At 36.5% G+C, this 233,808-nt stretch overlaps 6 protein-coding genes and 2 long non-coding RNA genes across 26 annotated transcripts; 6 read left to right on the forward strand and 2 right to left on the reverse strand.

Annotated features, from left to right (window-relative positions):
* Positions 1-13,759: 13,759 nt before the first annotated feature.
* On the forward strand, positions 13,760-55,201 carry LOC139138191 (AP-3 complex subunit delta-1-like). 6 transcript variants are annotated; one of them, XM_070706454.1, is made up of 30 exons: positions 13,760-14,031; positions 15,244-15,339; positions 17,029-17,190; positions 19,566-19,673; positions 20,785-20,850; positions 21,525-21,588; positions 22,032-22,171; positions 22,777-22,850; positions 24,673-24,722; positions 27,189-27,238; positions 28,762-28,810; positions 30,121-30,266; positions 30,802-30,950; positions 31,427-31,553; positions 31,942-32,280; positions 32,772-32,917; positions 34,015-34,113; positions 34,467-34,669; positions 38,661-38,815; positions 39,467-39,549; positions 40,012-40,228; positions 40,968-41,168; positions 41,770-41,838; positions 42,496-42,654; positions 42,928-42,975; positions 43,575-43,712; positions 45,217-45,357; positions 46,618-46,703; positions 51,489-51,696; positions 53,006-55,201. In XM_070706454.1, the coding sequence occupies exons 1-30, from the start codon at positions 13,936-13,938 to the stop codon at positions 53,099-53,101; spliced, it is 3,765 nt and encodes a 1,254-aa protein (XP_070562555.1). In that variant the 5' UTR covers positions 13,760-13,935; the 3' UTR covers positions 53,102-55,201. The 6 variants fall into 6 exon arrangements, with proteins under 6 accessions (XP_070562555.1, XP_070562550.1, XP_070562553.1 ...); XM_070706449.1 differs by having other exon boundaries at positions 13,769-14,031; positions 41,725-41,838; XM_070706452.1 differs by having other exon boundaries at positions 13,769-14,031; positions 27,210-27,238; positions 41,725-41,838.
* An 8,841-nt stretch (positions 55,202-64,042) lies between these two features.
* On the forward strand, positions 64,043-100,246 carry LOC139138192 (spermatogenesis-associated protein 1-like). Of its 8 annotated transcripts, XR_011553550.1 has the most exons (16): positions 64,043-64,304; positions 69,515-69,621; positions 76,146-76,263; positions 82,309-82,362; positions 82,717-82,894; positions 86,827-87,124; positions 87,506-87,763; positions 90,112-90,483; positions 91,049-91,093; positions 92,318-92,747; positions 93,116-93,212; positions 93,709-93,834; positions 95,012-95,184; positions 95,504-95,602; positions 96,093-96,145; positions 97,319-100,246. XR_011553550.1 is itself a non-coding variant. In XM_070706456.1 (15 exons), exons 1-15 carry the CDS (start codon positions 64,257-64,259, stop codon positions 97,508-97,510), a joined length of 2,595 nt encoding a protein of 864 aa, XP_070562557.1. In that variant the 5' UTR covers positions 64,045-64,256; the 3' UTR covers positions 97,511-100,246. The 8 variants fall into 8 exon arrangements, 7 of the variants coding, with proteins under 7 accessions (XP_070562557.1, XP_070562559.1, XP_070562558.1 ...); XM_070706456.1 differs by lacking the exon at positions 96,093-96,145 and having other exon boundaries at positions 64,045-64,304; XM_070706458.1 differs by lacking the exon at positions 96,093-96,145 and having other exon boundaries at positions 64,045-64,304; positions 82,717-82,747.
* A 1,541-nt stretch (positions 100,247-101,787) lies between these two features.
* LOC139138193 (peroxisomal leader peptide-processing protease-like) lies at positions 101,788-112,374 on the forward strand. The gene is made up of 9 exons (XM_070706464.1): positions 101,788-102,643; positions 104,849-105,082; positions 105,803-105,990; positions 107,173-107,328; positions 108,329-108,487; positions 110,149-110,270; positions 110,589-110,680; positions 111,290-111,384; positions 111,781-112,374. Exons 1-9 carry the CDS (start codon positions 101,958-101,960, stop codon positions 111,891-111,893), a joined length of 1,845 nt encoding a protein of 614 aa, XP_070562565.1. The 5' UTR covers positions 101,788-101,957; the 3' UTR covers positions 111,894-112,374.
* Positions 112,375-112,411: 37 nt separating this feature from the next.
* LOC139138194 (uncharacterized) lies at positions 112,412-123,063 on the reverse strand. The gene is made up of 4 exons (XR_011553551.1): positions 122,897-123,063; positions 122,315-122,463; positions 116,900-117,011; positions 112,412-114,021 (listed from the first exon to the last, which is right to left on the reverse strand). It is a non-coding gene; the product is annotated as an uncharacterized lncRNA (long non-coding RNA).
* Positions 123,064-129,372: 6,309 nt separating this feature from the next.
* On the forward strand, positions 129,373-142,388 carry LOC139138195 (succinyl-CoA:3-ketoacid coenzyme A transferase 1, mitochondrial-like). The gene is given in 13 exon segments (XM_070706465.1): positions 129,373-129,510; positions 131,468-131,579; positions 133,375-133,465; positions 133,633-133,768; positions 134,118-134,267; positions 135,542-135,709; positions 136,111-136,218; positions 136,512-136,626; positions 137,539-137,633; positions 138,314-138,435; positions 139,335-139,504; positions 139,507-139,577; positions 140,833-142,388. Coding segments are annotated over 13 exon segments (1,566 nt in total). The 5' UTR covers positions 129,373-129,426; the 3' UTR covers positions 140,977-142,388.
* Positions 142,389-144,633: 2,245 nt separating this feature from the next.
* Positions 144,634-147,732, reverse strand: LOC139138196 (uncharacterized). Its single transcript, XR_011553552.1, has 2 exons — positions 146,586-147,732; positions 144,634-146,178 (listed from the first exon to the last, which is right to left on the reverse strand). It is a non-coding gene; the product is annotated as an uncharacterized lncRNA (long non-coding RNA).
* Positions 147,733-151,986: 4,254 nt separating this feature from the next.
* Positions 151,987-189,387, forward strand: LOC139138197 (uncharacterized). 4 transcript variants are annotated; one of them, XM_070706466.1, is made up of 27 exons: positions 152,254-152,730; positions 156,990-157,187; positions 157,766-157,909; positions 160,337-160,457; positions 161,003-161,156; positions 162,394-162,459; positions 163,502-163,644; positions 164,087-164,197; positions 164,656-164,881; positions 168,374-168,577; positions 169,504-169,714; positions 170,662-170,772; positions 171,853-172,049; positions 174,725-174,941; positions 175,708-175,836; positions 176,731-176,902; positions 178,754-178,839; positions 179,736-179,867; positions 180,759-180,913; positions 181,435-181,555; positions 182,185-182,399; positions 182,833-183,139; positions 183,993-184,166; positions 185,073-185,276; positions 186,149-186,292; positions 186,722-186,943; positions 187,919-189,387. In XM_070706466.1, the coding sequence occupies exons 1-27, from the start codon at positions 152,581-152,583 to the stop codon at positions 187,964-187,966; spliced, it is 4,362 nt and encodes a 1,453-aa protein (XP_070562567.1). In that variant the 5' UTR covers positions 152,254-152,580; the 3' UTR covers positions 187,967-189,387. The 4 variants fall into 4 exon arrangements, with proteins under 4 accessions (XP_070562569.1, XP_070562570.1, XP_070562567.1 ...); XM_070706467.1 differs by having other exon boundaries at positions 164,656-164,782; XM_070706468.1 differs by lacking the exons at positions 156,990-157,187; positions 157,766-157,909 and having other exon boundaries at positions 151,987-152,730.
* A 1,215-nt stretch (positions 189,388-190,602) lies between these two features.
* On the forward strand, positions 190,603-216,373 carry LOC139138199 (spermatogenesis-associated protein 6-like). Of its 4 annotated transcripts, none has more exons than XM_070706470.1 (11): positions 190,603-190,799; positions 193,058-193,195; positions 193,574-193,795; positions 194,511-194,665; positions 195,548-195,677; positions 197,308-197,425; positions 201,057-201,178; positions 202,652-202,715; positions 210,526-210,785; positions 213,325-213,440; positions 214,818-216,373. In XM_070706470.1, exons 1-11 carry the CDS (start codon positions 190,752-190,754, stop codon positions 214,957-214,959), a joined length of 1,515 nt encoding a protein of 504 aa, XP_070562571.1. In that variant the 5' UTR covers positions 190,603-190,751; the 3' UTR covers positions 214,960-216,373. The 4 variants fall into 4 exon arrangements, with proteins under 4 accessions (XP_070562571.1, XP_070562573.1, XP_070562575.1 ...); XM_070706471.1 differs by lacking the exon at positions 201,057-201,178 and adding an exon at positions 201,595-201,656 and having other exon boundaries at positions 190,624-190,799; XM_070706472.1 differs by lacking the exon at positions 213,325-213,440.
* Positions 216,374-233,808: the final 17,435 nt, after the last annotated feature.

Raw genomic sequence — 233,808 nt, forward strand, 5'->3', positions numbered from 1 at the left:
TGCTTTTATCACACAATGGACGATCGATATGGAAAGTTGTGTATATTATATATACATCTTCTCCAGAGACTTCAAAGTGAGTCCATAAAAGTGACAAAATAGTAGAACCTACCTATTGTCAAAATTCGGGAGCGTTCTGCCTATGTCCCCAGGGTATATATGCTCTAAAGGAACAAACGCCAATCCCTTGGGCTCGCATTCATTCTAGCTGACATTGAGGATTTACATGACATTGATACATTGTTTTCCATTGAAATTTATATCGAATCGAATAATTTCTGCGATATTCCAGCTAGACCAAGGGTATTGTAAATGTTTGAGAGTTTAATATATGTCCCCAAGGCGCATTATTGATCTCTGTTGCTTATTAAGAAGTTTATTCTTTGCCAGATGGGATAACGTTAACTTGAAAAGTACATGACTATGGTCAGGTGCAGCCAACAAACAGTGCACTTTTAAAGGGGTCCTTTTCATGAGAAGTATATTGTGCAGGGCAAGTAATGTAAACTAATTATTTTAAGTCTAGAGGGCAATTAATTTGCTGTTAATATTTTGCCATCCAACTGAACACTTTTTGACTTACCCTCCCGCACTCAAACTTCATTTATACCCACTCAGCACATATTTTGGCTGTTCCTCTCCCCATTGTGAATTTTTGAAACTCTGCTGCCCTGTGGCGCAAAAAGTCGATTTCCCCCCACCCTGGAAAAATGTGCCTTTAATATTTTATCATTCCCCTGCAGACATGAAGCTCCCCTGCCTAGTGATAAAAAAAACCTGTCGATTCCCCCCTGTCCTGTGAAAAAGCAAGTTACTCCCCCCTCCTCCTCTTTTTTCCCAAATCTCGGTTCCCAGGCCAACCAACCGATATCTGCCCTGCCCTACCAAAAAAAACCTAAAATCTGCTCCCTGCCAGCTAAAAATATATCCCCTGCTCAACAAAATTAAAATTTGCCCTGCCTTCGAAAATTTACATCCGGAATAGCTTTTTCGATGAATAGATCCGTTGGCTGCACCTGTAACTGGCTGGCTGTCACATGTCCTAACGATCTACGTAACAGCTAGCTGTGGGTACATAGCTGTGCTGTTTTCGGACGGGATTTCTGCCTTTTACAGGCTGGTTTTGACATTTACGTTTTTGACCCCGCCACACTGCAGTGTCGGGGTTAAAAACGTAAAAGTCAAAACAAGCCCGTGAAAGGCAGAAACACCTCAGCTATGGACTCACAGCTACGTAACAACCTACCTCCATTGAGCTCCATGCTACCACTAGTGCAGCAAGTCTACTGAAGATTGTTCCTTCAATTTGCTGTTTTGATTTTTATATGTCCATTGACTTGAAGCAAGTCTTGACTTAGATGTGCCAACTCACACACCCGACTCACACAGTCGCATTGTCTAAAGAATTTTGGTCTGATAATAGGTAATAAGTCATTCTAGTATCGATATTACTGTCCAAAAAATCGCCGATAAATATCGGCTTGTTGAGACGCGAGGCAAGTCATTCTGGTATCTTCTAGTATCGATTATGAGAGTCCAAAATGATTGCTGACCGTGGTATCAGCCTTAGTTAAATATTCTAGCATGCCGCGACACAATACAAGTCATTTTAGTATCGTCTAGTGTCGATATTAGACCCGATATATAGATAATTATGTATGACAAAATTATGTTGGACGACAAATTTCGATACTAGAAAGTAAATGTCCGATATGTAAACATTGTGCAAAGTCAAGCCTTCATAGTGATTTGACATGATGGATTTGCCTTGGTCATCTGTAAAGATCAAAGATTTCATGGCCGTAGCCTGACCAAATTGCAATGGGAGGCAGAACCTAGTTTAGCTAGACTTTAGATAATTTACATAAATTTACATATTTTGCATATTATTTGACGTTTACGCATCTGTTCGATATACGTCCTGGTCACTGCGTAAACTAAGCTATAACAATGAAATAGTTTATGTGCGTGATATAAAATAAAAACCTTATACAAAATGGCCAAAGTTTATAAAAATCACACTTCAATGACTTTGATCTGGCATCTTTCCTCTATGGCTATCATAATTATAAGCATGTTCATTATGATTTTTATTTCTCACTTTTCAATTCTGATTAGGATTTAGTGATAAGTCAATTTCAAATTTCTCTCCCAAAATACACTCTTTAGCAACGAGTATCGGTAGAAAGTGTACGTTTTGAGAGAGTTGCATTTGGTCAAATAATTATAGCGTCCATGTAGATTTTCTTAGCACATCTACATTATGTTTGAAACAACTACACAATAGCTATGTTCGTTGAATTTTATTGCTCAACATCAATGTGACTAATATCAACATAAACAACAAAACAAACGAGGACGACAATAACAACAACAAAAACAACAATAACGACCAGATTTCTCGGTTCCCTATAGGAACACCAAATTTCTGAGTGAGATTCATGATCAGCTATTTCGTCTCCAGTTGAACACCGAGTTTGAGGACTTATTTGAAGATGTTTCGGTGGTACTGTTGCTGCATTAGTAGAAGCCTACTTCGAAAATGCAGCAACGTTTCATTTTTCCCGTACCGAACTGGAACACTTAGAAGAGGCTCCAAGCTCTTATTCTCAGTAATCATATTGATCGCTCACAAACCAAACGGCCCTTTTCAGGGCCATCAAATATTCCAAAAGGGATCTGCCTGCCATTAATTTAAAGGACCTGGTAGAACACGCCTTGGGGACAGACATTCGGATTCTCGAATTTCTACAATTCTTTTCTGATCTACCACTTGTGGGGACTCATTTTGAAGCTCTTGGAGAAAGAACAACATCCCTTAAACATTCCTTATATCCTTTTGATAACAAAATCCCTGGTTCGTGTACATATTTCGACTGATTTTCCAAGGAGTACAGGCTTTCCTTTTGGTTTAATCGACCTCCGTCTGATTCTGAGATATTGTAGGTAACAAAAAGGATACAAAGTTGCCCTGAACAAAAAAAATAAACTTCATCAAGGAAATATTGATGCATTGTACCGATTTTGAACGTTGACCTCGATTTATGACCCCTTCTGCAAGCTCGCTTTAGCCATCATTCAGTAGAAAATATTGACAAAAGTACGGCGCGCCAAATGTTTCAAAAATATTTATCGTCATGGAGTAAAAATAAACTCTCAAATTTTCTTTCTAAAAACAAGTCTTAAACGTGTATGAATAATAAAGAAAAAAGTTCTTTCGTCCATATCATTGCATTTTATTAATGTACCTTTTCATAAAAATAGCATTCATTTGAAAATACGTGTCATTAAATATTTGAATGTGCCTGTACAGATAAGGATGACGTGCAACCGTCTTTCTTGATTGAAATAAAAATTCGATGGAATTACGGAAGAAAATAAACGAGAAAAGTATTATTGCAAAAAAAGGGCAGAATGATATGTAATGCTTAATAGTAAAATATTCTTTAAACCGTAATGAGAAGATAAACTTTTCAAAAATTTGGAAATACCCCACTCCCATACTTATTGACGTACACATACACGTATATTTGATATAAAGGTGCAATGAATGCTGATTATAAGGGAAAAAGAAAAAAAATCAAGCACACACAAAAAATTGAAATGATTAAAAACCAAACCACAAATAGTACTTGCACTACTACAATAAACAAAACATACCACCATCAGGTCTGACTAAAAAAAGAAAGAGAATCACAATTGAAAAGTCGACCGAGATCGCGCCGGCGTTGAGGCTGTAAAGAAACCAAAACGAGGTCAGCTTGGAAAAAAAACCAAAGCGAGGTTACAAAAAAAAAAAAGGTTACCAAAAAAAAAAATAAAACTCAGTAGAAAAAAAAGAGGCCCGTTCGAGAAAAGAAAACAGAGTGGGACACCCCGCAGAAAAAGCCCAACATGAAAATTGAATAATTGTCAACGTCATGATTGTTACAGTTTAATACCAGAGGGTTTGGGATCATCACACTCGGATGTTGGACATGATATTTGGGGTATTTCAGCGATAACTCTCAGCTTCTAGTCTTCAATATCATCTCATGGACGTCCACGTTACCGACACGTCCCATTCTATATTAAACAGTTACCAGTTTTGGTTAAAAGTGGACAAAACACTCGTGGTGGTTCGTCGGCTGCCAGCGGTCCCCTCGCTCCAATGTACACTCGAGGTGGTAAGCCAGCGGCCGGCGGTCCCGTCGCTAGTACAGTAGGCCTACACGCCGGCAACCAGCGATCCCCTCGCTGTAAAGTGTAGGGCCGCCTCTCCAAAACCATAGACAGTCTGTGCCCAAACCCCAACAAAACGATGGCTTGCCGCTAGCCCACGGTTACGTGTGGTTCGATACACAGCGGCCGCCGTGTGGGTATGCATAGTAAAATTGCATACCACGCAGCACGCTGCGGCCTAGTTCTGCATGGCAGGGCTGTGTGTTACCGGCGTGACACGGCCTCCCGTATAACGCCGGTAACACGTACACAGCCCTGCTATGCAAAGCTAGCAGCGGCCGCTATGTATTGAACCACACACGTATCCCGTAGGTTTAGCCTCTAAACGGAGTGTGGCAAAGGCAAAAATACTCGGGCTATCAAAACACTCCGTTTAAATTCGAGGCAACGTTTTCACTAGTACCTGTAGAACGCGAACGCGCCCGACTTGACAAACACTGATCAAGCAGCCGCTATTTCTCTGTATACTGTAGCTCAACACAACCAGCAAAGGGAGTGGTAGGGCTACGGAACCACAGCAAGGCTGGGCTGTGAGTTACCAGATACGGCCAGGCCGTATAACACCGGCGTTATACGGCCAGGCCGTATAACGCCGGTAACTCACAGCCCTGCCCTGCCACCCAGAGCTATGTATAGGCTACAGCACAAATGTCGTAGCCCCATATATTGGACTGTGTGGATATAAAGATTTCTGCAATGGGGATCGACATGTCGTGTATGTGCCTGTCTAGCCCTGCGAGTATAGTGAGAGTGTCTGGCGTTGCGAAGGCCGGACACTCTCGCCATACTCGTAGTCGTAAGGTAAGGCTTGTACAGTTGCGTCGCTTGTCTTGTCGAACACGGAAAGCGATGGACGTTCTCTCAACACGCGGCAGATTTCTTCAAAAGTATTCATTTTATCATGATTTGGGTGATCTTTGAGGATAGACGAGGAATTAGCAAACAACGAGGTGGTTTATTATCATGGTATTTGAACCCGATGTATCGAACCATACGTATAAAACTATGTAGAAATCATGTAGGCCAAACGGCGATGACAGTGCGGCTCGGTGGAAGGCCTGCAGTGGGCTCCCTGCCATACCGCGCCTAAGGCATCGATATGTTCGCAGTGTTGCTACGAAGGGTCATGGGTTGTACGTCTCGCTCGTGATCTGACCTGTGGACTGCCTGAAATCGGCTCAGTTAACTTGACTCTCTGGAACTATTTACTGTTAACTTGGACGCTCTTAAGGTGATATTGCCCACTTCATTTCATCAAGTATGGTTTCAAGTAGAGCAGGGCCCAGCCAAACAGAGCTAGGTTTCAAGATGTCACGTTATCACTGAAATGCTCGATTAATATTTCGTCAAACATTGGAGTATGTGGTGATCGGATTCCCCGCTGTTGGGGATTCATCGATCGAAGGAAACGTGAACCATGAGTTTTTTGAATAAAATAATTGTAATTTCGGGCTTGTTTTTTTTTCTGTGGCGAGTGCTTGTTTTTTTCTTGTTTTTTTTCTTTTTTTCTTTTTCTTTTTTTGCTGTGGCGAGTCTTCATTTATTTTTTTCTTTCCACAGGCCTACGCGTTTTTTTTGTATCTCTGTTCATGGCATTTTTTTATTTTTTTCGTTTTTATTTTATTTTATTTTATTTTTTTGTAGATGAGATCCACTTTTGTCTAGAGCCATCACTGCCGAATTTTTTTTCTGATTTTCTCTCTTTACTGTCAAAGCGGCTGGTGATTCATATTATATTTTTGATTATCTATAATACGTTTATTATGAGACGTAGTGCCTTTTAATTTTCTGAAGTACATAAATAATTTTATGTGTGCATGGCTTTTTTTGTCTGATTCTTTTACAATTATTTTCTGTATGTGGTTCACGTTTTTATTTTTGTACTATTTTTTCCGAGTGGTAGTAGTGATTTTTAGTGATTTTCTTGTGAATTTTTTGGACGTATCACTGTATAACATGTTTTTCTTTTTTCTTTTTGTAAAATCAGCACTCATTGCACCTTTTTCGCGAACTATTATTTTTTAATTATACTTTTCTTACTTATTTCCTTCCTAATGAGACCGAATTTTTATTTCAATTGAGAAAAACAGTTTATTTAATTTTTGCACTGAATCGATAAATATTTTTGAAACATTTGGCGCGCCGTACAAAAGGTTATGACCAGAAATGTAGATTTTTGCATCTCCCTGCAAAGTTAAAGAAAAAAATGTAGAGTTCGTGTTTGTAAATATTATTTGATTGCATTAGGGTGGTTACAAATGGATATGTGTACAAGAGTTTTGATTTTGGAATTTCACCAAAAATGCTGATTCACTATAAATTTTAGTCTATGAGGAAACTGTGAATAACTTTTTTCTCATCAAAAACTAGGTAAATCTGTGTATTTACATACTCTTAATTATTCATCTTGATGCACTTAATTAGACTAGGGTGGTTAAAATGGATTTGTGTACAAGAAATTTGATTTATGAATTTCACTAAAATGTTGATTCATAATACACGGTAGTCTATTAGCTGTGATTTTGCAGCCGTGCAAGTGGCGTCTCTGTATCGAACGCGCGATCGGGCCAAGGGTCACCGCCACAGCTGGGCGACTGTGTGCAATTTTTTCATAGAGTAGTAAAAAGAAGATATTTCGAATGAAAGGTATACACTTTAAGGAGAAACGTGATCTGGACAAGCACAAACAGGTGTTTTGGAATATAAGCATAGGTTTTGCAATATAAACAAAGGTTTTGTAACAAGAAAATAGGTTTGTCACAAAGAAAATAGGCTTGTACAAAAAGAAAATGTGCTGTAAAAAAAGAAAAGAGGTTATACAACAAGAAATTTTTTGTAAAAAAAGAAAAAATGTCGTTACAAAACGTTTTTTTTTTACAAAAAGAAAATAGGTTTTAACACAAAGAAAATGCGTTTTTACGCAAAAATAGGTTTGTACACTATGAAAACGGGTTTTCACAAAAAGAAAATGAATTTTACACAAAGGAAACTTTTAAGCTTTAAAATGTAATATAGAAATGAAAATGTGTTTAGCTGAATTTGTATTGTGGTATTCGCTGAAGTACAATTAAATATGATGCACAAAATATTAAGTCAAAACACAGACATTGCTCGTTGGTACAATACTTTTGTTCAAATAAATACCAGAATTTTGAAAGTTTTGTGTAAATTATTAAAATCCTAACATAAGCTTTCAGGCACGATATTAACGGAAAACTGGTCAAATTGTAATCAATCAACACACATTGCAGATTTGTTTTGTTTGCCGAAAATGACCCAGTTTCTTACTGCACTTTTTCCTGTCGGCTGTTAGACCGACTCAAGTGTTTTACTTAATTAGAAGACCAAAAAAACAGTACATAATAAAGTATATGAACTCTCCAAATTTCTGTGTTACATTTTTTGGTTCTTGAACGTGTGGACATCTGTGATTTTATTGTCAATTTTGACCTTTTTATCTCGTACTGTTCATGCTAACTCCTGCACTTATTTTCAAATATTCTTGGATTATTGTGTAACTCTTACAGTTGGACTTAATTAACTTTGGAGACATGATCCAATTTTCGAAGGAATCGTCCATTTGGTGTATAATAAATTTTCTGAAAGGGAGAGGTACACAGTGGATCTTATATTTTGTTTTCAATAGACAGCTTTGTTCTTAGACAAAAATTAAAATAAAATTGTGTGCCCAGATATAAATGTCCGCACGGCTTGACTCAACTTTAAGCATTAATTTACCATTAGGGACTGGACAGAAATTACAGGGGGGTTGTCATTTGTCGCACAAGCAGTTTTGAAGGATCATGAAATTTTGTGCAAGCCTATGGGGGTGGGGTGGGTCACCTTTTCTCATGCATCAAAGCTGACCATGCATGCGCGCGTATTGAAGAATATGGAATGCTGAAAAAAAGGAAAAAATATTCATAAATTAGAATAATAAATGGGAACTACGTTTAGTCATAGAAGAGCACATCCGCTGTACCCTGTTGCCATTTTTCCAGTATTTTGAAGCTGTGTATATGCTTCAGTTTCTTGTCAAAATTGCCAGTGGTTTGCATGTCTTGCTGCCTGTTGGAGTATTCGGACGACAAAGTAATTCTTGTCTGGAATGAAATGCAACTTTCAACAATAACAATGCTGACTGTGCACACATATTTTAAGGGAGCCGTCAGAAATTACGGGATGGGCCGGGAGAATTGGTGGGAGGGTCACTTTTTAGAAAACTGTTCAAGGGGGAGGGTCATATTTTATAAACCTATCTTGAGGGAGGGTCACTTTTGACAGACGCTGATTTTATGGCAAAAACTTTGATTGTTTGTGTGATATTTCCTGAATAGGAAATCACCAACACAATACACCGATTCTTTAAAATACATATACATTATCCACAATTTTCACAATTAAGCAAAGAAGATGCAGTGGTATCCTACATTAAACACCTTGAACAGTTAAATTTTTTTTAAAAATTAATTAATTTATTTATCTATAAAGTTTCAATATCAACATTTTTTTATAAAAATTGTCTTTACAGAAATAGTTTCTTCCAAAATATTAAGAACTCAGAATTATTATTCGTCTTGTGTATTTGATACATGAAATGCAAATATCTATTGAACATGTCAAAACTCACTATGCTGACTTTGGACTGTTAAAATCATGTCTCAAGTGAACCCAATAAGAAAACACACAATATTTTGCAACTGCAACGATAAAAGTTCACAAACGTATAAAGAGGATATGTCGACAAGATTTTGTAGCCACGAATAATTCTTTGTAAATTAACTTCGTGTTGTAAATCAAGTTTGTTAAGTAAAACAGAAAAAATTATGCCAGAAATTCCCCAAATGTTGACATTTTAAAAACAAATGATCATAGCAATCAGGTACATTTCACAGACAGCATTTTGTTATCTTCAGTCATTTTCCATTTCAATAAGTTTATACCAGATAGCAAAATATTATTAATGATTTTAAAATTAAATTCAGTTAATTTCCTATCATAGGATAAGGAAATAGTTTGATTAATTCAGATGCTTCTCCGATGATGTGGAGTATACAATGACAGTGGACGGTTCAAAATATTTTCACAATATGGACGTATAAAACGCCTTTGTACAAAAATGTTGTAGAAAAAATTTGAAGTAAGACGACACAGATCCTTGGGCAAAAAATACGCTTTCCCGTTAACATAAAAGAAATTCCCTTGTATACACATTTGATGTAAAGAAGTATTTTTAAGAATAAATTTCCATTCACTGGGAAAAGAACTCAGTAATTTTGACCATTCCGCTATCCAATTGAACTTATTGTAAAGCCTTTGCAACAACAATGGTGGAGACAAATATTTGAATGAATCCAATTAGGGAAGAAAATTTCACTGCATGAAAACCAAATAATACTTACTGTATTTGCATGGATTATTGCCTGTATTATAGCTGAAGAGTGCACATACAGATGAATACAGTCAAGAATACATTGCTTGTATTCAGCAAGCCTATATTCACGTAGATTCATGTGGATTCATGTGTATTATTCTATAATACAGTCAACTCATTAGTGTGAATATATTTGTATTATTGCGTTTTGACGCAGTGAAAGTGTTTTCCCTTTATCTACAATATCAATATTCCCCCAGATAATTTGATTACATGCATCTAGATGACAAGACTTAAAGAAATTGATACGACCACCACCCGCCCTATATCAGGCAGAGATGATCAGTTTATAAAAACATGGAATTTTGTCAAGAAAAGGGAAGCAAGACACATTATCAAAATTAAAATGACAAATCAGGAAATCAGGACCACAATAGCTAATCCAGTGAAGTGGCATGGCTTTCCATCTAGCAGACGAAATATCACATAATCTACGCACCCATGACGCGCAGAAAGAATCATGGAATATATATATTAGGCATTTTGAGCCCCCCACACTCAGTTAAAAGGTTAAAACTGATGAAAGACAAGAGACAAAAACATATGCAACAGGTGGAAAAGTGTATATCACTTATCAAATTAGGTGATACTGTTTCAGTTATTCCTGGGGAGAATACTGCAGTGGTCGGGTGGAGGGTCATCTTTTAGAATGCCGGACCTTTTGATGACCCACATAGATTTACCCTACTCTGTCACAGATAGCTGCGTTTCCACAGCTATAGTCTATGTCTTGCTATCACCATCCCTGGCCAGACAACTGCAGTGACTGGTTTCACCAAATGTCGAAATTATTACGGGTTTTTGAAGTGGATTTGATTAGGGCCGTAGGTCTTCCATTTCTATTTGGGTACAAACCGAGATATGAGATATGAAAAGTTCAATATCTTGACGATATTATACGTAAAATTAAACAAATTTAACAAATAGGAACCATGCAATAAACGGAGGAAATTTTAAGTAATTCCCGTGATAATGTTTGAATGTAAAACTTCCATAAACGCAAGTAAAGTATTCTTACATTTCCAAGGATTTTTTTCCCTAAAAGATGCATCTTTGAAGTTAAGGTTAGAGGTGATATTGAATTTCTTCTTTTATGGCAAAAACAAAAACAAAACAAAAAACCAAAAACTTTGAGCGTGTTTCAAGTCCTCGCATACTCCCCTACATTTTATTTTTAGTAATACTGTTTGCAGTCAGTGCTTATTTGGTTTAATAATTGCCAATCTCATACTCTACAAGACAGGATACAAAATATATTCGTACAGCTATGTGTATTGCGATGCTCAAATCGGAACATCCAGTGTACAGAACGTTTTTATTTGCCCGATTAACAGAGCAAAAATTTGTAAAACTTGCGACTTGAAGAAACGGCGACTGCATGTTCGGCCGTGTGGATTTGACAAAAACGGATTGTTTTCGAGATTATATATCGCGCTCTACGAAAAATAACATAATGCAATCGAAAGGGAAAACAACGAAAGAAACAAAACATGAGTCCTATGAGGAACTATCAACGAATCAACATATAAAATATAATGTGCTATACCTATGGTAAAATATCTGTTTTGAACGAATATTTCCATTTCAGATGCAACTCCAACTGTCCGTAAAATAAAATAAAAGATTAAGAGTAGGTCCTATTGCTTTCTGATTTTTTCATAATTCTCATCTGGATCAGAAGGGTGTCCCTATGATACAAATATGTTGAGATGACGTGGTTTCTACTGACGTGGCTTACAATACAACCAAATGCAAGTAAACATGACACAATTATCGCTTTGTCAAGGTCAGACTCCCATTATTTTACGAAAGAGTAGCTCATAAAATGTAGATCACCAGGAATGAATCAAATCTTTATTCTGGTGTAAACTGGCACGATTTTTCGTCTATTGTATCACAAAAATCATGAATTGGAGAACACCAACCCGCGGCAAGTATTTAAGTCCGTCGTCTACAGTAACATGTAAAACTTTTTTAAATGCTTATTTATTACACTGTAAATAGGATCTTGCAGCGTATAATAGAAGGAACTTGGACACTTAAGTGCATGGTATTATACGAAGAGAATATGCAGAACTCGATCATCAAAGGCTGATAGGTTGCTGTGATTTCGCTTTAAACTGATGACACGTCAAACCAATTGGAAAACAAAAGTAAGAGGAAACGAAGAACGCGTTATCAAACATTTCTAAGTTAAAATACAATCGTTTTCGACAGTCAGTCGATTGATGGGGTGTCGAAATTGTAAGGATGCGTTGAATCTTCACAGATTGTGCCTCGGAGTGACTGTGATTGAGTCAAAACATGGCGTCGATTCTTGCCGGCCTTCAACACTCCAAAACCTGTTCGACACCCAGATACAATTGGATCTTTAAACGATTGAACAATCACTAATTGACTTTGGAGAATGGTGGTGTGACTATGACATTACGGACAATATAGACACTTTATTATAGTGTGTTGAATATTCAAGTGCGCACTTCAGTCGTAAAGCTCTACTTTTGACAAGCTGATGATGGATCCCCTCTCCGGTGGTGGTTTGGCAGTCATTAAAAATATTTGGCAAATGATTAAAGAAAATCTAAAAATCACGCAAAAGTGTGGTTTTGCTCATCATCTCGGTCCGTGCAAATGAGAGAAGGGGACACATTTTCAAAAAATCTTCCCAGTTGAAGGATTCGAATACCCTTCGGATAAGAAAAACTGTGTTGTTTGTTTGTTTTGTACTTTGTTTCCGAAAGTTTCCAACTGTAATGGAGGCAAGGTTCCAAAGACAACGATAACAACCTACAATGATGTGTAAATATTAAAAACAATGTTATTGTTCTCCTTAACGTTGATGTGGTAATTCCTGAATTTTGAAATTGTCTCCTCTCCTAGATTTTGTAAAGGGGGGGTGGGGCGTTTTGCGTCTCGTTTTCTCCGATACTTCTCAAAAAACAGGTATCTGTTTATTGTAAGGCAACTTCTCATATCAGCTCTTCCGTCGTTCGTGATACTATATAGAGAGAGGATCATTATGGTTGCTTGATTTTGTGATATAGATATGGCGAGACACCAATGAATCGTATAGTACTTTGACCTCGGCCATATGACTTCAATCATCTGTAATAGTTCGTGTGTTTTGTTCGTCTTAACGTGCGTTTCGAAACCTTTCGCCCTTCTTCGTTTTTTACCCTTTTCTGTCTGTTCGATGGCCATCTGGCCTTGAGGAGAACTCAGAATCATTCTTGTTCAGTGAATATGCTTCCTCTACCTCTATGCCGTGTATAGAATTTAAAAAAAAAATCGGTGGGTTTGTTCCTAATGCTTTAAACGTAATACCTAGAAGAAACTCAATCGTTATTAACGATTGTTAGCGCTTTTACAGATTGAGTTCACAATACGGCTTCTTTTGTCCTCCATCAGTTATCTTGCTGTAGGACAGGTCTTTCCCTCTTTCTGACGCAGATACATAACCTACTGTTCGATGTCAACTTTGTTCTGCTGCAGGTTCTACATTTCTTTCCAAAATCGTTTTTGTTATGTCTTGTAAAGAAAATCATCATAACAAACTAACATGGAATTTTGACAGTAAGGCGCTAACGGAAAAAATAATCTTCTGGGGAAGGTAAAAAACAAGTTACAAGATTAAGAATTGACCAAGTTCAAAAAAATAATTCAAAGTGAAGCAGGGAGAACTAATAATGATCCCTGTACCCCCGCAATATCAAATGGTCTACCCTTATCAAAACCGAGAGCCCGAGGCTACAGCGCATTCATAGCATAAGCTTACTAGTCAGCATTCGACAAGACTACCAAACTGATGTACGGGTTCGCCCTCGGATGGCCAGGTGTGTTGGCTTTCCCCATGACGTCATATTACCGTGTTGAACCCTCTGATTTCTCGATTTTTAGCGTCACTATTCTCCGTGTCACAAATTTGTGTTTGCCTTTCGAACAACCAAGAAGTTTCTTCGTTTTTTTGTCTTTGTTCGTGAGTTTTTATGCATGAAAGTGAATCTATTTATGCAATATCGATAAGGTAAAAAGATCGCATGAACACAAAATCGGATCCATGGCCCACCTCAGCCAATGTATGGATTTAAACAACGAAGTTAGAGGGCCCTCGACATTATCATGTGACCATACTTGACGCCATATTGGATATGGGGCTCCAGTTCCCAGGAAAATAATTCACTTGAATTAAAAAAGAAATTCGGGGATGTGCGTTGAAATTTCACCTTTTTGATGAATTAGAGCCCGCCTTTTAGTTGAAGAGTACAGATACTTTGGTGATTATGGCACTCAAGAAAGTCAAAGGTAGCTTGGAGCGTGTGTTGGACAAAGATTTACAAGATCTTGTACGTGGCATACGGAAGAACAAGGATAATGAGGTAACATTTTGGTCATTCGTACAACCAATAATATTTGTCTATTTTCAAAGTGTAGAACTTAAAACTAGGAGCAGGTGATTGTCCCGGAAAGGCATTATGACATAGGTGATTCCATCAGTCCAACCATACTCCGGCAATTTCTCAGAAAGTGTTCGTCCCTCGACTTTGACATATCAACGCCCCTCCGACTAAGAGAGGCCTCTCATTTGCTCGTCAGTATGCTCTCTCTTCAGTAGTCAGGTGCACTCAACAGTCTCAACAACAATGAAAGAAGATGAAAGCAATAATAACATGTATGAAGATATTAAACCAACACTTTGACTATAAAACAATGCTAAGTTCATTTCATTTTGTTAACAAAATACTTATTTGTGAATACAGTGTACTACCCGAGGTGCTGGTAGTAGCTAATGGACCAGCGTCCTACTGCATTGTGTGACTGCAATGGATCTAATTATGTTCTGAAATGTTTTATAGAGTTCCATTGTGTTTGAGTGAGAATCGTCCCTATTACGGTACATGGTTGATTAGAGAGGTTGTTGAAACTTTTTTGTCTGCGTTTGCAGAACTCGTGAAACATTTATTAGGTCATCATGAATGTGCAGTTAGTACAGCAGTTCTACACACACGGCGGCGGCAGAAGATTGTAGTGTCACATGACTATAGTTTCAGTTCTATAGATAATGATGGATTGCTGAAATGGCGCTTGCAGTTTATGGTTGTAACAGGAAGATAACCATATGTCAATGGTAGATAGCTTGTATAATGCCATGAGAGGCAAACAACTAGCTTCTTCCAGCTTAACTGCAATAAATGACAGGGAGGGGGCGCGTGATGGATGTTGCTCTTGTTGCATTTGCCCTCAGAGACTGGTGCAACAAGAAAAACAACAACTACAATGACCATCACACAGTCCCCTGGCTACATTATTGCAGCTACTTCCAGCTCTGACGTCACAACATATCAGCTCATCTCTTACTTTTTTAAATGGCAGTGTGAGAGGGACTGGCAGTTGTCTTACAGAATGTACCATTGTTTTAAAAATGTGTCCGTGATAAGTTTACCAGCAGACCCATCACCTTAGCTGCTTTTCTCCAGGAAAAATGAAGTGCATGGCTTGTAATATGTAGTTTTAGCGCATCTTTTGTTTGTCTAGCTATAATATTTGTCATATGTATTCATTCTGAAATTCATTTCCACATTTCTTTCCAGGCTAAGTACATTGCGCAGTGCATTGATGAGATCAAACAGGAACTGAAACAAGATAATATCTCTGTGAAAGCCAATGCTGTTGCCAAGCTAACATACGTAAGTGAAAAATCATTGTCCAAGAACTCAAACTTCTCAAAATTCCTCTTTTACCCCAACATACATGTACATGTAATATGATGTAGGCTGTAACATGACACATATTGTACTGAGGCGGACTGAGATTTTTAAGACTGCTTCAGCTTGATCAGTCGTTATCTTCTATTGCAGTGTATAACTATCTGTCAGATTCTGAGCTCATCTCATCCTTTTAACCCTTTTCCTGCTAGACAGTATCACTTACATCTGCCAAGTCGGTAAAAAGCAGTATTTAGGTCAAAACCATGTGTATTTTCATCCACATGACTTGATATATTTAAGCAGCTTTTAATTGTTGGTGAAAATCATGTTTACAGTATCTATGCTTTCAGGGGCTTTCAAATGTTCAATTTTATGTTAAAATGTACCATATGAGACACATTGTGCTTCACTGGTTTTAACAAATTTGACCTGATGGTGAAATACATGTATGAACTTGATAGGATAAGGGTTAAAGATTTGTTGGAGTAAATGGTAATGACCATAATTCAATTTCGTGATGGTTTCATTGATTGTGTCTAAAACCGGGGTTGAATATATGCATGGTCACCCATTCATTCAGTATCTTTCAACTTGTCAAACAATATAAGTAATATCTTGTATCAAACAAAATTCATGAAAAATGGCCGACTTTGTCCCTTTAACTTTGTTGAAATCTGTTTTCTACCTTATCATGGAGAAGAGCATACAGCTGATTGGGTTTGGAGGAAAAGGGTTATTCAAAGTCAGTAATCATTCTGAGTACTACAGACAGTGAAGTACTGATGTCGTGATGTTTCTACATCAGAGAACAAAACTGTACTATCCTTACTTTCAAGGTCTGATATTTTTGGTGACACCTTTCTCTTTCATTGGCACTCTGGTACATGTAATTAGCAGTGTACTTCCCAGTTACTACTGGAGTTTTCTAATTCTAGGCCCAGAGCATTTATTCAAAAAATGAGTAAATTGTCAGGTGCTCATCTAGAGCCCAATAAATGCTCATAGTGTTAATTCTGTTGGGTAATCAACACACATAACTACTTACAACAGTGTCTTTTTGAGTTGCAGCTCATAGAGACAGTGATAAATGAAGAGCACTATGTTGCAAAACTCCTTTGCTTGAACGTTCTTTCTTTTCAATCATTTCTTCTACAAATTCTGACAAAGCCACCTTCACCTTAAAATGACCTTGACAAGGCACAGACGTAGACTTACAAGTTCAACTGTACCAATGATGCAACAGAATATGCACACATGTGGCGGTAATTTTATCCACCTTTCACCTATATTCTACATTCATGGACTAATGCCAATAAACACCTACATACATGTAGTGGTAGTGATTATGATGGCAATGCATGCATGTCAGACAAATGCATTTGTCAGAGACCAAGCTGTTTCTAATTTTGATTTTATCTTCTGAGAAGTCTTTGTTTTTTTTAGTGGCATTAGTTGAGGGGATAGAGAAAATATGTGAAAGGTGGATAAAATTACTGCCAGTAAGTTCCGACTGTAAGCAAGGTTAAAACTACCAACTACATAATGCTTAGGTGTTTAGAAATAAAAATTCATTCGGCAGTCAATCAGATTTCAGTCTGTAACTCCTAATTTTTCACGTGGTTAGAGAATTTCTACATCCCTGATTACCATTTTATTCTGCTTTTTTAGCTTCAAATGCTGGGATATGACATCAGCTGGGCTGCCTTCAACGTTATTGAGGTGATGAGCTCACCAAAGTTCACACACAAGAGGATTGGTTACCTGGCTGCATCCCAGAGTTTTCATGAAGAGACTGACGTTCTTATGCTGACAACTAACATGATCAGAAAGGTAAGTCATTGCAAAAAAATATAAAACAATGTTTACATTATATTTTGTGAAGTGTGTATATAGTTCACACTTCATTTGTGCTGAAGTCAATTTTTGCTGCCGTTATTAAATGTAAACCAGATAATTTTTTTCAAATTTTTCCAAAATTTCCAGAAGCGATAGCCAATGAAAAATGTCCATTTGGTCCTAAATTGTCAAAAAATTACAAAAACTTATGAAAATTTTTAAAATTTTGCACTAAAATTTTAGCGGGAAAATTTACAGCACTCAAAGGGTTAAACCTCAGTGACACATTTCAGAAGTTTGAGAAAGATTTGTATTACAGCAAACTGTTACACTGCCCTCTATACAAAGAAAGTCGACATAGTTGGATTGCTTTATTTATCTTATGGTACAGCCAGAAGAATGTAATGAGACACTTGTCAAATTTATGACCACATTAGATCACAGCTATCAATGCCGTCTTGATCAAACAAAAATACAATCAGAGACAGATAATAGGATTTTAATCAATGTCAATGTGAAGGCTACTGTCAACCATTTGATCAAACATTTTAGCAACGTTTATTCGTAATTGCAAAGCATCCACTGAACTCTGATTACTACATGCATGATAAACAGTGAATATGGACAACAACCTACAAGTGTGTACAAGAGATTTTTGCAAATTATGATGATATACAACTTTGTCAGTTGGTATTGGTATTTCTTGTCAATTTCTGACCTTTTCTGAGCGCTTGACAGACACTAATTTTGATGTACAGAGTTAGTTATGAAGTCACTGTTATATGTTCATGTTTGAAAACTTTCAATAATTTTTTTTTCTTCAAAGATGACAGATGGGATGCATTTTAGTACCAGTCAACCTTCAATATTTCTGACCTCTGTAAAATATACACATGTATATCTAGAATGTTTTTATGAAATGTTTCTTATGACAAGAGCTGATTTTTCAGTCATATACACTTTGTCAAAATAATGCCTCTTCCTGTTTGGAATCCTTTTTCACTTGCATCATACAGAATAGATCAATGATTATGTACCGTGTATGTGCAGTCATATATTTGACATATATGTAGCATTGACCTTTTATTATAATATTGTGAGTTCATCCCTTGCCACTCAAATATGAAAAGTAAACATAACAGTGGCACTATTTATTGAGACCATACCAAGTTCAATGTTCTAAAGGAGTTATGAGAGAAAAAAATTATATATCCCTAAATTTTCTTGACAAGGTACAGTAGGCGAGGAAAAAAATCTTTTTGACTGTGAGATTTTCACAATAATTTTGTGACCTTAAGTGTTGGTGACTTCAAATTCATAATTGATTAGTGATGAACACAATATCATTTTCAACAGAATCAATTTGTATCTACGCTTGAATTTAATGGACAAGGATACAGATACTGATAAATTACAGAAAAAAGTTCAGTGCAGATGTATTTTAGCAGAGTTTTTATGAAAAAGTTACCTTTCTTTGGACCAGTTCTAAATGCTGATGTGTCTCAGGTAGTATCAAATTTAGAATTATCATGAAAAAACGCAAGAAGAACATATATGATTGTTATCATGAAAAAGAATTATGAAAAAAATGACATACTATAGCAGTAGAAGCAATCAATTTGATAGTAGAACCTTTGTTAACGGTGATGGGTTCCTTTTCTTTCTTTTTCCTTTTCTGTTTGACACACTGACCATGTTTGCATGTACACAGGATTTGAGTAGTCAGACACAGTATGAAGTCGGGGTAGCCCTGAATGGCCTATCCTGCTTCCTGACTACTGATTTAGCACGTGATCTGGCCAATGATATTGTAGGTCTGGTAAGTCACCCAATGTGTGTTCTGTAGATCATGTACCCATTCCCTCTACACAGACACACAGAGGAGTAAATACCCGCCTTTTGATCCTGGGAAGTTGTAATTCCAGTTTTTGGCTATTCTTTACGTGCATAATATGCGTGACACATACTGCTAAAGTGATATTGATTTGTTTCGTCATTTCAAATTTAACTTAATTTACACAATTTGCATAAGACATAATATGGTAGATAATTAATATCAAGATAAGGGGTCTCACAATGATGAAATCAATGACTATTATTTTATCTTGGAAAACAGACTAGCAGATGTGTAAACTTGTTTCATACATGTTTGGTGTTAGTATGGGTAGATTTTTATACATTTCTTGAAAAAAGGCAAACAGAAATATACTTCCCTCTCAAATCAAAAGTGGATTTTTACTCCATTTCAAATAAAGCAGGCCTTGCCCCATACCTGTCCTCTCCTTGTTAACCATGGTGGTAGATTATGTTTTTAGTGATTTTTTTGGTTGTATGTTTTATGTGTGTGTTTACCTGTCCCATCTCTCCAGGACATCAATAGTGCTACACAGTATGACGCTGGTGTTGCTATGAATGGTTTAGCCAATTTTATGTCGGCTGATTTAGGTAGAGATCTTGCCAATGATGTCATGACTTTGGTAGGTTGCCATGGCAATATCTTATTTTTTTTTTAATCAAGTGATATTTATTTCTGCATAAATTACATGTTCTGTGCATGATCTTTAATGGGTATATTTTTTGTTCTGAGCAAAATTTGTAGCGCATTGCTGTTTACTATGGATTACAATCCTATTTTTGTTTGCAATACAATATACCTACCTTAACAAACACATGTACCTGTTGTTTTGATATTTGAACACTTCAGACATGTGTCTTGTTATTGATTCAAATTGGAAAGATATTCAAAGTTGGTTCAACACTTTGCCTAACAGTGTGTTTAAAATCTCCGATATTGCAGAGAATGTGCAGATTACCGATTGGCGATGGCGCCATTGTTTTCAAAATCCTATCCCAATTTATCATGATTGCTCAGATCTTGTGTTGTCATAGGTTGATGTTATAGCTGCTTTGTGACATTTTAAAGACTATGTGCTAGTTCAGATGAAGTGAATGTCAGGGCTGACTAGCAAGGCTAAAATCCTTCAACTAATTAATATTCATGTTCTTTACAGTGTGATTGAAGTCAGATGTAGAGACTGCAACTTTTCCACATTTGATTGTTCTTTGCTATTTTCATTACCTGCTAGCCGCTGTCACTGTACCCCTGCCGTAGGAGATCACATTCAAATCTTGCATCAGCCAAAAGAGCCAACCAATCAGAAAGAGGCTATTAACTGTCACTAGATATGGATTGCAGCATCGTAAACACAATCAGATTGGCTCCGGCAAAGCATGTAATGTGAATTTGATCTCCTAAAACGGTGGTTCAGATGTAGTAAGGTGACAAGATCAGCAAAAACAAGGAAACATGGAGACATCGCCATCTCTATATCTGATTTTAATCAGATTGTTCTCCTGTGAAATGTTTCTAACACAACGAATCCTTGTATCCAACCATAACAAACCCTTAAAATCCAAATTGTTAGATAAAATCATTATATATGTGGGTGAAGCATTTCATACCAGAAGAAATCTGTTGATTATAAAAAGTGTCAAAATAGCATGTTGAGATCCAATTTGTTTGAATTTTACGTTATACAACAGAAAAGGCTTGTGTCTGATTTGTTCATGTTGTCTTTCATAAACTAGATGGCATCAACAAGACCCTACGTGCGAAAGAAGGCTGTACTTATTATGTATAAGATATTCCTAAAAGTAAGTGGATCTCAATATTCTTGTTGATTGAAATGACCTTTGACTGTAAAATAATACCTTATCATAACTGAGATGACAGGGTTTTTACACAACCATGTGATTTGTTCTGAAATTGATGTTTGACAGAAAAGCATTAATGTACACATTGGATGTGTACATACACCAAAGTATTGGAGGTGGTGTAGATGTCATTTGAAGCGTTTGGATTTACATGTTAAACTGTAGTCAAGATTGTGTATCATTCCCTGGTATCACAGGTTAAATTTGTATGTTTTTCAAATTGTCCTAGTATGCGCCTTGAAAGTGAAAGACTTAAACTTTTGTTCAGGAATTCCCAAATGAAAGTTTCAACTATTCTTGTATGGTCACCGTGCAAAGCTTGGTACTGTAGAAACAGATTACCCAAAATTTTGCGATGTTTCAAATTCAAAATGGCCAACATCCCTGTGTTAGCTCCGTGGGGAAAAATTAAATTTTGATTGTCGAAAAACTGCATTGGTGAAAAATTTTCTTTCACCGAGAACTATAAAATGAACCCCCACAAGTGGTAGATCAGAAAAGAGTTGAAGAAATTATAGAGTGTGAATATCTGTCTGTGAGGCGTGTTCTACCTTAATGGAAGTGACTCATAATCATTGACAGAAAGAATTCAACATGAAAACCTAATGTTTCAGTTTCCTGAGGCTTTAAGACCGGCATTTCCCAGACTCAAAGAGAAACTTGAAGACCCAGATCCAGGTAGGGTACTGGCTTGTCACTTTGACTTGCTTTACTTTCACACTAGAACCACTGGTAGAAAGTCTATCAACATCATTATGTTTGCTCATCAAATGCACAGATGTGATTTCGACGAGAATTTGTGGAGTCAAAGTCCTGCCTAAGTTCATAACTAGTACTGTGCATGTAGTAAATGATATGTTTTCTTATCTGCCAGAAAGTATCACTAGCATTAAACTCTTGCTACAGTTATGGATTGAAGAAGCTTTATGACAACAGTGGATGGCAAAGCTTGTTGAAATCTACCTTGATAATTACATTTCACCTCATACTGTAACAGAAAATTAATTTTATCGTCAGCTTGTCACTGTACAGTATGTGCTATTTATGGCCAGCTGTTGAATCCAGTTTTATACCGCATCCACACAATTCATGTCACCTCTGTGTACTGTCTGTATGTACAGGTGTGCAATCAGCGGCAGTTAATGTCATCTGTGAATTGGCCAGGAAGAATCCAAAGAATTATCTCTCCCTGGCTCCTCTCTTCTTCAAACTTATGACAAGTTCAACCAACAACTGGGTACTCATTAAAATCATCAAATTGGTATGTACCGGTGACATCGACATTACAATTACTGGTTATCAGATACGTGCTGTTCATGGCAGGTTTCTATTAAACAAGGTTGATATCGATAAATTGAACCATTGCATACATGCACTAATAGTTTTATTTGCATTACAATCAAATATTACAGCCAGGCTACCATCTTTGCTTACTATTTTGTGTTGAGAATGGTTACTGATATATCCCTCTGCAAATTCCATTTATTCTTTACATGACGACTTCCCACTTGGAAATGCATTTACCCATTGTTTTGTTTCTTGTTGTGTTGTGAAACTTTGCTGCCGGACAGCCCCTGAGTTTAGAAGTGTTACCCTATGCCAGACAGCTAGACTTGACAAGAGCATAAAACTGAAATTCATTCTCAGAGTTTTAAAGATTTCAGGTTTAAAAAGTTTGACAAATACATGTTCATTGTCTGAGGGCCCATAGAAGACACTGACTAATATGTTTTGATATTTAGATGAAAGTTAAGAATCAGGTCGTGTATTGTAGAATAAATTCATTCCAATGTTGTAGCAGATTCCAGGCACATAACACTTTGTAATGGTATTACCAGTTATAACATTCCTGTGTTATGTTTATAGTTCAGCGCATTGACACCCCTGGAACCAAGGCTTGGTAAGAAACTGATAGAACCTTTGACAAATTTGATCCACAGGTAAGTAAGTGTTTCAGCCAAAATGTTGTGGTTGGTACATCATAACACCAGCTCTTTATTTCACTTTTGACTGGAAATTACTGCAGTTTGAAACAGTTTAGATAATCATTGCATGTTATACAGTTACAGGAACATATTCATTCTAAATCACCCATCACAGATTTATTCTTGATTTACTTCCAATCCATTCCTGAAAATAGGAAATGCTAGAGAAATTCATAATGATAGCAAATTGTGGCTATCTCCATCACAGAACAGTAGATTTAATATGAATACATTTACAGTATGAAATAACCAGTTTTTGCAATCCAAAGGAGGACACAGCTCACACCATATTGATAAGAGACCTAATGTTGTAAGCCCTTTTGTCAGAACTGTGATATTCATATTGATGCCTCGTCTTTTTAAAATTTCAGAAAAATGTCTTGTCTGAACAACTTTGCCTTTCTTACGGCCCCCCTCCCCCGATCAGTTTCTTTTTATGCTCGCCAACCTGTATTACCCAGTCAATGTTCAGTGTTCCTCAAAGTCACATGCTGCATTTTGAACATTTTCAATCTTTCCAAAGCTCAGTGTACACTTCATGTAAACAGGCAAAGTATATAAAGTATTATCACCACAAAGTAAAGACAAACAGTTGGTGCAGTTTGAAAAGTAGTGTGGCCAGCGTATAACTATGATTTGTAACATAACACCTGTATGATTTTCAAATTTCCAATAAACCAATTTTGTTGACTTCTGTGATGTGAATGTCAATGTATGTGAACTCCAAAGTAGATCAGTGGAATGTTAGTGATGCCTCTAGCATTATCTGTTGCAGTCAACAAATGAAAAGATATCTGAAATACATTTATTATGGCGTTCTGCAAGGATGATATTTAATATTTACTTGTAGTCGATTTTACAAGAGTGACTTAGATTGTAGTATACTTGGAAAACAATATTTGATGCACATTGTGTAATTTGTGTCATCTTTGTGTGAGACTGTCTTGTAAAAGAAAATTTTAAACTGTCACAAATGTCAATTCTTCCTGACTGGAAAAGTTATCTGCACAGGAGAGCATTGGTTATCTGCACAGGAGAGCATTAGTTATCTGCACAGGAGAGCATTAGTTATCTGCAGAGGAGGGCATTAGTTATCTGCACAGGAGAGCATTAGTTATCTGCACAGGAGAGCATTAGTTATCTGCACAGGAGGGCATTAGTTATCTGCACAGGAGAGCATTAGTTATCTGCACAGGAGAGCATTAGTTATCTGCACAGGAGGGCATTAGTTATCTGCACAGGAGAGCATTAGTTATCTGCACAGGAGAGCATTGGTTATCTGCACAGGAGAGCATTAGTTATCTGCACAGGAGAGCATTGGTTATCTGCACAGGAGAGCATTGGTTATCTGCACAGGAGAACACTCATTAGTTTAGTGTTCAGTGTATTCACTCATGATACCTCCATATCAATTAAGATCATGATGTTGATCAGTGTGAAGTTCAGGGTATCATCTCAGCCTACTAGGGTCACCTCTGATTGGCAAAGTTTCCCTCCAACTAAAGCAGATTTTCTAAAATAGATTCAATCGTAAAATCCTAAATCCCAAACATTTGAAACAGTTTCCAAATAGATTCAATCGTAAAGTCTTAAATCCCAAAAATTTGAAACAGTTTCCAAATAGATTCAATCGTAAAGTCTTAAATCCCAAACATTTGAAATAGTTTCCTAATTGGCTGGAAGAATTACGAAAGTTTGCGAGTCTGAGGGCACACAGGGCAAAGGTGACATGTCAAAGGTCATGGTTTGATGATATTTCTCATCTGTACATTTGCAGCACGTCAGCCATGTCTCTGTTGTATGAATGCATCAACACAGTGATAGCAGGTAAGTCACAACATCAAACCATATCCTGACTTTTGTCTGTTCCTTTGGTGTGGTCTCTGTGCTATCTGCTTTTGGCTGAGAAATCCTGTCTGATACCTCTCTAGTCCACCAATCACCTGGCATAAGTGACAAAAATGGATTTATGATGGAAGTTTTTCATCACATTGGCATCGAGTTGTAAGTAGTAGGGCTGTCGTGTTTTAGCCTGCTGTGCTTATGTTGTTTGTTAAATTTGTGTTGCTGTGTGCATTGTACAGACACTGACATAAACTTTCAATGAAATTACCTGCTTTATTTACATGAAAATAACAAATTATTAAAGCCTGTAATGTGTTGGTCTTTTTAATTCAATCTTTGACCACTAACATATTTCTTCTGGAAAAGTAGGAAGATGTTTTGTTTTCTGTGCATTTTCTGATGTACATGTAGATGTACCGTACAATTCCCTGTATATTGTCAGTTGTGCTGTGTGTTTAGTGTATATGTGTACAAAGTGTCTGTATCATTACAGTAGTTGTACAACTTACGTTCAAAGAGCCAATGAAAACTTTCCATCAAATGGGGTAGTGAATTCCAGGCATAGTGCAAAATGCTGTGAAGAAATTCCATCATAATAATTTTGTCCAAGGAAAAACGGTACCACCACCACTATCAACCTGCACACAATACAAAGTGCATGTACATAGCATGTATCAGCCTTGTCGATTTTGAACTTGTATCCACAGTGATGTAAGTGTTTACAGTTTCCTGATATAACACGGCCATGAGAACAGATGTCTGGCTCATGTCAGTGAGACAAACTTTCACTCATTCAAATACAGTACAGACTGAGATTAACTTCCTAAACAGGCAAGCCTTTAGCATTGGTTCTTTTAAGCCTACCTCAGACTATGATGATGCCGGCACCTCAATGATATTACACCTGCTCTCATCAGTACATAACCTCATGAGCAATATATGAGATGACATCAATATGGAAGTTACATTCATAATCGTTGACCGAGAACACCTAATGGATGTTATGCTTGCCACATGTACTTTGTTAAACAGGGTGAACTTTACCTATTTCACCTTTTGCCTGATTTAAAATGTCAATCTTAGTCTGTACTGTTCTTCTGTACTTGTGTTCGTATACAGGTAATGGTTTATGTCTGTCTCATGTACCAACACTATTGCAATTGGTACAGAGACTCTGGCTGTGTTCTTATATCATGTGGCAGGGCTAATATCTGCACAGCTGCCGCAAGGTACATTAACAATGCGCTATCAAGCGACTGCTCTCTGCTGTGATCTCTAACATCTGCAATATTGTGGTATCAATTATAGACAGAGCTCCACGTACAGCCATTCTCTGCAATGATCATGTCAGAAAACTTCCCAATTCAAAAGACACTATGAAAATGGATCAAGCTGCACATGAATGCAATGAAGTTACCCCCAGTTTTATGTGAAACTTAAAGTGGATGAGAACAAATAACTGGGCCCTGTGATAGGTCAATGCCTTGTAAATTCAAATTGAAACACACACACTTGAATCTCACCTGGTAGTTCCAAAATTACAAACAAAGACAAGTGAATCTTAGTCCAGACTAAAATTCTAATGTTAACAAAAACACTGCACTTTGTACATGCAGTCTTGACAAACTGAATTATGGGTATTTCAACACGCTCTGCGGAGTAGAACAAGAACTCGCAGTTGACATTCATGTACAGAACAAGACTATTGAAAAGAATCAAAATATACAGCTACTTTCCCTTTGTATCTTGCATGAACTTGATTGACAATGTGGATATTTTGTGACTGTTCTTTTCAAAGTGAAAGATGAGCAGCTCAATCAGTTTTCATTGTATCTTTGATCTCGGAATGTTACAACAATCATTCTGGCATTACTATAAATCTGTTGTACTTGATGCAAAGCATAGGGCTCTGTTGCCATGACATTGTTTTGCTGGCAATTTAGATAAGTAAAATCTCCATGCAGTCTGTAATATCCGTATAGTTTGGGAGGTTCATTTGCAGAGAATGGCAAATGTACCAGAAAGGCAAGACCTGAGTTCTTGCCAGAATACAGGAGGTGTTAATTCCACAGGGTACCAGATGTCCATTCCATGATGCACTTAGCAGCTCTTGTGGAATGCAGGTCTGGTAAAACATTCCTGCATTGGTAGTTATCATGTAGCGTACTAAATCTTAGGTCTAAGTTACTAAATTGGTGCAGTTTTGTAAATACTACTTGATAAAAACCCACTTTTGGTGCAATACACTAAGATACATGATGACTACCCTGGTGTTGTTAAAAAATGCATGTACATTAATTTAACTTGATGGATGATGCAGCCTGACTCCCACAATGCAATGCCCATTGGCAATGCTTGCCTGACTTCGGACACCAAAAACAACTACATTGCTTATGCCGTTTTCTCTCTCTCTCTCTCTCTTTCTCTTTCTCTCCTTTCGACTCACAGTTTTAATTTCCTTGTCTTCAGGCATGCCCAACCACTCCGCTTCAATACAGGTACATTACAAGTTTACGATGTGTTGACTGCGTATAGTCTTGTCTTGATCCGCCGTCAAAGCTATCCCAGTTATAGTCACAACTGAGCAGTCCCTAGCCCGACATCAAGATTCTATGAGTTTTATCAAACTCTGTTGTGTTCTTTGAGTTGTTGATTTCAACACTATTGATCCCAGACTGGAAAGTATACCTCTTCTTGCCCAGTTATTTTTCATTTCATTTCACCTCATGTTCTTTTCATTTCATTTGATTTCACATCATTTTATTCAAGATATTATTTTTTTAAGTGGTGATATGCTCTACATGTATGTTAAGGGACTTTCCTGGTTCTAAGGTATTGATTAAATATTTTCATTGGAAAGAGAATGTATTTTTCTAAATTGACACGTGGCAAAGTTTCACAAAAAAGTAAGGCAAAGCTTTTAATCGAAGTATATTCTGCAAAATTGAGCTTTAAAATATATAAATTTCACTCAAATTTCACTCCACAAAACAAAACTGAAACCATGAAATGAGAGCAAATACAATAAATTGCAAGATTTTGCAATTTATGAATACATTTTTCATGTACAACTGTAATTTGCATGTCATTAATGTTTAACTTTAATTTGCATGTCATCAACTCCCCAGAACCTACAGGTAAAAGTGACATTGGTGATATAATCCAAAATAATACATAGGAGTGCCTATATTTCATTTCTCTTACTGTCCTCATGGTTTTACTAACTTTGTATTTTTCAATTTACAACTTCTGAAAGTTTCAAATTGAATCTTGTATCTAACTTTAATGCTGAAGGTTTGAATAGATAATTGAACATGTATCAAGATACTTCATCTTTACATTAACACCCTGACTTTAAAATCCCTATTCAGCTTGGATCAATAACACGAGGGCAAAAAACATTCTTGTGTGGTTTTAAAGAAAGAACTTTTGTAAGGGTAGATGTTGTGTGGAGTAAATTAACAGGAATTGTGAACTGAACTGGACTGATAGTCAAAAACTAACTGTAAAAGCTCTAAGAGCCAGTGTTTTTAATTTTTGTGTTCGTGTGACAGTGGTTTGAAAATGACAATCCTCAATCTTTCAGGAAGGCTTTGACAGACTTTCTTCCCAGTGTTAAAAAAAAGAAATTACATTTTCATAACAATACAAAATCTTCATGCATCATTCTCATGCAAATTGTCAGGTCACTTTGATACACATGCTTCTCATTGAAGAAATCAGAAATTACATCTTCTCAGCATTTAGGAAACTTCACACTCCAGTCTCCATGTCAGATCTGAAAACATTCCCAGTAGAACTGGAATTTTGTGACACAAAATTTCCAAGTCAGGAATGATATTTATGGCGGTTTAAATGTTAGGGATTGCAGCTCCTAAATGTCTAAATAGCTCCTGAGAAGGTGATAGAGTAATATGGGTGACAGATTTTAAGTGGTAGAATGTGGTGTAAGGGTAGTGCAGATGTGCCATGTATTTGTCATTTTTGTTGAGCATATGTTCCTCTGTTCTTTCCATTTCAGCTGTGTGTACAGAAACTGAGAATTTTGATTGAAGATTCAGACCAAAACTGTAAGTCTGCATGCCCAAATTGATGGTCTTGTTCAATGATATGGTCAAAATTTCAATAGAATGTCCAAGGTTGTCATGGTAAAAGATAATCCCATTCATCATGTGCATGACATGTGATCATCATGTGATCAGCATGAATTCTATTCACCTCAGCTGACAAAGTGTTTATTCGCAGTGAAACCATGTACCACCAAATTGCAATATGTTACTGTGTTATTGTTAGGAAAAGTACCCCAGTAAATTCAATGGGGATCCCTTATCACGTTACAGCATTCACCAATGTTACTGTAATGCAATCTCCTGTCAGGGGACAGAAAGAGTGCTTTGAGTCCCAAACCTTTGCCGTGTTTTTATCAAACCGGCAGATCGTCTATGTAGCCCACACAAACACGAACTGTCTGATACCGGCTATCAAATACTATGAAAAATAGTAAAAAATGAGCTACAAAATCACTATCAGTTTTAAGTTGCAGGTAGAATAAGTCTGCGACTTTGTATAAAGTACTATAAAAATAGTAGAAAGTGAGCAACCAGCTGAAAGTTAGTCGAGGAGACCTTAAACTTGTACACTATGCATATCATTAGCATTGTCGGCAACATGGACTGTGTACCGTCAAACCTTAGTAAAAACACTGTTATGGAAGTATGTACCTTGAAACTGAAATGAATTTTGTTCAGACTTTCTTAAAGGAAACTTGCAGCTATTTTCATACCAGGTCAAGAATAAAAATCAGGGGTCACTGTGCAAAGTTTGGTACCAGAGAATCAAATTATAGTACCCAACATTTGCCAATACTGATAGCCATCCAAATGTCCATTCTGTTGGGAAAGATTAAATTTTTGACTTTCACAAAACTGAGACGATGAAAACATGTAGTACTCCAAGACTTTCAATCTGAGGCCGCCCCCCCCCCCCCCCCCCAACAAGTGATAGACTAGAAAAGTATTGGAAAAATTGTACTGTCCAAATATCTGTCCCTGTGGTGCATTCTACCTCAAAGCCACAGGTGCATGTGACAAGCAACCTAGACCTGAATCGTAAACAGATACTTTGTACTTTTGACAGCTATGCAGCAACTCATGTCTTCCTTTGTGAACTCATCTCATTTATCAAACCAGGAATGTGTGTACAGAGAGAGCAACTCCATAAAGCTTGCAAAATGAGAATTTTTGTATATTTGAATATAGTTCTGTCTTTGTGTGAATGTTTAACTCAAGAAACTGCATACCATGACTTTGAAAATTGGTAGCCTCTGAAAAATCCAATGTAACTATCTTTTGTTTCATTTGTACATCTTGTATCTCTGTAGTAAAATACCTGGGTTTGTTGGCCATGGGAAGAATACTGAAGACCCATCCAAAGTCTGTGCAGAGCCACAAAGATCTTATATTGCAATGTTTAGATGACAAGGATGAATCCATTAGACTCAGAGCCCTAGATCTGTTGTATGGCATGGTAAGTTGTCACTTCACAGTCAGAACCTACATGTACGGTTTAGATGAAACAATCTGTCAGTAAGACTAAAGGAATGGTCTCAAAAGTTGAAAAAATTAGCTTTTTCAGTAGATTTGCTGTTTTTCAGCTCATTATGAGCTTTTGCAAGATTTTGATATTCAACCTTACAGTGTTTGCCAACAATATGAATCAAACCACCTTTGCATGAATGTGGGTAACATCTGTATGGCTTCACCACAAGTTTATTGTCATGCAGTGTTTGCTGTTGTAAAACTTTAGGAGTATCAAAATAAAACATCTCAGTGATGACCACAGCTGTACATACTCTCGTTAAGGCCAATACAACAAAGAAAGATTCACTATGTAGTTTTCTACTGAATTCACATGATTTCCGACAGCGTCACATACACAACATGGTCTTCATATAATGTTCTTCATCAGTATTCTGTGAGAAGTTCACCAATGAGACTAGAATGGGTGTTGATACCGACACTTAAACATCATACCCTTGTTTTGGATTTTCGACAATATCAAGGTGTCAAAGAAGAATTTGATGGAAATTGTGAAGAAATTAATGATTCACATGGACAAAGCAGAGGGTACACAGTACAGAGATGAACTGTTGTCCAAGATTATCCAGATTTGCAGCCAGTCCAATTATCAGTATATTACCAACTTTGAGTGGTAAGTGCCATATATATCACCAGCTTTGAAGAGCAGTTGTTTCGTTTATCGTAAATCTGAGTTGTGAACATTCACCGATTGCCTAATTTAAGTTGTTTTTGTAGATTGCCAACTACTAATAGTAATAATTAATGGTTTATCAATTTGGAGTGGTGAGAACTATTTACATTACGTTCTGTGAATAATAAGGGATGTTATAATATGTCTGGTTTTCCTTTTTATTACGGGTACAAAACACTGACCTTTGAGATGAGAGCTATGTGCCTAATTGATTCTTAATCCAGACGATACTACTTAAAAATCTTTCACTCACCTGAGGGGTCCTTTATTAGCACAATAAAAGCTCACAACTCCCTCCTGATTCCTCAGTTGATACTTTGTAGCCTTCTACAGAACAGTGTCGTTGGCTACTGCGATCCTTCTGTGAATAATAAGCGATGTTACAATGTGTCTGGTTTTCCATTTCTCTTCACCAGGTATGTGAGTATTCTGGTAGAGCTAACCAGAATAGAAGGGACAAGACATGGTAAACTGATTGCATCCCAGATGTTAGATGTTGCAATACGAGTCAAAGCAATCAGACATTTCACAGTCTCTCAAATGGTAAGAATGTTTTCTTCACATCTGATCCCGCAGTTTTGATTTTTGTGTCTCTTTTTGTGCAGGATTACTTTACATGTATATATTAAACATTCATGAATGTTAAGCATCATCACCTACAGGTTTCATTAGGTGCATCTACACATTAAAATATTTCTCTCTTGGTATTTTGGAATCCCAGAAAGCAAGATCAGTAGAGCTGTTAGTAGAGAATTATCAAACATATTAAAGCAATATAATTTTGCCTACAGGGTTCAAATTGATGGAGAAAGTTTCCCATATCAAGCATTTTTCAAATGCATTCACAGTTTGTTGTGTTTCCTTGCCTGGTATCTAAAAAACTTTGAGTGGTTTGACCATACAGTGACACTGTATATGAATCTTTTTGCAGGCTCAGTTGCTGGATAATTCCCACTTGCTGCTTGGTTCAGCCACCCACAGAAATGGAATCTGTGAGGTGTTGTATGCGGCAGCATGGATTGTCGGTGAATTCTCAGAGCATCTGTATGATCCTAAAGCCACTCTGGATGCCATGCTCAAAGGCAGGGTCACCAGTCTGCCGGGTCACATACAGAGTGTGTACGTGCAGAACACACTGAAGTTGTACAGCCATGTGCTTGTGTGTGCTGAGAAGGACGGAGACAAAGAACAGATGGTGCAGATCACGCAGATGATGGTTGAGAGAATGCCTATGTTTACTGAAAGTGCAGACTTGGAAGTACAAGAAAGGGTGTGTAATTCCTTCTTGTTTATAAATCAAAGTGCTTTGAAATCACACTGTATGGTTAATGTTGCTGTCTACACATGCCATCACTCACAGTGCAAACAGGTCTCTGAGTACAAGATGTGAGATGAATTAGTATTCATTTATGTAAATTATATTGAAATTTATGCTAATCTGAATCGATACGGAATATTCAGGTACCTGGTGTCTTGCATAACATAATACTGTACATTTGAAAGCTGTTGAAAACATAAATACTGTAAACTTGATTTTTTTTTATTAAAGATGCTATAACTGACCAAGCCAAGTGGGTGAAAATACGTCATGTTTTGGCTCAATACCGCTTTTCACTGACTTGGCTGATGGGGAAGTGATACTGTCTGGAAGGAAAGGGGTTAAGTTCCATTTCACTCGAAGATGAATTTACATGTATTTCATGCAACTCTGCCAATATTCAGCATAACACCTGTTTATCTGAAACTGTTGGTGTTTTGCAGGCCTGCTGTATTCTACAACTGTTGAAATATGTTCAAAAGCTGCAAACTAAGGAAGTGGTGGTTGGTGAGGAGGTTGCTGCACTCTTTGAAGGTGAACTGAATCCCGTGGCCCCTAAAGCTCAGAAGAAAGTAGCTGTACCAGATGGGTATGTGAAAATGAAAACTTCAATATCGTTCAGTCAAATATATTGCATTGACAAATATTTCCTATAGAAGTATTTAAATACGTAGGTGTTAATGTATTACAATACTGGGTTAGGGAGATGACAATTCCAGACAAAATTAGTAGCAGAGATTTCATGTAAGAATAAATTAATTGTAATATCATGTCAAGCAAAGCATAGAAAAACTTATCATCACATTCTTTTTGTTTCGTTTTGAGTGAAGTCAGTGGCAATAGTTTTGTGTAGTAACCGCATGAGATTACCCACTTACCTTAGTCTCTTTGAATTCAACATATCCCACATAGTTCCGTACAAATTCTGTAGCTTCAGAGAGGTTTAATATAATATAGTTTCAATGTATATTGTCTTTCTATATCATCTCTAAACTACTTGTGATTCAGGTGATGAAAACGCCAAGTTGTCACAAGTTTTTGTGTGTCACACATGGCCTTATGGTTTAGCAATGTGTGTGTGTGTCTGTCTGTCTGTCTGTATACACGATATCTCAAGAACGGCTGGATAGATTTCAACCAAATTTTGTACATGGCTTCAGATATCAAATGGCAAAAACTGAATAGATTTTGATGGGCGTGATATTCATATTAATGAAGTTATCAAAGTTTTAATTTTTCTATTACATGGTTGTCCATGGGACGCATGATGACCATAGTGTCATATACCAGGTAACACTCCCAAACCTAATAGCATCTACACTGTATAAAATGAAAGGAGCAATTTCTCCAAACATTCTGTAATCAACTTTTATCATCAATGACGTGTTTTTCAGATCAGACTATTTTTATTCTAAAAACATATTAGCATATTAATCTTACAGAGAGCTTTTTGCACTATGCGATGACATTTAAGAATGCAATTCATCAGCCATTAATTACCATATCCTGTAATTAATCACAAAAATTAATGAAACTTGCTACTTACGCTTATGTCACATACCACTTCATGATAAAGACTAGTTGAACTAAATGACAGCCTTGACTCTCTACTACACACGTGAGCATGTTCAGTTCATATCTGGTAACATGATTATGACACATATTTTAATATCTCCTCCTTAACAGCCTTGATTTGGACAAATGGATCAACGAGCCACCATCTGATAGTGATGAGGGAACCCTTGCTGAAGCTCTATTTGTAACCGGGCCTCAATCGGAACAGAGGTATGTGTTGAATGTGTGTAGTCTTCATGCAACCATAATTATCAGTGGTAATTTTTCTATTGAAAGAGACATTGTCTAAAGTTGACCTGATCAGACAAGACCTAATGAGGAAGATCCTTTGTTAAGTTTTGATGTCTCAGATATATTCTCCTGTACTTTCCAAATAATAACTGGAATAATTTGTACCTACATTTTTTGTCAGAGTATCCGAAAAAGAAGTATGTGATCTTAGTTCTTGAAAGTCTATGAAATGTCCATTACTCAAACTTATACAAGAATTACAAGAATGTACTGACTATAATAATTGCAAATCTCTGGTATAAATCTCCTGTCTGGTTTCTCTGGTCAACTAGATACATTTATCAGCAAAGCACAGTGAAGTATGAAGAGTTAGATGATGAAGAACTGGCCAAACGAAGAGCTGCAAGACGTGAAGAGCAAAAGAGCAATCCGCATTACTTGAAGATGGATACACCAAAGAGCAAGAGAGATGCAATCAACGTTGATGATATTCCGTATGCAAAGCTGGATATATCCATTCCGTTACACGTACCAGGTAATTGTTATCAAATAGTTGTAGAACCTATCACTTAATGTCTGTCTGTGGTAGCAATATCCATCCCCAACACACTCAGATGCAATAAATTGAAACACGTTGTTGGCTTCAAAACGACTCATTGGTACTTCCTAGCTGCTCTCTCTGGTTTGCACGTTTCAACAGGCACTTCTCAGACTTGTCCGCAGTTATCTCAAACTGGTGCAGGGTTAATTCACGTTCTATCTGCACCTGCTGTGCTGAAGCAGAAGCAATAGCAGTGTTCTCCCCAGAGCAGTGAAAAGATAGTGGCTGCCAATTTGGGGGCGGGGGAAGGTGATCATGGAAACTCATTAACATAAGAATTATTCATGTGGTTATTTTAATTTGCTGCTACACTATCACAAATTTCTGGGGAGAACACTGTTGTACATTCCATGCTGCATTGTCAGATTTATCAGTATAGGGGCTAGTAAGTCTGTTTAGTTGATACCCTGGTTGGGTTAATATCAATTCTTTGTGAACACCCTTGTCAGCTTTAGGATTTGACCTACATTTACAGTATCCTTGTAGAGGAAATACCTTCCCCAGCAGGGCTAATGCCCTTAAAGAGTAAACTCCTTGGCAGGGTTGATACCCAGTTTGGGGTTATGCCCCAGCAGGGTTGATATCTGGTTTGGGTATATGTCCTTGCAGGGTTGATATCTGGTTTGGGTATATGCCCTGGCAGGGTTGATACCCAGTTTGGGCATATGCCCCAGCAGGGTTGATATCTGGTTTGTGTATATGCTCTGGCAGGGTTAATATCCAGTTTGGGTATATGCCCTGGCAGGGTTAATATCCAGTTTGGGTATATCCAGTTTGGGTATATGCCCTGGCAGGGTTAATATCCAGTTTGGGTATATGCTCTGGCAGGGTTGATACCAAGTTTGGATGTATGCCCAGGCAGGGTTAATATCCAGTGTGGGTATATCCAGTTTGGGTATATGCCCTGGCAGGGTTAATATCCAGTTTGGGTATATGCCCTGGCAGGGTTGATACCAAGTTTGGATGTATGCCCAGGCAGAGTTCATATCCAGTTTGAATGTAAACCTGGCAGGGTTGGTATTCAGGCTTTGGTGAGTTAATACATTTGTAAGGTCAATAGGCAATAAAGAGCATATACTCTGGTGGGATTGATATCCATGTTTTTGGGTTGAGTATACCCTAGCCATCATAGCTGGTGCTCTGGCTTAATGGCAGATAATGCCCCTGACTGGCTTGATATGATACCCTCGGTGTGCAAACATCTTGGTATAAGGTGTTCATACCCCGTCAAAGTTGATAATGTAGTATAAGTAACACTTAGTAAAGAGATTAAGCTGGCAGATATCCTGAGTGACTAGTTGTATTTTTTATTAGAGTTTCCAATGCTCATTAAAGTACTGTTGGGAATAATTTATGATCAGGTGATGACAGACTGCACTCGCATCAAGATATGTGCCACAGGAACTCTGTACCATTTGCTCTTCCGATAATTAAATCACCAAAATCATTGCCCATCATAAAAGAAAAAGCACTTATTCTCACAGAACCAAACCTTTTTCATGCAGCTTGCGTGATATTCTGTCTGTCTACATTTCCACTCGTGAACTCACTTCTCTCAAAGCTGTCTGCATCAATGGTACATTTTGCAACTACTTCACCAAAGCATGTAAAAAATTAAGCGATAACCAGATGCGTCTCATAACTCTAACATGTCTTTCTCTGTATTGAATGTGATGTGCATGTCCATGTTTTCATGGTGTAAGATTCACTCTCTAGTTCCTCACCCATGTATTTATATCAGACACTAATACCGCCCACAACTCAATGTAATCATTTCTAGGCTTGAAACAAAAAAAGGTTTCTTCAGGTGAAGGGAGAGGAACAAAATCTGCATATTCTCATATCCCAGGTGAATTTTTCCGCTTTATTTTGTATCCTTTCTCCCATCTACATATCTTCATTCAACTCTTCCACCCTTTGTTTTGACTTCATCTCAGAAATTCACACCAAATTCATGTCAGAAAAAAAAATTTCAATTCTGAAAATGTCCTCTGATTTCTACAGCTCAGGAAGTCAGTCATCTCGTGTCATTTCGTTGGGTGCAAGAGTTCTAGGCATTGTATCTTACTGTGATTTGTAGATGTGGTGTTGTACTGTGTTGTTGCATGGTGGCTGTCTGTGGAATGCTTCTATAACTCTGTTATGGCTGACTTTTAAGCACGGAGCTCAGCTTTATCAGTCAAATCTCACATACTACAACGTCTTAGCGTAATACAGTTCACTAATTTGTACATAGGGATTGATTTGGCTAAAACTTTGCATCCAGAAAAAGTACTGCATGGTGGATGTAAGCACAGTTGTCATCAGGGGAATGTATAGAGGGACAATGCAGTCTCACAACAAGATAATTTAGTTATGATAACATCCCGTATTATAATTCTTAGCTCCTAATTTTTGGACTCTTCAGGTGCTTCAATAAGAAGTTTTTTATTAATTTTTATCATAATAATTGTGTGTAAAGTTGATATTGTTGGCGAGAATTCTCAGAATGCTGTGTAAGCGTTTGACTTGGAACCTGTGACCTATTAAGTGGGGCAGTGATAATGTTATTGGTGCATGCATAAACTGCTTTAAATATATAATTTTTTTTTCAGAAAGTGTGGATGTTATCTTTACTTTTTGATAGAGTGACTCACTGAAGATGTTATTATTGTCAATAATAAATAGATGTTTAATAATGTTAATTCTATGGTCTGGCTTGTATTATTATGTATAAACACCTGTGTCATGTTCTATGCATGGTCAATAGCCGTTTCATAACTCAACATTTTTCTTTTTTATGCTTGACGAACTTTGGTGTGTTTTAAGTGAATGTATTTGTCAGTATCCTTGTTATTTTTTCCACCCTCCCCAACATCCCCGATGCATCTTCCACTCTCCACATCCAAGTTCCATCCCCTCACCAAAATCCCCTCTCCTTGTCAGAGTCAATATTCCTTGACATGAATGAAGCTAAATTTATCCAAACATTGGGTGTGGACAGAAAGGGCAACTTGCAGTGGGTAGAATCAGGAAAAAGTCGGGAGATATCTTTCTTTGAACAACCATAGCAAGTGAAATATATCAACAAAAGTGAGTTCCATCCCACTTTCTCTTCCCCAAGGTGGAGATCCAATTTTTACCAATCCCAGAGGAGAGGTTCATACCAAAACTTGGACATGAAATGATTCTCAATGCTGTGTTAATACTGATGATCATCCCAGCCTCCAAACACCTCAATTTCTTTCTATCCATTCCGAAAGCCCCCACTTATATAAAACCCCTCACTTGTACCTTTCTCCTCTGTATAGGTGATTCTCAGAAATATCTAAATATCAGTGTGTACAATAAGTGTCCTTCCATGATCTTTTGTGTTCATTTGTTATATGGCATTTATTCATTCATTTAAGGTAATATGCACCTCGAAAGTGAAAGACTTAAACTTTTGCTCAAACTTTCCTCAGTGAAACTTTAAACCATTCTCTTACCGAAGCAAGAATAAAAATCAGGGGTCACCGTGCAAACTTTGGTACTAGAGAGACAAATAACTTGCGATTTCTCGATATTTGAAATTCAAAATGGCCGCCATCCCTGTGTTAACTCTATGGGAAAAAATAAAATTTTCGATTTTCGAAAAATTAAGACGGTGAAAACTTTTCTTTCACCAAGAGCTTCAAAATGAGCCCCCACAAGTGGTAGGTCAGAAGAAAATTGATAAAATTTGAAGGCCCGAATATCTGTCCCCGAGGTGCGTTCTACCTTAACTACGCATTTATTTATTTATATATCCAGCTATTTTTATTCATTGACCCATGGTCTCTCTGAATCAAAATTGATTTAATATATAGCTATGAAGTACTGGCATGGGTCGGATTTTGTTTTGTTTTTCAAAACAGAAACTTACTTTCAGTTGTTTTGTGACGTGTGGTTTTTTCCTCCTGTGCAGGTATGACAGTGACTGAGAAATACATGAAGGAGCAGACCAAGAAGGAAAAACGAAGGAAGAAGAAGAAGAAGAAGGGCAAGAAAGGTCGTGACATGGAATCTGATGAAGATATCCCTGTTATGCATGAAGTAGATACGACAGTTGATATGCCTGATGTAAGTCTAGTTATGGTAGTGAGTGACGTGACAGTTGATATGCCTGATGTAAGTCTAGTTATGGTAGTGAGTGACGTGACAGTTGATATGCCTGATGTAAGTCTAGTTATGGTAGTGAGTGACGTGACAGTTGATATGCCTGATGTAAGTCTAGTTATGGTAGTGAGTGACTTGAAAATGAAAGACTTAAACTTTTGCTCAAACTTTTCTCAAGGAAACTTTCTACCATTCTCTTTCAAAATCAAGAATAAAAATTGGGTTTTACCAATTATTTTTTCTCAACAATGTCACAAACAAATTCTAAGATGACATTAAGATGGTATGTGTCTGAAAAGTAAAAGACTTGCACTTGCATCCAAACTTTCCTCAAAGAAACTTTAACTATTTCATCTTAAGAATAAATACTAGGGGTCACCATGTCGTTGAGAAACAAATTACCTAACATTTACAGACGATAGCCTCCATCTCAGTGTTAACTTCATTAGAAAATTGAAGTTTTTGATTTTCACGAAAAAGAAACAATGAAATTTTTAATTACTCCATGAGCTTCAAAATGAACCCCAGAAGTGTTGTGAAAATTTGAGAGTCCAATAACTACCAGCGAGGGCGCATTCTACCTTCTACATTGATTTGTGGGTTGTGTGTTTGCAGGGTGCAACAATGAGTGATGGTGAAGAGGAACACATGGATCCAGATGATCCGCACAGAGCATTAGCTGACATTGACATTGAAAAGTGAGTTCAAACACTTTAACTTTCCCTACCAAGTTTTATACATTGAAATACCAGCCAGTCTGTACCTTGTTAAATTCCTTTGATTTTCAATGTTAAAAAACTACAAGTTTCCGTTTGTTGATGCTTTTGAGACCTCCACAGTCAAGACTCTACACTGCCTGAATGATTCACCTGAATGATTCCTTCTAGTGTCTAAGAAACTGCCTTTGAATTTTGAAATACCTCAAAACTTTTGTCACAGATTTTTACACTTCCAGTAAAATAAATTCAACTTCACATTTTAGGGCTTTTTGCTTCAAAAGTCAACCAGTTTGTACATGTATGCTGTCTAGTCTTGGTCATCCCAAAATTAAGCGTACCAGTTCGAATGCTTTCATGTTTCAAACACTAAACAGTTTAAAATTGGAATAATTTATTACTCTGGTTTGGTTTATATCACTGAATGTGTTTTTCTCTGATTAGACCACTGGATGTCACAGAACAATTGCCAGTGAGAACTCACAGGGTAGTGGAGTCGGCGCCCACAACGTCCACTTCTGGTGGGCTAAAAATTGCAGAACCCAGCACTGGGGATATCACAGCAGATGTCACAGTGGATGAAAAACACAAGAAAAAGCATCGCCATCATCATAAAAAGAAAGATGAAAAACAAAAGAAGAAAGACAAAAAAGATAAAAAGGTATTTTTTTCATGTCCTCCTATACACTTGCCATCTTTGTTCTTAAATTTTACCTCTTTGTTGTTTTGTAGAAACATTGCACAAGTTTTTGTATTTTCATTTGTATATGAGTCCAAGCTATCCATTGTTTTGAAATTGTCTCCCCCTTTCAAAATTAAGTCAAAGGCACATTATAAGACAGGCATATCTCATGTTTTGAGGACGAAAGTTTAAAAGGCTCCGAGAAAATTAACTTTGATCTACTATATTGCATTACAAACATCTATGCATATCAGGTTTTTAATTTTTTTCAAATGATGCATGTTAAGTCATTGACTAAAAATATACAATATTGCCACTTTCACTGAAATATTAAAATATTGCTTGATGCCCTGTTTATTTTTATATATCACAGGTTTTCTGGAATTATTTAACAGTTCAGTTTGGTACAGTGCTGCCCCCCCCCCCCTCCCCCTCCCCAAGGACAAAGAAAGCCTTTAATGGTACATGTTTACTCACCGTGCGTTTAGCAAGAACAAAAAATAATAATTACTCAGTGAGCATCAATATCACTAACATATGACCTTGGACTCTCAATTTCCAGCAAGCAGGCAATAACATCGCATTTTTGATCTGTATAGTGTTTTGCCAAAGAGAAAGAAAAATTTGAAAAAAAATTTGAAAGAAAAATTTGTCAAAATGCAACAACTATTATATCTCAGGTAATAAATCATTTTCTTTTAATCTTTTTTGTAATCAGGAGAAGAAGACCAAAAGAAGAGCTGCTGCGGATGGTTATGAAGAGGCTGAATCAGGGGTCCCTGATGTTGAAGAAAACTTAATGGGTGATCTTGACGATGATTTGACAAAGAATGAGTTCAGCAAAGAAGCTCCAGCAACGCCACCACCATCACCAGTGGCAAAAACTCTGGAAGAGAAACCGGAATCCATGGAAGGACAGGTAGATCAATAGACTTGTAGGTGTAGATTGAACGTGTGAAAATCATGCTAACATTCACAAAAAAATCACTTAATTGTGCTGTAATTGGTTAAATTTCATGAAATATTTGGTATATTTACCATTTCATTGAAAAGGTTATTACAATTCACAATCCAAGTTAATTGAAATTCCATTATTTTCACAGATTTCTATTTGAAGCCACTCATTTACAAGTAATTTTGTGTTTATTTGACATTTTATTAATAAAGTTAAATTTACATGCACAATGTAAATTTTATCGTCGTGATGCTTAGTTTTGAAATGTACTGTGGCTTGTATTTACAGTGGTGTGCAAAACGTGGTAATCCTGTCGTAGCCATGGTTTTTTTGATTTTGTCTCATGTAGCATATGGCAGTTCATTTTCCCACCCCATCCCCATACGTGACCTCTGACCCTCACACACTGCATGTTGTCATCCACGGGATATTAAGTTAAGCTTGGGCTGTGCATGGTTTAGTGTGTTATGTGTTCTTCAGTTTTTGTCTTCTTTGTCTGTGATATCTCTGTTGACACTAGCTGGATGATATTAACTTCTGGTTATCTGGTACTGATGCCCCCAAGCTTGGTGAGGACGCCACTAAAGCCGCTCTTCAAGAAGTCCTGGAAGATGTACAAGAAGAAGCAGAAGATGTAAGCTTTAGCTTTTGTGTAGTTAGTTAGTCCCCACGGACAAAGGACATGGTTGTTGTCCTCATTTGTATGCAAAAGTAAATAATTTAGATTACATTTTTCGAAATTGCACAGATAAGAATGATTAAAATACATCTGAGGAGGCTACTGCTAAACAATGACATTTTAATGGCTCAGACTACAAGCTGCAACAACAGCCATGCATGCAACACTGACAAGATTTGTCTAAATTTCAAGCAGCAGTGTCTGATATTGCATGCTTGAAGCCACAATTAGTAATAAAGCTGTACATTGAACAGCATTACAGCAGAACAAAGGTTATAGATCATTTTGACTCTTCAATGTCAAACTTCAATTTTAGTCAAGAGTCTCTTGCAGACACTACTTTTACTGTTAGAAACTGCACTTCTAGTTATAGCAAGACGTCCTTTAAGAACAAAAATAAAATGTAGCAGTTTATTGGGAGCTGTTCTGTAAAGTTACCACTTCCATTGTGTGCGTGTGTGATTCTCTCATCTTAGTAGGAATAATGAAAGAAAGGCCATGTCTCGTAAAATTCATAGCACACACCGGCACAGAGAAGTGTACATTCATGTCAAAACACAATTCAATTGCCAAGCATGTCTGTATTTTTTGCATCTCCAATTGACTCTGCAGAAACACAAGAGGAAAAAGGAAAAGAAACACAAGAAAGATAAAAAGGAAAGGAAAGAGAAGAAGAAGAAAAAGCACAGGGATGTAGAAGATGAGGATGATGAAGTGAAGGCAGAGCCAGAAATGGAAGCAGAACCAGCCCTGGTTGAATCTCCACTGCCGGTGAGTTTACTGAAATTTGAACTATTTTATAGGCTTGCTATTTTTCGTACTTTTGCTGTTTGTCATCTTGCTACCTTTGGTTCCTGTATGTCACAGTGTGCTCCAGAAACTTGAATATCTGTCGCTAGAGGGCGCTCTTCGAAATGAGTTCCAAAAGCACCTGCAAGCCATTGATGGACTTGTCTCTTTTAAAATTAAATCTCTTTGATAAGAAGTACATGAAAAATATCTTCACTGACCACTGAATTGATTTTCTCTCTTCTTCCTTCACAGCAAATGTCAAGCTATAGACTTCTTGGTGAGAGTGAGTACATAAAGATGGTAGGTATCAACAGGATTTCCACAAATTTCTAAATCTTTTTTATTAAGTTCAAAAGTTTGATTTTAGCCCTGTCTTTGCATATAGTGAATTTGGTCATCATCAATAGTCTGAATATGGATTTTCTTTCTTGGAATATAAAATTGAAAATTCACCTGTTTTAAACTTGACTTGAAGACATCATTAGTGCAATTGAGACATTCAATAAAAATCTGCTTCAGGAAGTGTGCGCCTCAAAAATTAAAGAATTAAACATTTGTTTAAGCTTTTCTCTTGAGGAAACTTTTAACCATTCTCTTTCAAAATCAGGAATATTTGCATTATGGAAACAAATTACCTTACTGATATTGGAAATTCAAGATGGCCGCCACCAGAGTGTTATCAACTCTATGGGAAAAATTGAATCTTGGATTTGCTCAAAAATAAGACTCTGAAAAATTTATTTACTCTAAGAGCTTCAGAGTGAGTCCACACAATTGGTGGACTAGAAAAGTATTGTTAAAATGTGAGTGTGAATATCTGTAACCCCTAGGTGCTTTCTACCTAAATAGAAAAAGATGAAATCATTTACTGATTGTCATCTGTGTTCTTTTGCATACAGACTTATGAAACTAGAGTGTTACCAAGTCAGAGCAACCAGGTCATCGTGTCTGTAATCTTTAGTAATCTTTGTAACAAGCACCTCAAGTCGCTGGATTTTAATGTTCTAGATTCCTTGAATACAAAACTTGTTAGAGAGGTAAGTGTTTTTCTGTTTCTGGTCCTTTTATTTATGACACAACTAGAGATACACCAGTATATCAGATTTGTCCTAATTAAACTCAACAAGGAAGCTGTTCTCTCAGCAAAGTGTAGCCATAACTTTCAATAACTTTTTTCACTATTTTTCATTTTTTGTTTCGTGTGTCATCAAAAATTTCTTGTTCTAATCCCTAAAGCATGTTTAAATACACAGTAGCTTGGCAACTCAACTTGTATGTACAGACTGCATTGTTGTTACTGACAAGTCAATTTTGGTCCAGACTAGAATTCAAATGTCAACAATAACAGCGCATTTTACTCGTACAGACAATGTGTTGACAAACCGAATGGCATATGTTTCAAAATGTGTTGGGGAATAGAACCAGTACTTGCAATTGACATCAGTGCAAAAAATAGTGAAAAAAAAAATTATCAAAAGTTACAGCTACTGGTCCTTCATCTGTTTTATCTTGACTCTCTGACAGACCCTTTGTGGTACAAATCTTCTAATCTCTGCCTTACAGTGATGTGTTCATAATGTTCTAGCTGGCCAGATCAGGCCCATGCATGGCCCACTTCACATTGCCAGCAAAGGCTGTGAGAAAGTCTACTGTTTTATTATGCTGGGATGTTGTTCTTTAGGCAAAGTTCATCATATCTGTTGTAGATTTGTCATTGACAAATCTCATAGCAAAAAGGTAACCTCCAGTCCTGTAACGTTGTGAGTGGACGCTCTTCTATTGACAAAAATGACCAGATATTTGAGAGCATTCTGAACATGATCTTGTTTATCCATTACATAAACAAAGGCTAAAGGACAAATTGTTGCTCTCTCAAATGTCAAATGTTTACATGCAGACATGCCTAGGGACATTAATGTTAACAAAACCTGAACTAAAAATACATCACTTATTGTATACAACTGAATTCAAAGAGCAGTTAGGGGTGTTTGGGAAAAAGAAAATTTGTATAAAAATGAGTTATGATAGAAACTGTACAAGTTCCTGAAACTTTGCAAAATATTTCTTTCACGACACACTCTAATTAGATACTCAGATATTTTGCCATGCAGTGTATAAATTAAATGCCACAAGATGTCAAATTGTATTCTCATTGTCAGTTGTAAAGTCCAGAATAGTTCAATTGAAATGGGATAATTTATTCCTGTCATGTGAAGTTGGGTACAGCATTTCAACCCCTGTTGATCAGTCACAAAAACAATGATGAGCTCAGTCGTGGAATAAAGAGTATATTATCCATCTATTGAAGAGGCAAACACATTGGTCATACTTTTAAATTTGTATGGTGTTTGTGTAAATTTGAACACAAGTACAAGCTATTTTGGGAGAAATTCAAGTACTCAGCTTGAATGTGTTCTTTGACATTGCTTATAGTCATGATTCTGCGACTCGTCAGCATGTTAGTGTTTATTTACAAAGAGACTGTTCGTTTTAAATTTTCAGAAATCAGTATGACTGTAAGTTATATTTTGTCTTTCACAGGTTGGAGCAACACCCCATGATGGCATTAAAGTACCGTTTCAGCTACCTCCAGGTGCGGCCAATGAGGGACAATTTGCATTCACTATAGAAAGTATCAGTATGCCACAAAAACTTAAAGGAACACTGACGTATATGATTAAGGTAAGCTTTGTCTGTTTACGTAAGGTTGAAGCTCTGTATCGGTATATGCATGTGTTCTTTCACTATGTATATCTTGTAGAGTCAGTTGCTTGGACTTTCGATAATGTTTTAACCGTCAATTGCAATTTCCTGTTGTACTTCTTAAAGCATGTTGGAACACTAACTGTTAACCCTTTGAGTGCTGTAATTTTTTCCCACCACAATTTTGGTGCAATATTTTACCAATTTTTATGAATTTTTCTGAAATTTTTTTTATAATTTTGGACCAAATGGACATCACATTTCATGGGCTACAGCTTTTTATGAAAATTTTGTCAAAAATCTAACAAAAATTTGACAGGCATATATTTTATAAGGGCGACAAAAATTGACATTGGTGCTCAAAGGGTTAAGCTGGTAAACACAGCATCTGTACATGTAGAATGCACAGTTACTGTTTACAGATGAATTCTAGTCTGGACCAGAATTCTTTTTTCAACAATAACAATGCAGTCTACACATGTGCAGGCTGAGTTGACAAGCTGAATAGCGTATATCTCAACGTGCTTTGGGGAGAAGAACAAGAGACTAGTTGATGTTAAGAACAAAAACCAGTGAAAAAAATCATCAAAAGTTAAAACTACTTGACCTCAGTACAGATGTTTACAGTAAAGTCAGGCTTTTAAATCTGCTATGGACAAGAACCAAAACAGTGAGTTCAAGGCCCACCAGCTGCATCTGTTCCTTGTCAAAACTCAAAATATTGTAACTTTCTCAGATTTTCTCTGACTTCTACCCTTTAAGCGGAAAAAGTATCGTACTTCAATGAAGCAACATTCATTTGTGACAGATTTGGCAAGTAACTAGAATAGTTTTTCACTTCATTTCAAATTTTCTTGCCATTTTCAAAAGTGGTCACATCACACAGAAAACCGAGAATTCAGCATACAAGTTGAAGTCATTGAGTGGCATTGTGTTCAAATTAATGACAACTTGTTGATTGTAACTGAGGATTCATTTGCATTTACCATAAACACCATGGCAGTGACATTTTACCCATTGTACTCATGGTTGAAATCTTAGCAATTTGTACATTCAGGATACACCAGTTTACATGTATATCTACTAGTGTTGTCATCTTTTTGTTAGATATCTATAAGGATATTTTAGATAGACAACTTCTTTCACTGGTCTGTAAGATTCTACCATTGATACTCAAACAGTTCGGTTTTCCCTGGCAAAGCACTCCATCCATAAATGCATCTAATTTTATCTTCATAGGATGATGAAGGCTCAACCAGTGAAAAAATAGATTTTAAATTACTTCTACCGATATCTGCCTATATAATTGGTGCACCATGTAAAAGGTATGTGACATATTATGTACATATAGATGTACTGTACTTATCGGATCACAGAAAACTTTCATCTGATATTCCAAGCATACCTGATCACTTTGATGTAAAGCGACAAAAGACATTACTGGTTGTTGTAAGACATTTTTAGCTCCCATAGCCATATGTATATATGGCAATGGAAGCTATTCTTATAGGCTAGGGAAATGTCTGTATGTCTGTATGTCTGTATGTCTGTACGTCTGTATGTCTGTATGTCTGTATGTCTGTATGTCTGTCCGTCAACATCAAAACTCCAAAACCGCTGTACATTTCATCTTGATATTTGGTGTGTACATGGATGATGGGCTGTAGATGAGATTTTATTCAAATGAAGTTGTCATTGCAAAAAATATGCAAATTAAGTGAAAAAATGTAAAACAGTCAAAATTGAAAAAACTCTATAACCACTGAGCAGATTACATGAAAAATTAGCATGTAAGTACTTTGGGCTGACATGAAATGATTGTGCACATCTTGGTCAGTATCTTGGACTTGCTATTTTTCATGAATTTTTTTGTAATTTTCTCCCATTTTTGGTCAAAAAATCTCCTGCTCTGAAACCACAAGTCCGATTGATTTGAAACTTGGTATGGAAGTGCATAGGAGTGACCTTTCCCAAATTTGGGCAAATCGTGGTGAAATTTGCATATTTTAGTTTACACTCCATAGACTCCCATGTATAAGGCAGATCTCCATAGACTCCCATGTATAAGGCCACGAAAAATAAAAATTTAGTTTCTCATCGTATTCATATTGCAAAACGGATGCAGTGACACAATTTTAGTCCCCACGGCTGAAGTCCAGTGAGCTTATAGATTGGGTCATGTCCGTCTGTTCGTCCATCCGTGAGTCCATCCGTTCACGCATATATCTCGGATATTTTGACAAAATGTCATGTGACCTTGATGACCTTTGATCTCAAATATACATATTTGTCCATAACTCAGTAACCACAAGTGCTGCAGCCTTCATGTATGGTATGATGGGACACCTTATGACGCCACATATTGTACCTCATTAATTATGCACATATCTAATTTTGAGCGAGCCAATAGAGCTAGAGGTCTGATTTTTGGTATATAGGGATAACTTAGCAAAACAATTTTTTTGACAAAATGTCACGTGACCTCGGTGACCTTGACCTCAAATATACATATTTGTCCATAACTCAGTAACCACAAGTGCTACAGCCTTCATGTATGGTATGATGGGACACCTTATGACACCACATATTGTACCTCATTAATTATGCGCATATCTAATTTTGAGCGAGCCAATAGAGCTAGAGGTCTGATTTTTGGTATATAGGGATAACTTAGCAAAACAATTTTTTTGACAAAATGTCACGTGACCTCGGTGACCTTTGACCTCAAATATACATATTTGTCCATAACTCGGTAACCACAAGTGCTACAGCCTTCATGTATGGTATGATGGGACACCTTATGACGCCACATATTGTACCTCATTAATTATGTGCATATCTAATTTTGAGCGAGCCAATAGAGCTAGAGGTCTGATTTTCGGTATATAGGGATAACTTAGAAAAACAATTTTTTTGACAAAATGTCACGTGACCTCGGTGACCTTTGACCTCAAATATACATATTTTTCCATAACTCGGTAACCACAAGTGCTTTACCCTTCATGTATGGTATGATTGGACACCTTATGACGCCACATACTGTACGTCAATAATTATGCGCATATCTCATTCTGAGCGAGCCAATAGAGCTGGATGTCTGATTTTTGGTATATAGGGATAACTATAGGAGAGAAATTTTTGACCAAATGTCATGTGACCTCGATGACCTTTTACCTAAAATATATGTTTATGTCAATAAATAAGTAAACACAAGTGCTATGTCCTTTGTATTTAGTAGGATGGGAGACCTTATGACAACACACGCTTTACCTCATTAATTATGTACACATCTAATTCTGGGCAAGCGATAGAGCTAGAGATCTGATTTTTTGGCATATAGGGATTAATTAGCAATATAATTTTTTTTTTCAAAATGTCATGTGACCTCGATGACCTTTGACCTTGATTATACATATGTATGCATATTTCAGTAACCACAAGTTCTATACCCTCCATTTTGATAGGATATTAGACCTTAAGATGTCACATCTTGTACCTCATTTATAATGCGCATATGTATTTCTTGGCTGGCCAATACTGCTAGAGGTCTGATCTTTTTTCCTGATTTAGAACCATAACTTAGACATGCCTTATGTGTTTCAAATTGGGAACAACGACATAGACCTATGTGCCCATAGATCTCAACATATACACTCCAGTGATACTTCTTAATAACCACATTTTCCTGCCCCATCAAGACTAATACTCCTATTACAAGTGGGGACTATGTCATTGTAAATGACTTGTTGAGTTAATGGTTGTATCACAGTATTCGATATATCTAATTCTGTATTTTTCCATTTTATATTCTGAATAATTACATTAAACATATTTCACTGTCTCCAGTACATTTCATTTAAGTATTTTCACTTCATGCACTTTATCCCTTTCACACATGTTCAAATATCTGACCAGAGAAACAAACACTAAATAGTCCAGGATGGGAGCTACAGTGTCATTGACGCTATTTTTACCTTCTCGTGTCTATTTATAGACAGAGAAGGTATTAGAGTTGAAAACCAGTATGCTGGTGTCAACTTCTTCCGTCTGTCAAGATCCGTTGACGTCATGCTATTGTGATGGGTCATATCATAAACTGGTGGGGGTGTTTATGTCTAGGTGGGTGTTAGGCTCAGGTTGAGGTGTAGGAGAACGATTTTGAGCTGTGACAAAAATCAAAAGGGACTTAGCGGCATAGCCACAGTGTTAAGCCTTTCTCCAAGGTTTCTTAGTTGACTACAATCTATTACAGACTACTGAGCTGACGTTAGGGGTACTCACTTTGTGTTTGCTCACTCTGTGTGCGCTGGTGTTTGGTACTGAGTTGCGTGGATATCCCCTCATGGCTTCACGTGATATGGGCCTGTTACATAAACTGCAGATGATCATATGCCTCTGAGTCTGAACACGGTCATTGTGTAAGCCTGTCGGCATTTTCCTTGCATTTTTTCTCATTTAATTTTGCAAAATATCGGCGAATACCTCAATATTTCAAGATAACTCTTTCTTCCCAATTGTTTCCTGGAGTTTCAGAGTCATATGAACGAAAATGAGTGAAAGTTTTAGACAGGAAAATCGGACGTCGGCCATGTTTATTGTTTACAGTACAATCAGAAGTTTATGTGGAGGAAATAACCAACAAACACTGTTCATGATGCCCACCCTCTAGAGGCAGACCTTCCTATATGAAGTTCCACATTTGATGCTTGTGGAAAGCTTGACCACACAAAGGAGCATTTAAACATTTAGAAAATGACAGATTGAAGGTATTCTGAACATGTCAAATACTGAGGAAAAATGCGCAAATATTCAAAATAAACAGGTTAACTGACTGGTCAGCGATAAAAAACAATGAAAATGTTTATGATCAAAAGTTTTTGAGATGCGCACATTTGAACAAATACAGAAATTACTAACATTATAAATATAAGACCAAACTATTTTTTCAGCGATGGAACAGGTTGGCAATGAGGGGTGAGAGACAAAGGCACTTCTATTGCTGCATGTGGATGCAGCCACACCATTTCATTTACAGCATACTTATTCACTGTGTTGTGTTCAAGTTCCATATTGTACTGACTGTCATACAAGGATAACATAAGCAAATCAAATCAAATTAGAAAAGGATCAATGCTGTTGTGTGGATTTTGCTGAACAGGGCTGATTTTAATTTTTCGCCCTATATATTTGGTATCCGGCAAAGGCATATTTTGATGTAAAGTCAAAATTAACACTACATTGCTGACAATATATGTTACCATTTCTGCATGAACTTTTCTTTTTTCAATTAAAGTATAGTAGTACTTCGAACAGATTAACAATCATCGTGATGTCAACCATAATTTTACATCACAAAGACAGTAATTCTGCCAATTTTTTTTGTTTTTCAGTCATTTTATAAATTTTGCACTGCACAAGATGATTGAACAAATTGCAATGTGTGAATTTGTAAACTCAAAGAATAAAAATCCTTTGGTCACAGATTAAATTATTTTTTTGAAAAGAAATTTACTCTTAAACATTTTTAGCATATATTCTTTACACGGTCATGTATTTCAAGGAAAATATGCCTATTAAAAACAGTAATTTCTTCACTTTCAATTTTTTTTCAATACTATGACAATTATCAGCCATGAGGTTTTACAAACACAAGACCAGATAAGCGTTTTTTCATCATTTCCACAGGACTCTTTGGAAAATCCATTAAAAACAGTTAAAAGTGACTTAAAATGATCACTTGGTATACATTTAATTTACAGATGCCAGGTTGTGTATTTCACATGCACTCAGTTCAGTAGGGAAGTGCGTCATTACTATTTTGGACTGTTAATTCTTATTTCTGAATTATTTAACTTTTTTCCACATTGAACTATCTTTAGGCAGTTTATACTGTAGCTTAGAATTTTTTGATTGATGTATTTAATCATCTTTTGGGTTCTTTGGGTCCGTATCCCACCTCATGCCCCTACATCATCAACTATTTACCAACAACTCCATGCCAACAACCAATTACCTGACCTGGCCACACATTAGAGAAGGTACAGCGTCATTGACGGTATTTTTCAGTCTGTAAGATTGAAAACGCCTTTTTTTTCACATTTTGACTTCAGTGACAGATATTCGGAGCTGCTTGGTGGTGGTGAGCTGACTGCTAAGAATTCTGTCACAGTGATGCCATTGGATGCAGAATTTTCACATGTCATTGCCAAGACGTGTTTCTATGGTCATTTAGCCCTGGTGGAGAGAGTGGAAAATACAGCATCTTTCTACGGTTGTTCAATACAGCAGCACCATGTATGTTTACTCATCAAGCAAATGGTAAGTTATAGCCTACCTTGTGTCTTGCTGACTTCTAGTATGGGTTGGCTGTGCAAATGTGACATTGCTCAGGTCTGACAGACAGATAGTTTGTAGAGTATATGCACATAATTAGTGACCTATATCAGGTGTTTGGTATACACAAGGGGACAGGGTAGTTTCGCTCCTGGAAATTCCTTGAATTTGAAAGTCTCCGAGAATGACCTTGAAAAGTCCTTGAAAATGAAATAAAGTCCTGGAAAATTGACAGGATTATTTTCAAAAAATATGAAATGATTGGTCACAATCAGGTAAACATGATGTACTGTAAAAATGATACCCAGAAAATGGTATTTTGGACTCCAAAATATCCTTGAAAATTGTTGAGAAGTTCTTGAATGTCCTTTAGTTGTAAATGACTTTGGTCATTTTGACCTTTGAGGGTGTGTGTCCAAGGAGTACTGAGTGTGTTTATTTGCCGGGTAGCAGTCAAGTGTACAAGAAGATAGTGTGTTTGTGCTGATCAGGGAGCTAGAGTGTGCTAGGCAGAGGCCAAGTGCCAAAGAGGATGGTCAGTGTGAACTGGACAGCACATAAGTGTTTCAAGTGTATGGTCAGCCTGTGCTGGGGATAGAATACGTAGGAGGAAGATTACTATTATCTGGAGATAATATTGCTTCAGCAAATGGAATCAAAATTAAAATTCTTAAACAAGCCTTTCAGCGAATTTAAAATGTTTCAAAAGTTTGCCCTCTCCCATCAAAATGTTTTGTATAAATGTAAGTATTTTCTGTCGTTCAAAATTTGCCAACATTTACTTTGTCTCTCAAGATTGGTAATCTTAAATTGTGTCATACCATCAACCAAATTTCTCTTTATCAATTAAATCAATATGCACCCAAAGTTACATCATGTAATGCAGTTGTACAGACAGTGTATATTTTGAAATGGCCAGTAGCTTAAACTTTTAATGATTTTTTCATGATTTTGTTTTTTAATGTCAACCATAATTCTTGCTCTACTAGTACTTGTCCATGCATGATGAGATGCACAGTATTTGACCTATCAACTCAGCCTGTACATGTGGATTGTGATTGTTGAGAAGTGAATTCTGGTCCAGACTAGAATTCAACTGTAAACAGAAGAATGCATTTTATACATACAGACTCAGTGTGGATAAGCTAAGTAGTTGGTGCTTCCACATGCTTTCGGGAGAGGACAAGAACTTGTATTGACATACAAAACAAAATCATGAAAAAATCACCAAAAGTTACAGCTACAGCTCTTTTTTTGCAGTAACTTTTCAAACTTTTGTGTTGTTTTTTTACAGCCTAACAACGGTCTATCAATTGATGGCAAGAGTTCTGATTCTTCTCTACTATCAAACTATCTGGATGAGATCAAAACTATTCTAACACAGCAATGAAAGTGAATCCAACCAAGCATCAAATCAGCAATCAATATTGTTGGTATAAAAATCATCCTTCAAAATAACCAATGCAATTTCCATGTGCATATTTTGTGTGCTACAGCTATAGTCTGTTGTGTCTGTTATTATCATTATCCACTACAACAGTGTAGATGGTATTGTCAAAATGTTTCAAAGGTGATTGTCTGTAGGCTGAGGGCACTCTATGCCAATAACTGCAATATAGCAATTCTCCCTGTCTCCTCTACCAATTTACTGTCTTGCTATTTCTCATGAATTTGGAGTATAGGATTACAATTCCCAACTTCAGAAATATGTCCATGGACGTCGCTAGTTTGCTGAAAATATTTCTTTATTTTCCCCAAACAAGCTTCTTAATTTGATATAGAGGGAGTGTTGTAATCGCATTTACAGCGCATTTAAGGAGCATAACAGATGAAGGATGTAGGATTGATGTATTTCTAGCTATGATACAAACAGACATATGTATTAGGATGCGTGTTCTGCCCAATGTACAGGTGTACAGAATCACCCAACAATAGTCCATTTTATTGTCCCTTGGCTAGGATTTCTTCTCTCTCTGCTTACAAAGTGTCTTTACGTGCAATGTTCCTTGTCAGTTCACTGCTTTAAAGGAAACTCACCCGTAGATCAATATCATTACTCAATAATTCTTTCTGTAGATTCAAATTTCTATACAAACAAACAAAAATACTGCAATACTATGATGAGGGGATGATGTTTGATTTCAGAAATGGTGAAAATGTGGACAGTATGCTAACCATAGGACTATCAATATGTCTTTACTTTGTGTGTAATGTATGCCAACATCATACAGCTTGTTTTATGGCTGAGAAACTCACGACTGTTATGAAAGTGTGAAACAACAAAAGTTGGGTGAAACAGACAAAAGTCATTCTCACTGACAAAACTCACTTTCTTAGACATTTTTATCAAGTTTGTAGCGTTTGAGAGGTCAGCTGCTCTGTAACTGGTAGCTTGCTGAAATGGTAGTCAAGAAAATTAAAGTTCTGTCATACTTACAGAGATATGGACAATGAAGATGACACCAGATACCTATATTAGAAATACTTGTTAATTTGGTAGTGTCTATCCTGCCAAACCAAACATCAGGGTAAAATATAGCAAGGATGTATTTCACATAAGTCATCCAACTTGAGGTCGAGATTAAATCCAAACAGGTGTAATTTTTGTGAATGAACTTGTTAAAAGAGCCTAAAAATTGTAATGTCCCTTTCACACAGTTTAATTCCACAGTTGCATCATACATGTTGAGTAGCAGTTAAATTGAATGAATGAAATTATACCATTTGGTAAATGAACAAGAGCAACTAGCTGAAGATTCCAGAGTGTAAAGAAGCTTCCACAATATACTAAGGAAAATTTCTAACGGGCAATTAATTAATTGTTGAAAATTTCATTTAGTTTTGTATCTTGTGATGAGTTTAATTTATCATTGATATGTGAATACTCATCCCTAGATCATTGAGTTGTAAAAAGAAGTAAACTTGAGTTAATTTAGGGACCAGCTTGTCCAGTTGCAATTTTCCGTTTCTTTCAAAAATAGGAAATGAAGACAGTATTGTCAAATGAGAAGTGTAAGTTATGATGTCAGATTTCTATAGAACAAGGAACTGCAGTGCTTCTTCCAAATGTCTATGTAATGTCTGTGCTTCTAAAACAATTCAAAATATTGTCTTTTTCCCTTTATTGAAATATTTTTCCCATTTCTTCCGCCAGCCGTAAGTAAAATATGTCCATTAGTTTGAGTCTTAGTGTCTCTGTGGTATTTTCTGCCTATTTATCTTCTCATACACAGCAAACCCAGTTTGTCTCCAGAAGTTTAAGAGTGTTCCCCCAGCTTCCAAAATATTCGTATTCACTTTGTCTTTTTTTATGGATGGTGAACTTGCATGAAAATATAGTTTTCCCTCTAGAGTTTTTACTTCATGTGAATTCTTTTTGAAATTGTTGAAAATAACCCTGTAGAAATGATAAACATATGTCAATGTTTGTAGGAATAATTTATGTACAGAGCTGAAGAAAAGAATAAAAATGTGTTCAAAGACGCCAGAAGTTTTGTTTTGGTGTTTGAATTGAATTACAGCATCTGTGAGAGAAATTGAGTACATGTGGAATGGTGTGTTTTCATTGTTGTTGAGTACCGTTGGTGGACAAGACAAAACTTCTACAACATTTATATTTCTCTTCCTTTTCTTCATCAAGTGTTGTACCATGAATGTTCCACTGCTTTGGAAATCTAAGAGATTTCTTATTAACTAATGAGATGCCAGTATGGTGGTCAAAGTAGGGAAATATTGACCGAATGTTCAAAATTGTAGTTAAAAATCATTGTCAAGCTATCTACCTCTGAAAAAATAACTGTTGATACTCTTGAAAATAAAAAAAGTTATGCTTGGCTGTGCCTGCCCCTGAAAAATCAAATAGATCTTTGGAAGGGGGATATAATTGGTGTCATCTAAATTCTGACTGATCAGACCCATGCCCTGGCAAGCTCTATTGTGTCAATTCTAACTACAATGAAGCTAGGACACTGTCATCTTGGAACTCAATTATGGTCAGTATTGCCAAGTTTAAGAATCTTGAGCAAGTGAACTTGGCCTTGATATACTAGGGTTCATAGACCTTGAAAAGGAAAGAGCATTTATTAAAAGGTTCACTGCTAGTTCTCTGTAAAGTGCAGGTTTTATAATCAAGCTGAGTAATAATGATGAACAGGATTATGCATTCATCTCGTGCGCATGCCCTAACAATTGGATTTGAATTGCTCGTGGATAATGACACAAATTCTGATTTTCATTATGCAGTTGTATATTTAAGCAATAAACCACATCAAGTGACAGTATACGAGATTTTGACCACTTCACGACATAAATGCGCAAGTGATAGCGAGTGCATATATGGAGTGAACTGATTAAAACAGAGTTGGGTGTTCTGTGGCTATTATATCATAACAGAATCATAAAATTCTAGCGTGAAATGTCAAAAAGGAATTTTTCTACAGCCGATAGCTCGCGGATATTACAATGCTATATTGTGAATATAGCATGGTTATTTTCACCTCTTGACCAATCAGATCACTTTATTTGCGCCATCGACATATTGGTATGATATCATTGTCTTAAAGACAGGGTGGCTTACGAAAATCAACATATTTTGTGCGCCTACAGTTTGCTACTTTGTGGACCTCTTGTCCCATGGGTTAGGTTTGTACAATCCGTACTATTTGTTTCTTCTTTTTTAATCGGAGAGCAGAAACCATTTTCTCTACATACTGTTCTATACATACATTACAAAATCACAAAGAGCATTGATAATGCATGAATTATTTTACATATTGAGGGTGGAAAAACACTTTAAAAGTTTACCTGATCATATTCATTGTAAAGATATATATTCACACATGACATTTTTTCAACGGAGTTGGCTCCAATCTTTGATAACTTTCAAAGGAAACCATGCAGACAAATTAAAACTCAATTTCCCTGGTTTTACCGGTAGGATATACAGGACTGCATAACTATTAATCTTTCTACTGCACAGATTTCTATGTTGCTGCGATGTTATGAATTTAATTATATAGATATCTTTCCGTGCCTTTATTAAGCAATAAATCAAATACAGATGTTTGAAATTGTGGATAATTTTGGAATGAAAACTGCAATTTTCATCAATACCACAAGATTGCCGACAAGTATTGATGGGGAATAAAAGGGAAACAGCATTAGACTCGTTTATTGTGGGTTTTGCGCATTAGGTTCTTACTGAGGTATCACAGGAAAAAGTTGATTAAAATGTCCCAGAGGTGCATCTACTGTAGACTAATGGGTGTAGATGGGCAGATTGTCATTTTTAAATAGTTTTCTATTTTTATTGAAATTAAACATTGAATGACTCTGCAAAAACTAAGACTGCAAAATGTTGACTTGATGAGTTGGTTCTTGGACGGCTTGAACATTGGGAGTAGGGGACGTCGATGATTACAGTCACAGGTAGCACTTCCTTGAAAGCCTCGGACCCTCAAATCCTCCCCGTTTCTGGACATAGAAAGTTCCAAGTTATCCTTAGCAAAATGTCTGACTTATTCACCTTTTCCAATCACAAATAACGGTACAAAGATCTAACCATCTTATTAATTGGAAAAAAAATGGAGGATGTGCCAAAATTTGTGGTGGAAAGGATAAAGGTAAGAACTCGTCGACGATGACTTTGCATCGAGACTGTCTGCAATGTGATCGTCTAAGTTTTGTGAAACAATATGGCTGTACTTTCGCTTCCTCAAAAATGTATTGTCGCGTCCGTCTTTTCCGGTCTCTTACAATCTTGTGATATTGATGAAAAAATTGTCAATCACAACACAATTTCAGACATCTGTGTATGATTTATTGCATAGACCACCCCCTAATAAAGGCACGCAAAGCAATGTTAAACATCTGAAATCACGGGGAAGGGATGAGGAAGGCGTTACAGTAAAGGATGTTCCCATCATGAAGTAAGATTGCAATGGAGACAAACTTTTTGTTCCATATTTCAGGTAGAATATGCTTTGTTTTTATGTGTTTCTACCATGAATCTTTACGACGATCGAAATAAACATTTTTTTATTCGCAATGTTTATGGATTAGTCATCGGGACAGTGTGAAAACTGGCTAAAAGTTTTGAGCGCAAAAATTACCAAAGAACCTTTTGTCCAGCCTTGTTGCCCTTGCAAAAATAGTAGTACAAAACAAAACCCCTAAGCATGCTTGCGTTACCGTAGATGTAAAAAGAGTTCAGTTTTGAAAAAGATACATACAAACGAAAACGAATATAATAAAAAATAAGAATTTCCCCCTCCTCAAGTGGCCGTGACTGTGGAACTCTGACGAAAAAAATTGATAAGTTTGTCCCAACAACAAAGTTAATCTTTAAAAATGAAAACAATTCCATGTCCTTATTCTAAACCCCTCTTCAAAGATTCACATCAAGACTCATGTCGATCAGGAAACAACGTCTATACTCCGACTTTCACATCATAGTATGATAGATGCCCAGTTACCAAATAATATCCAACCCATAGACAGGATATAATACTTCACACTCTGTAGCTTCGAAAAGGCTCAGATTGTTATGCATTTTTACTGCGACGGATTTCAAGGTTATGATAGAATTCCGAGTCCACAAATTAAAAGCTTGTAGCCGATTTTAAGAAAATAGGTCCGTTTTCCAAGAACACTATAGGAATGTAGGCTACCTATTCGTTCGTGGTAGGATGATTAAAGCGTAACCAGAGAAACCCTTTAGATAAGTTTAATCACGGTCTCTCTATCACGTGGTTTAATAATCCCTTTCTTTGGAATGGATGTCAGAGTTTTGCTCTTCAGTGCGTGTAAATGTCAATGTATTCATTCATTGTGTCATGAACTCATTCTAGTGGTGCGGCATGGCAAACCCATTGTGCATTTTGTGATAAAAGCACCAAACTTGGCTCAGATGTGTCTTAGTATGTGCTGAACAAATTCAGATACCGAGCCACTGAAAATCTGCCGAAGTGTTGCCATGGCAACCATTTTATTCAAAATGGCTGCCAGACAGGTATTTCTCACCTACTAAATGTCAACTGCAGAAGTTGTGGGGTAACTTTAGGTTGGATATTTTCAATAAGAAACTGTGAAAAGAGTTATTTGAAAATTATTTTAAAGTTTCCTTACCACCTGACTTGTTAAACGGGGTAAATACAGACAAAAAACACAATTCTTATGCATGAAATGCACGGTATTAGAAGCTATAAAAGGATGACGCTATGTTAGCAGTCAAGATATGTTAGGCCGTGGGCTAGAGGGGTCTACTTGCACCCCCAGGATAACAAAACTGTCTTTGTAGAAGCCTTGGGATCCCTAGAATACGAAATAGAATTTTGACAGAAAAAATATAGGGATGCAATAACTGTCATAGTCGACTTTTGAACGGTACCGCAAAATAACGATTTTGCTATCCATGTGCTTTTTTCTTGTAGTACTTGTAAGTCATCTGCTAAGTTTTTTTAACTTAACCTGACTTGTCGGATATCATTAGAATGGAAATTTATTTCTCTTTAAAATGACATATGTAATATGCAATATCTTCGATATATTTTTATGAAATGGGACCAAAACTTCCCCTTATACCCCAAAAATCTGAAATTCTACCAATTTTTTACCTTGGCATAACACAAAAGGCAATGCTTTGTATGACATCTGTTTATTTGCTACAGGGACATGTTAAAATGTGAAATAGACTTTTGATAGGAAAATATTGGGATGTTATAGGTCTACCGGTAATACTTTGAAGGGTACCGCAAAATTACAGTATTGTTAACTCGCATGCATTTTCGTTAAATCTGTCTTCTTGTAAGTCATCTGCTGAGCTTATTTTTTACATAACCTAGCTTGTGGGCTAACATCGGAAAGGGATTTTATTCTTCTTTTAGATGACGTATTTTAATATGCAATATCTTCTATAGCTTTTATAAAATATGGCCAAAACTTACCCTATACCCCAAACTTTATATTGCAAATTACTGTCACTGCTTATCTCAAATTCTACCAATTTTCACCTAAACAATTACAAAGGGCAATTCTCTGTATGCAATCTGTTTTATTTACTATGAAGACATATGAAAATATGAAAGAGACTTTTAACAGAAAAAAACATTGGAAAAGGGAACTGTAAAGTCACAGTATTGCGAATCGCATCGTTTTTGTTAAACGTCAAATTCTACCATTTTTAACCTAGACATATAATAAAGGGTAATGCCTTGTATGAAATCTGTTTTATTTGCTATGAGTACCTGTCAGAAATATGAAATAGACTTTTGGGCAATGCCTTTTGTGAAATCTGTTTTATTTGCTACATGTCAAAAATATGAAATAGACTTTTAACTGAAAAAATATTGGGACGCAACAGCTGTCACAGTCGTGTGTTGAAGGGTACCGCAAATCACGATTTTGAGACCCACGAACATTTTTGTTAAACCTGTCTTTGTTTAAGTCATATGCCGAGCCAAACTTATACGTAACCTGGTTGTGGGGTATCATTAGTAAAGCGATTTATTTTTCTTTAAGGTGACCTTTTGTAATATACAAATATCCTTTACAGTTTTCATGAAATAGGACCAAGACTTACCTAATACCCCAAAAGAATACATTGCAAATTACGGCTTATCTTACGTTCTCCCATTTGTTTTTGCTCCACACAATACAGAAGGCAATATAATGCTTATATGAAATCCGTTTCGTTTGTAACAGACGTATGTCAAAACATAAAGTGAACTTAATATGATTTAGTCGCCACTGGGATCATATTTCTGGGGGTTCACAGATACGGCAAATTTCCTGAAACATATAATTTTTTATCAAACACGTCTTTATAAAAGAAGTAAGAAAAAATCATAGTTATGGATGATCTCAAAATATTATCAGCATCATGCATTAAATTATTTGTTTAAAGTGTGTTTTGTAAGATTTAAGCTGAAAAGTTCTTATGTGGAACTCTAATTTAATATTTTTGGCAGAGCAATTTTTGAAAACCAATTATGGTATCTGTTCTACTCGCTGTAATGGATATGAAAAAAGAAAGGCATTATACTGAATTATACAACCAACTGAATGACAAGCAAGGTGCGGAATTGAGCCTTTAAAGGTTTTGTTTTCTAAACTGTATCAATGAGCACAGCTAATTCAACAGTTTAGCTGATCCAATAATTGTTTCTAAACATTATACATTACATCAAAATTACCTGTGCGTTCCTGAAGAAAACTTGTATAGATATATCAGAAAGCTGGACTTTCTTCATGAACAAAATATTATGAAACTATTACTAGTATGTTATACCCGATATTTAGCTGCTCTAATTATCGTTTCTAAACTTCATAAATTAGCATAAGTGTCTAAAGATATGTCATATAGCTTGGCTTTCTTCATTAACAAAAATAGGGATATGTCCAATATTTAGCTGCTCTAATGATAATTTCTAAACTTCATAAATAAGCAGAAATTTAGCTAGCCATTCTTAAGTACTTTATGGCATTCTTCAGTAAAATATTTTCAGGATATATCCGATATTGAACCGATCTAATTATCGTTTCTAATCTTACGAAGTAAATCAAAGGATGTTCTATAGTTTAAAATCATGTATCTGATACTTGATCGCTACACTCAGTATACTTTATAAAGTAGTTAGATTTAGCTGGGCTGACATGTTCAAAAAGTTCAAAATTTGGTAATAGCTTTTCTGTAATTGTATGCTACTGAATATGCAAATGATTTATTGTGAATACTGAACTGCGTAAAATCTCTAAGTTTATGTTTCAATTTGGACTGGAGTGTCACTGTTTGTATAGGAAGGTTCCCATTTGATCAGATAATTGGCCAGCCAACACTACCTTGCTCTCTAGGTCTTGGGTGTATGTGTCAAGTGGATAACAAGAAAATGATTGGCAAATATTTAGGATTGTCGTTTAAACTTGTTGTCTTAGCCTATGTAAACACCATGGAAAGGAATAAAATACTCGCCAGCTGACTAGCCATGCAAAAGCAAGCAGAGATCCGGGGAGTGCCAAGCACGGACATGACGGACAAAAGTGCAGCATTGTGTTTTAGCTTTGCTTTCCCTACCTTTCATGTTTGTTAAAACAAAAGAAAGTGGAGTAATACAATTTAATTTATGGTGCTACGTTTTTGCATTTCAACAACAAATTATGTACGACCAATAAATTAGTACCAAAATATACCATGTTCAAAATATTATTAGCATGAATCCATATATATATATTTATGCAATAGACCATTGACATTGAATAACTCTAAAACCAATATCTAAATCATGAAATAGATATCAAATTACACAAGATCAGTTTCATGTGAAATGAATTATGAAAAGTAATGTATAAAATATAGTACACAGAGCCGAAAAATAATATACAAACATGATCGTGTTCTCCACGTGGTCAAATTTTAAACGGCTGCACTTATGTACTAATTGTAGTTACATGATAAATCTCTAACATTGGCAATTATGGGGATATATAAGAGATTTCCGCCCAAATGTTATTGTTTTGACGTTAAAACTAGAAGGTTTGTTATACAGTAAATGCCATTGTGCTTTTGGTATGTAGGCCTACGCGTGAATGTAGATGAACAAGAGTGAGAGATTTGGTTAAATTCCCGCACAATTTCCATGCGAGGCCTTGTGATTTAACACCCTGCAAAATTTGTCAATGGCTGACTTATAAAAATTAGAAAAGATAATCAGTCAATGTCAAAATATTGCACATATTCAACATTTCTACTCAAGAACACTCCATCCATTGGAAGAACATGGAACATGCTGTTTTACACTCGGACGCATCATACCCTCCCCACCACAGCCATGGGCCGATTTAGGCCAATTTGCAAAACCTGGTGAGTGTCGCACGTACCAGCTACAACTCTAAAAATGCTTTAAACTGGTGCATCAACGATTACAAATAAGAATAGAATAAAAAAAATGTCTGAACAGTAAGTCTGATATAGTCTAACTACACAGAACAGCTGACAGCTGATCACCGTATAAAACATTCAATTTGACAATTTGAATCTTCCATTTTTGCCTTGTTGCAACCATATTGTCAATAATTTTATTAAGAGACCCGTTTCTCTGGTAAAATGAAATCATAAAACAATAAAAAATGCAAATAGTAATCTTAATATGCATTTAAGATGGTAATACATCCACTATTCACCACAGAATCATCCATAAGAGCAGCAACTATGGGATTTTACAGTAATTAATAGTCGTCATATTTAAAAATGGCCGCCATACCAGAACGAGGCTCTACCTGTGAGGGATCGGTATCCAAATTGATTTAAAACAAAAAAATATGCAAATGGTAATCTTAAAAGGCATTTATGATGGTAATACGTCCTTTATTCACCACAGAATCATCTGTAGAGCAGCAACTATTGGATTTTATAGTGACTGGTGGTCGCCATATTTAAAAATGGCCGCCAGACCAGAACGAGGCTCAACCTGTGGTGGCTCGGTATCCAAATTGATTTATATTATGATAATCTACATTCGTACCAAATTTCATGCTTTTATCACAAAATGCACAATTGTTATGAAAATTTTGGTTATGCCGCACCACTATACATACTTTTTTATTAAAAACTTCCAATTCCTCCGAGAGATAGTCCATTGGCCATTAATCCATTCAGGTTATTCATCAGTAAGTCGTGATCTATCTTTTACATGGTACGGTTACTTGTAAGAACTTCTCCATTGTCGCATTTTTATGTTCGATTAAAGTTTGTCAGTGACACGATGACAATTGCTATCCCGAATTGTTCTACTTCATTCATCCTGAAAAGGCACTACGTCATATCCTAATCATATACGTAAATTGCGACGTAAAGAATTAACTTTTTACGAGGCAATCATCTCCACAAAGCGAACCCAAAGTAGTACAGCGGACAAAACATTTTTGTTCCACAACTGTAAGAAATAGGCCTACGTCACCGCAAAAAGATCTGTCCATTGTTTTTGAACAGTTATGGCTATAGTAATGTCTTCCGGGCATTTCATAATACCATAGCCCTTTTGGCGTTTTCTTTTTATTGCCCCTCAAAAGTAACCTGTTTTTACAAGGTTTCTCGGGGATAGACCATTGATCCGTCAGCTATGCGAGGCTAGTATAAAGTGGTCCCGGTACCAAAACAACACACAAAATTCAATTGTTTCTTAATAAACAAGGGTATGGCAAACAACCTTGGGCTAAGCCTTGAAAGGAAATTTGTCGGAGTTTTTTGTGTTTTCTCAACGGCCCACTAGGGTTATATGCTATTCTGTTTATAGCGCTTTCACTTCCAGTGTACACACAGTGCAGTATATATATAGACAGAGCGCTCTCTCGTCGAGCTCTGTGACGGATCAGTGGAACGATCATTGGAGACAAGGTCACGTGACTGTTGTTATTACGCCTTGCTTGACAACATCACGCTGAGCTGGTTGGATCGATTTGCCTTACAACACTCAACTGTTTGTACGCGTGGACCTTCGACTGTCAGCTCTACCTTGTACTTGTAGTTTTCATGGATTCGGACGTCGTTTAAAATGAGTACACGGTTAAGCAACGCGATCGAAAGGCCGCCTTCTGAGCAGGTAAGTGTGATTGCGATGAAAATAGCCATTGAAAGAGACAGGTCGCAAATAGAACGGTCGGGAGTACCTCGCTTCCCACTCGTCTGAAATTCATCATGGCGCTCGCGTGAAATTGTATCGCACCCGACCGACATTGCCTGACCGTAGAATGTCCTTAAATCTTGGCGGCTCTAAGCACAGGGCGTAAAGCTTACACATTGTGTGCGAATTTTGTAGTCTGCGACTTAAGAAACCATATGCTTTATTCCTTGTCAAAAAGAGTCTTACAGAGGGTTTCCGAACAATAGTACACGATAAGTATCGCAAAGCGGGCATGTAACTTTGTAAAGTCGTGTATTGAAGTTGATCCCGGCTAATGCAATTCAACAAATTGAAACTTTTGTGTGTAACAGATTCGAGTATCAAACGAATGAAATGTCGTGTTAGTCTAGTCCGTGATGAATCTACCGAGGAAATTTCAGTGAATCATTTATGTCCTCATGGTCCCGTTATTTGTGGACCAACCGTTCTGTTAGTGTTACTAACGTTCGAGTAGTGTACCGTACAGACCATGGAGGTAGTAGAGACTACCTCCATGTACAGACGAAGTCACCCACAAACAGGTCGTACGTCTTCTTGCGATGCCACGCGTCATGACAGTTTATTGTCGATAAGTCGTTCATATGGCGAACCCACTAGCAGATAATACTACTGCACTGTACTGTGCACCAGTGAAACTAGCCCGACGGATCCCATAACATAAACTGTCAATAATCCGTCGAGTCTCACGTTATAGGCTCTGGTTTCATCTCAAACGTATTACATGAAGTACATTACATGTACTGTAATTTACAAACCAGAATGACGAACGGCCAGCTAGACTGTCTTTCCCTATTCCAGATTGGTGTTAACAAGAGGTATATTTTAGCTGACCTGGGATTCATACTTTTTGTAAATTTGTACCCAAAGTGCCAAAACCAGTGGGAAAATAATCACGTATGTCAAAATTAATGCCTGCGTTGCGAACTGCAGTCAACGATTCGAATCGAGTGGACGATGCCAAAAATGCCTCGCCACAGTGAATAGAATTATCATTTCCCACACTAACACAGAGTAAAAGTACAAATAGGTACATGTAGGAACAGTCCTATAATATTCAGTGTTTGCCAAGATAATTGTAGTGAAGGAAGGTATGACATAAAATCTTGCCATTTATTTTCTGAATCTAAGGGGGAGCCTTACAGAAAGATCATGTACGTACCGATGTTGCATAGACATGGCACTAGTTGATGTAATTCAATTATGCCATGTCAGAGGAAATGACTGATATTATTAAATTGCACCTAGCATTCATATTCGGCTGTTCTGTTGGGATCCTCAAATACAACATGACTGCCTTGATAGACTTCTCAGTTAGCAGAGTAACACAATCAAAATTTGAAATTTTCAATAATACACAAAACATCTGGTACACATATGATACATATAAATTACATAGCTTTAGATGAACTGTTGCCAGTAAATAAATTTGAGCAGTCTCTGTATTTTGCTCGCAGTCATTGAAAATTTGCTGTATTTTTTGTAATTTCTAGAGATTTGAGAATTAATTCTTGGAAATTCTTTTTTTTTTGAGTGACATCTCTTGCATTTACGTTGTTAAATAGTGTGTAATTCATTAACATTGGTAAACATAGTGTGAGAAACCAGTGTGCTGCCATGGCAACTAGGATCTATTTGAATACATTAAGTGACTTTACTATTTACAGTGGACTGTATTTCCAAAGGTTTAAAAAAATCATCTTGTACATATTTGAATTTTTAGGTTTTAAGTGGCTGGTCATTTATGTTCAATGCTGCACCAAATATTTGCGGAGTATTTTACTAGTGCTTACATTGTTAAATTTTTGGTAAATTTTATGGATATTTACAATCTTAATCGTTCTCGACATCATATCAGGAAAGGTCCTGTCTCATTGTGGTTGATTTTCATTCTGAATGTGAATATGCATCCATTCTAATTTTTACAGGATCATCATTGCAAGTAAATTTTGTGTAATTTTATTCAGACAATAAATCCATTTAAAATTTTTTTTTAAACATATTGAAAATTTCATTACAGGACTGTGGCACATTTTATTGTTATATTAGAACATCCTAGGTGCAAGTAAAATTGAAGTCTCTTGTTCTTGAATCAAATTCACAAATAAGGTAGCATTCTAAGTTTTCTATCATTTGATGAAATAGAGTAGCATGTTTAATTTATAAAAATAATACAGAAAAGTACATATGAAGTGATTTGTCAATATTTATGAAATGCTGTCAATCATTCAGAAGAATGGTTATTTTTTTATTAAATAAATTCTCAGCAATGAACACTGTTTACATCTGTAAAGTGTAAACTATTTTTGTAATAAAGAAAATAATCTGCAAAGTTCATATATCTATGCACATTTCAGGAGAGAAATTTGCTTTTTTTTAAAAATCAAATGTGTTTGATTATGCATGGTTGAACTTCAATATAAATGTACTAGACTGTGAAAATATTTCTTTTGTTCAAAACCATATGTTGGCTGTGTTTTTACTCGTTTTGATGGACATCGTAGAATTAATTATCACAAACGCCACAGCTCAGTAAATTTTTTATGATGGTGTCATTACTAATTGATTGTTGTGTAATATGCTGTCATGAAATCAACTGTTTTTCAATTTGCGTTTTTTTGCTGAAATGGTTCTATTCTGTAAAGTGTTGTGTATTATTTTGATGACATCAATGCAGCAGCAAAACAAAAATTTGCATATCAGCATCAGAAATGTATATATCAAGATGTTGCCAATAGCAACACAATGCTTTGATGCATGTCATTTTCAAAAAATTGTTTGAACCTCAACCATGGTCCTTGTACCAACTTTTCTGAATGTGATGTATGGAGGGACATGTCTATAACTATAATATATTAATATCTATGCAACATACACATGTATAATATAATATTTTATTTAAAAGGTAGTACTCTGCCTGTGTAAGTTTCAGTGACATTTACGATTGAAATGAACAATTATATATATCACCATCATGAGCGTGTGTGCATTTAGCATGTTGTAAAACCTAGACATTGTCAGTGTTTTATTATGAAAATTCTACCAATTATCATATGCCTTGATATAACTATGTTCTTATTCAAATTTACCTGTAGAATGATGGGTCTGAGCCACAGTATGCTAATAATTTGTTCATCTTAGGATGGCTTTCATGCCTTCCAGAACAAATGTATAGAACAAACCCCCTGGGATGATTTTGGATAGTACGGTAATATGGCTCAACAGCATGGACCCAGTAATCTACAAATCTAACATAATCCCATAAAGTATGACTTTGAAAGACAGTGACATATGTTTTTTTTCAAATCTTCTCCACAGTGGAATTCGTTAAATTATTGTGGCTTTGTTATTTGTTCCATGCTTTTTTCTAAAGCCTGAGAGAATAATTAATCAAGAGTAGATTGATGTACATAATAGTCTTTTCTACTTTGAATGTCACATATGGTCACCAAAACACACCCATGAAACATGTTCAGGAGTTAAGATTTGCAAATTTTTAAAAGTGCTCGCAAATTGAAATTGTTCAATGGAAACAAAACAATGATGAAATATTGAATTTTGTTGTCTGCAAAGTCCCTCTATCAAACATCATATAGGCAGGGTTTTCACTTTTACACTGATCTATTATACGCAACTTTGAGTTTCACTAGGTTTGACATGCATTTTAAATTGAATTTTTCCAAGTTTGATCTCAAGATACCAAAGAAATAGACATTCCCTGTGTGAAACAAAAATTTGATTACATGAAGTTATACCTAGACAAGAGGACAACTTTTCCAATGATTCATGCAGAAGAGTTACGCAAAATAAAAAAATTATATTGTGAAGAAATAAGTTATGAAAAAATTTGAGGAAAAATTGAAATCGATGGAACTGTTGTATGTTGCCATGTAATTCCACAGCCAGCAATGTGATCCACTTTTGAAATTTCAATAATGAAAAAATTATGAGCCTTTATGAAACGTAAAGTGATAATTTCTTTACAACACCTGCTCCAGAAAAGAAACAGACTATAAAATATATTATGCTAGACTTCAACATTGGTTAGTTTTACCGAAAGTAGGATTAATGTAATTCAAAAATTTTGATATTGCGTCCAGTACTAGGCTGGTCTAAGGCGTTGGGTAATATGAATGAAACGGTCAGCGGATATGGCATTATAGTATTTCCTGTAATCTGACGCATCAGGATGTGTGGCACTGTCACCAGCCATCAATTTTTAATGAGTGATTTACTGGACACTGAATCTCCAAAGGACAGCTGGAGGCTTCCCTCACTGTAGTGACGTGGACAGATCTCAATACCTGGATCAATTATCCTGAGCTTATACAATTCTTACAGTAAATGAGACCATCACCATTGTTTGACACTGCTTTGCATACAAAAAAAATCTTTACCAAGTCTCGTAACAGGACAACTTAATCGTAGTTTAATCAATAATGCACGGTGTGCCTTTGTAAAACTCAAGGAAATTCCTGGGTAGCGTCGGACAAGTTGTGTCTGGGTTGACAGGACTTTGACCTAATGGTAAAAACATTGAAATTTAAAGTCAACACTAATCCCATAGCATTGTAGACTACATGCAATATTATATAGACTTTCTGGTATTTGCGTTAGGTTTTATAAATTGCCATACAAAGCTTCAAATTAAAAAAACTACAATCTTCTCTTCCCGACAACTTGCCCATCTGCAATCCAGTGTAGACAACCTACTGTATCAACTGTGTCAAAGGTTGGAACAGCACACATCAACAATCCCACAGCAAAGTTCATAAATTCACCTGTGCACACTTTTACAGATCTAAAATCTAATTTGTTGTGTTAAATTTTTTATGACCGATAGTTCTCGTAGCCATGCAAAATACTCATGCATAAAAATTTTATTGTAATTTATGTGACACAATTTTATTGAAAGAATGTCACATGGCATTTAGTGAGTCGCCCGAAGTAACACTTTGTCATTTTTTACATCGAAGTTCTAGTTCTTCAAGTGAACATGGACAAAAAGTCTATCGCAGATAGTCGCGCTCAACACACGTAAGGATGGCCTAATATGGATTGTTTATTGTTGTTTATTTATTTACCTAATATCATTTGATTATTTATTCATTTATTTTTGGAATTTTTTACAGCTTTCTGATCTCCATGTCTATGTAATTCCAAGCGAATCATGGAATGAAAAATTCCGCAGTGCGTACAATGAAGTGATCAATGAATCGGTATCGGCTGGCTTTGTCAGGTAAGGCAAACAAATAGAAAGCTAACGTTTATGTGTTCATTCTCTTGTTTCTATGACAACATATGACATACAGCCCCCACACGTATTTTGCAGCATTTTACATTTATAAGGTAGAGCATTGTTTTTTTCCACGCTAATATTTCAAAATAAATGCACTCACTTTTCTATTTAATCTTGCTTAGATTGATGTTATTTTATACTGGGTGTGGATTAATACAAATTATTTCAATTGATATCATAAAAGTGATGCAGAGTTATTGATTCTCATTTTCTACTTTGTTAGATATATTTATCTTTCATTTGCAAAGAGGGAATGTTTGTTTTGAACTGTCTTCACAAAGTGCGTCCCATTCCTCAGAACTTAACATTCAAGATGAAATCCAGAAATTACTTTTTAATTCCAAGTGAATTCATCAAAAATGATATTTTGCAGATCAAAACATCTTAGAAATACAAGCAATATTTTTCAATGAACTGACAGCTTTGTTTTCATATGAATGCATCTTATGCAGAATTTAGTCCCAGAATATCCTAATGCTTGAAATTAGCAGTTAAAAATTACTGAAGAAGAAATTTTATTTTCACCATGGGACACCTTGGGTGCATACTTGAGAATTTTAATTTTTCCGTCACGGGGCATAGGTACATTTTCTTATGCTATTTTTCACAATTTTGTTGACCATAAATTATCACATTTTACTTTACCCTGTCTGAGTTTGGAATTCATGAAATTTCATACATTGTACATGTAGTGTATGAATTGAACTGATTTTTAGAACTGGTGTCAAAGATCTATAACAGAAATCATAAAAGTGATGAAAAATACAGTTTTTTATGATTGATATGTCACAATGTAATAGTAAATATTTATTTTGAACAAAGCTCCATAAACAATATGAACAAAATAGGACAAATGTTCTGGTTTGAAAAGTGTAAACTCATTATTAAAATGTACTTTTATCAAAGTCTTTTGGAAATTTCCAGGCAGTTTAGAGTGATGTATAACTTGACAGTTTTATAAATGAAGTCTGGTCCTGATGAAGATATAAACTATTGTCCAGTGTTCCCCCAACATTGCTCCTTTGAGACAGAATGTGTGAATTGGCAAGACTTTTATGACACACGTCAGTGTGACACAGGCAATTCACAGCCTCAGATTTTACACTATAAGATATTTTAGCAAACCACAGGTGGGAGTGATGGCACTATGATAGAACAGCCTGGATAAGGAAGGTAGAGACACAAGAAAGGCATTGCCTGAAGGAATATTTGAACAATTATTTTAATGAGCAGTTTCTGATGATAAAATGAACAGCATATGTTGACATTCTTTGTTGTGGGAGTAGAGTAAATCACTCCTTTGTTGCGCCTTAGATTCGATTCTAGAAACGAGTTCTATTGATTTCAGAATGTGTCGTGGCCTGTGTGAATGACATCAACGTCTGTCGAGGAATTCATGTTGACGTACATTGCGGGTGTTTTGTTTGTAGTGTTTCTATGGTGATCCTGTGGTTATTAAATGAGGAAATTCACATCTGAATGAAAGCAATTCTTGAAGCCTTTGTGAGATATACGTGTCCACATCACGCACATGAATTGCGTATAATGTCTGTAACGGAAATATAGAATAATTGGAGACAGACAAACAATTATCTCATAAAAAATTTATTGACAAGCATAGTGACGAGTTATATACTACCTCAATAGAATGAATTTCTCTCAGTTTTAATAGGGAAAAATACAGTATTCAGGAAATTTAAATATTAATGTAGTAAATGCAATTTGATATGATCATTTCAGACATATTCCAATTCAAATTTCAATAGTGTAAAATGACATGTAGTTTACCGGTATTACTGATAACATGTCTTGACATATTTGATCTAGAACCGATGTCTAGGGAGGAAAATACATTAAAAGTGAAAGGTTTTAATTTTTCTCAGGCAACACTTTTAATCAAGCATAATTAGAGAAACCAAGCATATAATCTTTGAATGTTTGATTTTCAAAGATGCTGTTAAGTTAATTTTTTTGGAAAAAAGTTAAATTTTTATGATTTTCATAAAAAGCAAGACTTTGAAATAAATTTCTCAGTGGAAGTTTTATAATGACTTCACAAAACTTTCGGCTGGCAAAGAGTTGTAAAATTTATCTTCAGATATCTGAAAATATATCTCTTACTAGTTGCATTCTATTCTGCCTTAAAGCTTTCAATTACTTTATAAAAAGAATGTAAACTTTGTTCCAGGATATTTTAAATCAAACTGTCAAATGAACTCATTATTCAACGACTTACACTAGCAAATGTATTATTTTACAAACTGGAAAGATTGGTTTATTTGCAATCAGAGTATAAGTGAGTCGATTAGTTCATTAATTTTTTTTTAATTTTACAATATATTACCAACAACCAGGATTTAATTTCTTATACTAGAATCTCGATATGCCGGAAAGATCTTTGGCATGTTTACAAAGATTGGCACTTCAGTATTGAAAGTTCATCACCATCAGATGAAAATTTTGTCGAGCACTGCGGCATTTTATCAAACGTGAACGGGAATATCTCACTCACAGTTCTGCTGTGGAGAAATTACATACTTTGGCGTTGAATACAATTTGTCACATTCAAATAGTATATGTACCTGTACATGTACATTGTAGTTCATAGTATTTGTTTGGTTTGAAATATCCTGTGTAAAACATCTGGCAAGCATATACATCAGATAATCTGTCTTTCCTGACTTTTTACTCATATAAAGGCACACCCATAATGTTTGTACCTGTATATCTAACATTCCTGCACAATTCCCATTGTTTTCACAAGAATTGGTGGACCTAAGTACTGGGAAATGGGTGTAGAAGGATTTACTCATATCAGTATGGTAGTTATGAGTTCAGTTGACAGCGTACCTATGAAGTATAGTAAATGTATCATACATATAAACTCCTAGGAAGTGAAAATCACAAGTTTCTCATCAGACATCTTAGCCAATTGTCATTACGTTCAGAAAATTGTTATTGTTATAAATAAACACAAAGATCAGGGAGGTGTACTTCTACATTGGTGACATTGTTTGTACTTGTTGTTGTACTTATAAATGTGATACACTGGTGCACTTGGCTGAACTCAAGGTTGAAATGTTTTTTGTGACATTGTAAATGAAGTGTTACCTGCACAACAAACTTTGATCCCTGAGACAGGTCCTTTGTGTGGCGTCGTCGCTGGAATAAGGAAATGTGTCAGTTCTTAAGAAGGGATCTGTCGGTTTCATGAAAGGGGAAGAATGAAAACGGTCAGACTGTCTGGCCAATGGAAGGAAGGGACTGCCTGAGGGATGTGAAATTGCAACTCAGGGGCTGGGTGGGGGGGTGAGTCGGTTGCATGTGTGTGCCATAGAGTCAAAACTATCCAGAAAGGACCCTGTGAACAAACTTTCAAACTATTGTAACCAAAGGAAGTGTAAAATGACAGATAAAAATGCCTTGATTGTAAATTATTAAAGATCATGAACAACAGTGAAGTACACTTTTGATCATTTCTGTTCAGTCTCCGCTCTCATTACCAATATAAATGGCAGGAAATATTCATGTGCAGAACGTCATAATACATGTACATGTTGTAATTGCTACATAGACCGTACTTGCCAGCCATGGAGGCAGTAACTTTTGGTTACATTTCAACATATGTGTACCAGTGTCACCCTTCAGTATACTTCTATTGTAAGGTTCCAAATATAGCGCAGGTAACAAAAGGTTAATTCTTCATAATGTGGTGATGAAATGAAGGCAGTACATGTATGTCTGTTATGTCACCTGCATAGTGATATATGTCACAAACGTGACATATCGTGACAAATTTACTTTGAGTTTTGATCCAGGAGTGTATACTGAAGTGTCTCTTATGTTGTATGTAGAACAGATAGCCTCAATTTTACTTGTGAAGACTCCTTCAACATTACAATCAATGCCATTAAGGTTTGCCCAGCAACATATGAACATAGCAACAGCAGTGGTTTCCTTAGTTACAGAGCTCCCCGTATCTGAAACATACTGTACTCTTGTGCCCTGAATATCATTGAGATATAGCTTTTGTGATCTTGTCACTTAATAAAATATAGCCATTCAAGTAAAAGGATAGTAAATAAAAACAAGTTTCCATAGTTTTGTAAATATATAAAATCATTATTAGCCAAGAACATAGCCAGTTTTTTAAGGCTTTGTAAAAGCTGAGAAGTTTTGAGATTCAGTTGCTGAAATATCTGGTATTGGTCTTAACTGCAGACCAAACGATTCCATGATTATACTCGGTTGTAAAAGTCAATGTGAAGTTTGCGATCCCTTCATGCTGAACATCCAAATCCCCACTACCACACTTCTTGCTTCATATATTGTATTGCTGTAGAAATTGGGTGTCAATCAATTTAATCAATATCTTCATTTTCCCACTTTGGGCAATTAGCATTGTGCCACTTACAAACACATTACATAAATCACAAAAACACTGCATTTGGAAGCAAAAAATAGCAACGGTGAAGTGAATTTAAAAAGATTAAAATCAGTGTAAAAATAGGAATTGTATGACTTGATTTTGTTAAGTGATCCTGTAACCCTACTGATAAAAAATGTAGCTCTCTTTGTACTTAAAATTTGAACTTTAGAACAATGACCTAGGTAAACTAAACATATATCTTACTCATCATGAATTATGTCTTGGAATTTTGAATCAACAATAGAATTGGCTTGCATAAAATGCCAAAATTTAAATCTATTTTTGTGTGCATGAAGTTATATGGTAATGGGTCAACAGTTAGACACAGTCACTTTAAATTACCTTGCAGGTTGCAGGTTAATGTTCGCTGGAGAGAGAAAACGTTTGAATACAATCTTTCAAGTCATTGTGAGGAACTCTTCAGCTCTCACACTCATTGAAGTGGATATAGAGTACTGTCTATGGAATGTTGTTGTTGAGGAATGCCAGTTAAAGGGCCGGTTTTACTTTTGTTGATTTTAAAGGTTAAACCCTAGCTGTTAATTTTCCAGCCTGTTAGGTGTGTGCTCCTTTTCATACAGAGAAAAAATATCTAAGATGACAAATTTCTTTCAGCGTTTGAACTTGGTTATTGTTAGGAACAGCAACAAAGACATGCTGCCAAGATTGTCTAGGTGACAGATACATGTATCTTGGGAAGGAAATGATGTTAGAAAAAGTCAACTGAAAAGAGGCTAAAGTGAAAAATAGTTAAAAAGGAAGGCTTTGGTAGGAGATGGATGGTATTGTAATTGGATAGCATAGACTGAACAAATAGGATAGAGAAAATGGTCTATTGTTACCGAGGCACAATGAAACTGCATATTGTGTTACTACTCATAGTGTTGGAGTTAGAATACAAATCATGGCACCAATGCTGACACCACTGTTGCTGTTTTGTTTTCAAAGTGATGAATCATGGGATAGACTGTTGATTTGATCTTTAGAATGACAGGACGTGGATAATCTGCTTCTTATCTGCTTGAGAAATCTGAAAACAAGGAATATTTTTATGATTATTATACTTTAACATTCTGACAACAACGAGAATGTAGATATCACAAAGTTTGCTGTTGAATCCTGTGAGAAGCTGTAGCTTAAGTCATGAAACTTAATAAACAAAACAAGATCTCAAAGTCAAGGTAGTGCTATAAATTAGGATGTAATATCAATTTAGTATTTGATTGTATTGTGGGTTGTGCTTATACTCACCACTTTGAAGGGTATTCCACAGTACAATAAATTACCCACAATGCTGTTCGATTTGTACCAACGACGTTTAGTTTTCTTATAACTTTTTCAGTTCTGTATAAAAGCAATAATGTGAAGTCTCACGATAATTGATTAATTATATTTATTAAAAGTACGTTGAAATATTGAAGTATAAATTTCAAAGAAACCATTAAATAACCATAAAAGTCACATTCTGCAGGTACTACAAATGTCACAGTTTTGGGAAGCAAGTTATTACCAACTGAAGGGTCATTCTCTGAAAATAGTTAGCATGTAAATTTCTTTTGTCTTTTCTATTTGGAAAAAATCAATATCCTTTTGTTTCATAAAACAGGTGCAACTAGTCTCCCTACTTTCCATCACTTTATTCTGTATGGCTGAGGACACGATCAGTGGAAAATTTACAAAAATCCTTTCTCTTCTCTCAATCAAGCACAATTTTCTTAATCCTTTAAAATGGGAATTGAGAAGAAAGGTGTTTTTAAAAGTACGTTCTCAGAATTTTTACAAGTGGTCCAGGAATTTGTCTACACATGGGAGACATGGTAGACTTCACAGGGAATCTACGTTGGTACAAATCGTGATGTATTGTGGGAAATCTCTAGTACTGTGTACTCCCAGTGCATACGTTTACATCTCATTCTCACACCTGTCACACACATTTACACATTTTGATTCATTCCTATCATCTGCATAGTGCAATGTTGGTCTCACTCTTTTATTGAAGTTTTCCTGTTTTGTTTTCATGTTTGTTTTTTTTCAGAGTTTTTCCAGAAATCACAGTATTTGCATTACGAGATGAAATTGAAGAGCAGCTTGGTTATGATGTTTTACCAAAAGAATATGTTTTTTTAAAAAGTGTAGGAAGATGTCTTACACAGGTAAGTCACAACTTTTTTCCAATATTTGTTTATGTTATTGGATACCACAATGTACAGGAGATGTTCACGACACCATTTACAAAGGTATTGACCATTTAATTCTGAATATAAATTGACTTTGTATCACTGTACTCAATTTATTTTGTCTTGATTCAGAACAGCTGTGGTAGTCCATGATTTTTTTGGTGTTAATTTTGTGAAAAAACAACAGAAGTATATCATTGACAGGAAATAAGTCGACAATATGAAATATTTTTATGTTTGTGAACTTTTAAATTGTTGAAAAGAAATAACTCCAGTAGCATACTGATATCTTTGTATCAAATCAACACCAGAATCTGTGGTTATTTTTTTCACTAGGAGATTTATGTGGTGTTTGTTTTTTAGAATTGAAGTCACTATTTGTAGCACAGAAACCAGTCTTATCAGCAGTTGTCCTTTGTTCAGGTCTTGACTCCATCAGTCATGTATTTGTTTATTGCACCTCACAGTAGCGACAAGAATATTTTGACATCTTAATGAGGGCATGATATCTCAGTGCTTTTCAACACCCCTTTTGTTGGATTTGTGTCTGACTATTGCCCTGGCAACACGGAGCCATAGATTTTCTAGATGGAACGGCCTATATGTAGTATTTTAATTATGTCATTCCTGTTGTTTCTTGGTGAAAAACTCTGAATATATTGAAGGGGGAAAAAGGCATTCAGTAAAGTTTAATGCAGTTTTCAATATAAAGATAAAGTTTCGTGAATAACCGCTGTGGAATTGAACAGAACCACAATGTAAAGTTAGAATATGGTTGAATGAAACCAGGTTGTGTAACGGTATACTTACATGTTATACCTTGCACTGAAAACAATGGTAGCAATGCTGTGAGTATTACAAATAATGAATTCATAGAAATTCATTAAGTTACAGAATTATGCCTGTCAATTTATGAATGATGCTGTGCAATTTAAAACGTGATCAAATTCCCAATTAATAGTAGTAATATTGGATGAAAATCCTTCATGAAAGTATCGTGAAAATGTTGCTATTAGGTATACTGTCGTCTTTGTATGTGTTATTGGCTACCAAAATGATTTTTCTTTTTGATTGCTGTGATATAAGAATATGAAAGAATGTGTGAAGTTTCTTTTCAGTACATCAATGAAATTTAAAGTGAAGTTAAATATTGACACAGCTTTCACTATCTTAAGGACCATTACGTTGTCAAATCCTTCTGCACATTGCTGTCGTGGTCGTTACTATGATACTTTCTTACATAGCAACAGCAGGAGCTCATTTGCATATATGTACATATGTACAGGTATTATTTTCAAGCTCCCTTTATGGCACACGTATCTGGTTTCCTTCATTTGTTCAGTTACCCCTTTTCAGAAAGCCACAACGTGCTATAGTATGTCTGTTTTGACAAATAATAAAATGTTATTGTACAATACAGTTTGTCTTGAAAGTGCACACCTGCCATCGGCACATCGGTGAGTGGCAGTAATTATCTGTGACAGTTACATGTTATCATTAATAACATAAAATACAGTCTGTTCTTTTTTAAATGTACAGCAAATGCATCTCTTAATCAGATGAGTAATTTTTGATCATGAATATTTACTTAATTTTCAAATTAAATGATGCAGAAAAAAAAATTGCAACAAGCTACATGTACATGTTTCAATCAACTTAAGTGGTAAGACATGTCTCGAAAGTGAAAAATTTCAAACTTCAGCTCAAAGTTTCATAAAGGAGACTTCTAGACAATTATCGTTTATAATCAAGAATGAAAAAATCAGGAGTTGCCTTGCATATTTTTGCAATGAGAGAAATAGTTTACCTAAAACCTATCAATCTTTGAAATTCAAATTGGCCACTATACTGTCTGTTAATTCTTTGCAGAAAAAGTAAATTTTTTGATTTTCACAAAGCAAGATGGTGAAAACTTAATTCTACAAACTTCAGAATGTAAGTTGCAGACCAGAAAGGAATTGCGTTGATCGCGATTTCATGTTTGTTACTAAATATAGCTGCACGCACACGATTTCAGACTACTGTGCTCTACCTAAAATTCCGATAGATTTTGTTGTTGTTTGTGCGGCTGTTGTTGCAGCTTGTAGTCTGAGCCATAAATTCGTACGAATTTGACTTGTAATACCCATTGTAACACTAGCAGGTTTTATTTACATTGTTCTTTACGGAAAATGCAGACAGTTATTTATTTATGCATATTAATGAGAGAAACAATGACATAATTTACAATCAGCGCTATTGCAAAGAGTTGAATGTCAAAGAAAAGAGCCCAGTCCACTGATCAGCGTGACTATTAGTGTTTTGTACACAGCTTTCAAGTGTTACACAGAGAAGCATTTGTGACAGCAAGTTGACACAGTGTACAACTCAGGAACCTGACCAGCATGGCAACTCAAAATTGTGAATTCCTTTGGTCTTTCGGTGAAAGGTTCTGTAGCTAGTACATAAGGTATACAGTGTGATAGTGCAAATCGCCTAACTAAATTAGTCTTCTCAGAGCAATTACAAGACTTCCCATTCACTGTAGTCATATGATCATGTATTAACTTTCAAATTCCTTTTTAATTTGTTAGTTTTTCACGGTTAGGTGAGATCCATTTCATTGACTGTATGACAGGTGATGAATGGCTAACACAGGGAATGTCAAATTAGAGATAGATCAAAATCAACAGTTCACATACAATTCATGCCTTCGTTCTTGGAGAAACAGAATTTTATGAATTGGAGATTTCAGGGTAATGCATATTACATGCCCGCTATTCCAGTTCTGAGGCTTTTGAGATCAGTCATGATCCATTGTACAGTGGCTGGGTGTCATAAGCTGGGTAGAAGTGTGTATAGTTACTGTGCTATGACACAAAATGTAGGTGAGACGTTAGTCGACACGTCAGCGTTTTTCCCACATGGAAATTTTGCAGGCTAGGTTTTGAAATGATACACATTTTAGCCCCCAAAGAAAAATGGTTTGTTTCTCATCCTCATACGTGTCATTCTAGACTACATGTAGAACATCAGCCATTTTTATCAAGTTAACTCTCGAAACTTTTATGTATGTGTAAAAAAAGACAGTGTGTTGGATGGCGGAAAAGATATCATTTGTACTACAGGATCCTCAGATTCCACACCAAATGTATAGTTCTGAACAGTTAACATCATAATGCTGAATGTGAGAATTCCATTGCATGTATTAAATGTTCCTGATTTGCACTTTTTTTATAGACCATACATGTCGTTGGATCTTATAATCTCAAAAAATCCAAGAAACAAAAAAACACAAACACAATGCTGTATCATTTTTGTGAAAGACCTTGGTGAGAAACAAACCCTACTGGTATTTATTTTTAGGGGGCTTCAGAATAATTTTTCCTTTATGAATACCTAGATTATGTCAGCCTAAAAAAATGTTCATATGTACATATTTCTAAATTATACCACTATCAGTCTACGTGTACAAATGTTTCTAAATGATTGACTAATGACACAATGACAAGTCATTTCTGATACTAATTGCGATGATCCTTTTCATATGATGAATTAAAATTTTTTTGACATGACATTACTTTTTAATTATTTCCTCATTTTCTTGTTTTAATACTTCACTGGTTTCCTCCCACACAAAGGTTGGAATCGCTATGGCAACAAAAGGAAATAAAAGACAATCAACCTTGGAGAGAATTACCTTGTATACATAACACTGATGTATTCTTTCTCGTAATTAAAAGTGGTGTGTATGACAACGAAATTACATGACAAAATTACAATGTAGAGAGTTCAATATAGTATGTCAGTGTTAAAACTAAATTTTTGGGAACACAGGTGCATCAGTATCAAGTTATAATTTAATTGAATGAAGGTCTTAATTTTTAATTTTTGCACATTCTGCCACCTATCATGTTTATGAACTTGTCTGTTTTATAGGTGGAGGCAATGAGGCAATGAACTCAACTTAAAATAGCTGAAAAAATACATGTAAAAAATAAACTTGTCAAGTTTTGAGGTGTAAGGTACAAATGTGAACTTCCCAGGAATTCTAAACAGTCAGCTTTACGTTTAATAACTCTGCAATATCCATCAAATATAACATTTTTGACACTCACATTCCATACTGGATTAAGTTGTCTTTGACGTTCTTTTATCAAAAGAACATTACACAGGCTGTGTGGCACTAAAACGAAATAGATGGCTATTTTTTTATCAATGAAAAATAGCCTATCATGTAAAACGAAATGGACTATATTCGTCAATTGTAAGTTTTGAATATTGAGACACAATCCATGCACATGGATGCATCAGTGTCTGTTATTCAAAACACCAACTGTTTTTAAAGCTTTTGTGGCTGTTGTATTGAAAAAGAAATGGCCGGCACTTAGGTTTTTTGTCTACCTAGACTTGCTCAAGGCAAACTTCTCTGGAGACAGTTCATGAACTGGACAGGAGACATGTACACCTATGGTTGTTATGTAACAGTGCATCACATAGCTGACTTTCCTCTTTGTGATGCAAGCAAAATGTCTTGTGGAGATTCTATCCCTCTTCTAGTTGTCTTTTCATGTAATGATAGTTATTCTGCCAAAAGTTCCTAATTAAGTTTTAGTAAGGAGAATGAGATGTTTCCATGACGTGTTTAGTTTTGTGGTTAATATCACCCGTTGGATTTTGTCATGTAGAAGCTCAGTGTTGTTGACAAGTAGCAAATACTGTGATAAAAAGACACCATACTGTCACCTTGTTGACCTTCTAGCCAAATTTTGAAGTGTGTTTTATTTTAAATTGAATGAAGAGACAGACTATTGACCTATAGCTATTTCAAAAATGAGAATCAACAGGTGTCAAATTGACTTCACATTCTAAATTCTGTAATACACACAATACATTATACAGTAGTTCTAAAACAGAATACGCCATCTCCAGCCCCTCTCCCCCTGCCAGCCCCTCTCCCCCTGCCACAGATTGACATTCAAGTTTCACTCTATATATGTTGTCTCGGGATATTCTCATAATAGCAAACAATTACTCAGCACAATTCATGAAGGTCTGTCCTTTCCTGTCCACTTATTAAACTTTTTTTCGATCGGACATAATTTATTGCGATGCCTTTTCATTGCATTCAGAGCTCCGGACAATATTTGCCTAACAATGGCATACCATGGTGGCATTGTCAGCGTTGCTACACGGGGCACTGGTTACCGATCTCAGTTAATGATTTGTAGATGCTGTTTAGCTCCAGAAAAATAAACAGACAAACCTTGAAAGCTAATATACTCTGAATCACAAAGATTGTTGGTCTTAAAACTGGGAAAGGTTCCCCCTTCATAACTATCTTATTAGTCAGAGAATTCTCATGAATTCATTTTGGGTCGTTTTTTTAAGGATTGTTCCACTGCGTCTTTTGAGATTATTATAGCCGCTTAGACCGCATGTACTTTTCATAGAATTGTAGGAGTACTAAAATAAGAATATGTGATGTTCTCTTAACCTACATAAACTGACAACGGTGGCAATTGTGGAGTTGAAATGTGTTGACCTAGTTCATCATAAAGACATGATGTCATTTTAAACTGTCTACAGTTGTTACCTATGTGACTCCAGGTTCGATTTTCAGTGTGCAGTTTTTGCACTGTACCATTTGTGAGTGCATTGGCTGTTAACCCTTTGTAGTGTTGTAATTTTCCCACAAAATTTTAGTGCAACATATCATCAAATTTTAAAAATTTTAATCTGTAACTTTTTTAGATAATTTTGGACCTAATGGACCGAGCACATTTCATCTGCTACAGTTTTTTATCAAAGTTTTGGAAAAACTTTGAAAAAAAAATGATTGGGGTTTATTTTTAGGCAACAAAAGTTGACTTCGGCCCTCAAAGGGTTAATACTTTGCCTTTTGACATTCCGTATTGATTTCTTTTTTCGTATGATATACAGTCATCTGATAATAGAGGGACTGTTTTATATTGATCAATATGCTTCTAACATTACTCAAAACCTACATGGAGCTCACCATGACATTCTGGTTAATTTCAGGTCAAGGGTCGTCAAGAAATAGATTTGAAAGTCAAAAACTTTTTACCTCCACTGGTAAGAATATGCATGTATAGCTTGAGTCAAAATACATCAAACATTCATCAAATTTGTTAAAATCACAGTATCATAATTGTATTCCAAATATGTAAATATTTGAACAATTAATCGGCACTCCAAAAAGAACACAAAACCAAAATTCCTTATGATGGTGATATGCACTTGTCTGAGGGTGCCTGCCATGATAAATAGATACAAAGATACCCTAGGATACTGTTGAATTGTAGTGCGGCTTAGAATGGGCCTAGTCTTTATCAGTGTTGCCAAAAAATATGAATACAAAGGCCAATACTTATTTTGGTCATTTTGATTCCACTTGTGATGTTATTTTCTTGTTGCTGTTATTTTCAGGCATATCTCCCGGAGATTTTTGTGCTCCCAGGTCAGAGAGATAATGTTCCGCTAGCTTTACCGTCCACAGAAACATACAAATCACAGCGGCACAAAGCAGTCACAGGAGGTAGGAGCTCCAAACATGAATCAACTCAAACTGGAGCTTCTGATCTTAGAGCAAACGATAGTAGACTAGGTATGTGAGGGATGCTTGGTGTACAGTGGACGCACACCGATGGATCTCGGACAATTACCAGGGTGACAGTCCAACAGATCTCGCTTGGAGAATAACTCTGAATTTAACTCTGTAAAAATTTATCCCCTCAAACTATATTCCGTTTTCACCCTCTCCTTTGCACTTTTTGTGTTTTTAAAAGGTCAATTTCCTATGCATGCTGTTTAATACTGTTCAGAAATTTACAAATTGACAAAATGGCTACTAATGACATGAATAATGCAGAATGTACATTACACAATCATGGCAGTCAAAAAGATCCTTTTTTACTTCCATGACACTATCTTACAAGTGCACAAATTGGGTCTGCCTAACAATACATGACCACATATAGGCAAACTAATATGAGCAACACAAAAACAGTTCTAACCTACTTAGTGTACAATCACAGCATCCAAAATGATTTGTTAACGTCTCTAAAAGCAGTGCTGCGATGAAACAATGGGTAATATGATCATGCAGTTTACAGTGTCATGAAACACTTTTTTCCCATTTACCAAAGTTTTAGTGACTTCCACACTTGCTCAATAAACCTGATTAATTCTAGTAACATATCACAAATTAAAAAAAATTCAATTTTTCTTGTATTTTTTCTGTGGTGAGGAAAACTACTGAAGCCTACCAAAGCACTCAGCAGAGACAATACAAAAGTTTGTAGAATATAGGCATACAACATCAACACTTCATATCATTGTCTTTGTTTATACAACCAAGCAAAACTAACAATTATTTCAATGTCTTTCAATCTTTAATAATTAAATCCCAAACTTACCATTCTTCAAAGAAACACAAGACCAATGTTGTTTTCCAATTGAGATCTTATTTTTGAACTGTCATCATGGTTTTTGTTGCATGTTCATGTGATGGAGTTAATTAATGAAAGCAAGATGTAAAGCATAGATTAAAACCATCATATGCATGTGCTGTGTCGCCAAATCATCCTAACATGCAGTTGCTTGTTCATAGCTTAGCAAAGCATTGCGCTTTATATATGTGTAGATTTCATCTGTAAATTATAAGTGCATGCATAGTAGCATTCATATCGTTGTAGTGTAGATACAGAAATGCAAATAAAATGTCTTTCGTAACTTTCCTCTTTGTATCTAAACAAAAATGAAATATTTTAGTCATATTGGTTGCCATAGTATATTGTGTTCTTAAGTTATCATTTAAAGAAACATAAAATTGACAGCGATCTAACATCATAAAGTGACTTATATCATTTATTTGATATTGGGAAATTCTGATACAAAACTGGAAAGCTTCTTTTGTTCATGATCCAGTCTTGATCCGATTCTTTACAAGGGAACTGTTTAGCCAGCTAACATGTAGTGCTTGTTGTTATACAGCCAACTAGAATGCCTAAGTCATGAACCCTCATAGAGTGCCTTCAGGCCACACAGTAGATACAGTATTTAAATTACAACGATTTTAAAGTCGGTTTTGACATACAATATGACTTTCTAGCATTTTGTAGTTCAGTATTCTCAGCATAAGGAGATCCTGTTCCTTTGTAAGTGTTTTAGTCATACTGGAATTGATAATTACTCAATGATAGTTATTGGTCTGTTGTTCACTATGTCTTTGCTCCAGTGTGCTCTCTCCCATCACACTGTAGCAAGTACCTAGCAAATCAGCAAAGACTTTCTAATGATAAAATGTCATCCAAATGCATGACAAGTGCCAAGAGCTATCACCACAGTGAGCGATTGACCTTTGACACAGATAATGGACCAATCACCTTTCAATTATATAACTGTTACCTGTCTGTGTACCTAACCACTGTTTGTTGTAGAAACTTCCATAGTGCATGTTCTATTTAAAATTCTATTGCGTAACAGCATGCAGCCTGTGGGATCAGTAACTATTTACTTAATTGGCTCTGTCAAATTGCAGCTAAAATATTTGCTAAGGATGTGTGAATTCTCAAAATAAATGCAGTTTATTTGTCTAAACAAACCAGATAACCACTCAGGAGAGAGTGACTACGGTGCCGTAAGAAAGCCAAGAGAGTTAGGGAGTGGTGTCGTAAGAATGCCAAGAGAGTTAGGGAGTAGGAAGCTAGCTAGTGAAGGACAGTCAGCAACATCTGAAATCACAGGATTGGAAGTTAGTAGAGATAGGCCAAGCAAAGGAGATGACAGAGGAGTTAGGCAAACCGTAACAAATACAGATGTTACCTCAGAAAGGCAAGTTAGGCAGGACGGATTAAGATCTCTGAAAAGCAAAATTAACTTGAGAATATCAAATAATGACAGACTAACACAGAATAGTGGTAACCATCATGGTGAAATAGACAGTGACAGTGCTGTCATGCAAAAAAGCAAACTCCAAGAGAAAAATAACGTCAAAAAGTTAAATGAGCAAGCAAAGACAGTTGATAATGACATGAGTAAGAGCAGTGGTACAAAATCTGATGATGTCATGAGAAGCCACACAAAAACTGATGACATCATTGAGTCTCCTAGTGACAAAAGACTAAGCACAATCAAGCCCAGAACAATGACATCATCAAAAGAAAGCAAGACAAAAACTTTGAAAAGGGAGCCACCTACTGAGAAACTGCCATTGAAACCAAATGGAAGTTCTAAACAGAAAGGTACTCCATTCAAAGAGTGGAAGAATAGGAGGAAAAGCTTAGAGAGCAAAGCGGCAGAACTACCGCGATGGCAGTTTGCTTTCAAAGGAAGTTCAGCGTTACCTTCCCCGCCTAAGAAGTGGGAGAGAACAAGTAAGAATTACAAAAGCCGAGTCAAAAAGTCCATGACAAAACATCTGACAGAATTTAAGCGAGAAAAATTAGAGGAAAATACTGACTTAAAAGAAACTACAGATAAAGTTGATAGACGTTCAGATAAAGTCAAACAGTCTACAGTTAGAAAGACATCCATTGTTGCAAACAAAAATGTGAGAAAAGACAGCAGACAAGGCAAGTCTGTAGAGGACACAAAAATTATGGCTCCTAAACTGAAAGTGAATGTTCAGCAACAAAGAGACAACGCGTACCAAACTCCACCAAATTTTGATGTTTTGACACCAACACCAGCCGAATCAGAACCTGTTAAAAAAGTTGTCAGAATAGTTTCAGCTATGAACCAAGAGTTCCAAGTCTCCAGGGAAGATCTCCTACAATTTATAGCAAATGATGACACTAGCAATTCCGAGCAGGAGAGACGTTCCAGATTTCGAAGGAAAATACAACCTAGCTCCACAAAGCCATCACGGGTTTTGATAAAGAATTACGGTGAAGCTGAGTCAGGTGGCAGTGAGGATGAGGAACGCTTAGACTCTGCAGAGAAAAGGACAAGTACTGATGAGATAATAGACAGTGATGCAGTAGTTACTTCTGATATTGATACTAGTGTACTCAGAGAGAGTAGCGATAAGTTGCAGAAGAAAAATAAAGTCAGGCAGGAAGAGGATGAAAGTTCCACCAAATCTGCAGACAGGGTGATGTTAAAACATGTCAAAAATCCAAGCCACTTGAACACCATCTACGAGTCTCGCAGCGGTGAAATGAAAGAGGTAGAGAGGGAGGTAGATAGAGTACATGTAGGCAGAGATGAGATGAAGACACAGAGAATTCAGCAGAGAAAGATGGCCAGGGATGTAGACAAGCAGAGTAAAATGGCCAGGGATGTAGACAAGCAGAGTAAAATGGCCAGGGATGTAGACAAGCAGAGTAGAGGAGGCAAGAAACTAGATAGAGGTCAGGATAGGAATTCTAGGGAGCAAGGTAGGCTAGGCATAGACCACACACACACTCACCATTGCTGGTGTCTGTGTGTCTGGATATGTACATGTGTGTGCGTGTGTGTGTGAGTGTTTATACTAAATGCATGTTCTGTTTTTTTCTTTTTTCTCTCTTGTTGACCTTTGGTTGGATTTCTCAGGTGATGTTGATGGGTTTTCACAACCTGGACATAACTCAGCCACACCAGATCCATTTTCTATCGAGCACCATTACTCACAAAAAACGCCCCTACAAGAGGAGGGACAAGAGGGATACCTAGCCCCCCTCAGTGCTACCCCTCCTCAAACTCCTGATGTTGTTCCAGTAGAATCACCCCTGCAACGTAAAACCAAAGTTGCCGGCAAGGACGCCAATCGCTCTGGAAGATCTGACACCTACACTAACAACACCAATGAAGATTCTGGAATCGCAGATGATGTAGAAGAAGAACTTGAAAGGTATGGTTTCAAATATTTTGTAAATTTTTGTCATCAAATAAATAGATAATGATATAAATCAGAAATTCTTCTTGTTGTAAATACCATACAGACATAATTCAATGTTCTTTTTCAGAGATGTTAGCTTGTACCCAGTAGACGACAATCTTAGAATTTCTACAATGTTATTACATCTTTTCCATACAGTCAACAGTTTCCATTGTGTACCAATATTGGCACAAAATACTTGTAGCCCTCATATTCATAATATTTTCTGTGTGAGCTGTAACCCGAGCGTTTCATAAAGTGTTTGGTCAAAATGGTCCGTCACTCCTACCAACATACGAAATTTCACTTTCTACCAGTACTCACCTTTTGTCAAATCTTCGCTGTACTTTGCAGGCCTAGGCAGACACAAGAAAAATCACACACACAGTCACAAATACACAAACGCAACACTCCTTCCAGTGCCAACAATGCCACACAATCAGACACACACAACCATGTACAGACAGTGTCAGAGAACCCCAATGAAGACGACCAATCAGGTCATAGCCGTCATAGCCCTTCTGATAACAATCTCCATAACCAACAACAAAGATCAGAATCTGTACTTGGACAGAATAGAAGTCAAAGCGTTGCTCCTGATTCTCCACTTGGGTATAAATAATTTTGTTTTGTTTTGTTGTTTTTGTGTTTGCTGTGATGTTCGAAGAGTGGAACTCAAATTTGACCTCCTCCCTCCCCCATTTTCCTCAGAAAAGATACTTCTTCTTCCAATGCTTCATTTTTTCCTAACACCTCCTTCGAGATTTTTTGCTTTCAATTAACACAGTATTTTACCATTGCAGTGTGTTTTTCCATGATATTAACTTTGTAGAGAGACATTTACCTTCTGTTCCAATTTATACAGAAATTATCGTTTTAGTGCAATCGATCAGTGTTCCTTTTGTGTACAAGGACTGATTCACCTATAAAGCAGAGGTTCAGTATTGCAGTTACTAACTGAATGAGAACATTGTGTCATTTATCCATAAACCTGTTCACCCCATTTCCCTGTTAAACAGGTCCCACATCCACCATTGATAAGAATGGGTTTGGGCCAAACCATTTTGGTGAAAGGGTTAAGACATTGGTGAAATTCTTTAATTTTCACTCTGCTAAAGGATCCTCAGAGTCAACATAGATTAAAATACTGGGTTACAAAACAGTGCCATTATTGAAAATTCTGTACGATTAGTATTATGACTATTATGTTAGGGCATAAACTCAACCTTAGTCAGTGAATCCGGTTTGCTTAGAATAGTTCAGAAGTGAAGGTCTGTTGTAAATTGTAACTCTGGCAACAGAGGATTCAGCTTTGATTTATGTCTGACCAAAGGGAGTAGATTTGCTAAAAGAGGTGATAACTTTTTAAGAGGGTAGAATTGGATGAAAGAGGAAATTTTCCTGAGTGAGTCGTAACTTTCAATACAAGGCATGACAGTTTGAATGATTATAGAGACAGTAGTTTGACATAATACTGATAGAGGGTAGTGCAACGTTTAGGAACACATCAACTTGGCAGACTGAAATTATAAAATCAGCTAAATTATAGTGTGATTATAATATGTATCTGGTAATGATCTCTTCAGATCCAAAGAGTTGAATGACAAATCGAGTCAGTCTTCAAGACATGCATCACATCACAGTAATAACACTTCACACCATGCAACACATCACATCAGTAACAAGAGAGAGACTAACAGCTCTCAACCAGCATCACTCACTCCTCGTTAATTACCTCTCAGAAATCAATGATCCAAACCTGTCTAAAGATGCTAAACATGGGTATTTAACATTTCATAAACTCATGCTTGTAAATCACTCAAACTAACACATACATGTAACAAGGTGTTTTCGTACAAGCTTTAACCTTCTAACAGAGTGAATTGTAGGACCACCAAAGAAAACCTTTAGAGCTTCATTTGTTAATATGTAGTACCTGCTGGAAAAAAATGCTAGAATTGGTAACTTTAGGCTTGATCCTATCCTAATAATCATGTAGAGTCTCAGACATACCGGAACAGATATCTTTCAAATTTCAGTGATAATGCACTGTGCTTTAATGACTGCATGTATTTATTTTGGAATACCATATGCTGTATAACAACCAGACAGGTAGTCTGGTGTGTTTGTCATGCATGGGGCAATTAATTGTGTATACATGCCTGAACTGTTTTCCTGCTGAGTTGGCACAAGGAAAACACTCTTTGACATTCAAATGCGTATTGATTTCATTTGAAATTCTATTCGATACGCTTGGCAAGTTGCCATTGTGTTCCAAATTTTGCTTGTCCACTTAAATTTCATTACTTTATTTTGAACATCAGTTGTCTTGAATAATTGATAAATGGTATGCACATTTTGTCCCAATTATTTTACATCCAAAGCAGTTATTGCTTGGACATAACTAAGCTAATTCTAAACCTTTCCAATAGAACTTAAACACTACACTATCTATTACATTGCATCCTGTTCCAATTGACTTTCAGATTATTAATTTTTCCCAGTATCAAAATAAAATATTTGAATACACCTTCAGTGATGTCCACATATTATACCAAAGTTAATAAGTGTATGGCATTTACTTTCAAAAATGTTCAAATATTTGAAAACAGCAGGGACTTTGTTGTGCATATTAATCTACCTTCACTACATCTTATTTTTCACTTTTTTGTATGTTCAACTTTTTCACTCACAATGGTTTATTTAGTGATATTTGCAGTGTGTAGGTATTTTAAGAGTGCTGCATTTTTTGTCATTGCAGTTTGTTGAAGTTTTTTCTCCAAGGGAATTTTCAAACCACAGTGTTTTCAAACCACGGTTCCTGCAAATAGACTTACATGATTTCTAGAGAACAAAACTGTTTTATGGACATCATTCCTGCCATTTTCACCTACCAACATGATTAACTCATGCATTGCTAACATCTATCATCTTTTCATTTCAACTTACCGTACTCACAGCTCCCAGTTTCATCGTGATAACAGTCACCAAGGCAGTCACCATAGCAATGATCACTATGGTAATGATTACCATGGCAATAACCACCACGATGTTAGAGATCGCTCTGGCAATGATCACCATGGTAATGATCACCATGGCAATAATCACCATGGTAGTGATCACTATGGCAATAATCACCATGGTAATGAGCACCACGGTAGAGATCGCTACAGCCATGATCACCATGGTAATGATCACCATGGCAATGATCACCACACATCATCAACCTCATTCCAAAGAGACATAGACTCAGATAAACAAGGGTCTCATCTCAATGATGACATGCAACAATTTCATGGAAAGCATAGCTCTCAAAGACAAGCCAAGTTAGGGTATGAAGATCCACTCATATTTATGTGTTGGATTTTTGTTGTCGTCCATCACATTGTCCCACTACGTGAGACACAGTGTGAAATCATATCAGTAGCATGGTACAGTGTGAATAGATGTAGACAGATATAAACAGTTTTCAAAAGCTATCACTCAGCCAAACCCAACTAATCCCAATTGTGTGTGTTTTTGCTTTGTCATTTTACTAACATCACCATTCAATCCATTTCAATATCAATGTCAATTTTCCGGAAAAACTACAAACATTTCTGTGATGTCAATTTCCAATATATTTTACTGTCAAGCCCATCAATTCCTATTCACAGATAGGTGATTTTGGAATATTTATTTCATACAATGTGATTAAAGCTAGAGAAAGTTTATCAGTCAATCAATGACAATCACAGAAGCAAAACTACATGTACATGTGTTAAAGATAGAGATCAATGCAGTACATTATGAAGTGATTTTGAAACTTGATTTTCAGAAGAACACTAGATCTAGAACACACTTTTTATTTTTTTGCAAATTATGTTCACTTTTTTTTATTCATTTGCCTTCCCAAAGATTGGATGATAATTCACCATACTCAGATGATGATATTGATTCATGGTAAGATTCTGAAATGTCACTGCATTTGGTCATCAGTGTCTGTCCTGTCCTTGACCATCTCCAGTATTTAAGGTCATCTGTCACTGGAATTTGCTTCTTTTCTTGTAGCTTTGTTATTGTTTTTTTAACTTGAAAAATGTTTGATATGACAACCAGATTTTCTGAGAGAATTCTGTCAATTTCTTCAAAGCTTCTTTTGTCAAACTTTTTTTGTTTTAGTTTGCATTTCTTGACTTCACTTTCCGTACAAAGATCAGACTGCCCTACAGTTTATGCAAGGCAAATGCATAGTGCCCTAAATTCTGTTACCAAAGACAGTGAAATCCTCAAAAAATATTTGCTTTGAAAAATTCTTGACCGCTGTAGGTTTAACTGAGTCACGAAAACATTTTAAGTGTTTACTTTCCATTGGGTATCTCAACAAACAATCCTCTGTCCACATGCAAACAAACATCAATATAACCCTTGACAGAAAGTAGAACACTGTACTGTATTTTGAGTTTTTAAAAAAATGCATTCTTCTCGTCCAGCACACTGCATTGACTCCATGGATCCCCATAATACTACACCGTCAGCTCAAATGGAGTAGTCCAAAAGCCACAATGCCTGCACCACACAGTCAACCCATTGGATCCTAACAATTTGCAATCCACCCATTTGATCTCAACACTTTGCTGTCAACGTAGGGATGACAACTGAACACCGTACAATGAGCACATAGAATTCCATTGGAATTTCCAATACCACACAGTCCACCCTTACAATTTTAAAACCCTGCAATTAACATGCAGAGTTTAGGGTTCATACCATCCAACACTAAGATTCCCAAACCATAATTCCGCAATCCAACCCATGTGGGATCATCACAAAGCAACAGTTCCTGCACAACACAGTCAACTCATTGGATCCCGACGATGGAATCTACCCATGATGCCTACTCTGTACCGTACAATCGACTCTTTATTAAACTCTTAATTAAATGCAGTCATATCTTGCCCATAGGATTCCAACCCAGAGGATCCCAATGCAATGCCATATTTCAATTCTACACCACACAATTCCAACCTAAACAATGTCGTTTTGATCACTTTAACCAACAGGTACAATGGTGTTAAGTTTTGCAGCACCCATCAATGGAGTACTAATATTTCAATTAACCCTTGTTTGACATTGAATATTTCCAGTATACATCTTCATCGATTATTCCGTATTTGTTTCATTCAGGAAAAGAAGGGAACAAGAAGAGGAAGAACGGAGGAGGAGGGAAGAACAAGAAAGACTGAGACGTCTTGAAGAAGAGAGACGAGAACAGAGAAGGCAGCAGCAAGAAGAAGAAAGACGCCAATACCAGGAAGAGCAGAGGCGGAGGGAGAGGGAAGACCAGGAAGCGAGGGAACGACTGGAAAGAGCCGAACGAGATGCAAAAGAGAGACTGAAACTTCAGGAAGAGGAAAGAGAGAGAGAAGAGCTGGAAAGGCAAAGGGAACAGCTTCTAAGATTACAAGAAGAACAGCAAGCCAGGGAACAGCGAGAGCGAGAGAGACGTAATCGGGAGGAGATCGAACGCAGACAAAGGGAATTGGAAGATCAAATCAGAGAAGAGGAGGAGAGAAAGAGGCAGGAGGAGGAAAGGAAAAAGAGAGAATTACTTCAGGTAAATAGTTATCAGAATTATCAATGTGTGAAATTCTGTAATATACTACTGTACAGATAAAATCTTGACTTCTTACCATTGTGTTCCCAGATTTGATATGCATTGATATACCGAGAGGAACCTGGGTAAAATGACATGGAAAACCCGGTAACATTCACCTGCTTACACCACCCTTAACAAAAACGCTGTTTACTAATAATGTGTCCTCCACAACTTTCAAATGGTCAACAATCTCCACTGCCGACATGCAACTCCATCAGACAAGTGTCAAGTTGTTGCTGTGAATACCTTGTGATCGAATTTTGACTGCGAGTTGCCATGGCAATGCCATCTCAGTTGAATAATTTTTTGCGCTTTTACTTCCGTAGAAACAACAGAAAGCAATTCCGTCGGCTCCGGAACAAGTATCCAGAAGGAAAAACAGATTAGATACAGACTCTGCCAAAGAAAGAAGGCGTGATGAAAGTGAGTGGAAATCTGACATATATCATGATGATAAAAGTGTTGCTTTGGAAAATAACTGAGCAATAAGAGAACATTCTGTTATTAACCCTTGCAGGCCTGCCTTTCTTGTAACTTAACAGAGCTATACATATATATATAAGATATAAAACCTGAAAGGATGCATTCATAATTTACAAAAAAAGAAGTTACCTGTGTGAGTTTCAATATGTGTAGCAAATGCAGTTGTAAAACTAAGATTTCAGTGGAGTTACACATTGAATTAGACATCATTACCAATATGTACATTTTGCAATAGGATTGAAATTACAGGTAGTGTCTATACGTGTAGTTAGGCCAATGTATTTGTAAAGTTACACGTTCATTCGAGCTCATGGATAGCAACATTCATGAGAAGTATATTTCATGTCCAAATGAACGATGTTTATTTCACGTCAAAATTAATCCCATTCACACGCAGTATTTTTTATTATTTTGAAATATGTTTTGAAAATTTCAGAGGAAAGATTATTAGACGATCTTCAAAGAGTGCGGCAAGATCGACAAGACACAGAACGTGAGAGAGAAGACTTAGTCAGGAGAGCAAAGACGCTGCAAAATAGAACACAACATAAGAGAAATAGAGGTGAGTGATGGAAATCAATCAGACAAATGTCAGAATGTGTTATTTATGCTCTATTGTCAAATGAAAGTTGGTTATACTGACATGCTGTGTAAGGATGTGACCTTTGTAGGTCTGATACACTGCATTTCAAATGATCAACAATGTTGCTAAAGGTCTGTACACTCCTTAAACTCCTTGAAAGTCGTTGAGTTTTTAAGTCTCTTGGAAAGTCTTTGAAAGGTGCTTGAAAATGAAATTGAGTCCTGTATGGAAAGCCCTGGAAGATTGAAAAGCCACTCACAATTTTTGAAAATCACAAAATGATAGGTCAGATATTGTTAAAATGATACGTATCTGTAAAAAGATATATTGTAAGAATCATACCTGCAAAATTGTATTTTGGACCTCAATAAAGTCCTTGAAAATTGCTGAAAAAGCCCTTGAAAGTCCTGGAATTTTAAGTGACTTTGAGTGTTTGGACCCTGATTGTTACATAGAGACCCTCACAGCTCTTCACTGACTAATGAAGTATGGCTGTCTCTTGCCCTTGACAATTAAAGGTAATACGTGCATCAAAATTGAAAACCTTAAACTTACACCCAAACTTTCCTTTAGGAGATTTTGAATTGTTCCCCCTTGAAGTCCAGAATAGAAACTGGGGGTCACCAAGCAAAATTTGGTACTAGAGAAAAAAATTATCCAATATTCACTGACGCTTGAAATTCAAAATGGCTGCCATCCCTGTGTTAACTTAATGGGGAGAAATTCAATTTTTGATTTCATGGAAGTAATCCAGTGAAAACTTTGTTTTCTCCATGAGCTTCAAAGTGAGCCACCACAATTTGGAGGCCAAAGTTTTATAGTCTGAATCTCTGTCCTCAAGGTGCATTCTACCTTAATGTTAGTTTGGACTCAATCAAACCAGCCAAGACTTGTCTCCCTACACTTTTGACTCTGGGCTGTTTAGGGAATATTAGGGAAGCTGCTGTGCAAACCAGGGGCTTTGACAGAGTCTGTGCTGTATTGTGGTGGACAATTCACACTGGAATAAGACACACCAAAATATTATTATGATCATGTAGAGTTATTCAAATATCATAAGAAAAAAGATTTCAATAATCAGATATGATATTTCATAATTATGTGACTTGGCATAGAAAAGTTTTGAAGAATTGGTCGGTGTGTTCTTATCAAACAGCTCGTGATGCATGGAAAAAGATGTACTTTGAAGAAAAGAAGAAGACGCCGCCATTGGAACAAGAAGTGAACAGACTCAGGCATTCCTTAGATTTACAGCACAAGAAATATGTCAATCAAATCGAAGGCAAAGAAGGCAGGCGGAAAAATGCATACAATCAACCATCAGAAAAGGTATTGTACATTATGTTTACTCACTAATATGAAATAGATCTGTACACAGAAAGATGAGTGCGACCCCTGTGTTAACTCTATGGGGAAAATTTAAATTTTTGATTTTCACAAAAATAAAAAATACAACCACAATATGTGTGAATCTTTCAAGCTGACTTTATGAGTATGCTTTCAATATAAAAGTCATTGATACACTATATTTGTGATTGTTTTAATTGCTTGACGATGTAAGGGAAATGATTATTCTTGTAAGTAAGTGTTTTCACTGTTACTAGAATTGTTTATAACTTTTCTCAATGTCCGTCTACTTTATTTTTAGACAAATCTGAAAGTTCAAATAGCCAAGCACCAGCATGATCTAGAGGAGTTGCGAAGACGGGTTGAAAACACAAAAATGAAACTCACAACTGAAATGAAGGTAGCTATGGCAGTGTGAACTGACCAGCATTCTACCCGTTGAATTAATGCACGCTTCAAATGTTTGCCGTGACCTACAAACAATCTCTCCTGTGTTCATATACTTGCTTATATTATATTACCCCTTTTTAACATGTTTTCTTTGTAAATAAGTGTTTCTTGTATACTTGCGTGTTATCAGACAGCTGTCACTGTTTTGCAATAGAAGTTTGTTACAACAAAATGCATTTGACACAGCTAGTACACGTTGGAGCTCACCTGACTCAAAAGTTTCATTAAGGAAATTTCAAAAAGTTTGTAAATTTACTCCAGGAGTTCAAAAGAGTCTTCACACAAATCCTACAGTATCGAGTCCCCTTTTTTGCAATGTTTACCCTCAAACTTCTGTTGGCAGCCATGTCTCACTGTCTTGTCTTTAACTCATGTATTTCTTTTGTCTTTGCTGTCCTGTGTTTTAATGCATCTCTCAATAACGGCTGATAATACAACAGTAGTTGGCTCAACGATTTTCAAAATGTAGAGAAGCTCAAGACCAGGAACTCTGGTACCAGACTTTTTTTCATGTTTCTCAGATAATTTTTTGGCTGCCATATGTATATCTGCATGCCTGTTCTGTGCATCTTTCTCCTTTCACCCATCAAACACATTAACAAATATTCATCACCAACTGATACCACTGCAGTATGTGATGTGGATATCAAGTGAGGCCATTTAAAGAAAATTCTTTGTTTGCCATCCTTGGATTTTTGAAAAACCTACCAGCCAGCCAGGGAATTAAACAAATACAGACAAAAAACCACAAGTGTATTGACATAAGCTCAATTTTTATTTGGTTTCTTTTGGAAAAATAATATTTTTATTCGTAATAGTGATAACATTGTGTTTGTTTTCTTAATTTTCTCTGAAAACATATCAGCACTCAGATGGCAAACAAAAAATTTTACTTAAAGCGCCTGATTTGAGATGCAAGTTCCTTTTTGTTGACATATGACCCCAAGAATGAACATGATTATCAGGTTGAAAAAAAAGTATCATGATAGACAGCTGTCTCATTTTGGTAAAAAAATGTTTGACAGACATTACCTTCAGGTACATTACCTCTTTTTGGAGAATAATAAAATTTGTGATGAACAGCAACTCGCGAAGTTGGTGATATAGACAGAGGATACAATTCTCGTTGCATTTTATAAAATTTAAATATTATAAAATTATGTTATAAAATTTAAATATCAACCAATTTATTTTGATATCGTAATTTGATGATTTCTGTTTGTTAAGATTTAGATTGATAAATGTTTTTGTCATATTTAGTCCCATTAATTTTGTTACTCATATCACTTGTCTAAAACTGTCACTTATTTTAGGAAATTACATAGCTAGCATCCCCTTGTGACTCGGTCAGGCCTAGCTTCATGTGATTAAAATCCAGGAAATTACAGCCATGTGCCATAATGGGCATAGAATATGAGAATTGAGTATCTCCTATTGCATCCATAGCCAATTGCTAGAGGTACAACTTTATAGTGATATGGTTTCATGGGAATGAGAGTGACTTGAATCAGAGCATGACAGTAGATGTAAGTTTTAGGGTACCATGCCATAAATACAGAGATGCTCTTGACAACGAAGTGATTAAACAAAGGAATGTAATAGAGTAAGTGTGATAGCTACTCATGATGTGTGTTTTTTAATCATATTTTTGTCTTGTACCTTACAGTTACGTAACCAAGCAGAAACCGAACTGAGAGCGTTACGTGCCGAACTCACTCAGAAGAAAATCAACGTCACATTGTCAAGGTCACAACAACTGCAGGCTTTACAAGAGTCAGAAGAGAGCATGTCGTACATGTCACCTCGCAGTCCATTACCGACAAGACGACATGGTGGACTCTCTCCTCGAATACAATGACTCACTTAGTTTGATTGTGTATCTTTCATTTTCACTCCGTTATGCACTTGTGTATTTCATTTACATGTATAGTAATCCTACACTTTTTAAATTCTTATCAAACTAATGGACATTTTTTTAACATTTTAGATTATGTTTGATCGTTATTCAAAATATCCCCCGACCAGTACTTCCTTCAGGATTTTTCGGTGAAATTCCAAACCCGTGGAATTGAAAACTGTAAAGAAAATCTTTTGTTCCTGATGTTTTACTAGAGGATGCATGCTTTCATGTGTGTATTAGCGTTGAGTACATGTACCGTATTGTTTACTAAATTTAACACAAAACGTTTTAGCTGTTTATTTTTCAATGCAGACAGCGTTTGATCAATGAATGATAGAGCATCACTGGGTTTACTCATTTCTGTTCTGTAAATGTACATTTTATTTCACTGGTTATTTTTGAATTATGTGTGAAATTGTCTTGCTAAGCAGTAATAATAAACACCAGAAGGTTACTTTTCAGTTTGTGATTTCATTTTAACACTCACGTAAAGCCAAAACATCACAAGTGCTACTACTATTTGGTGTGGTTACTCAGATTTATAACTACTAAACTCAGGATATTAAAGATATGAGACATGATTTTAGTTTTATAAATTGTAGGTGAATCATTGTTAGTTTGCCCTTGAGTCCATTGTTTCATTAGAGAGAAATGTAATTTTTTGGTGAAAATTAGTGTTTACATTTTACAAAAAGTCACAAAAACTGGCAAATCTACATACCGTTAGGTTTGATTTGATCACTTCATCTATCATTTTGTACATCTTGACCCGAACCAAACAAACAAACTTTTCACCTTGGTAATTGAGAGAGAATGTTGATATGTCAATCAGTATTTTATATTGCTATTACTATTCTGGTTTAAATTTGGTTTGGAAACCGGAAAGGAGTTATTTTTTCGAAATCTCAAATGTGAATTTTTGACAATACAACGTTGTTTATCTTTGCAGTGCAAATATTGATGGTCAGTTTTCAACTCAATATTTCAAAGAACTCATTTCATACACTGGAATCTTTTTATGAAATATCCAATACCATGTATAGTACCATTAAATTTGCATGAAATAAGTGCAGCCAAGAGAAATGCCTGCTGTTAACATTTTATCATTGATTATATTGTTGATTATATCGTTGAAATGTTTATAGAAAATCTGATGTTAACCCTTAGCACCCTATTTGGAGGGGGAGAGTCTCTGTATGATGTCATATGTAGAGGTCAAGGTTAACGATATGACCTAAAGATCAATATATCCAAACTTCATTTGATGATGAATGTCAACATTGAACCAACCATACTTGTTTAATTAGTGAACTGAGAACCTTCTGCAGCATATGAGAGAATGTTCATCAATGTTATCAACGTTGTTTCACAAAAAAGGGGGTCTTTGTGTTGCTAAACATGTTGTCATGGTATTAAACCAGACAGTGAGTGATGCAATCTTCATCACAAAATTTTTTAATGTTATCAAAGGTCAGATATGAAAGTGATTCAGTTTTGATGACATGGGTCAAAGTTGAAATGTCAAAGTTTAAATGAAACATCTCTTGTATACACAGTGATAACAGACATGATTGATCAACTGAGGGCGTAGTACATCAGAATCTGTAAATTTTAAAGTTCTTTTTAAGTTTATATGAATTACCAAAGAAAATATGTACATACACAGCACGCTAGAATACTATTACATGAAAATACTGTATATATCTATCATATGTATATATTTGTCATTGAGTGCATACCGCATGTAATAAAAAAAGAGAACTTATTCTAAAAAACACCTTGCTTCAAAAAATGGAAACTGTAACTTACTCCTGAAAGAAAACAGAGTTGACTCTGTTTGGTGTACCATTGTCGAAACATATGTTTAATCAACTTTCTGTGGTGTCATTTTTACATTTGTATATCGTCTATGCAACTACTGTACTTCAACTTCAGCAATGAGCTTCAGTAAACTTGAACCCTTGACCTGTATGTACACTTCTTTATGTGCAAAAACAGGCAAATAATTCATGGAGATCAACTAGCACACTGGATTTTGTAATTGCAATGATATCCAATTGTCTAATTGCAATAGAGAGGGTTGCTTTCACAAAACTCTACCGATATCAGCTGAAGGACATCCAATAAATTGACAGCCATCACAAGTTATTATCACATTGTGTATTCACTCAACTGCAATGAAATTTTCACCAGGGACTACGCAGACGGCAGAGCAGTACCATGCATCCGTCCAAAACTTCTTGGAATTCCAGAAGGAATATCCGACCTATTTTTTGCATGGCTCCTCATTGCCGACGCTTTGTACAACAGTGTACTGCATATGATAACATAAAAGTATAAAATTTTTACAAAAGTCGGAGTGGAGAATTACTGATGTTGAGAAGTCTCTATTTTCAGATGACTGAAATGCAGGAACACATAATTGCATCATTTTTGCCTGGTATAAAAATCATTTCTATACAAGAAATAGTTTTGTGGAGAGACAAGATAATTTCTTCATGAGGATTTTCATTTGTTATTTCCTGAGACAACTAATTTTGTGTACAGAGATGGGAAGCAAGGAAGCATCATGGAGGGAGTATAATTTTACACAAAATGTTTTACTCATATTACAGGTCTTGTTTATATCTGTACGGCTCTGAGAGAAAATAATGAGGTATGCTTTTAATCTAATAAACACGAAAAACTCTATAATTTTGAGTGAAGTTGTTTTGTTGATGCACCTGTCACTTGTTTCCCAATTATTTAAGCCCACAAAAATATTTACCTGAACTGAATACCGAACAAAGAGGTTGACCCGGTCAATTGTACTTGAGACGGCCAATTGACAAGACCGAAGAATTACCATAGTCCTAGGGTGTCATATTGCTTGCTACGCCTAGGGAGGCTCTTAGAAAACCTGTTTTTATAAAGATCTTTGTGCCCAGTGTTCTGTGGATGTGAAAACTCTTTGCATTTCATGACAAATTCAATCCTTGAATAACTTTATAAACTATAAAGTATGCTTCCAAACAACCTTACATCCCCCAAGTCAAGTAAACCTTGTGGCATTATTTAGTGAACATGGTAGTGAGTTATTGTACAGATTAGCCTGTTGAAACATACAACATTTACTTTATTCAAAATATCAATAATGCACCCTGTTGAGTCATGTTTTTTTTCAAGATGCCAAGTTCACCAAAAGGTGAAATCCACAGTGTTAATGGACTTTGCTTCTTGTCTTTGGCACACAATATGATTCTTTTTATATTACTACCATGACTGTTTCATTCCACTTTTACATCTTGCATTAAAGCCTTGCAAAAACAGAACAAAATTGCAGATTAAGTGGAAAGCACATTAATGTCATGACAGTTTTAAATGAATATAAGAAAGTTGAAGATTGATATTTTCCACACTCAATGGCTGAGTTTGTATCACAAGTCAAATTGAAGTTTAGTTTTAATACTATGAAAATGTTTCTCTTGCCAAACCTTCTACAAAAATGATGCAATGACATATTGCTTTATTTCCACTTTTAGCTAAGAAGATCCAACAACCAAAAATACCAAAACTGTGACTGTTTTACATCAAGTGATATTAAAGTTTGCCATAACTAAACAAGATGATGACAATATGTTCACTATAGGCTTTCTACCACAGCATGGAAGGAAGTGCCTACATAATTTGAAAATAGGTTAGTTCAAAGGATTGGTCAGAAAAAAAAGCAGCCATTGAGTGTGGAAAATACAAAAAGACACAACTTCAACCTAAGTTCAAGACACATCGATTATTGAGCGCCACCAGTGTTGGGTTTTGTTGCTCAGATGGCTCCACTTTAGCTCCTGGCCAGTATTGCTGGGTATGTTATGTCCTGCCATCAAACTGTCGGTATTATAATTAAGACATATTTTCCACAGAAATTTGGTTCTTTCTGTTCACTAGGGTAATAGTATGCCAAGTGGTGAAGGTTTTTAAATTACCAATTAAAGTAGAACACCCTCTCTCACAAGCACAGGCGTGATGTTTACTGGGTAGTTTGTATAAGTGTAGTTTATGCTACGTTCCGACATTCTCTTCCATAGCCTAATCACCGGATAATTCTGTTTCTTACCTTGGTGATTAGGCTACGGAAGAGAACGTCGGAACGTAGCATAAACTACATATATACAAACTACCCAGTAAACATCACGCCTGTGCTCACAAATCCCAGTGTTCAGTCAAAGATCACAGTTGCCCTGCAGAGGGCGCCGTCTATGACCTTTGGCTTTTCAGAGATGTGCGGTCAACAGGCTGTGAAATGGTGAGCTCCGAAGAATATACACCTGGCGCTCCCTAGACTTGGCCTGAGGAAATGAAATCCATGAAGTTTCAGTGATTCTTTTTATTTGTGTGTGCCACTCACTATATCTTCATTTGTTTAACAATGTCGGAGTCGACGTTTTCAACAAACTGCCTCGCCGAACTCACTCTTCACAGCCATCAACGTTCCAGCACCAGTACTTGTGTGAGAAGGAATCAAAACTTTGATAGTGGACTTGGCCGTGACAAAAGTGTCATTTTATCGAAAAATGCGAAGCGAGCGACTTCTGCAAGGCCTGAAAAGTTGAGCTGCAGCGGCGTTTTGATCGATTCAACCGAAGGATTGGTTCTTACGCATGGGTCACTTCTTTCAGCTTACTTCACTAAATCAACATGCAAGGTAGAGCGGCGAGAAAATGTGGACTTTGTTCGCTTTGCCGGAAGAAGCCAAGAAGTTCATTACACTTTGAAAGTTCTGTTACACACGAACAAAACAGAGAATTATCGTAACGAACGTCGTGAGTTACGTGTATTCACCGCTGAACCACAGATGGCGTGGAGTTGCCCGAATTTCAAAAACATCGTGGACACTTTGCTGCCGAAATCCGATGGTTGGCGTTTTGACGATCTCGAAAGTAACGTGTCATCCGTTGGCATGGTAACGGATGAAGCGAAGCAGCACTATCTCAACTATGATGAGCAAGCAATACACCCAGTACTGTCGAAATCCGATGTTACGCGGAATCCACAGATGCTACTGTCCTGGTTTGCCTTGTTGAAGATAAATGACTGGGAGAAACTACATGCCAGGTACGGGCAAATAATATAGCAGTACCCAGAAACCAACGTTTTGATTGTAGTATTTGCTGCGAGCTATCTACTTTCACCTCCCTACATCTATTGCATATAGTAGCTGATAAAACTTTGAAGGTTTTGTGCCATCTGGTTCACCTATCTGTCAACTTCAAGCCGCATTTATCGTGCCTTAATATGATAATAATAATAATATAATAATAACTTTACTGCATAACAACACACTTCGGGAAGTGTGGTAGAGCAAGTTACAAAATCAAACGTTACACACATAATCAGGTGAGGCTGCTGCTGGGGGAAATTTGTGATAATGTGGTATTTTTTTAGTATACTGTGACTGTCTACAGCTTAATATCTCCTTGAGTCATATCTAAGGCATCCAGACTGGATATGTCTCAGGATAAGTTCATACATTTCAAATAACTTCATCTCTGCAAATGTGAATTAGAATGCTTTTATCTGGGATACTGTCACCATCATATTATCCTACCTGATCATGGCGACAGTATCCTTGATGATTATAAGGTAGTACATTGCCTCAAAAGTGAAAGACTTAAACTTTTGCTCAAACTCTCCTCAAGCAAACTTTCAACCATTTTCTTTCAAAATCAAGAATAAAAATGAGTGGTCACCATGCGAATTGTCGTACCAGAGAAACAAATTACCAAAACATTTACCAATATTTGAAATTCAAATAGCTACCATTCCTGTGTTAACTCTATGGGGAAAATCGAAATTGAAATTTTCACAGAAATAAGCTGGTGAAAACTTTATTTACTCCTGGAGCTTCAAAATGAGCCCTCAAAAGTGTTGGACTAAAATAGTAAAGCAAGAGCATGAATATCTGTCCCCAAGGTGCATTATATCTTAAATTGCTAGTTTATGACTGGCCAAGAAATTCAATAATTGGAGATTTTGTAGGGGTATAAAACATGTCATATTACATTAAACAAGAATTGTAAAAAAGGACAAGGCTTCAAGTTACCAGGCTTCAAGTTACCAGGCTGTAAATTCAATACAAAAACAGTTCAGAAATTCATTGATGGGAATAGTGCATCACTAAGCTCAATAGTTATGAGTTTTGATGTACTCTTTGTTCTGTTTGTATAGTACAGTTTCTCTTTTCACTCTCAAAATAATGTAGAAATGTCCAGTTATCAACTCTTCAGTGTATATGTTTATTAATGTCTCATATGTTATAATGTTGATAATTGAAGTTAAGTCTGGATTAGCATTCATTTGTCAACAACAACATTAGACATCCTACACAATGCACTGTATAAACAAGGCTTTGTTTTTCAATGCACATAAGGGAAAAGAATAGCCCTGCATGGCCGGCCATATCTTACATGAACATATCTAATGGTGAGCCACTTGGCCCTTGACTGTAAATCGCTGGCAACTAACGGTTTTTTCATCACATGAGCAAATTGTTATGCCGCCTGTGAGCGGTTGAGTTATTCAGATAGGCATAGATTGGAATGGATTCGATTTGGGCCAAAAGTAGTTAGAAGAGTAGTTTTTCGTGCGTCGTCCAAATTGGGACCACATGTCGCTGGTTTTGTTGATGGCAATCAGCGGGGGTGTGATAGGAGGCCTTATAATAATGATTATAATATAATTTATTCATTTATAAAGCGACTAAATCCACACAAAAGGTGATCAGAGACACTGGGTAAAATACAATCAACATTATACAAGGTAACAGGATGTAAAAACAAAACAAAAACATCAATACAATGGATTAGTTCAGTTAAAAGCAGAACTAACAAGAAGTGTTTTAAGACTTGATTTAAAACTTGGCAGCCTTTGGGAGTGACGGACATCAATCGGAAGTTTATTCCATAAAAAGGGGACGGCAATACTGAAGGCACGGTCCCCATATTTCTTTGTACGCGACCAGCTTTGTTAAATTGGTCAGTGAACCTCAGATTGCGGATTGGGACGTACAAATTAACCATGCTAGAAAGATAACTTGGACCAAGCGAATGGATACATTTATAGGTGAAGATAAGAATCTTAAAAACAATACGTTGAGAAACAGGTCTAGGGAAAGAACAGAAAACAGTATATGTTTTATAAAATTAAAATTATAAAATTATAAGAAAATTTCGGCTGATATCCCTTTCAAATTGGCAATTCTCTTACATGGTCACCAATGGCAACTTTCAATTTGTGACGTTCAGTTTTTTTATCCATCAGGACTGACATTATTACTACCATACCAAGTTCTCATGTTCAGCGTGGAAATCCTGTTGTCACCATAGCAACCCCATTTGCTAGTGTCTGCCCATTGGTGTTTTTCAACAGCATGAGCAAAGGGATTGTTACCAATGTAGCTGGTGAAGATAGCGCCCTCATAATGACGGATGCAAGGTGTCTCCCTGGAACTGAAGGAGGCGCCGTCTACTCAGTTGACATCTCCTCAAAGAGCAGGTTGGGAAAAATGAATTATTCACAGCAATTCACCATGGTTAATGGGAAAATTACTGAAGATATTGCTTCTAATATAATTGAGTATCTTCAACAGGATTTGTAATCAATGAGGTTTGAATTTTTAGATTTGTGAACAGATTGGTGGTAAATTTTCATATTCTTTCCTGATATATGCTGAGAATTATTTTTACCTTGGTAATGAACTAGTCCTCAAATTATTTTGAATTAAATATATTAAAATAACTTAAAATCAAAGTAAAAGATAATAAAATATAATATAATATTGATATAGTATAATTAAACAATAATGTACCCCCTCCCGGACAAATAGACGAAAGCAAACTTTGCATGATATAATGTACGATGCGAAGCTGGGTATATTAAGGAGTGAAAAGTTTGCTAGACTCCATTATGGGCCAGGAGGGGTACATTATTGCTATTATTTATAGTTTTTGCAATTCCAGTGAATTTGTAGATGTAGAAAACATCTTGGGCCACAATATCGATAATCAGATACATTATCAGTAATAATCTGGGGATGATCCTACAAAATTCACTAGTATTGATAAAGCTACATGTATAATATCATATAATGTATTTTCATGGAAAGGAAATCTTCAAATATTCTTGCATAAAAATTCCGGAGCATGTATGGAAGAGAAAATATGAAGATGTGTGATTTTGATTATCAATTTTCTATGTTTTTCCTATAATGTTTAGACATCTCATTGGTTTGATTGTTGCACCATTGTGTTGGAAGTCCAATGAATGGATCGGTCTGACTTTAGCATCAAGCATATCTGAAATACTGAACTCCTTATCACAAATCAGCTTTGATTCCAATGTTAATATCACACCTGCCATTGGATATAGCAGTGAACTTGACCAAAATGCTAAGGAGAACACAGGTAAGTCTGGAATATTGCCTATCAACTGCTGACAGCTAGTTGTTTACTTTCTGTGTTTGACTTTGCTCAGTGGTAACGTGAACAGATATTGGTTAAATTGACATCCAGGTGCTCACCTATATTTTACACCTTACAGTGCTCGACATCAACCATCAGGATCTGTGTGTAGCATCTCTCTGTGCTGGAAATATGCACCATATTTCAATAATTGTAAATATTGGTAAATTTTTAGTCATTTGTTTCTGTTGTGCTAAAATATGTACTTTTCTCCAATATTTATTCTTGAATACGAAACAGAATGCTTGAAAGTTTCCTTCAACAAAGTTTAGTGAAAGTTTTTTCAGTTTGGAGGGACACATATTACCGTATTAACTATTACCATATGGGGCATATTAAGAATCTCTGTACAGAGATTGTGCGCAGCATGGATAATTATAATCTAGCTAGAGAGTCTCAGTAGTAGCCACACTAATCTCTGCCACAGGCAAAGGGTTTCACCCAGTTTTTGGGTAATGCACGTTTTCCATTAATATACAATTTTTTGTCTTTTATGTATATAACACTTTGAACCAAAAAAAATTAGATAAATGAATAGTACACTAGTTTCAATATCGATCCTCGATTCCATGAACACTTACAAAACATAGACCTTGCTCTAGGTTACATGGATTAGAATCGATGCTTCAAAATAATATGCCCCAATGGCCGTCAGCTTTGCAGACACTATTGTCAAAGTTATAGAATATTATGTATCATTTTTACTAGTGTATATGTATTATTTTTACCAATGTACGGGAAGTGGGATCTCTAGCTGCAAAGTCCTATCAAAATCTGAAATGTCAGCCATGTTTATTGAGCCAGTTTGGCATGCGCAGAACTGAAAGAAATTCCAGTTTTGAATATTTAAATTTGCCTGCAGCAGAGATTGGTGGGGGCACGTGGTCAACGACTCAGAGACCCTCTATCTTTGTTAGAATTATCTACGCCGCACTGCTGCCTCACCGTGCTTCAATCTCTGCATGGAGATTGGTATATTAAGTCTTTGATTCACCTACCTGGTATGGATAAGTGTGTAACTGTTGTACGCTTGCATGTTCATCACAATATGACAAAGCGTTTTACTATTTCTTCATCCTGTACATTTACATTTTGTTTTAATGGGTTTTTTTTGGAACTAACCAGAATCCATAACATATGGCCAAGGAATAGCCAAGTTGATGAAAAGAGTGGTTCTAGTGCAAGCAGGAACAGCTTGGGGTTCCGGTATCATCATGGATACACAGGGTGCAGTGGTGCTCACATGCAGACATGTTGTGAAGGGCGCCCTCAACTCTCAAGGTAGAGTTACAGTTGTTTAAGGACCAGTCACTGTAACTTTTGATGTTTGTTTTTTCACTATCTTTGCTTTGTACGTCAATTGCAAGTTCTTGTTCTACTCCCTGAAGCCTGAATACCAGTGGTATTCGGCTTGTCAACTCAGCCTGTACATGGGATGATGTGTAGATTGTAATGGTATGTGAATTCTGGTCCGGACTAAAATTCAAATGTAAACAATAACAGTGCATTTTACATGTATAAAATGTGGTGTTGACAAGCTATACAATTGGAGTTTCAAGATGCTTTGAGGAGTAGAACAAGAATGTGCAATTGCTTTATCCAAAAAAATAGTGACAAAAATCATTTAAGTAGCATGCATATCACAATTCAGGACAGATATGGGAATGAGTGTCGAAAATTTTACCGTTCTTTGATGAGTCACAGCTTGTATTGAACCTGTATTGAAATTCAAAGAGACAATCAAATTATCACTGTTTTGTATTTGTGTAAAATTGGAAACTTTATAAAATCCCACAAAGTCAAAGCAGAGACTGACAGCCATTTTGAATTCCAAATATTGGTAAATGTAAGGTCATTCGCTGCCCAATCCACAACTTGCAAAGGGAGTCCTGTTTGAAATAGTACTGAGAACTCACAAATGGACAAACTAAATGAGAAACATGCATGAAGGTTTTAACTGTTCGAGTGCAACAAAATGTTCGTATTTTAGTCAAAAGTATAAAGTGCTGTATCCATCCATCAATAAATGTATTTCATTTTGTTTGGCTGTAAATTTTAAAAAGTAAAGAAGTAAAAATATTAACAGTGGGAATTTAAATGCTTTCAACTATTTATGAATAAATACATAGAATTTGGAAAAAGATGTGTTTTTTATTTTAATGTAACCCAACAGATACAGAGAAATTTGACCTTCGTATTTTGACCTTCCTGGTTAGCCTACATGTACATCATTGCTAATGTGCAAGCAATCTGTCTTGACATCAGATATTTTTTTATTCAGTTCAAGTGCGGGTAGATTTTCCCAGAAGATACTGGACAATGGCAAAAGTTGTATATTGCACTCAAGCATCCTCTGCCATAGACTTAGCAGTGTTGCAGATAATGACATCGCAAAATTTGTGTTTACCAGACTTATTGGTGTCTACGGACTACGTCCAAGGTAATTTTACACTGTTGTCCTCACTTTTTTTATTGTACTTTCCAATTTATTGTAGCACACAGGTAATATTAGATGACATTGTAACACCATCCAGTGTTTACCGTGTAGTGTGATAGTGTGTCTCTTAAAAGTTGAACAAAGTCCAACAAAATTTCTGCTGTGTCCTGTAACAACAGACTATCTGGCAAGGAGCACACTTTAGTACAATATGAAATAATTTGCTTTTACATCCTCCAAATTGAATAAAAAACACTATTGATAATGCTTCAAATTTATCAACATGTGCGATACAAAAATTCTCATAGGATTAGGGAGCTTTTGGTATTCTGTTGACAGGTTTGAAAAAAAAATGAAATATTTCAACAGCACTGCAACTAGTTAACATAATTTTACTTCAAATTATCTGTGAATGCCCATGAATTTTTCAACTGTTGTACACTACAATGACCAAAAACTAAAATGGTGATTTTTAGACTAAGTTTCAGCTTAGAAAGAACCATAGTAGGCATCTGAGAGACGTAGATGGTTGATGATCAATACAATAAGTTAACTTTTCTTTATATTGTATAAGGTTTTGGTCTGTTATTCAGTTACATATTTACCTACAGTTTTCCCATTTGTTGTCATGAATTGGAGTGACACATTTAGTAGTTAAACAGCATGTCAATAAAAATACCTCATATACTATTATTACTGAATTTTATTTGGCTCATCCCAATGCTGTTAATACAGAAAAAAAGGACGACACGCTGACCATTAACGTCTATTTATGGGCAAGGGCGAGAGGAAAGCCAAAAAATTAAGAGGCGAGGGTTTCCGCGACCCCGCGCCCATAAATAAATGTTAATGGTCAGCGCGGAGTCTGTTATTTCCATTATATTACCAATGAACCCAAGAAAACCATCAAAATTTACGAAAATTTTTCATGCAAACGACAATGGGGCCCCAAAACTTGTCAGTGAGTAGTGTGCATGCTGTAAAATGTTTGTAAATCCGGAGATTTTAAAAACATGTCTCAACTCAGCTTACAAGTGCTCCATTTTATTCTATGATTGATTATGATCTTTGTACAAATCACAATTTACGTTAAAGTTACGATGTTTACGATATTATTCATATTAACGGGCCTGTAAACAACCATGAAAGTGTATTTGTGGGCAGTCATGTGGTTCAGTTTGACCAATTAAAATGCGACAGACAGGACCATGGTAATATAATTTCAATTAACCATTTTAATGGTGACACAATTGATTTTGAACCAATACATAAAATTAGATCTTCAGAAGCCTGGCTTGTATATTTACAGTTTACACCATGTGAAATATCACACCATCACCTTGTTTGAAGCTTGTAGGGCCCATCTATATTTTCATTACCTCTAAATAACATGGTGATTGTGTACTCTAAACACATAATACTCGCACAGAGTAATGCAGATCACTTCCAAACTTCCAAACAAATGCTACATTCCTGTCAAAGCTAAGCATACATGTATTTAGGTCCAATTAGTTCAAGGTACATTTTCTGTGTATTTGTCTGAACTTCTCATAAAAGACAGAAATAGAAATTTTGAACCTCCATGGACAACCCTGATATATTTATATCAAATTGTCAGCCACCATTAACAGTTACATTTTGTGTCTCATTGTTCATACCAATAGGCAGTGATGTGTGTATCATTGGTCATGCCTTGTTTCCCAGGGATGCATCCATGTTTCCTTCGGTGACGTATGGTGTCTTATCAAATCTAGTCACAGTGGATGAAAAACCAGCATTGATCCAGGTGCGCCATCTAACATTTCCTGTCGTGAAAAATTCTGTAGTAATGTCGACTTTAGATTTCATAAACTTTGTTATAAGGACAACTGTGCTGGCAACTCTTCATTAAAAGACATTTAGAATGGAGAGAGATGCTGGCTCACCTGCTTGGGAAAAAATATACTTCTTTTTTCTGATTATGTAACATCTTGATAGTTTTTGTCAGTGGTAAGGTGATATATGTAACGATTCTTTGATTTGTAAATATCAGATGTTTATTAACAAAACAGAGTAGACATGTGGGCATTGCAACTAATAAGAATATTCTGTCCACGTTCCATAGTCTACCTGTGCTGTGCACTCAGGGGCAAGTGGTGGGCCGTTATTATGTCCTGAGTCAGGTGATCTACTTGGAATAGTTGCCAGCAATTCAAAGTAAGTAAAAATATGTAAAGAGTCTTTAAATTGTCTGCAGCTATATGTATGTATGTATTTACACAATGACATGCATGTTCAAAAATATTCATAAAAGCATGTTTGATATAAAATTTACTCAAAGTCTTTGTCTAGGAACAACTTCATAACTATGATTTTTTTATCCATGACTATAAAGGAAGATTGTGAGACAGGACAGTAATTCAATTTACACACCAACTATCCCCTTTTTCTATTTCAGTCTCTAATATGACAATGTCTTAATCATTCAATTTTGGTAATCTTTATTGCAAACTTTCACCTATGCTGAATGTGCCTCAAGGCTTGCACTAACCACACGGTGTGTGTGTGTGTGTGTGCTTATTCCAACATGTCGAATGGATTTGGAGAAATTTTCACTATTCATTGAATTATTGAATTGAATAATCCTTACAACTCCTCCACCTTGACTTTCTCATAATTATTTATTTCTGTTGGAGGGGAGGGGGCACTGTGGAATATAGTTTCCCATTTTCTTGATTACTTTCTTTGATTTGGAGGAGACTCCCTCCATGGCAAACCCAATATCCAACTCTTATCAATCATTGCTCCCTGTTTTTCATCATTCAGAGATACTGACAGTGGTGCGTCATTTCCTCATGTCAACTTCAGTGTTCCCATCACAGCGGTGTACAAATCCTTGCAAGATTTCATGAATACGTCAGGTGAGACTGTTTTCTGCCAAAGTTGTATTAAGAAGAAACAACTTCATTGAAATGAAATGATATCATCTGGCTCAACATATCTCTATTGTTGTGTTCGGAAAGTGCCTGTATTACTCTAAAATTGGCTGATGTAGATTAGTTGGTACCCAACTGGGAAAAAAGATATGATCTCCAAAACAAGCTGGAAAGATATGATCTGCTTTTCCATCGGGCTACATAAACCAGAGAACTGTTTGAGTAGAAGTTGCAGTCTACATCATCTACTCTGTGATATTACTAGTATCATCTCCATGAATTTCAAAGTTAAGAAATCCAAACTGCATGACTGAAATGTCAGCCATGATTTCAGACTTGATACAATCAATAAGAAATTTTACCAATTGTCTTTTGTTTCAGATGTTGGATGCCTGCAAGATTTAAATGCTTGTGATGAAAGTCATCAAAAGATCTGGAAACTTCAAGACGATATTTTTCAAGATGCCCTAGAAAGTCCAAAATCTAAACTTTGACCTTTTTTCATATTTGGAAAGTATGTAAAATTTTCGCCTAAGGAGTAAAGTGGACAAATAAAAACTATGCCATTACCAGCTTTTCTCCCTTCAATCTTCCCAGAGATGTTCTAGTGACCAACTGTCAATGTGTTTCTCATTATCCCTGAATATGAAATACTTGTTTCAAAGTCAGTCAGTCTGTTAATTTGTACATATCTAATGCAGGTTCTTGAAGCCTGCATGACGTATTGTTTCCTTCAGGATCGGAAAGTTTTCAAGCTTACAGATACTTAGAGATTTGTTACAGTGATTACCAGAGTGAATTATTTCAATATTGAGTTCATGACCAGATTAAATTATCTGATGGATTTGGATATATATTTTCATATAGTCTACTGGTTATTCTCTCAGAGTATTGAAAACTTATTAATAAAGTGATCTTGTAAATTGTATTCAGTGTCACATATTTTTTACACAATAAAAATTGAATTATGAGTGGAGGTTTTGTGTCACATGTGAATTTTCATTACCATTTGATCTTGGTGTATATTTATTAATATATGTACACGTATGAAGTGAACAGAACATAAACAAAGCAATGAATTACCATGCCAGGCCATCGTAATGATGGATCAGTTGATACACACTGCCTACCAGTTCTAAGATTTCAAAAGAATTCCCATTATTAAATGAGATATTAATAAGTGCACTGGTGTGCTTAAATGAAAAGCAAAAAACTCAATGTGCTTTATGAAATGAAAAGAACAGCATATCAGTGTAGTTCATCATCAAAAAACTGTTGATCAGTGAACTTCAATAAAAAATATGATATTGGTGTGTTTCACAAACCACAATGGTAGAGCATTTGTAATCATTGAACAAAGAACAGAGGCAAGTCAGTGTACTTCATTGAACATGTAAAATTAATGTGCATCAATGAACAGAGTTTACCAAATTTGTGTGCTTGATAGTGGCTGTCATTAAACAGGGACCCTAGGCAAATCAGAAATCAGTGTACTGGATCTGGCATAATAGCAGAACAGTGTGCTTCATCGATCATGATATACAAAATAAATGTGCTTCATTGATCAAAATGATAGATTAGTGTGTGTCATTGAACAGAGGCAAGTTAGAGTACTTCACTGGGAATGACATCAGGTCTATTTGCATCAAAGCTATCTAATGTACAAGATTAGTATGCTTCAATGAACAGAGAAATATCATATCAGCCTTTGTCATAATTCCGGATTGGCAGGTCAGTGAGAATCAAGCAGCAAACAAAGCCAAGTCAGTGTACTTCTTGAGACACTTGCAGGTCAATGTGCTTCATTAAACCATGGAGGTACCAAAAGATTGAACTTCATACACCAGATACACTGGAAGTGCATCAATAGGGACAACCAATGAATCATTAGAGACTGCCTCATATGGTACTTCAATGTGTAGATCTCCGCAACGTAGTCTTTAGTTCTGATTTCGGAAGAATAATTGTTTAAATTGTGTTACTTTTGTTGTATTTTGTAAGAATTTTATACCTCTGTCATTTTATCGACTGTACATTTTCCTCCTCATTTTTATTCTACATTCTCTCATCATTTGTATGTCCTCCCTTATCTGTACAGCATGCAGACATCGGTAAATGGAGTAAAATTTGGTTGCGGAAAGATAACTGTAAAACCATCTGTCATCACAAACAAATCATTATAAAATGTATCTGAATGACTGTACACACAAAGGCAAGATGCAGTTACCAATTGTTTTTCTTATCATTAGTTTATTCATAGACTCGAGAGAAAAACAGTCTATGGTTTATTACGCTAATTGTTTTTTTGACAAATTGCTGCTCAAAATGTATCATTCTCACTCTTCAGCCAGCAAGCATGCTCTCGTTTATTGCTCATTTTCGTGACAAGTGTTCAAGCTCTTTTAATGGATTACAGAAGGCGATTACTTTGCGAATGCATTGTCTCTCTTCAGTTCTTAGAACTCCTGTGTTGTAACTTTCAATCCGTCGATCAGCTCTTCCAAGGTTGATTGCATTACCGCTTGCAAACTTTTAACAAGACTTCTAACAATTTCTTCTAATCTTCGAGAAACTCGGATTCAAACTCTACTGGCATGATTGATTCATACGAATCGGGTTTGTCTGCAAAAATAACAAGGTCGTAGGTCATAGGTGGTAGCAATGTTCGGAGGAGATTCTGTTAAACAATAGAAGCCTCAGCCTGACTGTGAGCTGAATAACGAAAAAGTAAACTAACAAACAAAGTGACAGACAACGTAGAGACAAAACGAAAGAAGGAACAGAATGTATTAAAAAGGGAGGAACAACAAACGAATAAATACATAACCAAACCAGTTGAAAAAAACTGACAAAAAGATAACGACAAATATGATTTGTAGACAGACACTCGTTAATCACCTTCCCATATACAATAGCTCACTTTATGTGTTTGTTTTTTGTTTGTTTGTTATTCTTTGGTTCAAGTACAAAAGGCCGCAAAATACCATAGTTGATGTCTAGGAAATAAGTTTACGATTATACCGGTCCAAAATCTCCAAACGATCTTAGGGACTGGTCAGTTTCTTCAGCCTGGGGGGGGGCGGTGGATTCATGGGGGGGTCACCCTGTTTTTGACTTTGGTGATAGGGGAGGTCACCATGTTTTTGAAATGCCCAATAGGGGGGGTCAGTGTGTTTTTGAATTTTGACACAGGCTCATCATTGCCTAAAATGCTAGTGTCAGCCACAAAATTCATCATTCAGTTGTATTTTTCGGCACGCCCTTCGGGCGCGTAACTTTAATAATCAGTCATATTTTTCAGCACGCCCAACTTTAACATATCAAGCATACATACATCAGAGATATCTGTATGTTCAATATTTTTCAGCGTGCTCTTCAAGTTCATTACTTTAATATATCATACATCTTTCAGCATGCCCTTCAGGTGCATGACTTTAATATACAAGGCATATATATCAGAGATATCAGGATGTTTCATATTTTTTGGCGCGCCCTTCGGGCGCCATACTTTCAGAGATATCTTGATGTTTGCTAAGTGAAAGTGTACCATTATGAAATCTGCATTTCATATGAAAAGGATGACAAATTCCTGATACTTTTCTGTTCTCTCTATGAGAATTCAGTATGAGAAAGCAACATGCACAAATATTTCACAATATATATTTGATACAGTGACTTATTTTAGAGATAGAAAAATGACAAGATATCTTTCCTTCTCATTGATGCAATTATTTTCCTTTGTTTCACAGGTTTTCTGTAGAAAGATGCTTTTTTATGAACAAAATAACAGTTAAAAAAGGCAGTTTTGTCATTATTAGCTGTGCTTTTATGGTTTCAATGTTACACAAGAAAGGTCCTCTCAGACACTGTACACATCAAATTTGGCTAAAAAAGCTCTCTATGGCTCCTCAGTAGATTTAATTGGATGGTTGGCAAGTCTTAACACCCATCAAAGTTTTTGATTCACTGCTTTTCCTCTTTGATATTAATGATTGACATCCATTTCTGTACAACAGTTCAGGACATCTGGTTAAGCAGAGAAAGTGTGAAATACATTCACAGCTCATTCAAAATACAGCTCATTCAAAATGTACTGTATTTAAACTTTAAGATTGACACTTTGAAATTCCTATCTTACAACTGACATGTCAACAATTTCACTAAAACATAGAATGACTATTTAAAATATAAATATATGTAAAATGTAAAATATATATATATATATATATATATATATATATATATATATATATATATATATATATATATATATATATATATAATTTATGTCCATCTTTTGTTTTACCTTTGTCGCGCCCGGGGGGGGGGGGTTCACCCTGTTTTAGAAATTTGGAATAGGGGGGTCACCCTGTTTTCAAAATTTGGAATAGGGGGGGGTCAGCCACTTTTTGACGTCGGCAAAAAATAATCCACCGCCCCCCCCCCCGGCCGAAGAAACTGACCAGTCCCTTATTTATGAAAACACTTTGTACTGTGTGAAGGATTGGTCGCAGAGATAGCATGCGCCCTCTATGGTAGTTTTTGAGATAAAGAGGACTACAGCAAAGCGCCCCTCCGTGGTAGTTGTTGAGATGTAGAGGCGAATACAGCCAAGCAAGAGGCAAAAGACGTGGAAATTTTGAAATGTCACCATCTGTAAATATGATTTCAATCAGAGTGATTTAAGCGCCTATTTTACTTTTCCCAAACATCGATCATACCTGTAAGCTTATGATCAAGAGAGGGTTGTTACTGGAGATGGATAGATGGTGTTCGATCAAAGTAGCACAAAATTGTGACCTAGATGGAAGTGCTCTGTATTACCGTGAATTTTGCACGGTTGCTTAGTCTATTCAGGCCTATCGCAGTAAAATTTAGTTCCCGTTTTGTACTATAGTGAGAATCGATGGGTTCGTCACCAATCATTATAACCATCATATCTCTGCGGGTACGTATGTATGGACGCCCTCTGCGAAAACTTTCGAACCTCTTCACGCATTACTAGCAACTTGGTATATAAGCTTACATCTGGGATTGAAGATTGAACGAGTCTTCAAAATAATGCCATTGCAGTGTAAACGTATACAAACGAGCAAATGGGTGAACATATATTTACACAGCTCGAGCTGGCTCAGCAATTGCTTCTGTAGTTGGTTCATAGATTGAATGCAAGGATCGGAAAGAGCTTGTGAACGCGAGTTCTCTACGTAGAGCAGTCTGCAGATTGTCGAATCAAGCGTCAAACTGTAATTCAATTCAGTAAACACAGTTTTCATCAAAAGGTAGTTTCGTTTCAAACTTAAATCGGATTCTCACTGAAATACGTGTTACATTCCCTGGCGATGAAGCCAAGTACATCTGCTCAACCGAGACAATAGTTGTAATAATTATGAAATTATGAAATGATTAAAATGTTTCTCCCGTCAAGGTTTTTTGTGTTGTTAGTGTAGATGGGGACATTGATTTCCCTTCTTCTTTGAGCGACTTGCGGAATACTTACACCAAATTTCAACGGGACAGCGAGTGCTGCAGTTCTTCAACGCAATTTTGCCGGACGTCATCTTGTGAGCGTAACAGGAATAAATAGGGAACACCCTGATGCCCCGGAAGGCCTGAAATAGGATAAGCAAACAGTCATTAAAAAACAAGGTTATATCGGATTGTGTAGTCATGGAAGTACTTAAAGTAAGACAATTCATACGGGATATATACGACTGTACAACAGTAGTGAGACGCTTAAGACGATGCTATTCATTCGAAAACTTGATGAACTCTATCCTGTAGAATAACTGTGCCGAAATTTTCAAGTCGTTCTTGATATGCAAATTGTCAGTAGCCATGGAGAGATCGTACTGTAAATCATTAATTTTCAACGAGCAGAATATTGTCATCCATATGTAACAGAAATGTTTGAAATTTGCACAATCATTTTAATAGGGCGGTCAAAATAAGTTGATAGTGTAGAGTGGCAATCCGTCAATATGACAGGAAAGATTGTTACTGCAGTTTCAAACACATGAAACCGTGTGTCATTGGCCCTTGACAGGGAACTTGATGAGGAAAACAATCCAGGTGACAACGGCCACTTCCATCGGGTCGACTTCGGACGCATCGCCAAAGAAAATTCTCAAGAACGATCTTTAGTTCCCTCTGCTATTTCAATGCCAGCTTTTACCAATGTTTGTGTAACATGTACAACAGTTTTCTACCAGCTATTATTCCCTTCTTTTCGCAATGTACTGTAAATTTTCTACATTCCCTATGGCTGCAGTGTTGATGCCTGAATGGATAACACATTTTATCCGTGATAGTGAGTATTCAGTCTTTTTCAGTATGTTGGTATATCAGTATGTAGTGTAGTGTGGTGTGGTGTGGTGTGGTGTGGTGTGGTGTGGTGTGGTGTGGTGTGGTGTGGTGTGGTGTGGTGTAGTGTAGGTGGTGTGGTGTGGTGTGGTGGTGTGGTGTGGTGTGGTGTGGTGTGGTGTAGTGTAGTGTAGTGTAGTGTAGTGTAGTGTAGTGTAGTGGTAGTGTAGTGTAGTGTAGTGTAGTGCACTGCCCTGCCCTGCACTGCACTGTACCCGTACCGCACCGTACCGTGCCGTGCCGTGCCGTACTGAACTGTACTGTACTGTACTGCACTGTACTGTACTGTACTGTACTGTACTGTACTGTACTGTACTGTACTGTACTGTACTGTACTGTACTGTACTGTACGGTACTGTACTGTAGTATAGTGTGGCATTCATTTTATGGCCCCTCGTTTGATGGACAACAAAGTTAGATAGAATGAATTGATTGTATGTACCGGTATCCATACAATTATTTTCTCATATCTGTCTGCAATAACTGTCTGCAATAACTGTCAGAAACATCACAGTTTAGTCATATGATAAGATACAGAGAATTCGGGTACAACACTGTTAAAATTGATTTTCCCAATAGCTGTATGTTGTTGCTCAGTGACCTCGAATGGACCTTCTGCCGTTCTTTGTATTTTTAACTTACATCATAGTCTATCCAGCTGAGACTTGTCAGATCTGTGCCAGTGCAAGTATTAGAGACGTGTGCCAAGGGCACTATTTCAGTACGTGGTGTGTTTTGTGACTACGAGAGATATTAAAGGTCAAATTAAAAGCCACATTACAGGCCAAAACGGCCCGTGATACGGCTGTCAACGGTTTAAATTAGTTTGTTCAGGGATTATCTAATCTTAACCCATCCAATGAAAAGAGATCACGAAGGGCATTGCAAATCCACCGAATAGAGTTTTATACTGGCGTCCGATACCTGCAGCAATCACAGTCACCGGCTTTCTAGCTAGCTCGCCCACTCCCCGCCCGTAAACGGACAATTCACTCATCGTTAATTAATAAGGTGCCAATCTGAATTATCGTCATGAACAACTCTACACACGATAAACAACAACGAACAGAGAAAGTTTCATTTCAAAAATCCAGCACGATGAAGTGCAAATGCAATTTTATAAACCGAATGATTTGGAACGTGTCTGCACTCTTGGGGCTTGGTGAGACTGCAAAGATGGGACGATTAATGATGATAATATGAAATATATAGCCCGCTTATCTTACAACTTGGCAGGAAAGTGGCCATGTGAGCTGTGTAATTAATAGAGGAAGTCACAATTCCTAATCTGTAGTGTCCCCGAGTGCAGGTTAATATCATTACATTGCTCATAGACATTTAATCATCAGTTCATCTAAATGTCAAATCGAAAGTTTTGCCTCTGAGATTTAATTTTCGCCTCGATGTGATTTTTGAGATGCTGCAGCTGTCTTGTAAGACTGTTATAAGTGGGCTAAAATGAGAACAAATATATTCAGCACCTATGGGCACTTCATAGCTCTCTCTTTATGAAGTTACATGACGATAAGTTAAGGTAGAATGCGACTTGGGGACAGATAGTCGGACCGTCAAATTTACACAGTACTTTGCTAATTTACCACTTGTGTGGCCTCGTTTTAAAGTTCGTGGAGTAAGGAGTAACGAAATTAAAACTTTTCATTGTCTTATTTTTGTGAAAATAAAAAATGTATGTTTTCTCATAGAGTTAACAAGGGATGGCAGTCATTTTCAATTTCAAATATCAATAAATTTAATGTCATTTGTTTCTGTGGTACCTAAATTTGGAAAGTGAGCCCTGGTTTTTATTCTTGATTTAGAAAGAGAATGAATGACAGCGTTCTTGGTTTGAGCTGAAGTTTGAGTCTTTCACTTTCGAGACGAGTGCTGCCTTATTGATCTTGGCAAATGATAAAAATGCGGCCTGATAATTTGTCTCGTTAGATAACCTATATTTGAACCGCCTTTACGTCGACGTTTTCTCGTCTGTACAGCCACTGTAAGATAAAACTCCTTCAATATCTTTGTTTCCATCTTGAAAGGAAGGGAGTAGTAATTGTAGCCGCAACGAAAGGCGCAAGGGAACTTATTTCCATTCGCCGCTGTATGCTTATCGTTAAACACCTGACATGACGTATAAAGACGACGAATCACCTGAATCGATACAATAGGCACATACGACCGAACATATCTGGTCCTCCTGAAATTATGACCCTGCCCCCATCCACCCAAACGACAAAATGTACGAATGTGTTCATCAAAAGTGTGAAAGTTGGGTCTAGAGAGACAGGAAAATTGTATAGAAATTGAAACAAAACGTCATCAAACGTAAAAGCAAACACGAATATGTGCTGCGACGATTTGTATGTGTGATCTACATCAATTGAACAACAAACATAACAAGGGAATATTAAATGAATATGTGACACATGAACATGTATATAATTTATGAATATATAACTTGAAGATCAGGCCTACATATATCTTGATATATGGCGCCAGAATAGTAAATTCTGGATGTGCATAATTGTACATACGCCCAGCCAGACACCCCTCCCAAACTGCACACCATTTTCTGTGACGTAGTTTTTTCGAGCAAAAAAGTCTACCTCATACACTTTGCGACAAACTATGTTCTTTAAAGACGGAAAAGATTAACAACATATTTGTATTATCCCCCACGCAAAATGCGGTATGTTTTCTTTATCATTACAGGTTATATATGTTCAGTAAGGAAATTTGTGATGATGCAGTTCGTTAGCAATCCAATAATTCCTCGAACAACGGAACAAATTTCTTTTCTAAAGTGCTCAAATATTCATCAAAACTTCGGTCTTGTTTCTCATTTATATGACGGTATAATTACTGAAATAAATCTAAATACGTCTTTTATTGGTACTCCAAAGTCAATGAAGTTTGTCGAGAATCGCTCCATGCTTGTATTCAAATTCTCTACAGAATGTATCGTGTTTGAACAGGCGAGCTGTTCAATCTAAATCGGTATCTTCAGGAAAATATATTAGAAAAAAGTTAACGAAAATACCAGAGCTATTAAAGCGAGTATCGTATCGCTGACTAATGACGTCACGTAGATGACGTCGACAGAATAATCAATCTACAGTCCAGCAATCCCGGAGGGGCCGACTTGTATTCACTGAGATTGCGTGAGATTTCAAAACACTCTTCGTAGGATAATTTAGACACCGAACGAACAAGAACAAGAAAGCTCTTAGAGAAGCGTGTGAATTTCATTTTAATCAGACTTCTTTCGGCAGATCAACATGAACGACAAAGGCGCCAATTAACCGCTGCATCTCCACAGGCGGCAATGTCATTATATGCAAGCTACATAAAATACAGACCAATCGTTGAGTTGAAACTTCAACTATGAAAGGCATCATTCAAACAAACAAACAAACATACATACATACAATTTTCATCACCTCTCATACACTCTGGTCTATTAGGCGTGTATAGTCTAAGGAATATTATTATTAAAACTATAATTATGAATTATGAATATCATTAATAAACCCCTTCAGTATTTATAAGGATTGAGCTTCCTCTTTGCTCTGCAATACTTGATAAATCACTGAACGTGTATGAATTGTGTTTGGCATGGCAGTCTACGGTGCATCTAATATAGTGTTAAGTATACCATTTTATACACACCCTGTACTTACACTATTTCGTATGTGGGTGTAGACTGCAATGTCAAATATATTTCATACTCGTTAAGTAATCTTTCAAGTATGAAATAACACAACGATTTTTTAAATATTCATATATCATGAATATGATTTTAATATTAATAATAATATTTCTTAGACTATTTACGCCCAGCAGACCTGTGCTTACACTCGTTGTTGCAAACACAACACGTACTCGACCTATATACATTGACATAATGAGCGAAAACCAGATATGATTCGGTAATTTAATTACGAGATTAACGCTCAACATGCTAGTCTCCGTGAACTTGATCCGTGATTATCTTGTAAACTTGAAAGTCCACACGATCATGAATAAAACCTAACCTAGGTTTTTAAATTAAAAAAAGCCTAGGCCGCGGATCGAAAATTACAAGTGTCGTACGTGCTCATCAAAACGATATGAGAGCTAGTATAGTTAAATAAACAATGAAGATGTTTATCACAACAAATTTAATCTTAATGCTGGGATGATATCCATTATATTGTGAGAGCGAACATGACAATTGCAGCGTTGATTTGTCTACCACTCTTTGATCTTAATTACTTTAATTACAACATACTAGGGATATTAATGAATACTTGACTGATTATCTCGATCGGTATCTGTCCAAGAGGTGTGAAAAAGAGTATTAATTGTCATGCATTTAACCATTGTACAGACAAAGCAATGGATTAGGGTGGGAGCATTATCACTGAAAATAATATTTACAGCCATGGCATCAAATTTTCTTTTTTCTTCTTTTTTTGCATTGATGGAACTCCTTCAGTGTCATCTTGTACATTCATGTGCACAATGTTACCACAAAAAGACATGAATACATAGATACCAAAATGTAACTTACAGAGTACACTTCCATGACGTCACAACAGGCATGTCCTAAACAATCCGACTTGCATTCTTCTTTACTACCTCGCTGAGACACCCAGCACACCTCGGATTCGTTTTCGTCAACTTGTCTTGCTTTATGAAGTTCCACAACGACACCGAGACCTACACGAGAGAGAGAGAGAGAGAGAGAGAGAGAGAGAGAGAGAGAGAGAGAGAGAGAGAGAGAGAGAGAGAGAGAGAGAGAGAGAGAGAGAGAGAGAGAGAGAGAGAGAGAGAGAGAGAGAGAGAGAGAGAGAGACTTAAAACTCAACAAAGTAAGGTTATACCTTAAAGCACGTCGGAATTCCGTTTTCATTAAAAGTCGAAGAGTAAATGCCAGATTGTTTACACACCCACAGGTAAATTGAGTGTGAATAAAGTAAACACGCTGAACTAATGTCAAAACTGCCCTGCTTTGAAGCCAAACACAGCCCAAAGTATATACAACGAAAGCCAGCACGAAAACAGCCATACTAACACGCCTGCACTCTATTGACACAATTAGACAGAGTTGGAGGTAATTGCATCCGAAATGTGTGGTCTATAAACATCTTACCTGTCTTCACAGACTCTGTTATCAGGACAAGTAATAATATCACAAAGAAAAGTGATAGCATTGAATGCATCCTGTAAAGCCGATACATCTGTACTGACAGTCCACAGTACAACTATACGGACGTAAATCGTCACTGAGACACAATGAAAAGCTTTTATGCGATAACTGTTACCTGATTGGACGTGCCGACTTTGGTTGACATTTGGGTTTCGTAGAATTTTCCCATTATGCGATTAGCGATGATGGATGTTGCTCTGAAGGTATAGGAGGTGATCGGTTTGATAATTATAACATTCCAACTTTGGGCACGACATTGGAACAAATTGTGGCTAGCCGCTGTGTTTGTTGATGGTTATGGTTCCCAGGGAAACTGTCTCGAGTACTTATCGAATAATTTCAGACCGGTTTTTCCACTTGTTTTTACACCCAGGTGTCGTTTTATTGATTATATATATATATATATATATATATATATATATATATATATATATATATATATATATATATATATATATATATATATATATATACACACACACGCACACACAAACATCGGAGAATGCAGAATTTTCATCGACAAATAAATTTCTTTTTACACTTTAAATCGGAGTTATTCGAGAGGAAAACTGTCCCCTACACATTCTCTTTCAGAAGCCAGCATGTGCTGTTGACCATTAAACGCATCTCTGTTTCAGTGTTTTGTATTATAACCAGAGAAATATCTTCAAACGCGACCAAATCCTGTGTGGCGATATAGTTGGAACGTGGTGTGCTCACTCCATTCGACATACCACAAATCATATCTTTGTAATTTGTCTTAATATTTGACTCTCACGTTGACTGTTTTCGATTTTGTAAATATATATGTGTTATACTATATTTGTGATCTATCTTACCCAGAGAAAGATGAAGCATTTGTGTATAATGAAATAAACACCTTTTCCCAATCTGACCATCTTGCCTGGCCAAATACATAAATAAAATTGTTAAATTAGTTGAGAAATGTCAGAGGTAAAAGTCAGTATGGATGACATTTCCTCTATCTGACCCATCTAACTTAACGCCAACGATACATTTGCTTATCGCTGGAAGAATTTTATATATTTATATAATCACCTTCTACTATTGATAAGATCCCCCTACCATCTTGACGTTTATTGTCATAGAACTACAAGATGAAAGTAATTAATTATGGCATAATGATACTAAAATTCACATTAATATCATCATTACACTTCTTTCTCTCTTCGCTTCCACTTATATCAGGTACATGCATGCGCAGGTTTTCTATAAAAGGGATCCCACGTCCACTATCATTGACTAATGATACAGGTATTTTTCATATATTCAAGGGATATTATCGTGATAGGCATGCAGGCACAGTATCAAACATGCAGAAATTGTTCTTAAAATCGACAAAAACTGTATGTCCAAGTTGAAAGATATAATAAGCAGAGAGTAGAGAGATTTACAGGAGAATGAAGACAACCTTTAAATCTTGTCTTTGCCACATGAAATAATGAAAATGGACATCAGAAATCATGTTTGTGTCTTTCAGTACATGCTCTGTGATATTTTCAGCTCTCGTTTCCCCACTCTGCGATGTCACACTAGCTTTTGAATAGCTTAAAATTGCCCCATTACTGCTAACGGAACACCTGTATCCGTTGCCATTGCTACAGATTTTCTACACTGAGAACCGTTCCCTCGAGCCACTTTCAAAGAAACATGGTCTCAAATGATCAATGGATAGGTTTTCCGTGAAATCAGGATGAGGATGTTTACAAAGCCGTGTCTCTCCTTCACAAAAGAAACATCTTCTTAGTCCCTCCTAATGAAAAATGTAATTCTTTAGGAAACCTGGGATTAAAAGAGCCTAGAGATTCCCTGCCTACCCTTGAACAAATCCCGAAGTGCACCAGAGATTAAAGTTCACATATCAATTTAACATGAGATGTGTTTGTCAAAACGATTACATTATTTCGCTGAATTAGTTTTTTAGAATAGACTACAAATTTAATCAAGATTCTCTCGACACAATTAATTTGTCCATGCTATTCTTCACGCTGGGTCTAACAAATACGATATGACAGCATCGATGTAGCCGTTGTATCTGATCTGGAAACTCATCACACATTTTAAAAGTCAATGTCCATGTCATCATTCATGTGTCTTGATATGTTTCAAAATACAAAATGTTGCTGAACCAAATTAAAAATTATTGTGACAGTTTTTGCTATGATTGAAGCTCCAAAGACTTTGTATATGGTCTTGGCGGATTTGTCGGTTGACAAAAAATGAAGAATTTCTGAAAGACTTTTAGCGAGATAATGTTTTACATGCAATACAAGTAAAATATATAATTATATTCGTGCCAAACGAACCTTTGGTCATTTAGATTTGCAGGGTCGGTGTAAACTGCATTCTTTTTATTACTTTAAGCCTTTTTCATCGCATCAAGCAGGGACATATATTTGGTTTGCGTGGGGCGAATATTCTGTGAATGGTGTGCACAACAGCCAAGAAACACGACACATTGCCAATATTGAAGCTCGTGTTTGGAGAATTTGCTGTGTTAAACAAACTCTACAGCTACGTGCTCACAATAATTAGGTTGCAGTGACTTTGAGCACCTAGTCACGAGAACAAAATTACTTAAATTCAGTGACAAACTATACTTTTCTACATTTTCCCACCCAGGCCATGCACTCTCTTCCACGTCTTACAATCGTAAAAAAGTTTAATTGAAGGTGAATTATCTTTTTATAATGCCTGAATCCACTTTCACTTTCAACACGTGAATTGCATAATCATGGTGACGCTGTAAATTAATCGAGAAACAAATCGAATTCTCCAAATAATTTTTTACCACCGCATAGTATTTGAAAATTTTAAAACTCTCCTCTGCAAGTAACGATGCTATCAAAATATGGATATGAAATAGAAGCAAACGCGAAAATAAATCCCCAGTCCTAAGATATCTTTCTAAAGGTAGCTTGTTTAGGGACCTTTTTGTTTGATTTATGGCTTTTCAATTTTTCTATTGTACATATCTGTTTCGAGATTGCCTTTGCTAATGACAGTGCAGTGACATGTTTCTATTTTTATTCATAGTAATGTAGATATAACATAGCTTTTAATTTGATGATTATTACCTGTCCACTGCTCATTATACGGGAAACAAAATATACTACATAATCTTGGGTTCAAATAAAAAGAAAAAATAATCTGATAAACGTAAGTTTAAGGGGTTGGTGTAGCTTTGACAATTTTTTCACTAATTTTGATTAATTTCAACTGTAGTTTCTTTGTTCTACTCTCAAAGAGTTGAGATACACGGTACTCAACTTGACAACTCAGCATGTATCTAAGATGCTGGGGGTTAGGTTGGGTTTCTTGCAAGAACTTGCAAAGGACATACAAAAAAGACACAGTGAACGAAAAATCATCAAAAGTTACAGCTACTGGCCCTTTAAGTATGTTTTCATTAATTTATCCGATGTGACTAAAAGTACATGCGTCTTTTTATTACGGGACCCATTATCGAAGTACTCTTGCAACAAAGGGATTGTTTGTGAACTATCTGATATACACCGACTCCTTAGATAGACTGCGGTGAGTTAGGTTGATGCAACTACGAGTTTTGACTACAACCAAACTTTTCTTTAGCTTTTGAACATGATAACGATAGACTTTATCTTCTCTGGTCATTGGCACAAAAACCCCCTACTCCATTACGAGGATAACTTAATTGCTTGTCACTTTGTATTTATTTGTAATAGCGCGTATCATTTACACATCTCAAGAGATTTCATTGACTGACCTATTACTCTAATTTTGATTCTAGTCGAGGAGACCTAGTGGTGAGATGACGTCATCAGTGGCAATTGACAAGCAGTGAAGCACTCACAAACGTAATTAAAACATCTCCCATTCGCTTAAGTAGGTTTGTTGTCAAGAAAATCCATCGAGTTTAGTTCCCAATACGTCTCATCGGCAATGCCTCCCATATAACCGTTGAATTACTGTGTTTTGCCGATTTAAGCAACATCACTTCGCAATCATTAATCCGACGATGTACTGTCACTATCGGAAGATGCACTAACTTCGAACTGAAGGTTCCTAAACTCAATGCGTGTACAATAATGACAATAACTTCATATCAGAATGTAAGCCATACCATTTTAATATTTTTTCGACGTGCTGACATCAACGTTAAAATAACTGGACGCTTTACAATGGCGTGATTTACATGCACACATCTAGTAAGACTTCAAAGCATAATTTTCAGCCCTTTGTAAGTTATCTTGAAATTTGTGTCGTACTATGCCAGACCTCTCCCGGCTTATACAAGCATTAGCTAAGATGTCGACTACGTCTACTGTAGGAGCACAATAGTTGTTCTTCTTTGTAGATGCCCAGGGTGAAGTGTATTACTATTAGGCTCATGTATTTGCATCACAGGCAGTGAATTTGTTGAATTGATACATGTACCAAGAAACTAAGGCAGACTCGGTGCGGAAAGACACACAGTCACCACACCATTCCACACCGTGCCAAACCTCTTGTCCCGTGTGCACAGTTGACGTAATATTCAGAGAGAGAGAGAGAGAGAGAGAGAGAGAGAGAGAGAGAGAGAGAGAGAGAGAGAGAGAAGAGAGAGAGGGAGGGAGGAGGGAGAGAGAGAGAGAGAGGAGGGAGGGGAGGAGAGAGAGAGAGACTCAATAAATGGCACAACAAAAAACAAAGAGTGAAAGAACGAAAGAATAAATAAATAAATAAATAAATGAATAAATAAATAAATAAATAAATAAATAAATAAATAAATAGCCCGAAAAATATCAGATTGAGTAATAGGTTTCTCTTGCTGGGTCGACTTTTGTAACCTCTGTAAATGTAATAATCTCCATAAATGTAACATCAACCATAATTGTAATAAAGAGAACTCAAAAATGTAATATCGCTCATAAATGCAACAAAAATCACTATCAACCACAATTGTAATAAATGGTAACCATAAATGTAATAAAAAAATCACCCATGTAATACTTGTCAACCATAAATGTAATAAATCTCTTTTGCCGTTGCAATTGAGGAATTACCCCTTACATATTTATTTATGTAATAAGGAAAGCAACTCCGCACATTATTCGTATCTTAATTGTTTGCGTTTAGATTGTTTTGTATATTTGAAAGTGTATTTTTTACGCTATTCCCCGTTTTGTGTACAGAACTGATTGGCCATGGCTAGACACAGCTGTAATCTGAGTGTCAGTGCAGTCTCTACTCTAAAGTGGGGGAGTACTACGATCCTTTAACGCTGTTTTTTCGAAAATTTGCCTCAAATTCGTCTTCGGTGGATAAATTGTCTGGAATAATCGATAGATTGTCTGTATTCCTTTGTTGTCCCACTTGGAGTTTGTTCTACTGTGTTCAAGATAGTGTTCGTATTGTTTTCACTAGATTGAAATATAGATATATGTTCTCGTCAACATGTTTTGTGTCGTAAGTTTCTGTTATAAGGTTGTATATTTCTCTGTTATTTGTTCTGAGTCACTGGTTGACGAGTTATTTTGACGCTTCCTTATTATGTAATTATCAGTGTCCAGAACTGCTGTTCCACTTCCTTTATCTAACGGTTTGATCGGTACCTCGTCGTTTTCTGATAGTGTTCCGAAAGTATTCTATTCTGTGTTTCGGAAAGGAAACCTAATTTCAGGAAAGTATGCAATAACATTACACTAGTCTCGGGGCATCGATAAACAAATGATCACATATACAAATTTAAGTTTATTACATTCATCATTATGGTTGAGTTTTATTACAATTGTTAGAGGTTATTGGTTGATATTTCTGTGTTGTTTGTTCTAGTCGTCTGTCATAAACTGTGTGGTATCATTGGTTGACGAGTTATTTTGACGCTTCCTTATTGTGTAATCATTAGTGTCTTGAACTGCTGTTCCGCTTCCATTATCTAACAGTTTTATTTGTATCTCGCCGTTTTCTGATAGTGTTCTCAATAGGCCTATATTCAATTCTGTGTTTTGGAAAGGAGACAATGCAAGGAAAATATTCAATAACATTAAACGAGTCTTATTAAAGTTTATTATTTACTCAGGGCATTGATAAACAACGATCACATATACAAGTTCAAGTTTATTACATTTATGGTTGAGTTTTATAACATTTATGGTTAATGTGTTTATTACATTTGTGGTTGCAGGTTGTTTTTACATCCATGGTTACATTAACTGAATGGTCGGCTGGTTTATTACCTTTGTGGTCGATTTTATTACAATTGTGGTTAATATTACATTTGTGGAGATTATCACATTTATGGAGGTTGCAGGCTTGAAGCATGATTTTATTCTTTGCGACTGAACAAGTAATACGATTGGAAACTGCGCGGTCCCTCTGCAACCGTGGAAACCGGCAGCGAAACCTAGCTGTGACCTACGATGACCCGATCCTGGGATCTGAGCCATAACAGTATGCGCACCTAGTGTGCGCACGGAAAAATTAAAATTAACATGGCGTCCTCAAGTGTACTGGGTCTGCTTCGACGAACTGCACACAACTGGTCCACGCTGACAAGGAATGGACTCAGTCTTCGGGTATGCCCTGTCTTTAATTGTGTTTTACATAACTCTGGCGGCGGTACCTCACACAGGCTGAAAGTTTGCTGTCAAATATGGTTGATCACTATGCAATGTATTCCAACATATCATGAGGCCTTTCCAAGCTGGGTAGGCCTACTGTGCGTATGCACGTGTCTTGCGAGCCTGTGATCATGGTTTGTCATGTTTGTGTGGAGGGACCGTGCTGTGATGAACTAAATTTCGGCACAGAATTTAGCAAACAGTGCCTTTTAATACATCAGAAGAAGGGTGGTATTTGGCAGGGTTACGTGTAAGTTATTTATCTAGTGCCGTATCACAAGGCCGTAGTTCGTTTATCAGGATAACAACACTTGCCCCGATTTCAGACGTATGAGATATAAATAAAAATTTATTTACCTGCTCATGTGTTGTGCTTACACACAGTATATCGTGCGTGAGTTGGCTTTTGACATCTGACCCCTCATATCATAAATAAGGACTGTAACATCATGAAAACAAATACAAATAACCAAATTGACATCTCTAAAGATGTTTAATTAATGCCCCTTTCAGACATGCAGTAAACTTGGACACAGTACCGCTGTGATAGAAGGACCAGGGTTTAGCGAAGCTATTAAATTTTCATGTCTTCATGAAGTGGACAATGGTACAGTGGATAAATATGAAGGATTACTTTGATGTGTGCTGGCCACTCTTTGGTGAATAAACAATGGTTTAAAACTCACATGTCATCTTCTAAAGCTTTGAATGCATAGAAAAATAAGATTGATCACCTTGTAGGGACCAGCAAACATTGATGATGATAGAGAAACTCGTTGACTGCTTATCAAGTTTGGGTATTTTATGGACTAACACCAAAGGTCGTGTCTTATCAAAAGATACTGTTTACAGGCAATTAGTACTTTGCAGGCTGTTGCAGTGCCGTAACTGACTTCAGAAACCAATTTTTATCATCGTATTGCTTGGTTGGTCTCTGTCTTCAAGTAAAAGCATTGGAGATCAGTGTTTCATCTAGAAAGGGGGATGGGGGATTCCGCCTCTGTTGACATGTTGGCACCCCCTAGTAATTTGTCAAGGGGGGACCACCACCCCCCATGAAATGGCCCCAGACACACCTTAGAGATAGCGAAATCCCCCTAAATTTTCTGGTAGAGGAGGACAATCCCCCCTGTTGATGCCATCCTGGATGAAACACTGGGAGATCAGACAATCATAGTGTTGAAGAGAACTGTAGAAGTGTAGATACATTTTCTGAGTGAGCTTCCGAATGAATACCAGAAAAGTTGTGTTGATTTTGCACATCAGTGTAAGGAATAGGATACTTTGTAAATGACATCATTGTTCTCTCATTGTTACGCAAAAATAAATATTTATCTGCAAATTTAGATGCCAGTTTTTGCCATAATTATGTATTCAAGAATGATGAAAAAATGCAACTGAATAGGTGACTGCTAATGTTACAATGAACACCAGAAGACATTTAATGACTGCTCAGACTATAAGCTGCAATTGATCATGTATATATACATGCAATGTATACTGACAAAGTTTGTCCATATTTCAATCAGCAGTGTCCCATGATAACATGCATGTGAATCTATATTTATTAAAAAACCTGTAACCACAAAAAAGGCACTATTGTTGTGTGCAGGTTTATGAAGATAAAGTGTGAAGAATGTCCAAACTTCTCTTGCTCCTAGGGAAAGAAAAGTGATGTGTGATTTTGGAAAATTTGGCCTTTCATAAGATGTGAAACATCTTCCTTTTCAAGAGCATGTTGGTGTTGTCTGACATCAGTTTAGAGCATGTCTTCTGTTTCATAAAAGTATTACAATGTTTCAATGCATTCAAGAATAGGCAACATCTCACAGAGTAAATAAAGGTCAGGTCTTGTACCAGTACATATATATCTCTCCATATCTGACGTCAGCTTTGTTCATCTTTTACAAAGGTTGTGACCTGTGCCAGTTTTTCAACATCTACAAACCGATCTGTAAAATTCTATGACAGTGCGCTGGAAGCAGTCCAGGACATTCCAGATAATTCAAAGCTTCTTGTTGGAGGTAAGACAACATCCATCCATACTATAGGGCACCATACCAGGGCTCAAAGTTTATATTTTCAGTTAGGGGCATTTTGCCCCTAAGTCAAAATTTTTAGGAGCAAACCAAAAAATTTAGGAGCATTTTTGAAATGGTGATAACATATTAATAACATCTTACTTTTTATTTCCCAGTTCAACTATTGTTTACATTTCAAATTCACACACAGAATTCAACAACGCGTAATGTCTCACAAGGGTCATGACCTTATCATTAAACATTTGACGTCGCCCAGCCAGACAATGGCGAGCACGTCCGACTGTCCTGTTTATTCTTTCCTGATCAATTTTCAGACAAATCACTGTTTTCATCATTATTAGTTTCAATAACATCTATAGCAGTCGGCCAATGTCTGAAGATTGGGCGTCTTGCACGCGTAGATAAGTTCAGCCATCGATGAACGGCGGAGGTGGGATCATATTGATCAACGGCAGGGCCTTCAAGTCCTATCCGGATGAGATCTTCCGTCGTTGATACGTTTAGGCAACTCCGTACGTCGCGTTTGATCCTTCCCTGTGCTGAAAATCCTCGCTCACATTGTGCGGCTGAAATCGGCATTACTAGCAATGAGTGGGATTTCGTTTACTAGAATTTGTTTCGTGTCCTTCATCGGCAGATCCAGTCTCAGTCTGATCAATTTTACGTTTTCCTTGCTTGGCAAAATATCGATCAAGCGGGCCCGACATCGTGGACTTACGTATATGTACTGTACTGACTACTTGAACACTGATGGGAATTCATTTTACTGTACGTGAGAATTTTGTTTTTGGAGGTGGACTTGCTCAGTGTACGTAAACTTGTGATCACTATTGGCCAAATTAAATTGATTTGACAGCAAATGACATGAGCTTGCCTTCTGATTGGTTCTTAATTATTTTTTGATTAAATTCATTGCATGTTTTGACAGCTAACTAGACACGATAGCAGACAAAATGGAGACACTGTTTCCAATCCATATCAAAAAAAATGGAGACATGTTCCATCCATATCAAACAAGTCGGCGATGGACGCGCGCTCGCCTTTGTGTGGCTGGGCGCCGTCAAATGTTTATTGCCTATACGGTCATGACCCTTGATGAGTGTCTGCGTACTGCTGCGTTGTAAATGCAGGTAGCCCCACGTAAGATTTCAGTCGCTAAATGCGACTAACCGAAACAAGTTAGTCGCAACTCCTAAAAATTTGGTCGCATATGCGACTGAAATGGTCGCAACTTTGAGCCCTGCATACATGTACTTGTTTTCTGTAATATGATTAGATTGAATATCAGCCAATAGGGCCATCAAATAGAATTTACAACTGTGCATTTGCAAGTGAATATTACACGCAAAGCATTAACAAACAAAATCCAGTATCTTGTAAGGTTTTAAAATGCCACTGAAGCTTAGAAACATCTAAGTATTTATAGTGTAAACATAAACATATTTCCGTGAATTTACATAGCTGTTTGAAGGAATGACTGCTGTAAAGAGAGTTTTTGTCTGAAACCAGATTCTTGGGCCTTTACAGGAAGGGCTTCTGAAGTCAGTTTTGAAGAATATTTACCTAATCATAGAAAGGTGATGTGTCTTCCTTTCCACTGCCTTACAGTTGAGGTCAATCAGAGAAATCAGATTCTGCTGATTACTTCTGCATTATAAAACACAAGGAAAACATTTTTCTATGCATATCTTGCCTTCTGACACTTTCAAAGATCGGAGTTGATAAATTGTATGCATGCAAAAACATACTGATATAACATTTGTTGGGTCTTTTTCAGGTTTTGGTTTGTGTGGAATCCCCGAGAATTTAATAAATGCCTTAGTAGAGACTGGTGTGAAAGGATTAACAGCAGTGAGTAACAATGCAGGGTAAGTCAGTATCGTATCTCTATGAGACTATGGTGTCATGAACAGTTCATGGCAAGTTACACTCTTTATTGAATGGTGACAGTGGCAATGCAAAACACGCTGTCATCTTCACTTGCTGCTTGTCAGGGTCACCTGATATACTTTTTGTTTCATCGTTTATTTCCCAGAGTTGATGACTTCGGACTTGGCCGTCTGCTTCGGAAAAACCAAATCAAAAGAATGATTTCATCATATGTTGGTGAGAATGCAGAGTTTGAAAGACAATACCTGTCAGGAGAATTAGAAGTGGAACTGACTCCCCAGGCAAGTCACGTTTTTCACACTCATCTCAAACAGAATACTTGTAATATCAGGTTCACCACCATAGTGAAAATCCTGTATCAGGTATACACCCATGCCATACACATGGTACAACTGTTGCTTTATGATTTCATGTGATAACTTTAGGGTAACCATTAAGACACATTTGTCCTGACCAGAGTAATGTAAGTGCGAAAACTGCTAAGTATCGCTGTGCTTGCTTCAGTACAACTTCAGGGTGTATTGAATGTGTACAAAGTGTGTGATCATTTAGACTAATTTATTTGAGTCATATTAAAGTCAAATTTGTAGATATCTCTCTCTCAATACATGTACATTCTTTCTGAATCAGGGCACACTTGCGGAAAGAATCCGGGCGGGAGGAGCCGGTATTCCTGCATTTTTCACACCTACAGCTTTCGGAACCTTGATCCATGAAGGCGGAGCACCGATCAAATACAACAGTGATGGAAGTGTGGATATCACAAGTGATCCCAGAGAGGTATAGTGCCTTATAGAAAGAGTTACAATGACTTAGTGCCAGACAGAGGGCCAGTAACACTTCTTGTTCAGTAGTTTTGTTATTGCTACAGATATCTTATTTCCTCTATGAAACAAGGTCCCTGTGGAGGGACCGTGTGTGAAATCATGATGAAATACAGTGTGGGCATTGCGAAGATGGCTTGTTTATGAATGTGTGGTGTGCATAGTTTTGTAGCTATTGATATTGTGCCCAGGTATTTGTTTCTATATCAACAATTACAGTCCTGGCTATGTATACACAGCCTGTGTTGAGTAGCTGAACAGTGGTTATTTTAAAATTTCGAGGGAGTTAAATTAAGAAATTTTAGTTGGTACTAAGGAAAACAATGCTGATGAAAGTAAAAAAAAACAAGTTATAGGCCCTACAAGAATTCAATTTAAAGCCCCAAGAGCTGCAAATTTTAGGCACTGTTTTCCTTGATTTTATTTTCAAACGAAAGTTGGTTTGTGTAAATGTGCTAACTGAAGTCATTTATAGAAGTATGACTGCTTGCTGATTTGGACTCTGCCTACGCATTTTAACAGGTTAAATAATAAACGGGTGCAGCATTCATAAAATGGCACCCGACGGAAAAGTACAACAAATGCAGTATTTCCTGCACATACATATCGTGGATCATAAAAGAAAATGATGTCATTTACTTGAATGCACAACACAATGGCCAACATTTTTTTGTCATATGATTAGTTTTTGAAAATGGCGGGAAATCCATGATTTACATGCTACTTTTGACAGTGTTTTACACTTTTTCAGTCTTAAATGGGCCTTATTCAAAGAAAACTCTTGGAAAACTGAGGATATTTTGAGATCGGTTCATCGATTTAAGTAATATCCTAATATACAGTTAAATATATCATTTGTTAGTGAATCAGCCACTGTATTGCTGTATTTTTGCACAAAAATGCTGCTTTTAAATACTTCATGGAAAGATGGGGATGCATTGCAATTCACCCAGGGTACCTATTATGAAACAAACTACTTTGAAAAAAGAGATAAAACTGCAACAAGTGAAGTGATTGATGCAATACAATGCGAACCGACCAGCAGGAGATAAAAACACTTATTATAAACAGAAGATAATATCGTCGGCTCATGACAAGTGTTTCTATTTCTGGCTTGTCCGTTCACATTTTATTGTACCTATTGTGAACTTCTGCCACAAGAAATTATCAAAACAATACCAAATTTTTTACAATGAACTGATAGGGATGATTCGTTCTATTTCAACATAGGCCAGGAGCTTTCATGGTCGGAATTATATCATGGAAGAAGCCATCACCGGTGACTTTGCCTTGATAAAGGCATGGAAAGCAGACAAAGCCGGCAATCTGATTTTTAGGAAGACTGCTCGTAATTTCAACCCTCCAATGTGTAAAGCTGCAAAAATTACAATTGCTGAAGTAAGTAAAATGTCTTTCTATATATTTGATGCTGCTGCATGCCAAAATGGAAACGTACGTAGAAATGTTTGAAATAAATTTTCTGCTGATTAGTTTCATCCAATTTATAAATAGCAGGTGGGCAAAACAGTGCAGTATCAAAGAACATTCAGTTATTGTATCTGGTATGTAATTTCAAAATCCAGGGCAAACTATCAATTTCTTCTTTAAAGTCCATTCTAGACCTTTGTGAACAGGTGATCTTTGCTCATGACACTTCAAATATAACATGAAGGGCAAATATCAGTTTAAACTGTTGTTCAGTTATAGCGTCATGTTAGATGATTGCAATACCAAACTTAATCATACCGGTATCATAAAATTTTACTCACTAAACTAATACTTTGAATTGTTTTGCTTAGGTTGAGGAAATTGTTGATATTGGAACAATTCCGGAAGAAGATGTACACATACCTTCTATCTATGTTAAAAGAATTGTCAAGGGTCCAAACTATGAAAAAAGGATAGAAGTAAGTGAATTAAAAATGTACAGATCATTGAATGAACAGTATAATGTTGAAACAATTTAAATTATTCTTTACCTGTCCCTGTGCATGTAGGTTTTTGAAGGTTTTCATAAAAAAATACCACACAGGATATTTGAATAGGACTTTTAGCATGTAGCTTTTCTGCCTACAAATTTTTGTTTGTACAAATTTTGTACAATGTACTGAAAATACCTACATGCTTGCAGAATGTCACATTGTAACTTAAATTATGAAGGTGGAAAAGCAGTCTTGTACATTTTGATTCTTTCTGACAGAGACTCACTTTAACCAAAGAGAAATCAGAGGACGATAAACCCAAAAGCCCAGCAGCTCTCCTGAGGGAGAGAATTATCAAGAGAGCAGCTTTGGAATTTGAAGATGGCATGTATGGTATCCTTTTATTCAAGTGTGTTTTCTAAGGTTTGGGAAGATAGGTGAATTTGTATTAGAGCCCCGGTACCATCTTCCTCCAATGTCATTGTATCAATATTCTAATGGTAACCTTGGTAACATGACCGAGCAGCTCCAGTAAAAATTAGCAGGTTACTGGCCTTATTAACCCTTTGAACCGGGCTCGGACAGAAATGTCCGATGACGTCATAGAGTACCAGGGGGTCAGGGTGCAAATGGTTAAAAACTCTGTAAGGGGTTTGGTGTCTCACATTTTGAGATGTGTAAGTATATTTCTGGCTGTTTTACTGTTATGTCATCAATAAACTGTAAATGCTACTATGACAGTATGAGCTTGTGCAGAAGAAAAAGTTATGTAAGGTATCATCGAAATTGTTCAATGTTGAAAGGTTCCTTTGGGCAGACAACAAAGGAATAAGGTATTTTAAAACATCACAACATGATGAGCTGTGAGAGATTACACAAAAACATCTGCTCCAATAGGTGCTTTTATTAAGAACTGAATTTGTGTAGAGATGGTCTTCAAGGCAGACATTTGTCTGGCTTATTCTTACCTGTGTACGTTCTCAGATGCAGCAATCCAGTTTTGAAGGGCGCCCTCTACATTCAGTTACCAGTGAAGGACTCAAACTGATTTTGTATTTGTATGCTAGTAGTTTGTGGTATTTGAGTTTTGCATTGAAAACATTAGCAAACCACAGTCTCATTTACGATTGCTCTTCCTACGGATCAGATGAATACATGAGCCAATTCTTATTTCACCAGTGTAATTACTCATTTTCATCCCTTTCCGGTTTTTTATCGTTGAGAAATAATGTTGTGAACAGTTAAATTAAGGTGGTGGTAAATACAATACATTCAACACATTTGCCTTAATCTGAATGTGTGTAGCTAATCTTGGTATTGGAATGCCAATGTTGGCCAGTAATTACATCCCCAATGGAATTACAGTCCATCTACAGAGTGAAAATGGCGTTCTTGGATTGGTGAGTAAACTAAGATGTCTTCAATCCCAAATTTGCTGTAGTTGTACATCACTGTCTTCCACAGTGTGATTTTTCCTAGCATTGTAACACCGAAAGTCAATTTGTTTGATTGTTTTAGCTCTACAAATTCTCACGGCACAATATCCATCAAAGGCTAGAATTGACTAACCCATCTGTGATACCATCTTGTGTAAATGAATGTGAATGTGGAACAGCATAGAAGTTCCAACATTTGATCAGGCCAGCACTCTGTAATGTAAACATAACAATGACAAGACTTAGATCCAGTTTGATATGTTTGTGTAACCTCTTCCCTATTATTTGAAACAAAAAAGGATCTACACTTTCCAATTGTTGTGAAATAATTGTTCTTGCTATTGTCTATGTTGAAAGGAAGACATGAATAGAAAATGTTCCATCAAGAAAATAACTCAATATGGTTTCCTGTTGTATCCAATTTTCTGTGTCATAATACTATCAATATCCATCTTCGAAAGATGTCTACTGTCACCAGGATCACAAATCTTTTACGTGTCAATCAAATTTGAAAATTCAGTGCCGTTTTAACCAAAACTTTCCTGTCCTGTGAGATTTTCAAAAGAGATATTTCACTCTCAGTCAATGTAATAATATATGCCTGCCAAAGCATTCAACTGAGAAGGTCTGCATTTCTATTCGAGGGTCCATTTCCAAGACCAGATGAAGTCGATCCGGATTTGATCAACGCTGGCAAAGAAACCGTCACTGTAATTCCGGGTGCGGCATACTTTTCCAGTGATGACTCCTTTGCCATGATCAGAGGGTAAGTGATCAAAGATCATATTGGTATATAATGCAAATGTTGTATTTTGAATGCAATATGCATTCAAGGCAGACCCAAGAATTGACCCGAGAAATGATAGAGACAGCAATAAAGATCGCAATTTAAGATAGTATTTACCTCAAAACTGAAAGACTTAAACTTTCGCTCAAACTTTCCTCAAGGAATCTTTAAACCATTCTCTTTCAAAATCAAGAATAAAAATGGGGGGGGGGGGGGGGGGTCAACATGTAAATTTTGGTACTAGAGAAACGAAATTACCCAAAATTTACGGATATTTGAAATTCAAAATGGCCATCATCCCTGTGTTAATTCTATGGAGGAAAATAAAATTTTCCATTTTTGAAAAACTAAGATGGTGAAAGTTTTCTTACACCAAGAGCTTTTAAATGAACGCCACAAGTTTGAAAGTCCAAATAACTGTCCCAAGGCATATTCTACCTTAAAGGTATACAGTCACCTGTAATCTCAATATGCCCATATATGATCAAAGGGGCGTTCCTTGTATTCAAAATGCCCATGTGAGGGTACTGTTTTTAAAAAGCAGCCACCCGCTTAAAATCTGTGATTGGTTAGATTTTCTCTTTTCATGGTAACTGTGGCAAAATTAGACCAGGTGACAATATACCTTTAATTCATATATTCCTGGATCAGTTACCTTGAATGTGAAACGATAACAACACTTGTGAATATGTTCAGCTTAATTTCTTGTAAACAGATCCACACTCACCATAGATAACATAGCTTTGAGCCAAACTATGGTGGGGAATGTCTTAACTCAGATACTTTTAAATTCTGTCTCTAATGTAACCAGTATGGTAGTCAGGCAGTTACTTGCTTTGATTAAATTTGTTATTTTTTTACTTATATGATATTAACAGTGGTCATGTGAACTTGACAATCCTTGGAGCTATGCAAGTGTCCCAGTATGGAGACATTGCAAACTACATGATTCCTGGAAAACTTGTCAAAGGAATGGGTGGTGCCATGGATTTGGTGGCCTGTGGAAGCAAAGTCATCGTTACAATGGAACATGTTGCTAAGGGCGAAAACACAAGATTCTGCCGGAATGTTCCTTGCCTTTGACCGGTGTCAGATGTGTGAATAAAATCATTACGGAGAAGGTACGTTATTTTATCAACTTTGTATTGTGTATGCTCTATTTCACCCTTTGAGCGCTATACATTTTATTATATAACCTGAACACCCCCAATTCCTCAGTGAACAGAACCACAATCACCATTGGTTGGAAAGGGTTTAGGCCAAACCATGGTGTTGAAAGGGTTAAAACATTCACGATTGATGTGCTCCTTGAGCATGACATGCTAAAGAGCCATGGATAATTCAAACAAAACTAACAAAACTATTAGTTTTTCATGTTTCACCTCAAACACCTGTTGCTGTATGTCCTCCAAACAAAATTTTTGCACTCTTGTGCAATGTGAAATGTGATGGTGAATTTACGTTTTGAACTTCACCTTGACATGACAGGATTTTTGAACAGCAGACACTTTCAAACTGTGGTTGAGAAGCTTACACTCATATATGGTTTCCATTACTTGACAATGGCATATTGTTAGTTCAAATTTGCACATGGTGATAGAAATAGAGCAACCCCCTCTTAACACAGCGTGTTTAATATTTCCAACAGCCCCCAATAGACCCTCCCCACTTTTTTATAAATCAGTTTTTAGGAAGAGAGGAGAGGGAGTGTAGAGAGCGCCCTCCAGTGACAGATCTTCCAGTCTAGTCTGTACAGAGGTGCATAAAAACTGATTCAACACCAAAACCAGGTTATTTCATTTCAGAATAACTCTAATTTGTTATCTGCAAAACAACAGAACAGAGAGAACACCACATGGGATCGCAATGCCAGCCTTGCCCAACACAGCCCTGAGTCCCCAATTAGTTTTCAAACAAGTCTCCAGAGGGCGCCACACACCATCTCAATAAATTTCAATATTTTGTGTGCACATATGCAGAAATATGGTTTTATCTGTCCTCGGTCATATTTTAGGACTCAGTATTGCTTTCCATTGTGGTAATTGGCTGTGGACATTTGCATGTAGATGTAAACTTGTTTACAGACTACATTATAAAGGCAAGAGTGCACAAATTATTTCAAAAATAAGAAAAGATAAAAAAAATATTGTAATGAATATCGACTTTGGTCTACAGTTATATTCAGCAACCAAGATGTTTGCAATAACAACATGCAGGATTTAGTGAATCAAAAGTGGAATTTTTGTTCAAGTGAAAGATGAACATATATCTGCTAAAATGGACTTCAAGGCAGACCATATGCCACTCTTTGATATTGTGCTCTCCACACATTCAATGCTTCTAGTAATTACCATCTCTGATGTTTCTCTTCAACAGTGTGTTTTTGATGTGGATCCAGAAAAAGGGCTGACCTTGACAGAATTAGCGGATGGTATAGAAGTTGAAGAAATCATTGAATCTACTGGTTGTACTTTCCAAGTTGCTGAAAATCTCAAACCCATGGGACAAGTGGACTCGTAACTGAAATGCTGCAAGCTACGATAGAAGTGAATAGGGACAAACTCGCTGTCTTTGGGGCATTATTCTTGCCAGTTTGTGGATTATCACTGAAGTTGGGAGTATCTCTCAGAACTTTGAAACATTCTAAAAGGGTAGTGGACAAACATACCTGCAATCCTGCGCTCAGACATAAACAGAAATGAAAACTATGACAAGATTTCTGGTATTCACCAGAAAATATATGCTAATAAGCCAAATGCGACTCAAGCAAACTGCAAACCTAGGTATGTGTTACAATGAAGTGTCACCTGACATTTGTATCATGTATGATCAAGATTAATTGAGTTCATTATTGGATCAGAAAAGGTATTCATGACATATGAAAACAAAAACAAACCAGCGACTTTGTCCCACAGATTTTGGTGAGCATTAGAGGACACAGTGTATGTACAATGGAAGGAGAATTGTTAGTAACAAGACGATATTGTCAGACATATCCCTCAGTCTTATCATAGATTTCTGCAAGAGCCTTTCTGAAGTGTATTTGTGTGAGAGACAATTCATTGTTTCATGTCAGTATTTTTTTGTCTTCCACATTATTTTCTAGAATTGTGGCTAAAAATATGGGTAAACTAATACGTAATATACTCAAGCATTAGTGAGTCATGAACAAAGTCTGTTTTTAGATATTATATTATATTTTGTTTTATGTTATGTTGTGCATAACAGCTGACCATGCTGTGCTCATTTTCTGTTGTTTTAAAGCCAAAAGGTATATCTCACTCAGAGGAACAAAGGACTCGTGTGTGCTCCATTGTCTAACACTGAAAGATTATATCCCTTTTTTTGTTTGTTTGTTTTCACATAGCTTGATATTTAACAACCTTAATTTAAGAACAGCAAGTAATAAACCAGATATTTCTTCTCATAGTGACGATATTTTTGCAGGAGATTATGTGTGATTTTCAACTTCTTCTCAAACAAAACTCTACAGTGCATCCAAGAGATATCTATGGCAATAAATGGCAGTATTGAAAATCATGTCATTTCACACAAAAATGTCACTTGTATTTTACGTTGTTTATGTTTAAACTCTGAAAAACTGAAGTTTCATAGTACACCATAGAGTTCCAGTTGCTGTATGAGATTGCGCATGTACTGGTGTATGGTTTTCCCTAGGTCCTGTTGTTAGTTTTGAAATGTGCAAATGAGGTCGGACATTTGCAACCTTACCTTATGACTTGGTTTATCGATAGATGATGAGTCTTTCTGGGCATTTGAAGTTTTCCATTAAACCAATCATTTGTGTAACATTGATTTGGTTGTGCTTGACAAATTCTAACACATCAATGTAATATAGGAAAGTAAAGGTATAGAGAGTGACAGATTGTAATGAAAACACTGTATAATACATTAAAATGTGATAAAAATTACTGAAGGCTTTGTCTAATTTTTTGATTGGAGCAAGACATGTATTATATTTGTATGTATTTAAGTGCCAACACCCTTTCTAGGACTGTCATTGTACAGTTGTGGCAGATAATACTCCCCATCAAAATTACTCAAACATCTGTTTGACTTTGTGCCTTCATGGATTGTGATATCTGACAATATTTGAACTGGATATTCAGACTGCTACATGAGTGTGAAGAGAAAAGACAACTATATTTTAGTTTTCTGGGACTTAAAATCGATTTTGAATATACTGTGATTGCTATAGGTGTATTGTAGTATGAAATACAATCAGTTAAGCATCTTCAGCCATATTCATGTCATGATATGTTCAAAACATACTTATTCTTTCAATGACATTATAACTATTATAAATATGAACTTGGTCTAGTATGCCGTTTAGAGATCATTAGAATTACCGGTCTGATAAGGTACCTGTCCGCTAGCTTAGGTAACCTAGTACCTGCACACTAATTAAAGGTCATCTGTCCACTGGACAGAGGTCACTTGCCAACTTATCAGAAGTCATGTGCTGATGATCACCTGAGGTCATCTCTAATCAATCAAAGGTCATCTTCTATTTGGTCACTGAGAAACTACCCACTCATCTCAAATCAAAGAAATGTTATTGTCTATTTTGTACGAGGAAAATATCCACAAAAACACATTGCTTGTAGATGTATGAATTCAGTTGAGGTCATTCTTGACTTTTGATTTTGAACTTGCCACTGTCGAGCCACAGCAAAAACAGACTAACCGTACAAAAAAGTGGTCTTGTAGACAAAATGTGGTGACCAAAGAGGATGTAAATACAATCTAAAGTATTGTGCTGTTGTGCTGACTGTCAACAAGAAAAGGCTTCAGTAGATGTCAGTCTTAGTCTGTGCGTATCTCTTTTACAGAATGATCATCCTGTTAAGGGGAATTGTAATTTTTGGAGAAAATCATTGAAGAAATGAAAACATTGACCTCTGGTGAAGTAATCTGTCTGAGGTGTATCAGGTGTATCAGATTGTCACAGAACTGATAAGATACACGGTGGTATTCTTAATGTGATAACGATTAATTCTGAACTGAAACCGCTTCTTACAGTTTCAAGTTTTGAACAGAGCCGCACAGAACAAATAGTGATTTTGCAATTTATCTGAACATTCATTGATATTAACTTCCTTGTTTTGTTCATCCGGTGTTTTGAACAAATCTGTCGCCTCCTCAATGCCAAATATCCCCTTACAGCATCAGTGTTTCCCCGGCAACAAGAAATATGCAAATACTACTGTACACCCAATCTGTGGCAAGATGGTTATGTCTCTACATGCTGTTGTCTCTGCACTGTCATGTGTTTGCAGATAGGTGACGAATTTTGACCAAAATTGAATGATGACAAAATTGATGTTTCTGAGTTTGGTATAAATGGTCAAACGAAGTTTTGATAGAATTGGTTGGCATATTCTATTCTTCCACAGCTGTGATGTTCACATCACTATTGGTGACTTTAAAAGTTGATGGATGTGGTAGTTCAAGTGAATAATTTTGGAGTTGGAGCAATAAAGTGTTCACCCAACCATGGTTCCTGGGTCACTCAGTGTCTAACAATTAAGGAATTCTTGGTTCAGCAATTCAGTTAAAACACAAACAGAGCATCTAGTAGAGTTCCTGGCTGCAGAAATACAATGTAGGAAGGTCTTTCTCAGGCCGTATTTTCCTTTGTATAACATTTGCAACACTTTGGTGTTGTACTTTATGTAGAATTTTAAGTTCATATATTGTTGGCCTGAGTGATTGGAATTTGTATTTGGTCTGTATTGAGTGCAATTACATTCCATACTTTCACATTGACTGATTATTCAAAATGTGAAATGTTTGCTTATGTAAGAGACAAAAGTGTGGCAGGTTTTTAATTTGCATAGATAAAAAAACATTGAAATACTAGCCATGCTTATGTCACCAATATCTGTATATGACATTATCCAGGCGTTTTTGACTGTATGAATGAAATCTATTTGACTTCAAATTTTGTAATGACTATGCTCACTGTAGTTCAACTTAATTGTCACGATTTGTACTCATTTTCTACTAAAGTCCATTGTGACAAAGTGCTGCCAATGAGTGAGTACAAAGCTAAAAATATCAGGATGCAGGGTCATATAGAGGTCATTAAAGTGATCTACAGTACTTCACAGGGTCAAAAGGCAGCATTAGTATAGCAAAACTGAAAAAAAATCATGTTTTTAATATATTTATGATTATGAACATTAAAATATAATATTTCTGTAATTACTGTATACTTACATCAGTTACATCATTGAGGGCCCTGGGGAAGATAAGCATCTTTACTGAAGCTTACCAGGCTACCCTCGTTAAACAAGGTTTAATAAAATAAAATAAAATATCAAACTGCACTGGAATCCTGAATGAAATTCAGAATTTATGTTAAATCAATGCACTTGTAGTATACATCCTCAAAAATAAGTCTTTAGACATGGCATTACACAGTAATGCGCAGTCAAAGTACTGCCTTGGCAGTCCCTCCCTATTATTTGCTATTCAGTTACAGAGACATGCCGAGGCAGTACTATGACCATGCATTACTGTGATATGCTACAGCTGGACTCTATTTCTTAGAGTCTGTATAGCAACTGAGTGTATAAGGCATAGTAAATTCTGAACAAATTCAGGATTCTGTACAGTTATCTAAAGTATTCAATAATGACAGAAAAATTATATTTTAACCCTTTTCCTGCAAAGTCCATATTTCACCATCAGGTCAAGATGGTTAAAATTAATGAAACACAACATATTCCATGTGGTGTATTTTAACATAACATTGCACATTTGAAGGCTGTTGAAAGCATAAATACTGTAAAATTGATTTTTATGGACTAAAGATGCTATAACAGACCAAGCCAAGTGGGTGACAATACGTCATGTTTTGGCTCAATACCACTTTTTACTGACTTGGCTGATGGGGAAGTGATACTGTCTGGCAGGAAAAGGATTAATGTTCATAATTATAAATTTATCAATAAGTAATTTCTACAGTTTTGTTATAACTGTAGTACTGCCATTGGCCCCATGCCTTACTTTTCTGAACAGGGGTAGATGAGGCAGCTAAAAAACTCAGGACTAAAGCTGTTACTGCACTAGGTGAATGAAACCATTGGAAAGTCATTGTTCATGTTACAGTATTTCACATTGCAATATTTGCACTTTATTTGGAAAACTGCTCACTTGTGCTGGTATATGTGTACAATATAGAAACAGCAGTCTGACCTACCATCTGCTATGCAGTGGCATGACTGTACTTGTTACTCACTGTGTCTTGTGAGTGGCTATTGATTAATTTGATTGATTGATTATTGTTCGATTGCTAAATTTCATCCTGATTGAACTTAATTAGCAGTGATTCCTAATGAATGAAATGCAGACGTCGTGAAGTGGTCTGGATGTTTGGCTGTTTCTTCCAAAGTACAGTCCCAGAGTAAAGTGATTCAGTGAGGGTATGATAACATACTCCGTCTCAAATCCACAATCTTTTAACTTTCGTGCAAATTCTTCACCATCCTTCAATAGAATGAAATCATGCTCAGCGTTGATGACAAGAAATTCTGGCGTACACTTATTAGGCTGGTGTCTAACATGAGTAATTGGTGACGCTGAAGTCCAACTCTGATGTGTGGTAAATGTGGGGCGTAAGTACAGTTCCTGTAAAAACCTATTCCCTCCTGCCAGGGACTTGAGATTGTGTACTCCAGATATTGATATCACCCCCTGCATACAGAAAGTAAACAAATGTTTGATGAGAAGATCAACTCAGTTTAAGAGCTGCTGCGCTGATTTCCCTCCAAAACTCTGAGGTAGGTTATAACAAACAAACGAAAACTGAACAAAGTAATTGCAAAACAAAGTTTATAAACATACAAATGGATTCTTTCTTCCTTTCAACAAATAAACAAATTGCATCACTGAGTAAACGTATATCATGATTAAAGGTGGTTGACACAAGACCATGTTTTCTTGTTATGATTATTTTCTTATATTTATTGCCAATTACCATGTATATTCATGATACTTTAGCAGAAAATACGTGTTCATCAGAAACGTAATGTACTATCTTCTATCTAACAATTTGGCAATGTGAGTTAATTCACTTAGGACATGCGCTGTGGTTAACAAACCTTAATATTTTCCATGGTGAGTCCCACACTTCGTAAATATGTTGTATCATCCAGTGTTACCAAGGAAACCAAGTGTCCTCCAGCCGAGTAGCCGCAGAGGAAAAGATAATCTGGATCATAGAGTCCTGATTGATGACCAAATTTTATGATCCAGCTTATGCAGGACACCACAGCATTTGCTTGGGTTGGATGAGGTTGGATAGGGACATCAATTATTTGGATAATGACTAAAGTTATCTGTGATGTAACAGTGAAAAGTGTCATAGCCACAGCGGTGGAAATCTCACTATTGAAAGAAAAGCACCAACAAATGAACCGTAACATACATGGTAATAAAACCACCGGTACTGCTAAATGTTTGTAAAGTGAAGGGTAGTTTTCTTTGTTCAGATACACAAATAGCCAGATTAATGCTTGGCATAGTGCCAGAAAGGTGCAACATGACACAACGATGTGGTTGGAAAAAATGTGCGAATATTGGATCAGAGCTGGCCTCCATTCCCAACTCACCAACAACGCTAGGCACGCACAAGAAGTCGTTGGTATGATGAATAAAACAACGCCAACGGCAAAGACTGACATACAAAAGGATGTAAGTGACTCGACGAGATTTAACGGGAACGGTAACCTGTTTATTGGGTACGATACGACGGCACATGCGATACCCTGTACAGCGAACGCCTGGCCGACATTGGCGAACAGAGAGTAAACGTAGTGAACGAACCACAGTAACACATTGGTGTCATACGATGAAACAAAGTGTTTCCAGGCTTTCCTATCTCCCCTCCTCCATCCGCCGGCATGGACGAAAATAACGACGGGTGACCGTACGCGTGTTCGACAGTTTGCACCCTTTCCATCCATGGAATGGATGCGTTGTGTGAGACCTGAATCGTGGTCGCTGTTTTGTCCGGGCGATGTTGGTAGGTATAAATCGAGTTTGTTTTTGTCAATTCCCGTCCTACTAGCAGGCCTTGGCTTCATCATCTTGGCAAAGTCCTCACTTTTGAAACTGTCAGGATTAACATCATACTCTAAGTCACTGAGAACCATTACATCATTTGCAATTGTGTGAGGACGATTCATGGGAACCATCTTTTTGTTACGGAGCCCGTTTTACCTATATCAGCTGACCAGCGAACACATGACTGTAACTTTGACTGAAGTTCAGACGAGTTCAGACAGACGCATTGCGAGTTCTAGAGGGCGGGCTCCAGTGTCCCGACGGCGCGGCCACACCGTGCACACGAACCAAGATCAGCAATAAAAATTACAAATGACCTCAAAAGAGGGATAAAACTGCAGCAAGTGTGAAGGAATACAGTAAAAAATTGGCCGACTAGCGGGAAATACAGTACTCGTTAAAATAAAGAGCAAAGTTAAAACAAATACAGTAAAATACTAACCGACCAGCGGAAGATAAAACACTTGCAAAGCAGACTGGAGACTCAAATGCGCAAGATCAGCATATCATTTGATCGTGTATGTACCTAGAGAAGTATAAAATCAGGAAATAATAGAATTTTGTTCGGAGAGTATGGCAAGCCAAACGTTGCAGTATTCTAGAAAAAACTATTTTCTTTTTATAAAGAACGTTTTCTTTTTGTAAAAACCTATTTTCCTTTTGTAAAAATCCATTTTCTCTGTGTAAAATCCTATTTCATTTTGTGAGAATCGATTTTCTTTGTGTAGAAACCCATTTCTTTGTGTAAAACCTATTTTTCTTTGTGTTAAAAAATCAGTGGCATTTTTAGGCCAACCATATTTCGATGTGGAAATCACAGAAAGACATGATAAATTATATCTAAATTGCAGTTTGTTACGGATTTCAGACCTAAGGAAATGACACTTTCAAGCAATTTTTACATACACTGCGAATTTGAGAACGAATTCGAAAATTTAAATTGCGCGACGAGGTGCGCGATACATTCTGCGGCCTGGCATTTTTCCAGTTTGGTAAGAGAAAAACATTTGTGTGGAATCAGCTTTAAATTGATATTTACGAGTGTTGACGAGCACTATTTCGCATGAAGTAGCTGCTCTTCTGCGACGTCACAGTCCCTTATTTAGGATATACGATTTTCGATATTGGTTTTGACCCGACCATGTTTACATTTCTCGTGATGATCCCGTCTCACTCAGACTGACACATTTTAGACAAAACATCTGCCCGCGCCTATACTGTCAACGATTTCTTTAATAACTGACGCCTAAAAAGCTCGCTTCTTCCTGCCGTTGTGATACTTTCTGATAAAACAGTATAGTGTCTATGCTGAGACGCTATTTACTCGGACTGAGGCTGATTTGAAAGTCTGGCACAAGGACGGCTATGAATCTAGAACAGTTGTCAGTCGATGATATAGTTGCATAAAGGCACATCTTGATCCTGGGAAAAGTCAAAAAAGAAAAGTAAGAAAAGACATCGAGCTGTAGAGAACTGCAAATCACTTATGTATTTATTATCCACCTATCAATTAATTATTTTACTCTGAATCATAGCGAAAAGTAGTTACCCTGAAACTTCGTCAACTCTTTCACACGCAACTCCATAACAGCTCTATTGGGATCGGGGGAGGGGGCATGGTGATTATATGTACCATCACTGTTTCGGAAATAAAGCAGAGTAACTCGTTTGTACGTAAATAAATATGCCTGACTGAAACAGTCATTTAATGTAAAGCTTATTATGTTTGGTATAGCCGTCCGACTTATGACGCCAGGTCAAGGTAACCATAAAATGAAAAATTGCAAATTTCGATATTTGCGTTATTCCAAGCATATTTTAAAGCGATGGTTTTACATCTTCTCACTTATTTCATACGAACAATGCACGTGGTGCTAAGTTCGAGCCAATACGCGTTTAGTTCTCCAATATCATCATCAAATATAAACTGGCCGCGTAATGCACGGCGTTATATGTAAAATCCGATGTTTATGCCACTCTAAAACGACAATCACGGAAAGAAATATGACGGTATTTCAGAATTGCTTCTTCGATTTCGACATTAAAATTCGGTAGGCCTGAATATGCAACGGATTCCTACAGACCAGTAATTTTGATGAGTGTGAACCCTGTAAAATATTCTTCCAATCTGTTGGTATTGCAGACAATAATTGATTGTACTGAAAGCGAGTACAGAAATTACCATACATTGTGATAAAATCTTCATAACTAAAAAACTTACGATTATCGTCGAGAAGATCGTTAAGAAAAATTATACCATTCTCAAAAAGCGTTGCCGTATGATTGGCTTGTCCCTATACGTATTTCAGAATTATAACAGATCAGTTGTAGACAAACATCTACCTTGTCAACAACAGTGGTGAAGTTATACTGCAGCCACGCTTAAAAAAATTCTACTAAGAAAAAAGAACTAACGGGCTTTAAAAGATCAAAATCAGTCTTGTCTAAATTAACACAATAAAAAGGAGGGCCACCAAAACTGGAAAGTAAATATTTATACCACTTACTACAAAATAAAATATTATTGCACAAGAGTCTAATAAACCAGGCAGTCTTAAGCGTGAGGTTGAAAACACTTAACTTTGTTAATTTAAGACCCCCATTTTCATAGGAGTTTTGTATAGTACATCTTTCAATCTTGTCTCGTTTACCTCCCCACAAAAAATTAAAAATTAAAGTATCGTACTTCTTGAAGAAGTCGCTACTCGGTGAAGGGAGAGACATAGTAAGTAAACTGTGAATTAACCAATGATTTGATAACTGTTACTTTCCCTTAAAGAGTGAGTCCCCTACCCTGCCATGGCTGCAGTAACTTCCTCGCCTTTTCAAAACATGGATAAAAATTTGCATCGATCAGATATGATAAATTTATTGGAATCTGGACACCAAGTACATTAACATCGCCATCCGTCCAAATTAGGGGACATTTGGTATTGATATGAAAAGATAAGGTAAAGATTTCACAATATGCCGACGATACTAACTTCCCAACTCAACCAGACCCTGGTTCTTTTCATGCATTACTTGATATCTTGAATGTTTTTTTCCCCATAATTTCGGGGTTGCAACCTAATTATGATAAATGAAAGGTATTACGTATTGGGTCACTTAAAAACACAGAAACCTCTTCTCAGTAGCATGAATCACGGTCACTCTGTGTGAAGTGACCGCGTGCATACAGCTGACCGTACATGAATATGTAGGCCTACTTGTATTCTGCTGCTGCACTCCCCGACTGCAAGGCTGTGTTATAAATGCAATGCTGCCATACCAGTGTTAGAATAAACATGAGGATGATTGTCAAGTCTACAAAAGAGATTGAAATCAATAAACAAATAAATCTCATTATAAAGCGGTGACACTTTATTAATAAGTGTAGTTTTATTAAAGTTAGATATCGCAGATTTTACTGGAAAACAAAACAACTGGCCGTGGTGAATGTCAATTTCATGTTGTATGCCATCTGATCAGATTTTTCATGATAAAGAAATTAATCTGCCATTATATTCTTATCTCAGTAAATATGTTTGATTTGTGATATTCATTGGTTGAGTATTAAATTGCTTTAACTCAAGTCTTCAGTCGCATTTGTTGACATTGCCTTCGTGGCGTACTTAAAACAATGACTGGAAATATATATACACATAGAAGCACTTCGTTGCGAACACGATGATGATACAAATAAACTGTGCCGATAAATACCTGTTTTTTATTCCGATAAATGCTAATCACGCGTTTAGTCAACAATCATCGGACCGGTGACTTCTGATGATAGAAATTGGCAAATAATATGTGAGTCTATTTTTCCAGGTATTCATCGGCACAGTTCATTCGTATCATCACCGTGTTCGAACGAAGTGCTTCTATTGTTGTTCTTGTACTCTAAATTCCAAAAACCCCTTTGGCCTAAATTGTCAAATAACCATTTGGAAAGAGCTCTACGACGATGCAAGAAAGTGTAATACAAGTAGCATGAATATCTGAAATTACGGTATGATGAATTTAGATGTAAATTGTGATCACATGGTTACAAAATCGAAAATTGCTCTTGATCGATCATTTGTAAACTTTGTTGTACTAGGCCTAATTGTTGGCCTACAGGTTTTTTTCGGAAGAACACATTTGTGGCATTCTTCCCTTTCTTTCAAAGGAAACAAAATTCTAGACAAGCAGTCAAGATATCTAAAAGATATAACAGTGTAAACGTATGAAAAATCAATGAATATTTTAGGCTAAGATAATGAAAACAAAATTGCGCACATCGCAAGCGAATGCCAGCGAACATAATGCAACTGTGATAGCGCCCTCAAGTCAGATTAATGATCAAATTAGGAGATCAAACACAAGGCGTACGTCGTAGCCGGGAAACGCTCACACACAGCGCGCTTTACTAATCACTAAAGGCCAAGCCAGCGTAACGTAACGGCAGTAAGGAGTACAGTCGATTGAAATTGTTGTATGTACCAGTAGGTCTGGCAGTTTGAGACAATGTACTCGAAATATTTGTAGCTCAGGTCAGCTGGAAGGTTACAATCAGCGAGGGAACGACATTGCTTTTTGATTTCCACTGATGTGTGACATTGGACATTGTGTTGGTTACTCTACGTCAACTTCTTTAGCTAAAGAAATCTGTACGTCAAATCGGAGCGAGGTCATAGTGCTTGTGTTTGATTGAAAACACTCCAATTGTGCATTGTGTCGTTCATTTACCGGTGGACAGACAGATCGTGCTCTTCTTGCCATAGGAATGCCAGTCGGACAACATGGCCGCGCCGACACGGGTCCAAATGCTGCGGTAAACCTGTGACATGTTTTATGTTGAACTTGGAAGTGACTTGGAGAGGAAGCATTATAGAGCTTATCATCTGCCAAAGAAAACCACGCTTGAAAGATTTTTTTACTTTTCGAGAGGTGTGTAAAGTTCTGAACCTTTCGCAACTCGCTGTTTGTATCGAGTGAGCGACGGAGTGAGCCAGGTTATTGTACGACGGGCGTTATATAGTGAACATTTTTACATATCGTTCCGTCAACATGGCCAGCGACAGAACACTGCGATGTCCCGATTGTGGCATGACTTTTAACACTGTAAATATGATGACCAAACACAGAGACAAATTTTGTGTCGGGAGAACAACAAGGTTGACAATGACAAGCGACGATTATTCGTCTGACGAAGAAACAGTAAGTTAAACCTTTTTTTTCAGACATGATAAGATGTAAGAGTCCAAAGATGAACCCGCCTGAGAGAGGACGTTCAACGACATTAATACTGCCAGGCACCCAACCTCATTACACACTATACTTGTCTCTCTGGCAAACATTTTATCTTTCGCACTCTAATTAGTTCCCTAGCAATAGGTAGCTCTGCTTCATACGGTCCTACAGGGTTTCCCACCTTTACTTTGCCCGCCCCGACAAGTAAATGTTGTCGGAAACGTACAACCATTAAAACGCAGAGTTTTGCAATCAGGACATAGAGAAAAATCCAATTGTTCTGTGATAGTTGTGCTATTTAGTTGTTTTATTCTGAGCATTGATTTGTCGATGGACTAGCCGTCATTATTTCCCAATTGTTCCCCTTTGAAACGCTCATCATTGACACGGCCATTCATTTCATGCACTTTAACAGGGCTACTAGCACAGCGAATTTTTTTATTGCGTCAGTAACCATGACAACCACTTTTGTTGGCCATTGAAGACATGGCAGTAATTGAATGGAGTTGGTGTTTGTAAAGTAGGGTTCACTGCAGTGTTGAGACAGCAGTTATTTTTGTTGACAGCATGTTTTAACAAGTCCTGAAGAAACAGTGACTACGCTCAAAGCAAATGACAGTTTGACAAAATGAGCACAAACATCCTCTCGGATTTGCAAACTTTATTCGCTTTTCAGGGTATCATTTATTTGTGAAATCGGTGGCATTTTACTTCTTAAACTCGTAACAACAACACATACATTTCAATCTGATGTTTAATTTCATTTTCCTTTTCAACATACTGTACACTGCAGAATATAAATGTGTGCATTGAAAATGTATTGCTTCCCTTCCTGACCAATTACAGTGTGTTACAGCGATCACCAAGTGATACAAAACTATTGTATTCCCATACCAAGTATCAACATATTATTTGAGTTTCAAGAAAATAAGTGTATTAGGCGTAAATTGATTAATTAAATTAATTTTTAATACAGTTGAATGAATGCATTAAAATTACAGTGCAGCAGAGTAGAGTGTATCATGGTCGTAAGTTTGTTACTAAATATAGAATCACAAATGTAAGATTGGCTTCAGCAGACAAAAATTGTGAATTTTTTTCACTCACTAGACTGTGTTTATCATTGTATGTATAATGTTGCAGAATCCCTGGCGTGTTGACGTGCATACATGTAGTTTCAGTTATAACATTGGTTGGTTGTAAATAAGTAGTTTTGCTGTTCTCTGTCACAGTAATTTCCGAGTGTGTATTGAAAGATTTCAGACAAATATTAATCTTTTACAAATTAATGATGGAAGTGCAATACTATACATTATCACATCTTGCATGGGAGATTTTCCAACTTGAACTACTGTGTGTGCAATACTTTGTACTTGCCTTTCCTCATTGAAATGTGTGCCATTCAAATTTGCTGCAACGTCAGCAGTTAGGAAAACATGATAAGCAAGTTCAAGTGTGAAAACATCAAAAATGGAATGATAACATTTGTTTCTGCCTTCAGGAAATTCATTGAAGGAAATAATATGAAATTAGATGCTTTTGGTTAGTGCTCCAATCATTCCATTGAAATAGTGAAAAAATGCCTGATTTGATATCACATGACATCAAATAAATTCAATAAAATATATGATTGTTCAAAGTATATGGAAAGATAAGCTTCAAGAAAAAAAGACTTTATTAACCAACACCCTACTCAGTCACTCTTAATATGACAGGAACAAGTGAGATTTACAATATTCTTATTGAAATCTTTATTTATGATAATGTAAGTCTTCACAGAATTAGCAAGCTTAACGATGAGATAAATTTTTAAAAAACACTGAAAATTTTGATAGATACGATAGTATGTAATTTTAGTGAGCTGTTGAGGCCACAGCTAATTACACAACACCCAGTCTGCATGGATCCCCAATCAAACATTGTCAGATCTTCAGCTTATATCAACAGAATGGCCTGAAGATCTGCCCTGCCCTCTTTTATGCATGGTACATGTAAACAATTGTCCATGGTTACTCGCCTAGCAACTGTAAACATTCACTCAGTGCATTGACTTCCGCAAGAATATTGTTGAGGCTAACCACATCTGAAGACACCAGAGAGTGTTATTTTATTTGAATGTAAGGTTCAATTGTATTAAAAGCCTATAAATGAGGTCAAGGCTGTTTGACCTTTACAGTGATAAAGTCACTCAGTTTGCCACTATTAATTTTCTTTATTTGTCTCTCTGAGATAGAAGAGTGATATTACATCTGAGAAATATCACTTTGTTGTTTGATTGATTTTCAAAATACAAGCATTGAGATGCCGATGCTTCTTATCCTCTAATGACGTAACTTCCTGATATCACTGGTTAAATTAAAAAAAATCCCTTTGCCAGTTTTGGTCTAAATAATTGCCCTAGCTATCAGAATTTTTTAAAATACAGCTGTAAGGATTGGGTATTATAATGTACATAACATAAAAAAAAGATATGCAGTCATTTGCTGATGTACAAAGTTTCATCTTTCTGCATCAATCCTCTGAAGTCACACATAGCAGAATATGTTACTTTGGTAAAAATTATGTTTTATCTATTGTATAATATTATTTGTGTCATTAAAACAGTTCATAATTAACCAATTTTCAAAAAAATCAATGTGTAATACTTGAGGAAAAAATAAATGTTCAACCCTCACTTACATTTTAACTTTTGTTAATAGCTGCTGTCGTAGGGTCATAGTCCACTGTGAGTGAACTAGCATTGCTGGTGTAGCATGCTTATCCTTTGTTTTATTTTTTAAATTAAATTTAATTTAATACGTATCTAACCACATTTGTGATTCTTCTGTCATAAAAATCAAATCTATGATTAAGTTTATAGTGTTGATCCTGTGAAAGGAGTTAAGTTGGATTTAGAGAATATTGCACTGATTTTGACAGGATTAGGGTTCAGGAATTATGAAAATGAATCTTATTGGATTTGTTTCCTGAGCTTATGACTTTGGTTTTGTGATTTAATTGTGATTCAGGAATTGTTTTGTTGATTTTGTGATTGGATTGTGATTCAGGGATTGTTTCGTTGATTTGATTTGATTTGGATTCAAAGGCCATGCTATTATAATGGCCCCAATCCTCTGGTTGCAAAAAAAGATACAAGAATTTGATTCTAGGCACCTCAAATACTTTATAGTGTAAAATGTACCAATATAGGATCGGTCTGAGTATTTACTGTGTAAGTACAAGCATTGGGCAAACCTTCTATCTGTATTGTGCTATGCAATGCTGCCATTTACAGAATAGACTCTTGAAAGAGGCTGATAAACTTTTTCATTTCACTGTGCCATCTGCGTATTGCTGTGAATGGACAACATGTGGGAAATAGTCCTTACTTCAATGCAATATGCCTGCCTTAAGTGGTTTATGCGTCATCATTCTCAAAAGAATATGGACCTTTAACCATGTGCAGTTTTTGTCACTTTTTGCAGTTCACTCACAAATAGACATTTCCAATACAAATGATTTGCAAGCTGCATTTAAGCTTTCCATTATCACTTGCATGTCAAGGCTGAATGTACATCAGGGATAGATTTTCAGAAATGAAGATATTCTCAAAGATTTTCTGTTCTCTGCAAAGCCGTCACTTGTTTGAAATGCTTTCTAAAGGTAAAGGAAATATTCATTGACATGAATGAGTTGTTCCACTGAGATAACACAGTGAATGAGGTCCCTTGCTTTGAAGGTAATATGCGCCTTGAAATTGAACGACTCAAACTTTTGCTCAAACTTTCCGTTAGGAAACTTTTAAAGCATTCTCTTTTGAAATTAAAATAAAAAACCAAGGGTCATGGTACAAAATTTAGTACTCTAGGAACGAATTACTCGATATTTACCAACACTTTAAATTCAAAATTGTTTCCGCGCCTGTGTTTAATAACTCTGAGAAAAAAAGAAAATTTTCAATTTTCACAAAATATGCTGTGAAACTTTACTCACTCCATGAGCTTCAAAATTAGCACCCACAAGTGGTAGACCAAAAGGTAAATTGAGTTTGAATATATCTTCCGGAGACGTATTTTGTGGTATTTACTTGAACAAGTAGAGCCAGGTTACTTTAAGGCACTTTATATATGAATAACGCTTTTAAATATCACCAAAGAATTGTTGAAAGTGCGTTAGCGTTTAAGAGCAGTGAGAGATAGAATGCCGGCACCAGCCTTGGCTTATGAAGCAATATCTCCTCAACAAAGGTTGGTGAGCTGAAAAAGATGAAAGCATGGCATAGGAGACAGAGGAACCTCATGGACACCAAGGAGAAACTACTCCTCCAAGAAGCAAAACAAAAGGAGCGAGAAGAGAGAAAGAAGAAAGCACAAGTGAAGAAAGTGCTGGAAGGAAAGCAAAGAAAACCAAGCCCTAAAAGGGACCTCTGGGAACTAAATGCTGAGGTAGTGTTCTGATACAGACAGTATTGTCAACATCAAATTCTTTTGTCTGAAATGATATAATTAAAACAAATGTTTGATTTGAATTTTGATATTGGACATTTAAAACATAAGCAAACGAGCACCATCTTTGTCGTACAAATGAGGTGGGATGTCAATCTGACATAAGTAATGTTATGATTTCTTTGTCTTAACTTGAGTATACGTTTTGCTGAAGAGTAATCTATTGGCCAGTAGCATTATCAACTGCCAGTATTCTATCATTACAGGCCTTGATGCTGTGAAGGGAAAGAAGAAGTCAAATGATTACCTTAGTTGACAGCTTTCTTTCACCTATTGTTTAAATTTGTGACAAAATGTCGTGTAAAAACATGATTTGCCTTCATTAGGATACAGAGTGTATTTAAAATTGTCGAAGAGAATGGGAATGATCATTCAAAAATTTTCAAAATATGATCTAAAAAGTTCTATACAAGTACTGGTAGATAAGATAGCAGAAATGTTGCATTTCAATGCATTTTGATAGCTACAATCAGAAAGAGAAACTCAACCAGATTTGGTCTTTGTGTTAAATTTTTCAGTATGATGCTTTGCAAGATACAGAAGAAAAACTAAGAACTTATATAGACGGTGTTGAACACATAATGAGGGACGCAGAAAGACAGGCAGTTTTAAGCAGGGAATCTAGTGTCAGTCTGCCTCCAATGATCTCAGATGATAATGATGTAAGTGAATCTGTAACTTTGTATATTTGTTACGATGTACCTAGTCTTAGTTTGTTTACGTTTTATAATTTTGTCAAAGTTCCTTTGACGTAGTCTTTATTTCACAGTGACTAGCTCTGTCTGCCGGCCCAAGTACTTTTCACTTATATGTATATATGTTTTGGCTTTGTAACTTTTTAGATCTGTAGAATGTTGTATCCAATATCCATGCAATGAATAAAAGTTACTAATACACTAACGCCTCTCTTTTTTACTTCACCTACTTCGATTACCATTTCCTTTACTAGTACTAGTTGCTTTAACTATTGTCCGCTTTTGTCAAATTATTATGTTACCTGGTATGGCTGGCTGTTCGTGTGTGCAGCTACACAGCTACATAAGAACTTATATGGATTTTTTTATTTGTTCTTGAACCTAGAGTACTGTGTGAGTAAATTTAATTTCAATCAAAACAGCCTCAGTGGAGAAGAGATTATGTTCTGAGGCTCTGCCTGAATCTAGCTAGTCACCCAATGATGAAAACAAATGAAAGCAAATTCCATAATGACAAATATTGATTTCAACTGTCATTGATTTTATTGAGGTAGAGTAGGGCTCAGGGACAGAATATTCAAACTGTCAATTAAATACTGAATTGGTCTATCACTTATTGGGGCTCATTTTGAAGCTCACAGAGTGAATAAAGTTTTCAATGGCCTACTTACAATGAAGATAGAAAATTTATTTTTCTCCATACAGTTAATACAGGAATGGCGGCCATTTTGAATAGGGCTGTTTGTAAATGATATCACTGCTTGCTCATTAGTATGCAAAAATAAATAGATAACATTTGTGGAAATTATGCATTCAACAACGACGACGAAAATTCAACCTAATAGGCAACTGCTAATGCTACAATAAATACTTAGAGACATATGAATGGCTCCGACTAGAAGCTGCAAAAATTGCCATTCATGCAGCACTGACAAAATGTATCTGCATTCAAGCAGCAACATCTGATGTGGTGTACATGCAGCTATGTTAAGTAACAAACATGTAACCACAAACACTGCTGTTTCAAGTATTGGCAAATATCTGGTAATTGTTTCTCCAGTACCAAATTTTGCCTGACAACCCCTGATTTTTATCCTTGATTTCCAAAATGAATTATTTTAAAGTTTCCTTGAGGAAAGTTCAGACAAAAGTTAAAGTCTTTCAATTTTTAGGCATGAACTATCTTTACATAATTGCCTCCTCAATTTCATATTTTGAGATTGGCCCTTTAATACCCTTGCTGTAGTATGAAAAGATCCTATCTCTCATCTAAACACAAAGTTTGAAATATCATACATTCCATGTCTATGGGACTTATATGTAGCAAATCCCAGATATGTCAAATTTTGTTGTCCAGGTTAGCTTGGCAAATGATGGATGATATTTTAACCCCTTTCACCACCATGGTTTAGCCCAAACACATTGTTATCAACAAAGATTATGGAGCTATTTACAGAGATCTAGGGGTGAACAGGTTAATCCTTTCATCACCAGAGTTTGGTATATCCCAGTAGTTTTCAGTTTTATGAATGGACCGCTGTGTACAGGGAATAGTAGTAGTAAAAGGGTTAGATTAGTTTTGAAATATCAGATTGTAGCTGCACATTAAAAATATGTGATTTCATAATACTGGAAGTGTGCTAATGTGAAAGACTTGTACCTCTTACTTACTGAAAGAAATAGGTTAAAACAACTGACCTCAAGTAATATGTTCTTTTTTCAAAAAAAGACATTTTTTAATTGTCCCTTGCTACTTGATTCTTACTACATTACTACCTCATATCTAATAATGAAACGGATGATCACAGTTCAACCTATTATTCCCTTCCTTCCTAATTTTAGTGTATACGAGCATTTTCGTTTTCTTTGTCAAAAATGATGTTCTCCAGTCATATTTGTCAGTCGTTTTTGGGGTAGTTGTTGATTTCTGGTCTACCACATATGGAGATTCATTTAAAGCTCTTGGAATAAGAAAAGTGGTCACATTCTTAGCTTTTCCAAAAATAAAAAGTTATTTTTCCACATAGAGTTAGCACAAGGTTGGCGGCCATTTTGAATTTCAAATATTGGGAAGTTTAAGAAATTTATATCCCTGGTACCAAACTCTGCATGATGACCGCTGATTTTATTCTTTATTTGGTAAGAGAATGATGGAAAGTTTCATTGAGGAAAGTTTAGGCAGTAAGTCTTTCACTTTTGAGGCACATACTACCTCAATATTAGAAACTGTAGTTGACATTAAAACCTATTATTGTGAAAAATCATCAAACATTACAGCTACTGGCCTTTCAATATAGAATAATATTTTCATGACTGCAGTTTCAGTGTTCTTAGCCTGTGTAGTTTGTGTCTGTACTCATATATGTGTATGTATTTTTTGTTTCTATCAAACAGGAGACAAGCCCACGATGGCAGCGAGAACACCAAGCACATCTGAGAAGCCTTGCAGAGAATCATGGCAGACAACTCAGAGACTTGCAAGGCAAAAACAGAGATTTAGAACTACAAAAAGAAGGTTTGTATATATTGTAACTTGTTCATTTAGTTTGCTTTTGGCTAGGGTTGTTAGAGTTCCATGGATTGCACTGGTACAACATCAGAGTTAAAGGTAGTATGTACCTAAAATGAAAGAAAAAACAAGGAAAGTGAAAGTAAAAGACCTATATTTTGCTTAAACTTTCGTCAGCAAAACTTTCAACCATTCTCGTGCCAAATCAAGAATAAAAGTCAGGGTTCACCTTTCAAAATTTGCTACCAGAGAAACAAATTACCAAAAATTTACTAACATTTGAAATTCAAAATGGCTTGCATCACTGTGCTAACTTTATGGGGAAAAATAAAATTTTTGATTTTCAAAATACTAAGACGTTGCAACTTTTTCCAATTTGAAGAACTTTAAAATGACCTCCAAAATATCTGTCCCCAACACCCATTCTACCTTAATGTAGAAAAGAAATTAAAATCGGAGAAGGTACAACTTTTGTAAGATGAAACCTGTGTAATCCATTGGGTTGCTGAAATCAATGATGGAGTAAACTTTATGTTGTTGTTTACCGACAGAAATAAGGAGAAGGTTGGAGGAATTAGGAAGGCAAGATTTGAAAAGCAGCGATTCGACAATCGAGAGAATGATTGGTGCTCTGAAGGATCAGGAGAGGAAAAACCAGAAAACCCTGGAAGATTTGAAAAGACAACTCCTTGCTATTCATCAAAAGTAAGTCCAGAGATGTCTATTGAGAGTTAGTCATTCATAGTTGAGGTAGACTGTGCCTCAAAACTTTTTTTATCAGTCCATCATCCAACGGATGTTAGCCCAATTACAGGATGAGGTACCCATTACCCACTAACCCAATGGAGCAATAAGGAGTGAAGTGCCTTGCTCAAAGGCACAACAGCACGGAAGTGCCTTGCTCAGGGGTACAACACCTCGCTGGAATCTCTAACTCACCATCCTCTGACAGTGAGTCCGTTACCCTAACAACTGTTCCAACCTGCCTCCTTAAAAACCGGAGGTAAACTTTCCTCAAGATAATTTTATGCCATTCTCTGCCTAAATCAAGTATAAAAATAAGGGTTCACAGGTCAAAATGTGGCACTTCAGAAACAAATTACCTAAATTCTACTGATTTTGAAATGGCCGCTATCCTTGTTGATTTCAAAAAAATTGAAATTTTTGATTTTCACATAATGAAGACTATGAAAAGTTCATTAATTTTACTCCTCAAGCGTCAAGATGAGTATACACAAGCATCGTACATGCAAAGTATTGTGAACATTTTAGTGTTGGCATATCTGCCCTTGAGGTGTATTCCTACACCCCAAAGGATGATATATTTCCAGGCTATTATCTGTATCTGTACATCAGAAATCTCGACACAAAAGCTGCCTGTCTCGAGTTAAAATGTGCCTGGGGCACAGATATTTGGACTCTCTCACTTTTACAACACGTTTTCGGTTTACCACTCGTGGGAGCTCATTTTGAAGCTTATGGAGTAAAAATTTTTCATCTACCTACAGTATTTTTGTAAAAATTGAAATTTTGCTCCCCATATAGCTCACACAGGAATGGCAGCCATTTTGCAGTTGAAATGTGGGTAAATTTTGGGTATATAATATGTTTCTCTAGTGAAAGTTTTGAATGGTTACCCCCGATTTATTGAAAACGGAATGGTTTAAAGTTTCCTTGAGAAGGTTTGGTCAAAAGTTTAAGTCCTTCGATGTTGAGGTGCAAAGTAACTTTATAGCAAAGTGTATAAATCAACACAACCATGTATGGACCAAACAAATTTGTGTAACGTTGTACAGATTGATCAGTTTTGTTGGTGGTTGTATGATGTGACCAGTTTTGTTGGTTTTTTGGCTGTGATTTAATGTAGTTAATGTGATTTAGTAGCAAGATTTAATCCATGAATTTCATATTTAATTCAAACATAAATGGTCTTCCGTTTCAGACCCCCCAGCCAGAAGAAAATTATTAGTATTCCCTATCATACTGGGTCACTGGTTTCTGAAATAAGGTAAGTCTAGCCTGAAAATTTATAATGAAAATGTATAGTTATTCTTTTATAGGTATCAATGGAATGTACAGTAACTGCACACAATAGGTCATAATTCCCTGATATTTGTTACAATGAAGGTTACTCATGATGTTTCTGAAAAAAATATTCTTGACATGTTTCAATGTGAAATTGCTCTGTTAATGCTCAAAACAACACTCACTTGTGAATTTTTTCATACAATGCTGCTGAATTTACAAATCTTTTGGGTACTTCATTACATTTTTGATGTTCTAGCCTGTACTATTTCTTGATAATCAGATTGTTTTTGATATGCTTGCATTTTCATAAAACGTTTGAATATTATTTGCAATCTGATATATGAATAAATAATAGTTGGGAAGTCATTTAAATGTTAATGTGCGATTTCAATATCTTGTTGCTTTTTGTTCAGATATGTACCAGTCCCATACCTGCCAATGTCATAAACTTGTTGCCTGTTTTGATTGCTTAAAGGGCCAGTAGTTGTTGCTTTTGATGATTTTTTGACTATTTTAAAGTCAACTCCAGTTTATTATACTGCTTCCATAAGCATGTCAAGCTTGTCAACCCAGCCTGTATATGACTGCATTGTTATTGTTGATAAGTGAATTCTTGGCTGAACTAGAATTCAGATTTATACAATAACAGTGCATTTTACACCTACATTTATGGACTTTGTATTGGCAATCTAAATAGTGTGTCAACATGCTCACTGGCCTTTCAACACTCTACCAGCCATAGTTTCTGTTTATTTTATCATGCCTTTTCAAATAACTAGATAATCAAATTCCAGCCTGCTTTGAAGGTATACATATGCACACATTGCGAAAATTAAAAATCACTCCAAATTGCAATCTTAGAAGTGTAACAGAGATGGAGGGAGATGAATATGATTTGTAGTTATCAAAGTGATGCAGTATTGTCTGTTTAATGATCTATGGTCTTCAAAATCAATTGATAACTTGATCAGTACTCATTTAGAAAATATAGAATTAATTTTAAATGTGTGTTTTATTGACAGTGCAATGAGGTTAGCGTATCTGCAGAGCGGAGGTAATGATCCGGTAGTGTTGGCTCAAATGCATGATATGCAAGCTGAAGCTCAGATGTTGGAAGACATTGCCAAGAGTAAAGTCAAGAAAAAAAAGAAACCTAAAGAAAATGGTGAGATTATTCAGATAGAAAGATTTTGAAGATTTAAAAAAATGTAAACTTCAAGTTTCAGATGTAAGAAATAAAGGTCATGTTTTAAAGCATATTTTTACTAAGACTACAGTCCCTGCAAAGAATGGGACAATACTTACTTTTTATGATATTTCACTACTATTCTCTTTTGCTCTTTAAAACTTACATTTTGTGATTCTTTACTTAAATTGTATTGCAATGTATAAGTTTTGCCAATACTATACACTTTGTACAATCTGGAGTGAAGTGAATTCAGTAGACAGCAATAAAATTGGACATCACACACACACAGGCTGTGTTGACAAGTTGAATACCAGGTATTTTGACGCGCATTTTCAGTGAGTCTTAGGCATAACCAAGATCAGCACCATTTAGACAAGTTAGTCCCATGTTCGTTTTTTGTCATTTTAATTCTTAAAAGATAATGGATTCAATGCCCAAGTGATGATGTTAGAGTTGGAAAACCAGAGACTGCAAGAAGAAATACTGTATCAACAGAATAAACGAAAACGACAGCAGGAACTAGATTATGGTAAGTGTCAGCCAACAATATCAGTCAGCCATTAAATTTCTCATTTCATGTTTATTGTTATGGAATGATATGAAGTTTAGGATTTTCAACGTGTTTTGTCTTTCTATACCTTACAACCACCAGTTAATCACAAATACACACCCATCCAATAGAAACAACTGTCCTTAAAAATTTTATTTCCAATCATAGAAGTTGTCTCATAGTGGGATTTTTGCCATTGTAATTGGGCATGCATATTAAAATTTCCATAAATCTAACATGTAGATTTCATGCATATCTTTTTTAGAGAGAAAACTGCAATTTGGAACCAGATACATTGTTATCTCTGTCATGCATCCAGAGTTAACAAGATGATGGCTGTTTTTGTCGAATTCAATGAGGAAAAAGTTCTGCTGCAGAAAGAAGCATACTCCTAAATTTCTTTTTTTTTCTTGTTTCTTTCATGTTTCTCATTGCAGAAGAAAGCATGAGGAGAATGCGGGAACTTCAAGAAGACTTAGCAAGACTTCGCAAGGAATTGAAACAGAAGCCTGAAGAAAAACCATCAGCTGAATTAGCTCCAATGTTTCCAATGCCATATTCAGGGTATGAGCAAGGCCCACCTCCTCCTCCTCCTCAATATCCTCCCCCTCCTCCCCAAATGCCTGTTGCTTACCCACCACCGCTGTCGCCAAGACAACCAGGGTATGAAACTGAGCCACCCCCAAATATTGTTATTGTCAATTCTCCGTACGGGGCAGCACCGCCTCTTCTGTATTTCTGATGAGAATTTCACATCACTGGTGTTTCAGGCAGTCTTGTCAGCTTGAGGTATGCGTACTTAACCCACCTTGATAATGTTTGAACTTTGAACTCTACAATATGTCCATTGTATCATAGACGTAACGTAATTCAGGTAAGGACAGGCATATATGAGTGTAAAAGTTCACTACATTCTAAATTATTATTTATAGACGTATGCACATTGATGCACCTTTGAAGGGCTATATCTGAATATATAAAATATCCTCATGGAATTTGCACAAAATGAAGTATATTACTACTACTACAGTTTCATGACTCTGGGACTGAGCATGACAGTAGTTGCACACATGACAGTACAGTAAACAGCACATGGCATGACACAACTAATACTGCATGTCTTACTTTAACCTGTCAGTGTTATAAATATGCTAGCAAATCTTGTCAAAGTTCATTTAGAAATCAATGAGTATAATATAAGTAGCTTTTAATGCTTTAATTTGTAGATAGATTTGTTGCCAATCCTGTTATATTTTTGTATAAAAATGTTTTGTCATTATTTGTGAAAACTTATAAATGCAGCAAATTACTGTCAATGGTTTGCTGGTTTGTTGTAAGATAATCATGTTGCCAGTTATTTTGATTCATCAGGAAAAACATGTTTGTTTTAATTTAATTTAATTGAATTAGTTTATTCTTATACTTTCCACAAGTTATTTGATACAAGTTTTAAAATCTCTGTATATAGAAATTATACGCAGTGTATATCATTTCTTCTGATTTACATTTTATAGAGCTCTCTATAGCAAGACTAATTTACATTTGTATTGAAAAAATAAGAAAATTTTTGTCATAAATATTGAGACAAATTTATTTCCATTATCAAAGTTTATCACTGTTGAGGAAGAGGATGCTATTTAAATGGTAGAAGCAGCCCAAAAATTCTAACCAACTGAAAAAATTAAGTAAAAAGCTAAAAATAGGGAAAAAAGGTTAGACTTAACAGTAAGATCATGCTTGAAAAGCAAATTAAAGAAAAATATTGTGTGATATTATTTTGGCGACCTCAACTATTACATTCTGTTGTGCAGTGGGGGGTTGAAACCCACATCCAAAAAATTTGCTAATGAGAATTGCTTCTTCTGTCACCATAGCAACCTCTTCGGAGAGAGATAGAGAGCATATCAGTTTGCCTGTGATCATGTGTCTTATCATCATTTTACAAATAATAAAGTCAATATGTATTTCATGTGCGTTTTTCTCTGAGTATGTGTGTCTGTCAGAAATACTGCCGCTGTCATCTGTGCTAACTCTAGTCATCGGTGACGACCCTGTCACTGCCTCTAATATTGACATCTGCCTGATGCATCAGTGATTACTTTTTATTTCTCTGATCCAATGCTATCATTGACCGAATGAAATTACAGCATTCTATAGGAATATCTACAGAACAGGGGACACTCATGTTTACCAGTACAGCATGTCTGACGCCATAATTGTACATCTCCCACCACTAACCAAATTAGCGTAGAGTACTTGATATTTTGGGGAATAATTCTTGCTGAAGTGAGATATGCTGATCATTTCAGTAAGCTATTAACAAGGTTGAAATCTGGGAATGCTGTGGGAGTCAGGATAATCTCTCCAATTGCACTAGTCTATCATCCAATACCTGTATTTCCATATTTGGTAATCATCCACTTATCCAATCAGTTACAGATGCCACAAATCTGACAGTCGTAGTAAATGCCATTTCAATAATAACTGTTACTCCATAAATGCTAGTGACCAAAATTGGCCTCCTTTTCTGAGACAGTGACCTCGTCTTAAAGAGGACACAATAGTACACAGTAACAAAATTGATGAAAGAGAGAAAAGAATTTCAAAGGCAAATTGATTCTATCACCAAGCTATTTTTCTCAGTAATGGAAAAATAATTTCCGTTTTTGGTTTGAAATGAAGCCATTGTAGATCTACTATAATGAAGCAAAAGATCCTAAACCATAGGTGGTATGATGCTAATAGCAATTTGATTCAAGGATTGAAAGAGTTTTTCCAAAGAAAAAATTGCATTTCTCATACAGTCATTGCAGCTGAGACTTCATGTTAGAACAGATGTCAACAATCTCTTTCCCTTCGTTTTAATCCTGTCTTGGAATTTCCAACCAGTCGACCGTTAAGCAACAAGGATGTTTTGTGGGAGAGGATTTTTGCAAAAAAAGTACATCAAAATGTTGACATTCGATTCATTTTCTTCCTCGAAATATCTGTTGTGTTGTCCTTCACTGCTTTTAGACATTGTGTTGACCTTACAATGTAGACCATTTATCCAAAGTTTAATGAACACACTGATGAGAAAAATATGAAACAGAGTTAAGCACTCTCTAAAAAAGAAATTTGGTTATTTTCAAAGTCAACTAAAAATTTTGCAAATAGTATTAAACATCAGTCCATCACAGATGCGAGACCACAACAACTAGTTTTACTGCTCACACATTAATCTGTCACTCTATCAGTGAAATATTGCTTGAGATTGGGTGTGGGACGTTCAGGCCCATTAGTTAGCACTCTTTCAGCTATTTAAAAAAATGGGGGAGGGGAGTGATTGTTTGGAAAAGGATCCATAGAATCATGGATCGGAGATGTACAATAAAGTCATTAGGCACAGCGGAGTGAAGCTTACTGGAACAATGGGTATTCTTACCTGTTCTGTGATATGTTTTGATATGTAATATCCTGAGCTTTGTGCTGTCTAGATGTGGCCAAAGTAACGTCACATTGTTAGTTGAGAATGCATTTTTGGAACACAGATACAAATTGGCATTTGATATTGACCTTTGACCCAATTGGACCAGTTGACAGCCCACTGAAACTTTTTTGGGTGCCTTTTATATAAATTGAATGGTAGGTATGCACTTTAGAAAATCTTTTGTTGTCCAGGTTCAGCCGATATGAAAACAGAATAATAAGCATATCAAGTGGACTGAAAGGGACACACTAAATCTTGATGAGTGTTTGGAAAAGAACAAAAGAGACACATCTGACCTCGGTGATTTCACCGCACAAAACCTTGAATTGTTGCTAGGAGAAAGGCCTGTCACAGTCGCTTATGTCGTCGTGGTGATATGGCAACCTAGCAATGTGAGAGAGACACAATGGCCATTATGGGTTGTAAATAAAACCCTCTGGAACCAATTTTGGCACAGCTCACCAGTAAATATGTCACAAGAACAAACGAATGGTCAAGTCATTAGTGAAGGAATAATCCGCTTTGATCCTGTTTGACCTTTATGGATCAACAAATGAAATAACATTGTTCATTCATGACAAATATAAAATCTTGTCAATAGTACCGGTTTGCCGTGTCAGACCATCAACAACTAAAGTTTTCACAAATTTCGTAACTTTTTGAAATGTTGGAATTTTTGTTTCCAGGTCAGGATTTCTCGTGTTCTTTGATTTCATTACGGGTTTAGAACAAGGTGCCAAGATTCTACGTCTGATCACTGCTCAGTGGGAAAAGGAAAATGAGCTTGGTGACCCCACGACATTCCCTGTGACCTATTGCAATAGCTCAGGTCATCCACAGTATGGCGGCTTTGCCTCTGCTACCGTAGCAACAAGACAACAAGTACCAAAGTAGGTGAAACTTTCATACTGTACAAATTATTTTTGAATAAATCAATTTAAGGGCCAGGAGCTGTAACTTCTAATGGCCTTTTTTACTGTTGTTGTCTTTAACCATTTGAGTGCTGTAATTTTTCCCACCTAAATTTTAGTGCAACATTTTACCAATGTTTAAGTTTTCTGTAATTGTTTTGATAATTTTGGACTAAAGGACATACTTTTGATTGGCATCAGTTTTTATCAAAATTTTGGGAAAATCTGATAACAAGTTGTCTGCATCTGAAAAAATTATCTGCATTATATTTTTTGAAGGTGACAAAACTTGACTTTGGCACTCAAAGGGTTAATGGCAACAACAGTCTGCCTGCTCTTCTCCCTAGAGCATTTTGAGATACACAGTATTCATCTTGTCAGCTCAGCCTGTAAGTTTAAAGATAGATTTATTTCAGTACTGTTGGCCCTTGGCAAATAAGACTTAGTACAAAACAACTTACAGCAATATAGCTTGTTCCTGTGTCATATCAGCATGAGTGTCATTTATGGTGTGCTGGACACTCTACTTGAATTTTAAATATTAGAAAATTTTAGGTAACTTGTTTCTCTGGTACCAGAATTTGCATGGTGACCTCTGATTTTTATGCTTAATTTTGAAATTAATTGAATTAATTTTGAAAGAGAAATGTTAAGAGTTTCCTTCTGGAAATTTGAGCAAAAATTTAAGTCTTTCACTTTTAAGGTGCATATTACCTTAAAAACATTTATCTACAATAATACTAAAAGGCTGAGTTGAAAATAGAACGCTGACATGTTGAAAGGAATAGAACAAGATTAGGTTAATTGTATTTTAGAAAACAATACTGGAAAATTTATATCTGAGATGTTTCTTTCTTGTTCTTGTCACTTGAAACTGATTTACTCATCAAAACATTTCTCACCAGCGCCAAACCTGAGCCAACTACTGCAGTTGTAGTGGAGGTGCAGCTATCAAACCAGCCTCATGACAGTCGGAGCCTTATATCAAGATGTTGGGGCAAGCTACCTCTGTTTGATGAGCAAATCCGAGTACTAACAGGAAGATGGAAGTCACCACTCCGTGTTACTCCAGTCCGTCCAGATATATCCTTTGATGCACTTGGAAGTGTTCCACAGGTATTGTATGAATTTCAAAAACTTTTGATAACAAACCGTGGTTTACATTACAATTATAGTATTTAAAAATAACTATGCCATTTAGGTTCTATTTAATAATAATTTTAGCATGTGACATTTTGATGAATGTGTGGTTTCTAATTCCTAAAAATATGTTTAAAATTCTAGATCAAAATGGCTAACAACAGAAAGTGTAATATTGGGTGCAGTGAGAGAGAGAGAGAGAGAAAGAGAGAGAGCAAGTACATTGTCAAAGTTATTTCGATGGACTTTGTAAATCTGTTCATTCATAATGATTTTTTACAACGCCACCCCATTGGCAGAGCACCATGAAATGAACCATCTCACAAAGCTTGCAAGCACATGTACATACAAACCCCATTTACAAAGCAAATTTTTTATCATCTCAGTTATGGTTTGAACCACAGTGATTTCCTCTCCAATCGAGTGTAAGAAAACTCACACTATCAAACTAATGACTTTTGAACCATGACACAAACCAGTCATATTTGAAGGGAATAATACTCATAATATTTGACAATTTTTGTATTAGTTGTGTTCATATTAGAAAACAGATAAATGCTTTTCCCTACATTATGTTAAACTACAAAATACCGCACTAGCCTTACAACAAGTATCATAATACATTGTGTATAATATGTAACATTGCAGTTGAGAAATGAATTTAAATCTTGACCAGTGTATACATGTCAGCAGTAAAAGTGGACATTATACATTAACTGTACAGGCTGTGTTTACAAGTTGAATGCTAGATTTTGACACTAGAACAAGAAACCGTGTCATACAAACCCAACAAAAAGCTTGTGAATATAATATCAAAAGCTACAACTGATGTACCTCTGAAATGAAAACAAGGCCACCAAAATACATTTTATAAACAAGAGAAACTGCCCTTTTCTCACAGTATTAATGTAATCCCTTCACAGCTTGGGACTGCTGAGATATATTACCGTGTTGTGGATTGGAGGGATGCACCAAGAGAAGGGTCTTTACCTGTAAGTGTTGGCAATGCCCAACACTATAATTTTGCACCAATGGTAAGTACAGTGTTTTGTCAATCATTATAAACAAGTAGTGTTGACCAAATTTCATTCCAACTTGTCACGAGGGTACTGTTCTGTCCAGAAAATATGCACTTATGAGTCAAATATGGCTGCTTGACAGTACATGATGTATAATTTAGTCAATGATTTATTTTCTATGTCTATCCAGAGACATGCATTGTCGGTAAACCCTTTTAGAGCCAAAGTCAATTTTTGTTGTCTCTATAATTTATCATGCTAACAGTTTTTTATAGATCGAGACAACTTTTCTTCAGATTTTTGCAAAAGTTTTGATTAAAATCTACAACAAAAGAAAAATTATGTCCATTTAGTCCAAGATTGTTAAAGAAATAACAGAAAAATTCATATAAATTTCACTAAAATTTAAGTGGGAAAAATTAAAGTTCTCAAAGGGTTAATCAGCCATATTCAAGGATGAGCAAATCATACCTCTATTACTCAGTTATCTCCTTTCCAGAATCAATGCAAGCCCAACTGTCTCTATGACCATACATTTTCATGCCTTGCAATACAATCATTGACCATATGTCTATAAATGCATTGGTACATGACAATGGTGCAGCAGACGCCTCAGGGACAGATATTTGAACTCTCAAATTTTTCTTTTCTTTTCTGATCTACCACTTGTTGAGGCTCATTTTAAAGCTGTAGGAGTATGAACATTTTTCACTGTTGAAAATTGAATTTTTCCCCATAGAATTTACACTCGGTTTGTAGCCATTTTGAATTTCAAATCTCAGTAAATATTTGGTAATGTGTCCCTGTATTAACAACCTTTGCATGGTGACCCCTGGTTTTTATTCTTGATTTGGTAACAGTATAGTTGAAAGTTTCATTAAAGAAAGTTTGAACAAAGTTTAAGCCTTTCACTTTCAAGGTGCATACTGTGTACCCTGATGGCAATTTATGGGTCTGTGCAAAAAACAAAAAAAAATTCATTTCGTTCACATGATATTGCCATTATATATTTTCTAAATTTATCTCAGGTGATTGAGTTGTGACAACATAACATAACTAAGACATCGTTCTTTTTATTCTTTGTGATATGTATAGCCGTATGAAACTGGATACGGAGGAGGAATGACCTACCAGGGAGGAGCAGGAGGGTATATGGGTGGGGGAGGACCCTATTACGGAGGAGGAGGTGGCCAGCCCTATGCAGGTGGTGGCCAGGTTGGTCCCTATACTGGGGGAGGGCAACCTTACATGGGTGGGGGTGTACCTCCCCAACCAACCTCACCGCCACCAAGGTGAGCCTTACTCATTCTACTGCATGTGTTGTGCTCAGAGAAAAAACAAATCCCAGCTACAGATTTCATTGTTATTTTATCCTGTTGAAAATAATGTGCGTTTACAGCAGTGTGACCTTTTGTGTGTCCTTTCTGTGAAAAAAAATTCTCCCGAAATATTTTCCATCAAAAATTAACACCACAGTTATCATACTATTATAAATGATGTTACAAAGCCCTTGCAAACTTTCCATTCTCTAAAAGAAAAATTGCGATGGAGAGTTTAGTTTGAATAAAAAATATGGGGAAAGTGCAAAGAAATCAATGATATGAGTGTTTATGAATTGAAAATGTAATTAGGAGGAAAGTTGTAATGAAATGACAAGATGAAATAACATTTGATCTATTTATCTGGGATTTGTTCAAACTCTTAATAAATTTTCTAAGAAATCATGGCTTTAATGTAAATATTTACCAGCACTGATGAAATGTCAGTGAAGTTTTTACTGTGTTTTCACTGACAGATCATCAGTTTACATATTTATATGAATTGTAGTTTAATTTACGTGTGACTGGCAGCATAACAATCAAAAGAAATTATCTCCCAATCTTATTCATTACGATTTGAAAATAAATCTAGTTTGTTGACATTGCTGTTTCTAAAAACAGACTTGTCTCTTACACAGACTTGGTACAAAATTACTGTGTCATACTGACAGTCACATTACAAAACCAAGCAAAACACATTGTCAGGCCATTTAAAATTGTATTTTGTTTCTCGTCTGACCGCACGGCACATTTCAAACCAATTTCATTTTTCAGTCTTAATTTTGGATACACAACTTCACTATATGAAAGTATGACAGATAAAATAAAGAAATTAATGTTATGTTATAAGATCTGCACAATAATAACATAAATCAGATCGTAGGAATGAGAAACAAAAGAACATTTTTAGTTGGCCACTCTGGAATTTAATGTAATTTCAGTTTGTATCTTTTATCAAAAAAAGGAGCAATAAATTTTTGATTTGATAATGAAATAAAGTGTTTCCAGTCTTTTATTTCAAGAGAGGCCAAATAAAAAATTCTTTTGTTTTAGCGGTGACCACAAGACTTTGGTTACAGTGATGTATTTGTCAAGTAGAAACGTTGCATTAAGGAAAAACATTCCACAGTCAAGTATTAAAAGCATATATTAAAAACAAGAATCACTTAGATTTTTCAAATAAAGATATCAGCATCATAAATTATAAAAGAAAGTTATGTGAGAGTTTTTATTAAAAACACAAATGAGCATCCTTTGCCTAACATTTGGCACTTTCCATATAAATGAATTTGTCAATCTCAAATTAGAAATCTAAATATTTTAAAGTGTACCGTATGGCAAGTAAAACTCTCTACGGTAATTTGCTCAAGACATGTGCCCTGACCCCATATATTTCCTTGGCATTCTGTAATTTGATCAAATAACTTGGAACCAAAAACAAATTTAACAAGAGAAAATGATTGACACAAAACCTACAATGACAGCAATATGGGTCAATAGAGAAGGCGGCCATATCCTAGGAAGTAAAAACATTGCTAACAGGAACTCAGGATTACATGTTTTGAATGTAGTAACCTGGAACTTCTAGTATTTCAAGCAACGATTGTATGTTTTGAGGCAAGATTGCACAACTTTACTCTCAGAAAATTGGATTACACAATCCACAAGGTGAAGTATTACTATCTTTCCATAGTAACTTGTCTTAGTTTAGTAAACATATTACCCAAATATCCCATCTCATTAGGATCATTTCTATTCTTCACAGAAACAGAAAATGACAGTTCTGTCTTTTTAATGTTGGTACCTCTGTATGCAAATTTAAATCATCTCTTGTAAAGTCCTATGGGCATTATAATATTCTTTTCATCAATTAAGCCAATAGACGACATCTTGTCAAATCAAGTGTATATATCGTTTCCTAGAAAGACAAATGAAAAAGAAAACTTGTCATAAAAGGTATTTTTTATGTTTGATAATCTGCTTATATTCAGACATACAATTAGCAGTTTTGCACTTTTTCTTCTTCTTTGTAATCTGAGAAAATTGTCAAGTGATAGCTGTGGATATTTCATCTGCAAGTTGATATGATTCACATTCCTAAATAACATTTTTTTTGCATTTTTCAAAAGAAGGAAAAATTATTGTGGCCTGTTATATGTCACTTGAATCAGTATCAGCAAGTCAATTTCAATGTGTAAATAAAGTAATAAATAAGTATTATAAATAAATAATGAATCCCCAACAGTTACCTAAACAAAATTAAAAAAATAATCAATTTTTATCTGTTAAATAATTAACTAAATAATTATTGTTTGATTTAATTACATAGCAAACTAAATATAGCTATTATAAATAGTTGTAAGGTAACTTCAATTTGCATAAATTTCAGATACCTAGCAACAAATTTTCCTTTATTCTATCTTGTTGGAGCAAGGCTTTTTTCAGCAATGAGAGCAGAATAACATGTACAGTACTGTATTTGATTTCTTACATCAGATAAAAGTAATCAAAGTTACCTAAGAGGACAGTTCACGTATCCATTTCACTTTGTACGTACAATCAATGGTCACATAGAATTGGGATGTCGCCATGATCTCTAGAACTTTCTTATATTTTTGTTTCTCTTTTTACATCATATACCAACAAAGGGAGGAATTACAACTACCTCTGGATGTGACTCCCAGACCAACGTATCACAGTCCTCGCAAACATTACTCAGCGAAGAAAACTCTGAGGACGTCGACCCGAGGCCAGTATACACAGCCTATTGTGGCATTACCTCCAAAACCAGTGCCAATGGATGTTGGCAATGTGCTTGGTTTGCAAGTAGACAGAGTACGGCATGCTCCCGGAGGTGAAGGAAAAGTAAGCAAGTTATAGGAATGATATTTTGATTAAAGTAGAACGCACCTCAGGGACAGATATTCAGCTTCTCAAATTTTTCTGATAATTTTCTTGTACATAGGAGCTCATTTGGAAGTGCTTGGAGTATTAAATTACCACTAAATCTTTCTTACTTAACATCTCACTAGATGTAAAACTTTTATGAACACCTTGTTAGTCTTTGAGTCTCCATAGCACTATTATGATCAGGTTTACAGAACATTATGTTGCTGGAGACATTATTGCTATCCTATGCATCTATAGATGTACAGATACCTTACCACAATAGTCAAACCAATGAAAAGGGACAATACATATAGCTGTAAATTTTGACACCATATTTTCATCACATCTATTCAACGTATAAACACAAATACATTTTCTAAATCTACTTTTAAAGTTTGAAGAAATGCAAATTATTAGCCTTTCTAAAACAGTGCTTTGTGTAAAATATATATAACGGTTTTATAGTGACATAGAAATTCTTGACAGGACTCAGTTGCAGTTATCAACAACAAAATTGGACATTATACATATACCAGTACAGGGTCCATTGCAAAGTTGCAACACTATTCATTTTTGACATGGTTTTGGGAGCAGAACAAGGAATTATTTTTCACAGACAGAATAAAAAATAGTGGAAAATAATACATCAATAGTTACAGCCAATGGAGATGTAATATGTATAGGATTTTTGTTCTCACTCATAACAAGAACACTCAGGGTGTCTTGTCTTTTTGTCCATCAGGTTAGATTGACAGTATATCACCAATACAGTGGTCAACCAGCTAAAACTAATGAGACCGCCATTACGTGTACCACAACTGCTGTACAGAGTAACTACAAGTATGGCTATCATGTCTTTGGACAGCAAGAGGTATGTGAGAAAGTACTGCAAAAAGAATTCGAAATTTAAACGACACGGATTTAGAGGATAAAACATCCATAGTTGTAATGCCAATGAGCTAACTCCAGGGTTCCAGCTTTTTTGCAAAATTTACATTCATTTGGTATCTTACATGCACAGTGTTGTACAGCTTTGGGAAAAAATGAGCAATCAATCAATCGAGCAATCAATCAATCAATCAATCAATCAATCAACCAATCAACCAAAGCAATTCATTAAGAAACAATGCACAATATGGATTACTCCATATGCACCAATGAAGTGTGCTTTGCTATTTTAAATTTAACAGTTTAAAAAGGGAACAACCTCTTTATGGACTTGGTCGAGGGCAATCGGTTTCTTTGTTATGCAAAGACAATTGTCACTGGACAGGTCCTCAGACTGCTATCACAGAGAATCCATCCAGTCCCTCCATTACAGAGGGATGGTGGTTTGAAGACATACAGCCCCTCATTACTTACAGGGATGGTATGTAACTGTCCCTCATTGGTTATAAGACGTCCTCATCTCAGAGGGATGGTGATTAGAGGACTGTCCCTCATCACAAGAGGGATTGTGATTAGAGGACTGCAGTCCCTCATCACAAAAGGGATGATGGCTAGAGGAAAGTCGGTCATCGCAAGAGGGATGACGGTTAGAGGCGACTCCTTCATCATAGAGGGATGGTGATTTGCGGGCTGTCCCTCATCACAGAGGGATGATATGGTTTGAGAACAGTCCCTCGTTGCAAGAAGGGTAATAGTTATTAAAGACAGTCACAAAAAGGATAATGGTTACCCTGGTAACGGACAGTCCCTCATCACCAGAGGAATGGTAATGTACAGCAAATCTCACTGTACAACCTGTTTCTAATTCTCCTTGTAGGCACTGTTCAATGATGTCAATTTCCAAACCGATATGATCATTGTCGCCAGGTTTTATCTTCGTCAACGCATGAAAACTGATAACATCCCTGATGATTTGGCTGCAGAAGTTCCCTTGCTGGATGAAGAAAAATTAATTGCTTGGACTGTCATGCCTTTAGTTCAAGTGTATGGTAAGGGTCAAGTGCAAAAATTCCTGCTGAAAATTTAGATTAAACAGTACTTGCAATTTGATCATCTTTTGCTACAATTGACCATGAAGGTTTTATCTTGAAAGACTAAATGTACTGTAGTTTTAATTATATGAAGTCAGTTCATCCAGATTGTGGGTGATATGGAAAATGTTAGATCTGCAACGTAATTTGTCTACTGTCCCTGTGTATGCGTGGTTTTCCAGTGAGATTTTCATTCATCTGAATTTTTCAATTCAATGGTATTTGGGTAAATATAGTGATTGATAGGAAACAGTCACTTCATTTCACATTTCATTTAATACCATTTTACACCGTATCATATCACAAATACTATTGCAAATATATGATATTATCCAAAGTGTTTGGCTTGACTGGCAAAAAAAATGTGCAGCTTATCACAGCTATACATAATATCAGTAGATAGAGTTTAAAGGTTAAATTGCATGTTTCTTCACTTTATATGGTCCTCTTGAAAATGTCCGCTTCCTTGAGCAAGATGATATTTCAGATTATTCAAAAATCAAACATAAAGATATGCAAATGTATTCACAATTATTAGATGAAATAATTCACGATGATTGTGTCACAGGGCAAAATATTAATAATTGTCTATTTCTTTTCCTTTATAAACCCCATGCTTCAGCCCCTTCTATCAGGGATGGGCAAATAATTTCATATCCACTGAGCAAATAGGCTAGACTAAGTAGCAAAATAAGATTACCTGCCCAGCCCAAGTTTCCACTGGGCTAATTGACATTTTAGTTACCAGCTGATTAATTCACTAGGCTGATGGGCGAGTAGAAACAAAAAATACTAGCCCTGTAGCTTAGCTCACTCCTGCCTTCGTTTTGCTTTGTTGCTGTCAGTGTCAATACTGTCAATGCCACATAATTCACATGATGTTCAGAGCTTCCGTTAGTGCAAAATCCTACGTACTTCACGCATAATTACTCTGAAGTACACAAAGTAAATTGACATTGCATAATCCAATACTCATTGAAAAAAAGGCAGTGTCCGTAACAAAGACATGAGCACATGTGGTTTCCCTCCAATGCGTAGTTTATCCAGGACTAAAAATAAAATGGTTTCTGAAAAAATCTTTAATTTGACTTCAGAGCAGCGATGATAGAGTTCAGGCAGCAAAGAGATCATCGGATGTAGTAGACAGAAAAAAGTAAAGAAATGAGTACTGTCTACAGAGAATAGAACAGAAGAGTATTGAAGATTGTAAAACTCATCAAAGAAAAAACAAATGTTGTCACTGCTGATGTTCATTGAACACTTTATTTATTGACTAATGAACCGGTTTTTTATATCGCGTATAGAGCAATGTAATAGGTACTTACATGTAGTTGTACGCATTTTTGATAGTTACGCAAATGAAAAACCATTTGGATACAGCCTTATGCAGATTTGAAAATCCTAACGGAAGCTCTGGATGTTACCCTAATGGTACAATGGTTTCTACAATGTATCCATTTCTACTATGTTTTATTTTAATATAGACATCTTTCAATACATGTACCCCTACTGTGTAATGGACTCAAAAGATAAATCATAAGCGATACTCAAGCAATATGAAAATGAAGACTATTATTGAGTTTTCATTTCGTACTTTACCAAGACATTCTTCCAATCAGTCATCATTTTTATCATCAGAAGATGCAATCAGATGACACGCAAACCCAGCATTTTGATTTATTTGATACATTAGGGGAGCATGACTCCAAAATGATGAATGCAAAGGTGCTGATTACCATTGCTGGGAAATTTAATTAAAAACTGTATTGAGTAACATTAGATTGATGTGTTCTTTGTTTTGCTACATAGGGGGTTTCAATAGAGTCCACACTGGTACTCACAAACTCAGGATGTACTATCCACCGGTTCCTGTCATCAAGGATATACCATTAATGGTAGGGGTGTAGAGTTATCTTCTTCTGTAGAATACTGGTTGTCAACATGTTGAACTTACAGTCCATGGCTGTCATCACCAAAAGATAAGGATCATTTAAGTCACAACAATGCATTTCAGTGTCAAAAATGTGCACATCATTTTAAGGTTAAAGTATTACTCTTTCATGTGCCCCTAAATGAATATTTTTATATGCAAGGGATCAAGCTTTAAAATGTTCACCCCAATTCCCTGTGAACAGGTCCACAATCACCACTGATAAGAATAGGTTTGGGTCAAACTATGGTGGTGACTTTGTTCCTGTTAGAACTGAAGTTCACTGTGTAAATTTACTGACAGATACATCTGATGAAAACATGTTTTGAATGAGAAGTATTATTTTACTTAGTAAGGTAGAATGCACCTTGGGGACAGATTTTCACTCTCAAGTTTTTGCAATTCTTTTCTAGTTTATCTCTTGTTGGTGCTGCTCATTTCCAAGCTTTGTTAGGAAGACAAATTTCACCATGATCTGAGTTTTTGGAAAATCGAAAAGTTTACTTTTCTTCATAGATTTAACACAGGGATGGTGGCCATTTTGAATCTCAAATATCAGCAAGTATTGGGTATTAATTTGTTTCTACCGTATGCTTCCAATTTTATACGGTGACCCTGATTTTATTCTTGATTTGGTAAAAGGATGGTTGAAAGTTTCATTGAGGAAAGTTTAAGCAAAAGTTTAATCCTTTCACTTTCTGAACACACACCTCCTTAATGAATATTTGTTTTTAGCAACTCTTTTCTCATATTTCAATAATACATTTTCTCTTCAATGAAGAAGCAGCAAAGTACCCAGTAGTTTCAACAAATTTTATATCACCTGTATCAGTCTTAATGACCATGTCTGTTTCTCTGCAGCCCCATCAATATCCTAAAGAGTGGGTCAAATATGGAAAATGCACTGCAAGAATTCATATTTTCACTGGAAAGCCACCAGGTACATTGACACCATCTACAGTCGCCAGTGATCTTGAAGAAGATGTACCTGAGGTATGATACGTGTCCTTACAAGTGTGTGATACAATTTGACTTTGCAGTGAATATGCTTAATCTATGAGCTATAATTGAATGACTAACTGTAGATTGTAGAGATCCCCCTCCAGCCACTTTTCATGAGCCTGTTAGCTATATCTTTTTGCATCTCTCCAATAAGATGGTTTGACATCAAATCAACTTTTGTAAAAAAGTATGTCAAAGTGTGACTGCAGAATGTTTGTCAAACATTACCGATGAATGTATGACTTAAATTTTAATAACTTTAATAATAATTTTTGATATGCAAATCATATATGGCTGCCACGAGCTGGTATACAGAAACTCTTAACAGTTGACTGAATCCATTACTAAGGATTGAATACCAGTAGTGATATTGTTAACGTCAATATGGCTTAATAACAGGAATCTAAAATGTCTCTCCAAAGATTGGATTGCAGCCTATGGTTTTTTGACAAACATTTTCAAAAGCTACCGGTATAACAGACTGCAAAGTAAATTGTAGCTGGAAAAAAACTTTCTTCTTGTAATAGCAAGTGACTATCTGATTAGCTAGCTGCCGTAGTAACCAAATAATTTATTTAGTTGTCTTTTTAACACTTCAACAAGCTCACATTGGTCACTTAGGTTTTCATGAATGAGCCACAGTTTCAGTTTAGAAGTTGTAAAGTGATCTTTCCAAGTTTCCCCACACAGAATCTGGTCAGTTTGAATCAATTGCAGCTGTGTAGATGAAAGCACATTTTATGAAACAAGAAATATGGTAACACAAAATATCAGAGATTGATTCATGGTGAATGGTGGTGACACTTGTTGAAGGAACTGCCTGTACATGTATGTCTCTGAACTAAGATTTATACATCATATTAATGTCTTGTGTTTTCTCAGGATGCGTGGATACCATGTGAGAGAGAAAAACCTCCAGCAGAGCCGTTCAATTCAGGAGACGGCTTTGATTTGTACATAGATGGCGCTAGACATCTGCCAGATTGTGTCACAATCAGCAGAGTGGCTGGTAGAATATTTGACAAGAAATATGACAAGTGAGTTCCCATCAGCTTTGAAGTTTGTTTACTTTGAGGATGTGTTGTTTTTTTCTGCATTTATCTTAAAATTGACATATATGGATTAATGTTGGCAACTTACTAAGCACTGCTAGTCATGATGTAAATTTTTAATTTTGTAAAGGATTAGGTAAAGGGTAAGTTCTAGGTCACCTCAGGGTCAGCTCAAAATCATCCAAAAGTCAATTTAGGGTCAACTCTGGGTCAGCTCAAGATCATCTTATACCAACTTAGGGTAAGCCCAAGGTTAACTTTGGTCAGCTCAGGGTCTGAGCACTAGGCTCTCATATGATTCCAATCTGTTTCACTGGTGTTGTTAAGATGAATTTGGTAGCAATTACTTACAGTATGTAGCATAATGAACCAAAACAGGTTGTCATGTCAATTTTGATACTTATCTTTCCATTCTTATATGACTTTATTTATCTAACATTGTAACATTACTGTATGGTGTTCTATGCAACGTCTGTATAATCACCCTAGTACATAATCCATTCCAGAATTGGTAAAGACATAACAACTATGGTATCCCTGGACAGTGATATCTTCAATCCAGTGTACAATTTCCGTCAGGAGTTCAGAGATTTAGCCATACCGCCAACTGCCACACTGCTGATAAAAGTAAGTTTTTTCCACACACATAATTAAATAATTTCTGCAAATAATATCTTAATTCTTCAATCTTTATTCAATATATACATGTATATATATATATATATATATATATATATATATATATATTATATATATATATATTATATATATATATATATATATTAATATATATATATAATTTTTGGGTATATTGTAAACATTTAGTCATTCTGTATTTTTTGACATTGTTATCATGTCAGTTGTAAGATAGGAATTTGAAGTATCAATATTTTGAATGACTTGTGAATGTATTTTACACTTTCTATGCATAATAAGATGTCCAGAACTGTTGTACATAAATTGATGTCAATAATTGATATCAAAGAGAGATATGTATACCAAAATTGGTTGAGGGGATTGGGAGCACATTCTTTCTTTAGATTCCATCGGTATAAGAGACCGTGGTGTAAAATTTGTATTATGACCAGCCATAGATAGTGTAACATCTTCCTCTTCACTGCTGGTGGACTATGAAGAGAAGGTAATTTCTCACTCTAAAAAACTAAACCAAACAAAAACAAACAAAACAAAATTCTGAAATCCCTCAAGGTAGTCTGCAAACTTTAATGATAATATCACTTCTCTGCATTTTGCAGGTCTACTCTATCGATAGATTTACAAAAAGGCTGACTGTTGTAGGCTTTGCATCGTTAAATATCTTTGTCGTCTCTGGAACTGAAAAACAGCCACCAGCCGATACTGGAGCCGTTCAGGTGTCCCTGAATGAGGGCACACATCAGATAAGGTTGCATCATCTTGGACCAGATGCTAACAAACCTTTGAGCAACCAAACTCTGAAGCAGACACAACTGTAAGCATGTTGAATTATTTGTTTTTTCCAGAAAATAAGTTAGTTTCCATTTTGCCTAACACATACAGTACAAGATTCTCTAGGTATATGCATTCACCATGGCGATGTGATGTATTACAGAAATGTTCTTTTTGCTATCATTCATTGTTGTATTATACTGGGCAATTCTTAATACTTGGAGAGGACTTTTAAGTTACAATATACTACATTTAGGTTTGACTGAAATATTTACACTAGCTATGCTAGTTTTTTCAAAGGAAAGTTTTTTATCCACTGCCAAATCCCAGAGCTCATGATTTATGTTTTCATTTTAACATGACACAACATGATGAAAGTTTATTGCAGGTTCTATTTCAGACTTGATGTTGGGTTACCAAGTCAGGTGTGCAGTTTATTTTCAAGTTCATTGATTTCTCTTGCAATTTCTTTTCAGACCTGTGCCATGTGCTAGTGTGTTAGTGCGGCTCAAAAAAGCAACCATTGGACCCAACGGAAGACCTTTGGAGGCTGACAGGGTTCCAGAGTCAGACTGGCCACGGTTTGGTCTTCTAGTACCCAGGCCATTGTACGCAGATGGAGTTTATCTGTCCATGGAGTGTGAGCCCAGTCGAGGGGAAAAGCAAATGTTCCACACACAAATCAGAAGGAAAATGGTTCGGCAGAGAGACGTGATTTCCTTGATCGGAGACGGCAGAGAACGGAAGTTACGGACAGATAAAAACATTTCACAATGGATCGGTGTAAGTAAAATCAGTTTTCATTGCCTTTATCATTTTATTTTTGGTTTCTTTCTATTTATCTCACAGAAACCTTTCCCTTTGTACACAGCAATATTACATAAAGAATGACATGTTTTCTCTCTCTTTTGAGGGTGTTATCTCATACACTTCTGTGATGATACATTGACATGTACATATAAATACTTCATTTCAAAAATTGACGATCACAGATTGTGAAATACAAATCTTACTCTGAATGAATAAACAAAGCTGGAACACTGGTTCTGATGTCTGTGCCTACAATCTGCACTATGTACTGTCTTCACTAAGAAGTGAGATGTTGAGATTGAGGGAATAGGGTAGACATAGTACAGCAAATACATCCCTATCATCACATACTTCACCTGAATATTGTAATATTAAGCTACGCATCAATGTAGCTGTATGTACAATAACATAATTTCACAATTGCTGTACAGCACACACCATCAAATCAATGACAGGTATCTTGATTTCAGGTTTATATAAATTCATTGTATCATAGTATCATAGACCCTCGAGGTTGTACCATTATCGTTGATTTGAATTGGGATATGTAGATACATGTATGTTACTAAAAGCAACAGTTCAACCTTTTTGTGTCTCAGTCTTGTTTCTATAGCCAGATTAATTACATTTAAATTAATGTTCTTCTTTGAGCAACTGAATTCCTCTAGAAAAAAATAAAGAAGTGCCTATACTCTGAGAATATTCTGAAGAATACGTTGATTAACTTGGTTATGTTTTAAAAGTTCATACTGTAATACTGGCTGTCTATGGATTTCTTGAATCTATATATCAAATTTGATTTCTCTTCTTTGTTGTGGATCTGCAGGCTCAGTTAACCCGTCTGATGGACGTGCCGCCACTTGACCTTGACATGAACTTGGTCTGTAGGTATCAACCTCACCATGGCATACGTGTCTCTGTAGATGGGGCATTGAACTTGCCATGGTCAAAGTTCACCCATGCATCCATCTGTCTCAACCCACCGGCCAGCTTCTACTATGTAAGTTGTAAAACATGAACACATAAAATATTTGATGGAATTGTTGTGATTTTGAAAACAGCTGCATGACAATATATCTAGAAATTTCAAGGCAATCAGACAAAAAGTGTTTGAGAAGGATAATTTAGAAATTACCAAATTGTCATAAAATATATAATGGTGCCAATGTCATCACAATGTGAACAAATCTGATATTCAGATGTGGGAAAAGCCCTTTATTGTACTTGTTTCAAAACTGTTGCATTAATTCTTAACCGAGCTTGACTGTAGCATTGAAACACTGCAGAACCCATACACAAGCTGTGGCCCTAATGTACATTGCGATTATGATGCAAGGCTTTACTGCAATTCAATTCATTGCCAACTTCTACAACTTTCTTGTGTTGTAATCTATTGAGGCCTGCAGGGTCCGCACTCTAGCTCCTGGAAAATCCATAGAAGTCTTTTAATCTTAAAGCTCCTGGAAAGTCCTGGAAAATTGATAATCTACAAATTTAAAAAATGACAAGATGATAAATCATAATATGGTAAAAAATGATGTTGAAAATGACAATTTAAATGATTTGTTGTTAAAATAGTCTCTAGAAAATGGTATGTTAGACCTCAAAAAGTCCTTGAAAAATGCCAAAAGAAAGTTCATAAATGTCCTTGAATTTTAAGTGACTTTGGTGTATCGACGTTTGACCTAACTTTCAGATCATATCTGATTTACATGTATCGGTATATGGAAGGGTTATAATAGTTATAATAGTCATTAAAGAGTTTATTTTTGTGCAATAATGCCATGTGCAAGCATGTGGTTTCAAAAGATGTGACAATAAGTTATATTCATGGTATTGGAATATATTGAAGCTAGTTGAATCTTTCTCTAATTTTTCTTGTCGCTATTTGCAATTATTCTCACAGGGAACTGAACAAGCGGCTTATGACAGGCTGAAATTTACTGAGGAGCTGGATTTTGGCAGCAATTTCAAAGCTCCTGTCTGGCACGATGGCTGGCACTGGTATCCAAACAGACACTTTCACAAGTACCTGACACTCATAATCCACCTGCAAGAGATCGGTGTGACTGTCCATGCTGATAGATACAAATATGGACTTATGGACCAGGTTTGTCAAATGTTTCAAACTATTTTATACCAGTATATTGATGGCGCAAATACAGCGATCTGATTGGTCGAGACGCGAAAAGAACCGTGGTATATTGGCGATATACCACGGCTGGCATACGCGTGAGCTCTCAGGTTGAGCAAAAATCCGTTTTTGACGTTCCATGCCAGAATTTCAATATACTGTTATGATATAATAGCAATAAATCACACCCAGCAACGGTATACCACTCGATTTTGACCAGTTCACTCCATATATGCACTCGCTATCACTCGTGCATATATGTCGTGAACTGGTCAAAATCTCGTAGTATACCTTTGCTGGGTGTGCTTTATGCGTAACTATTTTATAACATCTGTAATGAGTAATTTCATGATTTCCCTGTATTCTAAATACTTTTTTATATTTATATCGGAGTATCAAAACTTCTTCATATAAAGGTAGGTTATCTAATTTGGTTACTCGATACATGTAGATGACAAAGTATATTTTCCAGTTTGTGTATAAGATATTGCTGCATCTTATGCTCATTAGCATAACAATGCAACTTCAGTGGATCAACTGCACCACCACAGCCATTTTTTCCCACCATTTACAGTTCTAGCTGACAATTTCTCATCTAGCACATCTTCTCAGAAACTTCAAGATGTAAATTTACTCCGTATCTTAATGCATGCAACCATCAATTGAGAAAATAATATTTTTTGGATTCAAGAACATTATTTAGCTGAGTTCTACTTATTCCAACATCTCTTGCTAGCCATCATCAGCCCAACATCTCACAAGAATTGATATTGTTTAACTGCTGTTGATGTTATTAAGACCTTACTGTTCACTTAAAACCAAATGTCAATTTATTTTTTGTCATGTAGGCATGGACCGCAGTCCAAATATTTGACAAACACTATGCAATCACAGATACATTCCAACTTCCACTGTATGAAGGAAACCCAACACCAGATATACTCAATGCCTTGTCAAGACAGACGGTCAAAGAAGCTCTCAATCAAAGTGTGGTAAGTATCGTCAGCTTTTTTCTCAATTATCTTGTCAACAATTTAAGTTAACATTGCTGTAGAGGATATGTTTCTATTCATCAAACATGATAGGGCTTCAGAAAACATGCATCTCATGAGGAAAACAAATACATTTTCTTCTTTGTATCATCCTTACAAACAAGTTTCAATGCATTTCCATGAAACTACTTATCCTAGACTATCAACAGTCGTTTGTACCACTTTTGTCACTGCAGTAATACTAGACATGGCTCAAGTCAAGGATCTATGTCTGGTGCAAGCCTTTGGTACTCACGGTCATGCCTTCAGCATTTCCGACTCGTGCCTTCAGTGTTATGCTTGCAAGAGACCATACCGTTATAGAAAAGAAAAGGCACAAGGGGACTGTCGATAATCTATGCTTATCTCTTCATCATATTTTCCCTTCAGGTGAAACCAGCAGAAAATAGTTCTGTGTTCATCAGAATCGCCGATGCCCGGAGACACGAGGAGCTACCGCAGCCGTTGATCAATGCCAATACAGAGTACATACCTCCGCATAAACTTGGTGAATACACATCTGAAGTGCCCTCCAAACCATTAAAGACACTGATACCTAAGGGAAGAGCTGAGAGAGAATTTGCAGCAAGTCTGGCATCCAAATTCAGAAGTGTAAGTAACAGGCTTCTTTATGTAGAATGCACCTTGGAGACAGATATTCAGACTCTCAAACATTTACAATATACTTTTTGCCTATCACGTGTTGGGGTTCTTTTTAAATCTTATGAAGTAAAGGTAGTTTTTACCGGCTTAGTTATGTGAAAATTGGGAATTTTATTTCCCCATGGAGATGACACAGGGATGTCAACCATTTTGAATTTGAAATATTGGTTAATATTGGGTAATTTGTTTTGATATACCTGAATTTGCACTGTGATCCCCAAAGTTTTATTTCTGATTTTGAAATAAAAAGGTTAAAGGTTTGCTTGAGGATAGTTTGAGCAAATTGCTAGTTTATGTCTTTCATAAAAAATAACATATGATGTGTGTATAGAAAAGCAGTAGCATATTTCATGATAATTGTGAATTATGTAATAATGTTAAAGAACAGTCTGTATATGACTGATAATAACCAAGTCAAGGTAAACACATTGAAATATTGAAAAAGAGTTAGAGTTGTTGTTAAAATAGAAATTTTAAAATATCTATTCTAATTATTGTACAAAGGACTATGGTCTTTATACCATTGACTGTGGGAAAATTCTGAAATTACAGCTTCTTAAAATTGTCAAGCATACAGACCATTTGTGGTAATATCATTGAATTTCTTGTCAGATTTTTCCATACTGTCTGTAGCAGTTTATTCAGAATTTCACGTCCCCTAAACTATCAGAGTGCATCTTTTTAGTTCTACTTTTGATCTCTGTATTTCCATGAAATAATTCTACCCTTACAGACAACCATACACACACATAGATAGATCTAAACCATGCTTCATATTCACACTTCTGCGAGTGAATCACAATCAACACACAGTTACATCAACATGTAACCTGCAAAGTCATTCCCTCAGCTGTTATGGAATCTGAGCTGTACAACCAGTGCATCATTTAGGATGATAATGATTTCTTTCTCTTTTCCTCTCAGCTTGTTTACAAATTAGCGTCAGAAGAAGATGAACTGAACACAAAGTAGCCACGTTTAGCAGCTTTGGCATCTGTTTTGGTCCCAGTAACCATGGTTACATTGGTAGTCAATAGTTACATCAACACGGTGACGTAATACGGATGACCAAGTTCAAGTCGTTTGTGGAGTATATATTGCAATGATTGCCAAAGACTGATGCATACAAAAGTTGATTTTTTTTTAAATCTCAGTACTCATAAAACCATATCATCATTAAATGATGATTGTGGAAAGCTTGTTAGTGGTTATTGTCATTTAATGAATTTCTGTCTACAGATGACACTAACAGTTTAATTTCTGAATGAACAATTTTCAAAACCTGTCCAAAATTCAAAAGGAAAGTACACCTGTGTATGGATGTTTGGTCTCTGTCTAACTCATTTTCCATTATTTTATATTGTTCACATAAAAACTGTCACTAAGGACATTTTGTCGTATTCTAGCACTTGCCAGCTACATAAAATTTTCCAGGTGAGAATGATAAAATCCCATATTAACTAAACTCTCGTACAATTGAAGATTATCTGATGGAGTATGTTCATATTTATTCACTATTAAAGGTACACCTATGAAAGCACTGAATTTTATTGTAAGGAGGATATGATCCAATATTTGACAGGTGTGCCATACATGTTCTAAGAGGTTAAATGTCAAAAATAAATTTGCATATATTAAATGGGTTAATAAAGAAATAGTATGTTGGGTATTGTTGTTTGAGTTTGTCAAATTTCTGTAAAAAATGTAAATTTATTTTAAAAAATGTTTATGAGAAAAGGTATAATGTCAAAAGTCTAGAATTATCTTTTTTATGTTAGATAAAATTCACTGCTTTTTAGGTTCTCAAGCTGAATAATACTTTTCTGGTCTACTGCTTGTTGGGGTTCTTTATAAGAAATATTTGAAAATCAATGATTTTATTTTGGCCTACAGAGTTATACATGGATGGCGCCCATTTTGAATTTCAAATTTTGATAAATTATTGGTAATTTGTTTCTCTGGTACCAAACTTTGCACGATGACCCCTGATTGTTATCATTGATTGGATAAATGATTGATTGAAAGTTTCATTGAGGAAACTTTGAGCAAACGTTTTTCAATTGCGAGGCGAATAAGAAACTTGTCACATGAATTACTACATATCACTCTTATTACATTTGAAGAACATAGATAATACTCTTGAAGAATTTAGATTTCCTGATTATTTTGTTAATATAAGGAGACAAGCAGTTGTAACAAATGTGAAGTAAAGGACAAACAACATTTTCTAGAGATTTACAAACTATTTTTCTTTCTCATCGTGCATCAGTATGACAGGTGTATTATATTGCCATGTCCACATTTAATGGGTTTTTAAAGTCAGTACTGTTTTGTATTTTAATATTTTATCTCACAACAAATGTAAATAAAGTAAGATAAAGTTTACAAAGTGATTTAAATTATGTTGTGTTCACTTAATGGTCAAACAAGACTTGGCGCCTGCATCACAAGCCTGCCAGTACCTGTGTATGTCTGTCTATCTATGTATAATCTGTTTGTTTGTCTATGTGTCTGTATGCTCTCTCTCCCCTTCCCCGCTCTCTCTCTCTCTCTCTCTCTCTCTCTCTCTCTCTCTCTCTCTCGTATGATGTGATCTCAGTAATTTCAACATCATCACATTGATATTAATGTCATTTGCTCTGAACTGCACCAAAATGCTCTCAAAAATTTTGAAACAAAATACTATCATGTCATAAATTTATGGTAGGGAACCTAGAAGATTGCCTCCTCCTCCTCCATACTGATCTACCAGAACTTATTCCTGTCTATTCTCCATGACAAACTATCATCTCAAGAAGGGGTAACTCAAGGATTTTCAGAAAAAAAAGACATGATATTTAGGATTTTCAGACTCCCAGACTCATTGAAACTTTGTTGACATCCATGCACAATGATCAAGTCTCTATAATTTATTCTAATGCACTCAACAAGGACAGCAGTGAATAGGACTATTGCATATCATGTCATTGTTCCCTGTCATTAAGGTAGTATGCTCCTTGAAAGTAAAAGACTTAAACTTTGGCTCAAATTTTCCTCAAAGAATCTTTCAACCATTCACTTTCAAAATGAAGGAAAAAAATTGGAGGAGGGGTATCACTGTGCAAATTTCAAAACTAGAGAAACAATTTACCCAAGATTAACTGAAATTTGAAAATCTAAATGGCCGCCATCCCTGAGATAACTTTAAGGAGAAAAATAAAATTGTCGATTTTCAAACACTAAGACAGTGAAAAGTTTTTCTTATTCAAAGGGCTTCAAAATGAACCTGCGTAAGTGGTAGATCATAAAAGAATTGAAAATGTTTGAGAGTCCACATTTCTGTCCCTGAGGCGCATTCTACCTCAATATGCAAAAATAAACTTTTGCCCACAAAGTTAGATAAAGTTTCTGGAAATTACGCATGAGAAAAGGACGGAAAAAAACTCCATTGGCGACTGCCAATATTACAAAGACCTCTGGAAAGGATACTAACAACTGAGACAACAAGCTTCAACAACAGCCATGTGTGTATCCTGACAAAATTTATCATAGTGTACTGGAAAAGCTTCGCCAGACATGTTCGAAAGACCGTAACATTTTCCCGTTGGTGGCGTTGTTCCACGTTCGGAGTTGTTCCACGGTCGTGAGGTGGCGCCGCTCGTAGTGGTAGTCGCGACCCCGGTCTGAGTTCTATGTAGCGTCTCTTTCCGGGCAAAGCGATCTGTTTCTTGGATAATTGAACGTTTGTTCATTTAACTGTGCCATAGTGAAAGGTAAAATGCCGCGTAAAGCACTACGAGCGGTTGTAGAGCTCAATATAGAGGCGGTGAGTATCTTTGAGGGATTGATCCCACACAAGCTCTTCAAAATATTTGTGCATTTCGAACGAACGCCGATATGACAGCACCATTTCCTGTCAGTCACCCGGCCTGGTAGCCACTATTTATTGGCGGAAAGCCAGATCAGAAGGTTGTATGGGTTCTATATTATTGATTACTGTAAATACATTTCTAATTTTATTGCCTGCATTTAAATAGAGGTTGCAATTCAGTGCTGCTTACAAACGTTACTCTAATGCTTTCTTCGTTGTCGAGATACAAGGAAGTCGCATTCGAAATAGAAAGCCATACGTTCGAAGTTCTCTCTCTGTGAATGAGATTACGTTCTGTTCAGACATTTGAAGTACCATTGAGTGTGTAGATACCAGCTAACGTACAGCAAAATGATAAATGTCGGACCTGACACTAACCAACGTGCTGTGTCATACTTATACTCTTCATAGCCTCGGAGAAATACAGTAGTTTTTCTTGGGCATTGTTGTTATAGTGATAGAAAACGCAAACATACGCCAGCGCCACGCTGCACATACCTGGTGTAACCTTTTCTGTCCATCCTAGCAACTGCATGTCAAGGCATGTCGGCGTCCCTCGCAACCTCACCTCTCTTTGTGATAGTTGTATTTAACGGGCATTTAAAGGGACATGTAGGGTTGACGTGCTTGTCAGCCATGATAATATGAAATTAGGAAAGAATAAGCATGTTTTTCTATAGCTCAATCCACTTTTAGTTATGCTGTACGTGAGGTGCCGAAATATATTGCTTGAGGACTTCACAACTTTTGCTGCCAAAACTTGGGACTTCCATTTTCAGTGCTGTTTTTGCATCATAAAACGTACTTCATATCTGTAGTCCTCAATTTTCACATGTGATTTAGATGCTATATTTCCCACCATCCAAAATCACTGGGGAATGTTGTTGGTTATGGAACTGCAGCAACGTAAAGGCCTGATCCAGGACCTATACCCTAAAGACCTGAATGGTCTAATTGTAAAGAGCAACAGTTTCTCCTGAACATCTATCTCGCCAAAAATTAAAATCAACTCTTGTCAAATTACCGCTCTTAGTGCCTGTTTAGAGAGCCTACATGAAGTTTAATATCCTTATTATTGTCAAAGTGCTTGTCAACTTACTGTATGTATGGTATGATGTAAAATAGCTTATGCACATATACAATCACATAGTTAACATTTTTTGAATTCTATATATTCAAGTTAATCAATGACCTGATATCAGACCCTGGTTTGGTGACACGGGAATGTTATGCTGGTCACTATGACAGATCTCAGCTTATTTGTTAGATTTTGTAATAAACATTGTTTGTGTCAATTGATTGTTGACTTGATTACATGTGCAATTGTTATTTAAACTGTTCTGTCAACAATGATAAGGAAAACCTCTGCAAGACTGCTTTCATGTATGAGATCAGTTCTCTATTCACATTTTATCCCTCATCGATCATTCTCGGTGTTTTTGTTAAGGCCAGTACCTTGGTAAATGTTACCGGGGTTTCCCCATCTTTACGGGTTACCCCTGGTATATCAATGCAATTAAAACTAGGGACAGCAGAAATGTTACCGTCACGTGGTTCCCAAATCATTTACCAATGTTTCAGGACCTTAGCAAAAATACTGATTCTGTTAACCTGCACATTTGGATCACTGTGATAATTTCTGACCAGCTTGCATTTTGACAGTCTTGGATTTAGCAATTGGCATATTTCAAGATATTTAATCATCTTTTGAAGTTCTGATGTACATTTATCTTCCCAGGGCATTTTTCATCTCTCATTGTGATATGTAGATAAAATATATCTCTCAAAAAGTGACCCTTGTCAGATTTATTCACAATTTAGCAAAATTAGTGATGGCCAACACAAAGGTTCATTATACTACTTCATTTGGAAAAGTGTGTCCCTATGATTTTTGCTTTAATCATTAAGTCACTTTATACTAATGTGCTACCATCTGAAATCATTTGATGTTCTTTTATTCTGATGCAACTATAGTCGCTTGCTATAGTGCATCACAGTGTATGGATGTTTGGCCCGCCCAATTTATTCTTCAACTACATTTTCTCCCACAATCTCGAACTCAACAATGTCACTTCAAAAGTGATGCGCCTTTTGAAGGCTAGTTTTGTAAGGATGTATGGTGGTATGATTGCCATTTAGCAAAATTACTTCTTGTTTCCAATAAGCAAAAAGTAACCTATCACTAATGTGTATTTCATTGTAATCTGTTTCAGGTGACTTGTCCGGGAACATTTCTGAGAGAAAGAGAAGATGTTTATCTGAGTGTTTGTTTGTTAGGCTGTCAAAAGAAAACCATCGCGGTACCACCAGTGTTCCCATTACTGATTCACCAAGTTTTAAGATTTGAAAGGGTAAGCCTGTTTGTTATATTTATGCTTCTTCACAAGATGAAAAGTAGTCCAGGCAAGCCAAAAGCCAAGCATATATGCGTCCAAATGAGGCAGCAACAGCTCAAAACCGAGCGGCTGACTTGCAGCGTGTTTGCAAGGTTATATCTGATTGGTCGATTGTCATTATCACACGCAACTTAGGGAGTTTATTTTCATTATTCTATTATAATGGTGAGATTCTGCCAACCAATTGGATAACAGCTTTCAAATCGCTGCAAGTCGCCCAAACCGAGAGGGATAGAGGCTGGTACAGAGTCTATGTATGAATTCATTAATGCGACAAGACTTTCTTAATGGCAGCACACAAAAAAATAGATTTTATTTCTTTCTATTTGGTAGACTTTTGCAAACTGCATAGACCCCGCTCAGTTGTCACTTGAACTTGAAGGAGAACATGTGTACATAGAACTGATCCAGCTGAAACCAGATTATGAAGGCGGCACCGTACTTGCCTACTATGAATCATCATCCAGGGAATTCTTGTATCCAGATCCATTCCTGTCACCGTCATACACTCTGGCTGATAGGGAAATACTCCTCCACCGGACACTTGCATTTAGGGTAAGTCTTTATTTGCAGTTTTAAACCAGGATATGGCAGGGATAATACAAGCCTTAAGATTTTAGGATATGATATGGAAATGCTATTTTCACATGGTGATATGGAGACATTTTGTGCAGGTTCAGATACGTGTACTCAATATGTAAGATTCAATAAGATAATACCAGATAGAACAAATTAGGTTTGGGCAATATAGCTGTGATTGTAATGATGCATCTCCATGTTAGCCCGACTACCCAGAAAACAATATAAAATTTATTATACAGTATATAGTATGACAGGCTTTAAGAAGTTACAGAGTTTTAAAGAAGGTTATATGCCATATCAGCCATCATATGCTGATCTTTAGGAGTTATTTTACACTCTTTGGGTTTTCATAAATTTGTTTCAATTTCTACTAATTGTATGCCGGAATTATATTGTATGTAAACCACTACTAGTATTAGTACTAGTACTTTGCACAGGTTTTTTAGAACACTGCAAATAAATTGTAATTCTTTCGTTTATCAATTTTATTAAACAAAAAAGCCATTTTATCCTAGTGGGTACATGTGGCGATCTTTATTGGCAGGCAGTTTGTTGAGGTTTTGTGGACAGACCGTTTAAATTTAAAAATAATCTTATTTTTTTATTGTGAAACTCTTTACTTAGGTTGCAGTTCTTCATACAAGAAGGCACTCCTCTCTACCTTGATCTGTAAATTTTACTTTTCCAGGGAATTTCACCCAAACTTGAGTTTTCCTGTTCAACAACTGTGAAAGATACGTGTACTCCAACCTTGGATGAGCTGCGAGATCTCGCCCTGGCCAACTCAGATGAAGAAATCATCACTTACTCGCCAAAGAGAAAGTCACGCCTAAGAAAGAAAAGGTAGTCATGCCAATGGTTTTATCATTTTCAATCATTTCTCAGTCATTGCATTGGCAATTATGCATTTAGAAAATGATAAAGCTAGGCATTTAAAGCGGCCTTGACATTTTGTAACAACTTTTAAACATCGTTACTTTGACGTAAAATTTCTAAATTTGACCCTGCATTTGCATACAAAATGTTTACAAAGACTGACGTTTGCCAGAAAGTTGGAATTTTGATGGCCTCCTGAATTTTAAGTTCCAAAGATTGAACATTTTTATCAGTGGTACTCTTGTAATCTGAGCTGGAGAGTATGAATATGTTCTGAATACATAGAGTGAATGGCATTACATTGCACTGTGCATTAATCTGATCTTTCAGACTCAAACTTTAACCCCCTCTTAATTTCATATACGCTGTATGCAAAATAATTGTACATAAACAGGAAAACGTAAATTTGCATTTGTACATCTGACTCTGACAAGCCATGCCATTCAGAGGATATTCCAGCACACTTCAATATTGAACATGGAATTTGAGGGAACCAGAGTGCACACATTGATGTGACCCTATATGATGCCCAAAGGAATTTAATGTAATGCACAGTTCAAAAATATCCAATGGTCGACTGTGCCAACAAAATATATAGTGTTCATTTGCTCTTGGTGTTTATGATAAGACAAAAGTGACTTTTAGTTTCTTCTCAAATGCAACCTTCACTTTCATTACCTTGAAATGTATCAGGTAACTACGGTAGTATATGTCTGTAAAAATGGTCTATACATGTTGTCAGTACCAGTCCTTCCAGGTTTTACAAGGCATATGTGGGCAAAAGAATTAGATCTCTGTACTTGTATTACTTCATTCAGAGTGGTAATTTTTCACCTGTTTGTCCTCCAGATCCAAAAGCTATGAAGTGCCAACAATCAGTTCCAGAGTAAAATCACCAAATCTGAAACGTCGTCAGTTGTTTGACGAAAGCATGCGCCAACAAACTTTAGATGAAAGACCTCCGTTTGTAGTGAGACGGGTAAGTTCTGTTTGTGTAGAATCTTACATCTCATTCCTCTTGACTTTTATCAACTGGAGCTTGACCCCATGATGACCTATGACATGGAGATTGACCCCAAACTGGGTTCAAAGGGTTATCCTTGGGATGAATTAGAAACATACATGTAACATACTTACTGCATTCCAGCATATTTACTGATTATTGCTGTTGTTGACTATCGCTGTTTATGCCATGTTTTTACTGTGATATCTTTGCTGGGTGACTTGGTGCAATACGTTGTGAGTTCAAATCAGATCAAATATCTGTTGAATCTCTCTAAATTTACCCGTCTTTGTTGTATAGTTATTCAAGTTATTGCCTACATACATGTTAACCACATAGAATAAAGCAAATTTGCCAAAGCATGGGGCAAAATGGATTAATGATACATGACTCTGGTTTTTATCACATAAAGGGCCAGTAACTGTAACAAGGTCAACGACAGTTTCTTTTTCTGTTTCTCCAAAGCATGTTGATGTACACAGTATTCAGCTTGTCAACTCAGCCTGATATTGTTGACAAGCGAATTCTGGGCAGATTGTCCAAGTAGCCGACACGAACATGAACTATCTGATACCGGCTATCAAATACTATGAAAAATAGTAAAGAATGAGCTAAAAATCACTGTCAGTTTTAAGTTGCAGGTAGATTAAGTCTGTGACTTTGTATAAAATACTATAAAAATAGTAGAAAGTGAGCAACCAGACGAAAGTTAGTCGAGGAGACACTACGCATATCATTAGCATCTCATTGTCGGCTACATGGACTGTGTGCCAAATTCTGGTCTGGACTGGAATTAAAATGTAAACAGAGTCACTGCATTCTACATATAGACACTACGTTAAACAGGAACTTCCCCAATAAAAGCCGGATTATCGTAAATCTATGCAAATGTAAAAAAGCTACACTACTGATCGGACTTTGGTCCCAGAATCCCAATATTTTGCCATGTTTCAGACGTTTATTGTCATTTAATCTTGCATATGATGTCTGTGAATATATAGCAACTAAATTTGAGTCGAAAATAAACTGAAAAAAATTTCCATTTTTGTCGGAAAACGCCTATGTTTCAAAATGTGTTCCCTGTACAACCATTTGACCTCTCTTTGCATATGTCACAAAAGTGCCCATCATGATTATTCAAATTTATCAAACAGTCAAAGCAATGCTATGAGAATTCAAAAACTTTCGCCCAGAGTATGCAAATAGCCGCCTTATCAGTAATCCCCATATTGTGCGCCCACGGTCCTGTAACTTCCTGTTTAACACGCTGAACAGTTCGTGTTTCAACATGCCTTTTGGAGGAGAACAAGAACTTGCAATTGACGTTATCAAAAGATACAGCTACTTGCCCTTTAAGGTTCACCCTTTCACCCCCATTTCACTGTATAGAGATCCAACTTTACCATAGAAAACAATGGGATTGGTTCAAACCATGATAGCAAAAGGGTTAAAGTTCAGTAACACACCAATCTTCAGATGATCATAATTTTAAAAGATGATTTGAAAATTACCAAGTGCTGTACTCATCCACTGTGTGCAGTTCAATATTTGAAGCTGAACAGACTCTGTCTGGAGAACTCATATCAGAAGAGTTTTGTTCTTTCAGGTGGATACATTCAACCGACAAGAGTCTCCAGCCAAGGGACAATCTCCATCCCCCAGACGACCACAATCAGCTCCACTTTTACGCAGTCGGTCTGTATCTCCACACAGACGATACCTCAGTAAGTTTTCTATTTTTTTGAGCAAAATCATGTTCACCCAAGTTGATATGCTGTTTAATTTATTTATTCTTTGGGGAGCAAATCAACTTCTCAAATTTTATATCTGAGTAAATCTCTTTCTTACAAGTTGATGCAGTGTATTGGTATACATTTATCTCTAATTCTCTCACTGAGATGAGATGGTGTTTCACTAGCGATCTTTCACAAAACGAACATGGAAAACGGACGAGAACGTTGTGTTTCCAAGCATGCTATTGGTCCTCTTTCGTCACATTTGCATGTCTCGTCACAAATTCTGCAACCCGGTTGGACAGTAGCCTAATTAATTAGTAGCCGACGAGGACTCGTCCGTTCCTTTCGTCGTCTCTCGTCTCATTATAATATTCGGGCACTGCTTTGTGTCACGGACAAGACAATTGACAGAAATAGTTGCAAAAAGGGACCGTTCGTTGATGTGGTCGACGGGAGGGATAAATTGCCATGTTAGGGTTATATATTTGGAGCCTTGGATTGGTGGTGAGATTTTTGGATGATAGGGTTCACATAGTGAGTAGCACGACTTTCACAGGCCAGGAGGTAAACCGTTCATTTTTACTAAGATAAAAATACTTATTACACGCACAATATATGGTGATAGTAGCGATGTTTTAATTCACTTATATATTAGTAACCAGGCAAACAAAAACAAAAACAAATAAACAATGTTGCGGGATTTTCCCTAGCGACGTCTTCGCTCTAGGTTAATGTGGCGCTGGGCAAGAAAGGCACACACATCGGCAACTACAGGCATGAACCAACGAGGCTGGCGGTACAGTTCTTTTATGGCTTTATAGGTCTTGAAATATGCTATCACGTGCTCCATGTTTTGCGACACCGATTAAATTCACGATTGAATATTATGCAATCCGTTCAATTCTCGCCTACAAGCTGACTCGCTGGAAATTGTCAGAAGAGGATACTTGTTCATGTATCCATGATCATCTAATAAATATATATCATTCGGAATATCCAATTCCAGTCCAGAGCCGATGCCTGGCAGCAACTGAAATTGTCCGTTGTCATTTAAATGGCCCCAAAATCAAGACTGTAGATATTATATTCCCCCTGTTGTCAGAAATTAATTGGGTGCTCATCGCATGACAAGAGAATGTCCGCTGTAAAAGTTGTGTTGTGGTTCGGTTGTTGGACGATATATTGCGGGCAACATACCGTCAATGGTGCATATTGCATTTGGAAAAAAAACCTCCCAGTGTCCTTGGAGAGTTTCAATATCCTCCCTTGAAAGCCATCTCACCATTCCTCTGAAATAGTGCCACAACAAGGGTATTAAATGGGTAATTTCTCTGGAAACGGTTTATATGCTAACTTGAAACCATGATGCCAGTTTATCTTCATTTAGGTACTTTCTTAACCAGATCAGTACCAGTAAGATTCGATTTCTTGGTGTCATCGCTCGACGCTCAGAACAGTTTAACGTTGCATACAGATCGGTGACAATCTGATTCAAAGACTCCTCAGTTTTGCCAGTTTGCATCCAGAACAATGCAATGAAGAAATACATCTTATTTTTTAAAATTTGATTTAAAACAGGTGATAGATATGCAACGTAATTTTCCAAGACTAAAGGCGCCGTGAATATATCAAGGGACGACTCGAGTTAAACTGGTTGCGCAGCCTACAATACTTGTAACACCCACATGCTTTCATAATGACAAATCCCTAGAATTACAGGAACGCGATGGACAGGTGTGCATTTATATCGACCTCACTCACAGTCCTGCCATCCATCTGTCGTACGTGAATCTATTCTCTGATTGGAAGGCATGAATCAAGCGCTACCATGGTGGCAACACAGAGCAGCGTCTGAATATTATAATGAGACGAGAGACGACGAAAGGAACGGACGAGTTCTCGTCGGCTACTAATTAATTAGGCTACTGTCCAACCGGGTTGCAGAATTTGCGACGAGACATGCAAATGTGACGAAAGCGGACCTATGGCATGCTTGGAAACACGACGTTCTCGTCTGTCTTCCATGTCCGTTTAGTGAAAGATCGCTATTGCATCGTCACCATTACAATGATCTTCAAGTAGGTTATCATTGTCATGTACCAGGTAGTGTGTTGGTAATATCAGCAAAGTTAACATCATTTTACTTGTGTAGATTGTATAGAACTCCAAAATTTATCATCCAAGTCTTGCATTTCATGATTTACACTGTGGCATACCTAACCCACTTATAGGATGATTTTCTGAATTTGTGAAGTGAAATAATTTATCACTTGGTCATATGATATGTCAGTCAGTGGGACATTTCTTGGTGAATGATCAGTGAGTCAGAGTTAGTGAGTCAGTGAATGTATCAGTAAGTCAATGAGTCAATGTGTTTATCAGTGAGTCAATGTGTTTATCAGTGAGTCAGTGTGTTATCAGTGAGTCAGTGTGTTTATCAGTGAGTCAGTGTGTTATCAGTGAGTCAGTGTGTTTATCAGTGAGTCAGTGTGTTATCAGTGAGTCAGTGTGTTTATCAGTGAGTCAATGTGTTATCAGTTGGCCTGTTCAGATTGACGACTTTGCGTCGGCCTAGGTCCGGACCTGGGCCGGGGCCGACGTAAAAAACCAATGTGGACACCCTGAGTCGGCCCTGGGCCGACACAGTTTGGTCCCGGTGAGAAGGGGGGTTCAGGGCCGACTCAGGGCCGACGCAAAATTTGGTCCGACGCAAATCGCCAGTGTGGACACGTTGCGTCGGCCCTGGTCCCAGTTGACCAGGCCTCCGCCATGGATTGAAGTTGAACTGGTCACCCTATTCGCACAAAACAAACGACGTTTGAAACTAAAGTTTACACCTATCGAAAGTTTTCAATCCAGTCTTTACATTTTAATATCATCCCATGTACGCAGAACTTCCCACCAACCTTTGTTCCGCAAACGAGACCATGTCATTCGATTCCACAGTGCACGTGGAATCGAATGAGTTTATCAGTGAGTCAGTGTGTTTATCAGTGAGTCAATGTGTTTATCAGTGAGTCAATGTGTTTATCAGTGAGTCAGTGTGTTATCAGTGAGTCAGTGTGTTAATCAGTGAGTCAGTGTGTTTATCAGTGAGTCAGTGTGTTATCAGTGAGTCAGTGTGTTTATCAGTGAGTCAGTGTGTTTATCAGTGAGTCAGTGTGTTAATCAGTGAGTCAGTGTGTTATCAGTGAGTCAGTGTGTTTATCAGTGAGTCAGTGTGTTTATCAGTGAGTCAGTATTTCATGCACTAACAAAGCATTAAAACTTAAAAAGTAATATCTAGATGACCTAACCATCATAAATTTGAAGTTTTGCTTTGGCAATTGAAAACCATTCCACGTAAAGATAGCCTTACCTCTGATTTAATATTTCCCAGAAATTCATCTTTCCCTTCATTCATAGTTGTACTATAACCCGAAACATGCTATTTCAAATGAAGTGTTTTGACACATATATACGTACACAACTCCAGGGAAGGTATTCCTACTTCAAGCGTAAAAATAATCACATATCACCTTCATCTAACTTCCTAATACTGACTCTGCTTTGCTTAACAATAACTGTGTGTTATTTTCTCTCTTCAAACACTCTCTACCTCTGCCTTTTAATCTGCCAGGATATATATCTGCCAAAGACTGCACAATATGTTCACTGTATAGACGCTATTTGGGGGACAAGTACTGGGGACACCGATACAATTTTCATCCTCATCACGGCTTGAGAGTGAAACCAATTAAGGTACATACTGAGCTCAGTGTACGATGCGTTACTGAGGTCTTTCAGTTTCCTGTTGTAAGCTACTATGCAGGATTGTTGGTGGTTGGCTGTGAACAGTTTACTGTGAACTCTAATAATGTTTATTCCCCTCTTTGTCCTTTTTGTTGTGTTGTTTCAGTCATAGTGCCTCTGTTGTGGAGGAACTGCTACACATTGTCTTTCATCTCTCTGAACTTAAGAAATATTGTAAAGCAAATGATCACGTAACAAACATCTGGTCCAGTCTCGAAATAGAAAAACTCTGATCATTTCCGAACTGATTTACAGTAAATTATTTTGGACACCGCCAACTTTCCTGTCATTGTAGAATTAGTTGCATGAAAATCATTTTATAAGATCATGTTTTGTGTCCCGTGTATTTTAATTTTATCATCTAGGGAGAAGTTATTGGAAGAGTGAGATCAGTGACTGGCCACAAAAGCGATTTTACACCAGCAAGGTGACTGCCATGGCTGTCTTGGATTGTTTTCTTGGAGTTTAATGATAACCTTTCCCTTCTTTATATGTAAAATTATGACAGTTGGTATTCTGTCCCCGTTTGTGTTTGCCGTCATTTAAGAGCCCCTAAATTACTGTAAAATTTCTTACTGATTAGAAGCCATATCCAAATTTAAGATACTTTGCACCTTGAAATTGAAAGACTTTAACTTTTGCTCAAACTTTCCTCAAAGAAACCAATATGTAACAACATTTGAAATTGAAAATGTTCGCCAGCTGTCTTATTTTTGTGACAATATAATTTATCCTTTACAGAGATGACACAGCAATTGTGACATTTGGAAATTCAAATATCGGTAAATTTAAGTTTTTGTTTAAATTTAAATAAATGTTTCCACATTACCAAAATTTGCTTGTTGACCCCAATGTTTTATTCTTGATTTTAAAAGAGAATTGTTTTAAGTTTCCGATGAGAAAGTTCAAGTCTTTTAATGTTGAGGTGCACACCATATCCACTTGTAATGACACAAACCGAATGAAAAGGTGACTCACAGATTTTTCTCATTATCAATCTTATTGAGTTCTTTCACAACCTGAATTTTCACTGCATGGGAACATGTCAATGTTTCAATGCTGCTCGAACAATTGTATATACATTCTGTCTGTAATAAAACCATATGAAAGCTAAAGCTACAAAAATAGACCTTACTGTTCATATTCCTCTACTAGTTTGTATTTTAAAACTTTGTAAACTTTCGAAAGTGAGTAATAATCTTTAGAACTTTTTTTCACATAAATTTTTGTTATAGTCTTACATAAATTGGTACATTCTTTTTGGAATGGAGAAACATGACCAACCAGTAACAGCTATAAAAAACTATTGTGACAGTCTTGAAACTGATGAGAAAGTCTGTAAAGTATGCTATGATACAGCAATAGATAAACCATTACAGTTTTGACATGTCATGACTTTTTGGAAATCTTGGTGTTTTTCAGGCTGTACGGGAACCAGAAGTATCTCTGAGCAGTAGTACAACTGATCTCAGTGATGACACTGAAGGTAAGGATCATCTCCTTTTCATTCCAGATTTATATGGCACAATAGGTCAAACCCGGAAGTCAAATGGATCACAGTACAAAGCCACATGCTCAAATGGGCATAGATGTATGAGTATTTCCACATGAGCTAAAGCTCCATAAGCTGTAACTTTTGGCTTTTTTAGCTACTATAGACTATAGTCTATAGAAGCTATTGGGATGGGTATCCGTCCGGCGTCCGTCGTCAGTCTGTATGTATGTATGTATGTATGTATGTATGTATGTATGTATGTATGTATGTATGTCCGTTTGTGAGGCGTCCGTCCACTCAAATATCTTGAGAACCGCAGTACATACTGATTTGATATTTGTTGTGTAGATGAAAAATATGATTTTGAGAAACTATTTTTTTTAATTTTTTGATATTGTTGAAAATAGGCAAATTAATGCCAAAAAATGTGTTTTTGGTAAAAAATCTTCTTCTTCATAACCGCTGGTCAGACAGCTTTGTTATTTGGTATACAGGTCCCTAGGGGTGGCCCAACTTATATTTGTTCAAATTGTGATGAAATATGCAAATGTGTATTTTTAAGGAATTTTTTTTGTCATTTTGGTCAAAATTTGACTTACATTGTATGTAATTCTTGTACTGTATAAACCCTATCAATTCACCCAGAAAAAAATAATTAATATGATTTTAAATAATTGAATTAATTAGGAAATCATCAAAGCCAAAAAAATTTTAGTGTAGAATTATCAGAAAGCTCAACTTTTTTTGACAGTTCATAGTGAAATGCTTACCATCTTGGAGGATTAAAACATGTAAAGGTAACTTTCCTGAATCCCAACTTTGACATATTCTGAACCGTCATTTATTGTGCCCTGTATGTTATCTAAAGAAATTGCTCAAAATAGTCAATAGAGATAGAGATAGAGAAAGTTCTAATTTCCATTTATGGTTGACTTGGTAAGGATAAAATAAAATTACTTTTTGAGGAAAAAAATAGAATGGTCAATTAAAAGAGTGGTCAAAGTGATAGGGTTTTTATGGTAAAGCTGGGCTGTAAGATTCCTCATGTGCTATTTATAGCAATTATGCAATCTGTGTAAACAGTGCAATGAAAGTTACATGATTCCTTATAATGCTTTTGATGACCTTGAACTTCTTAAGTTTCAAACATTTGTCTCTTCAGGGTGCTTTCTCTGAGTATGTACAGTCTCAACTTATTCAACAGAACTCACTTACAATGTTAATCAAAGATATCCACCTTCTTCATCAATACATGTGTCACAAAAGGTTATTCTCTACATAACACAGCAGAGCTCTGTCAACTGTTGAGTTGCTTGTTCTTTCAAAACCGCTGGTCAGACAGCTTTAATATTTTGTTTACAAGTCCCTAGGATGACCTTAGTGAGATAATTTCATACAGTCAGGAAATACTTAATTTTGTATCCATGTCTATAGTAGCTTCAGGGACTTTGGCCCTATGTTTTTTCAGAACTTTTGTTTCCCTACACTTTCTGCATTGAATCCTTAAACCGTAATTTAATGCCAAGTACTTAGCATATCAACAAAACCTATATGAGTATAATCTCCATTGTTATTATTGAAAATTGTATTCAAGTCCGGACTAGAATTCATTGTAAACAATAAACAATTGCTTCGTTCAGACAGGTAAAAATTGAAACGCTTCTGCAACACTATTTGTGATTTGTAAACACAGGGGATTAATAGTTTGAGTCCGCTTGTGTCCATACTCACAAAATTAAGCCATTGTTTTGGTGTTTAAGACGTCTTAATGCGCCCTCTCGAGTTCAAAAGGTGTGTATGACCAAGCATACGGCGTGGTAATAAGATGGCTGAAATGAACGATGTCGTACTGCTTGTCTTCTGTTTTTTTACCTGCTGCATATGCGGTCCAAACCGAGTCATCGTCGCTTTAATGATCTGAATGCAGACCAAATGCAATCGTTAACCGATTTTACCCTTGCGTTTGATGCGTTCAGAACTATAATAAAGGGAAAACGGCTCCACCTTTCACCTACACTATTTTTTCGTTCTCTGTGTTCATGTTTTATTTTGTGCGTTTGGCTATTGGTGTAGATATAAGCCATGGCGAGGCGTAGCCGTAATCTAGATGTCGAATGACAGTGTGATCCTTTAACGCTACGTTTCGAAACCAGCATGGTCTCTTCCTGAGTCGCTTTTTGATATTTTCTCCCCTTGGATTTTTGTTTCACTGTTTGTGGCTTAATCATTGTCAGTGTTTTGTTCGTCCAGTAAGGAGGCTAGAATATTTATATTCGAGTCAGTTGATTGTGTTTCATTTTGTTCGGTCTTTTCTGTAAGATTATGTACTTGTACATTTATGAGCTTGTCGCCAATGTTTGGATTTCTTTTGTATGCGATGATCAGTTTCATTGTGAATAAATTATTTAGCGTTTGATCTTTTTCTTTTTCTTCCTAGTTCTTCAGGAGTGCTTGTTTGATGTCTTTTTTATTGAAATGTGGACTATGTGTGGTAGAAAATATCACTTTATTAGTGTTGTTGCTGTGTGTTTTTTTGTGATTTAAATGTGTTCTTCGTGTTGCGTAATTTGTTTCCGCATTGATGTTCGATATTTCTTGTTGTGAATATCCTCGTTGTAGCAATTTTTCATTAAATGTTTTGACTTTGTTGTTAAAGTCCTCTTCGTTGTTACATGTCCTCATGTACCTTAATATTCCGCCTTTGATTAGGCCCTTGAAGGTTGATTTTGGATGACATGATTTTCTGTGTAAGAACTGGAATGTATCTGCTGGTTTTGTGTGCGTTCTAGTGTCTAGTATGTTTTCGTTGTTGTATCGTTGACCTTTGTAAATGCCTAGGTCAAGATATGTTATTTCGTGTGAAGAACTTTCATATGAAAATTTGAAAGAAGGATGCATCTTTTAAATTACTGTTATAAATTTGTGGAGTTTGTGATCCGTTCCAATGAAGATTAGGAAAATATCGTCTCTGAATCTACACCATAGTGATATTTTTGTTGTGTGTTCACATATGATTTCCTGTTCTAATTCATGAAACGTGATGTCAATTGGCAATCTCGGGTGACGGTGACGATCCCATTGCGCACCAACATGTTTGTTTGTAGAATTCGTTGTTAAATTCGAGTGTGTTGTTTTTCAGAATAATGTTTAGCATAGCTTACAGGTATTCTGTTGGCGTTCTACTGGGATTGACAGATGGCGATTACCGAGGATCTGAGACAGTTATTCGAAGAAAGGCATCGGTATTCTGCCTTTGCCGCTCCATTTGTTGGGGGACACCGCGACATTGCACTTTTATATGATATCCGATATTTACGGCTACTAGACTATACAGTATCGAAGTTAGATTGGCTTAGCTAGATCTATAAAGGGCTGAAATATCCGATAAATATCGGATATTTAGCGCGATTTGAGAGAATCTAGTATCGTCTAGTATAAAAGCAAGAGTCAGTCCTTGGAAGTCGGGTTTGACCAGAACTTTTAAGGTGGTGAAATCTCTGATATGTATATCGGATATATACGCGCGATTTGACAGAATCTAGTATCGCAGGGTTTTCAGTAGAAATTTGCCCAGGCGGAGAAATGTAAATTATAGGTGAAGAAGGAAGCCGAGGTTGGAGTGGGGACGTCGTGTCGCGGCGGCGGCAGCATAACATTGGCAAGGTATCTTGAACAGCACTTTATCCAGTTTTGTTGAATGTCAGTGTAAAATAAGTTTGTATTTTAAAAACAAAAACTGATTGCAGCGTGTTCATTTTCAAATTGACCGACTACTTTCGTATTTTGGCTGGCTACTTTTCAGCACTATTTCGCTCTCTGGCCCCGGAAATTTTGGTTTTGATAATAATATTTTGATTTTTTTTATGGCCTTGCAAGCCGGAGATAATATGTCAGAAGTGCCGATGTGGCTACATCATGTAGTCTAGCAATTTACGCGGTGAACTTGTTCTTATCACTGTAGTACCGCGATCGGGAACGTGTTGTACTGGGAATCGCTCTCGAGGTCAACCTTACTTGCCCGATCACAGGCCGAATTATTCGAAATTCCGACGTTCACATCGGGTAAAGCCGAAAATTGGACTAACATAAAATTACGTTATGCCCGCGAATAGCCGACCATTTCCGAATGAAGCCGACTTTTGTTTTGCTCAAACGCGGAAGAGAAAGTCGACGCTTAGGAGCTTTGTTTTCTGCGTAAGAGTAGGGCCTTGTCTGATGGGTTTCGTAGGTTTTTGATCAAATCTAAAGCGTCCAAAGTTACTGAGTCTCATTTTTCATACTTTGAAACGCCATGTCAATCCATCCATGGTCAATCACGGTGTCAATATTCAAGTCGATCGACATCGCGTTTTGTGGAGGGGCCGTGGTTGTGTGCATCGCGGAAGAGAAAGTCGACGCTTGAAAACTTTGATTTTTTGCGTAAGAGTATAGGACTTTGTATTTTGGTTTTGGGAGGTTTTAGATCAAATCTAAAATTACCTGGTCTCACTTTTCGTACTTTTGAAACGCTACGTCGATCACAGTGTCAAATTTCAGGTCGACCGATGTGTACTGTGTTACAATCGACTGCCGGTGCTTTGTACACACACGGTGTTGTACAGGCTGGCGTTCGGTGTCGTTAGTTTCAGGTTTTATCAAACATTAGCTCTCTTTTTCAATAACATTCAACATCACCAAAAAATCCATATCAGCTCGTTGATTCGTTTTATTGTGAAATTAGTACAGTGAATTAAAATCACTGAAAATTATGTTCCTATAATTCATTGAATTGATTAAACTGTTTGATTTTACTGTATCTATACTATCGTCTAGTATCGTAGCTGGAGTCAGTCCTTGGAAGTCGGGTTTGACCAGAACTGAAAGGTGGTGAAATCTCCGATATATCAGATATTTACGCACGATTAGAATGAATCCAGTATCGTCCAGTATCGAAGCTAGAGTCAGTCCTTGGTAGTCGGGTTTGGCCAGAACTGTGAGGTGGTGAAATCTCCGATATATATCGGATATTTACCTGCGATTTGAATGAATCTAGTACCGTCTAGTATCGAAACTAGAGTCAGTCCTTGGAAGTCGGGTTTGTCCAGAACTGTGAGGTGGTGAAATCTCCGATATATATCGGATATTTACCTGCGATTTGAATGAATCTAGCACCGTCTAGTATCGAAGCTAGAGTCAGTCCTTGGAAGTCGGGTTTGTCCAGAACTGTGAGGTGGTGAAATCTCCGATATATATCGGATATTTACCTGCGATTTGAATGAATCTAGTACCGTCTAGTATCGAAGCTAGAGTCAGTCCTTGGAAGTCGGGTTTGTCCAGAACTGTGAGGTGGTGAAATCTCCGATATATATCGGATATTTACCTGCAATTTGAATGAATCTAGCACCGTATAGTATCGAAGCTAGAGTCAGTCCTTGGAAGTCGGGTTTGTCCAGAACTGTGAGGTGGTGAAATCTCCGATATATATCGGATATTTACCTGCGATTTGAATGAATCTAGTACCGTCTAGTATCGAAGCTAGAGTCAGTCCTTGGAAGTCGGGTTTGTCCAGAACTGTGAGGTGGTGAAATCTCCGATATATATCGGATATTTACCTGCGATTTGAATGAATCTAGCACCGTCTAGTATCGAAGCTAGAGTCAGTCCTTGGAAGTCGGGTTTGTCCAGAACTGTGAGGTGGTGAAATCTCCGATATATATCGGATATTACCTGCGATTTGAATGAATCTAGTACCGTCTAGTATCGAAGCTAGAGTCAGTCCTTGGAAGTCGGGTTTGGCCAGAACTGTGAGGTGGTGAAATCTCCGATATATATCGGATATTTACCTGCGATTTGAATGAATCTAGTACCGTCTAGTATCGAAGCTAGAGTCAGTCCTTGGAAGTCGGGTTTGTCTAGAACTGTAAGGTGTTGAAATCTCCGTTATATATCGGATATTTACGCGCGATTTGACAGATTCTAGTATCCCTAGTATCGAAGCTAGAGTCAGTCCTTGGAAGTCGGGTTTGGCCAGAACTGTAAGACGGTGAAATCTTTGATATATATCGGATATTTACGCGCGATTTGAATGAATCTAGTATCGTCCATGAGGTTCTGTCATAGTATCGATATTAGAGTCCCCAAATCGCCGCTAAATATCGGCAATTTCATAGACGCGGCTTCCCATGGAACAACCACAGTTCATTCTAGTATCGTCTAGTATAGATATTAGTCCCGAAATCGTCGATATGTCAAACTGCGATACTAGATTGTAAATATCCGATATTTAAAAATTGTGCAAAGTCGCGCCTTCATGGCCTGTTGCTGTCGACTTCTTTGTATTTTAGCTTCAGTGCCTTGAGCTTGCGGTGGCACTGATCTGCTGTCCGGTTTAAACCTCTCTGCAATTTTTTTGTACACGAGGCTGTCGCGACACGTTCTCTTTAGCATTCTTTGAATGCTTTCGTCTGCCGAGACTCAGATCAGCAAACCTATTCGGTCGTCTGACCAGTTATTTCCACGAGATGTATAGAGCTGTGTTCGGCAGCCATGACCAACGTGAATATTGTTGTTGGTTGTTGTTTGTTTATGTTACAAATACCTGTCGCGTGAGGGCGTTTGAACCGCCTCTGAAGCGGCTCGGTCTGTCCACACAGCGATTTGCGGATAGCTTTAATCCCTACAACGGCTCAGGTCGGGCCGACTAAACCGTCTCAAATCTGAAACGCTTCAGAACCACTTCGGAGTGTCCACACATAACTTTCTGTGCCAGTATTGGTCCAGAACCATTTCAGAGCCGTTTCAATGGCCTGTGTATGAACGGCATAAATGATCACTAACTCTGATCACTATGTAAACGATAAACAATGATCACTACACACAAACAAGCTGTGTCGACAAAAAGAATACTCTGAATTTCAGCATTACAAACGGATTAGGGTCAGAGACACGGTAGTTGATACACATATATATATATATATATATATATATATATATATATATATATATATATATATATATATATATATATATATATATATATATATATATATATATATGTCCTTTTAATTTGCACATATGGTTTTGTTTATGCTGCCATCATGTGATCTCTTGGGGGTACTGAGTCTTTAGAAGAAAGTGTGTTTTTCATTCTAGAGTAGAACAATTGGTTAAAAATCAGTGAAATGTAACATGTCACCAAAAATAGACTTGACAATTTGGATGATCATGATTTTCACCAACAAGCCTTGCAAAGATGTACAAGATGTAATTTTACCCACTAAAGCTGATGGTGATTGCAAAGACCTAATCTATCATCAACGCAAATTAAGTATCAGCTGATATGACCTAAGAAAGTAAAATTAATACAAAAGTGGGTCCAGTAGAACCAAAGGAATCTCCTTTTGCAACAAATGTTGTCAGTTGTTTTGTTACAGAAAAATGTATAAAATGTAAACAAGGTGTGCCCAAAGGAAAATGTTTAAAATAAGAAGAAGAGATATAAATACATTTCAAAAATATGCATATCAAAAACATAATCCAAAATGTGTACGTGAGGTATTCTGCAAAGTTTCTAACCTTAATTTAATTTACCCCTTCACCAGAATGGTTTGGCCCAAAACCATTGTTGTCAGTGGTGAGTGTGGACCTAACTACAGGGCATTGGGTTAATCAGGGTAATACAGTACAGATGCATAACACTCACTTTTCAGTCAGAACAGAGCTTTTTAAACTTTCTTCAGTCTTTTTCTTTTTTTTCAGCTCTTTGGATCATAATTGTAAATGCAGTAATTTAAAAGTAATAATTCTTTCTTGTTTGTTGTAGAGTTGATAGAAGGCTTGAATCATCTGGAGTTTTCAGACACCTCAGAAAGTGACTACCATGCTGCAGAGCCACTTCCCAGTGACTGGGTAGCATATGGACGACTACCGTCGTACACACCACGCAGCAGCTACTCACCGAGACCCACCAGTCCAGTACTAGCTAGATCCTCCATTAGGGATCGATACGGTGACAGCCCATTTACATCAACCAAGGCTGATAGAATCCACGATAGAGTTGAGCATCTCCTCTGGAGAAACAGGGTATGTATGGAGGAAATGTGCAGCCCCAGTGGTCTGAATGTTGATCAAGCTCAGTGAATCAAAGAGGAAACTTACATGTACTTTGTCTCAAACAAAAGCTGACAGTATTTCAGGTTATTAAAGTCAAGTTCACACTTGACAATGTGTCCAAGACCAAAGTACATCTAGGTATAAGTCCGAAACTGCTCACCCCATTTCCCTGTGAACAGGTCCAGAATTAGGGTTGAAATCAAAGGGTTCAGGCCAAACCAAGGCGGTGAAAAGGCTTTCATCCTACTACAAATGATAACTGTGGGCAGACTGTATTGGATCAGGGTTTTAGTAGTTTGGTCCAGGTATTAAGGGATGTTTAGATCCAACATAGCCTTTTAGCTGTCCTGTGGTAATGTTTGAGTACACATTCTGTCAGCCCTGGTCTTAGATTGGGTGTGCCATCAACTTCATCATACCGGCATCATTCAAATTCATGGCAGATAGAGATTACAGGCACTGTACAGTAAATATTAAAGCCCTGATCAAACGATCAGTTATGGAGATGCACCATATCTATTCACCAAAGGGATTGCTTTAGCCTGGACCAAGTCCTGCTGGAATATAATATGTGTGAACAAGACTTAAATTTGTCCTACTGTAATAATATACAACATTTTAAAGGGAAAAAGTTGCTCTTCTTTTGACCTCTTTTCATGAATTTTGTTTTGATATAAAAAGTGTTTTGTATTGTTTGACTTGTAGAAACATGGTGAAATACTGGTCAACTGTGCACAACCTTAACTCTGTTTGCAGCCAGATAATAGTAAACATTCAGTGAAACATTTCACGGTCTGTACTAAGAAATCAAGTTTGGTATACAACTGTCACCATGCATGGCTGAACATACACTTACAAAGTTTGGACCTCATGCAAACTTTTGTATTAAAGTCTGCATTGGCGGTGCCTTTCATATAGATAATGATAGCAGCTTAAACAATATGGCAATGTTTATTTGTGATAGGAAAGCAAGTCAGAAAAGGTAAAATCTATTTTGTCTAGAGGTCACAAACAAAATAATCTGTCTGCATTCAGCAATGGGGAAATTTTTGACAATTTTGCAGTTATGTACAGTCATCATGTTGTATACTGATTGATTTCATGCAAGTATTCCATGTTTTATTGATCTCATAAAAAGACCGACCTTTTCCCATTAAAGCATTTCTGATAAGAGCTTGAGTTCGATCAACATTTGGATATCTGGGACTAAGTATTTGAAGTACTTTCTTGTTTGTTACCTTGCTTCAATTGCTCCTAACACCAGAAATATTGTAATGGATTTTTTCATCCCAGATCTCTAACAAAAATGCTGCAGATAAGAAGTGTTTTTAGGATTTTATTTTTTTGTTTTTGAGCGTATAAGAAGCTATCATGACATGAAAACAACAAAACAGAAATGTAAGTAGTTCATACAGCTGGTAAATTCTTTAGTCTGCCATCTTGTCCAGAAATTCACAAAAAAATGAGTGTTTCCCTTTAAATTTTTGTTTTGTTATGTCTTGATGTCTATGCGTAGTTTTTATGCTCAGAGAAGTTTGATCAACTGCTCACAAACTAATCATTATTCACCATTCACTTTTGCCATACATGTAGTTACCTTTAAGTGAGTTTGCTTAAAGGTTGGCTGGAGAAAGGTTGAGCAAAAGTTGAAATCTTTCAATTTTGAAGCATGCACTACCTAAAAGCAATCACACACAATGGTGAAGAGTTTCAACCTCATGGACACATCTTGTGTGTTTTTGATGGGTTTAGCATCCATCATTGTTATCATTATTCTGTGTAAAGGAATTTACCATAGGCAGAGGCCTGCCTGCTGATTAGATCCATTCGTCTGCAATTATTGCCATCACTATATCCCCTGTCTTTGTCTGTTACCTCCAGGTGCTACCAAAATATTCCATTGGATTCCTGTAAGAACAAAGTCTGGCTAGAATCCAGTGGGATATTAGTCTTGGATTCCATGGATTTTCATAGGGATTTTACATATACTTCCATTGTCTGCATTCCTGTGGGATAGTTGTTATTTTCCATGTTAATTCTATAGGATTCCTCCTGGATATTTGTGTACTGGGATGGGATTCAAGTCACTGCCAATGCCTTGCAAATATGTATCAGGTTTCTGTCATTTATGATATACTCACATCAACAGACAGGTGATATACAGCTTTTATCCACAGGCCTTGAACATGCCAATTACAGTATCACTAAAGACAACACATATATGATTTTAACATGTAAACATTAACCCTTTATGTGCTATAATATTTCCCTGCAAATTTAAGTGCAACGTTTTACCAATTTTTACGAATTTTTCTGTATTTTTTTGGATAATTTTGGACCAAATGGACATCACATTTTGTAGGCTACAGTTTTTGGCCAAAATCTGAAAAAAAATTGACTGGGGTATATTTATAAAGGTGACAAAAATTGATTTTGGCACTCAAAGGGTTAATTCCATCACATTATCATGTATTTTCATCTAATCTGTATTTTCCAAACATTGCTTCAGGTATCCGATGATCTTCCCATTGAAGATTCCGCAGATTCCATTGAACTCCTGAGAACCTCTTTGGCTAGTGATCGTCATAATGTCTCCCAACAGTCCCAGTTTGAACCCGACAGGAGGTACTAGAAATGTTGATGTTTTAAAAATCAATTTGCGAGTACTAACAACACTGGTTTCATCATGTTTCAGTGCATGTGCCGTACTGTAGCAGTTAGAAAGGTTCTCTTGACTCATACCATACTAACTTAATGCTTTATGTTTTGCATCAAAATTTGATCATGTCTCTACCAATGGTTTGTACAGAGATTTAAACATGACCCTTCACATTTCCAGCCTTTCATCAGTAATATAGAGGGATATGTCCTTGTCTAGGATACCCCTTGGATAGAAAACCAGTTTTGACCGGTTTCAACCAGTTGGACAGGTGTTGGAATTGCAAATTTTTTTGCAACCACCATGGGCATAAATGTACTGGTTGAAACCAGTCGGAACCGGTTCAATTTGGTTAGCTGTCCAAGGGGTATCCCAGAGTAGAGATAATCCCTCTACTATCAGTAGAGCAGAATTTTCGCTGAAACCATCATAAAATAACCCTGTACAACTGAACGTGAGTTCAACATCTTTACAAAACTTTGGCGCATGTCAGCCTTAATCATTGTGATTTTAAAATTGACACATTGGCAAGCCAATATGTTTTTGTGTTTCAGTGTTTGTTTATGTTTATCATTGTTTATCATTGTACGGTACATGGTATGTGTTTATGCTGTATCATAGTAGAGGCGGATGTGGTGTGTACTGTTATGATGTCATTCTAATCTCGTATGCTTCATCCAAAGTTTTATGAAGACCAGATGATGAATACTACTAATGTAAATTGTAGTATTTAGTGTAGGCTTTGTAATACTCATGAGAGATTTTTTTTTCACATAGGTATCAATAATATACCAGCTGTGATTCACTTGCTTTATGCCTGCTACATGTCATGCGTGGGATGATCAAAATTTGGACAATTTACATGAGAGTAATTCTTCATGACTCTCATTATTTTGTCAGTTTTATTTCAGAATTACTTTGCTAGAAACACTGCCATTGACATCATAATCAACAATACGACAACAGATTACTAGTCGTATCACATTGAGTCGTTTCCTATGAAGTATAGTGTGTGGAATGTGCCTTGAGAACAGATATTTCAACTCTCTATAGTTTTAAAATGCTTTTCTTGTCTACTGCTTGTGATCGCTCATTTTTAAGCCTCAGGGAAACATGAAAGTTTCAGTTTTATCGTTTTTGAAAATCTCAACCTTTACATGGTGATGCCTGATTTTTTTATTCTTGATGATGAAAAAGGATGCTTAAAAGTTTCTTAAAGGAAAGTTTGAACAAAACTTTAAAAGCCTCTCTTTCGAGGCAGATATTATCTTTATTGACTCACAGTGAAACAAGAATTGTTGCATCATTGACTGATTTTCCTTTGTTTTGTGTTTTGGTTGTAGCCTCTCTATCCATATTGATAACATGGAACACTGGACGAATGCCAAATCAGAGTGGACGGGAAAATCACATAGAAAGCTATTTGATGAGACCATGGGAAAACTGTATGGTAAAATGTACAAGACAGCAAAATATGAACAATGAAGAGGTCAACATTGTGATTTTACGCGTAATAAATTTCTATTATGTACAATACTTCAATACAGACACACTGATGTGCTGTCCTTTTATCAAGTTTCTGTTTTGCATGTACCCGTTGCTCAATTTGTCTGTTTGTAAATAAAAAATTGCCGAATCTCACATTGTACCTGTACGTGTATACACTCTGTTCAGAAAGTCTATCTGAACACACTAAATTTTTTTCAACTAACTTTTTCCCACAAATAATTATTTTATAAGGTATAAAAAAGAAATGCTTAGGAGGTGTATCTGTAATGTATAGTAAAGATTGAAAGACGGGTGACCCATCATTTTTTTGCTACAAATATTGTGTATCAGAATGGACATAATTCATATCACAAATAGATATTTTTTTGCTATGTAAATGTACCATAATTGTCACATTTTTTTTTTGTTTCAGTTACTCCTTACCTGTTTATGTTTATCCTTTACCAGCAATTATCATGTGTTATTATATTATTTGAGTGAGAACTCTGTAGAAAGTGTGTACAGTATGTTTTGTATCATTGCTCCACTTTGAACAATTTAGCTCCAGTTATTGTTACTTTTGTCTGTAATAATGTAGTATTAAAATATTTTGCCATCATTAGGTGTCAGTTAAATATGAGCCTGGTCAGCTGCTTAGGTTTTCTCAAAGCTCTATGGTCTGTTATGGTTTTCATGTATTTATGTATTTACCGGGTTCAGTCTGCAAAATGAAGGTACTGTTCTCCTCTCAAAGCCCGGTTGAAATTCCCAGAGTTTAATTTTTCCACATATCATGCATTTGCATGTACTCTCCAATGCTCTTGTGGACAAAAGGAATTTTTACCTGAGCTTGAATTTACTTTTTAAGGTAAACGTGTCTAAGATATTTAGACTTCCAGATTTCTACAATGCTTTTCTGATCTCTCACTTGTGAGGGTTCATTTTAAAGCTCTTGGAGAAAGAAAAAACTTTCACCTTCTTAGTTTTTAAAAATCCGAAATAGAGTGAACACAGGAATGGCTGCCATTTTGAATTTCAAACTTCGCAAAATGTTGGGTAGTTTGTTTCTCTAGTTCCAAACTTTGCACAGTGACCTCTGATTCTTAATGTTTAATTGAATGGTTGAGAGTTTCATTGAGGAAATTTTGAGCAAAAGTTTAAGTCTTTCACTTGTGAGACGCATACTACCTTAACAAGAACATCCCTTACTTTGCACGATGTGATGTGTTGGTATGGGAAATACCTTGCATTTCAACACACTTTAATGGAGCTGATGAGAAAATATATTGTTTCCTTGAACAAAACTAATGTGAATATCATCAAACTTGCGGCTCCTGGCCCTTGATTTAAAATCTACTTTAATTTCGGGTGATTTAGTACCCTCACAAGAAACATGCAATAAAATGTACAAGTCCTACAAGACATGTCTGATTATTTGTGATATTGTGAATTTTGAACATAATATACAGCCTGCAAACAAACACAAGTTGAAACTCACCAAATACTGAAGTAAGAAACAATTCTAAATTCCTATTCTAACAAAAGTTGTAAGAGTGTACACATAAGTAAAAAGGGCATCACATTAAAACTGGAAAAAGTCCAACAAACAAAGATCACATGTGTTTGATGAGATATAAGTTTCTGGTTCTTAAATCTCATTTGTAACTTTGTCGAGATCAGTTCACTGAACACGATTGGAACTAATTTTGGATAATTGGATCTTCATATTTTTCAAATTTCTCAAAAGTGTTAGGTGCCCTATAGCTGAATGTTGCAATATTACAAATTACTCATAAAAACAAGTGTGTAACTTAAAAAGAAAAGCTTATATTTGCAGACTAAATCGACATTACTTCACACTCCAATCATCTCAAATTAGTTCCAATCGTGTTAGTGCTTGAGTCCCTAAAGAAAGTAGTGCCCATGTTTGATTTTTAGTCCCAACGGACACCGTCCAGGGGCACTTATAGGTTTGGTCATGTCTGTGCGTCTGTCCGTCCGATGAAACATGGTGTCATGGTTTTGATGAAACATGGTACAGATGTTAATCTCTGAGTACTGTAATACTGTGTGAAGACATAAAGAAGTATCATGTCAATTAATTGCTAATTTGCATATTTGATGACCTTTCATAATAAGTATGATATGTCTAGAAATGTTGCATCAAATTTGATGCAAAGTGGTATGGATGTAAATCTTACGTGCAATGTTATGTAACAGTATCATGGTACAGACATTAATCTCACAGTAATACTGTGTGAAGACTAAGAAGCATCATGTCAATGAATTGCTAATATGCAAATTCAATGAACTTTCATAATTAGTGTAATATGTCCAGAAGCGCTGAATCAAATTTGATGAAACATGGTACAGATGTGTATCCTCCAATAGTGTAATGGCATGTAAAGATATGTAGCAGCATCATATCAATTGACTGCTGATTTGCATATATTATTAATTTTCGTAATTAAGGCCAGTATACCGGGAAATGGTTCATCAAATTTCATGTAACTTGGTACAGATGTTGTGCTCTCATTGCTTTAACAGTGAATCATGACACTTATCAGTGCCATGTTGATAAATTTTCTATTTGCATAATTAATTAACTTTCCTGATTTGAGTGATATGTCCAGAAATACTACATCAAATTTGATGAAACCTGGTGTAGATGTTGATCTCACAGTGCTGTAGTAATACAATTCAGTGACACTTATCAGTGTCATTTAAATTAATTACTGATGTGCATACTTAATGAATTTTTGTTTTTAGGGTGAATGCCCAGAAGCACTGCATCAAATTGTATGAAATGTGATACAGGTGATAATCTGTCAGTGTTATAATAAAATGAAAAATGATTTGCAACATCCTGTCGATTAATTACTATTTGAATCATTTTGTAATTAGGGTGGCAGCCCTCTGGAACTGCAAATTGAATTAAAAATATCAGTAAATATCGGGTAATTTGTAATTTCTCTCATACAAAAATTTGCAAGGTGAACCCCAATTTTTAGTTTAGATTTTGACAGATTGAAATATTGCTTGAAGAAAGCTTGAGGAAAAGTTGAAGTTAGTCTTTTGAGGCGCAAATTACCTTAGAGTTTACCTGCCTCCGGAGGCTTTCTACACAATAATTGACCTGCTTGGCGACTGTATGTTGCGAAAGGGTAAATTACATGCTTGAATTTTAGGTTGACCTTCAAGTTTATTTCTTTGAATTTGAAGAGAAAAATCGGAAAGTTCGAGGGAGTTTCGCAACTTTGACCGCTCCGGCGGACCGTTTTTGGCCGGTTTTCGAAAACGCCATCACACGGCCGAGTACTGGACTCTGCTTCCTTCAGGGGACAGCATTTTCTGATGCTATCTCCTCACCTCAATTTACACATCCCTATAAAACTGTACGTGGTTTGCAGGTATGGCGTGTCGGAGTGTTTAAAGAATGGAGGTTAACTATACATGGTTTTCTCTAGTACAAACATTTGCAGGTGACCTCTAATTTGTAATCTTGATTTTGACAGAGTATGATTGAAATATTGCTTGAGGAAAGCTTGATGAGCAAAAGTTGAAGTCTTTCATTAAGGCTAGCTTAAACTTTACCTGCCCCGGAGGCTTTCTACCCAATAATTGACCTGTTGGGCGGCTGTGTGTTGGGAAAAGCTCAATTAGATGATTGAATTTGAGGTTGACCTGCAAAGCGACTTTATTTCTTTGAATTTCAAAAGAAAAAACGGAAAACTTCGGCCGATGTTAGAAGCTTTGACCGCTCCGGCGGACCTTTGTTTTTGGCCGGTTAGATTTAAAACACCATCACACGGCCGAGTACTCGACTCTGCTTCCTTGAGGGGACAGCATTTTCTGAAGCTATCTGCTCACCTGAATTTACACATCCCCGAGATTAAATAAACTACGTAATTTGCAAGTATAGCACGTCGGAGTGTTTAACAATGGAGGTACCCTATACGTGCTTATCAGGTACTGGGTACAGTATAGCTGCAGTACAGTAGCTCGAGGTTTTGCCTGGGTATTTGGGTCATTTGGTTTTGCCGTCCGACCCAAATACCCAAGCAAAACCTCGAGCTACTGTACTGCAGCTAGGTACCGTAGTGTTTAATAGACAGAAATATAGAGATCAGTGGCGTGACGAACTTTTTACTCCAATATATTCACTGTGTGTGTGTGTGTCTGTGTGTCTGTGTGTCTCTGTGTCTCTGTGTGTGTGTGTTTTCGGGTTGGTTAGTGCATCCGATGAGAAAACCTTTAAATTTATTGCGATCTAGCTTCTTTCTTTCTGTAAGGGATGGAGTAAAATTTCCCTTTCCTTTTTTGTGATCGATGGCGTACAACTCTGTAGACCTATCTGTTTTTCGAAGGTGTGCACATGTGTGAATTAGATTGTTTTTGACTTGAGTTTGTCAGCACATACATGCAATGTGATTTACTGCCTAATATTTTCTGTCCATTCAATATGTTATTTTTACCTGGCAGATGAATCCCAACAAAATGCTCTAGTTATCGCAGGTGGGGCCTTCCGGCTTGGCCAAAGGCAACGATTTCTAATCACTTACTGCTGTCTGTTAAAATTGCCATGCTAGTTAGCCAATATTATCGATCTTACACGTGTCCCAATGTTATCTGTAGGCTGGGGGTTTATAAAATATAGAACGGGCGACGCGCTGACCATTAACGTTTATTTGTGGGCAAGGGCGAGAGGAAAGCCAAAAATTAACGGGCGAGGCTTGCCGAGCCCGTTAATTTGGCTTTCCTCGAGCCCGTGCCCACAAATAAACGTTAATGGTCAGAGCGGAGCCTGTTATTTCCATTATATTATCAGCGAACCCGACAAAACCGTCAAAATTTCAGAAAATTCCCAGAGCGAACGACAACTGGGCCCAGAAACTGAGCAATACGCGACGCACTGTCACGCGCGCTGTAAAAATTGGCAAATCCGGAGATGTTTTCAGAAAAAACGTATCTCAACTTGACCTACAAGTGCTCCATTTTATTTTGTGATTGAATATGATTTACGTTTGAGCTGTAAAGTTACGATACTTTTAGTTGTTAATCTTATTATTCATATAGGGCCGTTCACAGTTTACGTCACTGTTCTCTCATTAATATGCAAAAATAAATATTTGTCCGCATTTTTAGATTACGCTTTTGAAAATTACGCATGCAAGAACGACGAAAATACATCTCAGTGGGCGACTGCTAGTGTAACAGTGAATACTAAAAAACATATTCACGACTCAGAGTACAAGCTGCAAAAACAGCCACGCATGCAACATTGATAAAATTTGTCCGCATTTCAAGCTGCGTGTCCGATGTCGCGCGCGTACAGCTATATTTAGTAACAAACCTGTAACCGTGAACAAGGCTATTCACGGGCATGTAAACAAACCATTACTGTGTATTTGTGGTCAGTCACGTGGTTCAGCTCGACCAATCAAAATGCGACGGGCAGGGCATGGTAATATAATGATTAATAAATGTGTACTGAGTATGGGAATCGATTTACTGGGTCAAACCGATGGATCTAGAATTTCTGCTTATTAGTCGCCTTGGACATATGCAATAAACTGAAAGTTCTGAATTGTGGAAGTGTAAACTAATAGGTGGTTTCATGTTTTAGTATCACGTACGAGAGGGGAAGGTGAAACGTGGACTCAATGTGTTGTGTCCAATGCGAGCAACCTTCCAAGCTGCTACGTGATAAAGTTTTTGGAAAACTAAGAACTGACATCTTTCTGATAATATCAATAAGAGATCCATCTTTTTTCTTGTCTGCGAATACCTGTACCCCTCGTCGCAACATAATGAATTGAAAATGAAGAAAAACAGTGACTAAAAATGAACACGTTGAAAAATTATATATTTACATGACCCAAGCAATCGTTTATTACCTACGGGTTATTGTTTTATCGCGAACAATCAATACCTATGAATATTTCAAAAAAAAGACGTAAAAAAGAAAGGGGCAAAAAATACAACATATTTTGCAACCAACAACTTCAGAAGTTGAACGAGTAGCGCATATATATATATATATATATATATATATATATATACGAGAGATGTTCTCCTAGTCCTAAAAACGTTAATGAACATAATACGACATTTCTTAAAGTTAACTTTGAGGGCGCTTTCACGACATATGAAGCGTTTTTAGACAATGCAGACTTTAAATACAGCTTTTTGAACTTTTTAGAACGTTTCCAAAGTCACAATTACCATGATAAGAATTTCTCTCATAAGTCACAAAATTAAAAGAAACTAAGCGATTGTAAAACCCGCATGTCATTGTGCATTTAATCACATCCAACGAAATATTTCTCATGACTAAATATTTACGTACAGAGTTTGTGACCGAAAACAATATAAGCTTATCTGCCCAATTTAGAACGGACATAAAAGTGGCTTGTATTTCAAGCAAAGTCAATCAGTAATTCCATGGTAAGGTACTTTTTGTGAGACTCGCGTACCGAAGACATAAGTCGAGTGCAATTTCCACGTAGTCCAAAGTGAAGTACGGGAATCGTGACATGATGCATCGTTTTGGGGTGTGGTAGTAACATCGATTGGAAAATACCATCTTTCTTTGTGAGCCCAGTTTAAGTCAATAGGCATGACCTTCTTGCAGTAGCAAAAGTCTGTGTTGCAGAATTTTCAGGACTTCGTACCCTCGCGGAGAAACATGAGTACACAGGGATTGTCATTGCCATGTAGTTCACAATACACTGCTTCAGTCTGTTGTTTTTGTTGTTGTTATTGTTGCTGTTGTTGTTGTTGTTGTTGTTGTGGTGGTGGTGGTGGTGGTGGTGTCACTTTCCTTTGCCCTCGATGTTCTGTAGAAATATTTGTATTTGCTCCCCTTTTTTCGCTGCGGTGCCCTTTTCACGTCATGTTCTGCTAGTGCTGTATGAGATCCTTCCTTTTTGTGCTTCTTTTTGACAAATTCTAGATGAGAAGAGAGGACATCTTGCAGGTCTGCCACTTCTAATGAATGCTTGCACAATCCGTCATTGGTAAAGGCCAAAACCGTGCGTTGTCCATGTACAGTAACCTATAAAAATCTACGGCTTTCGAATGCAACTTGAAACTTCGAATAAGCATTTGTCTGAAGAGTTACATGCTGTTTTATTGCATTTGGGTGATTAATAAAAATGTGACTTGTTCTGCTAATATTTCTACATTTTCGACTGAATAGTTGAAAAATTCAACTAATTCTGACATGCCAACTGGTTTAAATTCAAACAGTTCAAACTGTACTCTTTGTTCTGAACTTGGCCACAGCACATCCTTTCCCTCAAACAGATCGGTGATAGTCTTTTTCTGAACTCTTTTGATATATTCTTCACGTTCATGCACCAGATGGCCACTTAAACCATACATCAGATGGTACCTCCAACTGACGAACATAATCTGCCAAAATATAATCATCGTTGACGCCTGCAATAGCGGACTGACATTCTTCTCTTTGGCGTTCATGGATGGGTTCAAAAATATGTTTTGTGAGTTTTAGTTTTCTCAAATCAGGCACACTCAGGTTATCCTTCAAGAAACTTTCTTTAGCAGACTTCATTATAGTGTTCATTGATTCTGACAAGTTGGTATTGCAATTTTGCCCGTCAACTATACCCGCCTTTCTTCTGACCTCTTGCACCGTATGATGGCGAATCATGTCATAACGACTGTTGTTATAATATAGGCGCAGTACTTTGGAGTGTATGATAATTCCTGTTGATTCAGTACTTTTCTATCTTGAAATTCAATTCAATTCAATTCATCTTTTGTCGCGTCCAAAGGTTTGCGTAAATCGTGACTATCATCGGCATCCAAAACACCCTCTTCTTTTCCATAAACAACCAAACCTCTTCGACAAGAAATATCGTTGGTCTCTTCTTGTCTATTTCCAATTTGCCGTAACTTTGTTTTGCAGTTATTTTTGAAGTGTTTAAAGCATCGTAATCTCTATGCTTTTAGCAATTGATCTTGTGTGACGAACTCCTTTGCCTTTGTTAGACCGTTACATTTAGATACACAATTATTGTTATTGATAATTTTCTGTGTGGGTTATTACGTCTTGCTGTGGTGAATCATTTTTGGTCCTAGAAAGACGGGAGATTTGTGACTTCTTTTAGTTTCCAAAAGTAAGTTCTTGTAGACAACTGGTGTGTAACTTCAAATTTTAACTTTCCCATGTTAAATTCGGGTCAATAGATAATGGATGGCTGATTAATTCAGATGTATTTGAGCTAACGAGATCGGAACACATGAAATTCGACACAAGAACCCATAGATCTTCTGGATAGTCTGCATGGTGCAGAATGACATCTTCTTTGTCTCTCCTATACTTCAACAGACCACCTACATCATCTTTACTGTCGGCAAGTCTAACTCTATTTTTCGCACTGTAAACCTGGTATGGTCCAAGTGGTAAATCTGAGGGGACACATGCGCCAACAACGCCTCCGGCATCTTTTTAAAGATCGGTGTAGACGCTAATTGGTTGTCTTTGTTCAACATTCTATCTGATCGCAGACATGGTACTTGTCTTTTTAGGATAAAATGACTTTCTACGCATTTCCTTGGAATTACAATGTTTTGATATTTCAAACTCAATCTTCCCTTCAGGATTATCCACACTGGAAAAGATAAACATCATTCACAATATACCCGTTTTTGTCTTTCAATAGAAAAATAGATCACACGAGTGATGGCGCACTTTTATTCCCTCGATAATTTGGAATTAGATGGAATGATTTATCAGAATTGAGTGACACTCTTTTCTGTTCGATAATTTTCATCGATTCATCATTGGATTCTACTGACCATATCCCACATCGAAGCTCACCGCTATACACTCCATTCATATCAGCTTTGATATCTTCCCAGTCTCCAAAGCTCCGCAGTCCACAGGACGCATTTTCTCTGCCTTTTAAGGGTTGTTGAGTACGTTTCTTAGTAGCAGGCCGATTTACGCCTTTGATAACTTTGATAGCATCTCGGTAGTGATATCTGCGTGGCCGTCCTTTTTCTAACAATGGTATGTTTGGATTATTATGCAGCATTCATCAGTCTGTTATGGAATGAAAAAACCTAGATTAAGCTAATACTCGTAATCGAAGATAAATTGTAGTAAAGAAGTGTCCCGGCCATGACTATGGATTCTTGTTTGTAAATAGGAGTTTTACATTGGCTGAATTGGAGATCTATATATGAGTCGAAAGAAGCGCTTTCTGGAAATTAAGTTGTTTTCATTTTGGTCAGATACAAATAGCAATCAAAACTATAATTTCAACGAAGTGAAGAAGTTGGTTTTATAAAGAGTGAACACCCTTGAAATTATATTTCTTTTCGCGATATTTCGCCGACGAAAGTGGTCAGTGGTGTAACCTTTACAAAGTCAGTTATCGGCCTGATAGTTAAACTTAGAGAGCCTCTACATTTCACATTTCTTCATTTTGTCAGAGTGTAAATTTATATAAAATTTATATGCGCCGCTACATTAAAAGACTTGAACTGTTGCTCAAACTTTCGTAAGAGAACATTAAACATTCACTTTCAAAGTTTAGAATGAAAATCAGGGATTGTTGTGCAAAATTTGGCAATAGAGACACACATTTACCAATATTTTTCGGCATGTGAAATTCAAAATGGCCACCATCCCAGTGTTAATTGTACTGGTGAAAATAAGTTTTTCGATTTTAACAAAAAATAGGTCGTTGGAAAATGTCGTTACCACATAGTGAGGTGATGAAGAAGCACCCACAAGTGGTACACCAAGTTGAACGGATTATTGTAAACGTTTGAGAGTCCAAATATCTGCTCCCGAGACGCATTGTACCTTAATCATATTTCTTGATAACAAATTGTGAACAAAGTAACTGTCACCATCATACAATATGCGAACGGGCTGGTATGACCATGAGATATTTTTGTTTTTGTAAGCTTAAGGATGGTTTGAGTTATATCATACCTTTATGAAGCCAAACATCTCCACTTCACATTCAGGTGTATGTTGAGGCACATCATTAATGTACAACAGAAACAGCAGCGGACCTAGAATTGACCGCTGGGATACGTCAACAGATAATGAAACAGTGTCGGATTTGAATCCATTAAAAACTACACACTGTTCTCGTTAGGCGAGATATGACTGGGAAAACCGCAAACCGCATGATCTCTAACGCCATAAATTCAAAGTTTCTCGATCAAGATAGTATGGTTAACAAAATCAAATGCTTTGCTGTAAGGTAAAATTGCTGTAAGGTGTAAAGACAGAGCTTCAATGATTCTAGACTCTCTCACAGCCCTTCTTACGCCCCACAGCTCTATCCTCAACCACATGATGATGCGCCCTCAACGACCTTTCTAGCAAGCGAGGCTCGCCGAGCCAGCCGGGTTATTATAGCGTAGCGGAACTTATAGGGGATATGTCTGTCTCGATGGCATGGCCCAATGGCAGGCAAAAGGAAATATGGATTGAGTTGCTCTAACCAATCCAAATCGAAAATAAAAATCGAAAAAAGTGTTTTAGCCCCTCTCAGGCTTCGCTGGCTCGCTGAGCCGAGTTTCACTCGGATCAACTGCTGAGGGCGCTAGTATGGACTAAGGCGTAGCCGGCGAAGGGCTGTGTGAGAGTCTACAAACATTGCTCTATTCGGCTGGTCAGTCAAGATCATGATATATTTTAAAGCCAGTGTCAAACGATATAATAAATTCTCAAACAGTATACTTTCTGTCTTCATGTTTCCACTTAACTAACAAAGTGCCTTGCCGCGTCATTTTCAGAAAGCTAAAGGTACATGCATCTCATGTAAGCTACCTTACGGAGGGATGACTGTCATCTAGTTATCGTATCTAGTTTTCAAAAGTTGATGGGAATATGCAGGCAAATGGTTTAACAAGTAAATAATATTGCAACTCAAATGTGGTCGTCCCAATTAAAATGTACAAACGAAGATAATGTAGTGCGCAAGCGCATTGAAAGTGCACTCATAGCTATGCTCGTTGCAGAGGGTTGGCATATCCGAAAAAAACGGGTTTACTGTATCATATACTTCGTAAAGGAAAATTAATGAAATCGAACTTACGCGTTATATTTATTAACTTAAACTACAAATCTTGCGAGATTGACTTTTAGTTAAAAGGTTGAGGTCTGGCCGATGTAGACCAGCGTAGATTGGTTTGCAGACAACATCCAATCTATTTTAGTTCTTTCCCTTCCAATGCTACCCTGACATTTCACATGGGCGCTCATCGACACACATTCTTTTCATTTCTGCAAAGATAAAGTAAAAAAAGGTCACCATGGAAAATGTTAACGCTTTTCGTTATTTACGGACTTGGGGTCGGAGGAATATGAGCGGGGTCACGCGAAATGTCGAAAACTTCCGAGGGGATTGCTCAAAATGTGGAGAGGAAGAAGGGGGTTACTCATCATCAATTTCTCAGATTTTCACAGGATCTAGGACAAAACTGAACTGTTGTGAATTCATCCTTTGTTATCACGGAAACATTTTAATTGACTTCCGTTCAATAACCATTTTGACATTTAACCATCCCATATTCAGGCTTGTCATTAGAAATTGGCAGCTGGAGAAGTGACACAAGAAAGCCACATATTTTCCATTCCTGCATATTCTTTTGGATCGGTCTCATGGTTTGTCCGCCATATTGGATTTTGCGAAAATACTTATTTAATCTTTCAAAATCTTCTCGAGAACCAACAAACGGTTGAACTGAAATTTTACTCATTTATCCATAGTATGAGCACTTTCAAGTTTGCAAAAAGCATTTCTATCGGTCACGTGGTATTGCGGCCATATTGTTTTTTTCAAAAAACCTACGATTACCAGCGAAACGTATTATAACCATGATATGATGTTGAAAATTATTCTTTATAAGGACCAAAAGACCATTTAAAGCTTAAATTTTACACAAAGTATCATCGGTGCAAGTACATGAAAACATGGCAACCATTTGGGCCCCGCCAACGCTGCTTGCAGTTTTAATAATAAATAATAATAATGTTTATTGCGCAACAACACACTTAAGAAGTGTGGTAAGGCAAAAATACCTGTACAGTTCAACGAAGTGTGGTATAAGGCAAAAATACCTTCACAGTTCAACGATACAAGGATTAACAAACACTGGTTGTAGCTGCTGCTGGGGGAGAAAGTAAAGTACTTGAAATATACTTAACAAGGGGTAATTTATCTGACTGACTAAAGATGTAAATGAACTTCTCTTTCTGGTCTAAGTCAACGAAACCAGGACTGACATAGTTATTGAGGAAAATAACATCTCTCTGTAAGTGCTATATTTTGGACAGATCATTACATAATGGAATTCATCCTCTACTGAAGATTTACAATACTTACAAAATCTCTCATTTGCAGGGACTTTATTGTTTGATTGTTTTTTAACAATATTTTGATTTTGTTTCTTCTCGTGATACCATTTTCCCCGAGTTTTTTTAGCTGTAGTTTAATTTTAGTATGTTTTTTGTTTGGCAAATTTTGTTGGCAATTTGTTGTCAGCGAGTTAGTTAGACCAATTTCGCTGTGCATTCAACACATAGAGAAAAATTCTGTTAGAGATTCCGAAACACCCGAGACAATCCGTGAACGGAATTACCGCTGACCACGAGACAATAGTAAACGTGGTTCCATTGGCTACGCAGCACCAATGGCAGTGGCGAAGGCCGATCTCCAAGCAGCATTTACCAACATACGAGAACTTCTGGAACTCTTAGGACGACACAAATTTTCAAATTATGACGTAATGGTAGAGGTAACCAACTTCTTTCTGGTGAAGAATGGTCCTATCAGTAGATGTGAAACGAAACAACTCACAACACTAGTAGGTATAAATCACAAATTGTATAAATAGTTAGATCTTTCGTGGGTTAAATTTTTCCAGAGTGAAAGGTTGAGTTGACGCCGATAGAGTAGACGTGAGGCACAGTTGACTAAGATCGGGTCGGTTAAGGGTCGTTTAGTCTAGAGTTCTGAATGATCGCGGTGCCACTCGGCATTTGGGCGGTCTCACTTTTTTTTCCAAACTTATTTAGTAAGAATGTGTGCCAGATTCCTTGTGTTGGTTTTGTCACCTTCATACACGTATACGGGCGGTTTTCGATCAAAAACGGATATTCGAGATTTCTGCATTGGTGTCATTCTGATTTCTGCATTAGTGTCAGAGATCAAATGTTTTGTTCTAATGGCAGATGTGGTTAGAGGGTTGAAAATCATCGCCCTTTCGTTCGCAGGCTAAATAAATGCAGGGATATACTACCTATTGCAAATCAGACGATCAAATTCAAATTGAACTGGATATTAGCCTATGATCGTGTGGCATGTTGAGAAAAATAACTAGCATGCTCCACCAGCAAGCAAAAGACCTATGTTAAATTTTCGAATGTTTTCGATATTCTTACGGTCTCCTCTCGGGACCTGATGGTACAACCCGAGCTTGGGCGCCGTCAGTGCACTCCGCTACAACCTCCATGGTATGACTGTGTGAAAAATAATTACGCTGAACTTGACCTATGGTATATTGATTCCGTGAAGGTCTAAGAAGACGAAGTGCTCATTCTGTGTCCATGATAAATGATCGGAAATTGCCCTCTGCAAGTAAAAAAAAACTCCCAAAAAATTTTGGATAATGGTTCGGAGTAGTTTAATTTTACTGTGCAGGTGTGCAATCTGATCTCAACCTGAATGTGATGCTTCATCAAATAAACAGCGCCTCCTGAGTCAAGATTAGGAATGACAACCAGAAAGATGAATCGTTATGAGCCTTAACATGTACACTTGTTCAAAACTAAATGAATGAAACAGCAAAATTGCTTTACAACACTTGTCCTTGTTCAATTTCGAGCAAACGGAGTCCGAACAGTTGACGCTTCAACTACTTGAATTATTTGAGATGAATAAAAAAATGATATTTTTGTCACATTTTTGAATTTCCACAATGATTACTTATCCAAAAGTTGTTCCGAGGCTAGTTTTAATAACATAGTCGACAATGCATATATCTTCTACATCAAGTGAAGATTACTTTGTACTTCAAATTAGACAAACTTTATTTTGAACAGACAAGAAATCCAAAATTGATTGCATGGTAAATAGAATTGAGTTCAGCTATATGCTTCCCTCGCTTCACTTGCTCCTACTAAACGAGCGCCCCCAACGGACTCGATATTGTTTCGCTGGTCGTCAATTGTGCAACATTCATTTCACTGGGCCAGGAAAATCAAAGGAAAAGTGGGGAATATATTGATGTCTGTCGGTGCGGATCTATCTACCGGTGGGTGTGCCCAGCGCTTTCCGAATGTCACCTATTACATACTATATTATTTATTTTAGTTCCTTACACAGTAATGCAAATCCGTAAAACAAATTATGAACAAATGGCCTGATTCCATGGCCAATAAATAAGTAAAGCTGCCTGCCAGAATCAAGCGCCCTCAAGAGTGCATCTCGAGATCTTTCTAGAGAGCACGAGAAAATATCTTGTGATCAAGAGATACTTATCTCGTGAGCACAAGATAGTTTCTTGTGAGCACAAGATAATTTATCGTGCTTTTGTGGTTGGCCTAGGGAGTAAAATTCCAGGCCTTGCATATTCGGCCATACAGTTTAAACTTTATGTATCTAAGGTTTAGAGGCAGAATAAACCATGACAACTTTTCCCCACACAGACTTAGACGGGGTGGCTGTGACCAATCTTGAATGAAATTGGTCTTAGCCACCCCGTCTATTAAAATTCATGAGTTTACTTTTCTTGTGTACGTACATACTTATATCAGATGGAAATCTGAGGATTTGCGATTACATCAGGTTGACAACCCCCCACACAAGAGCAATGAATTAAAATTACTCTTTACAATGCGGACAAATTTGTTGGTTCCTCACATGTCATTTACTCTTTACAAAGCATGACAAATTAGTTGGTTCCACACTTGTCATTACAAATACAACACTAACGTTCATTGGAAAGGGACAATTTGAAGCCGCCTATTAAAGCTCGTGCCCGTGTGCAGTGATATGTTCGTCGGTAACGCTGTGAATGAAACATGCACACAGCGGCCCACACAACATCGTAAGCTTACTATCGTGGTATTTGTACGTGCGTGGTACGTCCGTGATCGTATTTGAGTGCATAAGTTACCGCAGGCTACCACTACCAGTAACTCGCGGTTACTGGAAAAGCCGAGGGTAGCCTAAACTGAATTTTCCTGTAAACGTCTTAATTTTTCTTAAAGTACATCACAGCAACTGGACTGCGAGTCTCCTCTTTGAAAATACATTCGCATTTACTCAATAAAAATATATAGGTGAGTGACAAGGTTTTGAGAGGAGTGCGCAACGTGCAACGTAGAAGAAGCTGCCCCAAGGCACCGTGTAATTTGTCTACTGTTTGCAAGCTGGTTTATCGCGATTCTTTGGGCACGCGACATGTTTTGTTTCCTTGTTTGAAAGGGTATCTCTAAAAGTGCGAGTTTAGCAGCTTCAGATAGCTTTCAGGTTTTTGTATTTTGTGCTGTTCGTAAAATGTGACTACGCTACATCATGAGACACAAACAATCGCAACAACACCAATTCAAATAAACGTCAAATTGGACTCCACGAACAGCAAAAACTACAAAAACCTGAAAGCTATCTGAAGCTGCTTAACTCTCACTTCTAGAGATACCCGTTCAAACAAGGAAACAAAACATGTCGCGTGCCCAAAGAATCGCGATAAACTAGCTTGCAAACAGTAGACAAATTACCATAAAAACCCTTCGACAAGGGTCGGGTTTTCGTCTTTGTCAACACAAAAGATTATACGTACACGAATGCGAAAGGCAATTACGCAACACTAAGTATTATACACAACTAGCCAGTGACGACACAGAACAAATAGTAAACAAAGTACACGAACTATTAAACAAAATGTACGAGTACAAACACATCGATCATGATACTTGTAAGTATCTTGATCCAGAAAACATAGAATCCGTACCCCGCAGTGGTACTTATTGCCTAAAAATTCACAAACCTCAGCAAAAATCTAAAAGACTCACCAATCAAAACTAAATTTACTGAAGTAAAGAAACATAGAACAAACAAACTGAACCACCAAACGGACTCACAACGAGACCAAAACATTAATATACTTGCCTCGCTACTCTAAGAGCAAGACCACTAATGAATTAAAATAATTTTTCACAAACACAAACTAAGGAAAGAATCTACACTGCGACTGATGAGAAACCACACTCGGGTTTCGAAACGCAAGCGTCAAAGGGCCACTCTATCAACTTGTAACACAATAGGTCCGGCTGCGTCTCGCCATAAGCTTTCCCCACACAAACAATACATTACCGTACACACTAATCCAAACTTCCCTGCAAATATCCGAGGCGAAACAAACATTTTTATTAACACAAACAATCGGATTAGAATGTAGGAACACATTTTTGAAACGAATCAAACACAAACTCGACACAAAAACATTTTGGATAGTTAGGTGGGGAGCCTCTTTCACACTTTTTACAATGAAACTTTTAATTTTAATTGTTTTCCAAGTCAACTATCCAGCATTTTAAGAGGGGTGATCAAAAAGGCCAGAACAGCCAATTTTGACCAACCGGGTTCAAGAACCCGGGAAAGGTGTTAAAAGTGTGCGATAGATGTGTTACGACATAAACATTACGAACAGTAGGATTAAGATAGGTATGAATAATCAAAACTGCCCAGTTTCTGTGTGGGAAAAGTTGGAATGACGGAATCTGGAATGTTTTAATGATCTGATTTATACTCTCACTTGTCCAAAATAAGGTTTGAATTGCTTCTAAATTCGACTGCCGAGATCAACAAAAATGGTTTATCAATCACACAGTCGAGTACATTTACTGTTATTAGTTGACAGTACTCTATTCAGTAATATAATGTGCTACCAGTATTTGTATATTACTTTTACTTTGATCAATGTCAACTTTAAATTGTATTTGTTCATTTTTACACAATGTTACCTGATCGTGTCTTACAGTGAACATTGAAAGTGTGATCAAATTTATAGTTTATTTGCAATCTTTGTCTATAACTGTCATAATCAATTTTTTGTTGTTCCCATTGCAGCTGACCAAAACTCTGGAGTTCAATTTTTGTCAAGCATGTCGTTGATGTCGGTCGTCATAGTTGCGAGTGTGTCTGCCATTCGTCATGTAGAGACTAAAGTAAGACCTTGCTTTAATTACGATTTGTTCATGTCCAAGATCATAGATTTAACTGCTCATCTACCAAACCCGATCATAGTATCTTTCACTGTACACAGTTTTTAGAAATATTTGAAACCAAATCTGTGCTTGATTGTGACCTAAAAAGGAAAGTTACTCTCATAGATAGAGAAAACAGCATCGATTTTGTTCTTTAGATGTACGGCCTTTGTATGTTTTTCACGTTGACATGGACGAAAAAGTAAACACATTGACCAGTCGTGTAATTTCTATCATTCCTTTCTATGTAGACTCGGTAGCGGTACATTGGTTCAGGAGATACATGACCTTGAAAGATAACCTTTCGTCACAGATATGATTTTAGAAAGATCAAATATTTAAGAAAATATGACTGACAAGCTGAGCCGGAATCGCTCAGACAACATCGCAGAAATATTGCCCTTGAATCGCAAAACGAATGAAAATTTACCATCGCATGAGCCCCTGATAAAAGCTCGTCAAAATTATGGTGTCAGAAAATGAATGTTAGAAAATAGTCCAAAGTAAATTTTTAATTCAAAACATCTTCAAAATTAGAAATATTTTCAGCTGAAAAAAAAACTGTTCTCACAAAACGAATGCTTAATGTTTAGTCATATTATTCTGTAGATCAATGTGTTTGTTCAAAGACGTGTTTCACAGATGAATTTGAGACTGTGCTATGGATGACGACAACAGCATTTTCAACGCCGTGCTTGAAAACGTTTGAAGAACGACTCCTCACACGAGATTCAATAACTGGTGGCGATGTTCAATATGGTCGGTCATTTTCAAACACGTCCAGTGGCCTATTAACGCAGGTATGACTACAACGAAAGAATTTGCACTTTTCTAAGTCCTTTCATCGATTTGGTGTAAATATGTGCATGCATCCTGAGTTTTTGTATTTGTATTTGAAGTGAAGCTATAAAGTGCAGAACTAGAATACAATACAACAAATAAGGCATACACGCTGTTGTGGTTTTTTGCTGTATTTTTTATAAATGCTATCACAAAACGGAGATCAGTGAACAAACAAAACAGTTAAACACTACTAAAGTAGTGAATCATTCGCATTAGAGCAAGAGACACAATGCAAAAAAGTGGCCCCAGAAAACCCTTTCAAGCCGTATTGAAAGTTGTGTTTTGTAACAATGTAATGAGAGAGAGAGAGAGAGAGAGAGAGAGAGAGAGAGAGAGAGAGAGAGAGAGAGAGAGAGAGAGAGAGAGAGAGAGAGAGCGAGCTCGATGACATATAGGAAGACCGGCAGACAAACAGAGACCGACAGACACAGATATGAGACGGAAAGCTAGTAGACTAATATGCAGGGAAAAAAAGAGATATTATTCCATCAAATAATAATTTGACAGGCCCCAGTACACTTGAATAATTGAGAGTAACGTGCCAACACTGATCAATAGAAAGCCCACATTTAACGAACGGTCCGTCAACCAATCTCTCGTCGGATTCTTGCCAGTGAGAATGCCGCCATCACTGTAATATCGGGCCAAATCTTTTGATAGAATGATGAAATGATTTAGTTCTCTGTCTCGCATTTTGAATCAAGAAATTGTATCCTTTTGTTGATGCAGACTACATT

The sequence above is a fragment of the Ptychodera flava genome, chromosome 8, assembly GCF_041260155.1.
Source record: "Ptychodera flava strain L36383 chromosome 8, AS_Pfla_20210202, whole genome shotgun sequence".
Classification (NCBI taxonomy): domain Eukaryota; kingdom Metazoa; phylum Hemichordata; class Enteropneusta; family Ptychoderidae; genus Ptychodera; species Ptychodera flava.

Bases quoted from the DNA above. Each gene is read 5' to 3' on its own strand.
- LOC139138191 (XM_070706449.1), top strand. From the start codon at position 13,936: ATGGCACTCAAGAAAGTCAAAGGTAGCTTGGAGCGTGTGTTGGACAAA. The intron at 41,839-42,495 runs GTAAGCTTTAGC...TTGACTCTGCAG, and splicing joins TACAAGAAGAAGCAGAAGAT to AAACACAAGAGGAAAAAGGA. The intron at 43,713-45,216 runs GTAAGTGTTTTT...TGTCTTTCACAG, and splicing joins ATACAAAACTTGTTAGAGAG to GTTGGAGCAACACCCCATGA.
- LOC139138192 (XM_070706456.1), top strand. From the start codon at position 64,257: ATGAGTACACGGTTAAGCAACGCGATCGAAAGGCCGCCTTCTGAGCAG. The intron at 64,305-69,514 runs GTAAGTGTGATT...AATTTTTTACAG, and splicing joins AAAGGCCGCCTTCTGAGCAG to CTTTCTGATCTCCATGTCTA. The intron at 92,748-93,115 runs GTAAATAGTTAT...TTACTTCCGTAG, and splicing joins AAAAGAGAGAATTACTTCAG to AAACAACAGAAAGCAATTCC.
- LOC139138193 (XM_070706464.1), top strand. From the start codon at position 101,958: ATGTCGGAGTCGACGTTTTCAACAAACTGCCTCGCCGAACTCACTCTT. The intron at 102,644-104,848 runs GTACGGGCAAAT...TTTATCCATCAG, and splicing joins TGGGAGAAACTACATGCCAG to GACTGACATTATTACTACCA. The intron at 105,083-105,802 runs GTTGGGAAAAAT...TATAATGTTTAG, and splicing joins GACATCTCCTCAAAGAGCAG to ACATCTCATTGGTTTGATTG.
- LOC139138197 (XM_070706466.1), top strand. From the start codon at position 152,581: ATGGCCAGCGACAGAACACTGCGATGTCCCGATTGTGGCATGACTTTT. The intron at 170,773-171,852 runs GTAAGTACAGTG...TGATATGTATAG, and splicing joins ACTATAATTTTGCACCAATG to CCGTATGAAACTGGATACGG. The intron at 179,868-180,758 runs GTATGATACGTG...GTGTTTTCTCAG, and splicing joins TTGAAGAAGATGTACCTGAG to GATGCGTGGATACCATGTGA.
- LOC139138199 (XM_070706470.1), top strand. From the start codon at position 190,752: ATGCCGCGTAAAGCACTACGAGCGGTTGTAGAGCTCAATATAGAGGCG. The intron at 201,179-202,651 runs GTACATACTGAG...GGTGTTTTTCAG, and splicing joins TGAGAGTGAAACCAATTAAG to GCTGTACGGGAACCAGAAGT. The intron at 210,786-213,324 runs GTATGTATGGAG...ACATTGCTTCAG, and splicing joins ATCTCCTCTGGAGAAACAGG to GTATCCGATGATCTTCCCAT.